The sequence below is a fragment of the Channa argus genome, chromosome 1, assembly GCF_033026475.1.
Source record: "Channa argus isolate prfri chromosome 1, Channa argus male v1.0, whole genome shotgun sequence".
NCBI classification, from domain to species: Eukaryota; Metazoa; Chordata; class Actinopteri; order Anabantiformes; family Channidae; genus Channa; species Channa argus.
The window spans coordinates 18,093,265-18,301,134 of record NC_090197.1 but is presented as its reverse complement, the minus strand read 5'-3'; the positions used below and the strand labels follow the sequence as shown (position 1 = coordinate 18,301,134).

General features: G+C 39.5%; 12 protein-coding genes and 2 long non-coding RNA genes across 33 annotated transcripts; 8 read left to right on the top strand and 6 right to left on the bottom strand.

The window, feature by feature from the left end:
• The first annotated feature begins 4,159 nt into the window (after positions 1–4,159).
• kcnh8 (potassium voltage-gated channel, subfamily H (eag-related), member 8) lies at positions 4,160–51,472 on the top strand. Its single transcript, XM_067504287.1, has 16 exons — positions 4,160–4,643; positions 19,197–19,430; positions 22,566–22,697; positions 24,651–24,778; positions 26,322–26,559; positions 26,774–26,931; positions 30,029–30,233; positions 32,233–32,442; positions 33,578–33,777; positions 35,672–35,921; positions 39,466–39,680; positions 41,083–41,121; positions 41,838–42,112; positions 43,558–43,667; positions 43,934–44,013; positions 49,045–51,472. Exons 1-16 carry the CDS (start codon positions 4,568–4,570, stop codon positions 49,606–49,608), a joined length of 3,114 nt encoding a protein of 1,037 aa, XP_067360388.1. The 5' UTR covers positions 4,160–4,567; the 3' UTR covers positions 49,609–51,472.
• Positions 51,473–59,162: 7,690 nt separating this feature from the next.
• Positions 59,163–65,812, bottom strand: LOC137127379 (polypeptide N-acetylgalactosaminyltransferase 15-like). The gene is made up of 10 exons (XM_067504273.1): positions 62,790–65,812; positions 62,508–62,674; positions 62,214–62,418; positions 61,452–61,619; positions 61,043–61,160; positions 60,384–60,578; positions 60,150–60,281; positions 59,937–60,038; positions 59,715–59,858; positions 59,163–59,605 (listed from the first exon to the last, which is right to left on the bottom strand). Exons 1-10 carry the CDS (start codon positions 63,272–63,274, stop codon positions 59,414–59,416), a joined length of 1,908 nt encoding a protein of 635 aa, XP_067360374.1. The 5' UTR covers positions 63,275–65,812; the 3' UTR covers positions 59,163–59,413.
• Positions 65,813–68,971: 3,159 nt separating this feature from the next.
• gpnmb (glycoprotein (transmembrane) nmb) lies at positions 68,972–75,428 on the top strand. 2 transcript variants are annotated; one of them, XM_067504263.1, is made up of 12 exons: positions 68,972–69,131; positions 70,380–70,529; positions 70,610–70,750; positions 71,200–71,373; positions 71,458–71,619; positions 71,707–72,030; positions 72,313–72,372; positions 72,555–72,764; positions 73,668–73,773; positions 74,146–74,366; positions 74,523–74,613; positions 74,805–75,428. In XM_067504263.1, the coding sequence occupies exons 1-12, from the start codon at positions 69,062–69,064 to the stop codon at positions 74,956–74,958; spliced, it is 1,863 nt and encodes a 620-aa protein (XP_067360364.1). In that variant the 5' UTR covers positions 68,972–69,061; the 3' UTR covers positions 74,959–75,428. The 2 variants fall into 2 exon arrangements, with proteins under 2 accessions (XP_067360364.1, XP_067360356.1); XM_067504255.1 differs by having other exon boundaries at positions 74,146–74,387.
• Positions 75,429–78,297: 2,869 nt separating this feature from the next.
• igf2bp3 (insulin-like growth factor 2 mRNA binding protein 3) lies at positions 78,298–95,909 on the bottom strand. Of its 5 annotated transcripts, none has more exons than XM_067504208.1 (16): positions 95,238–95,909; positions 94,217–94,277; positions 88,808–88,856; positions 85,536–85,587; positions 85,262–85,325; positions 84,363–84,641; positions 84,113–84,247; positions 83,669–83,791; positions 82,686–82,821; positions 81,575–81,706; positions 81,291–81,359; positions 80,295–80,417; positions 80,090–80,164; positions 79,756–79,887; positions 79,470–79,583; positions 78,298–79,205 (listed from the first exon to the last, which is right to left on the bottom strand). In XM_067504208.1, the coding sequence occupies exons 1-16, from the start codon at positions 95,410–95,412 to the stop codon at positions 79,104–79,106; spliced, it is 1,821 nt and encodes a 606-aa protein (XP_067360309.1). In that variant the 5' UTR covers positions 95,413–95,909; the 3' UTR covers positions 78,298–79,103. The 5 variants fall into 5 exon arrangements, with proteins under 5 accessions (XP_067360309.1, XP_067360318.1, XP_067360343.1 ...); XM_067504217.1 differs by having other exon boundaries at positions 80,295–80,414; XM_067504242.1 differs by lacking the exon at positions 81,291–81,359 and having other exon boundaries at positions 80,295–80,448; positions 81,531–81,706.
• Positions 95,910–99,050: 3,141 nt separating this feature from the next.
• LOC137127337 (uncharacterized) lies at positions 99,051–102,523 on the top strand. Its single transcript, XR_010914412.1, has 2 exons — positions 99,051–99,362; positions 99,656–102,523. It is a non-coding gene; the product is annotated as an uncharacterized lncRNA (long non-coding RNA).
• A 513-nt stretch (positions 102,524–103,036) lies between these two features.
• tra2a (transformer 2 alpha homolog) lies at positions 103,037–110,149 on the bottom strand. Of its 6 annotated transcripts, none has more exons than XM_067504158.1 (10): positions 109,992–110,148; positions 108,185–108,510; positions 107,695–107,828; positions 107,398–107,494; positions 105,869–105,922; positions 104,827–105,015; positions 104,379–104,494; positions 103,974–104,099; positions 103,815–103,885; positions 103,037–103,680 (listed from the first exon to the last, which is right to left on the bottom strand). In XM_067504158.1, the coding sequence occupies exons 4-10, from the start codon at positions 107,428–107,430 to the stop codon at positions 103,670–103,672; spliced, it is 600 nt and encodes a 199-aa protein (XP_067360259.1). In that variant the 5' UTR covers positions 107,431–107,494; positions 107,695–107,828; positions 108,185–108,510; positions 109,992–110,148; the 3' UTR covers positions 103,037–103,669. The 6 variants fall into 6 exon arrangements, with proteins under 6 accessions (XP_067360259.1, XP_067360251.1, XP_067360220.1 ...); XM_067504150.1 differs by having other exon boundaries at positions 108,190–108,510; XM_067504119.1 differs by lacking the exon at positions 108,185–108,510 and having other exon boundaries at positions 107,398–107,563; positions 109,992–110,149.
• Positions 110,150–110,715: 566 nt separating this feature from the next.
• On the bottom strand, positions 110,716–115,162 carry ccdc126 (coiled-coil domain containing 126). Its single transcript, XM_067504190.1, has 3 exons — positions 114,935–115,162; positions 112,367–113,046; positions 110,716–112,200 (listed from the first exon to the last, which is right to left on the bottom strand). The coding sequence occupies exons 2-3, from the start codon at positions 112,602–112,604 to the stop codon at positions 111,959–111,961; spliced, it is 480 nt and encodes a 159-aa protein (XP_067360291.1). The 5' UTR covers positions 112,605–113,046; positions 114,935–115,162; the 3' UTR covers positions 110,716–111,958.
• Positions 115,163–115,556: 394 nt separating this feature from the next.
• fam221a (family with sequence similarity 221 member A) lies at positions 115,557–118,907 on the top strand. Of its 2 annotated transcripts, XM_067504169.1 has the most exons (6): positions 115,557–116,221; positions 116,819–116,992; positions 117,063–117,253; positions 117,393–117,466; positions 117,604–117,736; positions 118,554–118,907. In XM_067504169.1, exons 1-6 carry the CDS (start codon positions 116,157–116,159, stop codon positions 118,562–118,564), a joined length of 648 nt encoding a protein of 215 aa, XP_067360270.1. In that variant the 5' UTR covers positions 115,557–116,156; the 3' UTR covers positions 118,565–118,907. The 2 variants fall into 2 exon arrangements, with proteins under 2 accessions (XP_067360270.1, XP_067360279.1); XM_067504178.1 differs by lacking the exon at positions 117,604–117,736.
• Positions 118,908–127,904: 8,997 nt separating this feature from the next.
• On the top strand, positions 127,905–129,853 carry npy (neuropeptide Y). The gene is made up of 4 exons (XM_067504096.1): positions 127,905–128,061; positions 128,343–128,530; positions 129,348–129,437; positions 129,522–129,853. The coding sequence occupies exons 2-4, from the start codon at positions 128,343–128,345 to the stop codon at positions 129,541–129,543; spliced, it is 300 nt and encodes a 99-aa protein (XP_067360197.1). The 5' UTR covers positions 127,905–128,061; the 3' UTR covers positions 129,544–129,853.
• A 1,045-nt stretch (positions 129,854–130,898) lies between these two features.
• Positions 130,899–149,606, top strand: pals2b (protein associated with LIN7 2, MAGUK p55 family member b). Of its 8 annotated transcripts, none has more exons than XM_067504022.1 (14): positions 130,899–131,036; positions 136,698–136,760; positions 139,676–139,924; positions 142,732–142,838; positions 143,464–143,616; positions 145,081–145,233; positions 145,404–145,631; positions 146,469–146,600; positions 146,695–146,791; positions 147,003–147,071; positions 147,154–147,315; positions 147,426–147,628; positions 147,756–147,884; positions 148,400–149,606. In XM_067504022.1, the coding sequence occupies exons 3-14, from the start codon at positions 139,801–139,803 to the stop codon at positions 148,574–148,576; spliced, it is 1,734 nt and encodes a 577-aa protein (XP_067360123.1). In that variant the 5' UTR covers positions 130,899–131,036; positions 136,698–136,760; positions 139,676–139,800; the 3' UTR covers positions 148,577–149,606. The 8 variants fall into 8 exon arrangements, with proteins under 8 accessions (XP_067360123.1, XP_067360113.1, XP_067360157.1 ...); XM_067504012.1 differs by having other exon boundaries at positions 142,732–142,856; XM_067504056.1 differs by lacking the exon at positions 139,676–139,924 and having other exon boundaries at positions 142,732–142,856.
• A 1,145-nt stretch (positions 149,607–150,751) lies between these two features.
• On the bottom strand, positions 150,752–171,510 carry ago2 (argonaute RISC catalytic component 2). Of its 2 annotated transcripts, none has more exons than XM_067503998.1 (20): positions 171,265–171,510; positions 169,962–170,009; positions 168,721–168,901; positions 168,499–168,619; positions 168,222–168,403; positions 167,442–167,578; positions 167,228–167,362; positions 166,808–166,895; positions 166,346–166,493; positions 166,142–166,261; positions 165,749–165,871; positions 165,476–165,609; positions 165,037–165,221; positions 164,547–164,706; positions 164,284–164,374; positions 163,928–164,122; positions 163,675–163,809; positions 163,395–163,496; positions 162,973–163,172; positions 150,752–162,854 (listed from the first exon to the last, which is right to left on the bottom strand). In XM_067503998.1, the coding sequence occupies exons 1-20, from the start codon at positions 171,281–171,283 to the stop codon at positions 162,746–162,748; spliced, it is 2,613 nt and encodes an 870-aa protein (XP_067360099.1). In that variant the 5' UTR covers positions 171,284–171,510; the 3' UTR covers positions 150,752–162,745. The 2 variants fall into 2 exon arrangements, with proteins under 2 accessions (XP_067360099.1, XP_067360091.1); XM_067503990.1 differs by having other exon boundaries at positions 168,721–168,919; positions 169,965–170,009.
• Positions 171,511–174,914: 3,404 nt separating this feature from the next.
• Positions 174,915–176,777, top strand: dlx5a (distal-less homeobox 5a). Its single transcript, XM_067503977.1, has 3 exons — positions 174,915–175,494; positions 175,881–176,065; positions 176,276–176,777. Exons 1-3 carry the CDS (start codon positions 175,143–175,145, stop codon positions 176,588–176,590), a joined length of 852 nt encoding a protein of 283 aa, XP_067360078.1. The 5' UTR covers positions 174,915–175,142; the 3' UTR covers positions 176,591–176,777.
• Positions 176,778–180,582: 3,805 nt separating this feature from the next.
• On the bottom strand, positions 180,583–182,965 carry dlx6a (distal-less homeobox 6a). The gene is made up of 3 exons (XM_067503954.1): positions 182,398–182,965; positions 181,506–181,699; positions 180,583–181,257 (listed from the first exon to the last, which is right to left on the bottom strand). Exons 1-3 carry the CDS (start codon positions 182,702–182,704, stop codon positions 181,018–181,020), a joined length of 741 nt encoding a protein of 246 aa, XP_067360055.1. The 5' UTR covers positions 182,705–182,965; the 3' UTR covers positions 180,583–181,017.
• A 117-nt stretch (positions 182,966–183,082) lies between these two features.
• LOC137127258 (uncharacterized) lies at positions 183,083–188,000 on the top strand. The gene is made up of 2 exons (XR_010914400.1): positions 183,083–184,670; positions 186,245–188,000. It is a non-coding gene; the product is annotated as an uncharacterized lncRNA (long non-coding RNA).
• The last annotated feature ends 19,870 nt before the right edge of the window (positions 188,001–207,870 follow it).

The window sequence follows — 207,870 nt, the reverse complement described above, 5'->3', positions numbered from 1 at the left end:
ACCTGTGGGTATGCTGCTGCATATGTTCACTATTTTCTCTGCGAATTTTTGTGATACGTACTACTATTTTGTTTGGATGTTCCTTAAAGTTTACATATGCCCACATTTCTCTCTCTGTCACCCCATTTTATCACTGGCTTGATACGTTGTCAATGAGGCTGGCATGCTAAATGATAATTAAGACCATTACACGCTCATAGACCATGCTACCAGTGCAGCACACGACTCCCTCAATTGGAGCCTCATCTCAGGGGACACCCTACTACTCACACAGTCATGTATCTCTCCAAATTAGGTTAGATTTTCATTCCACCTCATTTGCCATGGATGTGATGTGGTTATTATAAACTCATGATATGGTTAGTGAGTCTGCTGCTGTTAGATGGGTGGAGGCATCATATTGGCGCATTAAAGGGGAAGCGGATTGCCAACACTCAGTATTGCACTTCACATTTTCTCCTGCTCATGCATACTCTGTGATCTGAAAGTATGTTTGGAGATGCACACAAACACTGACAACTGATACGCACAATGTTTTGCAAAAGGAACAGAGACACTCACAAATGCACGTACATGGTTGTGCTGACTGACAAGCAGACACAAACACAAATCTTGCATCATATTACATTTAACAAAAACCTGTTTCATCTCCTAATGGTTGCACTTGTGTGGCAGCCAAAGCGTAGTTACTTGACAGATTACAGATAGAAAGAAACTGGATTTAATAGTTTGCCAATCATTAAACCACTGGTTCTTAACTTTTTGTCACCACTTTTGATGTTTCAGGTATTTTTCATTTCTTAGCAGTCCCATCAGAGCATGATCTCTCCTATAAACCTATGTGGTTTGATGATCTAAGGAAGTAAAATTTTAGAAAAGAATAATGTTAAAAAATAAAGAAAATTGTTCTTTCATTTTTACCCAAACAATCATCTCAGGACACCACAGGTCAATCAAGCCTTAAACTAAACTACTAAAGCCTCTGCAATGCTGTCACCAACAGTTTAATGTCACTCATAAATTAAGATAAGACAAGACAAACCTTTATTGGTCCCACGGTTGGGAAATGTCCATGTTACAGCAGCAGCAAAAGTGTGCAAATGTGCAGAAAGAATGTCTGCAGAGAATGAAAAAGTCAATGTAAATAACAAAAATCTATGTAAAAAAACAAAAAGATTGATGCATTCTTACTAGTAATATTACTAGTACAACTACTACTACTGGTGCTGCTGCTGCTATCATTACTACTACTCATAATAATAACAATATTAATAATAATAACTGGAAACATCATAACCTAGAAACCTTTCTCTGCAGACATATTAAATATCTATACAACCGTAGGTTCCTATTGTGGCACAGCCCAGCTTGAAGCCATGTGTCACTATGCGGGTTTCCCCTTCACGGCCAGTTACCATACCAGCACATGTATCCAATGTTGTCTGAGTAAATCATACTCTCGAGGCAAGGTAGAATAATTTCATAAATAGATTTGTTGAGCACAAGTCATAGAGTGTCTGACAAAAGAGGTACAGTCAGGGGCCTCAGATGAGATTGTGAGCACAGGATCAGATCTGCGATGCTACTCAGCTTAACCGCAAGATTGAAAAACTGATGGCTTTTGTTGTGTGGGAAGATAAAAACAACACGGTAGAATAAAGGACAGGATAGTGAAAGGGAAATACATAGGAAGAACATTAGAAAGACTTATACATACTGAACATACAGCACAATATGTACTATTAGATTTGTCACAGTATGTGGGTAAAATTACCTTATAGCTGGATCTTTAAACAGCCATGCCCACTTCCTGCATAGCACCCAAGGGCATCATAAAAACCATTAAGTTAAAATGTCAGCACCATGTTGCCTTTGCGACACATAGCAAGGGAGTCTTAAAGCATGGATGCAGGCACGAGGCCAGATCTGATTAGACTTTAATTTGGACTGTTTATAAAGGAAACCAAAGAACACAGAGAGACAGAGAAGTGCAGCTGAGATTACAGTACAGCAGCACATCACTCAACCAAAAAACTTTTATGCACAGTAGTACTGTATGCAGGTAAACAGAGGTCCTCAGTTTTAACCATTTTTGTCCCTCAAACTATGGCTTGTATAGTTTTTCCCCTTTTATTCTTTTTTCTCTTAAAAAAGTGATAGTTTTATTATTAATTCTCTTTCTAAACTGTTTTTTTGTTCAGTGTTTTCATATAAGAAGGATTGCACAGCTCCAGGTCAGTTTAAAGCATAGAAAACTGAGTCAGCAGGTTTAGCCACTTATTAATGATTACATGACCACTGAACATTGAATGCAGTGATGTATGTAAATAGACTAGGTAATAGCCTGAGCAACAATGATTCATTTTGACTCAACTGTCATTTTATCCAAACTTAACTATGACACACACACGCACATGTGGACACACACACAATGTGTGTTTGCAGCAGTGATCAGTCTTAAATGATGCATTAAGCACTTAATTACACAGGTGAAGCATCACTGTGCATTGAATGTGTGTTTTAATTATATTAGCTGACATGTTTATGGAAGTATCTCTGTGTGCTTGCTTCACCTCAGGGACATAATTTAAATGTTTACCCATGAGTATTCTGTATGTTTGTGTGACTGCATGTATGTACACAGACTTTGTTCAAAGTCAGTGAGGTGATACTTTATATGATCCACTTACCTTAAAGCACCTGCTGAAAAAAAATCTATCCAAATGATATAATGTGTGTATAGCAGCTGCTTCACTTTTGTGATGGGACTGAGTGGGAGGCATAGTGCTTGATTTTTGGTGTTTGCTCTCATGAGGTAGAAATATAAGCAATTGGATTGACCTAGATTGAAGTTTAGTTGCATTTCTTATGTTTGACCTGCACACATGTAGCCCAGTTTTGTTGCTGTTTGCTAGAGGTGTCTTGTAATTCCAACACACAGCTGGTAATAGCAAAACCTTGGGTGTAATCCCATTTATGGATTTACAGCTTTTGGATTTTGCAAATTGGGATTTTATAACTATGGTGATTATGGTTAGGATTTCTTGGGGCAGAATCTTGATGTTCATTTGGAAAAAATACCTCATTCTATTTGTGCCACTTCACCAATTAATAATAGTTGCTGATATTTTAGAAGATTCCATACTACATGCTAATAGAGACTCACAGGTGATTTTGGAAAAGTAACTGTGGCCATGAGAATGCTTTTGTGTTTATATTTGTTTGAGTATTTTGCTTTCTAACATCCTTTAAAGAACGGTGGATGTATGCGCTATTCTGCAGTGTATGTGGATTGTTGAATTTGAAGCTTTTGAAATGATCAGTACTTGTTCCACTGAACTGTACACATGAGGGCACTATTGTGTAGCTAATGGCTCTGTTCTCATCTGCTCATTACTTTTTATCACCTGCCATGAGAAACATGCAGGCTATTATTTACTTTTCGCCATTGGGTGGCGCCAAAAACTCTAGTAACGTCTGTTAGTGTTGGCAGCTATGTGTCTGCTGACAGATTACTGGTAACTGCTGGAGAGAGAGAGAGAGGGAGACGTGGACAGGTTGACTGTCAAACTGCCAACAACACAACGTAAACGAACTATGCATCTCCTGAAGCAATCCCTCTGCAATCTGTCGTGCAACTATTGCGTTTTCTTTCACTTTTATTTATTTATTTAACGCCCGTGCAAGTGCAGGTCTTTTGTTTTGGGGTGAGGTGATGGGAGAGGAGACCTGCTGTTTACCACCTCTGTCTTTCTGTTTGCCTCCTTATCATATCTCATTCTCAGTCAGTCTCCTTTATATAAAGCATGGATCCTCCATTTTCTCGTTTTTTCATGGTATCCAATATGGATTTTTTTTAAACTATTTTCCATTTTAAATAATAAATACATTGTTTGTTTAATCCTGTATATGCTATATGATGCATGGTAATATGAAACATGGTCGGAATAATATTTTTCATTTTGTTTTAAACTTGATTTTCATGTTTATTAATTACAAGCTGCTGTGTAATTGACCCCCCATGAATACTGAGGCATTGCCTCATGATGAACCAGTAGCCTTTTATTCATGCGCAGATACTTGGAATACATGCAAGCCAGCATGGAAAACATAGATTAGTTATGTTTATGAATTGTGATGCCACTATGTCTACTCTCACCACTAAGAAACTCCTCCATCTGCGCTCTGATCACAGTTGTAGCTGAGAGTGATTTATGTCTCCCACCATTGTGCACCGAGGAGAGATGATCATTGAATCCAACAGCATAATAATGGCATCGCTGACAGGGAGTCTCATTCTCTCGCTGTCGTCCCTGGCTATTACCTGAACTGCACCTGTGTGCTTCATCTTCTCTTGTCTTTTACACACGTAACACAAGCTCCAAACACACGGGTGCGCGCCTCACATGCACTCTCCACCGACTAGGGATCGCTTTGTGCTGAGTTGTCCGGATAGCTCCTTGTTCACATGGGTCCAGCGCCTTAAACGAGCGCACCTCACACATTTGGACGACCTGCACCTTCTCTTCGGTAACTTTGATGGGGACTTCGACATCAAGCAGGGAAAATGCCTGTGATGAAAGGATTATTAGCGCCTCAGAACACCTTTTTAGACACTATAGCCACACGGTTTGATGGCACTCGTAAGTTTGTTTTCAGTTTATTTTTTATCAGTTTAATATTTAATGTGGTGGTGATGATGCGTTTCCCACTGGTTTGTAAAACCAATCTCATACCTGCAAAAATTAGATTAAGCACCACAGAGGTGTTCATGCTTTTCTATTTGCACAAACTGTATTTTGGGCTTATTGTCCTTGATGCAAATGGCCTTTAGGTACAGGTGACTTGATTCTGAGGCCTGTTTGTTTTGGCTGAGATGTATTTCAGGTTCATGTCTCAGGACCAGACGGCGGGTGAAAGCCCGAACGCTCCCACAGCAATTAGTGAGCCGAGGCTGTCGCTCTCCGCGGTGCTGAAACCCGCCGAAACCTCAGCACCACAGACAGCGACAGGGTTCACCGGGCGCTCACACGGGCTCCCTGCTGCGCAACACACATTCGTTAATAACTTGTTCACAAGTGGGAGCCTGTGTCACATGTTTGATATTTGGTGGACAAACGAAGTCTAACTTTTCTGAGTGGTTCTTTTTATGTGAGGTTAACCTCTATTATCACTGTTTTGGTCGAAAAGTCCTGCGGCGTCTTCACATCGGTCTGGGACCATGCGTCGCATTTATCAACGTTAATTGGTCAATGGAGGTGTTAGAACATTTCTTTTCTCGGGCTGAGGCACACACAACACACAGCCATTTCTAAAACACAACTTAAAAAAAAAAAAAAAAAAACTCTGGCCACTTAGCGGACTTCTTACATAGCCAACATCTTCTGTTTTTCGTAGAAGATTGTTGGGGGTCCTGTGCTTGACGTTAGGAGCTGCCCTCGCTCCCATTTTAACACATAATACCCGATTCTTCTTCTGTTTAGGTTCAGCTCATCTTCAGGCCCTCGTTTTGTTTTTATGTTTAACCATTTACGTTGTTTTTAAGACTATTTGTGCAGTGTTTCGTTACATTTAGAAGCGGTTGTTTCCTTCTTTGCCTTTTATTCAGATATCAGCGCAAGTGTATTAGTGTATCACCTATTAAGAAACCATATATAGTTTAACATACTACTACTGTAGTATGTTAAACTACAAAAGCACACGTTTTTTTGTTTTGTTTCAAAACCTGGAAGGATTTTGTCCTTTCAACCTTTTAAAACATTGTTTTGTGTGTTTTAAATCCTTTCAAGCTGAGCCAGTGCTCTACAAAATGGCAATAATACGTCATGTCTGTAGTGGCTGAATGTAGCTCCAATCATATCCCACTATTTGGGATATTCTGGTTTTCCTGCAGGGAGTTCATACCACTGCAATAATAACTGCAGACATCCATCCTTATTTCAGTCCCTCATAACTGCAGGTTGAGCACCACTGTATGAGTAAGAGCAGGCTATATGTCAAGTAGCAACAAACTTTCAGCTGCCTGGGTGGGAGCTCTCTCCTAACACCAGGGATTTGGAGTAGTACTGTATCTAGCACAAGTGGTTTGTTAAGCCCCAGAGAATGAACTACTGTCCTTGAGCGAGGTAAAGGAAATTAACGTTAGATTTGAAATGCGAGATGGGGCAGACTGGAGGCAGTGGGGCTTGACGGGACAAATTGGGTCTGATGGTTTGGCCATGAGCAAATATAAGGGAAGTGACTGGTTCACTGCTGTGATCTCCTTTGACATCATCCAAAGCCTGGTCAGGGTGTTTGGACCTTGAGACAGTATATGATAAATGGTTAAAAGTGAAAAGAGGCACATCATTAACTTGATCTGATTCGTGCTCAGATAAAAAGGGTTTACACATTTACTTAAGGCCTTTAAATGGATTAAGCATATTGTTCACTAAAGAGATTTGTTTCCTAATGGTTTATTTAAATAAATTGATGTATCCCAGGCATAACCTTACAGCTTACGGAGGCGGTTAATAACTCGAAACTTTCCTTTAACAGCTGGGAAAGACACCGAAAGCCTGTCAGTTCATTTAATTAGCTCACATGAGAGTATGTTTTGGGCTTTAAATCATGTTTGCATGTTTGGACTGTATAACAGTAACTAGAAAAATATACATGAATATCACTTCTGCATGAATTGAGCCAAGCTGCTGTTCAGTTTGAACAAAATCATCTCTCGGCTGGGTTCATTCAGTTTCAAAAGACCAACAGGGTTTATGTGTGCTTTGTTGACTTACTTTTTAATAGACACAAACAACCTCTGATGGCTGTGTTGGGTTAGGTGTGTCCCCGTTCACCTGTACTGTAACAAAAATACAGAATCTGCCTGTTGCTCTGCACAGTGATGATTGTGTGAGGATGCTGTGACACCTTGTGTCATCACTACAGTACATCATCCAGGTACCTAATGTCACCACCTGTCCATCACTGGAGTTGAACTGGAGAATCACATATTGGCACTTAACAATAAACTATATTTCCAACCTGCAGATAGTAAATACATCCTTAAGCCAGGGATGTGCATCCATATTTTTCTCTCTTAGTACCTCGTCACGATTTCTCTCTGAAATTAAGTTAGTGCTGTAGTCCCATCAGCACTGCAGAATTGATGACTTCACATTCTCTCAATTAATGATGACCTTCTCTAGGAAGATGGTAACTGTGCTGGGTGGTCCTTCTCCGAAATTAAGCAGATGGTTTGGTGGTACAGTTGTAGCACAAGGTTGTGTGCTCCCTATCATGTATCATTGTTTTAGATAGCTATTTTCTAGCTTTCAGCACACACTAGTTCCACCTCCACAAGGCAGGTAATTACTGTCACTATCACTGAAGCCAAGACGTAGAACAGCTGTGTGTTGAGTCGGTGCAGGGTGGGGGTGGCAATGTTTAAGTGTGTATGTGAATGAATTATAGTGAGGGAATGAGCGAGTGAGAAAGAGAGAGAGTGCATCTGCATGTGTGTAAAGAGAAATGAAGAGAGAAGGAAGAAAAGTTTTCATTTTCTGCTTATGTCACAGAAATGTGTGTGTGTGTGTGTCTGTCTGTCTGTCTGTCTGTCTGTCTGTCTGTCTGTCTGTGTGTGCATGCACACATGTTTGTGTTTGTAGGCCAAAAAACTTTTTTCTGATGTAGTTAGAACCTTTTGGAGAAGTGAGGACATTTAGCTAGTTTTGAAGGCCTGTTTGAGGGTTAAGACTATAGGTTAGGGTAGGATTGTGTTGAGGTTAGTGTTAGGGTTACAGTTGGGCACTTAGTTGTGATGGTTAGGCAATGCATTATGTCAATGAAAGTCCTAACAGGAATAGAAAGACTAGAATGTGTGTGTGTGTGTGTGTGTGTGTGTGTGTGCTCAGCTGTCTCTGTCATTGAATATAAGGACAGTAAGGCAGAATTTTCCTCTCTCCTGATGAACTTTTTTTTTCTTTTAAATGCAGAACATCTAATTAAGCTGTTTAAAAGTGGCTGTGGTATCCCACATCATTAATACTTGCTGCCAGGTGAATGTTTAAAACTCATCAGAGATTTCCACACAATAGGAAAAGCTGTCACTATCAGATCCCACTGTCTCAGACAAGACAGAGGGTATAGTGTTGCTGGCTCATTCTCAACAGTAACCTTATGACCTGCAGTAAGACCCAGGGAGCTAATTACTGAGTTTGAAAGACCACAGACCACATGCTGACGCAAATACTCTAAGGTTCAACAAGGTTTAATAAAGAAGAAAAAACCTGTATTGTTTGGTGGGCTTAGCCAAGATATGTGATACAGTGCCAGATACATCACAAATGGTTTAATTCCCCTTAATAAGCACACAGTGGATTGTTATTTCACAACTTGAAAACTAACTGATGAAAAGGTCTTATGTGAAAGAAGTAATGAGTGCAGTAATGCGACTATGAGGGAGTAATCAATCATCATCGACTGTAGTGCTGCAGGGTGCAGAGGGCCTCTCACTTACTGGTGAGGATTGGCACTAGTGTTCCCATTTTCTCCAAAGCCCACTTAATATCAAGACTGTTTTATTTCAGGGTAAAAATAAACAGAAAGATGGTGCTGTGTTGTGTACTACTGAACAAATTGTAATACAGACATCCTATTTTTCTCAAAGTCACATACTGTACTGCTACAGTTATTAGTAACACCATAAACCAGTACAAATAGATTCTACTGTATATCCTTGTGTGGTGGTTTTGTCTACTTGCAGTCTACTTGCAGCTCTGTATAAATTAGGGTTTATGAGCTTATCTATCTACAGTGTTTTAGCTAACGATAGCAAGCTATGATAGCAAGTTTAGTGGGTTTTTAGTTAGCTTCCACTTGGCAAGATAGTAATCTTGTATAAAATAATGTTTGCTTATTTGTACAAAGTTTATTAATTAATGTGTAGTGTCAACTGTTATTTATTCTAGTAATCTTAGTTATTCTAATTGTATAGCCTGTAGGCTATTACCAGATTTTTCACTACTTAATGGTAGTGTAACAGGTTGTAAATGTAACATACAGTGCATCCAGAGAGTATTCACACTTTTGCGCAGTCGACATTTTGTGATGTTACAGCCTTATTCCAAAATGGCTTAAATTCATTATTTTCCTCAAAGTTCTACAAATACCCTATAATGACGACATGAAAGAAGTTTGTTTGAAATCTTTGCAAATTTATAATTAAGAATTGTCTTTAAGTGTATAAAGAAAACTATTTGCCTCAAGACAACATTCTTAACTTGTATTAAAAAATATATTTTTCTTCACACCATCAGAAGTTGTATGGCTTGTTAAATGGAAGAAGATAACGACGATCTACCGACTCATTCACTCAGTATAACCCAACACGACTAAAGGCACCAACTATCTATGGAAAATGTGTCTTTTGAATTTAATACAATCCAGCAGAATCCACTGGCTTTAACACCGCTTTGACAAAATATTTAGTGAGGGGCCACAGCCAACATTATCAGTACAGACTCAGCAGGCAAACACTGTCCTCACAGTAAGGTCACTAGAATTGATTATTACTGTGCACTTCAAAAGGGGGCGAGTACCTCTGTTCCAGCAAACTTCTGAGACTTCTGTATTCGGGGCCCTGCCACTGTAGACATTCTGTCTTGTTAAACCGCATAATTAGCGAGACTCCTCTCCTAATCACCATCTCTAACGGACTGTCCGTAGCGAACAAACTGTGTTTCACCAGCGGAAGTCTGGGTCAACCGCCATTTTTAGACTCAATTAATTTTTCCAATAAAGGAATATTGTCAGAAAGAGAGAGGAGATACAGCACGACAGAAATGATGATGCAGAAAGAGAGAGAGAGAGAGAGAGAGACAATTGAGGGTGAAAAGATATTGACCAAGAGAGAAAGAAAAGCTGGGAGGTGGTCTGTCAAATTACAGGAATGTAATGACTGGTGTAATGTTTCAGTTGGTGAGAGCCTGGGGGGAGGGGGTGCTGTGTGATGAAGAGCCACTGAAGTGATTAAGGCTGTGGATTTGTCTAATGACTTTCTTACTTTAGTTATGCAGTGTGCAAGCATTACCAGTTAACATGTGTAGGGTGTGTGTATGTGTGTGTGTATCAATTTGTATATGTTATGACTTCATCACAAAATACACATTATACTGCAATGTGTATAAACATTTTGTTAAGTCCTATAGCCCCATGCCTAGATTGAGTATGCATTGCTGACAAACTGTACAGTAACCTTGGTTACAATGAAGAGTGTCAGTGGTAGCCATGGCAACTCTGGAGTGACTTTTTTTGTGGTTATGTGATTGCTCTGTAGCAGTTTTGTAGAAGCCTGTATGAATTTTGGACACGGGGTGAGGAGGTCTTTCCATCCATCTCCCCACTTCTCTGCCAATTTTTACCACACTCCATCCACATCTTTCATCATTCCACCTCTCACAGCTCCATCTCACTCACCTTCAACCCCCCACATCATTGTCTCACCCTCTGTCTGTTGCCCATCCTCATCTGTCTGCCTCATGTATGTCTCAGCCAGCCTCCCCTTCTCCTACCCTTACCTGTCCCCATGTCCCTCATCTTTCATTTTCTCGCCATCCATCTCTTTCTCTCCCTGCTGGGTCCCTCTGTCAGTTTCTGCTTCCCACTCTCTCGTCTCTCTCTTCCTGTCCCGATTGCTTTCTCATGCTTGCTCAACCCTCATAAGAGATGTGCCTTAAATAGCTGTAGGGTTGCTCTGGGTGGTGACACGGGGCTGTCGAATTGCTTGTAAATGTGCATATGGAGTATTTGTGACTGTTTAAAACCACAAACTGAGGGCAAACCACTATATGGACAAGATGCCTTTTCTATGAGCACAATATCGTCTTCCTCCATAATACCTTTATTTTATTATTAGTTAATTGTTGTGATAATTGCTGTTCAATGTTAGCTTTAGCTTCACTAAGGTGATTGTGGAGAATACAATTAATTTAGAAAATTTTAACTTTTAATAACTTCCAGCTAATATACACTTTTTTTTTTACAGTCTGCCATCTTTGTCTGCAACCAGGTTCTAACATAGAACCTGCTGGCTAACTGTGGAGCCTTAAAAAGAGGGTCAGAAGAGGTGCTGCATAGTAAAAAATTTTAGAATTGTAAATAATCCCAAACTATTTCAGTCGAGTTAATAGAAAGAAACACTGCAGCTGGCAGGTGGAGTCGAACCTTCAATCTCTGGTGGCAGCGCAGTGGTGGAGTGTTTAGCGTAATTTGACAGTGTTTCTGCATGGAGTTTCATGTTCTCTCTGTGCTTGTGTGGGTTTCCTCCAGGTTCTCTGGTTTCCTTCCACAGTCAAAAGACCTACATGTTAGGTTTATCGGTGGCTGCCTGTAAGTGTAAATGTGAATGGTTCTCTAGCTATCTATGTATCTCTGTGTTGGACCTGAGAAGGACTGGTAACCCACCTCCAGCTTCACGTGGCCTGGAGCAGAATAAGCGGTTACAGATAATGGAGAGATGGATGGAAGGAGTTTAATAGAGACACAAAATGGGCATAATATGGCCTGGTCCTTGGAGGTTAGGAAAAGACTGTGGCTTGGTCATTATTTGGATGATCACAAGGACAGTAGAAAGATCATTTGTTTGGAGAGAACAGTCTCTTAAGTTATTGATTAGACACCATAAAAATACAAATTTAAAGAAAGAAGATTCTCTCATATGCTGATATTGTTAAGGTATTCCTACACTCCAGAGTAAATTATCTATTGACCAACAATTAGAAGACACATCACTGGACTTTTATTGTGTAAGGCGGCTATGCAACCCCCTACTGTACCTCTGCTTCTTTCTTGTCTATTCTCTCCCTGTCCCTTTTCCACTTCTGCCCTCCCTCTTTTCTTTGTGTCCCAGTGGGATTTCTCCAGCAGCTGTCATGCAGTCGTGTGAGCATGAGAGGAGATGATCTATGGGCTTCTACACCAGAGCAATTAACCAAAAGAAATTTGAATGGAGAGAAATGCAGTAGAGAAATGGAAGGTGATGAAGGGGTTGACACAGACGAGAGAAGATTAAGAGCAAAAAAAGGAACAAAAGAAACAGACAAAGGGGAGGTGGCGAGTAGAGAAAAGATGAAATCTCAAAAGGACTCAGAGATGGGGTGTGTGATACAGACGTTTTCTTCAGCAGAGGTTTAGGGTGCAGGGGAAAGATAGTAAAAATAGACAGATGATGTACTCATAGAGCCGATGAAAAAACAAGGTGAAGAGCAATTGGATGAAGTGATCCAAAACGGTGGGGGGGAAATGCTGGGTGGAAAGGGGTGACTGAAAGTTGACATGAAGTGAAAGGGATAGAGAAAGGGTAGAGAGGTAAAGATGGGCCTAAGGAAAGAAGGAGGCAAGGGAAGATGGAGGGGGCAGAATGTTAGTGCACTGGCAAAGGAGGGAGGGAAGCAGCAAGGGAAAGTAGGACAGTAAGAGGGAGGGGTAGGCTGAAAGGTTGAGAAGAGAAAGGATTACTGAATATCATACAAAAAACACCAAACAATCATAAATAGACTATAAGTCAATATTGTTTTGTGATTGTGATTGGCTGAGCCTGTGTAAAAATGAATAAAGATAAGTATACAGACGCCTTTACTTTTTGTATTTCAAACTAAAACCTCTAATTTTCCCAAATTTCCAAGATTAATTCAATACTTTGCAGCATTTACAGTTTGAGCCACCTTGGCTCAGTATCTGTGAGCATCTCATTCATTTTATTCCATACTTTTTCACAAGACCTCTCAAAGTCTATGAGCCTCTGTCCACATACTGTTGGAAGGTGTTCATTTGCTGTATTCTTATTATTTCTGTAAGGTGGCCATTTAACATTCAGCAATATCACATAATTAATTTGTGATAGATTCATATACTCCCTGCCTGTGTTTATTGCTTATAGTTTTGAGTCATTATGTATATTTATTTGTTCTTATTAAATGTTCCAGGACTGCATGTTTTATTGAAACACTAACTTTTGTGTCCGACTTGCCAAAAGTTTTTTCCTATACAGGTCAACGTTTTATCAGTAAGCAGGTGTTTTTCAATAAATATTTAGCAGCATAAGCAGTATATAGCTAATAAAAAGCTGTGTTTAGATGAGGGCAAAGGAAGAGGCGGAGTAAATTACTGAACGGTTTATGTCTGCTTTACTGAATGCTAATGTTAACAGTGTTGAAGTGCAGCTGGAGGTTAACATTAGCTTCACAAGGAAAACTGTATCCCAAGTTTATTAAGTATTTTTTTAAGGAACATCGACAAGAGGTTTGGTAATATTACATGGAATAATAGCAGCTTGTACAAACTAGATCAGGGATTTAAACAAATAGCACTGTAAGTGTCACATGTCATACACTGGAAAATGTGTACTCACTGTAAACTCTGTCTGTGACAACATCTGTCTGCTAAGGCTGGTTATTGATGATGAATAATCATCAAGACTAGAGCTGAATGAACGATCAGGTGCCTTCATCCATTACTTCATAATGTGTAGCTGTGTTTTTTGTGATAGCTACAGTATTTGTTCTGTACTGCTATACATATCGTGTAAGACACCTTATGATTTGTTAGTGTGAAGCTATTTTATATGTTTGATAGTTGGGGAAATTGGAAATTAGGCACTTGGTCAAACTTTGATCAAATCGGTGCTTGGGCAGTTGCCCCTGGTGCTGACCAAAGAGTGGATTGCAGAACATCACATACAATGCGAGGTGTCTGTGAGCTACCACCTCAGAGTCTCTCAACAGATGTTCTATGGGGTTGATAAGTCTCTGCTTCGGTTAAGCACTCAGAGACTTGTACATTGTTGCGTTATCCTTCATTCATTGTCATCATTGTCATGCTGAAAGAGATATCATTAAACTCTCCCTGTCACTATTGTAGGGAAGTACACCATAACGTGATACTGCCACAACCAGTCTTCACCCCAGGGAAACTATTAACTACGTGATGAGCAGTAATTGAGCCCCAATAAGCAGGGATGGAAAGTTTGGTACAATTTGTCCTTCCCTTCCGTTGTTGTGTGTGATTCATTACACAAATGTGGTAAAACCATGATTGTGGTTTAAGTCCTCCTCATCAAAAGCAACACATGTGCATTTTTTTGCAAGCTGACACTGTTATTTAGGCAAACCTTACCCAAAACATTGGAGGGGTACTAACTTTTACACAGAACTGTAGAAAGTTTCATACATTTGCTAACCCTGTGCCAACATAGGTGGATGATTAAAAACTAAAATGTCTCTAACACATCCACACAACACATCGCAAGCAGCTAATAAGACATTGCTTACTGGTATAACAGCAAGAGCCCAAGCTCTGCATCTGTCCTGTATCTTTTAATCTCTTTTAGCTATCACCAACGAGGACAATCCAGTCTGATATTACTCTCTGTCTCGTCTCTCATCCTCATATCCGCAAACACTGCCTTCTGACCACATTTACAATGTTTATTAGTCATACTAAAAATACCCACAGATGTATTACATTGACATATTTTGTATTGTGAGAATACTGAGCTACACAGTGATGTTAAGTGTTACACAGTCCTTGTAAGATGTTTCCGGAACGGGACAGAAAGTTCCATGCTGGCCATCCAAGGCTCCTGTTGACATGTTGACAGAAAAGCCATTTGGCTAATTACAAGTCAGTTTACCATCAAAATGAATTGAAAGTGGTTATCTAATTAAAAAATATATATATATTGGGGCTTTAAATGCCATCTGGCAAGCTCCATGCAGGCTGTCATCCCTTTCATTTAAAATGCTTCTCTACCATAAAGGTCTGATCAATTAAGTGTTTCTGAGATATTTGTCTTTCTGGCAGATTCTCTCATCTCTGCAAAGAAAGTCTGAAGCTTTTGATTGACTGTTGCATTTTTTGGTCACCTCTCTGACCGAGCTCCTTCTTGTTCAACTACTCGGTGTGGCTGAATGTGTTTCAAGACTTCTTCCATTTTACAAATATCAAGCCACTGTACTCCTGGGAACACAACTTTTGAAAGAGTTTTATACCCTTGGTGTGTATGTATGATATATCACCACAAATGTTGTTGCAGAGGTCCACAAAAACCCTCAAGTAGAAACCCTTTATGGCTTGGTGTTTGACTTGACATGCAGTATGAATAGTGAAACCGTGTATGTAGGTGTGTGTTGTAGACAGTTGCAGACACATTTCAGTAAGAGTTAAAGCAAACAAGATACACCTTACTACAATTTGCCAAAGCAAAGGGTTTGAAGTTGTTTTAGCTCACCATCAAAGGTATCTTACGATTCAAATTCAGAATGTGTTAAAAAAAACAAGACATGAAGCAGTGTTAATGTAGCATTTCATTCAGTAGATCCAGTATTTGTTCATTTACCCCTATACCTCACTTGTAAGTCGCTTTGGATAAAAGCGTTAGCTAAATGACTAAATGTAAATGTAAATGTTACAGCAAAGTAAGAAAGACAACTATACTCAGCTGCTTACACTGTGGAGAAATTGGAGGGGGGAGTGGTGCAGTTCAAATAACTTATGGCATGAGACCCAACAAGCCTGGAGCTGTTTGCTATTTATGAGTTACAAAATGCATAAAGCAAAAGTGCAAGATGATCAAAACCAATATTAGAACTAATGTTTCCTTGTAACTGAAAAAAACCCATCTCTCCTCTTTTTATCATGTCAGTATTTTATAACACTGCATGTAAAAGCTGTCATGAAGAAGTTTTCAGGTCAGTACTGAAACTGTGTTCTGCAATATGAAAATATATCTAGAGGATATGTCACTCCAGTGTCTCTTATAGTAAAACAAGCAGTGCCCAGGTGAAGACAAGATGTATATTTAATGCATCACCTCTTCATGCATGCACACTGCTCTTTCTAAGGATAAACAGCATACCCGACATGTCTGTCCAACCAAAGTAATCCACTGTCAAAGAGAGTGTTGTGTGTTTTTTAAACATTCATTTTCTGTCAACACCATCCTCCCGTGCTCTGGGAGCTGCCACCAGACAGGCCCCAGGCCTTTCCTCTGGGTCCCTGAGAGGTTTCAGACCCTTTTGGCCTTGTCCTTGCTTGCCCTAGGCCTGAGGGGCCTCACGTCTCACAGCCGATCCAAATGCTAAGACCCGCTCTGACCATCTGTCTGGGCCAAGAGTATTTTACTGCTGACGAGACATGTTCTCAGTGTTTTTTTTTTCATGAATGAGTATCACTGTCAATGCATTTTATTCATCTAAATGAAATGGTTTTGCATGAGCTGACATTATTCTTTAAAGTATAAAGTTTGGTGATGCACTATATTCTTTTCTCTTCAGATCTGAAATAAGGACTTTGCTGAGTATAAGTAACTTCAAAAATCTTGAAAACAACAAACCATTATTAACTGTCACATTTTAAGAAGCCTTTTCTGGGAGTTTGTAGCAGTGCTAGGAAGCATGCAGAAGCAATTGTTGATCGCTGAATGGAATTATACAACGGAACATGTTGCTTGTTCCTCTTGAGGGACACATACAAGGGTTTTGTCCTCTGAAGTTATTCCCACTTCAAATCTAAAGTGATTTCTTCCACCAAAGCCTGAGATACAACATAAAACAATTAAACATCAAGGTTGGTAGAAAAAAGGAACTATTGATGCAGAAAATTGATTTTTGTAATGCAATGTAATTGAAGCAAGTCACTTGCAAGATGTCTCAAGCAATAATTATAGATTAATGTTGCTTTGTATGATTGTGGATCAGAGTGAGTGGAATTAATGTGTATTTGACTCACTTATTTACAATACATATGTAGGCATGAAGTGTTAATGCTACATGTAACTTCAAGTGTGTGTGTTTGTGTGGTTTAAGAAATTTATTTTATTATTATTGGTTTATTAGAACAGACTTAACAAAAATACACTTCAATTTCTTCCCTTTCAGTCTCTGTAACACATACACACACACACACAAGTTTATATTTCTATTATTGTTAGGACTTTCATTGACACAGTTCATTCCCCAGATCCTTACCCAAACTCTAACCATCATAACTTAATGTCTAACCTTAAGGCTGAAACTAAATCTTAACCCTCAAACAAACAGGCCTTCAAACTTGGTAGAACTGGAACATTTCCTCATAACTTGTTTAGGAAAAAACTTTTTTGGGTCCTAATTAGGTAACCAACACATGCACATACACACACAGACACGCACTATAGAATGAGTAGTCCACTATCTTGTATAATGGGCATTGTACTGTAAACATTAGCTGTCTATCAGCACCACTCAGCATCATTCTGGACTATCATTGGCACTGTGGGTGTTTTTGTTGATTGGTGTGTGTGTATATGTGTGCCATGAGAGATAAATTTAAGTATAAACAGCTGGTCCACTTTAACCGAGTATGTACAGCTAGACGCAAATAGGCTAATTAATTGTGATAGACTTCAGCACTAATGTAATTCTTTTTCGTGTGTGTCATCACATTAGCATATCTCCACTCACATTTTGCAAGAATATGTCCTTCATCCAAATAACCTCTTTTTACCACAACTCTCACTAAAAGTGTCATAAATTCAGGGTCATTGTTTTTATACTAGGGAAAGAGTTTCAAGAGTAGCATCCCACTGATGTTCAGCATGCAGATAAATTAGGCATTAACTGAGGTAAACGACCTTCATGTTGGAGCCCACACAGGACTTCAACCACCTGAGCTAAGGACACTATTAGTCCTTGTATCTGTGTGTTAAAATTACATTTTAGCACATTTTAGCCCCATTGACTTGCAGGCATTGATAAAAGTCAAAAACCCAGGAGCCACTGTTTTACCAGTTGCTTTCATTTTTAATACTTTACAGTTTGAAACGAGGGTGGTGGGAGCTGAGAGGTTAAATCAGTGGTGTCACAACCAGAGGAGATAATGTCTATGTGGCTAAAAAAAAATTCATCTCTTTTTAATATTTATAACATGGATGGATTGAATTAATGTACTGTGAAATGTGCCTAAACTTCTGAGCAACTCACATAGAGATAGCACCCATCCCTGTTCTTCCCAGGAGATTTCTAGAGCATTTTAGCACCTTTTAGCTCAGTCTTTTGGTTGTGCAACTGACGACTTTGCCATTTGATTTCATCAGCCTTGTCAGCAGTGGTAGGCAGTTGATTTCATCAAAAAAAATCTCAAACAAACCCTCAGAACCTATATGCCGTTGCACAGATATTACAAAACATTTACCAACTTATATTCTGTAGGCCTATTGCAATGTTTATAGCTAGGTTATATAGCTTTTGCTCTTTATTTCTACCTCTATTTACTTATAGTAGTAATAGTTACTTTATCATTCTCATAAGGCCTTATTGTTTTTTCTCTTTACCTATTACTGGGCCACTGTAATATATAACTTCTTATCTTATCTTTGTTTATTGTATTTTGCACATGCACAAATGACAGACATATTTATCAACTTGGTACTGAACATTATAAAGCATTTTTCTTATCAGTGAGTGAAGACCAAACCAGAGCTCAAAGTCAGTGAGTGTAGAAGAAACATAACTCCAGACAAATGTTAATGTTGCATCAGTTTTTCTGGACGTGAAAATACCTATTGTATTTATTATTTTTGCCAGTGTCATGTTTTTAGCTTGTTTTTGCTGTGGACAGAAATAAATCAAAAGAGGTTCATGCTTTTAAAAGAAAGGTAAAAAACTACCTTTTAAATGTTAATTATTGCCAATGCTAATTAGTGATATTCATACTTTGCCTTGCTAGATGTTTGCAGTACTCTGGACCTGGGGTTGCCGAGGGACTGGCATTTGGAATGTCTGGGTTCTTGAAGGAATAAAATAATGAACAGTGTAATCCTACAGTTAGGTCTGTGGGGAGTTATAATATTTTTCCTTTTTGACTAAAGTCTGAAAACACACTGGGTGGTTTTCCTTATGTCTCTGCCTTCATTGTGAAGCTTTGTTAAACAGCCTTTGGGGAACTTTACCACAGTGTTTCTTTTATTTTAAGAGGAGCTGTGAATTGAGCTAGAGTATAAGCTAGACTAAGCTCACTCCTCATTATTTCTTTAACTACAGGGACATCCATGAATTTGTGTAAGTGTGGGTAAGCAGGAAAAATAGTGTAATCCAACCCCCTCATAACTTTAAGAATAGCAACATCACCTGAGCTCATTGTCTTCATTCTCACATCTCCTTTTCTTTTGCTTTCACCTACAGACAGCAACTTCATCCTGGCCAATGCTCAGGTGTCAAAGGGCTTTCCTATTGTCTACTGCTCAGATGGCTTCTGTGAGCTTACAGGCTTTTCCCGGACGGAGGTCATGCAGAAGAGCTGTGCGTGTAAGTTCCTGTATGGGCCTGAGAGCAGTGAAAGCATCATACTCAGCATTGATGACGCCTTGGAGGAGCGCAAGGAGTTTAAGGATGAAATTATGTTCTACAAAAAGACAGGTGAGGCTAGTTAGCATAAAATCACAATTATAGTTTAGTTGTGTCTGAGTTGTTGGTTTATATCCTTCAACCCTTCCATTCCTTCATTTATCATTGAATGTTGATACTCTTTTGTGCTCATGCCTACTCTCATTACCATAAAACACAGGGACTGTGCTTCCTCTACCATTTACCAATTAGATGTTGTAACCAGAGCCAAGTAGACAAGCATAGAGGCCATTAGAGAGTGCACAGATAGAATGATTATCATTTGGGACTTTGCCTATATATGTATATAAATGGATGGTAATTCTCTGTGGTTATTTCTGAACAAGTACCATTTAAATTTGCAAAGATGCATCCATGGATGAATGAAATACTGGTTGTGACGAATGGATATATAACATTTTTACTGGCTCCTTCTCATTAAGGGTGATTAAACAAAGTCATCAGTCACCAAAGTCCCCTAGTAATTTTTTAACACTGAGACACATTAAACTTTCATAGCTGTCAGCTAGTGACTCCTCAACCCCGTCTCCTTCAATTACACTGAGCCCAATAGCTACTGTAGCTATGATATGGCATGATTTGGTGCGTGCCTCACTGATTAGCCAGCTGGCAGTGAACAAAATGGAGTCAAAAATAATGAGTGCAAGGATCAGTGGATACATGCTTGCTATGAAATGAGGTGGGGCCGTGAGGTTTTCTTTACTCCTAGGCTTCCTACTCTTTTTCTGTCTGAAAATAAATTCTGAAATTTTAATCTATTAAATAATAAGTAAAAAACAAAAACAGAAATTAATTTAAATTATAATTATAACAAAATTTATAAATTAATTTGATTAAGTTTGGCTGCATGTGTGTTTGGTTTGAATCTCAATGTAGTATCTAAAACAGGGGAAGAAATTACTTGTTATATCATCTCTGCATGCTTAATTTGTACAGACTACACAAGTGTAACGCTTTAGATTAAAAGTACATTCCTGATGTTGGAAACCACTGTGTTATTATAAGGTCCATTTAGTAGCTGTTCTGAATATAATACATAATGTTTTTTCAAATGATTTCTCCTCTAATGCCTGCTTGGAAATTAAAATTAAAAACATGCGGACACAATTGTCTCAATATTAGGTCCATTAAGTCTCAGCTCTGGAGCCTTTAATTGTACAGTATCAAAGAAAAGTTCACGTTTTATATTTTCTAACTCTCAGTCTAAGCTTTTAAATGAACATGCCCAAGAAAAATCTGGGTAAAATCGTTACTTGACAATCAGACTGATTTGGCAGTTTTAACTGATTTCAACATGCGGACAATGATCCGCTGTGGCGACCCTGAACTCACGGGATAAGTCGAAAGGACAAAAAAAAAATTTTTTTTAATTTTGTTCGTGTTAACAATTTCCTCCTGGGAAGATTTTTTGTTGTTTCATTGTTACCTGACCAGAGATGTATCTGACTTCATTTTGAGCTGACACTGAGAGCACATAACATTTTTCACACTTTTCTATAAACACTGAAATAACCATCAATGGGCGCAAGAGACTGATCTGAACTGCACAAGAACAAATGAGACATGTGGGCAGATATTAAGATCTCTGGAAGTGTGCTACCAAACTCTACTGTGTGACATTACCCAAACCTCCAGAACAGCTACATAAGCTCTGGGATGGTTTATGATGTGATCTGCGCTTCTCAAATGACCAGTAACAGGTATGAGAGTTTGTGCATGTGTCAGATGTTGAGTCACCTGTCTGCACTTTTTATTTGATTGATTGGTAATGGAGATTCAGCAGGCAGCTCAGGGAAGTTTGCATGGACACACATTGCTAATACCATCACAGATGTGACTGTCTGTGCTACTCTGCTGCTTGCTTTTCTGTCTTTTTCCCTGCTGTGGCCTATCATTTTATCCTCCCTCATGGCAGTATTATCTTCTTTTCTTCCATTCCATTTGCCATTTTCACATATAACAATTTGTGCAAGTTTGTCTATTTTAATTGCTTATCTTCCTCCTTCTTTCCCTGCCTCAGCGTTTCTCCGGCTCCTCATCCCTCTGTTTTTGTCTGTCACAGCCGAGACCTAAAAGTACATGCAGCTGATTGACTCAGTTTGTTATCCATCTGTCTGACTGAGAAAAGAGAAACCTGCATGTTTGCAATCAGGAACGCTCTTTCTCTCACTATGTGCTTGATAGTTCTGCCTTGTCTCGCAGAAATGCAGATATTATCACACATAGATAGGGAGAAAGACACAAAAGAAACCTATGACTGAGTCATCACCAGGTCAGAAACCTTTTGTGAATGGGACTGATGGGAGGGGATTTCATGGGAAAACCCTCTTAATCAGCAATCATTTCTAAATCAAAGGTAGCCCTGATGATTTTCCCTTAATATTTATTTAAAGAAAAACAGCCAGAAATATTAGTTCCCCTACAGATAAGGGGAACTATAAGGACATAAAAAGTGTTGTGGTTTGATGTAGATTAATCTGAATTTGATGAGATTAATTCATTTTTAAAATATTAGAACTAACCCTGACATAACTAGAATTCTCAAGATGCTCAGTGTATGATGTTACTGTAAAAACACAAATTAAAAAAGTTTATTCTCTGTACAGAAGCCTGTTTGGGACGCAATGGGGGGTTGCACAGTTTGGTGTCGATTATCTGTGGACATGTCACTGTGAGCAATCTTTTTACACGTACAGATTAATTAATTTATACTTAAAATATACCTACTGTATTTATTATAGTGGCATTCAGTGTCAAAAACTAACTGAAAAAGAAAATAGACCAATGAACAATTTTATGTCCTATTAAATCTTTTTGATAAATCAGACAAGTGCTGGTACAGAAACCCACATGCTCACAGATGCTGACCTGCTATTCCCCTGAAAAACAATTTATTAAGGCAGAGATGGGATCTCAAAGTTAGGTTCATCTCTTGCTGTGCTTGAGGAGCATGTACTTAGTCTATTTAAAGGCTCAGCTTCTCCCGAGGAACTTCCAGCTGTAGATAGGCTTACTAATAAATCTGGAAATATGTGAAAGTGTTGCTCTAAGCACATAAATACTGTACACACTGGAATACACATAAATTGTAAATCTAGTCTCAGTTTAATCAAAAACTGTGTTTAAAAGATTGTTTGTCCCTTGCAGCTGAGCTGTTCTGGTGCCTGCTGGACATTGTGCCAATTAAGAATGAGAAAGGAGATGTGGTGCTCTTTCTGGCTTCATTTAAGGACATTACAGTCACTAAAGCCAAAGTCATCCAAGAGGACAAAAAGGAAGGTAAGTATGTGTACAGTGTGAGTTGCTGTATTGTTATTAATTTTGAATGGATTCTAAGGGTTTGTTGAAAAGAGAAGAAACACCCACTTATTATAAAAGGTGCTACAGTTTTATACTGCATGCAAGGTGTTTAGGGTGGATGGAAAAGTCCCAAACATCTACACTGATGGTTGGGTTTAGCCAAGAACAATGCTTTGATAAGTCTAATACAACAGCACCTTTGTTTTGTGTTTGTTAGATCCTCACATTTTCCCTCATAATGCTATTATAAATACAAAAAACACTTACTTTTGTTTTCAAAATCAATTACCCCAAACGATAATATTAACATCAATGATAACTTAGCTAAAGCCAAAATCAATCAACAAGAATGAAAGTCGGTGTGTGTGTGTGTGTGTGTGTGTGTGTGTGTGTGTGTGTGTGTGTGTGTGTGTGTGTGTGTGTGTGTGAAGACAGCAAACTGCCCTTTCTCATCTTAGGCCTGCCTCCCCTGGATTTGGCTAATTATTGTAATTACTCTAAATAAGGGAGAACAGAAAGCAGAAAGCAAAGTTATTTTTGCCCACATAATGAAATGCTTTTCATTGAAAAGGAAAGAGGCTGATGCAGCACGCCTTCAGATAGAGACAAACACCGAACTATAATAGGTTTGCATCTGACTAGCTTGTTTAAATAAGAATATGTCTGGTAAGTCTCATAAAACATTCGCATTTCAGGTCAGATGAAGCAGGGGTGTATACAGTATGTGTTTTAATACAAACAATATAATTATTAAAGTATACATATATAGACAAAATAGTGGGAATCACTCTCTGGCATCTACAGTTTCTTCTCTTCCCCCCTTGTCTACTATCCTCTTTTTTTCATTATCTGTCATTAATACTTACTCTCACCTTTTCTAGTTTTCCAGTGTCCTTTTCTCATTTCTCTCCATCATCTCAGTTCTTATCTGTTCCAGCTGCCTTTACAGTGTCTTACCATTTCCCATCCCCTATCCTCTCTACAAGCCTTTGCCTACCCAGCAATTTATACAAGACCCACTCTTCCCCACCCATAGTTCCCATCTACCCCATCATGAATGGCTATAAAAGTTGAGGGAAATTCATTAGATCTAAAAATAATCATGTCACGCTATCTCTGTGCTCCTGCCGAGTCACATTCTCCAAGGCTCCGCCATGTTATGAATGGGTCCTGTCTGTTCGCCTCATTTGGGGTCTGTCCACACACTCCCAGCACACACCAAAGAACACACACACTATCCAAAGTTTGAAAAAGGACACTCACAAGCAGTTATCACTTCTATTTGCCAGCTTTGTTATTGCCATTATCTCCCTGAGAGCCTATCTGGCCTTAGTCCTTTCCTGTGGGTTCACAGCAGTGGGAATGGGGCTCAGAACCCAGAAGCAATAAAGTGCCTTCTCCCATTACCCGGCTCCTAAGTCTGAACACATGACTTCTGCACTACCCACTTTATCTATTTCCGCAATACAACTGGAAGAAACTCATAAACAAGCACTCCCACAGAAACACATACAAAGCCACCTAGCAGCAATCTACCATAACAAATTTACAATAGTAAACTTCAGTGCCTCTCTGCCCCAGCAGCTACTTGTCAGAGCTGTTATTGTGCTGTTATGCTGGAGATAGTGTTCAAGCAAAAATACATCATCAGCCAATATTTATGGCTTAATATTATGAATCACAACAACTAACACATTTTTGACATTTTCAGAAGCAAAAATAACAAACAACATTTTAACCTCTCAGAAATTGTGTTAAGTCGCTGAAAATGACTCGCTTACCTTTTGCATATTCATATTTTTTTATTCAGGAGAGACTATTATGTATTTCATCAACTGTAATGACTGATTCAGTCATCAGGGATTAACTGTGGGGGGTAAAGAATTGTAGGGGGGTGGGTACTAACGCATGTCTGCTTGTGTGTGTTTACAGAGCGACGCCGCAGCAGGGTGAAAACGGGCTCTCCTTTCAGTTCGGCTCGTCTACGGAGCAGCACGGTGCTTTACCACATCTCCGGTCACCTCCACAGCAGAGAAAAGAGCAAGATTAAACTCAACAAGGTGTATTCAGACACTTCAAACCATAGGGTCACAATGTAACACAATGAAGGGCAATTTAAAGTGGCTGAGGGTAGACAGTATAACATAGGAAGTGAGAAGATAACTGTTGTAATGGGAGCGCTGTGGAAAAAAATTAAAGCACATGGGAAATACGGTGAATATCTCGGTGTTACACGAGCTGACGCTCTTTAACACAGAATGCTTTGCCTCCTTTAGGTTAACATGTTAGCAAAGAGGTGACTTTTCACACTCTGCAGATACAAGGCAGCATCAGTATTCACATAGAGCTGTGAACCCTGACTGGTCTGCAGCTTCCCAGGCCCATAAACATCTAAGTGTAATGCACTGTGTGTTCTGACACCTTTTTATCGGAACCAGCATAAACTTTTCCAGCAATTTGAGCTACAATAGCACTTTGGTCCTTTTTAACATCCTGTTTTCTGGACCAAAAAAGAACTATTATGTTCACATTTGTCAACTGATTTCTGTGAATCATTTTTATATTAAAGAGCTTATGATCTAAGTGTTCAAAATGTTTAGTCCACAATAACTGTGAATCACAAAGTTACTGTAGGCTGCTAGGTACTAAGAGAGGTATGTATATCAACATACGATTGCATAAACTGTCCTACTTGGCGGAAAACAATTACACGGTATAAGGAATCATTATAAACTCATGTTTGTCCATTCTTGACTCCTTTTTTTTTTTTTTTTTTGGCGTTTCGGCTTATCCAGTGAGTTCAGGGTCACCACAGCGGATCATTGTCTGCATGTTGATTTGGCACAGCTTTTACACCGGATGCCCTTCCTATTGTACAGCTGCACAGCTGGAGATGGGAAAGGGCTATTAGGGGTTCTGTTAGGGGTTCAGTGTCTTCTACAGAGACACTTCAACATATAGCTGAGACCGGGGATCAAACCACTGACCCTGTGGTCCCTGGACGACTACCTTACCAACTGAGCTCTAGTTGGTAAGGCAGTTTTTCTGCCTCTTGCTAATTGAATATTTGCCACATATAGAAAACTCGCATCTCTTAAGTATCTAGCAGCCTACACTAACTGTAAACAAAAGGTTTTGCACTACGCTTAATCATCAACTCTTTATTAGAAAAACAATGTATTGAATTTGGTGGACAAAGGAAAAGTTACAATTCTTGTTCCCCCTTTTACTTGTATTTGTTTTGAGGCCAGACTTGCCTTTTGTGGCAAAGTTGACCTACAATTCAGTGGTGTGATTTATTTACTGTATAATAAATGTATGGGAACTTTTTTATTTTTTACTGCCCTATTATAAATATGAATACTGGACAGTTAATTAGAGCCATTGTTGTGTTGCACATTTTGCAACTACATTTAAAGACAATTCCACTATAAAACACGTTGACAGTAAGTCTTTCCTTTGTGATAGCAATGAGTTGATTTTATTTGGCAATGAGAATATACAGACGGCTAGTGTGTTTTTTATCTGCTTTTACTCTTATTTGTGTATCAGTATCAGCAAAGAAATGTAAATTAGCTTTATCTCTTATCATATTCTGTCTAGAATGTGTTTGGAGACCCACCTGCTCTGCCAGAGTACAAGGTAGCAGATGCCAAGAAGTCCAAATTCATCTTGCTTCACTACAGCACCTTCAAGGCTGGCTGGGATTGGTTGATTCTTCTTGCCACATTTTACGTAGCTGTGACGGTGCCCTACAATGTGTGTTTCATTGGCGATGATGATGACCTGACGCGCAGCACGACCGTCAGTGACATTGCAGTAGAAATACTGTTCATCATAGGTTTGTTTGTTGCCAGCATTTGGTGAGAATGGATGCATTGATTCATTCATTAGCAAAAATCTAAAGTAATGCAAAATCTATACTAAGTGATATAATTAAACTAATATTATATGTAACGTTTTTATGTAAATTAGGATGGATGGATTCATTCATGACATCACGACAACTTAAAAACCAAAACTTCCAACTGTGCATTTTGTGTCCTTCCTTTTAGACATTGTTTTCAATTTCCGCACCACCTATGTTAGTAAATCGGGCCAGGTGATCTTTGATGCTCGACAGATTTGCATCCACTACCTGACCACATGGTTTATTATTGACCTGGTCGCCGCATTGCCCTTTGACCTGCTCTATGCCTTCAAAGTCAGTGTGGTGAGTAGCCATTGGTTACCTTTTGTATTTTATTTGTGCCACTGTGAACTGTGAAAAAAATGATGATTAATGGATTGCCCAGTCAGATACACAGTCTTTAATCCTGTTGAGAACATGATGGATTTAAAAGTGCAACACCAGCAACATATCTGATATTCCATAAGAACAGATTACATGGATTGTTTCCAGCACTGCTGTAGCTCTTGTGATTTTGTCTATTGATTCCACATACTGTGGTTTCTGGTGGTGCTGGGAAAACAATCAAATATGTATCATTAAAGCCTTTTTCTGTTCTGCCTGAGTCAACTACATCACCCCCTTAAGAATAGTTAAGTGGAGGAAGACACAGAGATCTGGAGCAATTAGGTAGACCATCTTGTCTTGTCTCTGGCTGAATGATATCACCCAGTGGAAGCACTAGGGAGCGTTTGATTGGTTGCTTATGTTGCTTATGGAGTTTTTTTTTTGCTTTCTAGCCTCTAATTTAGAGAAACAGATGCTTTATGTTGTCTGCTAAAATGTAAAAAGGTGTCTGTATACATTAGATACATCCCAAAAATATTTTGCCTCATACACAAGCGTGTGATCAAATACAAAACTACATATTAAGTATTAATCATTGTGTAACAATTAATAATGTAGTTAACATTCAACTCAAGCCCATTTTAAATGATATATGAAAAGAAGGAGAAAGAATCAAATGAATGCAGATAAATTAATATGATGAAATTAAATCAGTGAAAATTACGTGTTAAAAGACAGACAATGAAAGAGACAGGAAAAACAAGTACTAAGGCTAAGAAGCAAGAGTAAAATGAGTGGCCAACATAAATACCATGAAGTAAAGGGCAAGCCAACAAAATCAATAAAAAATTGGGGCTGTCCTTACAGTATACTATGAAGAGGAGGGGTAAGGAAACAATGACAGGCTGCTCCAGGCAAAGGTGCCTGTTTGGTTCCAGACTCTATTAATGGAAATACCACCTGTTCTCAGTACATTGGGATTTGGATGTAGGGCTAGTAGGCCACAAGTTGCCTGACTGCTGCTGGTGAGACCAGCAATAGAATGTAATTGCTGAGCATTGTGTGTGACGTCCCCTCAAAGGATGGGGCATTCAGACTGATGTCCGCTTTGTGGACAGATGAACCAGGAGCCGTCCATGTTGTTCTTATTTGTTTTTGTTATACGTCTCTGTAATTTCAGCTATTTTGACTGATTTTACAATCTGCTATTTACCTTACTTTTGTGCTTAGTGTTACTAGTATGTTCTTTATTCCCCATGATTGTCCCCTTTATTCTTGACGATAACGGATTTTGATTCTAAGCTGTCTTAATTTTTTAAAAATTTGCTATACATTTACAGTACGTATCAAACAAAATGATTGATTGGGACAGGTTAGATAAATCTGTCTTTGACAGAATTATAATCACTGAATTGTTTATTGCATTATTTTTATGTAGCTTTACGCTGTTGTAGCACAATTTAACCACTTGTTTTACTTATTATTTACATCTGAAATGTAAATTTTTCCAAACCAAATATGCCAAATGTGTTATATTTTAAAGGGCCTGAGATGCTTTGATAAAATGATGATTGGAACTTGAGTCTCTTCAATTCACTGTTTCCCACAGGCCAATAACAATAGTTTGTTATTAAAACTTTACTGCTAAATACATAAGTACATCTCTTGGTTCTGGAGGCCTAGTTAATTTAGTAGAAAAGTAATATTTGTTCTTATTGACCTGATACTGCTGCATCAGTATAATAAATAGAGATTACCAGAACCAGTTACATTGTTGTGATTTTGTGACTTAAAGTGTTATATTTATACCCTTGATGTATTATTGTAACACCGTCAGAGTAAATTCGCGATTTTACTGTGTAGGGTACATGTGTGGTTGCGGGGCGAGAAATAACAAGTATTTCAGTAAACTTATCGCCGAGTTTGCACAAACACCACCCTAAAAAACTAATGTAAATTTCACACCTGATGAGCAGAGGAAATGAAATTGTGAATGTCAGCAGTGAGATGGAAGCGAATGTGGGAAAAGTTAAAGGAGAAAGTGGCAGGAGGTTTGTGTGCACGAGTGTATTACTGTATATTGCTTACTGCTCAGGCTGCTGAAGGAGAATGGGATGTGGCGCAGCCTGCTCTCTCCATAGGTGGGATGCAGGGTGGTGATGGATGTTGCAGAGGAGATGGAGCTTCTCCCCAGGGCTTGGTAGGAGGCTTCATTACCCCTTGTGCTGCACCAGTTCTTTATTTCTCTCAGCAAGAGTGTGGAAAAAAACTGTCGTAAAACATAGTGAAGTGCACATGCGGGAGCAGCTCTGATAAGGGCTGTCCACACGTCCTCTCCTCTTATTGTAGCTTGTAAAAACACTACAATTGTGTGTTAGTCTCTCCCTTTTTTCTCTATGCATCATACATCCTCATAGTAAGGTTACAGACATCCTCTCTGTCCTACCTTTATCTAAATAATAGCTGGTGTACATGTGCATGTACGTGTGTGTGTATCTCCAGTGGGGATACATGGTGGCAAGCCCCAAATGATAGACTGTTGTTGGTGATTGCCTGAGGAGCAGGTGCACAATGGATGACATTCACATCCCATCTACACCCCATAAATGTGGGAAAGATGTAAAAGGGAACAACTTGTGTGTAAGTCAGTAGAGAGAATGAGAAGGTTTGTGGCAAAAGATGTTTAATTTGTGCCGGACTGAAGGAGGGAAAAATCAAGGGACAAAGCAAGAAAAGACAGAAAACAATGGAAACTATAATGACAGAAATACTTTAGGGTAAGGAATCGGGGTTAAAAACAACAACAAAACAAACACACCTGTGAACAAGTGCCTGATTGCTCTAATTAGTAGTTCTATAGTGAAGGATCCTTCAGTGATGATCTATAGTGTTGAGGATAAATTTGTGTATTTTTATAATAAATGTGGCAAAAGTTTAGATGTAACATATGATAACTGTGAAACCTACTTGCTTCAGGAAATGCCCTTTGTGACAAAACCTGCAGGAATTTGCTAAATTTGCCATCTGCATCCTAAAGATAAACTCACCTCGAGTCACTGGTCTTTACCCCCAGGTGTCCGTGGTCCACCTGTTAAAAACGGTGCGTCTGCTCCGTTTGCTGCGGCTTCTTCAGAAGATGGACCGCTACTCGCAGCACAGCACGGTGGTCCTCACCCTGCTGATGTCCATGTTTGCCTTGCTGGCCCACTGGATGGCCTGCATCTGGTACATCATCGGCAAGATGGAGATGGAGGCCAACGCCTACAACTGGGACATTGGTGAGTACACAAAAATGAAAGGCCAAGTAGTGCCCTCAAATTCAAAAGGCCCTGAAGTTCTTCTGGCATAATGCATCTCCATTTTTGCCTCAATGTAAAACATTATATTATATATTTGTTGACACAAAATCTGCTGATTGACCACAAACTATCACACATTGCTGGATACTTAGCATGAGTTTAAGATGATACCCAAATTTGACATTTAAAATTATTGCAACCACAGTATGAGGCCGTCCTCTGTGAGAAACATCAAGCTCGTTTGAGCAAGCTAGTGTGTGCAAATTATGTGTGGACCATTGGTGCTAAAGCACTTTTCTTCTTTGTATGGTTTAGGCAGTGAAGCCAGATTAATTATTTTCATTTTATCTAAATTTTCCGAGCAAAGAGAGCCACTACCCAGCTTTGTTAAGCTCAGTAATAAATTACAATAAAGGAAAGACTGGGCATTTATGGGCAAAAATCTGTCGAATTATTGTTCTTGGTTTGAGGCAAACAATAAATGCTATTAAGCCATCATATGGCATTAATACAAGTAGTTATATTATTTTTAATTTTTAATTTTTTTTATCACATTAATCCTACAAATACAATTTCTTTTGTGGGAGACTCACTTTTCCACATTTAGTTTACAACTCTTAGCTTTTTCTGTTCAGATTTCATTTCAGATTTATCTCAAGTACCACTTTATATACATGTCACAATGCTGGTGCAAAGCAGCTTTATTGCTCATTATCCCCATATTAACAGTCATTCTGAAAGGCTATGGATTCTTATGTAGATTATAGTTTTTAGGTAATAACCATCCATCTTAAGCGTTGAAGCGCTACAGTAACATAACAATCCTCGTGCATCAATTAAAAAAACACCAACTGATAAGGGGTTAGAAACATATAATACTGAAGTGTGCTAATAACAGTGTAATGGGCTCACCATGCTGTCGTTTTGTGATGAAGGTTTTTGCAGTGCAGTAACTAATATTGAAAGTGTGTGTAAAGTTTAGTGTTTCCTCGCTATTTTTATTTAGAATTCAGTTATAAAGTATGCATTGAATGGAAAATTGGATGAAACTGCTTCCTACAGTTGCTTAAGTGAGTTGACTCTTTGACTCTTTGTAATTAATGAAGGAGCCCTCAGCCCCGCCCCCCAAGTCTCCAGGCCCCACTTCTAATAAGGCCCACTGGGCTGATCCTGGGTCAGTATCGATGAGCTGCACAACTTGCAATTACAGCGTCCTGGTGTCTTCATAACTGGTCCTGGTGTCTTCATAACTGGTTCTGGGTCAGCATTGACTGGCTCATGAGAATGATTCAGATTTCTCTTCACCAATTACTGCATCTCAGTGTCATAAAATAACAGCTCAGTGCATGAGGCAGGATTAATGTATTGTATCCTAATTATGTGTTTCTGATGCTGAACTGAGCATTGAAGTCAGGGAGCTTCCATCCAATTACCATTCATCAGTGTCTGCAGGAGATTCTCCTGGGATCCGCTGCATGTCTCCACTCTGTACTGACCAGAGATCAGTTCTGGTTCCTGAGCATTTGGTCTGCTTCCACTGCTAAAGCCACTGTTCTGGATGTAGCACAGGGGGAGATCACTGCTTAGCACCAGTAACCCACTGCTGTCAGCTTTGTCTGCATCTGTCTGTTCATTACACTGGCTTTCAGATAACCACTGCTGCTCCTTTGATTTAAATAAATTAGAGATTGTGTGTAATTACATGGCACATTTGTGGCGATAACATCTAGTTCCTTACGAGTATAAGAAAGAGAATTGCGTGAATAGAGTGAGTGGGAAAATAGTTTTTATTCTCTTAGTAATTACTGTGGATACTGCTCCGAACAAATTGGGTGTTTTGAAAATTGTTCTTATTCTGCTGTGGCTCCCAGTGTTATGTTATTAACTTGGAAAACAGAACATAAGTGCAATGTTAGTAGCGTTAACCATTCACCCAGTTCTCCTTTCTTCCATCAATATCCCCACTTCCACCATGTAGGATGGCTCCATGAGTTAGGGAAGCGTTTGGAGTCGCCATATTACGACATGGGAAGTGTGAATGGAACCAGCAACAGCCTGTCCATCCGCAGCGTCTACATTGCTTCACTCTACTTTACCCTCAGCAGTCTGACTAGCGTGGGCTTCGGCAACGTGTCAGCCAACACTGACGCAGAAAAGATCTTCTCTATTTGCGTCATGCTAATAGGAGGTAGAGAGAACACACAAAGAAAAAACACACAATTACATGTAGGTACCTGAATATTTGTCTTTGAGACCATGGTACTGTTACTAAGATCACCTCCATGTTGTTTGAAGTTGGTTTGGTCTGCCTGCACTCCTTCTTCTTATTCCATGTCTACTACCAATCCATCATGTCTCTGTTTCAAGATTGAACCAATCAAAATCTATCAAAATCTTTGGTTTGGGTTGGTTTGGTTTTTGTCCTGGGCTGTCACGTCTGAAAGTAAGAACACACTAGTTTACATTTGCATGTTGGTTCATTATAATCCAGGGCCAGAATAAATTGTCTTACAAACACCTGTCATAGTGAGTGGAACGAGGAATGTTGAATTTGAATAAACATAAACAATCATTTTAAATAGTCTTCAGTAATTTGACTGAAGGATAATTTTTTTCTTCAATCACACATGGAGGCACACAAACAAGAGGCAGAGACAGAGGCAAAGAAATGTTGAAAAGGCCCAGTTCACTCAAATCACACAAACAATTATTTGCATTATTTATTAATGTTTTTTCTTACTCACAGTTTAGTCTTTCAATCAGACCAACTCCTCTCACCTCTGACATAGTTTCTGGGTGGAGTTTCAAGACAGACAGTAATGTGCATATAATAATTTGATTACATTGAATGTTCTGTGATTAATGTAGGATTTGAATTTATCATAAGTGGAGACCATCACACAGTTTAAAAGCTGTTGTAAAAATGAGAGCAAACCTACCTTATTCTTTTATAGGTCCTGGGGTAAATATACAGTAGGATTTAGTGACTTATTGCTGAGGGATGCTGTTTTGAAGATGTGAAAAGACTGGATCGAGCGGGCAGGTGGTCCGAGGTCAAATCCCAGTCATCCCCTCAATGTTGAACTGCTGTCCCCAGTTACTGGCCTGCCATATCTGTTACTACACTTTGGCACTGTCAAGTCTACACAAAAAATATTCTTCTGTTGACACTTCTGACATTAAAATGCTGTTGCATCCAAAAGATTTTGATATTTTAGTTCCCTATCTTGGCAATGCCAGGGACAATAAATTTAATTCTCTTTCTTTCATGCTTATGCTTCATTATCTTTTTTTAAACTTTTGTTTCATCTTCTTACCTGCAGCACTGATGCATGCTTTGGTCTTTGGTAACGTGACAGCCATTATCCAGAGAATGTACTCACGCTGGTCCCAGTACCACACCAGAACCAAAGACCTTAAGGACTTCATACGTGTCCATCATCTGCCACAAAGCCTCAAGCAGCGAATGTTGGAGTATTTTCAGACAACTTGGTCGGTCAACAACGGCATCGACTGCAACGAGGTACCAAACAAGAACTGAATCTGTTCTAACAGAACACAACTAGCATATACAGAACACTAAAGCTGGTGTAAGACCTTATTCTTCTTTTTTACTGAAATTAATTTTTAACACAGAGCAGCTTTCTTGAAAGATCACATTCTTCTCACTCCTCACACACCAGCCAAGACCAAACACATCATAAAAGATATTTTTCCTCAGCACTGGCTGAGAAGTTAAGGACAGAATGAAATAGAAATATGCTCCAAAACATATTTTATTGTGGGGAGGTGATGTCCAAATCCTCCAAAGACAGACTCACTGAACAGCACGCTGAACACTTGGAGTGAGGCTCACCCTTCTAAACAATTAAAAATTTCAATGATTTCTACTTGATTAGTAATTTATGCAACATTCTTATTTATTGCAATTAGATAATGACTAATACCTGAAGCAGTGTGCAGAGCTAAGCAGAGCAGGGAGTGGATTAGATTCAGTCTCATGATAACTGTAACTTAAGTTGCATATTGTAGCTTTAGGTTGTCAATTACTTTGAAATTTGCAAAAGTAATATCGGACTGTTCGACAGTCAATATACAGTTGCTTAAATTAGCTCCACCTTGACTTGGTCTGAAAGCAAAATGCTGTTATATATGTTACTTAATAATATTGCAATATTATAATTTAGCATGCATGCATGATATTTTGTTTATACTGATAATTTTTATGTGCCTTTATTTGAGTAAGATTTTCAATGCAGGACTTTGACAGAAAGGTTTGCTAAATGCCAGAAACCTGCAAACTGACAAAATGACAAAGGTGTAAATGTGGCATAAGTACAACTTAGTGAAAAGACAAAGAGAAACAGACTGAACAGCACCTTTTCTTTACAAGCCCAGGGAAACAAAGGCAACCAGTCAGTAGTCTAATAGCATCTGATCCGTCCAGGCTGTGAATGTCTGTGAGACAGCTGTCAGAGCCCAGAACAGTGCTTAGAAGGAGTGATGAAGATGAATCCCAGACAGATGAATTATAGATGGGCCTGTTGATTAAAGTCAGCCTGGCTCTGATGACTCATTGATCAACTCTGATGGTGACGGTGAGCTTCAGAGCTTTGTCTGAATGAGAGCACAGATATTCAGTTTTTATTTTTACACCAAGAAGGATGGATGTTCCAGATGTGTTTATGTTGAGTATCAACTGATGCAGTTGATATCACACACTGCATGTGTGTGATTTGCAAAAGAGAAACATGTTTGAGAAATATGAATACAATGTGTTTACTTTAATAATTAATAATTATTTATTCTTGTTGATTGTATTACTCTAACATATTCAAAAAAAAATTTGTTTGCTTTTTTGCTTTCATCTGATGCAGAATGGGTGCAGATTCATATATTTGGAGTGTATACTCTAATGTTAGTGATTTGTTTTAGACTAGTGTACTATATTTACAATGGCACATAGGCAATGATACACGTTACTTTTGTTTGCTGGCTGACTCATGTATGTATAGCAATGCTCTGAACCAATTTAGGAGGAAGTTTTCCTATTCCATATGTGGTCTAATAATACAGGTTGTCTGTATGCTGTGCAGATAGTAAACCCTCTTAGGCAAACTGTCCATTAAGTCTTATTCAATTTCAGCTTAATTCATTTCAACTTTATTTATATAGTGCCAAATCACAACAAAGTAATATTTGTCATCAATATAAATTAACTTAACAGAACCTGAAATTAATGTTTGTACAGTATTTAAAAAATAATTTCAGTGGAATCTCGGGATGAAAAGCTAACCGCTGAGTTGCAGCAGGTGATATTTTTACAGTTGTCATGCTCTCCTCACTCTTGCCTGCCTCCTGTTTTTCTCTCTTCCTGTCTCATTCTCTGGCCTTTCTCTCCCCCATCATCTCCACAGCTGTTGAAGGACTTCCCGGACGAGCTGCGGTCCGACATCACCATGCACCTTAACAAGGAGATCCTTGAGCTGTCGCTGTTTGCCTCTGCCAGTCGAGGATGCCTGCGCTCCCTGTCTCTGCACATCAAGACCTCTTTCTGTGCTCCCGGAGAGTACCTCCTCCGACAGGGCGATGCACTCCAGGCCATCTTCTTTGTCTGCTCGGGGTCCATGGAGGTGCTCAAAGACAGCATGGTGCTGGCCATCCTGGGTACGATAAAGGGATGGGGAGGGGGACAGAATGCCTCCGTGCCCTCATTATAGTGTTACTCTGTGAACTCCCAACTGCATGCTTCATTATAAATCTCTCTTATTGTTGCTCATTGTGATAAAGCTGTGACTTGTAAATGAGCCCATTGCGTATAAAACAGGAGCATTACTGTGTCCCAAAGGCTCTTGTTATTAAACTCCCACAAAATAATTTCTAGTTTGATACTATTTTTCAACAATATGTTCTAGGGCCAAGAGCCAAAGAAGCACACAGTACAAAACAGGGAAGCTGTTTTGATGCTTTTTTTGATGTAGAGCAACATAACTGTATTAATATTTAAAGTAAGTTAAAGTGAGCAGATGTAATAGGCAGACATTAAAAAAGACATATTCTATCACTTCAGACTGTATTATATTACACTCCAGTAATCCATTCAGAGTTATCCAAGATTGTCCACAGACATATCACCTCTGTAGCCCACCTGAAAAGGCTCAAGTCTAGTCTGTTTCTTTCAGTCCAGCATCCCAATCCTGTCCCTTGTAGGTTGAAATCAGTCTTTATATGTCACTATAGCCAATTTAATCTGCAATTCAATTTAAAATGTTAAATTACATTGAAATCAACAAAACATTTAAATGCGCTGATGCTGAAATATAAATTGCAGATGCTTTTTACTAAAGGAGAATCTACAAAGTAAAACATTTGGTAAAGCTGCAGTTCCTAAAATATTTAGGTTTTAATATTATGCAGTAGAAGCAATTGTGTGAAGTTCTAATGAAAGAAAAATCTATTTAATTATAAAAGAAATATAGATTTAAGAAAAAAAATGTTTGTTAAAAAACAGTGTGAGACCTCATCAGGTGTGTTAACAGGCCCAGATGGAGAAGCTAATACCAGCAGATGTTTAGTCCTCAGGAGGTGGTAATGTAAGTGGTATTCATATGATTGGCATCTGACTTGTATCCTTGGCTAATTGTAACCAGATGTGTATTTGGCAAAGACTTATCAAAAGGTAGTAATCAAAATTACCACCATACATGAGCAGCTTAGTAAACATTAAGATTAAGCTCAGTCTCTATTTTTCTCTATTTTCTCATCCCACCTACAGTACAGTGTGTACCTGATAGTCGTCTTTATATATATTGAAAACCAAATTGATATTAGTAGATGTATCTGTTTCGTGACTTCCCAGTTATTACCCTCATCTTTCCAAAAATATTATTTGCAACTAGGACACACATATGTTTTTTTGTCACCATTACAACTATCCTCAGTACATTTTCACAAATTTGCACCTGCTTAGTAGAGAAATTGCTAATCAAAGACAATGCCTACAAGTGAACGTATGTACAATAAACATCTTTTTGTACAGAAGTAATGTAACACCAGCCAAGGATATGTCTAGTTGCATCCCCAAAATCTGCTGAACAATACAATCTATTGTTCTAGGGGACCCTAACTTTTTCTGCTTACTGACACCAATCTGGCACAAGTATGTGTGTTTCAAGTATGTGTGCATGTGTGTGTGTGTGTGTGTGTGTGTGTGTGTGTGTGTGTGTGTGTGTGTGTGTGTGTGTGTGTGTGTGTGTGTGTGTGTGTGTGGTGGAGTCAGCAGGAAATAGTGAGAAAAAGACCAGCATCTGAAACAACATCCATCACTTTGTTGGTGCTGCTGTTCTTACAATCTTCATTTCAATCTTTGTTGTTGATTTTTGTGTGTGTATGAATGCGTAAAGTCTGTCTACCTGGTGTTTGTCTTAGCACCTGTTTGTGCGTGGATCGAGTAGGTGGAATTGTTTACTGGTTCACAGAATGGTGAGTGTCTGCATGTGTGTGGGGGTGGGGGCATATGTGTGTGTAGGCTTGACAGGCAGAGACTGCGTTGTCTCTTTGCTTGTCTGCTGACTGTGCAAAAGGTCAGGCTGACATTGAGCATGGTTAAGGAAGAAAAAAGTTTCACTGTTTCTCTTTGTTTTTAGACTCTTTCTCTATTTCCCTCTTCTTTGTCACACCACAAGTCCATAGCTACAGCTCAGTACTATGTTATAGAGAGTGGGAGAGAATAAGTGGCCATGGTGCAAGGCCTGAAGCAGAGAGGATGGAAAACGTAATATACAGTAAAGTTAAATAGGAGTGGATGATAGGGAAGAACAAGTACTCTTAGTGTGATAGAAGAACTTTGAAAGGCTGGAGAAAAAAAGAAAAAAGAAAAGGGAGGAGAACAAATTTGAAACAAAAAAACGGAATTGGAAATTAAGTAGATGAAAATAAAGCAGGAGGAAAAGAAATAAGGAATAAACAATATAGAGAAAGAAAATTAAGAAAATGAAAGAGAAGAAAGAAATGAAAGAAGGAAGAAAACAAAACAGGTAGTGAAGGAAAGATAACAGACATACAGCAAAATTGAAGAAAAGAGAATGAACAGAGAAAAGAAGAAAATCAAATATATTTGACAAACAGAAAAAAGAATCAAAGGGATGAAAGAATAGAGTGGAAGAGACAGTAAAGAGGCAAGAATGAAGACAATAAAAACAGGAAGAATAGAAAGAAATTCAGACAAGACAGTTATGAGGAAAGAGAAGACAATGACAGAGGGTTTTGATATAGCTGGAATGAGAACTCTAGAAATAGAGCTAAGGAGAGAAAGAAGGACGGAGAGAAATAATGACTGAGGTGAGGAGGAGTGGACTGAGAGACAGTCAGAGGAAGAAAATAAGAACAGTCACGACTGGCGCTCCATCAGCTGCGGAAAAAATCAGCAGCGCTCAGAGTTAACAATGGCCGTAATGAATATTTTATTACTGCTTAAGGGGCATTAACACTAACAGGGTGCTTAGTTTTGTCCTGTATGTATCAAGAGAGCAGGAAACGCCTGTCACAGCACTCACACTGAAAAAAGTGCTAAAAGCTATGAGGGTGATTTTGTTTTAGGAAGAATAAGCATGAGCTGTATATAGCAACATACCAGCTCAAACTTACTACAGGTCAGAGGATAATTACACTTAGAGTGGTGCTATATCACATTTAATAGTTCTTTTATAGCAGTCTAACCGCTTTGGATATGGAGAGAAAAAAGATTTTGCTAGAGTTTGGGACTTTTCTTTTATGTAACAGTGCATCAGTTTGAAACAAATGGATTTAAAAAGTCAGTAATACATGTACATTTTTAAGAAATCTTTATTTAAGACATTTGTAATAATGATGGTTTATTTTAGTGTGGATTCTTGGACAGCTGACTTGTACACATTTCCATCATTTTATAGTTGTTTCATCAGCATCAGAGAAAAGGATCGGGCGCAGAATAACACAGCTGGAGATGACAGTGAGGTTCAGGTTTGCCTCGTAATGCCTCTGCCTCATCCTGCTCCAGAACCTCTTGCACACTCCAGCTTCCTTTGAAACCCTTCACTAAATGCAAGATCTGAATCATGTTGCAGAGTCTGTTAGAGGCTCTAAACAGTCTCTTTAAACCTTTTACTAGAATGAATACAATATGGTGTGAGCCCCTCTCTGACCTACCTTGTCCATCTCTCTATCTGAGCAGGTAAAGGAGACCTGATTGGGGCAAACCTGGCCCTAGATAACCGGGTGATAAAAACCAATGCGGATGTGAAAGCCCTGACCTACTGTGACCTGCAGTGTATTAACCTGAAGGGGCTCTACGAAGTGTTGGACCTTTACCCTGAATACTCCCACAGCTTCGTCCAGGACATCCAGCAGGACCTCACATACAACCTGAGAGAGGGACATGAGACACATGTAAGACCATCCAAGTGGATTTAGTGTCCAACCAAAATGGAAATCTTGTGTCCTTGTGGTAGTTTTGTGTGTTTGAATGAATCTTTGCAGAATGATGTGTGTGTGAGATGATGAGGGGAGATGATCACACCTGTTTGCCAGACAGTGCTGAACAAATATGATTGTAAAACCAGAAACCACCAGTGCAAACACACCGGGAAGGATGTTTTCAGGGAAGTAGGAGACTTCTCGTCTACTTAGATGTTTGTTATAGAAATACATAGAAAGGTAAAATAAGGGAACTTAATAAAAACACAAATGCATAACCAGTATCTCAGTCTTTCTCAGTTAATATAATATGGACCCAGCTGACAAGCAATGACATTTGTTTCTGCAAAGCTGAGTGGGAAGATTTTCATCATCATCATCTGAGAAATGGTCTCTATCTACACAATTTGGCTTATAGACTGCTGAAATTATATATGAGAAGTAGTTGGACTTTATAGTGCATTGTTATCCATGGAAAGTTGACCGCACAGCATGACCCTCATTTCTTACAGTGTAGTCACATTTCAGGTGGAAACATTTGCAGACACTGTGGAAAGCAAAAACTTTTAGTGACCAACAGCTCGTTCAACATGATTAATGGCACTAAAGTTTTTATTAGAACCAGGTTAAAGAATCTCAAACTACTCCTTTAAGATTGTGGAAGAAATAATCAGGCACAAAAATGATGAAATGACGTATAAAAAATATATGTGAATGATGAATTGATATATGAGAGGATAGTGGAAAGTACGAAGAACTGAAAGCTTGGTGGAAGGAGAGGGACTTTGAGGGTTGAGAGAGAAAACAAATGTGAAGGAGCTTTAAAATAAATGTTTCTGAGTGTGTTTGAGAGAGAGAAGCTGGTATAGCTGTGGCACTTGGAAGAGCTATGTTGCTGTAATTACAGTCAGGTGTTTTTGTCTCTGCTGCCCATACACTGGCCCAATTACACACACACACACACACACGTACACGCACACACACATACGCATGCTACCTGCCGCGGGGCTTTTAGGTAAAGCTAGAGTGCAGAGGGGCAGCTCAAATCTCAGCACTCAGTAGAGTTCAAATGAAGAAAGGGGGAAGGAGGCAACTCAGGGTGTGTATGTGCCTGAGCTGTTAAGATTGCTGTTTGGATATTACTGCACTCTATATGAGAACAACACTGTATTAAGGTGAATTATTTTCCATCATGCATCCCCACCAGCCATATATTCATGTACTATATTCTTGTGCTCACTTTAGAACATAATTCACTGCTGAGCTTTGTGAAACTGCTCCTCTGTAAATTGAAACTCAGAATAGAAAGGCCACATCTTGATTGCTCTGTCCTGCACTTCATTTATTGCGCATTTCCTCTCTGGCCCCCTTCCAGGTTAAAGCCAGGCTGTCCGCAACAGCTCTTGATATTCAGGTATACACACAGACACACACACATGCACACAGTTTACAATCTGCCCATCTTTAAAACTGCCACTATTTACTTAACAGACTTGACTGGTGTTGTATTTGGTGACACCTATCTACCGCATTGTACAGCTGACCCAGAGTGACAGGTGATAAGAAGGCACGGACCTCATACACACTCTAATAGAGTTGGATCATAACCTACTGATCAGTGGTTCACTGTGGACTTGATCAGTATCATAGTAGTTTAGAAGGTGTTCAATGGGGTTTCTTTATTCTGCACATGTGCAGCCTCCAATATTCTTCTGGGCCTTTATCTTCAACTATATCACTCATAAATCCAGAGTGCTGTGCTCCTTGGACTTAAAGATGTTAACAGGGTAGACACATGTATTAGTAACCCATCTGTGTATTTCAGGGTCATGGTATTACTCAAGTACAAAAACAGCTTAGTGGTTTTTTAGAGCAGAAAAATTGAGGATGGCAAACGTGCTTCGGCATAGAATATAAATAAAAAGAAGAATTCAAGCACATTTGACATCATCAAGGCCAATTGCTTGAATGACTAAAATCGAGATGAATAGATTTTAATTTCATGTCAACTCTTTGTATTTGTTATACTTAGGTAATCTGCAAATGTTCCCTTAGTATCTGCGTACGGCTGAATATAAAAATGTCCTCTGATCACAGGTTATTCGTTGCCTGTTTCTTTAATATTTCTAGTCAAGGGTGAAAAAAAACGGGCAGGTGGTCCAAGGTTTTCCACCCATCATCGAGGCTCAAAAGGAACATGATGAAGATGAAGAGGAGGAGGAAGAAGACAAGGCTTTGTCTGTGTCTTTGTCATTGGAGCGGAACCGGGCGATGAACCTCAGGGACACCAGTGAGAAGTCTCCACGACCCAACCAGAAGACCAGGGGACAGAGCTCGAGGAGGTCTCAGAGGAAGAGCCAGGAAATTACTCTCACCACTTTAGACCCTTCCAGCCTCAGTTCGAGGTGAGTTTAATCACAGCTGAATTGTCTGTCTTGGCCTGTGTCTGTGTGACTCTGTGCCATGTCTATTTTTACTCTTCTTTCACACGGTGCATGCAGTACAAACTACATAAGTGTCCTAAATGAGACACACTATTTGCAACACATTTCATTCTTTTTTTTACTAAACTTAGAAGCAGACAACCTACAAGATAAATTAAATTCAGTTTCTTTATATTTGGTTGGATCATTCACAGGAAGACCTGCGATTTTTTGTTTGACTGGGGGCGGGATTTGAAATATTTACACGTTGTTGGTGCTTCAGAGTCATGCAGAATATTGTAATGTTATACTCACACACTGATGTGTGTTTGGCATATGATAAGCGAACAACTGATGGACACAGCATTAGATGTTGAACATTTATTTGTAGCAGTCAACAACCAAATGAGCATTAGATTATCTTATAAACTTGAAACAAGTTTTCAAACAATGAGGACCACTGTCCACGAGTTGCAATAAAACTACAAATTGTTTTTGCATTATGTTTTCTGAACAAATTGAACAAATGACATGAGTCATCCGTAAGACTCACAAACGGGAAGCTCAGTTAAGACTGCACATTTCTTGATAAGCAGAAGATTAACTTGCACCATTATGATGGGAGAAAAAAGAACAAGATGCTCATGATGTAAAACACATCACCTCATCTGTGAAGCGTAGTGTTATGGCATGGGCATGTATAGCTGCCAATGGAACTGGTTGCGTGGATGAATCCTGAAGTGTTTAGGGCTACAATCTGCTCAGATTCACAAAAATGCTTCAGAACTCATTGGACTTTTCCATACTGCAAAAGCAACTCCAGACTTTACTAAGGCAACAAAGTTGAATATTCTGCAATGGCCAAGTCAATGACTTGACCTGAATCTAATTGAGCATATATTTCAATTGCTGAAGGCAAATGTCCGCCAAGACCAAACAGGAACTGAAGACAGCTGCAGTAAATGCCTGGCAGAACATCATCAGGGAACAAATCCAGCATCTGGTTTATGGGTCCCAGACTTCAGGCAGCAATGGACCACAAACCATTTGCAACCAAGAATACAAACTGAAAATATAAGTTATGATTACACTAAATTATTCTTTTGCCATTTAGCCTGTGTTTTGGGGATCTGTGTATAAAAATGTTATAATGAATCCATGGTTACAATGCTTCTAATCAAACCTATTTATTAAAGCTGACACTTGTTTTATTTGATCCATGTATTACATGCTAACCTCCTGCTGTCCTTAGCTTTATATTTAACATATATAAATGTGACTGATATCAATCTTCTCACATATTTGTTGGCAGAAAAACAACTAAGCAGATTTATTGAATGACACATGATGTCATGTCAAAATATTAGCAGTCGTGTTATTAGTGAATACTGTAACTCCCTAAATACACACATGTTCTGTCTCTCCAGGATAGTGGATGGTACTGAAGACACTGAGGGGATGGAGAGTTCCCTCCCCTTCTCCTTCACCAACGGTTGTCCCATCAAAGAACCAAACAGTGCCTCAGCATCAGCCACAGGTCCTGCCATTATACTCTACAAAGCAGTTTATCACTCACATTAACAATCCCTTCAACTTTCCCCATCCTGGGTAGTCAAAAATGTTCACATCCCACAGCCCTGAACTCTTGCTGTATAATGAGGCTTATTAATATCAATTTTAATTTTCCCCAAAAGCCTCCAGCATTTGTCAGTAATCTGTCTTGATGCAATAACTGTTGGGTATAAATTCTTAGGTCTTTCTCAGTACTTTATGTAATTTGTTACTGGTTGATTTGTGTCACAGATATGCCACACATCAGCGCAGCAGAATTAGCAGCTAAAGCAGAGGAAACCAGAGGACAACTAAAACACCTCGACCAGCAGGTAGGACACACACAGACACACACACAGTGTCACATGCTGTATCCCGTGGTTTTGATTGGCGGGTGGCTAAATTGACATTAGGCTTGTGTTACGTGAGGAGCAGTGTTCCTCCTGTTAATCTTTAGTGTATAACTTTGGATGAATAAATATAGGGAGTAAGAAAATATATGGTACATAAGAGGGCAAAATAACGCTACAAATGAAGGGATAAAAGAGAGGACTGTGGAAGACAGTGGCACAGCACATTAGCAATTATACACATTGGCTCTGTTGTCCTTTTTCCATCTCTGTGGGTTACCGGTGTTTGACAGGAAGTCTCTCAGCATGGTCTTGTTGGTTGTTAATTCTCTTGGATCCATCGACGCTTTTCATCACCATAGGAAGTGAAAATAGGGTGTCAGTGCAAAGCCTGATTTCTCCACAAACACACATGCACAAATAGAACTGACAACTGAGGATGGTGTACGCTATGTGACACATACAGATAATATCAAAATGTGATTATTTGAAAATGGGGTTAATGTTCATTTATGCTGTAGCAATGATCTACTTCTTTGTCCTGTATTTGCTGTTGCAGCAAGACTGAAGATAAACTGTAACTAAATGTAATTAACAGCAATGATACCAATTAAGTAATCAAAACCAATCAACATGGGCCTCTTGAGACCTACAATTTTGCACAGTTACAGTGCAGTGCAGTATACCAAGGGGTGCAATTTACACTTTTTGTTTTTCTGAACTCATGAGTGACAGTTGTTCTGAAAAGCAATACGAAATATTCCATTTTTAAAAGGAAGATATGGCCATGTCAAATTGACAAACCAGTTCCAGCTCTTAGTATTTTTTTTTATATTTTTGTGTATCTCTTTATGCCTGCTTTTTATGTCTGTGACTCAGACTTTTATTTGATTTTTTTGATTGGGAAGCATTTGTGATGACTGTCACATAGAGAAACATGCATACATCTATGTCTGTGTATCCATAGGGTGTATTGTAGTGGAAGATTAGTAAGAAATGAATCAAATTGAAGAGAAGCTTAATTCAGCGACTTTTGTAATGTGTTATAGAAATGATTATGTACAGCTACACAGGAGGGATGGGACAATGAGTTCAGCCTGAACAGCCTGATTAACTGCATTTATAATTATGAGAAGAGGCTAGAAACACAAAACAACATGATGCAGAGTATGCAAACATGAACACAGCAACAGTAGTGACACACTTGGGTAAATGAAAAGATAGAGCCAAATTCAAGTACCTGAAGCAACAATAAAATAATTGTTTAACCGTATAAAGACTTTAAAACAGTATAAACATTGGCATACCATCATATTATGAAGATTTGTCGACAGTTGCACATCTAGCAGCAGCAGAACAGCATAAGCAAAAAAGTGATTTGATATTGAAGCCTAATACAGTGACTGAAACACCTGATTAAAAATATCTGGCCTACATGCTCCTCTATGTTCCTCAGCTAAGTGTTAACTTTTTCAGTTTACAGTTTCACAAGAGCAGTTTTGCAGAAAACATTGTGTTGATAGACATAAAACAAGAACAGTGAAACTGAGCTGACATTGCAGGTATGTGCCATAAAACCAAAAGCTGACCTGATCATAAATGGTCTTCTTATATACAGTAGAACATTTATCAAAGAGCTTTACCATATTGCTGCACATTCTCACTCGTCCATACACCATTTCCATGCAAGGTGCTGTTCTGACCCAACAGGAGCAGGTTCAAATTCAGTGTCTTACCCAGTGAGACTTTGACATGTAGTCAGATGGAACTGAGAGTCTGCTCTACCAACTGAGGTACAGCCTCCCCAAGATACTGAAGATCTCTGCAGTTAGGCCTTTTCACATTGATATTAAGCTCTCATCACTGTTAAAATAATTAAATATTGATTAATGCAGCTTTAAAGTAAAACTGTTTGCAAAGAAAACCATACTGTGTTTACTTTTTACAGCATTAACCACTCTGACCAGTAGTTCATCTGGACTGCAGTGAGGTGTGATGAATCAGTTGTTGTTTATTGTGGTGGATTGTGTGTTTGCTGTAGTACTTCACCAAACAAACCTATTCAAAATCAGATGTTTTTAATAACTCTTATGGCTAAGTTAGCATAAGCATTGTTTGATCTAGGTTTGCTATCACTGAGGTTTTCATCTTAACATGTGCACATAGCTGGGTTCTGGTCATCCACTGATGCAGTTTTGTCTGACCATCTCCACAGTTGGTTGTCTCCGAGGTGGGAGTACTGGAATCATGTTGACAGCGTGTCAGATTGGACTGTCCTGTCGCTCTCAGCCTTTCTATTTTTATCAGAGCCAGAGCTTAGACCCAGGCTTTTAGCACCCACTCCACAGAGGGAGAGAGATGGGAGAATTTCAAAAGTGGAGAGAGAATATTTTGTTCTCCTAAAACTATTGTCAAGGAGTCAGTATGACAGATCAAAGTTACACAGTCTTGATGGAAACTAATATTTGTACATCTTTAGCATAACTACATTTATGTAAAATAGGTGTCTAAGTGGCATAGAGAGCCAGAGAGGGCTCCCTGTCTGATTTGTTGTGCAACCTATATACGCTCATCCTGATCACCTCTTGACATAGTCAGCAGTTCCCACCCAGAGTTGCATGTCCTGCTGAGAGCTGATATTCATCCAGTAGCACTGATGTGCATGATTAGTCTGATGAATGGTCGTGAGTGCTTTGACTGACAGAAGCAGATGCCACGTTGGCAGGGCTTCATGGTTGTTCTCCACGCGCAGAGAACGACCAATCAGCATAATGACCAATCGTGGCAACACAGTGTAACATGCAAAATAGCAGGCGGGAGAAATATTTTGACCCAAAATGATTGACCTGAAAATACCAATTTCATAACTACATACAGTATATCCTTGGGCTTTCTGTTCCCTGTCATTAGTGTTTCCTAGAAAGTAAATTTTAATTCCATCACTTTATGATCAACAACATGGTCGTAACTATGAGAGGCAAAGAGGCCAAAGGTTTAAACAACCAGCTGATTAGATTTAGAAGTTTGCAGACAGACAAAAATGCACAGCAGCAGAATCCTGTGGATTCAAACTGAAGCATGCTAAGTAAATTCACTAAAAGTCAGTTTTTAATGGGGCAGAGGCGGAATCTTGGTCAGAGAGGGCTAAATACAGAGCAGAGCCGAGGGGAAACAAAGAAAGCCGTTTGGGTAACAAGGGGCAGAGGTGGAGCAGAGGAAGCAAGAGAGAAATAGGTTATTGGGTAGGTAAGAATGCTGGAAAAACATTAAACAAGAATAACAGTGAACAAGGATTATGTGCTGCCAGCTACTTTTTAAAGTGTGGAGGTGATGAGAGGTCTGGTAGCTCATTTCTTTCTCACAAAACTTTACAAATAATTATTCTTTTACATTTAGTAATTTGAAAGATACTTTAATCCAAAACAATTTACAAACTTGTGGTTGTTATATACCCATCCAATTGATCCAACTTGATTGTAAAAAATGCATCCGTTGAGCTTTCTGCTAAAAGATTCACGTTTCCAGTATAAATAAGTAAGAATGGAATCATTGTGGTGTGCATTTGTATTCATCCTCCCTGAGTCAATACTTTGTAAAACCACCTTTTGCTGCAATTACAGCTGCAAGTGTTTTGTGGTATGTCTCTACTCATTTTGTACAACTGAAACTTTTGCCCATTCGTCTTTGCAAAATAGCTCAAGCTCAGTCAGATTGTATGGAGAGCGTCTGTGAACAGTAATTTTCAAGTCTTCCCACAGATTCTCTATAGGATTCAGGTCTGGACTTTGATGGGCCATTCTGATACATGAATATGCTTTGAGCTAAACCATTGTAGCTCTGGCTGTATGTTCTGGAAGGTGAACCTCCTCCCTAGTCTTAAGTCTTTTGCAGACTCTTTACAGGTTTTCTTCTAAGATTGTCCTGTATTTGGCTCCATCCATCTTCCCATCAACTCTGAGCAGCTTCCCTGTCCCTGCTGAAGAAAAGCATCCCCACAACATGATGCTGACACCACCATGTTTCATGGTGTGTTCAGGGTGATGTGCAATGTTAGGTTTCAGCCACACATAGTTTTTTGCATTTAGGCCAAAATGTTTTGGTCTCATATGACCAGAGCACCTTCTTCCCCATGTTTGCTGTGTCCCTCACATGGCTTGTGGGGACATCTTATGGCTTTCTTTCAAAAATGACTTTTTTCTTCCATAAAAGCCAGATTTGTATGCATGACTAAAAGTTGTCCTGGGAACAGATTCTCCCACCTGAGCAGTGGATCTCTGCAGCTCCTCCAGAGTTACCATGGGCGTCTTGGCTCCTTCTCTGATTAATTAATTAATCCTTGCCCGGCCTGTCAGTTTAGGTGGATGGCCATGTCTTGGTAGGCTTGCAGTTGGGCCATAATCTTTCCATATTCGGAAGAAAGATTGTACAGTGCTGCGTGAGATGTTCAAAGCTTGGGATATTTTTAATGACCTAAATCTGCTATGAACTACTCTACAACTTTATTACATTACATATTTATTACATTATTAGATTGCATTACACAAAGGTGGCCTCTATTTACTAATTAGGTGACTTGTGAAGGCAATTGATTAAACTGAATTTTAGTTAGGGGTATCAGAGGAAAGGGGGCTAAATACAAATGCACCCAAAAGTTTTCAGATATTTATTTGTATAAACATTTGAAAACCATTAATCATTTTTCTTTCACTTCACAGTTATATACCACTTTGTGTTTGTGTCTATCGCATAAAATCCCAATAAAATACATTTATGTTTGTGGTTGTAACTTGACAAAATGTGGAAAAGTTCAACTGGTATCAACAACTTTTCAAGGCACTGCATTAATGAACAGAAAGTTGGCAGCAGAATCATATGTCTCCCACACTAGTCCATACTTTTAATATTACTTCAGTGCCGGTACTGGATTTTTATGCTACACTGCATATGATAGAGTGGATAGAGCATGCTGCTCCTTTTTTTCACATTAAATGTACCTTGTGATTGTGTCTACAGGTGACCACCCTCGGGAGGGAAGTGGCTGACCTCGGACAAGTCATGAGGAGAATGGCACAGTTAATGGAGACCCTCATGTCATCAACTCCACAACCTGCAGTAGTATGCCCCACGCACTACTCCCCAGCACACCACACATACATGCCTCATCCTAACCCTGCTCCATCTTACGCTTCGCCTTCTTCCTGTCAGACGGCCTCTATCTGGACAGACACTCCCCTGTCAGTGCCCTCCTCTCCCCTCATAGTTGCTCAACAACATGTTCCAATATGCCATGTAGATTCCCTCACAAATAAACCCCAAGAACTCCGGGTGGGATACCCTGCTATCTCCAGCTCAACACCACCTCCAACCCCACACTCATCAGTGCTTCAATTACAGCCTCACATGCCTTCATCACCCCTCCGATCCCTGGAGATTTCCCACTCCAAAGACAGGGTTTCTTGCTCCATTAGATCAAGGGTTCACAGTCCACCTCTGCAGGACGGGGGAAATCAGAGCTCAGGATGCTCTCCCAAAACTGGACTTGCAGGGCCCTATCACAATCCAACCAAGGGTTTATAGCAGCCTTTTAACTTTCCTGGTCTCTGCTGGACTTTTTCCAGGATATGTTTGGGACATGTTCCTGTGCTAAAGATCAAACATCTCAACTGGGGTCTGCACATATTACTGAAGGACATTTGCAGTGACACAACTCAGATTTCTTTTGATTTGTTTCCTTTTGCTGCACGTGTTTAAAAATCCAGTTGCATGAACGTACAGAAGGTTTAGGTGTCTTAGCTTTACCTTATAGAAACGTAATGTTGTTAGACTGGATTTCACAGGTTTGGGTCAGATGTGGAGCTGTAAAATGGTAGCTCACCCCCAACCACCTTGAGGTTGCTTTAGAGAGCAACAACAGGACAATGCCATAGTGGACGACAAGAGCACAAGAAGAAGGGAGTTCCATGTATCTTCTCATAATATTTTTTGCTTTAAAAAATTGAGATGGCTTTAAATTTGCTGGTTTGGTCTGAGGAAGAGAAAACCTTCTGGGTGGCAGTTGTGGGCTTTGTAGACAAGGAGGAGATGGGGTAAGGGCAGTCAACACCCTTCCTCTAACCTCCTAAATGTCTGCGTTTTCCTCTGCTTTTGACCCGTCCTTCACCTCAATACTTCCCTCATGCCCTGGATTGACTGGACCAGCACATGGCTGGTTCGATTGGGAGTATGGGGTTGGTGCTTGGAGCGAGATGGGACATATTGTGCTCTTTACCATCACCCCTCAGGTAACAGGGTGGAGGGTGAAAGAAGATGGTTATGGAGGCAGTGGGAGGGGGGCTTTGTTATGCCTTAGGCAGCACAGCCCCTGCTGTCATCTGTCACACAGAGCACAGAGACTTTTACTTCCTCTCTGTTTCTGTTTTCCAGTGTTTTTCCCCATACATGTACTGTATCTCTCTCTCTCTCTCTCTCTCTCTCTCTTTTCCTCTCCCTCGTTCTTTCTCTTTCTCTCTGCATGCCTTTCCAAGCCTTTTGAGTAGTGCCTGTAGATGCACATTAACATGCTGCATGTCACCCTGTGGAAATCCAGCTTGCCATTTATTTATCTATTTAAAGCAAACAAGGTTCATTCTTGTAATACCTGAACCTGGCATTTACTGATGCATATTTACTGGATGTGGGTTCAGTTTAAAGAATTAGACCCAGTGTAGTTGCCCCTGTTGTTAAGTGGCCTGAAGCAAACCACCAATACTAAATTGGATCCCGATTCATGTAGTATGCTAATCGTCACCCAGGATTACCAACTCTTGAGATCCATCTTTTCAGCATTTCGGAGTGAAGGCAATATTCCCACATAAAAGCACAATAAAGACATGAAGACGCTTTTATATTTCTATGAATGTATCAATGCTAAAGATGTATTTTTTTACCTCAAAGAATGCAAGAGTTTGGGATGGCAGTAAGTGATGTTACTGTATCTGAGGTTATGGCAGTTCTGTTTGCTGGTACCAGCCAATGCAATCGTAAACCAGGAAAAAGGTCATAACTCTCGGCCCGACAGATCTACTGTTCTCTTTTGATATCATGTAGATTTGACTCTGCTTCTCTGCAAATGGAATGTACTGTAATCAAACTTCTTTTTTTCCCTTAAACATTTTGATATTTATTAGATACAAAAAATGTTATACTAATAAACAGCAAATATGACTGTTATCTGCTGACTTTTTGTTAGTTCAGACGCATGATAGGGGGTTGTTACTGGTGGGCTCAGGCTGAATGCCCAATCTTGTTTTTACAGGTAATCTCATCCAGGAATCCCCCATTTTCTCTTTCTTCCATAACAAATATGCAAATATATAATGTATTCCTTTAAATCCCATGTAAAGTATGTTATCAAACAACTGTGTTTAGCTTACTCATAGTTTAAAAAGTTCTTATAATTTATTCCCTGATCAGTTCCATGATCATGGATAAAATAAAAATAGAAAAACAAATGACTCTGAATGAGTTGGCTCAAAGTCTATTGGTCCATCCTGTTTGTCCAGTGTGTATAACTAAGCCTGATGGAAATACTATCAGTCATGTTGCAGGTATCTGTTCATAAACTTCTGTTTATGTAACAAACAAAGGCATATAAATTACAGCTTTGAATTAAACGTGTATGTTGCTTCACGAAATGTGAAGAATTAATTCCTATTATTAGCTTACAAACATACACTGATATCAAGTCAGCCTTACATTCATGCTGTTGATGTAGAGCTGAATTATGCCTGGACTCTTCCTGCACCAACACATGCTGTATTCATGTGCACAAGTATACACAAACATACAAAGTTAATAATACCAGATCTCTGTCATGCAGAACTGTTGCTTGTCCACGCTCTTTTTATAATAGTAGAGTGTATTTATTTTGTGTTCACATGTGCGTGTCTTTTGTTAAGTGCTGCTACGGTTCATCTGAAGTGAAAGCGTGGCAATCGTCATGTCCCTGTGGTGACATAGATGAAAACTGAGTAAGTATGCATGTGTGTGGGGATCACAATGACACACCTGTCATAGGTCCAGCTGCTCTCATAAGGCAGTGTGTGGGTGTGTGTATTAGGAAGTGGAGTGAGGGGGAATACTGGATACATAGGTTCAGCAGGGATGCAGGTGACGTACACTTGATGGTGATAGACAGTGGCATTATTTCTCTTCTTTATTATGGAAATAACATTACAATCATGTCAAGGTGTGTGTTTGTGAATGTATGCAGGTGTGTAAATGCTTTTAGAGGGGGCAATAATGTCAGTGAAAATGAACATAGTGTGGTCCCACTTAGACACCTTCTTGTGTGTTTTACTGAGAGGGAACTGTCAGGTGGGATGGGTTGTGTTTGAGTATAATCATTTGTGTATTTAGCAGTGCCTGCAGCACATCTATGAGAATGCTGTTATTAAACCTGAGATCTTGAAGACGCATCCATATTTAATGGTGTACAGACAATCCCGTCCTTGCTGTTTATGCATCATTTTCTCCACCTGCTAGGAAACTCATCTTTTATTCACTGCTTTTCCAGTTTATCTGTCATTAGCAAGCTCCTTTGCACCTTTACTTTCTTCTTTCCCACCACTTATGATTTTCGATTAAAGTTGGGTCTGACTCTGAGGAAGGGAGAGAGTGGGAAAAAGCTCTACAGAAATGCTAAAAGCAGACAATGATTGTCATATGAGGAGCTATGTGGAGTGATTTAATACCTGAGCATTCATGTTTATACTTATCATACACTTAACTCAGTGTTTCATATTCACTCTGTGCTGTCGGTCTGTGTATGTGTTTAATCCACTCAATTCATATTGTTTGATGATGGCCCTGACCCAAATACAGCAACTATTCATCTCTGTCCACTCTCTTCATTTGAACACACACAGAAAAGTGAGCACATACGCACACACATGCACTCTTCCATTCAAATGAGCACTTTATTCCAGAGAAAAGAGCCTCTTCACTTGTCCCTCGTTCCAGATTTTAGCATTAAAAACACCATCACTGCGCAGGAGGTGAGAACTTCTCGTTCTGGTAAAAGAAAGACATAATGGAGATATACTGAAATTCACCAGCTGTAGCATGGTGTTTCCATTCATCCCTTACTGTGCTCCGATAGGCTGGTTCCCCAAGAAAAGAGGCCAGGCTGTGTGCTGAATCAAGGACACATTATGTTTTTGTTTGAGAGTGTGCTCTCCAACTTGTCTGTGGCTGTGGTTATGTGCATGTCCATTTTAAGTGTCTGTGCCTTTTTGTGTTTCAAATATAGCAAAAATAATGTATACATGTAAAATATGGAGAGGGTGCAGGGTTCCACACCCAGGTCTTTTCACATCTGTTTCACTCTAGATGAGATGGTGGCTGTCGTTGCCCAAGCGAACAGTTTTATTTGCATTGGTGTGAAAAGAAAGGAGGGGGAAGCTTGCAGGACACCTTGTGTATTTGATAAATGAGTCTGAGCTGCTCCCCTGGGTGTTGTGGTACAAGTGGTGGGAGAGGTAGCAGAACAATGTGCATTTCAGGGGTAGAGATTAATAGTGGCTTATTCTCTTAGAGGTTTGAGACTATACCCATCAAGGTAGAATACTGACAGGATGGGGTGCTTGTCATGATGCAGCTGGCGATTTAGCAAAGATGATAAATTACTGAATTTGTTACCTACCTATGACAGAGTAGTTTGCCATTTTGAGTAGCATCTAAGAGCATCATCACCATGTAGAGCTGTTGTTAAATAGTTGTCTTCCATTGTGTTAAAGTACAGTCACATAAATGTCTCTGGGAAGTCTAGACTAAAATGCTCCGACGTTTTAAAAGGAAAACAGAAAGTATTTTTCCATCTGTTTACACCTGGCAAAAATGTACCCTTTTTAAATCTTACAGGATCTGCTGTCTGTTGTATGATTTCGTGCTGTTCTATCCAAAGGCCATTCTAGACAATTTCATAACTGGAAATGCCAGTTAAAGCATGCAGCTGCTTTATACGATCAGCAGCAGGGTTTTGCCTCAGTGTGTGTTTCCAGTTAGCTTTCTGAACATTTGGTTGTCAGGCAGGTTCAGATTCTGGCACAACAAAAAAGAAAGTTAGCCAGAGGCCTGGCCAAGTATTATTTTTGAGCCCTTTCTCAGTTGTCTGTCCCAATTCTTTCATCTCACCATTTATCTATTACATTATTTCAGTTTTTTTACTTAGAATAACATTGTTTAGAAACACTGTGTGTGACTGTCAATTCTGTTTATCTCATTGATAAATTACCGAAGTGGTAATGAATATTGGACTCAATCTCTCATACACTCAGTTGTCACATATAAGTTTTGTGTTCTGTCTTTGGCGTTAACTTGGTCTTCCTTCTACTTTTTGTCTTTTTTAATTGCCATGCAACATTTTTCTGTGCAGAACTGATAAGTGCAAACTTCAAATTGAGCTCATTGTGCATGTGCGTTTGTGTTGGTCCACTGATTATAAGGTGGTTCACTTTTGTCATGATCTGTTCTTTGCCTCCCTTCTCTGGCCTTTCAGTGTATCCTAGCCGAATCACAACCAGCCCCTCCAGCTGAAGCTTATCAAGACCAGTGCCTCTAGTCCAGGCCACACTGCCTCTGGCCTAAGCCATGGTTGGTGCTTCCAGCCCATCCTCCACAGGGGTCCTAGCCCTTTTCTAAAGTTCATAAACATTTAGCTGTATGTGCTTGTGTGTTTTATATAACAAGCAAAAAGCTTCCTTTAGAATCCTATACGCTTCATTAGTTCATTTATTAAGAGCAACGTTATTATCCTCAGATATCACTTCATATGCATGCAAAACAATACAGAAGCAGATTTTACTAATGCCTTATATATTAGACAGCCATTCCAAATATAATTTTTGACCTAAAAGAGCAGTTTAAACTATTTTGTGTTTTACAAAAGTTAGAATACCATTGATACAATGTCTCAGATTTTAAAGGTTGCCCTTATAAAGTTTGTGTTACCAGGAACATTCTAAATGAAACGTTCAAAAACTGTTTTTGTCTCTGACCTTAATTGCTGCTGCAAGCCAAGTTTTTGTCACATTTTAATGTACTTAATCTTTGCTCAGTGTCAGCCCCAGCTCCTGAGGCCTATCCACACAGACCTAATTGCACAACAAGCAAATTAGGAATCACTTGAAACAAGTGTAAAGAAGACCCAAGGCTCTTTGTGGTGCACATAGTAAGTAAAGCCACCTCTGTCCTTGGTGAAATAGCCCCATGGATCTTCATAAAGAGGCCACAGCTTCCTGCACCACCGCTGCTGGCATCCATCTGAGTCACCCTGATTCTCTGGGAGGTGTGTGCATGTGTGTGTGTGTTTACATGGAGAAGAAGAAAACACAAAAAACAAACACAGTGGCTGCGGCTGGTGAGAATTCCCAGCAGCCACCAGCCTCTGATGTGGGCGTTAACCATATTCACAACTCTGACCTCGGCATGAAGGCAAGATAGAAGATGCTATTGATAAGAGACAGAGAGGAGGGCAGTGAAAAAGGTCATGACCAGCAACACGGAAGGTCAGCTTCCTCACCAGAGGGAGTACCGCAGTCTCAGGAGAAGGAACGTGTGAGGACAGGACTAAAAAATGGAGTGTGAATCCTTTTATGCATACTCAGCACTCCTGAGGTTTCTTTGGTATTTGAGAAAAATCTGTTGTATTTGTTCAATAGCATATTGTCAAAACACAGTAAATGTCAGCTTTTAAAGATATAATTTAGATTACTGAGAGTGGAACTAACATGCATTCAATCATACTTGGTGTGCAGCACTAAAATACACCACCTTCCTCTGGCTTTCTGAAGCATCCCTGCTTTATTTACTTATTTATTTTTCATTCATTTAATAACTGCCACTAAATATTGTTTGACACATTTGTCACTAGATGTTGTATGATGAAACAAACTGTGTTCTCACTTGAACACAGGGGCAGTAAATGGTACTGGTTTTCCAGTAAACTTTGACTTGTTATTGCTGTGAGGCCTCACAGAGACCACAGTGATTACTCTGTGTAGTTTATCTTATCCTCCGCTGACAAATTTTCACACAGCTCAGCAATATAAATGGGCCGTAGAAATCTCGATGGTGTCTGGGTTTAAGTCATATGCCAGAAACCAATAGATGAGAGTTACCAGAAACTGGCTTATATGTCATGTCCTTTCTTACACTCTGTCCCACTGTAGAGTCAGCACCAGTCTTGCCCAATACCACAGTACAAACTTAGGATCAGGATGAATACTGGATTTAATGTATTATATCTAATAAAGTTCTATAATGGATTTTAGTCCAGTTATTAGTCATCTTACCTGGGGAGCTACAGTAAGGATTACAGGAAGGACACATGCATATGAGTGTGGTCTCAACTTTATGTGGCTTTTGATCAGTGTGTCAGTGTACAGTGTAATGATGACCCATTGCTACAATAAGTTTGAAAGCACAGTGCATGTTAAAGTAAAGCTACAATCCATGGTGGCACTGTGCTTTGATTAAATAGCTGAGATTGAACAAATGCCCCCTACTGACAGAGGTCACGTTGCTCATCAAATTGTGCCATACTACTACACAATGGTAGATGAAGTACAAAAACTGTTCTTAAAAGTACATATAAACATACAATCTACTCTAGTAAAAGTATAAGAACCCACTGAAATTTCCACTTAAGTAAAAGTAAGTAAGAACATGATTTATATTTTACCTAAATTATTAAAATTAAAAGTACTTGACAGTTTTTCTCTGTGTCATTTTCTGTGGATCAGTGCTGCTTCGTGTTTGGGGGGGCATTAACTAATTATTGATAATAGACCAAAACGATGGGTTAAACATCTGATGCTTTTTTCAGTGAGAAGAAGAAGGTAGACAATGGCAAGTTCAAGTTCAGGAAGCCAAAGAGTAACATTACTGCATACGTACTACTACTGCGTACTGCTATTATGTCAAATAAGTCTTTTAAATAAGACCATGGAAGGAGAAAATGGAAAAAGTGGTTCATTATGAAATGTGTAAAGTGACGTGAAGCAACTTTAATTATAAATGTAGTGGAGTAAAAAGAATAGATATTTGCTCGTAGATGTAGTGGCACAAAAGTCAATGTAGCCATAATTAAATATACTTAAGTAAGGTACAGATACCTGAAAATTGTACATAGGTAGAGTAACGAAGTACTTGTACTTTCAAGTAGCAAACACCCACCTCTGTATAAACAAGTAAGCTTACTACCGGTGAGTGTTTGATTCTCGACAGAGAGATTTGGGCGCTTTGATCTTTTGTTGATATTGCCTTTACTGCTTTGTTGTCCAAAGATTGAATCGTGTCAACTGGGCTTCTTTCTTTCTGGTTTTCTTCTTTCCTAAATCAAAAATAAAGAAGTCCAGTCAACACGATTCAATCTTCAGATAACTGAACCTGGATGACTGAGAATCTTCACCGACATTTTACTGCTTTGTTGTTACAGATTACGGAGCTGTTAAACAAACCCCTCTGCGACACATCATTGACGTTTGTCCTGTTCTCTGTCACAAATAAATACAATGTTTGTATAAACGATAACGTGAACATATATTCTGCCTCAACTGCCTCACCAAGAAACTACACAACACAAACCACACTAATTTGTGACCTCAGATGAGCAGTGCTAAATAAAAAGTAGGCTACTAACCCTAACCCATTTGAAAGTGTCTTCAAACACGTTTTATAGCTGTGGTTTGTGAAACACCAAACAGTAAGTAACGCAAACCTGTTTGTAGTGGACTACTGAAATATGCACAATTAAAAAACAGGCCTCTCCTAGACTCCATACTGAACCTCGGGCTTTACCTCTCAGGCCTGTCGCTGCTTTTACCTTCCGGGCAAACGCAGCAGAGAGATGTTGCCCCTTTTTTTTTTTTTTACCACAACTCAGCAGCCCGTACTTACATAACTGACAGAAGACATTCTCATGAATAACAGTTGCTTGTAAATGTCTGACTTTAATGCATCAAAGCTGCACACACATGTGCAGACTGAATATGTGGGATGTTCAGTACTCAGTGCCTGGAGACAGAGTTACTGAGAACTAGCCCATCCTACACTTAAGATTCGTGGCTTAAACAACACCTTTCTTTGTTTTATTTGGCTATGAGGTAAAGTGGGGTATTTCTTGGATGTTAACCATAGGGGAGTTTTTTCATGCAAAACAGTAGGTTGATCAGTTGAAGCTTTAGATTATGAAGGCAGGTGGCTCCCTCTGCTGTCGAACTGTTGATAAAATAATACTAAGCAAGGAAACTGCCAAAGATGAAGAAATGTGGTAATCAAAATCCCTGGGGAATTAGATTATTAAGTCCTGGTTTTATGCATGTTGGCTCACTGTCATAGTAACTGGGACCACCTGAACACAACAAAGGTATCATTAATGTCCTGCTATGACAATTTATAATGTGAATGAATTGTTCTGAATGCTGGTATCTAATCAGAAGATTAAATGAGAACACTCGAATGTCCAGTACTGTTTATGCATTTATACATGACCAAAAGTTTGTGGACATGTGAACAATGTACCTAATTTATATGATGATGTTAAAATAGCTTCTGCTCCACTGGGAAGGTTCTCCAAAAGATTCCTAAAACTTAGCTTAACTTTTATTTTTCTGTGCAAATAGCTTTTACAATTATCTGCATCAACAACCGAAGAAACATTAAGAACATGGGTTTCTATTTTGTCTGTTATTCGGAGTATGTAATAATGTTCTCTTTACCCCCTTTTTTTATTATTATTATTTTAACTTTAAGATAAAGAAAGAGTGGAGTGCGGTGGTGATGTTGGGATTTCAATTTCAGTTCTTTAGAACAAAACAGATAGATAAGGCATCACGAACTTTAGGGATATGAAACATAAAGAGAGAGATTTTTTGCTACTGTCCACTAGTTTTCTTCCATTCAACTTGGACAAAGATTTGTACAACTGTGGCAGCTAGACCACATTGTCGTAGTTATTTTAAATGGAATTTTGTCACCAATATAAGTACATATTTTAGAAATGTTCAAAAAACATCTACACATTAATTATTTTTCTTTAATGTAGCACAATATATTTTTCATACTGTATACAAATCAACATATAATACAATTATAATATTACTAACAGAGCATTTTATTATTTACCACTATAAACTGTATTTGCAATCCTTAAAACAGGAACAAAATTGCAAAAGTTAAGCAAACAAAATTTGTCTTGTATATCTTCCTACTCCATTTCACTATGGATAGACTGTGTGCCACTAAGCACAGAACATACAGTGTATGGTTATATTTACCAAGGAGTCACGTCTTGCAAATCCACCACTAGATGGTGGTGGTCGGCCACACTTCGTTTTCTGAATCAGGCACCTTTAGGTGTCACCAGCTGCTCAAAGTACCACTGTTGTCTGTTGTGATGGGTACAAGGGCGTAGGAAGAGACTCCCTGTGTTGATGTGGGTGTTAAATTCCTTTGCACGGCTTTGTAGGAGCCCTCCTTCCTTTACAGCCTCCAGACATAACTCTGACTGTTGGTGAACAAGTTGTCCACTCAGCTGAAGCAGAAAACAGACACATTGAGTTTGTCCAATCCATGACCACATACTGTACAGAAGACTCTCTGGATATAGTGCATTATAACAGAAGACAACGGTTTCATCTTGCCTTTATAAACTTCCACTGTAGTCTGCGCGTAGTTGGCCGGAGAATGGGGCAGGGAGAAAGAACCACCCTCTCTAACTTGGCATCCAAACACAAAGCTCCCATTGGACCCCATCGCACTTCACCCTCAAAGTTTAGATCACAGTGCTACAAGGACAAGAGAGATCATCTCTGTCACCTGTTTCTTCTCTGCTTCACCTCTGGATAATCCCTTGCCATGATTACCTGGCTGCCTGTCCCACTGCACGGCGCTATAATCATGGGCCCACCTTGCAGCCCCTGCCCTCGTGAGTAGTCTGCGCAGCTGCCAGTACCAACATTGTAGAGCTTCAAACAAGAACAAATGAGCCAAATTAAAGTTTGTCAAGTCTTTCATAGAAGCGCATGCACCCGGTGCGTAGTTGTGTCTGTTTGGGTGTGCAGGTGTGTAGGTGCTACCTCTCCTGATAGCCCAGGCCTGTCCTGGGGGATGTACAGTTGTGGATAAACTGTTGTCAAATACCAGTGGAAGTTCCTACAGCCCAGTCTCCTTTTCAGCTGCAGACGCTCAGCAATGTTCGGGCTCTCGGACTGCGCAAAGAACCACATTAGTGTGATTTTATTTTCAGCATCTGGTACAAACTAATCTTCCCATCACACACACACACACACACAACACACACACACACATACCTGCCTGATGAAATGAGCCAGTGTGTCTCTTCTATAAAAGATCTTGCTGTAAGCATCCATCCAGGTGTCAGCAATACGGATCTTGTTCCTCTGTAGCAGCTCCTGGTCTGAGAAGGTGTATGGTAGCTTGTGATGGTTAAGGTGGACTACACGAGAGCATGGAACCACCTCCATGGAGCCCCCACAAGACCACACCTAACATGAAAGATAAAAACACGCTGAATGCTGTAGTTTTTATCTTTGAGACTGTTGTGGTAAAATACTACAATAAACCATTTAAACAGATTTTTTTCTTTGACTAATAACTTGGGCTTTAATGGAAAGTTATTATTATTAGAAAGAGAAGTACATACTCTATCATTTCCACACATTTTAATTTTTTGATGGTCTAAGAAGTTTCATAACATTAACTTCGTCAGCTGGCTACGATATTCCTAAACCTTCGACCTAAGATTTTTATTTGCAAAAGGCATCAGGTCCCAGCACAACATTCCTCAATCCCTAACAGAAGGCAACTCACTTACTCAGGCAAAGCACTGCTACAATACCATATGTGACTTAATATAAAAAACCAGGACAGTCTGCCATCTCTCCCCTGTGAGAGCCTGTGAATTAAAGGATTTGGCAGGAAAGTTGATAATAGGTCATTTTTCTTTTACCCTGATTGACAGCTCAATTTGTTCCGCCCCCCAAAGCAGCATCCCGGGGTCATAGGATCCCACACTTTGGAAAAAATGTCTGTCAATGGCCAGAACTTCACCTCCTAATGACGGGCTCCTGTCACAGACAGAGGCGACATCACGTTAAAGGGCAAATGGCACTGGGGTTACAGCAGCAGAGAAAAATTATGAACTACATTCCCATCAAGGGGATCAAGGAAAATACAATTCATACATCTGTATTTTTTTAAAGATTTGTAAAGGCTGAAGGCCAAGTCTGCACAATAAAAATAAAGGACAAAGGCATATTTAGTAAATGCTTCCTCTATGGATTCTCTTCATCGTGTTTTTCAGTGTAATCAGGTACCAAAAGACCAGTTGAGTTTTTTCTGAGCAGCTTTATACTCACTGTACAGGTTTATTATCCATATCTGGGTCCTTATCTTGCAGCTGAGGGTTTGATTCCCAGTAGAAGTCAAGTCGCCAGTCAAAAACTCCCCTAACTGGCCACTGGGTGGCATTGTACTGAAAGGTCTCCCAATCTATCACATCAATGATGGGGGACACCACTCTGGTCCTGCAGGCACAATAGTCATTTTATAATTATGCGTCAAACAGGGGGATTCCGAAGGAGGTTGGCATTTTGATTAAAACTATTTTGTGTGCGTGCGTGTGTATATGTGTGTTTTATTACAAATGTCTAAGATTGTGTTTTTTTCGAAATGATGTCAAAGAAGCCAAGTTCATTTGGGGTCTGTTCTGGTTCACATATGCTATTTAGAATATTTTCACCAAGACGCCATGTGTGATGTGCTGCTCAGAGGAAATGGAATAAAGTGATTAAAGGGGGACAAAGAGAGCGAGAAATTGAAGAAGGGTCAAACATGTGGCTGAGAGAGTTGAGTGGTTGCAGATTCCAAGCTGCAGAGTTCTGTCTAATACTTAATCTAATTAGAGCCACGCTGAAAGCAGCCGCAGACGTGAGAGCAGAGCCAAATCGTGGGAGTAGAGCAGTCGATGTGTGCTTCTGCTTTAGTAATGCGCGAAGTGATAAGTTTGAACCCTCCATCATCCTGTTTGTCTCAAATGCTGAACTTATATTTACATGATTCCATATTTTCAGCATTTAAGAGCAATATATAATGAGTATGGCAATTACAATGGATAGTACCTGTCCTGTGCCACTCTCTCCAGCAGTGGTTCCAGCCAGCCTTTATGGCATTCACAGTGCGAGTCCATGAACACCAGCACCTCCCCTGCAGCTCTGGCAGCACCCAGAGTACGGCACCCAGCAACACCCAGCCTTTTACTGCTTCGAATCAAACGCACCTTCTCCAGATGGGCCATATACTGACTCAAAGCACTTTTTAAATGACCTGAGAAGTGCACAGAGACAAACACAAATGGTCAGTAACTTAGCGTCCATGAGATGGATAGATGGGTGTAGTTTGCTCCAAAAACCTACCATGCTGGCTAAGGTCGTCCACCAACAGAACCTCCTGAAGGAACTGGTTTGGTGCAGTGTCGAGGACGCTGTGCACGGTGCGCAGGAGCGTGGACCAAGTCTCGTCATGGAAACAGATAATAACACTGGCCAGCGGCAGTGACTCACTGTATTGCTCCTCAAAGCACCTGTTAAGTGGGAAAAACGTTTACAGTGTCAAAGCAACAACTTGATTAGCACGAGCTCGATATCACAATGAGCTCGTTAAAGTCGTGCGCTTTGGCCACAGTTCTGTGCACTCACCCATGGCTGCGCACCTCTGGTAAACTACGATGCAGTGAGCCGCTAAACCCCTCGTTGAATCCGTACCGTAGCTGCAGATTCTTCTCCAGCTCTTCAAGATGTACCTGAGGGTCGCCCTCACCTGGAGCCGTGGCATCCTTGTTGGCAGCCGGTAGAAGCACCTTATAATTTGCCCTTTTCTGCGGCGGGCTCTTACTACCTTGCGATGATGGCACGAATAAAAGTTGGTCTTCTTGCAGAGATTTCAGCGGGGCCAGATCGACGCCGAGCTGCAGTGCCGGGTCGCGAGAGTCAACGATGACCTCCATGTCTGGTGGCCTGAAGCGCTGGAATGGGCGACGGGGAGGGCCAAGTTTCTGAAGGCTGTGAATTCCGCCTCGGTTAAAGAAGTCCGAGAGCAGCAGTATAACTAGAGTGAACCCGAGGAGCAGCAGCCAAAGACAGAGCATCCTCCTGAGGATAGTAGCTCTGCCCCACAGCCTCATATTGGAGAGTGAAGCAGAGGAAAGCGGAGTGCAGCACTCAAAGTTAGCCCAGAGCTGTCCTCGTTTTTAAGCTTTGCCTTAACTTTGAAGTCGGTTGCATTTTACCAAAATGATGACAGTCTGCGGGGAATATCCAAAAAACCGAAAAAGAAACAACTCACGCTTGTTCACCTGTTTTTCCTGGAGTACAGCTGCATCCATGGAGCACCAGAGCAGGGACAACTTCGAAATGTTGGTGCGCAGCCTCTCATCCCGCTCATGCCGCGGTCCTAATGCCTGCGGACATTTTTAATTACCAGAAGATGCAGCTACATCCACCTGCTGCTGTTTCTGCCTAACACGCTGATTCCCAAAGTCCTCTCAGTAGTTCAGATATGAATATTAAGCATTAAAACACCTAGCGGAACAAAGCAGACTTTAGTGTTTTTAACACTTTATTCCATGAGAGCTCTATGGGTTTGAGCGGCTGTAGAACTCAGTGGAGGATTATTACAATGTTGTATCATTAGACCTGCACTGATTTTTACAGAATGCTAATAATCCAAAAATGTGCGTTCAATTGGAAAATGGCACTGCACCAAAACAGATATTTGTTCTTCCAGCAACAACAGCACAAAAACACATTGCAGAGGAATGAAACACTGTTTTTTGTAGTTCCTCCAGTCTGTGTGCGAGTCTGCTTGGTAAAGGCGTCTCCACCGTGCGTCACACTTCAAAGATGCTGTCTCTGGCCAGCTGGCGGCGAGCCTCATGGTCCCATGACCGTCTGTCGGTGCCGGAAAGCGGGCGGTCGCAGCTTCGATCTCCCCGGTTCTCTTGGCAGCCGGTGCTGCTGTTTTCAGCTGAATGGAGACAAAGACATCCGTCTGATTTTTTTTACAAGTGAAAATTTGCCTCGTTCAGTTTTGTCTTAAACTTGTTTTGCTACTGCACATTGCTCACTGCAGATGAATTTAGCACATTGCAAGTGACAACAAACTTAGCATATGAACAAGGAGCTTAAAGGAAAACGTCCAACAACGTTTAATAATTTCCGAACACATTTTCCAAATGGCCTGAGGGTGGTATTTTCTTCATGAGGAAAGCCAACAGGAGGTCGGATTATGCCCACATTTTTTCACTACAAGGAAAACTTTCTGCGTCAGCTTGCTGGTCTGTACTGACTTCAGCTGTCAGAGGCCACTGCATGCAACTTGCTTTGACTGAGACACCAGTTCCTGCCCTGGTGACTGGCTTGGGGCTCTTGTGCTTAAGTGTGGAGGTAGGATTAGCAGCTGCCTGCCTCCCTCTTATTCTACACAAAGAAACTGACCTCCCCTCTCCTCAGGATGACAGGGCAGAATGGCTTCTGATCATCATGATTACAGTACACAGGGAAGGGGAAGGGACACCTGCAGTGACAGACTGAGAAGCTGAAAGAGCAAAGGGTGGGGTTCAGAGGAGAAGAAAGAGAGAAAATAGCGTGGAAATGAAAGAGCAACAAGAAGGATCCGAGTGGCTGAGAGAGAGTAAGAAGTGACCCACTCCTGACTTCTGGGTTGTGGGAATATGTTCCTAAGCCTCAAAGGCTGAAAATCAGAGAAGGTCCTGTATGTGTTTCCAGTGCAGCACAGTGAACACTCCCATATGTTCCATCCTGCAGCCAAAACACACACTGAATTGAAGTTTTCCACTGCCAGGACATTTTCAGACACAAACACACACACACACACACACACACACACACACACACACACACACACAGAGAAGGTCCAGCATTCAGTCCACATTCTCGGGAATGTACCTGCATTCCACCATGTGACTTGAAGCCAAAGCTGTAAATGAGAACGCGTGACAAGTACTCGCATGCTTCCTCCTCACACAATTACAGAAAGCCAAAAGACAGAGACAGAGAATAAAACTGAAAAACAACTGGCTGCACAGTTCATTTCTGGGTTGTTGCTCATCATTCATATTTTTATTTTACAGCAAGTGGTGTCTGGAGGCTTCTGTCTCGGCTGAAAAGGAGAAGAGAGACAAAAGAAAGAGCAAACACACACACACACAGCTTTTGTCACTTGATGTAGCATTAGGGACATTTATGTCATGGAGACTCACACTTTAACCCCAACCATAATCATTACTTTTCTAACCCAAACCCAACCTTAAACTAAACCCAAGTCTTCTTCATAAAATGCAGTGATTTACTATGAGGACTTGGTTTATGTTCCTAAACAAAAGGCCAGTCCTGACAGACTCATTAAAACAAACTTATGTCCCCACAACATAAAATAACGTACACATACACACACAAACTAATGTCTTTATACACTTGTGAGGACACCTATTGACAAAATGCAGTCCCTGATCCATAACCATAACCATTACCCTAACTCTAACCTAATTCTTACTTTGAGTTTAAACCCTCAAAGCCTTTTGATTTTGTGTGGATGCAGTCGAAAATGACCCGCATTTACAGTATTACCTATAGAATTTCATGGGAACCTCTGATTCTTTGACTTTCAGGAATATATATCCCTATATATATTCTAATATATATTCTGTGGACCACAAAGACTATAACACATACTCTTTCAAATGAGTGTTTGTACTCTGTGTGTGTGTGTGTGTGTGTGTGTGTGTGTGTGTGTGTGTGTGTGTGTGTGTGTGTGTTTGTGTGTGTGTGCGCGCGCGCGGGCACATATGTGTGAGCATTTGTTTATGTAGCTACATATTGATCAGTGGTGTGCTTGTCATTCAAACCATTCAACTAACAAAGATCGTAAAGTCAACAGTGGGTGTGGGAAATGCATTGCACATGTGAGCAGCGATCACAGCCAGAAACAGGTAGTTTGTCACAACTGCACAGTGATGAGACAAGAAGGCAAAAAAGAGAGTTACACACAAACTGTCTCTCACACAGGGCATGAGAGAGTACTACAAATTAGATTACTGTAGCTCCGTTGATGAGGCAGTCATCCACAGAGCACAGGGTCAATGGTTTGATTCCCTGGCTACACTTTGAAGTGTTCTTGGGCAAGACACTAAACCCCACGTTGCTGCACCTTATTGAGAGCCTTGCATGGCAGCCAACCCCCACTGGTGAGTGTGTGTGTGTATGTATTAATGGGTGCATGAGAAGCAACAGTGTTAAGCGCTTTGGATAAAAGCGCTAAATAAGCAGCCATTTACCATTTACATGCACACACACACTAAATGGATGTTGACATTGTTGTATTGCTGTTGTGAATTTTTTTTTTCAAATGTAATTGTTTTAAAATGTATTATATGTCAAAAAAGTGTAAAAATAAAAATATTACAAACATAAAATAATTCTTGTGTGGACAAAAATATAATTCAAATGATTATGTTTAACCAAAACGACAAAAGTGGCATAATAACACATTGTTTCTTGTCATGTTTGACTCACTCATGGAAGAGTGTAGAATCCAGTCACTCGTGCATCCAAATGTTAAAATGCAACAATTCTACAATAATGTGCCAAATGTCAGCTTTAATGTCTGTGGACCTGTGTAGGGAGATGAATACATGTCCAAGGTTAACTGGAATAAGAGGCTATACATCTATCAAAACTATCAAACATCATATTCAAGATTTTGTGGGAAATCCTCTGAGGGCAACTTTTGATCTTTGTTGTTGTGGAGTTACTCTGCCTTCAATTTGGTCTTAAGCAAGTGGAATGCACCTCAGTCTGGGCGAGATGAGGACACTGACTCCACCGTTCAAAACCAGCCTGTGTCCTGAAAGTCACTTTGGTTACTTTTATCTTGGTCAATGATGAAAGGTTGTCCAATAAATTTTAATACACATCAAGGGAATCTGACCACACAGACTCCTGTATATCTCTACATTCACCCCGTTGTTTCTTTCATGAGTCATTAATAAATGCCACTGAGCCATAAGAGAACAACACCAAACAAGCAAGCAGAACAGATCCATCACACGGTTTGACAGAGAGGGTGGTGCTGTATGTGGAGGCTCACTTTTCTCACTTTTCTCTGGTGCGTATAATCTAAAATTGGCACTTTACATTAAGAACCGGAAGAACAAATCCGTTTGATTTTTGTGGTTATGTATCCTATCTGTTGTGATATGTTTAAACGAAATAGTGAATTTGTTTTTTTTGCCAATATCAAATCAAAATTCTTACCAATGAAGTTGATTTGATTTGAGATATTCGCAACAGGTTTTCAGAAGCTGCGTAGTGGTGCTGCCCTCTACAGTACAATGTGCAGCACTGACATATTCTTTAGTTCTTTTACCTTTTTTCCTCCCTTTCTGTGGACCAGAACTTCTTAACTCGGGGTCCGCCTGTGAGATCTCCCAGGGCTTCCGGCAATATTTCCTGCCCTTCATCGTGCAGTTTGCTCAGCTGACGTGTTCCAAACATCTATTCGTGTTTTCCGTGTTTAATATTAACGTCAGACTAATAACATGTGATCACATATGAATCTATTTCAATTCTTTTTCTTACAGTCTGAATGACTCATTTAGACTTTATTAACATACAAACACACATCATTTTAAGAAGAGACAAAATAATTACATCCCTGTTGTTTCATTATCTAAAATCACGTGGGTCTCTGGTGGGCACAAATTGTTAAGATTCTCTCCTTGGATTTTGAATTATCTCTATTTCTAGCATTGCCTTTCTGCCCAGTAATTGCTAGTTTTTTTTATTATTTTACTGTTTATTTCTCTCTAGTTTTAAAAAGGAAGAACATTCTACATTCAACTCGTAAAAAAAAAACATTAAAACTAATATATTCAGCGTGATCATATTTTTCATACTAGAGAAATATTACACATAACAAGCTGTCACTCCATTATATTTCTCTACACTGCTGGTGAACCACTTCTATTAAAAAATGTAATTTGAGAGATATGTCAGTTTCCACATCAGACGCCCTTTGTTGCCGTCTCTGAACTGTCCTTGTAACAGCAGAAGACCCGCTAAAGTACCGACGTAAATCACATGTGGGGCTGTGTTGCCAACCAGCACCACTGTGCCGGTTATCACACGCTTTGCTTCTGCTTTTGCATAGCAGCTGTGGCGCAACCTGCCCTGACGGCTCTTACACACACAGTGCTGGGTCTCAGCATTGCACAGCTCCACCACACGAATGTCTCCAAAATAACTCAGTCATGTGCTCAGCTGTCACACAAGACCATTTATTCAAACTTTCGTCGAAAACATAACTAACGACTTGATAATAATTAGATTACATTTAGCACAATTCAACTCATTTAGGCGCATGGCCAATTAACATCTTTTTTTCTGTTTTAGGCACAGATAAAAAAGTAAATACAAAAACACAATATATGTTCAATACAAAGGTCCTATACAAAAAAATATATAGTTTTATTGTGGCCTTTGCACTGAGGAAATAAGAAACCGCTTATGGAAGACATTGCAGGAATAGAATACAACTATCAAACGCACAAATAATTAATTTTTAATCCAGCCTAAAGAGATTATAATACACAATCCAGCAAGTTTAAAGAGCTGAATAGATATTCGCATTTTTGGTTTGTTACAAAAGAAAAGCTGGGGCAAAGGGAGCGAGGGGGCATGTGCGCCTCTCTCATGTGTTTCCTGGGCCCATGAAACTAATGAGTGATGAGATGCGTCCTGTTAGAAAACATCACATGTTTGTGAGCTCAAATTAAATCACTGGACATCAGGACACACAGAGGGGACTTCTCTGTCCGTGCAGAGATCCAACACCGTCTTTCTGGAGACTGAGGCTATTGACCACAAGGGTTTTCTGAAGCTGAAGAGTGGAAATGGAAGTCTTGCGAATGGTTTTGATTCTGGCTTGTGCCTCTTTTTTTTATCAAGCTGATGGACGAAAAAGTAAGTGATGCTATATCCGGTCTAACTGAAGACAGGTATTAATAGCTCATCAGCAAATATAAAGAGGTCTGATGTAGAAATAGCTATAAAATACAATTTTGTGTATTTCTTTAAATATTCACATTGAAAACACTAAATTGCTGCCATCCCGTGTTCGGATTTAAAATGTACGATGGCTAAACTGTTATTATGCATAATCCAGGCATTTTGTTTTCCATATTTATTACACAGTTTCTGTACAACTTGACCAGTCATCAGCTCTCTGCAGTCACGGTCCCATGAACTGAATTAAGTGGTGCACCGTGGATGAGGAGCTCTGCTCTGTCTGCTACTGAATAGCAGACATTCTTCCAGAAAATCCAATAATACACATCCATCAAATTAAATACATCTCAAAACTGTTTAGTTGCAAAAATGTCCAGCTAGTAATTATTAAGGTTGATTATTAACTTAATTAGCGGATACGGTTTTAATGTGACAAAGACCAAATTCATCTTTTCTAGATATTTAGTTTTAAACGTTTATGTTTGTCTTGTCGTTAGTTTATTAATTGCGCAGTTTCCTGCTTAGACAAGATGATTCAACCTACAGCCCATCTGGAGTCTTTTTTTCCTTAGTAATTAAATTACATCGACGGAATGTGTTGTTTTCCTCTGCCATCCACATTGACCGATCAAGATAAGTCAGTCTGAAATTAACAGGGAAGTCAGGTACAAAGACCAGTCACAGATTAAAGACATTTGGCAGGATCCGATAAATTCCTGAAAGACAATAAATGTGAATGCCTTACTGAGTCAGAGACTGTTCGTATCTGTTCGTATTAAAATTATTATCATCCCCCTCACAGACCCGCAAGTTAGACATTAAACGATGTAATGTAAATCTCTTTATCTGAAGAATATAAGTAGATCATTTCTTTTGAGATGGATTCTATTGTTTCCATTACTTATTCCACTACAGCATCTGTCAGGGGTTACAGCAGAAATTGTTGATGTCAAGATCATAACGAAAAAACGTTTAGTTACAAAAGGAGAAAAATCCATCCCACTGTTGTGGACATGGAATGATTTTGATAAATTATTCTATGGTGAAGAAATTATTTTTTTTTTAAACTTTTTTTCCCTAAATTAAAGTTTCAAAGGTTATAATCTCACATCCTCCATGGTCTTTGAAATTCATTTTAAGGTGCCTTGGACTCTTATAATTTACCTTGTTTTGTTTTGGGGTTTTTTTGTTTTTCATCTGCAGCATTTGGTGACATGTTTCCACACAAGCATGCAGCATCAAGAAAACTTCCAATTCCACCAATCCCTGGCTGGGATCCTGACACCAAACCATGGGATGATTACATCTACCCTCCACCAAACTCAAAGCCACAGGAGCTCATGCATCACAGAGGTGAGTGGGGGAAAGTTTTCCTGTCAAAACTGTGACATCAAGTTTTAAGTTGTTTACAGGAAACATTCCCCTCTCTACAGGTAAACCCAAAATTCATCTAACCAGCGATAGTCCAGCTCTAAATGGCTCTTGCATCTCCTTCACTGCCAAGCTGGAGTATCCTTTGTGCCAGAAGGAGGATCTCAATGGGGACCTTGTCTGGGATAAGAACTGCAAAGACGGTATGGATCTGCAGGGCTTAGGTGCTGCCAAAAATAAAGGCCATCCCCCAGAAACACCTTACATGTATATGCAAAACGCCATGAGACCATTATGAGACACCATAGATTACAAAAAAACCCTATCACAATACAATTCATGACAAAAGGGAGGACAAACTTTAAACTGATATTATAGTCAATATGGTTAACTGCTGCTTTTTCACACAAAGAGCAATATTAGCATTCATTAATCGTAAACAGCTGCTGCGGCTGGTAAATATAGAGTTATAACTGAATCACAGCACCGACGTTGTTTGCCACAAAACCAAAACAAAAAGCTGAAAGATGCTGAAACTGTTCTTGCTGTGGAAAAAGAAGTTGGAAAATTATAATGTCTGGGATTTTTCCAATAAAAAAAGGGAAAGTGCATTTTTGGCTGTAGCTTTTACTTCTTTCTCTCTTCCAAGCAGAAAATGGACAGGTGCACTCTGGGTATGTGTACAACTGGACGTCTTGGTTGGATGACTATGGCTTTGGAAAGTGTACAGACACAACAAAATGCAACGTGTTCCCTGATGGGAAGCCGTTGCCTCAGAGCAGCGACTGGCGACGCAAGAGCTATGTCTATGTCTGGCACACAATGGGTGAGACATTCAGGTTTGCACTCTTGCACACATGCACAGATAAACAAAATAAGTATGTGTCCTCATCTCCTCTGGTTGTCCTAGGCCAATACTATGAGACATATGATGGTTCATCCTCTAGTGTGACCTTCAACACCACCAAAATGCCTCTGGGAGCAGAGGTAATGGAGGTCATGGTTTACAGGAAACGTGAGCGCAGGAAGTACAGTCCCCTCACCACTGACAGCACTGTCTTCTATGTCACAGGTGGAGACAAGCCTCAGTTTATACAACTTAATCGATATACAGGTTTCAGCCAAACAGGCAAAGTTAATGAAATATGTCTTCTCTTAGATAAGATCCCAGTAGCGGTCACCATCTCTCAGAAGGGTGCCTTTAACCAGTCTGAGAATGTTTTCTTCCGTGGGCAAGATGTGGTCTTCAAAGTCCATCTCCATGACCCTAGCGGTTACCTTAAATCTGCCGCAGCCATCGACTATATCTGGGACTTCAGAGATGGAAACAAGCTGGTAACGCACCGTGATGTGACCACACACACCTACAACACGCTGGGGAAAATGAGTGTGAGACTGGTGGTGGAGGTGGCGTTCCCTGTGGAGTGTCCACCACCTGCTGCCACTTCAACTCTAGGAAGTTCCACATCCCTGCGTCCAACAGGTAACAAACATAAGTGTTTGGATGGTAAAATGAAGACAAAATGATCTTCAAAGCCAAACAGAGGTGTGTGGAAAAATATGTTTTGAGTGTAATTTGAGGAAACATGTGCTAACCTGCTAATTACTAATCACTAGTGACTCACAAATGTACCCCATTCTGTCCACGATGGAGAGAACACACCAAACTTATATTGTGTACACCATAATAAATTAGTAAAATACAGCACAGATAGTTGTCAGCGATGGTCCACTGTAATATGTGTGTTCCTGTCTTTTCCTCCAGAGGCTCCCACACCTCCACCCACAACTCATGCTGCTACTCCTAAGTTCGAGACTACACATGGTGAGGTTTCAACAACAGAGAGTCTATGTCATAGTGTGTAAAGCAAGTGAGAGTGACAGGGGAACTTGTGGGTCTGAACACAAGGACAGTAAAGAGTAATGAGGAATAAGTATATTCAATGTAAATTATTTGCATGGATCCATAGATTTCAGTTAGTCCATGTCATGTGTTTCCTGTTTCAGTGTCACCTAGCTCCAGCCAGGCCTTCCTCTCCTCCTCTGTTGCCATGACCACATGGTTGCCCAAAACAGAGACCCTCACCCCTACTAATGCCAGTGCAACCCAAAAGTCCAACCCCACCACTCAGGCCTGGCTCCACACCAGACGCCTCAACAGCGATGAGTGTTTTCACTATGTCTATGGAAGCTTCACAGGCAACATCACCATTATTGGTAAGTGGAAGACTGTGGTTTCCTTTTTACCGTCACCTGATATGCAATGGTTGCTTTTAACACTACTACTCATCTTTTGGAATCATAATCCTGTAGATTGGGGTTGCCTCCCTGTGTCTTTTATGACTGCCAGAGAAGGGCGCCGAAGTCAGTAGAGTGGCCAGAGGATAGGTCTTGGTGATCTACACAGTTTTGGATCTCAAAACGTTAACATAGGGTGGTAAAGTAGTGTTAAAATATTTTTTACATTGGCATGATACCACCTACCTGTGGCTATAAGTGTACCAGCCCGATCCTATATCAAGGTCCCTCTGCATTAGGTTATAAATCTAATTTACAGCTTATAGACATATTGGGCATTTTTTGCAGCTTTAGTAATTGAACAAAAAAAAAAAAGGGGGGGGGGGTTGCTGGTTTGAGTGGGGAGCAGCTGTTCAAACCTTTCATGGAGGGGGACTATCCCTCATTGACCCATTGTAGCTCTGCCCTTGGATGCGTCAGATTTTCCTTATTACCACCATGCACCTCTGGATAGAATGTAATATATTTTAATTAATACATAATTTCTACCAAAACTTTGACATTTCTATCAACTGTGTTGTGTTTATTGCTATTTAAGAAATGTTAGCCCGCTAACAGACTACTATCATTTACAACCCAATATAAAGACTATTCATGTTAAAAATCAGTATGTTAGCGTGTTCACATGCCATTAGTATTTATAGTGCACAGGGCCATTAATGTGGCAGTGTTCAGTTTTCAAGTAAAGAGTAAGCAAGTTATTGTCCAGTGGTTGAAAGAAATTCCGCCACTACATCTAACAATGTTGACATCTCGAGTTGATTTTCTTAACCAGCATTATTCTTTACAATCATGGTCTAACTGCACTAATCTCCATCTTAGAACCCAAGGACACTTTGAACAGTCTATCATACAATCACATTGTGGGAATATCGACCGCCAGAGTGACCAGCACTGACGTCAACTTCCTGGTGAAATGTCTGGGAAGGTGAATATTAATTTGTTTTATTGTGTATTATAAAGCCTATTAATTTCCAATTTTACAATGTTTTTTTATGTCTGTCAACCTATAGTACTATATAGCACACAAAACATCTTACAAAGTCATGGTTTTGCTATATAAAATATAGATAAATTTGATAACCTGTAAATGTAATAATGCAATTCAGAATACTGTAAGTGTTTGCTTTTTGACATGAGAACAAAATGTTTCAGACTGGTGGCTTACCTATACAGTTGTAGTCCATGAGGTCCAATACTGTGTGGCAAAGTAGAATGTGGTCACCCTGAGCCAAAGTATATAATACAAATATGTGTAGCGATTAATTTAACCCCCAATTTTTTCATTCTCAATCCTCAGTTTCCCCACTTCAGCCTGTACTATTGTATCGGACCCCAGCTGCACTCAGGTGCGTGACATTATGTGTGATGATGTGCCGCCATCCTCAGAGTGTGAAGTGCATCTCAGGAGAACATTTCTAGAACCTGGCACCTATTGTGTCAACATCACTCTGGAGAACTCCAGCAGCCTGGTCCTGGCCAGCACCACAGTTACCATCAGCAAGTCACAGGATGTACCTGGTCAGTCACAAACACACACCTGTAGGTTTGTAGATCCAGTGTATGGACACAAATAATGTAATTTCTTAACATATAGCCATACATTATAAAGCCACTGTCTAAGTAGCTTTAGGTGGACTGATGTCTCTCTATGGTTTTATCTCTGGCTGCTTGTAGTGTCCAAGACTTCTAACACTGCAAAGGTGGTTTTCTCCTCAACTTTTGTGCTGGTGGCCATGTTTGCATTAATTGCCTATGTGGTCTACAGGTGAGTGTTTACCATAGGAGTGGGTGTATACAGAACCTGTAGTTTGGGGTCTTTAACATATTCCTAACAATGAGTATGAGTATCATTTAACCCCCTACTGTATTTCTTTGCAAATTTGATTCATGAATTGCCTAACTTTCTGCACAAAATATTCCCTTCATCATCATGTCCCTTATTCCACTCTCTCACAGGCGTTACAAGGTCTACCGACCCATTCGTAGGTCACTGGTGGAGAATGCCCAAGGCCACGTTCGGATCATAGGTCCCATGGTTCGCCTGAGGGAGGCTCTCTTTCCCTCCAGTCCGGAGAGCTGTCACCTGCTCACTGAGAGACATCCCCTCTAGTGTACTTCTCTAGAGGCCTAAAGTGTGGAATCTTTAATGCAAAAATAGATCAAAGAAAAATGAACGCACCTGATAACCACAGCTAATTAAAAATAATAGTTACATTAGCAAGATTACATGTGACTGCTGAGAAATATTAAATTCTACTAGCTTGCTTGTGTCTTAATTTTGTTTGCTGGTGTTAAAAAGTGCCTTATAATAATCTACAGTAAAGAATGAAATCATTGAGATTGTTTCCCGATGTAAAAATGAACAGTCATGTACATGCTCAGTTGAGAGTTAAAATGGAAATTTTAAATTAATTTTGGACTCACTTATTCAAGGAATTCATTAATATGACAAGAGTTTGATCCCAATTAACTTGTCTTTGAGGACATTATTTTTGTCTTGATTTGTGCAAATGACCCATGAATAAAGTACTAATCTTGGTTCTGTACCAACAATTGAATAATTCAAGGTTTGGTGAAAAACTGGTAGGTTTGTTCAATTATTCATCTTCTTGTAGCTTAACTGCAGCACTACAATATTTTAAACCAATGACAAAGCCCTCAAGACCCCCCCCAGGCATGCAGTTGACATACCTATCTTCCCTCCTACCATGCACATGAAAGAGCTTTAATTATGCCACTGCATTGTATGTGTATTGTATAGTTACTTTTTCTGCATAGCTACCATTTGAAAAGTATACTACAATAGTATACTTTGTCAGAAAAAATTCCAGGCATCACCAAGTCCACATTATGAATTACAATACTATCTGCAACATCCTGCAACTCTTGCAAGTTACATTTCCTCTTGGTACATGTTAAATGTGGAGTTATGTGCTCTTCCTGCTCAAGAGATCTGGTTTCGTTTATAAACATGCAATGAAGCCAGCCTTACAACACCAATAGTATTCCCAGACACAGCAATAACACTCTTTGGGGGTGAGGGGACACCATTTAAAATAAAAAACAAAGAAAATTACCAAACTGTAGTAATTTTTTAGTTTTTATTCAGAGGCATTTGACAAGTGGAGCTGTGTGAGAGGGAAGTGTAGGGGCACAAGCATTGCTGCAGGGAGGGGGAGAAAGACAATTTTTCCAAAATATCTCAGACCCAGTCCCTCAAATCTGTCCCATACCAAGTTGATGTTACACAGCCAGGAAATGCTAACAGAAGAAATTAGCTACCAAAAATTAGCAAGTAAGAGTAGCATCTGTGAAAGACAAAAAAAAAAATAAAAATATAAGACCGGACTTTTGAAGCCTTTCAAAAAACAAACCAAAAAAAAACCACAAGGTAGGCCCTTTTTTAAAACTGTATTGTTATTTTAACTATTGAATGCAAAATTAAATACGTGATTTGATCTTTTTCCACAAAAAAACCCAAGCAAAGAGTTCAAATACATTTAAGCCACACCACCAAAAATAGAAAGCAGAAATAACCATCTTTTGAGCATTTCGATTAAGTGAAAGTCTATATAAACAGTGGCAAAACTAAATTTTGATAATTTTCAATTTTTCCCTCAACTAAGAGCACATGATTTTAGTTTTTAATTCATGTCTGAGCAAACATGGGGAGGCATTAAACAGGGAAGGGTGCTAATTTCTAACAAATAAAAGAATGCCTCTACTTCAAATACATGTCTAAAGAGGTAGATCAAAATAAACTGCAAAAGAGGAGAAAGGGTGGATAGGCAGGAAGCAGTGGGGAATTGGGAGGTTTCTTTAAGTATCACTTGTGCCCCTCAGTTAAGCGCGGTGTTAGAATGGCACGCATGTAGAAAGAAGTGTTCAGGAGGACTGAGGTATCGGTGCGCGCTGGCGCTCAGTGGGGGCAGGGTGGGGTGCCTAGTGCCACAACAACACCCCACCCCCTCAGCTGAGGTAGACGGTGTTCTGTGGAAGCATGGATACACTCAAGCACTTTTACCACAATCAACATATTTACATTCGGCATGAAGAGAAATGAAATAAACTGTATATTTAAGTTTTAGATTCTTTTCCTCTACTCGTCAAGATTCATTTATTTTTCGTGTGCCTTTTCTGGCTTGTTTTTCCCTGTACTAACAAATTGAAACATCAAGATACATGTAGGTTACAGAGAATTCCATTAGTTTCAGTCACTTTCCTATAGTGAGAAAAAAATAAAAATAAAAAGAAATAAGTATCAGTGTGACTCCCCCTACCCTCACCATGCTGTTAACATTGATTTGACAGCCCTAATACAAGGGCCACTATGAACTGACAAAGCTTGCTCTATGAAAATAAATCAAGTCGGGCTTTGATGTTGCAAGGACACCGTCGATGAGGTGGCAGATGGCCTAGGAACAGAGAAAACAGCTCTGCAAAATGAAGGGAAGCTACGGAGGGTGCCATTTACAGCCCATGGCGTAGAACCCTGACCACAGCCCTCATAGAAAGGCAAAAGTAAATTTTGGCAAATTAAAGTACCATTACCAATAACAATGTCAATCCCAAAACTAAACGGCATTGCTGAAATTATATGTGGTTGGCAATATTTGCATGTCCTAGTTGTTATGTACTTTTTTCAGGAGATCGTGGACCCTCAGGGGGAAAACTGAGGTGATTTTCTTAATACTCCTGTCAGCCGCCAGCTGAGGGGGCACACCAACTCTTGCTCTGGGGCTGCTATGTACAAATAGACGTATGTACAGGGTCATCTTAGATCACACAAACATGTACAATGCCACCTAAATTACCAGAGTTGAAGGCAAGGTCAGATGGCAGCTGACCAAATTTTAAATTTTCTTAAAAAAATAAAAATGTTCAAAGACTATCAGCTTTATAAAGTATACAAAATACCACAAAAGCAAAATAAAAAAGAAAGGAACATTTTTCATATATAATAATTTTTCTTTTCTCTTCTGAGGTACTAGATCCTGAGGTAGTTAAGTAAAATGCATATTAAATTGTTTTTTTTGGGCAGCAGCAGTTCTGCACCTTTTCCCAAAGTGTCAGTGTTGGTGCTGCCCTCACCTCTAAATATATATGTATATACACATAGATGAATGAATGAGTGTATGAATGTGTGTGTGTGTGTATATATATATATATATATATATATATATATATATATATATATATATATATATATATATATATATATATATATATATATATATATATATATATATATATATATATATATATATATATATATATATATATATATATATATATATATATATATATATATATATATATATATATATATATATATATATATATATATATATATATATATATATACATACATATATATATATACATATATACATATATATATATACACATATATATATATACACACACATATACACATATACATATATATATACACACACACACACATATACACATATACACACACACACACACACATATACACACACACATATACATACACTCATCTATGTATATAGGTCTATCTATAAAATGCATCCGAATTTATAAAATGCCACTATCATTACAAGGGCAGGACACCCAATATAATCCAGGTGTCCTGTCCTGAAACAAGAATCTTTCCCCTAAACATGGCCCACCCAATCTGAGCCAACCCTCCCCCCGAATAAATCTGTTGGTCCAACCAGGACCATGATAGCAATGCCTTGTCCTTTCCACAGAAAACTTGAGAAATATTTAATTAAATGCTACAAAATAAAGTGTCAACTAAATCTGAAGTCAACTAAATATATCTTGTCAAGTTTGAAGTACCACACCAAGGAGGTGATAGGAGGGGGATCCTTATTTCGTTTGTAGAGTAAAGATTTAAAAAGGGGAAAAAAATTAAAATTAAAAAAAAGGTGTAACACACCCGTGGGGGGAGGGGGAGAGCAGTCGGGTTGTGTACATGTGAGGGCAGGTGACGACGTTGGGAGCCCTCAGAAGTACATTCTCACAGAGATGTAGAGGTGAGGTGGGTGGAGGTTTAGAGGCGTAGGTTCTCTTTTAGCCACACTTGAAAGTTCATCAAGTAAGACAAAGAGGGGGTAGATGTTTGGTTGGGTTCTGATAACACTTGACCCCTGAGATGAGCATTTCGACCCCTTGTCTTCGTCTCCCCCTGGACTCCACTCCATCTGTCCATCTGTCAAGTCTTCTGGCAGATACAGTCACCATTCCTCCAGCTCTACTGGATCTTCATTTCCTGCGGGGCAGTGGAGGTTGGGGCCCAGATGTGGGCTTTGACTGCTGCTGCCTCCTTACCTGGGCCAGGATCTCTTGAATCTTCCTCTGGGCCAGCTAGATGACATCAAGCAAATGATAAGATGCACTCACAACACAACTAAAAATCTAAGTGAACATGGAGGATTCCATGGCACTTTTTTCTTCTTAACAAGTGGTGCCAATCTTATCAGCAATTCAACTGTTTTTTTTGGATATTTCTCAGTTTCTGATTGCAAAAATTAGCAATAAGAGAGTGTTTTGCCAGTACAGCAGTAAGATAAAAATCAAATGTAGGGTGTGCCCTCCTGCAGTGCACACACACTCTTTATAAGGACCCACCTGGCATGCAAAGAAGTGTCCACTGATTTTGACTATAACCTGGTCATTCTCATCAGGTGTTTGGTCCCTGGGAACCACTACTTCTGCACACGTTAGGTTCTGGAGCTCATTCACCTGCAGTTACAGATAAATACATTACAAAAGGAAAGAAGTGTAAAAAGACTGATAATACCAAGGGTCATTTCTTTGGAACAAACTGTTACTATTTAGCTTGTTAAAAAAAATGGTTTGGATCTACTTATGTTACTATTACTACAGCGATTAATAAATTAGTGTCACCGCTTACCGTTTTCCCACCCTTTCCAATGACTCGTCCAGCGGCAAAGGAGGGAACCTTGATGTGAGCTTCCAGCTTCACTTCTTCCTTAGGTCCAAAAAAATTCTCTTCCTTCAACTTGCCAAAGATGCGACACTGAGCCTGCAGAGAACCATAAGTAATCTGTACCCTGAAATGATGATACATTTCATACTACGCTGTAGAAAAACATGTATTGGCTGTAAAGAGTAACATATGAATAAAAATTTAAATAACACTTACTGCAAAATGCCAAACTTAACCTACTGGCTCCATTAATTTCCGCAAAACGTGTTTTATGCCTTCATTTCTAAATGTACACTACCTTAAATTGAGCCTCTGGTGGTCCAACAATGATGACCATCCTCTGTTTGGCATCCATTCCTTCAGCAGGGGCAATCTATAAGAAGGCATAAAGCCATCCGAAAAAAATATAAATAAAAAAAAACACAACCATAGTTAAATGATAACAGTGAAGACAGATGGCTTCGACATGACATTAGGAACTTTGCCACCTGTCCATTACTCACCTTGATTGAAGCTCCGGCAAAGTGTGACAACTGTTTGATGTGTTGACCCTGTTTACCAATAATGGCTCCCACCGCAAGTGCAGGGATGAACAGGTGAACTGTCTCTGACTCTGGGTGTCCCTGCTGGATATAAATATGTTTTTGACCAGAAGAGAATTACTGAAAATAACTGCAGATCACTTGCTCAAATCGAACCACCAATGCGCAGAGATTGTGGATCTAGCAAAAGCTGTACAAGTTCTTTAAGCTATACTGGAGCTCATGCTCTCCACTAGCTGGTATAAAAATGAAATGTACTTCAGTAACACAGATGCAGTTCCTAGGCATCTCCAGTTGAACTTCAAAGCTCTTGGGTTCTTAATAATTTGAAGAGCACAGCATATGCTTTTATGTTTTACCCAGCTCACACCAGTGCTATGGGAAGATTTATTACCAAACAGTAAGTGGCAAAATGGACATTTTACTCCATCCTATTCAAAATCCACATCTGCAATGTTTGTGCACTCACTAACAAGTCAATTACAGATTTACAGATACTTTTGCACAAACTGCTCAATTGTGTTGGCAGGGTGTGTGATTGACCGGAGCTCTGCATGGGAAGGTGGCAGCATCACCAAAGAGGAAAAACAAGTAGCACTGTTGATTTTGGATGGAGCCCAATATTCCAGTCAGTATGTAAGCTGAGAGCATGCTAACAACTTACTTTGGCAGCTTCCAAATCAGTGCTGACAATGATTTACTCACCATTTGAAAACAACTGCATACACTTAACATTTGGCTGAAATAATGCTATAAAATTAAGACAAAGAAGATGTAAATACTACTAGCCAAGCTGCTGTTGCTGTTCAGGAGTGTTGTCTCATCACTGACAAGGTTAACTGCACACAGACCTAAAAAGGTCAAAGATCAAAGAGCAGTTGAAGAAAAATGTAGATTTATCAAACCCTGCAGCGAGCAGCCACAAGCCGTGCAAAGCACTTTGGACCGGCAACTTACAGCAAGGGTCTGGCTGCTTGCCAACAGCATAGAAGCCCAAAATGGCCCCTCACCCCCATAAGGACTGCACTAAAGGAAAAAAGAAACATTAAACTGAGTGGCTAGAGACCATCTGCCGATGTCTTAGTAAACTGTAGTTTTCCCTGACCTGACTCAACAGATGAAGCAGAGTGACTTCAAAGTTAAAATACAAAGCCAGTCCTGGGTTTGTAACAAGTTTGTGTGTGTGTTTGTTTGTGTGGGGGGGCACCATTAAAGTTTTCAACATGGAAACTGTCACTTACCCCAAATGTTGAGCATCCACTGTGGGCTCCAGGAGGAGGAACATTCGACATAGAGGGACCCATACCAGGTGCTCCACTAGGGAATAAACCTAAAGCATTCAGATTCAAGCCTGGAATCAGGTTGGACTGGAGCTGGAGAGAAATGAGATGTACAAATCAATTCATTTATCACCAATATTTCATTAGATTTATTAAAAGTTGGATTGGCACTCAGACAGTGTTGTTTGAATTTGTTTGTGTCAAAATTTACCATTTTCCAAATCAAACATTTTAACTTGAGCTCAAACCAATACATGACTGTCTACAGTTCCACCATACACAAATCTGGAGTCAAGTTCTCTCTGAATACATACTGCATACACAGTGTGGAAGTGCTTGAAATGTTAGTGTCACTGAATTTAGGCAATGTTACAATTCCTGAATTTGTCACTCCTTAGTATCCAAATTTGGAAAAAAATTAAATTCTTTCAGATAAGGCATTAACAGTAACTGGGTCAACTCATGATCCTGGTGCAAAATCTTTGACCATGTTTGTGCACTTAAGGAACCAGGTTCCTCAAATGAATTAACGCAGGTAAGCAGTGCACTTAAGTAACCCAATTATTGTAAATCAGTGTATTCATGCAGCAGGTGAGTAATCTGACCCTTTCATTTTAAACTTATTTTAAAAACTCATTGTTGAGACTTTAATTACAACGACAAGATTCTGCTTCCCCAACTTTTTGCTGTTCCAGAACAGACTGACAGCACAGTGAGGGAAAGACCGGCCGATTGACAAAAGCTCCTTTTCACAGCACAGAATTAGAAAAGAAATCTGGTTGAAAGAGTCCCACTTAGACTTTTACAGGACACTTTAATCAAAATAATAAAATATATTAAATAATTAGATTCTTTAATGCCCTAACCTCAACAGTAAGCCAGAACCTCAGATGATTTCTATGATATCTATAAACAGTTAAGAAAATTAGATTACTTTTTTTGTAACTGGGAAATCTCTCAGGTCAGATTTTAAAGCAACCAACTTCATACAAACTTTTTAAAACCCTTAAAGGTTATAAGAATTATTTCACACCTCTCTTTGAAAATAAATCTCTAAGCATTAAAGGCTTACGTTCATAGCAGCCATGTCACTTTCATAAGATTCCCTGATCTTCTTCATCACCTCCTCCTCAGCTCTTGAGCATACTTCTATGGAGCCCTTCACTGTGATGGTCCGCTCTGGGTTGTACAGAGTCAGGTCCTGGAGACTGGACAAAAAGGTAGAGACATTAAACAACCATCAATATAGTTGCTGTGGTGTCAAACAATAAAAAAAATAAAAATCATATTCTCTTGAGTATTTTATAAATAAAAAAGTCAAAAATAAATCACTGGACCCAAAACCTTAAGTATTCCATAACCTTAATTTGTAGGGCAAATGTGTTCAAGTCAGTTTTGTTTTTCCACTGTGTTCTACAAACCATGAAGCACCAGACCTACATCAGGATTTGGGGGTGGAAGGGGGTCCTCATTTGTCCTCACTGCTTTTTAATGTCAGTATAGTGAATCTCATAGTACAGCTGCTATTGACCTGTATTGTGTTACTTTATTAAACAATGTAGGGGACCTAATAAGCCTGGACAAAGTGTTTAGTTCTCTTGCAGAGAGATGTCCATTCTCTACTTCTTTTGGGGTTTGCCTCTCTCCCTCTTTAATTACACACATTTTATTAACATATTAGAGACTTACTGTATATATTTATATTCACATGTGAATCTTCTAGGCCTTACCTAGCATAACCGGTCTGAAAGAAGCAGACTCCGGTACACCCTTGGTAAAGACAGGATTACAGAAAAGAGCCAGCATCAGGCATGCCTCATGGACATGGGGAAACATTACACACTGGCTATAGTTCAGTAGCAGCAGCAGGCATATGGAGACACTGGCTTTTGTAAGCTCAGCACATTTACAATATCAGGATAGTCTAATGGGGAAGAATGCACGAACAACATTCTGCTTTTTTCATCTCTCACAACAGCAGAATGCAGGTACAAGTACAGTTATGGGTCCTTATATATCCGTAGCAGAAGAGGCTCAAATGTAGTGGAGTCTTACGGTGAGATTGTGATCTTGGTCCCTGTGTCCTGCTCGATTTTCTTCAGGTTTCGTCCTTCCTTCCCAATTAGTCTTCCTACAAAGTTGTTGTGTGCAAGGATCTTCAGTGGGATCTCCTCAGTACTGCACAAGAGAGATTTTTACTCAGGTTCCCCTTAATATTCAAATTAAACATTTGTTTGTTGGTCTGCTTGCTGTGAAATGTCACCAGCTTACAATACAATTCATATACCATTTGTCCAAGTCAGTTTTCTAGGTCCATACTTATTCTCACTTGATCATTTGTCATCTCCAACTCACACACTTCTGATAATAATGAAGACAACTCCACAATACAATCTGCAGATACGACCTACGTTTGCACTGAATTTTACCACATACAAGGTTCCTAAAGTAACTAAATTAAAAGCAGATAATGTCTAAGTTGTGTTGGCATAAACTCACAACTTTGTGTCGACGGCCTCCTTCTGCATAATCTCCATGATAGTTCTGCAAGCATTCGAACAACCTTCAGGGGTGGAGTGAATTGTGATTGGTTTCTCTGCTGCACCTGCATTTTCTTTTCTATGGATATCAATCCTGGTGTAATGAGAGTAGATTTAAAAATACTTTAGGGCAGCAAGTTAACAGCACAGACATTGGAAAGGGCACAGGCAAGGGCAATAGTTTTATTTCCTGACCTCCATGTACGTACTTTGAGTGGGTCTGTTTGGTGATGTTGCGAATAGTAGCACCCTCTTTGCCGATAATTGCACCTACAAACTGTGTTGGAACCAGCATGCGTAGTGGGATGTCTGACTGCACTTTGGGACGGGCGCCCAGACCTGGAGAGGTGGAACGAGGCGGTCCACGGGCATTAAAGCCTCTCCTGCCCCCTGCTGAAGGACCCTCTTGTGCAGCAGTCTCATCAGGGATATAGGTCACTTTCAAGGCATAGTTCTCCATCATATATCCATTTAGCTTCTCCATTGCACTAAGGATCATAAGAGATACAAGTTGCTTGGAAGAACTCTTGATTGTAAGTGAGAAGGGCATTATTTGAAGGTTTTAAAAGCTTTCCTGTGTCAAACAGCAGTCTAAAAATCTGACTGTCCTAGAAATCAAAAGTTTTGTTTTAATTTTAGTTCATTAAAACAAAATTTTGAGGTCCCAGTTCTCTTTGGGGCTCTAGGGAATGCAAGAAGAGAGCTGCTTGGTACTTCACAACAGTGACCAAACAGCTTTCAAGCTACAAGAAATGAACTTCAACCCAAACACAGCATCTGAGAATTTAGATGATCAATTATGCCTGGAGACTTCTACAGTCACATGCTGGGAATATTGTAGTATGATTCAAGTACACCAGGGGGCACCAGATGGCTAAATTAACCCCCTCCCATCCCAAGAAACACACTCCTTTGCTCCCCTTCATCAATGCATGTCAAATTAAAAACATGAATTAGTTTATTGAGGGTGAAAATAAGATGCATTTTTAAAATAGGTAGAGGAAGTATATATTTTTATAACAAATGTTAGGTAAAAAAATATCTAAGTCAAGACAGGGGTTTGAGGTTAATGATCTGAATGCAACTGAGAGTGTGTGTATACACTCACAGCCTGGCTTGATCCTTGGCTCCATATCGAACGTTGACTACTGCAGTCTCTGTGTCAGTGTTTACTGTGGGAGAACACAGCAGTCAGTCAATTTACACACACACACTAATTGTGACCATTTACTAGCCTGAGCTAGTTTTACAAAAACTTAGAATTTATTTCTAAATTATTTTGTTTTAAACATCTAAGAATGAAAAAAGAAAAAGAAAATAAAAGACAGTTGTAATTAAAAAGGGGGACAAATTTCTGAATCCAGTATAAGTACTGTACTTACCTTGTTCACAGCTCTCTACTGTGCCATACTGAGCGAGCATACTATCCAAAACCTACAAGAAAGAAAGGACATGATTACTCAGACTTAAGGCTTTGACCAGAACCTGTTAGTGAGGAGAAGCTCATCAATAGGAATCAACTTTTGCAAAGAAACATTCATTCAAAACCCAGAGTTCAATGTTTGGTTATATGGATACATTTGCTGCCATCTTGTACAAGCCTGTCTACCTCAAAATATGACCAATATGTCTAATTGAGGCCCTTGCACGGAGCTGCATGCAGATTAGTCTTTTTTAAGTTTATTTCATGAAGTACTCAAACAACACTTCCAGTTATGAAACAATCCATCCAAAACTACCATCAGGACACATGGCTGGTGACCATTTCAAAAAGGAGTTCTTTTTTAGCTGGTGTTTACTCATTTGCCAAATAAAAGGTCGAAATCATACATATAAAAAAAGGGCAGATATATACAAATAAATAAAAGCCACACACACACCAAACTCTCCACCTTCACAAGTCTGGAGACTTAAGGATTTAAAATCATTGGTGATCAAATGTGGTAAAAAGGGAAGCGAGGGTTTTAAGCTAAGCTAAGACCTCCGACTATGCTCAGTCAACACCAAAACCACACCCCCAGGAGCTCAACCCCACTTTCTAGCCAACAAGACAGCGTCCCTCCTCCCCACCCCTAATCCACCAACCCACCAACCTCCCGCCTCTCTGCCATCTCCACACCCCATCATTGGCTGCTCCAGGACTGATAGAGTTCCCTGAAGCCAAGAGGTGCTGGCTGGTTGCTTTGCCTGTCCATCTGTCAATGCTGGCCAATGGAAATCCAGGCCACTCAGGAAGGGTGGGGTACATTCCAGCAGGAAGCAGTGACTGGGGGAGGGGTGCAAGTTCATGCTACACATTCTGTGAATCGGAGCACATGGAAGGGAAGGGGAAACAGTACAAGCCCACCCACCCACTACAGCTTGTGAACACACCACTAGTCTCGCCACTATTCTCTCGCTGTACGAATACATACACCATTAGCAATTGTCTTATCTACCTGATAAAATATACACAAGGCCTTTGCATCAAAAGATCCTTTACTGTTCTTTTCTTCATTCCTCTAACCCCTCCCCGTCATTGGAAGAAACCTCCATGTCACCTTTTGATAAAGCAACCAGGTATTCGCTACATATTAGGAACACAGGAGGATCTGGAGCCTCAGTCAAGGGACATGCGTAGGCTAAGCGAACCCACCATTACAAAAGTGTGAGAGCCTTTCCATAGCCATTTGACCACAGTGAGTGAAGCAGGCTTAGACAAAAGAATGTATAAAACCTCAAAATTTACAATACTCAACAATTGTACAATTTAATAATTCTCATTAGGTTTCCAGTGTTTAATGGAACAGGAAATGAAATTCAACAACACTACAAACGCACTATCACAGCTAAACCTCTGCAGAGGGAGGGGGGAGAAAAAAAACAAAACAGAAAAAAAAAAAAAAAAGATTACCTAAAGCTTTGCAACAGGAGATTCCACATGGAAGCTAACAGTGGGATCTTATGTTTGACATGATTTCCATAAAAAAAAAAAGCTTTAAAATTTAAATTAGTTTGACAAACCAGCATGCAGAAAATTTTACATGTGCCCAGCATATTAGCATGTAATCATAGTGGAATGTGTAGCTGACATTGAATACTAAAGTGTTTTAAATTAAACACATCACATACAAAGAGCAAAAGACATGCAATGCAGAATCACACAAACACAAGCCACTGTTGCTCAACCCTCATTTTTCACTAATCAGAAGTGGCCTTCAAATGTGACCGTATTACAGCTTACCATTTTTATTTATATAGATTTTTTACATGACAGCACTTTACTCATTAACCCTTTAAGGAATGCAAAACAATTGGACTTTTTTGGCACAGATTTCCTCCTGACCAGAGTGTCAGTTTTACAACTTCAGCTCAGTTTAAATCCATTGTAGAAACCTTTTGTAAGAACATTCCATGGACAACTACTTATGCAACTGAGGACAGTTTTGCATGATCGATTCAAACATGCTTTTCGGAAGAATTTGTCACAGAAAATTTGCGGGTGCACTTTAACTGGAATACTACGGTTCACTTTTCACATTGAATCATAGATTAGGTCAAATATGTTTAGTTTAAAAAGAGTCACCCATGTTGGAATAGTTGTGTGTACAAATGTCATTTTAAAAAGGGGATTAACTTGAGTAATTTTTGTAAAAATGTGTGTAAATGTGGGACATTAGAGTACATTTTTAAAATGCACACGAACATTTCATTTAGTGATGCAAGAAGTGTCTGGTGGCCTTCATGGCTTATGGCATTTAAAAAAAAAAAAAAAAAAACAATTAAAATTGCACTGACCAACACCCCAAACTGTGTTTACATTTTAAACCGTTGAGTCAACACCACAACTCTGACTTGAGTTTAAAGAGTATTTATAGCAAAAATGATGTAATTGATTACAAATATAAATAAAAAAAAATAAAAATTGTACAAATGGTGATTTTATTTTTGTCCACACACTAGATGTCAAGGACGCACTAATACATTCAAGTCTTAAATTTGCTTCACATTGCATACATACACACAAAAAAAAGTTATATTTTTCAAATGCCCTATGAACCATAAAGGACTTGCTCAATTAGGCTAGCCAGGTCAAATCCCTCATTGCATTAATTTTTCACAACCCCTTAGATAATACCCTGGGTTTATTTTCACATGAGTTTGTTGTAAAAACACATTGTTTAAAAAGGTATTCAAACTATCATATCATTGTTTGAAGACAACATCAGAGCAGAATTAATTGCCCCACAGAAGAAAATCAGATCTAGTGAAAGTAAAGAATCAGTTCAAATAAACAGTTTATTTGGTGCTTCAAGAAGGTGTCCATTCTTTTCATGTGTGCAAGCCAGCTGCATCATCTACACACCCTAAGCATTTTTCCAACATCTTCTGGTAAAACCTCACCACCTTTCATATCTTTGCAAAGCAATAGAATATTGTAAAATTTCTACAATACACTCCCAACCATCAAAATATCCACTGGTATCAGTAAGATTTCTGCTTATTTCAGTTACTCTGGTCTGAAATGCAATTTTGCTTCAACAAATCAAGCACATGTTCAAAAGAAACCTAGAAGGGATGCAAGGTGACTCCTCAGGACACTAAATAGTAGCCCAGTTGTGTTGCCCCCATGGTGCCCCACCCTGGAAGCATATAGCAGCCTGTTAGTACTCACCTCCCACTGCATGTGAGGTGGGATGTTCCTGATCTGCAGCTTACAGCTCCTGGAGAGAGAGAACAAGGGAAGACGAAGGTGGGGAGGGGGTGGATAAAAGTGGAAGAGAAAAGAAGGAATAGTTGAAGGACAGGAAGGAAGAGGAGAAAAAGCATTAGTTGCCAACAATTCTAATACTGAGTGATTCACAAGACTTTCACAAGGTATTCATCTTTATTTAAAAAAAATAAAAATCATTCCATCATTTCTTCCATCAAACAGCAAGACGGACCAGGGTGTAGAAGCTGCATTTATGACTTCGGCTTTAATTCAATTTCCAACTCAGCAGGTGCACCAAGACACCCAGGGTAAAACGTGGGAGGAAGTAAAGGGGGGGGGGGGGGGAAGGCAGAGGAGTGGTCTGGAATCACCACTGGGTGGGCTAAATTTAGTTGAGGGTGCTCAAAATTAAAAACAAGCCAAATACGCACCATGCCTTTTCTCCCAAATTACCAACTGTGTCAGAGTGCAAAGAATGAGATAAAGAGAAACAGTGGAAGACATATGTAGTAAGAGCCATCAAGAACAGATCAGACAAAAGAATTAAAAGCGAATAGCAAATGCCTACACGTCTACAGTCAAGCATGTGCCCTGTAGCACTACATGAGGTTTCAGTCAATGCAAGGCTCAAGCCCACTCTTCCAGGAGTATCCAGCAGCTGTTAGCAAAAAGGGGTGATGGGGAGTTAATGGTGGTGTGGATGCCAAACATAAACCAACGGGAATCTCCACAAGATGCGTAACAATAAATTGTAACAATCACAACTGCATGGTTCTTCACAGGATGTGCATGCAGCAGTAGCAAGTGCCGACTAGCAATTACAATGATGCTGTTGTGTGCGGTCACTAGAAACAACCAGGTCACACACCCCCAATGAAAATTCACAAATCGTTTACAATTTTTTTTAAGTCAGCATGATTATAGTGACTTTGTGTGGAGATCACACAGGTAATGGAACTTGTGGACTAATGAGTCATAAAGTTCCACAAGTGTTCTCCTGTGTGCAAACGTATTTTGTGTAAATGAGAAAAGTACAGGCCACTTGAGTCCTTGTGACACAAAAATTTAAGAGGAACAAAACATGGTCTATATATGGCATGATTGGATACATATGTAATGTGGAAAGCTCAAACCCTGACCCCAACCCATTTCCACAGCAGCCTTACACTCTCTGCATACATTTGATACATATGAACCGTGAGCAGCTATTTAACTTCTCTATGGACACCATTGTTTGGCTTGTGTGTAAAAACATCAAGGTACAGAGATACATTACAAACATCTCAATCTTTTCCTCAAGCTTCACTGAGTGGTTAACTGACATTTCCATGCAGTTCATCTACTTGTACAAACTTCTACTGCTAGAGGTTGTTTTGTAATCTGCTGCGTAGGAAGTTAAACCTATATTAAAAACTTCTTACTTAAAAGATGCAGTCATTTAAAAATGACAAAGAACATGTAGACCAAAAACCATATGTGTAGTAGTGGCGGCTGTAGTCGAAATTCCTCAGCTTAGCCACTACAACCATAATCAAGCTAACAGGAGCCCAACATATTTAATTTGACACTTTAAGAATCTATTTTCTAAATGGGCAAATTGTAAAGAAAATTCCTAAATAACTTCCGAGTGTAAATTCAAGCCTTTTCGGCCTGCTGAGCCCTTCTTGGCTAAACCAGCCTCCCAGCCCCACACATTCTGAATACTCTGCATTGCGGTTGGAACGCCATTCGAAGTGTGCAAATGCACCAAGCACTTCCAGCCAGATTAACCTATAGTTCCACACAGAAGTAAGCAGCCAGGGTATTGGGTGGGTTGGGGGTTGGAGTGGTATACATTCTCTAGTCTCAGCCCTCGATTTGCAGAGGGAGAAGCGAGTGGGGTGTGGTTTTGGGTTTTTTTTTGGGGGGGGGGGGGGCTAGCCCTGTTTCAGGCACGGGTAACAAGGGCCCTCTCTGCCCTGTGGGGGTGGGGCCCTGTTGCCATGGACACGGACAAGTCCACTGACGGGAACATGTAGAGCAGGGTTAAAAGTGGATGGGGGAGGGAAGGTCCAGGAGTGACTGGGGTTCGCTCATCATGTGATGGCCAGTAGGAGGCCAGGCTCTTTATTTACTTTTAAAAATTGACCAATACTACAAATTCTGATGCTTCCTTTACTGCCCAGTTGACACCTATGGGCCTCTAGCAAGTAATTGGGCCAGTCTATAGAGATGTATGCAAGCATGCACATACATAAAAATAAAAAAAACAAACAAGAGGATTCACACATCAAGCACTTTGACAATACACCATACATGTATTTATGCGTTTTTCATTCAACCATACTGAAACATTGTCAAAAGTGAAAAGCATTGTGTGGGACATGAGATGTTTGCTCTACGCCCATCTACAGCCATTCACTATTCAGTATGCAGAGGTTCTGAATGACTGAACTCCACACACCCTGGTTTCCGTTCCCCTCTCACAGGCCTTATATGCACATTGTGCACCCATTAAGCTACTTTCAACACTGGCATTTCGAGATATTTGAATACTAATGGGAATTCCAACCAAATTATTTTAACAAGACTACCTAGCTTCTGCATCTATACCTCCTTACCAGGAAAAATAAAATACAAAAAAATTAAAATTCAGATTTTTAAGAGAAAGCAAAGCTACATTATTCAAGCTTGAGAAGAGGAGAGTTGGAGGACCTTAGACTGCAATCTGGGTGGAAAAAGGAGCCACATTCATAATTGTCTGGCACCCCAAGTCCTCGTTCCAAATCCCCGTTTTTGCAGGTGGGGCCCCACAGTGACCCCTTGACCCAGAATTCTTAGAGAAAAAATAAATAAATAAATGAATAAAAAAAGTAGTCTTACTAGTAGTCTTGCTAGTAGTCTTAATTGATAATGTTTATGCATTAAGAAATTATACAAACACTATATTAGAATACAATATATGTATATCACAATAGCTAAACCTTTACTGCACTGAGAAATATTACCCCATATAGTGAAAATTAAATCAAAGCTGTACACCTTTGAACTGTGTTCAACGTCTGCTTCTCTCGAACATGCTCAAATGCTTGGGGCCACCCCTCCTATAGCCATGCAATTTTTTTGTCTTCCTGTACATGTGGCAAAGCAAGTATACACGTGGGGATGGACAAGCATTGTTTATTTTGTTTAATTTATTAACCAAAAAGGAGCACACTCTTATTCAGGATGTTTACAATAACACATTGTGCCAACTCAGTTTGGCCAATAATTAAGGATTAAAAATTTTACCAAATTAAAAAACAACACACACAAAACGGTTCGTTTCAAAACAAAAAGAAAACAATTGTGTGGCCCAAAAGCTATGTCAGAAGTTAATGATTGCCATTTTCCCCCATTTGTTGCATTATGTTAATTGAAATGGAGATGCAAGCCTGACATTCTATTGAACAATTTACATTCTTAAAATAAATAAAAAAAATAACATAAAAAAACTAACAGTCAAATCCCACATAAAAAAAAGTTAAGACGAAACAAATTCTCAAGTCAGGCAAGGCAAATTTTTTTAATTGTCCATAAGATGGCTGAAAGGTTTAATACATATGAACAGAACATTAGTGGAAGATCATTTTAATTTACTGAATTTTGTTAGGTTGCCAGTACAGTATATTTTTATGAGCCACTAATGTTACATGGCAGACGTCTTGCTAATGTAATAAAGATAATTCTGGAGTTCTGGACATTCGACAAATTCAGAGGAATGTACGTGAATAAGCTCTACGTGAGTATTGTCCACTGTAAGAGGAGAGACACCATGACATGTCACCTTACGTAAAACTATGTATATAAATCCCAAACTGGATCTACCCCACTTTAAACCCTGTCTGCTATTGCACTCCCCCACATCCCCACCCCTTCCTAAGGGTTCAAAGGTTAAGCCTTGGTGATTGGCCAAGCTCCCAGCTGATATTTGCAGGCTGGAATGCAAAGAGGGGCCCCAATGTACAAGTGTGTGTATGTGTGCGTCCCATGCTCAGAATACTGTTCCCATTGACTACTGCTATGTTCCATGTTGTAAGAGGAGGGCACGTTTTACTTTTTTGAAGTGTGGCTGAAACTCGACTCTGTTGCAGCCAAAGCCAACACAGCACACTGCACTATAAGACAGAGCAACGTCACCAGTTTTTCGTGATCAAGACATTTTGGAGCAAATCTCAAGATTTGACCCCAAATTTCCACCTCACGCCACGGGTTTATTTATCCAGTCTACAATTCATATCAACAGCCTGCGCTTGTGTGACGTTCAGGTGTAAAAATATGCAATTCACGTAAGGATTTCAAAAATGATCCCGCTTGCTCCAAATTAATATCCAAGCAGTGCCTACATTTTTTAGGCTACTGTATAAAAGCACACGCTACATGTTTCCCTTTAAGTTAGTGATTTCAAATCACGATTGTTACTTTACGCAAAGCAGCAGGTCGTTCAATTAAGCTGTAAAGACACCGCACCGTGCAAATTACGTGTAGTGCCTCTTAGAAAATCATTACACCAATTACCAAGCAAGCGCCATTTTAAATTTTATTCAAGAGCAGAAGTGTTATGACCGAGTTGCGTCACAACCCATTCAAAAATTTAGCATATAATGCAGAAAGACATAAGTATTCTCACGTCCTCCCCCCAAAATATGTTCATGGTACATTTTCTGGAGGCATCCACTGAAACACGACACTTCAGTATGGCTACGGGGGTCTAACTCTTAAGCTAAGGGTTTTCCGTGACTTGGGCCCCAAACCTCCCATTCCACTCGCGTTTGGGAGTCCATCTCATGCAACAGCAGCACAATGTGCAGAAGAGGGCGGAAGCGCAGGGCAGGCAGGAGAATGACAGGCAGATCCTTCTCAAATGGACGACTCCACAAGGCCTACACGCCTCAAATCCAGTCTGAACACATTTCTGCACGCACATTCGGGCTTTACCAGTCGCCCAGAGGTTCGAGATCAAACTACAGCCACCATTGGACGTATGGAAAAAATAGAAAATTAAAAAAAATAATAAAAATCACTAGCGCCTAGTGGTGCGAAAAAGACACAGCTTTCAACTCAAATGCACGACGGTTTAAGGAGCTCCCCCACTACATGCCCCATTCATTTGACCCCCCCCCCCACAGCATTTAGAAAAGGACACCTAATTCCAGCAGCATTGAGACATTTCCACCACAAAATTAACACTGTCAACAGCAGCATTAAAAAACAACAAAAAAACAAAAACACACACTTTCGGCGCTGTAATGTCTGTTGCTGGAAATGTAGAAAATGGTAGTTAGAAAAAAAACAAACCCTCTGTCGTTCCCACGAGTTGAAGCAAGCTCTATATGTAAAGCCACGACCTACCTTTGACGTTTGGGGACCGAGTGCTCCACTTCGAGAACTTTCCCATGAAGTTCAACTTTACCTATGGGAAAAACAAAACACAACTTTAAAATTTAATTACCCCATTTTTGGGGGGCTTCCCAAACAGCCTCCTCCATTTGTTGGTTTTGCAACTGTATTTAGTGGGTCGTGTTTACTGCTCAATTTGTAATGGATTGTGCTAAAAACGTCCGTGGACATTTTCAGCGTAAAATGCAAATAGTGGGCGAGCTACCGAAAGCACGAAGACGCAAATGAGCCAGATATTACCTCAATACGTAAAATTGTGTGAGTTTGGCTGAACTGTTAGATGTCCTGTATGAACAGGCTTAACTGTAATATAATTACATGAGACGAATTGAATAAAATAACAAAAATAAAAATAAAATCCAAATGCTCGCGTGGCTCAGTTAGTTGGCCTACATTTGACCAACACAATTAAACCACCTGGTGTGTCAGCATGAGCGAAATGGCTTCACAACGTAGCGAGTTGGACAAGGCCTATACTTTGAAACCGGGATAAGTGTGCGAGTTCAAAGTGAAACTGGTAAAAAAAGAAAGCAGCAGACACTAGAGTCTTTGCTCCTAATCGTGCCAAAGTGGGCTGTGTGATAGAGCCCACAGTAAAGTTCACTCCACGGTGTGTACAGCCCGCTGCCTATGCGCTCCTGCACGGCATAGAACATACATGAAGAAAGCCTTAATGATCACGTTTACTCGAGCATTAAAAAAAATAAAACGCGCGCACACACACACACACACACCACAAGCTACACTCAATTGAAACTGCAGGAGTAGGATTTCACTCCAACTACGGGCATCTATTTCTTAGAGCCCACAGTGTCAAAAGGCCAAGTAAAGGTTGTGAGAGAAAGAAACGCTTGGATACACCCACACCCTACAGGGCTGCATGTATTTCACATAGGGGCCCTGAAGTAAAGACAAAATTGCAGAAGCTCGGGTATCTTATCAGATACGACTTTTTAAATCCAGAAATCCTCACCTGAAAGAACATCGATGGCCTTCATTGCAGCCTTCTCGTCCGGGCAATCCACAAACGCATAGCCAGTTTTGACAAGAAAAGGACCACTGTGCGGAATCTTCCACTGCTCAAAGATAGTTTCGAAGTCCTCTTCGCTCGCCCCTGCGCTCACGTTGCCAATGTATAGCTTATTCATGTTCTATGCCGAAAAGGGACAATCTTGACGCCGAGGGAGAGATAGTTGTTTGCTCTCACCGATTTGCAGTGTTTGGAGTAGCCTAAATCGCCTTTACTACTACCGAGTGGCTGTGGCGTGCTTCCCGGTCGTTCAAGCCACAGATAGATTTAAACTGGCAGCCTCACAGTGCGTTTGCGCTCCCTCGCCCCTCTGTCTCTATCGCGCAATAAATAAACGCTCAATTATTAATCTGGTGTCTCGGAACGATGGCGGGTTGGGTGAAAAGGAGGAGAAACTACTTTGTGTCTTCCTCCAAACCCCTTGGCAAAGAGACAGAGAATGTCACACACGGTAAGGCTGGCGCCCGCCTCTTACCCTACAGCCTAGAATAAGAAGAAGAAGAAGAGGGGGGGGGGGGGAGAAAAAAAAATCTTCTGCTATTCCGGCTTTTTTGAATGAGCCACGTGTTCAAACTACAAATCAGCCCACACGTGAGGAATCCCAATTGCTCAATTAAGTGTTTGGGATTGGGGAAAATTGTACGAGAATATGGGGTGGGGACAGTGGAGGGGAGTGGAGAAAAAAGGGAGGGGAAGAGTGGATTGGTGTCGGGAAAAAACCTGGCGAGCCGTGTGCGTAAAGGGATTCCGTGAGAATCCAGTGTATCTTTACTAGAATCACATTCGTGTGCCTTTCTCTGCAAGCCCTCGATTCTCATTGGTTGTTTGAGGAATAGCAAAAGGGCAGTGCGCTCACGCACGCCCGTAACAGGGAGACGGTGATATTGCGGGGGCTTGTGCGCACGGCTGTGTTGAGTGCGCTGCACTGATGACACATTAGGAGGAAAAGGGGGTGGGGCCATTCATAAATGATGTTGCGCTATATTGTTAAATTGGATACTGAACACATTTAATTTTGAGTATCTCGAATAGGGAGGGTCCAGGGGCCCTCGCGCAATATGGGAATGACACGTACTACTATCCAAATGACGGCAACCATCTTCTCCAACTAGAGTGGAGCCAAGCCCTCCCTGATCCACAACTCAAAGTCCAGCCGCAGGCCCAACTTGCCCCTGGACTAACAAAATAACACTGAGGGGTGTTTTGGGCGAGATGAGCGCTGCCACGCTACTCGTTTTTTCCTACTTTAAGAAATTTTGGTACAGGGAGACGGCGTTGGCCATGTGGACTGAATACACATGGCGAAGCCTCTCTGCTATACCCCAGGCTTGGATTAGCATTTAAAAGGGAGGGGTCTCCTACACTAAAGTGTCTCCAGTGTCCTACTGTATGTAACGCACAGCCCAAATAAATCACGTGTAGAATACATATCTAATATATTACGCAACTGTCAATAATATATCTTGTAGATTTTAGGTTGAGGCCGATGGTTTACGCGTATGTCAATCTGCAGACAATGGTTGTGTTCAAAAGAGTAATGGGCGATTAATCCATACCTGTTGATGGCTCAAAGGTCGAATACTATCAGAGCAAAACTGGCTTACCTTTACATTTCCTTATACTAGGGGCTGCGTATTGGTGGATCTGTCTATCTATAAGTGAGTAGAGTTAAGGCTAATGGAACTTTTTAATAGTTTACATCGTTAAATACTGGCCACACTGCATACTTTTACTGTAAAGAATGTCCTTACCTATCTCCACACATAATTTAGAAAATACCTTTCACATATTATGAACAAGTAGATATGTTTATACAAGTTCTGTTTAGGCTGAATTTTAAAGGTTATTACAACACATATGTCAACTATATAAACACATACATCTGCTTGCCAGTTTATTATTGTAGGTGCACTTAGCTTATCCTAACACAACAATCCTGCACTAAATTCCACCTACATTACATACATGCAACTTAGGGTTGACCTAGTCTTAGCTTTTGAACTGTATTGTGTTATGAGTGGTGTGTATTTTATATTTATACATATGGACACAAAATAAACTTAATGAAGGTATGAATAATGGATGGAGAGCTGTATTACACTGTGGTTTAGTTTAAATTTGAATTGAATTGATTTGAATACATAGCAATGTTAACTGAGTGTACTCACGCACACATACCCCCCCCCCCCCCCCCCCACACACACACACACACACACACACACACACACACACACAGACACACAGACACGCACACACATGCATAGATATATAGGATATATGATATGTTGGCTACATTTAAGTTCAGGGTTGAATTTCATTCCCTCTATCTTTAGACGCAGCGTTTAGGCTACATAATTGTTCATGTGTGCTCAAAACGCAGCACGCTTGACAATATCATTTTAGATATGTTCTGAACAGTATTATGTGTTTGCCATTTTTTTTCCAGAGCTTGTGTGGGTATCATTTTATTTATGACGTATTAGTTGTCTTACATGAATCATGAGTGACAAATTAAAAACTCTAAATTAAATGTAGCCAGTATAATAATGTGAAAAAGAAAAGGTAAAAAAGTAACCTAAGTGTATTTTTTCTGTAAATGTAGCCTATGTTTTCATTCTTACTTAACCTACATGGCCTGTATTTGGTATGCGTATATAAAAAACCTCTAAAAAGTGAGTTTTAGAGGGTGTAGCCTCCATTGCAGCTCTGCATTTGCACGTGCAAACCGCCGGGCTTTGAGCTGAAATGATAGTACTGTGTGCCTGTGGTGTGTGCTAATGAATAGGCCTAGGTGTGCATGCTCATGTAAAGCAGGTTACAAAGGGAGTGTTGGTTTAGTGGGCCCTTCCGCCACTGGCTCAGACTGGGGCCATGGCTGTCTCAGTAGGTTTACTCCTTTGCTGCTGAGCAAACACACAGGGCTCTCTGATTGGTCGGTGAGGCTGTCCAATCAGAGGGCTGCAGACCAGCTTCGTACTACTGCTGCTGGCTCGGCCTCAACGCGCTCATTCATTGGCTCCTCGGCGCGACTCTTCTATATGAATCAGCGCGCCAATTATGCATTTCTCCCCATGTTTCCTCGGTTGGGCTTTGTTTTAACCCATAAAGATGTAACGAAACACGAACCAGTGAACAAATACAAGGCACTTTAATAAATGTCCTCCCATTTCCAAGACGTTTAAGGGTGTGTTTACCTTTATGAGCCACTCATATAAATAGGTTTAAAGAAAAGAGAGTTCGACATAGTGTTTAAAAATCGCTTTTACCCACTTGCAACTGACTTTTAATTGTTTTAAAAATTGTTTTAACTTTCATCTTTCCGTGAGTGTCTTAGAAACTTAACAATCAGGGGTTAGATTCATATATGCTACCCCTTCTGTATGGACCCTTATAAGTGATTTAAGAAACCTGGGCAATTTCCATTGGCCTTGGTAGGTTCATACAATTTTTTAAAACCTAGTTTAAATGGCTTTGATGGTTTCCAGCGCAAATGAAATAACGAAACGCGTTCGCAAGAACTCGGTGTAAATGAGCTGTGCCTGTTAAGAATGTCCTTATAGATGGTATATTCGTGGATTGAATGTACAGAGACAGCAGCCATGTGAGTGCTCTCCCCGACTCTGTCGGCTTAAATGAACCGATGCATGGCAGCAGCCTGTCTGTGTGTGTGTGCGTGTGAGTGTGTGAGGCTCTGCAGGAGGAGTAGTGAATGTATCGCTGAGGAATGTACAGAAAGTCTCCCCGCCCCCAGATGCAGGACTCTTCGCTATGGACAAATTCCATAGGGGCAAACTGACATAAAGTTTCAGACTAGACTGCACCCTATGTGGGAAGATTTCTGCGGTCAGCGCAGGAAAAGAACAGGACAAAATCGATCTGGTTAAACATAGCCTAGGATATTTCTAGACAGAAATAGAGAGAAGATGGGAGGTAGATTGTTTAAGTAAAACGCAGATTATAGCCCAACTTTGAGCTGTTGGCCTCTCTCCAAGATATAGTCTACGTCGCCAAGCGCAAGACTCTTTCAAACCCCTTTAGGCTACACTGAATCAAGGGATTCTGTTTCCGGTGAGATTGTTTTTTTTTTTTTTTTATATGTTAGGCGATTGAAATCTTTAACAATGTTTTCTTTCCACTTGAGTTGCAGCCATTAAAGCCACTGGCTGGCTGCTTTGGACAGAGTCAGCGAACACGCCATGTTGGAGACAATCTAGAGCCTTACAGTTATATCAAATGCAATGCAAACAATGCCCTAATCGACGTTAATGCAACTCTTCTTTGGTTCAGACACGTGTTTGTTTTTATTTCTATCAAGTGCTATCATATAGGCTTTTGGTAAAGGATTTTGGTTTCTTCCCCAGATTATCCTATGGTGTGGCAACCTTCATCTCATCAGAAAATGGCGGTTTGTGTCCCCTCAAAGCACATGCCAAGGGGTATCCTTAGAGAAGTAAACAAGTTAGTGCTTGCAGGCAACATATTTAAAAGCCAATATATATTCTAGCTAATATCTGTGATATTTTTACTTAGTAGACACTGGAGAAGTTCTTGCTTTCACGTCACGTAAGCTTTATTCTCTGAACAAAGCCCAAATCCTGGAAATTAGGTGTAATAACGTTTACTCAGTAATAGAAAATATTATTTGATTGTGGATAAATTAATGAAATGATGAGTTTCTTGTTTTGTTTAAAACCGTTTTAAAAGGCTACAAAAAGCATTCAAACAAAGCTACTATTGTTTTGTTTCAGCAGTGACAACTCCATCTATATATTTAATTAAACATGCTTTTAGTTGCTCATAATTTGACTCTGAACAGAGTGCATCACATACCCTATCTGGTGTGTAATAGGTATTGCTTGAAATTAGTTTTTATTTTTTATTTTTTCAACAAAAGTTGAAGTGGTTGTAATTAACATCTGTTGATTGTTGTATTTTTTGTAATGTTAAAATCTTTTCCTTTTCATTGCTGTAGTCAATTTAATTAGATTAACACCACAGGTCAATGCAGTAGTCTACATAAGTTTGATGAAAATGGGTGTTTCTTTACATAGATTCACATGAGTGTTTGCAGACTTTGTGACCAAAGCATGAAATTTTGTCTCTTATTGGAAATTGGCTCTTTTGGCAGTTTACTGGTTTCAGCAGCTTGATTGATTAGCTGCATTGGGATTTGTTTTAAGAGAACCTCTCACAGAACCTCACAAGCAACCATTTTCTTTAAATGCATGTTTTCTAAAGGAACAAAAAAATATAATTTTATGTGGTTCAAGTTTTCACTTAGATTATGTTCACTGTAAAATAGAGTTAATGATTTGTTGAATGTGTTGAGTGAAACATGTAGTATATTTGCTAAAGTAGAAATTATTCTGAAAACTCCTGTTAAAAATATTGTCAAAATCTGACTTAAAGTAAAAGTCTTGGAAACAGTCATCTGTCAAAGTTGATGTTAATTATTTTCTTTTTAAATTACAAATTATTAGATGTATATTTAACATGGCTTTCAAATAAGTGACCTTTTAAAATGTTATAATGGAGTAATGAACTTTTTCACTGTAAATTGTCAAAGTCAGTTTTAAGCTGCTAAAATAATGCATTGTGTTGAGAAAATGCAAGTAACAGTGAGACAACAATATAACCCTCTTTCTGGCACAGGGAGAAACTGTCTGTTGAATTTGGGCAACCTTCTGCTATAAATAGCATTTGCTTTGCATTTACCCTCAAAAATTTCATTTTCAGGAAGTACTTTGCATTTACTACATAAGGATCATTAGATATTCTATCTCATTAGATACTCTATATCATCAAGAACTGCAGTGTGAAGGGATAATCAATTAATAATCAGTTTGTTCTGATTGAATAGCAAACAGTTTTTAATATCCACATGTTTACTGCTCAGACGTGATCTACTCAGAGGTGAGGAGTTTAAGCCTACACCCCCCACTTGGTGATCCTGTGTTCAGTCTATAGAACACATGCACATACAGTTTCCTGTTAACCTTCGGACATTGCCTTGTACGTTAGAGGTGTCCCCTCCCCCTTTTTATCTGATCACAAATGCATGATTTCAAAACTACAGGTGTTTGGGTCACTATTACAAAACACCAACCTTTACAGAAAAGTTAAATGATCAAGTTAATGTAAAACTGAGAAAAGATAGAATCAGTAGTATTTGCACTGCATATTTTTGATTCCAGAGGGTAACAACCTGGATTTGGTGAATTGTTTCTCTAAAGCATAAGGTGTGGACTAATTCCTCCATGCAAATAGTTTACATTCCTCCTGATACTGTCCTCTCTAAATGAATATTATGTACTCGTACATTTGTTTCTGAATGGTGGATCCCAAGTTCTGTCAGTTCACATTACATGTAATCCTAATATTGCCTATACATTGTGTCCCTTACTGGTAAACATATTGCAATATGCGCTCTTTCATTACACCTCTGTCACTAGGCATTTTTAGTTAGAACAAAATAAATCAACAAACTCAAATCTAATCATATCAAGTGACATGTCTGCCTTTTCTTCAATGTGTGCCCCTGCTCTATCCAGTGAAATCTTAGTAATAAGAAACCTTAGTAAGTAAAATCTAATTTGTGGGAATTAAACTATTTTATAGTTTACTTTTTTAAACAAACATGAAAAATGTGTATGACTGAGTGCTTGTAAGTAAAACTTACTCAACAAGAAGAAAAAGAAAAAATACATCAAAAGGTGAAAATGACCACAGATGTATATAAGACACCTATAAGTGAGTCTTTATTGGAAAAGACCTCATACTTTGACCCTTTTATCCTTTCAGCTAGTGGTTACCTTGGAACCTTAAGAGTTATCTTCAAGTCATTGAAAATGAATGCATAACTCCGAGGGGCCCCATGACATGCCAGTAGTGATTATTAACCCCATTTGAATGAAGTGCTTCATTGTTAGAGCTAAGGTCTACAGATAAAAAAAAAAAAATAAATAATCATTCATCCTAGTTTACTTTTACAATCAACCATTCAGTTATAAATCTCGTTTGCTCAACCTAAACTTGTACCTAATTAGGACCAAAACTGACTTTGATGTTGTATTGATGATATCTGCAAGATTTTGTCTACTGCAGAGATTCTGACTGGTAGACTGTCCACTATTTAGACTTATCTTTCTAGGATGTGCATACGGATTCTTTTATTAAAAAAAAAAAAAAAAAAAAAAAAAAAAAAATATAAATATAAATATATATATATATATATATATATATATATATATATATATATATATATATATATATATATATATATATATATATATATATATATATATATATATATATATATATATATATAAAAAAAAACCAAAAAGACGTGGATCATGATCACAATTAAGTGTCAAGGGACTGTATCTACAGGTTAATAATTTTATGTACAAGTTCTTTCTGTAAATGCAGAAAAATGAATAAAACCAAACAATTTCTTACAACAATATCCTTTGTCTTTTGTATGTGTTCATTGTTTTAGCCTAAATTAAAAAAAAAAAAGTGGACTTTGAAAGCACAAAGTATTCTCTAAGACAGTGGCTCATGCTTAGCCACTTTAAATTTGTGTGAACATAAACTTATCAACGTCTTGGCGCTTGTCTTCTGTGAAATTTACCCAGCTTGCATTCCCACCTCACCCACTCAACTTACAGTATTAACTCCCACCTATACAACCAAAGATCAACTTCAATTTCATGCAAATTAAGTTGGAAAAACACTTTACAAACTTTGGATTTTTTATACATTTGTATTTACATACAAAGACACATTAGTAGAAAATATAATACATGATAATAAAACTCTCGAGAAACTCAAAAAATGACTTCCTTAACAAAAAAAGTGAGCAAAGAACCAACCTCTGATAGTGAAGTGACACTTCATTCCACAGCCCACTTTACTACCAAACTGAGTTAGTTAAGATGTTTTATCATCACTGCTGTACATTTAGACTTTTTGCTTATAATTTCGTGTCAAGATTATTATTAAAATGCAGTTAAAACCCAGTTTTTCCCCATCACAACAAAGATAATGTTTACTATGCTTAGTCCAATATAGCTTAACCATTAGTTCAGAGAAAAAAGGTAAAGATTAAAATGGGAAAAAAAGAAAAAAGAAAAAAAGATGCTCATCCAATGCATCAATATTAAATAGGTTCTAAGTTCTTTGCTCAGACTCAACACAGATGCATCAAAAACTTAAGTAACCTATTGCATGTAAACAGTAACTATCTCAAACTTTACTTTTAACTGAACTGTTGATTTAAACATGCTAGCTCAGAAGGTTTTCCCCCTGAAAACACCTTGATGAATCACACACCGACAAACATTGGAGGGTAGCAGAATGTTGAAAGAAGCAACTTAGTATCGTCCTGCAAAAAGAAAATGTAACATTTGTATTAGTAAAGTTAGAAAACACCAATACAATTTATCACAATCTGATTTGGAAGATGACAATAAATTCAGTTAGGCAAACTTTTTTGTATGCATTTCTCTTCACACTTACGTGGGCTGTATGAGCGAGACCGTGAGCGAGACCTGTATCGACTGTAGTAAGGTGATGGAGAGCGTCTACGACTGTAAAGACACATAACAAGACGATTTTTATACACTTCTTCGTACCCGACACCACAAACTGATGTGGCTCTTACAAATTATTACTCACCTATACCTATAGTCGTACTCATCATATCTGTCGTAGCGGTCATAGCTGCGGTCATAATATGAGTCTCTCCCCCTCCTGCTGCTGCTGCTGCCACCACCGCCGCCACCCCCACCCCCTCCACCGTTGCTATAAAATAAGAAAAACAGGGCTATGACTTCCAGGTGCCTCATCTTTTGTGAAAGTCCATGTCAAAACTGATATAAATTGTTAGAAATCACAAAACTGATTGAAGAAGTGACGTAAAATTAGACACAAAATTGATACAGGTGAGCTCATACATCCTAATGTTTATTCCTGACTCTTCAAAAATACATTTATGTTTCCTAGGAATCTAAACTATGTGATGATCATCACATACCACACAGGAAACTCATAAGCAAGACTTGGTATTAGTGTTGATCTTACTGAGTTGGTCGGCCCATGTAGATTCCGGGTGTTGGGGTATGGGGACGCTTAGTAATGGAATAATCTACTCTGATACGCCTTCCATCCAGTTCCATGCCATTGACCCGCTCCATTGCCTAGGAAACACAAAAGGGAGAACAATACAAAGATGTTAAAGACTATTGTAAGGTTTATAGCAAAAAACAACAAAACAAACAAAAAACAACAAACAATTCTCAAAGGCTTCATTACACACAATAATTCCTTGCTATAGAATACAGAGTTTGTGGCAAGGCAGACACCTAGTGGCATAATCATGTAATCGCAACTTCTTTGAAATGAGAATTTTTTTGAATAGAGGACAGTGTAGTAACTACATTAACAATAGAAAACAAATGAGTCTCTGAGACCAGGATTTAAAATAATTTTGCTATCAGGTCAACAAATAAATCCATAATATCTCCCATACCTCCTTAGAGTCCTCAAGTCTCTCAAAATAAACGAAGGCAAAGCCACGAGAGCGCCCCGTGCGCTGGTCGTACACTACATTGACCCCAGCCAGAGGACCATAGCGAGAGAACACCTCCCTCAGGTCACGCTCAGTCGTGTACAGGCTCAAGCCAAACACTCCCAAACATGTGCTGGGGTCAGGGTTTGCCTGAAATGGTCAACAACATGGGTCAGATTTTAATTTGTGCCATACAGCATCCACAGTGATTTGTATGTTTTTTTAAATCATGGCTGACGTTACATGTTCAATTTACTGTGTATTTATTGTAAATGCTCATCTATGTCTTCCCAAAACCTGAGCACACAAATTAATACTGCCCTATAAGAACTATCATTCATTTAAACCAAATTCAAACAAATGTCTCAAAATCCCATTTATATATTTGGTGCTTAGTTTAGTTTATAATGTGTAGAAGGCAAGTACCACTCCAACTAAATTATTATGTCACTATAACAATTTAGTTATTACTAAATAGATAAGGACCTATGATTATTAACAGTTATACCATTATTTTTTCCTCCAGGCATCTTCAGTTGTACCTGTCCAACAGTAAATGCTCAGTGGGTAAAGCATGACAGCTTTAATAACCCCTTAATCTGCTTGGAAAAAATGTCTTCAGAGACATACTGCAAAAACATTAAATTTTTTCTACTTGCTTTAAAAATCTCACTTCATTCCTGCCTCGTCATGAACCCCTCAAAGCACCATTGAATTGCAAACATTACTGACCTTACAAAAACTGTGGTCAATTATGTTGCTGCAAAATAAAGTCTGTACAAAACACCTAGGTGATATACACACATGCCATCTATTTTTGCAGGGACCAAGGACATGTGTTACTTTTACACTGTAATAAATATATAAAGAATAGTGTCATTTATTGCTTCTCAAATTGCTTAATTACTAAACATTTGCATTTCCAAGGGTAAAACCAACCAAACGTTGACCCCCACATAAACATTGAAGTGTTCTCTTTTAAAATGTTAGAAGGTCCACATACCCTAACATCAGCATCACCACCATGACTGTATCCTTCTTTTGTGAAGTCATGGCTCTGTTGATATAATGAAAGGAGGGGAATGTTAATAAAAGGGGTTATTAAATGTCATGTCAAAGTTAATTCCCACAGCATTAACCATAGTCATCTGAAAGGGAAAAAAACAAACAAACAAAACAAAAACCCATCTACACAAACGTAATGACCTACACACTTATCAGGGACTATAAATTTACAATAACTTTACAATTTAAAATGTTTTAATGAGTGTGTGTAATGAGTGTCTACCACACTGGATGTGTTCCTGCTGATCTTGTGTGCGTTCAGTGGATTTTCTACTAGTGCAGATTTAGTGAAAAAAACAAACTTTTTTTTATGGTTTGTATTTTATTATGATTTATGATACTGCTAGCCTACACATGCAGCAGTATGTACATACCTGTAGTAAATTACTGAATGTGCGTTATTAGGTTTATTCTGCTATGATGTTGACCTACCAAGTCTGCATGGTCTTCGGAGTTTGTTTTCTTTTGCAGAAGCCCAAACACATACATAAGCAAATACCCAAATAAAGATGCAGCAAGAGTGAAACTGGGTAGTTAATAAACTCCTTAATTATAATGATCCCAACTCAAAGTCATATGTAAATCATCTCAAATACTTTGTGCTTAAAACTGTAAAAAATACAGTATGTACAAAACTCCCAAAAATAAAAAAAAATAATCCACTTTTGTAGAAGCAATTGTCTGTACTTCTGCAAGTGATCTTTTGTGAGATTGCGACTTCTATTAAGGAGAATTTTAAAAGGGGTTGTACACAGCAGCTTATAAAATGTAAAATAATTTATTTTTTTAATCCATGTGTTTAAACGCCAACTTCTCTGCTAACACTAAGTTATGGATATTCGACATTCGGTTGAAATTCAGGTAAAATGTTAAAAGTCGATGCTACAGTGACATTATACCCTGAAAGTAGGACATTTAAGTAGAAGGATGCACTGCTAATGTCTTCATGTTAAACAACTTATTGAAACAAAAGCTAAAGAGTGGTGGCTATACCAAAACAAAAAATGTCAGTGTCTTTCAAAATTAATTGTTAGGTTTCATGGTATCAAAATGTGAGCAGCGTGATAAAGAGGACTGTTTAAATACAAATTTTCATTGAATCAGAACATTTAGTGTGACTGTTGTGGTTATTCACCTTGTTAGAATACAACATATTATGCACTAAGTACTGAAACATAGAACAGCTGGACATGAGCATACAAATGTTTAGAGAAATTATAACATGTAAAAGTTATTGTGCATTTTGAAATTTCATCCGAAAGTCATATCCCTAACTCTTTGTGAGTAGCGTATGTGAAATCCACTCTTATAACTTATGACAAAGTTTAGTTTTTTTAAACATACATGTTGCACTATTCAGTAAGGTAATTTCTTGCTCTGTATATTATCCAAAAGTCAATAGTAAGATCTTAAATGTGAATAAGCATACACACTCAGTTCTACATCCACTGATCTCACCGCACTTACCCTGCTACCAGCGTGGCGCCGCCGGTTTGACATAGGGGAAGTACTTTGGCTCCTCCTGCGGCGATATTCAGGGCTGTAGGAACGCGAGCGGGACTTCCTGCGGTGGGAATAGGACCGAGAGCGTGAGCGGCTGTACCGGCGATTTGAGCGCCGCCTAGAGCGGGACCTGAATTTAATAGTACAACAAATAAGAAATTGATAGATAACATTTAAGCATAAAAACGAGAGGGTGTATTTTATTAGTTGTAATACGACATTATCTAAATATCAAGTTATTACAAAATGAAAACAACATACCTTGATTTTGATCGAGAGCGTGATCTGGACTCTGAGGGTTTGGAGGCCTGTGATGGGCTAGGGGAGCCAGACCTACTCTCCGACTTGGCCCGAGCTGGACTCCCACGATCCGATTTAGACGGGGAGCGTGAACCCTGTTGCCAAACCAGCATGTTAAAAACTCTCAAATGGACATTTATTTCTTTATACAAAAACATAATTAAGGACAGTAGTGAAATGTGGAAGAGTATGTTGCACACATATAGTACAGCTGTCTAGAATGTACAGCTTATGTACTGTGGAAGAAAGGGTTAGTAATCTTACATTATCCATAAATAAATCTTTGGTTCACAATTTGGCATATAATTAATTATTATATGTAACAAATGTAAATGACAGCTCTATTTCCATGTCCACCTGGGCCATCAAAGGAAAAAATAAAACATGCATTTTATGTTACAGAAAGGGAGCATGGTAAAGAAAAACATTAGGACACAAACAGTGTATTTACTTAACCTAGGGACACATTCATTCTTCCAGATTCTTTACACGCTACTCCCTTCTCTCAGGAATTCTATTGTTCTTCATTCTTCTTTTTTCAGTTTTCTCATTTTCTGATTCCGGGTATGTTTTTCCCCTCTTCACCAAAACTGACACCAGTTTCATATTAGCCATTACACTGCAAGCGCTTCTATCTGACACCATTCTTCCGTCACATTTTCTCCCTTTCCACTTCTATGTTCTGCTCTTTACATGTTTTCATTAGCCTTCTTTTATCTTGAAAATTTTCTTCATCATTCTTGGATAAAACTCTTCAAATCCTTCACGATCAATAACCTTAATGAAAAAAGAACATTCAATAAAATTAAGATCATAGGTTTGAGAGGAGAAAATCTTAAATTAAAATAAACACTGAATGCAGTACACTTACACGGTTGCTATATTAACTTTTAAAATTCTAGAACTTGTGTACATAATCAAAATTAGAAAAATTAAACTAAGGTATGTCCTTACAAGTCCAGAGCAAGTTGTAGCATTTATGCCAATTCTGTGCGTGAAATAAGGGAAGGATGATTGGCTTAGCTCTACGCCTAATTTAACTTCAATAAAAGCAAGCACAAGCAAAACAAAAACGTGGCCAATAGGCAAGAATGTCTGCAACAGTAATACCCGTGTTTCAAATTTACCCGTGGCCTACAGTTGGCCTTTAATGCAAAGCATAGTGCGTTAGTCATGTTTGAGAGTATGTCATTGTAAACAGTATGAAGCTGACATGAAGTGAGCGTTTGAACAGCTACTTTGGATTTTAACGGACACGCGTTAAGACGGTTGCTACACGGACTCAGTGGTCAGAAGTTGATGTGACTGCAGTAGAACAAGAGGAACAGCTGCCAAAGCGCTTTACGGCATGCAGATGTCCACTGTCAATGTACAATATGTGAATGCTGATCAAGCGGCGGGTTCGTTTCTGGATCTCAGTACGACAGACTGTATCGAATCTGTCTTCATCATTTCATGTGAGCAGACGTGATACTCAGACAAAGGCCAAAAGACAAAAGAGAAACGTATAGATTCAACATTGTATTTAAAAACACAGACCGAGGGAATTGACGAAGAGAGCCCCTCACTGCTCAACAGTTTCCGTGTTTACGTGCATGTTGCTAACTGCCTCCGGGTGTACTCAAACAACACAAGACTCAAACAACTGCATACAAGTATTTTGGTGATGCAATAGGCAACAAACCGCTAAAGTGTTGTCTTCTTGGTTTCGAACAGCTGCCTAAACTACGAGCAACCACCGACGCGTTCGGAAGTCGGTGGTTCACGGTTAAACACCTGCAAAAAGGCCGTAACGTAGCTCTACGTTGCCAAATGTCTTAACGTTAAATCGCCATTCTTTGTTGAATGACTAACTGTTCAGGTGCAAATAATTTTAATGAAAACCCACAATTAGGACAATACGTAATCTCCAAGGTCTCACTCCGGTGATTACACTGCTATAAAGGTGACTACATGGCTAACGTTAGCCAACTTCCGTGCGATTAAGTTGAAGCAGAGGAATCCTGCCAACTAAGAGAGACTAGTCCATGTAAATACGGTTTGAAGCTAATGTTGAACATTTATCTGACTCTCCACCACAGGAAACGCTGGTCAACGAAGAATGTAAATTCGATATTGAGACATTGATATAACGTTAGCAATAGCGCAATTTTACGGTAGCTAGTGTACTTTTCCTACACTTTTCTTTTTGCCAGCCACACGGAGTAAAGGAACAACGAAGATAGTTATAACATATATCACTCGATTTAACAACTTACCCGTTCTTCGTAGTTTCCATCCTCAATGTCGCTCATTGTTTAGTCTAGCTAATAAACGTAAGGATTTGAGCAAAAATACTGACGTTTATTGTAGTGAGTTACAATCTGGAAAATGGCGCGTGCTGTGGGTGGCGTGCATGTGCTTTGTGCAGAACCCGACGTCATATCCTGTCTCGTCACCGACTCATGGGTTACCCTCACCCTCATGCGAAAACTCAATAAGGAAGCCGAGAACGGCCATAGATGCTAGTACTTTTTAGCGCCCTTATAACGACATATGACCTAATATAAAACCTCGTTTCTCGAGAAAACGATCTCTATTTCGTTATAGCGACAAAACGAAGCTTTTGTTCTTAAGTCCCTAATGTTTTTTTTAAATGTATTTCCTTAAATTTCCCCACTCATCATTATAAGCCAAAAATACAAAATGCCTCCGGGTAAACCTAATAAGAAAATATTTATGCTACACAGACGCAACTTTTAGATACTAATGGATGATGCTCTAATTTATAAAGATTGTGATTTTCTAACCCGTTAGAAGATAATTGCGTTCTTACGAACACGTCCCAACAAATCTTTAAAATGACAATAACCATATTTTTCATTTTTATGTCATGTTAAACCCATAAGCATTAAATGGCGGACACGGTATAAACACTGATTTAAACGTGTGCGTGGTCATGAATGTAATATGTAGGCACCTTCAACAATAAAAGTAAAGAGACATTTATTACTTTTAGTTTATTTTCTCCATTATCGTACTCCACCCACTTTGGCTGTGTCCAAAGCACTGTGACAAAAGTACACCCTATATTTGTGACAAAAAAGTAATCTCGTTAAAGAAGATCATGATAATTAAAGTAAGTATGTACTGTTTCTGGGCAGCAAATGGTGAGGTATTTCACCTGAGTTTCTTAAAAATAATATTAACTCCACTTGGGACAAGCAGGAAACTCAATACATTTTCCAGAGCTTAAAATATTCCTCAAGTCTAAGATAGATAAGCCCAGAATTTAAAAAAAAAAAAAATCCCTTGAGTCACAGTGCAACATGAATCCTGAAGATGTGTAAGCAGTAAGTCAGGTGTCTTCACAGCACAGAAGGATAAACACTGACTGCACAGTACATTCAAGCTGTTCCACATCTAAATTAAAACACTTCTCATCACCAGGCATAGAAATCATTGGATTTCAATGGCGCAAACACACGCTCATGTTTACATTGACAAATTAGCATGATCCCATTTTATTCTGCATGAACCTCAAACTGACTAGGAGCAACTATAAATACAAATGTATACAGCCTTCTGATGGTAGCGCTAATAGCATTCTTTGGATTATCTCTTACATGTGAACTATACAGCCTAATCATTCTTCAAATCACAATCTGTGTAAGATAGAAGATTCATCCCTATACAGTATTTGGCAGCTGCACCAGATAAATTCTGAAATGTGACTATTCCCAACTATTGTGCCTGTAATGTTTTGTTCAGCATTTTGATATGTCAAAGCAGTATTGTAATTTTTTTTTTTTTACAATATAGACAGATGAGTACTTTAAATTATTTTTTTATAATAAAGCAAATTAGATTCAGTTTCAGTTCATGAGTTTTTACACTTGCTTGTAATTTGTGTAAACAGTCAATTATTGCATTGTAGAAAATGCTGAGATTTACACTAAAACATCAGCAATGAAAACATACTGTGTGCTGAAATATAGCCTTGGTAAAAAAAAAAAAAGATAAATAAATATCAGCATAGGAAAGGAAGGGGCATTAAGAAGTTCTTTTGCTTCCCTCTGAGCTGGCTGAACATCAAACTAAGATACATCCACAATTTATACTTTTGATGTCCATTTGTCCCCCTATTGCTTTTCATTAGTCTGATGTTGGTACATCATAGATAAAGGCTTGGAAAGTGTAAGGTGCTCAAAACAAATATTCTGTACATATTTCTAAACTATGCTCCTTAATGTGGTCGAGGCCTTTTAGCAAAATGGGGATGAAGGCGTGATATCCCTGGGCTGTTGCCAGGTGTCTCCTGCTTTGAGGATTTCTGTAAAGCAGCAGGAGCAGAGTCCAGGACTCCCCCTGCAGTGTGAGAGATGTTAGTGAGGGAGGCATTGACTACCAATTCGATTTTCCCTTCCAGTTTTACCAGCCGTGTCAGAATATCATCCAACAACACCGCTATAGTCCTCTTCAGATCAGCTGTGTATAGAAGATAGGAAGGGATAAACAAAACACAAGAAAGAAAATAAATCAGATCAGGCTTATTATAAACTAGGAAGCCCACAGTGTTAATATAGACATATGTATTTAGTCAACTTATGTAAATATGTTGCACAGTACCCTTGACTTCTTTTTAAATACGTACCATAACCAGCCAAAGAGGTTCCCTGTGGCCCCCCCGGCACGTTCCGATTCTCCTCTGTCAGGACCTTGACGTATCGTCGACTGAGCTCCAGTATTTGCTCACGTAGCTCAGCACTGCTCTGATGGCGAGGTTGCTGCACAGTATAGCGGAGCAGCATAAGTCCCCATGCTAGTCCAAATACTAACAGCAACACACTCAACTTCTGGGACATGTTCCTCCTCAGCAGTCCACCCAGCATGGTACTGGGAGTAGCAAAGGGTAGGGGAGCTAGAAAGGACTGGTCTGGGCAACTTGTCTCAGATGTGGAGATGCCAATAATTTGATTAAGAGTTTGGTAATTTCAGCAGGGAAATGCTCTTCTCTACTGTACTCATCCAACGATGAGTCCGAGGTCAAAGTCCACAACAAATCATTCTTAGTGCAGATATGGAATAAGCATCTCACTCAAGTAAACTCAAGCTTTCCAAACAGATAAAGTCTCTCTAACCACTAGAGCATCCTGTATGTTCTTAGATGTGAGAAACTGTTGAGCAACGGCAGGAAGTGGAACCATCAAGAAGCTGACACCCACAGGCGCGGACAAGTAGGAGATTTTGGACAGATGCTTTGTTTTCAAAATGTCTACCACCGAGTCATCAGTGCTGACTAGGGTTGAGGCAGGGGTCTCCAGACATCATTGACTGTGTTGGGAAAGTACATCAGCAAAGAAGGAAAAAGAATAATTAACAACAAGTGTTACAGATCTTACTGTCAGATTTTTTACTGTTACCAATTGGGGAAAAAACTGCTATTCTACAAAACAAAAATTACTTCAGTACTAACACTAATTTCAGTAGCCCCCATCATCAATGGGCTACTGAAATTACCCCTCAATTTTGGGCTCTGGAATTTTCTGAAAATGTGCTTTTAATTAAGAATGATGGAGGATTTTCCAACACATACACACACACTCTGCTGTTACTGGATGAAGAACACAATCAACCTCAGCAGTTTTGGCAAGGAGCTCGTGGTTACATCAAGGTGGCCTCCTAATCACAGTGCACAGTATCTCAATCATGAAATCTTTTTTAGCCCTCTTAGCCCAGAAACCCAAATAGCGGATTGGATTTCATGGGATCCGCTTTGGAGCTGTAGATAGGAAATACAGCAAATAACAAAAGGAAGAATTCATTTTCTAATCCCACCTTCACCATAGTTATTGGACTGACAAAAAAGCCTGATAGTGTGCCACAGCCATAAAGGGGGAAATTAGGTGATCATTTCTCAGTTTACACAACTTTGTCACCAAGTTCATTCACTGCACCCTCTCATGGGTGAGGGAGTGTCGCTCCCTACTGAGGTCAGAGAAGGGGCAGTGACTGAGGGAATAAATTATGAAAAGCAAAGTAACAAAATCCGTTTAGTGATGCTTCCCAATCTTGACACACAAATGAATTCCTTCCTTTGACCTGGGTGCTACAGGTTAAAATACCTGATGATAGTAACATATGAAACCTGTTTGTCTGGAAGCATAATTCAAAATTTTAACTGACAAACAAGTAAATGCATTGTCAGGCATAACAAGAAGGCACTACCAACCACTAGCCTTAGTTATCCAGAAGCTAAAAGAACTGTTTTAGCGTTGCATCCTTGAAGCAGATATACAATTCTATGGAGGATTTTGACAAGAGAAAATGATGCCAGCTCAAGGGCAGAAACTGGTGAGACTTTACAATTACTTTCTTTGCTGCACATTTGTAAGTCAATAGATTATATATTCCATCATTAGTAATGAGACTCATTGACAACCTGAGGAACGGCTGTATTCCGACAGTCATGCCAGCCTTCTTACCAGACCTGGTCATTGTTCTATAGAAAGGAATACCATTTAGTTCATGGCTTCTGACATAATGAATACTGTAACTGTTTAGGGAGCTGTTTAAATTTAGTACAGTTCATGGGGTGGTTGATAATGATAAAGCACACAGTGTAAGACAAAGTAAATTTAAAGTTTAAATAATGACCGCACCAGCTAGTAGACTCAGGAACAGACTTAATCAGATGACCTGCAAAGCATAGTTAAGAGTGCTAAAAGTCGATATTGGTAGGGCTGTGGAGAATACAGCTCTCAAAACATAGACACTGTGTAACTAAGACTCCTATCCCATGAAAACAGTCACGCGCAATCCTTCTGACAGCTTTAAAAGCACGTTGACTTGTTCAACTGGGCTATATGATTACACTACGTTGGATCGGTGCATTTATGGAATGCAAACTAACCGACACTCCACCGACAAAAACATCAGTGAAATATGCACTAATTATTATCCAGATGTTCTCATCTGATGCATGTTTTTTAAAATGTATTGTTTGTAACTGTTGGCAGCTAATCAAGTTCGACTGAAACAGTTTCCAACTCAACTATCACTTCGTGTTAGCTGGGCACTACAGCACATCTAGGCTATTTTCACACTTTACCATCAACAAAATACATTAAACATTTCTGCAAATCGGATGAAAATACGATATGATATAACGTTTCGAGAATTTTCTTCTGAAAAGCTAACTTATGATAGAAGAAGGAATTACCAGGTTCCAGAAAAGCGAATGTCTGATCCAGCGGCTAGTTTTTTCTTGCAGGCAACGTTGTAGACTGGTGCTTTTTTTGGCTGTCGCTGGGTAATATCACGAATGAACATCTGTTTTAGTTAAAGAAAGTTCGCCTCCAATCTTCATACTGAGTGGTCATTTTGGCTTCAGCCCTCACTGTCTCAGAAACAAGGCGGTCCTTACAAGCAAAAGTCTAAGCAGCTAGCATGCAACTGTGCTGACCGTCATGGTTCTGAACGTCTATTGCGTGCGTCATTAGCACAGCATTGTGGGAAATGTATTCATACTGCTCGTTTAGGCTCAAGCTAATACTAGGATGCATTTCCAACGAGAAAATTCACCGTGAATGCTTCGTCGCTGAAAGGATTTTCCAAGCAAAGCTAAAAAAAAGCTAAACTGTCTTTGCTGAAATAGCTGAAAAGAAACGTCGATTTCTTATACAGTTAGCCAGTTAGCCTTAAAAACTTCAAACGCCAAGAAATTCTAAGCGAAGTGGAAAAAAGCTGAACTGTTTTTGCTGAAAAGGCCAAAGGTTTGCTTTTGCTGAAAGGTGAATTGAAGCTTAACTGTTTACTAATAGCTGAACGTTTTGCTTTGGCTACTCCAAAGGCAACTATGTGATGTCATCGATGATGATGTCATTGATTTTTAAAGGTATAAAAATCTTAAAAAGTATAAACCATATTTACAAAGCAGTATACAGGCAATAATGTCCTCTATAAGGTGAGCGTTTTGAAGTTTGAACGGTGTTTTTAGCTGAAAGTATGCCGAAGCAGGCGCAAAAAACCTCCGGAAGTTGAAGTAATAATACAATCCTTAATTAGTAAAATAAAAGTGTTAATAATAATACGTAAGCCGCTTGACTATAATTTAGTTATATTGTAAACTTTTTATCCAGTGGATAATATAGGCAAGTGTACTATAGTGTTAGCAGTGTAGTTATGAATTCTCAGCATGTTAAATAAGCTACAAAAATCTAATAGAAAATCCTGACGATTTAATTCTATTAGCTGGTTAAATAAAATAACAAAACTGCCAAGTGTTTGTAATTGCCTTTGAGTTTGTGTTTTATAATTTATGTGCAGTTCACCTTTATGACCGTTAGAGGGAAAACTGTAACCATTTCCATGGCAGCCCTCAGAGCTGGAGGTAAACAGTAGCTAAAGTAGTTGTCACAGTTCTAATTTTTTGGTTTGTGACAATGGAAAACCTAAGTCTTGACGAGTCCGCTTTAAAAGCAGTCGATGCCTACTGGGAGTACACAAGGTTGGTCTCAATATTAGACTGTAGGCTTTTATTTACAGACTACAACTAATCACTAAAGGGGTTTTCAATACATTTTGAATAAAATCACCATCATGTGACACATAATGTTATGAGGAGCTATAGTGTCAGCTAAAATACAAGATACGTGCTGAAATAACATAATAACCCTATACTTATACTTTGTGTATGTCTGCGGATGGATATGCACATAGTTTCAATGCACGTACACATTTCTGTCAATGTATGCTGATTCTTGTTTTTACTTTTTTGGTTTTATAGCAGTTGCTTAGTTGTAACAATGTTTAGTCGTATTAGCCCTGTAAAATTAATAATAATCGATTAAAAAGTATAAAAGTATACAATTTTTAAAAGGTATGAAAGACATTTAAAAGCCGTATACAAGCAATAATGTTCTTTATGAGCTGAACGTTTTGAATTTTGAAAGGTGTTTCTAGGTGAAAGTATGTCGAAGTAGTGAGGTGCCTAATACGTATGCAAGTCAGAATAATAAAAAATAAAGATTAGAACAGCATTCACAGTAGATTATTGTGTCAGTTAAAGTCATTGATGTGTTTAATGGTGGTTTGTCTGTTTAAGGATTGTGGGTGATGACGATAAAGGTAGACTGTTCACTCCAGAGCAATATGAGGAGTACAAAAGAAAGGTGATCCCTCAAAGAATGAAAAACAGGCTGTATGTGAGCTTCAGTGTACCAGGAGGTATCGACTGCAAACTCATTGGCCCTGAGACACAGTGTTTCTGTTCACACAGGTGCAGTACCCTGTCACATAATAAATCAGACGTGTGTGTACATAGACATAAATAGACAAATCTTGTCCAGGTACAAGGAACATAAGACAGACTTTGAAGTTGTTCCTTCTGAACGACCCCTGGCCCTACCATGTCTGGTGAGGGGATGTCACTGCCCTGGCTACCATTATGTTCCCCGAGTTGGGCCAAGCCCTATCCGCTGCAGGTGCAAACACTTACCTCAGGATCACAATGAAGCTGCTGGTTACTTGTGCAAGAATTGTAAGTGTAAAATCCCTATATTTAAAGACAGAAGTAGTTCACTGTAGCTCAAAATCTCACTAAAGTGAAATCATATATACACATTAAATGCTCAAAATAATAATAAAAAAATCCTATTTCTATGTATCTTGTCTTTCAGGCACTTCCTGTTCTGGGTTCCAAAGCCCCTACATTTGTGGATGTGGCCAGCCCAGTTCTTCCCACCACACTCTGGTGAGAAGAGTCAAATTCAGTCATTAATAACAACAAATGGGTTTGATATTAGTACTCGATCCACAATGATGTTGATGTACAATCAGCTTGTCCACAGATATTATACTCCAATTAATTTTTTCCTAATTTCTTGGCAGGTTGAGACAAAACTAGAGAGGGAGGCACGTGGTCGGCCAATAGGCAAGGATGTCCCTTATACTGCCATGGGTGGATTGACAGGATTCAGTTCCCTATTGGAGGGTTACCTTGCAATGGAGGCCAGTAGCCCAGGTAGCCAATATATGGTAACCTAATGTAGATGTAGTCACACGGAGAAACACGAGTTTCGTTATTTCTGAACTCAGATACTCTTTAATTAATGAAATCAGTGTTTAGTGTGCTTGACTTTGTAAGCACAGTGAAGGTGTGAGCAAAAAGTAAAGAAACTTCCCTAAAGAGGCATGTGAGGGCAGTAAAGAGCAGCACAGTATCAGTGTTGAATAAATGAGTCTGCAGAATAGGGGTTTCTTTAGTGCAGAAATTAAGACCATGTGAATACAGTGGATACATTATGACATGTGCATTTTGTGTTGTTGAGAAATTGATTCTTTATAAACATATTACTAATTCAAATTTGTAAAAATGTCATCAGTCAAAAAATGGGTTCTTCAGCTTTTTAAAGGTCAATTTCTTTTCTTCTAAAAACCATGAGAATTTAATTAGTGATTACACATGCTCCATTAATTACATTATTATCTATTTAGGCATAGTTAATTAAGTATATATTAATTTGTCTTTCACCAATTAGTCCACAATTTAGTATTCACGTAGCAAACCCAAATGTCATGAACAAAAGACATTTGAAGATCAGGTCTGTGTGTAGCAATTGTTATGTCAGTCTTTATTTCTCAATGTATAATTTTCTATTTAATTGGGAGCAGATAAACATTCAGTTCTAACTCCATCTGTGTTTCAGATCTTGCTACACTGTATGTTGAGCACACAGCATACTGTAGATTTGAAATAAACTCAATACCAGTGCAGTAAACAACATCTCTCGGCACCTGTCACATCTGATTTCCCTAATATATGTTTGTATCTTTTTCAGATCAAGACTAAGATGGCTGCCAGCAGAGAAGCTCAGCATCGAGAATCCTCCAAACATCGACCAAACCATCTAACCTCTTTTTCTGTAATAAAGAGACAAGCAAACATGAAAATGTGATATTCCTCTTAATATCCATCTGCTGAACTGTAAACTATTGGACATTTATGATTTAACACATTAAATGAATCATACTGTGCAGCATTCACTATTCTCTAAAGCTTGTCTAAAGAACATTTTAATTGCTGAGCAGTTTTTTACAGTGAAGTGTCTGTCTTTGTGACTGTCGTGACTCTGTGGAATAATCGACTGTCAGCAACAGAAATCATTAAACCTCACAACTAAACAATGACTGACAATATTTTGATTCTGTCTGAGGTTTGGGTGATGGTCAGTTACCAATAATATCAGTATTTTGAAGTTCTTTTAAACTTTTAAAATTCCGGTTGACTGAAGCACTAGTTTATATCCAACGTTTATTTTCCAAATAATATTTCTTTATATTCCAACCAAAAAAACAAACAAACAACCAAATCATCAGTTTTATTTATTGCAGATTTCTAGTAATGCATCAAATTTACAGCTTGATACATGTTCCATAAATTAGTCAGTCTACACATTTGTTTATAGGATTGATGTTCTTTTTTGAAGAAAAAGCCACCCACTCAACATGCCACCAAAATAACAGCAGAACCATAGATCTACGTGCTCAGTGATGAGCACAGTTATTAATTTGCAGATAGATGTACTGTCTCTGATTGACTAATCCCATTCCTCATGGCAGATCAGCAGTGACGAGAACTGATTTAATTCACACAGTCAATGGAGATTGAAGCAAGTCTTCTTTTCTTTAATGGTGGCCCACTTTCTATAATTTTTAACTGCAAAATAAAATTAAAGCAGACCTAAATCAAAATGACTCCCACTCAAATGTTCTCGCTTTGAGGATGAAGTCAAACTAGATCAGCATCTACAACTGTGCAGGCCAGTGCAAATAAAGTCACTGGCGTAGTAACGTAAGCAACAAGATGTGTGTGCGTTAGTGAGTTGAACAGGTGCTGTTGAGGGAAGGGAAGTGGAGCTATGCCTGGAGGGTGGCTTAGATGCACCTGGGTCTCTGCAGTTAAGTGCTGTAGGCGAAGCAAGTGAAAAGGGATGCTTTCTGAAAGCTGACCCTTCAGATTCAGTGTGTACCCACAATGACCACGGTTAACACAAGATAAAGAATGTAGACACATTTACAATAAACCAATCATGTTTCCCTTTCACTTCCTAGAAGAAGTTTGCTGATTGCTAGAATCAAGCATCCTTAAAAAACACACCTGATCTATTTCCACTACATAGAAGCAGTGGGTGGAGTGAGATGTGGGAAAGGTAGCGAAAGACGGAAAACCCAAATAATTAAGAGGTAAAGGCTTGGCACATTAGTTGGGCAGAATTAAAGTCTACGGTAATTGTCTCTCCACAGCAACCTCGGTTAAGGAGGCTACAAGCAATTTACTTAGGCTATTGGTTAAAGGGAATTACTACTACACTCTCCGTATCCCCATGGAAACTACGCCCAACTTGACTGACAGCTCCAACATTACAAATCAAAAGGTGAGCACAGAAGATTAAATTGGCAATTACTGCACAAGGATACACTTAATTACCCCAGTGACAGTTAGGGTACACACACACTGACTTAACTCGAGATGAAGAACACACTTCCCTAATTTCCCCACAGAGAGAGAAAAAGAAGTAACAAAAACAAAGGCGTACAGAGAGACACAACAGAGTCACACGTACTGACAAATCACTTGAAAGTGTCAAGAACTACAGAACTACTGAGAAGGAAAATACAACCGGAAAGAGAATTTGCAGAATGCAAAACAGAATGAGAACATTTGTTACTCTACTCATCTGAAAGTGTAGCCTATGTACATGTACACTGTGGCTATTTAAATGTAAAAGATCAAACAACAGGCCCAATAATAATTATTGTTAAAAGAAATGTGTTTTTGTTTTCTTTCTTAAATATCTACAATCATTATTCTGGCCAGCAAGGTGATGAAGTGGTTAGTGCTGCCTCCTCACAACTAAAGGGACTTTAGACCCTTCAATTCACCTGCTGGCTGTGGCCTTTCTGTGGGGAGTTTGCATGTTCTCCCCGTGCTTGCGTTGAATTCCTCCGGGGTACTCCTGTGTCGGACATGCATGTTAGGTCGATTGGTGATTCCAACATTGCCTGTAGGTGTAATTGTGTGTGAATAGTTGTCTGTCAGTGTAGGTCTCTGTGTTGGTCCTGAGATACACCTGTATGAGCCAACCAGGTTTTCCTCTTTTTTAATGTTGTGTGTTGTAACATTAATTAGATTAAGAGGTATACATTTAGGTTTACTGACATCATATGGCTTTATAGTTTGCCTTTGTAGTTTACCTTTTAAGTTTTTGTCCAGTTCGACTCAGCTACTGAAAGGAACAGATATGGACCACAAGAAACACTGACTACAAGGTAGTGGGGACCGCAACAAGGTAGAAGTGAAAGGTTCAGTGCGTAGCTGTGGAGGCACACGGTTTCTTACTGTGTTCCGTGGAAATAGCCATACTTTGAGAAACCTGTTTGATGAAATTCTTGTGAACGTGTTTGTAATATTACTGTAAACGTGTATTGTAGAATTAGTCCGTTATCGGCTAAGTTGAAAAACGAATACAATAAATGTTCAATGTTCGTTATACAACGATCTCTGGAGTAAACTAATTGTTGGACCATCAGATACAAGTAAGATCACCTGTCCAGGGTCTACCCCGCCTCTCGCCTAGTGACAGCTAGGATAGGCTCCAGCCCCCCATGACCCTGAACAGGTTTCAAGTGTTTAAGTTGATGGATGGATGGATCGATGGATGAAATCAATATTCTCTAAATGTAGCTATTACATCAGATTGCATACATGACATGGGTTAATCATATTGATATTCACAGGTTGCCTCATCTCTATAGAGCATTTTATTGTCTTTTAGGTTAATGTTTTGGTTTTCCAGCCTAGAGTTTTAGAGTTTTGCATTATTCTCAGTGCCCTCGTCAGCACAGTTTTCGGTCACAACACTTCATTGCATTAGTGAAAAGCTTTCCCAGCATCTAACAGATATAGCAGCTAAACATAGCGGTTTACTTGCCTTTTAAGAGGCAGGTTTTTCTATAAAGAGTTGCTAAGAGAGCTAAAACAGATTTGTTATTAGACTTACATAAGCCATGTAGATACAAACACTACTGTTTACACTCCATAAGGTGGAATGTAAATAGGCAACAGTTTGTTTTCATGTGAAAGGAAGAATTCAGAAGGAACTTTAGAAGGAAGTTAAAATGTATACCTGTATGCTTTTGCATCTCGTTTGAAGGGGTCTAATTATGTACCCTAATATTAAAATCAAAGAAACTGGAGGAATTGCAGATAGACATAAAATAAACTATAAAAAAATATCAAAAACGTTTCAGTGTCTTATTGAATACTTGTTAAAATTTACTATGAAAGAACTCCTTTAATGACTCAAGGTCTACAGTCCCACTGAGACAGACTTTATATCAGCTTTCTGAAAATATTTTACCTCATTTTCAAACAGCGTCAACTCAGACTTTCACAATTTCAGCCCATTCCCTTTGCTCTAGGCATCCTCCTCTGATTATCAGAAGAATCAGCATGTTGTCTGCTTAGGATCGATCTTGCTCAAACAAATACAGCTTGTTCTGCTTCTTAAAAAGAACAAAAAACCCATCACAACCTCCAAAAAGTGAAGCGCAATCCTATGTATGACTTTGACACATTGGGTGTGTGCGTTGCCTCTCTTTTGTGGCATACACTATGGGTAATTGACAGTACAGTGACTTCAGAGAGGCTCTGCTTCAATCCCCTCCTGTGTCGACAGACTCGAAAAGGAGGATGCAGAGCGAGTCGTGAGAAATGGATTTTGCTTTTTCACAAAGCAATATGATAACAAACGGATGTTGTGTAGCTGGGTTAAATCAACACTAATGTTTGAATAACTAAAGTGTGTTTAAACAAATGCAGCCATACATACATACAATCATCACTTACATCTTAAAGCCCATTAGAGACATACCTAATGGCAATATTATTTATGGAAATGTACCTTTAGTTTAGAATTGTTTGTGAGTATATTCTTTGTATGTCCTTGTATCTGCTTATACTCACAGAAATTCAACATTATGAACCACACAACCAGATACCTGAATAATAACTGAAAATCTGAAAGAATATTGCAGAATAGGTATATGAACACCCTGAATGAATATTTTGAAAGTTTTGTTCTTTCACAAATACAGTACACTACTGAGAATTGACACATTAAGCAGTTTATATAGTTTAAATAACAAAAACAAATAAGTTGTTAATATTTGACCTGGCTTTCAGACCAAATGCTAAGAAAAGTGCATTCAGCAGAAATATAAAAATGCTAAAACAAAACAGTGACATGATTCTGGCGTGATGACGTCTTTCATTTACTGTGTTTAAATACATTAAGCCATAAACATAAAAGGCTCTAAGAGATGTTTTTTTCTTTACTATCTTTTAAGATCTGCTATCTTAAATCAGAACTTAAACATATAGACATTGCATTCATCATAGCCTCTAAAGCTTGTCAACGACATGTCAACAATCATGTTTAATTTACTGGTTAATAATTATATTCGTAACACATAATCATAGAAAATTGTCTACTGAAAGAAATTATTAGTTTATAACATTTAGCTCATTGGATTAGTAACAAATACAATCTGTTTCAAGAAATACAGCAGTAATAAATGTTAAACAAGTAATGGTCTATTTCAGATTGAATACATGAAGCTTGCACAAATACTTATGAGCAACAGTTAGAAAATACTGATTAGCATCTGAACCCATTAATATCCATTAATGGTTAACCTCTTTAAGGGTACAATAAACTCACAGACAGCTTGATACCATAATGACAAATCCAGACTGTTTTGGTCTCACCTACGTTGCTCTCTGGGTAATAAACTAATGTTTAGTTTGCCCCCCAGGTAGTAACAAGTTGCGCCAGGCTTTTAATATCAAATCTCAGTCCTCTGCCCTCCACACCTGAGCCGAACCAACCAGTCACAGCTTGGTGGCTTGACCTTGTGTTCATGTATCAATCAAAAAGTCTTGTATGATGTTTCTCTTGACTTGACAATTGTGCTGCTTTCACCCTAGAAGCAGATGTGGCAGAGAGACATTTACAGACATGCACACTCACACAGATTGGCGACAGCAAGGAACATTGAGAGAAGAAGTGAAAACTCAGACTAGATAGTGTGACTCTTAAAGCAGTGGGGGTTTAATTAGAGTGATAGAAGAACAAATAAGAAAATCACAAAGGACATTCATTTCTTGTTATTTCCTCATTGAGCAGTTGTCACCATTGTACTTACGCTGAACTGAAAGTAGGCAAAAAGCATGTGCTCTCTACGAGAGTATATGGTTCAGTAATTGCTCACAAAGGCTGTCAATTAATGTCAAAGCCAGAACTGAAAAGAACAATTTGGGAACATGCTTCCTTGAAGTGTTGATAGCTAACAGCTCAGAAAACTGAAAAGTAGAAATTATACTTTTTGGTAGTATATCACTTCTGTAGAAAATATAGATTGTTTCAATTGTATTATTCAAATTATACTTCATTGGAATTCTTTTGGATTGGCTTTGATACCATTTCAGCATAGCACAACACAAAAACTTATTTACAGGTGTTTTGGCTCATATGCTTTATTGACAAGCCTCACAAAAATTTCCAGCATGAACCTAATAACACAACTTCTTGACTCAAGTCAACTTCAGTGCGAAGCTGCAACCCACACAGACAAACAAGGGGCTCCCGATGCTCTAAGTAATAGTAGTGGTTGCTTACCAGAAGTAACAGATTGTCACCATAGCACAATAGTGTATTCAAAAGCAGCAATTTAGATGTCAGAGTTGTGTACAAAAACGGTGTAATAGCTAAGAAAGCACCAAAGCTGTATACGATTTTTTTTTTCATTTGTCTCCCTAGTGCATTTGAAGCCAACTGCCTTATAGAAAAGATACAGGCATACTGCTCGTCAGTATTTCCTTTTACAGTTGTACAAACCGTAAATTTGAAAAGTGTTATTCACAGCAGCAGAAAATTACAGGCCTTTTCATCTTAACAAATCTTGGGAGAGAACTTATTGTCCAAAACGGGAGGCTGATGAGAGGAGGAGAAAACAAATTTGCATTTAAACAGCTTGTTCTCCAAAGGACTCGTTCTGCGAGTCAGAAATTATTCCTGATAACGGCAACCAAGTTTTTAGGGAAAGCTACTAAATTTAGAGTGGTAATATACAATATAACTGCAACATTAATTGTGGGTACTCTGATTGGTCTAATGAACACAAACAAGGTACAGTACACTGTATTGCAGATGATTGGTAACTAAATTTCCAGTGGCATTATTAATTCTGATGTGGACCACAATGAATGACCATATTTTTCGTACTAAAATCTAGCAGAATACCACCAAAATCTGAGTTAATTATAGAACATGTTTTAATATTTAATGAGTAGACTACTGCTGAGAGGAGACTGATTCAACCTAAAGCATGATCTAATTCACTGTATATGCAGTCATAGCTTATAGAGTGACCACTTTTCAACTGGCCTTCTGTGGCTTTGGTTTAGGCACTGTAATGTGCTTTTAAAATTCTTCTCTATATTATAATATTCTCTATATTATATATTCTAGATTACATCACCAAGTCTTTCATCATTAGGAGTTTAGATTATGTCATCTGGAGGAGCTCTGGACAAGCAGGTTGACCATGATTACAAAGTCCATAGTGTGAGCAATAAGATAACGTGAAATGAGCTGAAAGTTCCTCCAAGAGATGTCATCTGGAGGAGTTTTTCAGCTATAAGTGGAGAAATATTTTAATATAGGGTCGTCAAAGGGAAGTTTAATGGAATGCGTGTAATTTAAATAGAACCAAAAGAAGCAAGTTCAAAATCAGTGAAGGCATCCTTTAACTGATAAACGAAGCTGCAGACAAACACATCTGAGAGAAAACACCTTCCAGTGGCAGACTGCTGAGTGGCTTTTTGTCAATTTGTTTTTGATATTTTCATGTTTTCAACTGCTTGTTAGTTTTTTTAATCATTTTATGGGACTTGTTAATATTGGGTGAAATGCTGAATATCAACCATATAACCCTGGTTGAGCCAGTAATGGGTCACAGTGCAGTGCAGAGACTGTGATTTCTTATTTTTTTAATCTTACTTGTAATGTTGAACTACCTATATTTCTTCTATTTTCAGGCAGGATTTCCATGTTTTAAACATTCAGAAAAAGCAAAACAGACCCACTGACCTGAAGATGTGTTTCCATGTTAAGGATTTATTTTATGTAGACAGTATCCTATACAGCATAAGCTTCTCTTTGTGACTACGATGGTCGACTCCTGCTCACAGGTTTGCTTGCTGTTTAGAAAGCTAAAATGCAATCCTTAAGACATGGATTTGTCTGTCCTAATCTGCCAACTGACAAGCATGTTTAGTTTAGGGATCATCCAACATTTCGTTAAAAGTTCATTCTTACTCAAGTTGGGATCAAGGGCCTGCACAGACTTTGAAAGCAAACTGAAAATTCTATCATCTTGATGTAAACCTTTTAAGTCAATAGTGCATCAGGTCGCTCAAAACATTTGGAGAAAGGAGAATTATAACTGTAAAGAAATAATCTCAACTGGTGCAAAATACAGTTACTCAGTTACACCTGTAACTGTATCTACTGGTGACACAAAGCATGCTGGAAGGTTAGTCCTGCATTGCGGTTCAAACTAAAAATCTAAACAAGTGCAGATAAATCCTACTGACATTGTTGATCATTGACTTTACCTCTATAGTGCACATATTTGAATTACAGAATATACTGTAACATGCATGTAATTACAGTATTGTAGCATCTGGCTGGTGGTTTGGCACAAAAGTTTGCACCACCATAAGAGTCTGTCTCTAATGATGATGCTGAATTTAAAATCACAGTGCATTATTACATTCTAATGTTTTAACAAACATTAACTGACCTCTTAACTTTGTGCTTTACATCTGCTTTATTCAGATGTCAGACACTCAGATAGGTGCAGTTGAAGTGAGTCAGTGAGTGTGCATGTAGCTCCTGAAGAGCAGAAGAAGTTCCTATTCATGCCTGTGATCATCATGATTCGGTCATGACTTTGTGCTCCACATTCTCTCACTTGTGTCTCATTCCTCGTCTCCCTCTTAGCATCCTGTGTTATACAAAAAGCCCTTAACACATCCTCTCAGCAACTTAAAAAGCTGCAATGCTGAAGAATACTGATAGATTATACGGCTGTGAGCTTGTGTACAAAAGGATTATGAATGGGAAGTAAATGAAGCATTTGGTGATACAGTTTCATTTGAAGTGCTATTTGGGTTTTCTTATTAAGTGGGAAACTTGGAGATTGGGCTCTTCTTTGGCTGACGTCTCTCGATATTCACATTTAGGCGTTTTGTTCTTGTTGAGTGTCCCAGTCTATCTTTCCATCTAATGAAATGAACTGCAAAACGAAATTAGTGGACTGATTCAGCCAAACAGCATGTCAGTAAATGTCAGTAATGTGAACATGTGAGTCCCTGTAAGTCTCATGTGTTTTTATTCCAGATCATCCGAGGCGCAGTTCATAGGAGCTTCTTTTGGTAAGAAGAACACCTATAGAAGATTCATTTGAATTTCACCAACAGTGTTACATCACTTCCATTTTTTTTTTTGGCTTCAGATGAGTTTATTGATATTAATATGCAGAAGAATTTTACTTGACTCTAAGTGATTTATCAACTTCTTCCTTATAAGAAACACCAAAACATCACACTCAGCGTGTGTGTGTCAGTCTATCTGGGTGTCTGACCGTGTGTGTTTGAATGCAACAGTTATTAAAAGGTTGTGTGATGAAGACTGTGTGTGAGGTGCCTGTTTCTGAACACACCGGGAACAACACAGTGTTATTGACTATAATTTGCACAATAATATGTTAGATGCTCAGCAGTGATTTGGAAGTGAAGGTATTATGTTTTCTATAATGTAATTACAATATTTCTGGATTTTTCATATGAGCAGTATTAGGTGGTTAGTATCCGTAGATGGAAGTGTAACAGCTGGATTGGCCTCTTTCTTTAAAAAAAACCCCTCAGCCTTAATCCTTGATTGGAAAAAAGGAGCTCATTAACTCTCTCTATTTTTAGTTTGCATCGTTATGTTACATTAATGGAAATAGCTTTTTAAACGCACCAATAACAGCATCAGCGGTGACGTTCACACGAAGAAAGGCAGCGACTTGCGCTGAACGGAGCGCAGCTCTGACGCGTTTTTCTGCAGCGCGTCTGGCGCTCACAGATATAAAACCCAGAGCGCACCAGGCGCCCAGAAGAGCAGAAGAGACGCCACGACGCAGCGCGAAAAACCTCCCTCTGACCTTCTGGGAATTGTAAGTACAGGGATATTTGATTCCAAAACCAGTGAGATGAAATACTAAATTTGTTCAGAGTTTCTTTACAATACTTTTGAATGCTGGTTAAGCAGCTGCAAATATCTTGATTATGAAAACTCTATCACCACTAACGATGCAAGCTTTTTTAAACTGCTTTTAAAGATAAACGGTGAACAATATTTTGTCACCAATTAACAATAATTCATTTAAAAACAATAAATGACAATTGAAGGTACAGGAGATCAAGTGTCTAGACGACTTTAACTTTGCTTTGCCAGATGCATCCTAACTTGGTGAGCTGGCTGGGGACTCTGGGGTTCCTGCTCTGGGCGCTGCTCTGCCTGAGCGCCTTGACGGAGGGATACCCGGTGAAACCGGAGAACCCCGGGGAGGACGCCCCGGCGGAGGAACTGGCCAAGTACTACTCAGCCCTGAGACATTATATCAACCTTATCACAAGGCAGAGGTAGGTGCACTAATTACACCAAACCGAAAACGGTTCAGCTTAATCCAATGTGCATGAAACCAAAAGCTGTGTTGAATGTCATGTTTCAAATCGTTGTTACTTTGGAGTAATTTACTTCTCAAAAAACGGAATTGATAAAGTAAGACAAAATATTCTCTTTCAAACTGGTTGATTTGGTTCTGTCCATTTCTGTATAAAAAGATGATCGACTTAAGGCCTGTAAAGTCACTGGTATTTATGAATACGTAATTTTCTCCTCAACACTACCAGTTGCAATTTGTAAAGAGAAAATCTGTATTCATTAAGAGTCTTTTGGGATCTTATTTGTTGGAGTCAGTCTGACCTTTGCAGGTCCGACACCACCAAAGTTTTCCCTCTGACTTGGTACATAGGGACCACCTGCTGCGCGTTTACCAAACCTGTGGAGAAAAGGCACGGTCAGTCCGCCGTTTCAAATCACCCACAGTTTTTAGCTTGTCTTTAAATGTCAGGGGTTTGGATGCCGCCGCAGGCATTTAGCCACCCAGGGGCACAGTCGTGCCAGCACAGCTTATCATCTGAGGGACAGAAAAGGAAATATGACCACCTGCAATGCAGCTCCTGTCTATTCCTGCTGGGTCTTGATCTGACTGTGTTCAGTTTTCGGTTGGCGTCCAATCAGACACATGACAGCAGAAAATGCAAAGTAACAGGTTCAGTTATTTATTTTTGTGCTTTCATTCGGTAACGTAAAGGTTTAAGATAATGCAAAGACTTCAATGGTCCCTCAGATTGACAAATCATCATCATCACATGTCTGTCTCTTTGTGTGTCTTAGATATGGGAAGAGATCCAGTCCAGAGATTCTGGACACACTGATCTCAGAGTTGCTGTTGAAGGAGAGTACAGACACGCTTCCACAGTCAAGGTACGTGTTTGTGCCAATGTAAGAGCCGCACTTTTCAGTGTTTCTCACAAGAAGCTGACTCTGAAGTTTGCTCCTCTCTCACAGATATGACCCATCATTGTGGTGATGTTGTCATCAGTTTTGGCTCCACCTCGCTGCTGCCCCGCCGCTGCTGACATTCTGACCTCTACACATCTGTCACTTCGTACCCACCAACGCCAAACGACCACCCTGCCTTTGCCCCTTTTACCTCTATAAGCCGCCACGTATATTCAACCCCTCCTCCTTACCCATCAGCTGCAGTCAAATCTGTTTTGAGTCTGTGCCATAAAACTGTAAATAGTTTATCCAGTGATCATCTGTGAAATTTAAAGTGGAGGAGGGGCATGTTGATTGTATTGTATAATTGTGAATTAAAAATATGTTGTTTGAAGAAGTCTTTCTTGGTATCTGTTTGATAGGCTAAATTGATCACACTTAAGTATCTGTTACAAATGTGATTCACCCAAACGTCATAAAACGTCCTAACTATACCCAGTAGACTATGACTAGTAATAATATGGGTCACCCACTTATAAGATTAGAGAGAGAATATGGTTCTAAATGTTTTCATCATGTCTCAAACACTGAATGATGTCTTCCGTCATGATGAGATCAAGTTTGTTCTTGCTTTGCCACACCTTACCCCCCAGCTAAAACACAGGTTTGTTCCAGATAATGCAGCTCAGTAGGACTGAATAATGGCGCAAAATGCAGTAAATGTGCATTTAAACTGGGTTAACAAGCAAGAAAGGTCGAATAAAAGCTCGTGTGGTCAGGAAACATCAGTCACTTAGAAGCTGCTAATTGGGGGGCTGATAGCGCTCTCTTGTGGCCACGGGAGTAAGTACTTACTCTGAAACTAAATGAAAGGAGACATGGCATTTCCAGGAGCATTATTGCAATTATACGAGTGGTTGGCCTGCCGCAACCTGATATCAAATCAATCCTCAGAGCACAAATAAAGCAATTAGAGGCACTGCAGACACACCGTCTGCAATGGAAATAGGATGTCGCAAAGGACTGAAAACATTCAGGGGGCCGGTGAGTTCTTGGGATTGTTATGGTTCAACATTTTATTTTCAACCAGGTATTAGACACTAAGTGAACGAAGACTTGACTTTTTAACTACTCCCTCCTGAGGGTCTGGACTCCATGGTGACCAGACAAAAGTGAATGAACTATGAATGCAGACACCTCGCAGAGTCTGTTTAATCCTGAAATTCTCAGCTCAACTGGAAACGTGTGGTTCCCCTCAATAAACTAAATTGAAATTTGAAAGGAAGTGTCCATGTCTTAACCGTCCAATGTGCATTAGAATAATGCCAAAGGTATTTATATGAATGAAAACGCTTTACAGCGAAAATACTATATGTTACAATGTATTTATTTGGTGTTGAGTCTGGACTGTCATTGGTCATTGACCCGTGACGTCAGATGCAGGGGCGGGGCGTGTCGGTTTGATTGGCATCACGTTCTCTGGTAGTCTGCAGCGGGACCTGGACGGACAGCTCGAGGGGGTCTGAATGTCCAACCGGGACGGTGGGTGCTCAGCCGTGAAGTTACTAGAACGATTCATAGGTAAGTCACGGCCCGTGATCATATCTGCCACAAGGAGATTGTGAATTCATTCATTCGCTGGCATCGAAATGAGAGACAAAGACACTTTGCCGTGTTTGAGGTGCAGTAGAGTTTGACAGAAGAGGATGTTTGCCCCCCGTGGAACCCGCTCTGCGGCGAGAAATACCTTAATTCAGAGAGATATCACTTAGCGTTTGGGCGCCTTCTGTGGAGCGCGACGTGGACTTTCCTTTTTCCTGCATGTCATGAGGAAGGATACAGCGGATTGGGTTGTAGTCCGAGGTGTGCGCACACCACAAAGGCTCGGATGGGTAACAAAAAAATGGCCGCAAGTGGCGAGATCGGTGTGAATGTACAGCTGAGTGGTCAGAAGAAAACGGCGCAAGCGTTTGGCACAGGTTTGGCGCACGGCTCAAGCGCAGACATCTGGGACACGGATGTAGTCATGCGTCAAACTGTGGTGTAGATCCATGACTGGGAAGATCGGACAAAAAAAAAAAACAAAACCTGCAGGTTATGGTTGGGACAGGATGAGGAGCTTGAAACGCGCTGCTGTCCCGAAATGATAGATTGCAAAGGGTGGTGGGCGCAGGCGGAGCGCGTTTCCAATAACATCTATTCATGTACAGTAATGTATCTGCGGCATGCAGGTCAAACATATTCGCTGTTGTTGTCTGGAAAAAGTTTTACAATTTAAAAAAAAAAACCTGTTTGCGTTGTGCTGACGCTTAGTGAAAACGGAGTAGGGGACCAATGGCTTGGCACAGACTTTCCGACCGGAGGGGCAGCCAGACGGTCCTATTGATTTTCATTTTTTGTCCTCCACTGAGATATATGATAGCACATCCAATAATAATGCACTCACATGATGTCAGAAGCAATTTGTTAGTACTTAATCGAAACATGAAACCAACTTCACATGAAGCTCCAACTCTCTTGGAACGTCCTTGCTCACAGGAGCACAGGGTCACTTGGCACGGTTTGTAAGCTGTTTAGCCTCGCGCACGTGATGGGGGAAGCCCATGCATACACGCAATATCCTTGGGGATCCTTCCTGGGAGGGGCCTTATAGGCCACCCGACCCCTGGGTGGGCTATGGACCCTGATGCTTTTTAATAGTATTTGAGTCTTTCTCTCTTTTCCGTCCTAAGCCCTAATCAGATTTCTAGAATCTGATACGCGGAACAAAAGGAGGAAGGGAAGGAGACTGAGACAGTTTAGTGCATTAGAGTAAATATGTGGTCCCTGGGCAGGGACATCCAGTAAGTCTTTGAGTCAGAATGCAGGATGAGCTTTGTTGTTCTGCTGAATTAGATTAAAGAAGCTACAGTTCTTGGCACTCCTATCCATATTTCTGTGTGACTGTGGGGGGGGGGAAGAGACTTTCAAGTTAAACACACACTCATAATTATGGAGCTTAGGAGAGTTATCAGTGAGTCATTCAGAGACCAAACCCAAGACTCAGAAGCTTCTACTTTTCCATTATTAATACACAGCTATGGAAGAAAAAACAAGGAAGGGCAAAGCAGGAGACGGACAGAGAAAGACACACAAACACACACACACACAGACCAGAGTGACTCAAACCTCCCAGTTATGAGCAACACATGTATCAGAGGGCTGGTATCAACACACAATCAGCCCTCCCTGCAGGGCAAGGCTGCGATGAGTATTATACTGTGAACACACAACTGACCCCATAAGAGTTACAGTATCATGAGGTATGTGCATCTTTGGTAAACATTACTACTAATGCCTGACCTTTACAGAAAGTAACATTATTTTGAAATAAACTGTGTGTCATTTGCTATCAGGAATGTGAAATATATATATTTTTTATTTTACACAGTGCCAGAGCCTTAAATGGGTTTACCACTGCATGTAAACAATAAAATTATATTACATTTATTTACAAATTATAACAGTTTAAGTAATATAGAGCCTATTTCCTTTGGCTGTTATTGCCTATTTCAGGAATTAAGTGTTGTGAATTTGAAAGATGATATAATAAACATATATGCGAGATAACCAACATGCTTTCTGCATGAAACCAACTTTTAAGCGTACCATAGCAACTCATTTGATTCTCGTTTTGAACTATCCAACATCACGCAACATCCCTTTAGTCATGCTTAAACTCTGCAGTCATGTTAAGGGGTGTTGCATCACTTCTCCCTCCCCCATCTTCTCTCTCTCCTTTCCTTAATTCTAATGATCAGTAACAGGAGGCTGAGAAGAGAGAGAGTCTGAAAAGAAGCAGGCACGTCCATGTGGCAAGTTAGATTATGTCACGAGGTGCTCATTATAAAGATGACTGCACATTCAGTGCTGAAGGTTTCCGATGAGCTGCGGACAGACGTGTTATTGTATCATCCCATGCTGTGTGGTATAGCACAGACTACCTACCAGCTGCAACCTCACAGTAGAGGAGTGCTCGTTTTTGGTATTGCGGGGAGAGTGAACTGATGCAACAATTGATCTGTTTGTGTTTAAATGGTATTTGCAGTGTCAGGTGAAAAGTAGGTGCAAGCATAAATCGGCAGAAGTTTTTCTCAACTTATGTGGCTTATTTGGAGAAGGTGAGCTGGTCCGGTCAATATTTTATTGACCGCTGTAATGGTGGAGTGATAACCAGTTATAGAAATATGTTGTTATGTCATATTTTTCAGATATTGACCGGCTACAGTGGCCAACTTGGCGGTAGCGATGTAATCCTCTTAATGAACGGCTGCGTTACCATATGGAGTGACCTACATACGATTTGTCTGATGTGTAAAAGACAGGAGAGGGTCTAGTATGCTCATGTTGGCTATTAATGTCCACAAGTACTCACTTTGAAAGTCTTGTTCCCTCAAACACTCATTACCATACTTGCGTCATAATAGCTTTAGCTCTCAGTTCCCAGTGCTATAAAAGTTCACAAATTGTCACACCTGTAATCAGCCGATGAAGTGACATCTGGACGTGACGGCAGGACAGAGCTCAATGGCCTCTTTAGTGAATCTTAAGTCATGAGAGGAACTGAGTGTGACGGCTGCTTTCAGAGCCCTGTGCCTCTAGCTCTCGAGTGCACAAGAGGCCAGAGAGTTAAGTGTGTCAGGGAGGGAATATGTAGACATGCAGTAAATGGCTTCTGCAGGATGGAGGACTTTATCCATCTGTCTGTGTTTCATTACTGCATGGGATTGTAATCCACCCAAAAACTCACAGAATGGGCTCATTGACACACCAAGCCACCAGAGGAAGGCTGAGATTTCCTGCTAGCGTGACTAGAGGTGCAGGAATTAAAACCACGCAGCCTGCTGATGTTTTTCTGTGCATTTAATAGCGTGCATATTCACACACAGGTCTACACGTCTGAGACAGCAGTGAGGTTTTGTGAAAAACAAACCCTGTGATCCTCCCCAGATAATAATCCCCTTCCATTGACTGTCCATCATCTGAGAACTTGGCAACCAGGGGTACCAAGAGGGCTTTTGTTGGGCCGTCCTTTTTCTACAGATCAACCCATTGCTGCTGGGTTTCCAAATGACCATTTCCTGTGAGTCATTTCCCCTCAGGAAAGAAGAGAGGGCAGCAGTACTGGCGATAGGACATCATGGAAGTCTTGTTGCAAATTAATGCAAGCATAACCAATCCTCATCCATTGTACGTAAAGCAAATTCTCAAAAAGCATTCATGAAGTTGTTATTTTTTGTTCAACTGTTACTTGAGGAACTACAATTACCTGGGTTTCTAAAAGGGTGTTTGCATTCAGACAAGCACTCACATCCCTCTTTTCTCTCCCTCGAGACCCTTGTATCTCTGCTCTCTCCTGCTCTCATCCCCCAAAGACATTTCTCACAGCCCAGTGTAATCTTTAAGGATTCTTCTTCTCTTTCACTTTTCATGACTCTTCATGTGCCTTTTATCTATCCCTTATTCTCCTGCTCTAAATCTTTTCATTGGGTCCTCTGAAATTCTCCCACTCCTTTTGCCTCTCTTTATATAGTTCTTTAAAATCAAGTTGTGACCCTTTGTGACCTGCTTTTTTTTTTATCCTCTTTGCTCACTTGTATACTTATATAGCATTGACTGGCCAAGTCTGGCTCCTGCTTTATGTTGTGAATGATTTGATAAGGAATTGTCCTGGTGGCTTTGCCTCAATTAACATTCCTCCAAGGGATATAGTTCACTTCCAATGAGCGTGCTGAACTTGATAGTAATCTGTGTTGCATAATTTTTGGACCCCTCACCGGCTCTCTTCCTCTGTCTTTTTCTCATACAATAAATGACCTATTAGCAAGGTGGTTGGAAAAAGCCCAGAACAGCAGAAAAGGTGTAATAACAAACCAGAGATGAATGGACTTCCTCTGTGTGTTATAATTACCCTTCTAAACATTCTAGGACTTGACCCAACCTATGGAGGAGTTTAAAGGGTTTAAAACTAAGTGATACAACTGTTACTAAGTAATATTCTTAATTATAGGACATTCAGCAGATGATATTACACACTAAGTGAGCAGGTAGAATATAGAAGTACATCGAAATTGAGGGAGGCTGAATCAAATGAATTGCTTAAGAGAATGACGTATTGCTACTGTGGGTGAAATTACTTGCACCATCTCATTGTTTTTATGCTGGTCTGCATTTTCTAATGGTCCAGTTCACAATGGCTATTCACAGCAGCATGAATAGGATTAGTGCTTCCAGACTTTGTGGTTTCATCAGACAGATGATGTTGTAAACACAGTACTGTGGGATGCTGTTTGTGTCATTGTCATTGAGAATAGAAACCAGAGAAAAACAAGTGAGGAAAAGGCCTTTCGAGCTTTGTTTTTGTTGGTTGATACAGAGAATAGATACCATTTAGGTCATAAATAATAATCTATATAATAATTATGTTAAATTAACATATTAATAAATCAACAGAAAATTAAATGACAACTATTTTGATCTTCAACTAATCATTTTAATCTTTTTTCATCCAAAAATGTCAAACTCCGTGTTTTGAGCCTTTTCTTTTTGTACAGGAAAGTAATCAATGTTTGATTATCCTTTCAGATGTTGTTAACCGAGGTTCTGAGTTAAAGGCATTAAATAATAAACTAGGTGATATTAATGTTGTGGATAATTGGTATATCTTGTATATTGGTAAATTCATGTACAGCCATACAAATAAATCCTTATTTCCCCCAAATTAGCTGATAATTACCTCCAGTTTTAGTAAAGGTAAAACACTGTGATCGTGTGTATGTATATGTGAGTTTGAAAGAGCAGGGAATTTCTGCATAGCGCTTTGTCATTACTTTCAGAAAATAGTGGTCATTTACCATGTTGGTGGCCTAATGCCAGCTGATGATGCATTGTTGAATGGGTGAGGACAATGAATTGTCCTAAGTGACTCTGCATTGCTCAGAATGAACAACGGCCTTAGTCTGCAGATGTGGTTCCTATCTTGCAAGAAGCAGAGATGACATAGATAGATGAAACGGATAATCCATAGAGAAAAAGAAGGAGTGTGTGTGTGTGGGTGTGAGGGATAAGCATGAGCATGTTTCTAAATGCTAAAGTAAATGTATGTGAGGAATGATGAAAACTGGTGTGCAGGAATGCAAGCACAGCTAAATATCCATGCCTCATAAGGACAAACCTCATCTCTCGCCCTTTCCCTTTTTCCAGGTCTTCACAGTTGAATGATGATCAGCCAGTAGAACTGGGGTTGGGCTATACTGACTGGCACAGGTAAACACAGTTTCCTCCTTCTTTCCACAATGCAGACGCACTAGAGACATTCAGCAAAATGTTTTGTGCATGCTGACATTTGTCTTTGAAGCATCGATATGCTGATGACTGCTCTTAAAAAAAAAATCACTTTTAAGGAAGTAAGTAAACAGCTGGTTTTCCTATGTGTGTTGCTAAATACAAGGTTAAAAAACAGTTTTTTTATTTTACAATTACATATGTATTAACTCCCTTTGACTAGAAGAGCAGACATATAACTGACCTTTGATCTGCTGGGTATTATTATATTTTTTTTATCTAAGCAGGTTAAATCTGATGTATTTTTGACTTTGTTGACTCCCACATGCTGATAATTATTTAAGTCACAGATTTAAGGTCTTACGCATACAGACCTCTCCCTCTATATAAAATGCCAGAATGCTTTTGCTCACTACTTCACACTTAGGGCTTGGTGATCAGTTCCTTTCCTAAAATCTGTGTTGGCTTGCCATGATGCTTTGTTATGCCCAAAGTGCTTTGTTTTCTCCTCACACAGCTGTTCTGCCTCAGTCAACTCTGTGTGAAATCAGCTTTTGCTCTCTCACATTCTAAAGATTGTAATTAGGTTAATGTTTTGGAGGAACGACTTGTGTGAGTAATCAACAAAGTGTGAAGTGGCTTTAGTACTGTGGAAGAAATGCACTGTAACATTGTCTTGATGGCCAAAGGAAAATTCTCGTGCTTTTTGCTGTTTTTTTAAAGGCCACTTCAACCATAAGCAAACAAGGTGATGTATTGTATGAGTAACCTTGTAGAGATTCGTGAGTGGATATGATGAGCGAGGTAGCAAGAGATTTTGTAATCCCATGTTTTCTGCCTGGATTAAAATCCCACATCCCAAGCTGGGGGAGGGGTTGACTGGTGGTTGTGGTGGGGGTGGTGGTGGGGGGGTGGGGGGTGGGGGGGGTGCTTGCAGGGTGGATTAAATTCTCCAGATCTTCTCCTTGCACAGCTGTGTTGTTGTGGTGAAGAGGAGGAGCCTGTTTTTAGATGACTCTAAACACTAAGACATATCAGCTGCTACTTTTGCTTTTTGTCAGCATCCTGACAGCTTTGCTAGTACAAGAGATGGAAGCACAACAACCAAAACATTTCTGTTTAGCTTTGCCTGACCACTTGTATTATAGTGAAGCTAGAACACACTTGTTAGCAGTGTATTTTGGGTGGTTTTTAGTCAAAGTAGTTATGAGGTTCTAGGGACCTCAGTCAGTCAGCCCATCAATTGGGTGGAGACCTCAGTATATTAATTTCATCAGACAAACAACTATGATATTTTGTAGACATTCAGTGCCCTCAGAGGATAAGCCAACATTTGGTAATAACTGACTTTTTATTTAGCACCATCAGGTGTGGAATATCCTTCCAAATGTTTTGAAATCGGTACTAATACTGACTTTGATATAATTTCCTGAACAATAAAGTTTTCATTACCAATTTTCTAAAACCCATTTTTGTAAAAAAAAAAAAAAAAAAAAAAAAAGCTACACATTGTGCTACAAATCGAATGTACGTACAGATTTTGTTTTGTGGGCGCTCAGTAATGAGCTCTAGCACAACAAACAGGTTAAATTTGGATTGATAAAAATGGACCAAAACCCAAATTTGATAAAGACAATCTCACTCTCCAGTCTCCAGGTACTGTGATAATTCTGGTGGTTCTCCAATATTTTTTGTATAGCTTCATCATAAGATCAAGGATTATATTTAAACTCTTAAATGCTAATAACATTACCTTCAGCTTTATGCATTGTGGAATAACTTTGTGTTCTAGAAAAACTAAGATGGCAAAAAATTCCAAATGATTGTCAACATGCTAATATCTCTTTGCAAAACGCTATACTTAATTTCAGTCTCATAGCATGGCTGTAGACTGCCTTAAAGTTAATATTTCATGCCTTTTATTTATATGTAGTGATAATTTGGTGATTATTTTCAAATGAAAAGACGGTTAGTGAAAATACTGCACTTCTAAAAAGAAAACAAAGTTCCTACTACAAAAGTATTTCTCTAAGCTTGTTCAAAAAGAGGCCTATTTAGACTGAGGCACAGAGGAGCTCAAATTGGTGAACCAAAAATGTGCATAATCCTGCCAGCACTCAAGTCTAATAAATTAGTAAGAAGTAAAGTAGTAATGGCACATTGATTTTATGGATAGAGATGAAAGAAAAAAATAATGAGAGGACAAGCTCCCATTAGGCTGACACGTTGCTGCTTTAAAGAGGTGGACGATCGCTGAGGGAATATGTACAAGATTAAATCTGCACAAACTGAGTGTTCTTGAACATTGTTCCTGTGAAGTGCCCAAGGTGTGAATGAGAGAAAAAAGAAGGAAAATGTAGGGTCAATCCTCCTTCAGTAACACTTCAGATTACTTAATGACAACTTTGACTTGTGTGTGTGTGTGTGTGTGTGTGTGTGAGTGAGAAAAGGGGGAGGACTTGATTGTAGGTGGGGTCAGGGCAAAAAAGAGAAGCGGTACTGAGGAGGACAAAATTGTGGGATTATGCTTGTGTCATCAACAGGAGGGGTAAGGGGTAGGAAAGGATGGTATTAAAACCAGAGTGGAGGGAGGAAAATGACAAGCACTGAACACATGTCCACATCTGTGCGTCAGTCCTGCTCTCTTTGTCCCTCTGTCTCTTCATGTCCATCTTTCTGAAGTTATCTTCACGTCAGCCTCTCCCCGTCTTCTCATCATCCCCCCCTTATCTTTTCTCCTCATCCTTGCTCCTATTTCCCTTCTCGTTTCTGAATAAGTCCTGATCTTAATCCCACTCTTGTCGCTCTCTTTGTGTCTCATTGTTTTTTTCATTCTCTGTCCTCAATCCCCCCCCCTCTCTCTATCTTCCCCGCCTCTGTGTTTTTTGGGAGTTTAGCGGGTCAGCAGAGCCAGACAAGAGGATTGGAGGACAGAAGACATAGTTTCAGAACTGCCCGTGGTTTTCTAGTGGTTAGCCTTAGCATTCTTGTGGCAGCAGGGAGGAAGAAGGAGGGTTTGGCGATGGTCACTGCTATGGAGGATGCCTGTCCTAATGGGGTAAAGGAGGAGGTGACATATGCGGGACAGCCTGGCGTGGAGGGGCCCCCGGCTTCGCGCTCCACCCAGGGAGCAGATACATGTGGAGGTGAGGAAAGGAGGAGGAGGCTGGGTGTCACTTATTTGGATTTAGAGAGCTACTGTAGTTTTTTTTTCTTGTTGTTCCTGTTTGTTTTAATAAGTTTGAGATGGACTGTTTGGTTTTTTTAATGAAACATTCATCAAGATAACCCAAAGGCTCTATTGCTTGTTAGGTAACGCATATAGATTTGTATCTGACTGTCCGTTAGAGTCAAACCCACACTGTCTGTTGGAGACCCACAGCTTCGTCAGATGAACTTAAATACCCCTTCTTCAGCACCATCTGTCATGTTTTAAATCTATTCCTCTTAATTCTCTCTCACCCTGTACTGTATGTTAATTTAGATTAATCCAATATAGTTCAAAATGCATCCATTAATTCAATGTTTTATCTATTTTAAAAATGTGTTATTTTGCATTATTTATGTAAACTATTTATTCATTGCCTTTAGCTAACTGGTTGAATCTAGTAGCTAAAGGCTTTATCGATAACATATATGACCTTTCTTCAATCAAAATGCAATTTTTATTTCTTAAAGCTGGTGTATCCTCTATACAAACCCCTGAGCATGCTCTGCAGAACTACTAGTTTCTGCTGTGAGAGTTGGCTGTTTTCCCTAGAGGTGGTTCAGTTCTTAACCTGCAGTACTGAAAGAAATACACAGTAACTTCACAAACTATTCAGACCTTTTCATTTTTTACACACTTTGAGTTCACTTTGCATACTATGTTTAAAGGCGTGTTTTCACTGCCATTATGGGATACTGAGTGTAGATTATTGGCCAAAAACTTTACAATTGAATCTGCAACATAATAAAGTTTGTAAAAACTGAAAGAGCTTTGAATACTTTCTGAAACGACTGTATTTGGTTATGGATGATGTTGCTTTTGTGCCAGTCCCGGTGCTTTTCGGATCTACACCCTGTGAGCATAGAAAATAATTCCACATATAATACAATCTGCCAGGTCTTTTCTCATGGGATTTGTCTTGCATTCCTTGAGAAACCGAGTTAGGAATTCTTAGGCAGAGGCTCATCATTGGCATTCACAGCACACTGTGCTGGAAGGTACAGAAAGCGATGGTTAGATTGGGAGAGAGACTGCAGACAAAGCAGTGCCGGAGAGGGAGGAATTAGAAGCAGGTAAAAGCAGGATGATTCATTATGTAGATGAATGAAGCAGCTGGGAAAAAAACACTGCCCAGATCTGCGATCTGTTAACTTTTTTAACTTCATTCCAACCTTAGTAAGAGTCTTGTGGGTGGTTGTGTCTTCATGGCGTGTTTTATAGGATTATAGAGCCTTTAGGTAGGAGGCTTTAGTTTATCTCCAATCTCTCACTAGAAAGAAAAGCATCTTGTGGTTGTGGCGATGAATTATGTATACATGAGTACACGTGGCAGAGGGGTGGAGGATGAGCTGGGACGAGTAAACATTCCCGCGGTTGAGTAGGGGATGACACCATGAGCTGACCAAGTGGCTAACGGAGAGCGGAGTCCTTAGACACAGCAAAATGGAGCAGCAAAATTATCAAAATGTCGCTTAATGCTGTATGTTCTTCTCCTTTGCACATTTAGGAGAGCCCTGCACATTTACTTCTACAATGTGTTGAAAACATGGAAAAAAATATTATTACAGCAGAGAGCTGTACAATGACTAATTGTAAGTGTGAGTAAGTGAGTGCATTGCATTAAAGCTACTGTTAACACTTGTTTATTGTTGAGTGGTTGCCATTACTACAATTACACCTCTGCTCTGAAAGGCTGTGCGGTTAAGGAAATCATAAATATTTAAGATCTTTTTTTGCATTGCTATTTACACGCAGTCTGTGAGGTCTTCACTGTGGGTGATCGAATGTGTGTTTTTAAAATCAAATACATTTTAAAAGCACACATACTGAATCGAATACCAGACCACACAAAAAAATACATTTAATATTTTATAATTTGGGTTTTCGAGGTAGCATTTTACTAAGTGCCACCTTTTTTTTTAAGAGTATGACATAGAACATACAGTAAGTCATGGTTAAAGAATAATGATGGGCTTTGAGAGACAAAAACAAGAGAAATCACAGTGAATCAACTGTAAACAAGTGCTGAATGGACATATTTACTGTCCACATATGTGTTTAATGACAGACTCACCCACAGACACTCAAACGTTCCTAGGGCTCTAAGTGTCTTAAGTGGGTTTACATGGGCTTTGAGACACTGGCATTTGGGCGTCAGCTGGCTGACACCTACAGTCCACACCTCTCCCTCTCTTTCAGTTTCAGTGCATAGTGTTCAGGTCTCTGTGTAGTTAATTTGATGGCAACACTTTTACAATTGACAACAACTGAATGCTGGAAGTCTGGAGTTTTTGTTTTCTGTTATTTTTAATAAGCTTTATATTATCTGTTGCTGCTCATGGGAGTTTGGGAACTGAACATCAGCTCTAAAGGTTTTTCAAATCAAAGATTGTGCTTAGTCTGAACACACCAGACTTACTTTATGTCCAGATGGAGCTGTAATTAGAATTTTTTTTTTCACACTGGTCGGCTTTGTGTTTACAACTCTGCATGGAGAAAGTGAATGGACTGCAATCACAGCAGATCAAGGTCTCAAGTTTGTTTGTTTTACAGCAGGAACTTTCAGTATTCGTTACCTGATACTTGGGACATAAGAAGTCAATCTGTGGCACTTTGGCTCAGTTTTACAGTATCTTTGGTACTTTTTTTAACACTCCTGTGTGTGACTTTCACGCCTGACTTTTTCTTCTTGTCTCTCTCTCTCTTTCTATATCTTTATTTTTGTCTCTTGCCCTGTCCATCCAGCCATGCAGCAGCAGCAGGTGTTGGATAATCTGGGTGAGTTGCCCACCTCCACAGGAGCCAAAGACATTGACCTGCTCTTCCTGCGCGGCATCATGGAAAGTCCCATTGTACGCTCGCTGGTTAAGGTAGCACACACACATAGCTCGGGGCGAGCAGCAGCAAGCCAACTCTAAACCCCCCTGATCTGCCCCCTGCACGCAGCACTGCATTGCTTTCTGTGACTCAGGTGTTGAAGTACAGTAAAGCTTCAAGCGCTCTGTGCTTCTGAACACAGGGGAACAGTACAAATGCATAGTACATACTGACAATAACAAAACGATGCAGCTTTACTCTTCTTGCTTTTTACTGACAGCACATGTTTTGTGAACGCCTCTGCATTCATGCTCTGACACACGCTGCTGTTTGAAATTGAGCAAGGAGCGAGTTCAGTTGGAGGACAGCTGTAGCTCCTGCCAAACAGGCTGCTGTCAGGTTCCACCATTCAGCTGCTCCCTCCAAGGCTGGCACTTACACAGAATATAGGGATGACAGATGACTAAACCTAAACAAATCCCGCTTTGACTTTTATCAGTGTAACATGAGGCATGTGCTTGTAGAGCAAAATTCCCAGTAAACCAATTCTGCACTGTATGCAGAATCCTGAGCAGCAATACCTACAACACAACAAAAATTACCTCCATTCATCAGGGCTGCAAAAAACCTACACTTCCTGAGCTTCTCGGTCTCTCCCAGGCTCACGAGCAGCTGGAGGAAGTGAAGCTGGAGGCGGTGCAGGACAACAATGTCGAGCTGGTGGCAGAGATCTTGGGCGACATCAACAACCTCAAGGTTAAGGACGACAGTGCAACTGAACTGTCCAGGATCCTGCAGGAGCCACATTTCCAGGTGAGAAGATAAACACACACACACACACACCAATTATTTAATACCTAAAAGTCACATTAGAAACATATTTAACTTTTGCTAATCTCAGATTTTGCCAGATCTTTTTAAATCATCTGTGTAACAGTCTTGTGTGAGCAATATACAGTACGTACTAGAGTTGCTTTAATACATAAATATATGTATTTCAGTTGTTTATCACAGAGTAAAAGTTAATTCAGCTTATAGTTGTAATGTTTTCACTGTAGCTACAGTATCTCATTTATGGGATCCTGTCCTCATGCAACATAGAACAGTAACCTCTATCTCCAGACCTACAGGGGGCTTTATGGAGGCTACACCAATAGGAGTTAGCCCAGAAAAGCCTGTGCACCAATCAGAGGTTGTATGCTGTAAGCTGAAGGATAAGACCCTGCTGACCTACAGAGAGAGAGAGAGAGAGAGAGAGAGAGAGAGAGAGAGAGAGAGAGAGAGAGAGAGGGTGGGGGGGAGGGAGGGAGGGAGAGAGAGAGGGTGGGGGGAGGGAGGGAGAGAGAGCGGGTGGGGGGGAGGGGGAGAGAGAGAGGGTGGGGGGGAGGGAGAGAGAGAGAGAGAGAGGGAGAGAGAGAGAGAGGGAGAGAAAGGTTGGCTGGGGAGAAGATGGAGGGAATGAGGAAAACATTACATCACATGTTTAATGCATGACTTTATAGAGTTGTTTTCTCATACTTAAGCTATTTGTTTGTCTGATGGTAAGATATTTTAGTAGATACGTAGTACCAGTAGAGTATACAAGGACATGTTCCAGTAAATGTTTATTCACCAAACCAAGAATTAATTAATTACATTTGGCACTAATCCAAATTTTGGGCTAGATCCATTAGACAATTACTTATTTTTGGGGGGGGGTACAGCTTTAAATATACTGATGAGAAGGCCCATCTGGGGCTTCCAAGTTTAGTGTTTAAAAAATTGATTTGGAAGGAATCAAACCTCGAAGACAAAAAAATCTGCTGCAGATGCTGCCACATTTTATGTTAGACACTTTTACTCATTATGTCAGGTAATGACGTCTGTTCTACTCTCTGCCCCCCGAGTTGACAGTTTGTATCAATAATTGTCCCACTTCACAATTCCCACTTGACACAATCTGTCAATTTATTTCATCTCATAAAGCTAATATTTTTTTTTATGTGGAACTTTAAGTTTGTTGACGTCACATAAAGTGCGAATATAACTATTGTTAAGTGATGATTATGTTTGAAGTCAAAAAGTCAGCCATCTGACTAAGATAGAAGTCAATTGTACTGCCCCAACCCTCCGAAACAGCATTACCTAACCTACACAATGTAAAATGAATATAATGAATTACAGGTTTTAGCTTTATATTTTTACGAGGAAGTATTTACTTTTCCCTCTTTCAAAAGTTTGCTCATATCCCCTTAAGCATCACTCACACCTCAATTCATCCTCCTGTCTATCTCTCAGTCTCTTTTAGAGGCTCACGACATGGTGGCCTCAAAGTGTTACGAAGCTCCGGCCCCGACTGAGACGACCAATGATGCAGCGGTGAACAGCGCTCTGATGCAGGCCGATGCTGTTCGAATGATTGGTATTCGAAAGAAGGCTGGAGAGCCACTGGTGAGCAGAAAAAAAAGAGTCTGTGTGTGTGATATTGAAGGGAGGGGTTCAGTAAATACAAAACTAAGTAAATCATTAAGTTTGTTAGTAGGTGTAAGAACAGTTGGTTGTGGGTGAAAGTGAGTAAAAGTATGTAAAATCACACAGCTGCTCCTTCCTCTGTGGTTTAGGGTGTGACATTCCGTGTGGAGAAAGACGACCTGGTCATTGCTAGAATCCTTCACGGCGGCATGATTGACAGGCAGGGCCTGCTCCATGTGGGCGACATTATAAAGGAAGTGAATGGGAAGGATGTGGGCAACAACCCCACCGAGCTGCAGGAGATGCTAAAAGACTGCAGTGGGGGAATCACACTGAAGATACTTCCGAGCTACCGTGATGCTCCTGCGCCTCCACAGGTACGTACACACACACACAAAGACAGATGTAAAGTCTGATGATAATGCAGACATGCATGCAATGCTTATGTAATGAGTGGCAGATGTTGGGTAGTGGTACAGGGCTGGTGATGTGTCCTATGGCCCTCCCACAATCCCATGCGAAGGAATGTGAACCCTGGGAGCCCTATTAATAACACTCCACATGCTATCTAGGTCACACTAGTTGTTTCTGTCTCTGTGGCACACACACATGCTTCCTGTAAGACTTCCGCACGTAGAAAATACAGTAATTTATCATACTTTCAGATATTTTCCCTTTTTGATATTTATAGATCCATTATAATAGAAACATCCTGATGATATTGTGTTTCATAAACAAATACACAGTAATTCACAGAAATGCTTGCAAAGCCTAAATTGAATAAACAGCAGTAGAACTGAATGAGACATAATGCAAAATCACATCCTGCTCTGAAGCTCTGGGCGCTCTTGCAAATATATATTTTACTGGCTTGTTTTATGGCTTCCTCTAGCTGCTTGTTTAATCTAATACATCAGTCAGTGCACTTAGCCTTCCTGGCAAAAGCCTGCACTGTTGGCGGAGCATGTGTTGGATGCAGTGTGGGACATAAAAGGTGTGAATGGGCCACTGTAACCGTCAGTGTGTGAGACAGCATGCTGAGCTCAAGCCTCTTTGTTTTTCTAAATTCCGTAGAATTTTATGTTTTGTTTACAATAATTTAAACAAGATATATTTATTTTAACGATAAAATCTTTCCTATGAGTGCAAAAGACCCCAAATACGTATGAATAAACCCCCACGAAGGCCTGATTTTGGGCATGTGTTGACCACAGGTGTATGTGCGACCATACTTTGACTACAACCCTGCCAATGACAACCTGATCCCTTGTCGCGAGGCAGGGATGGCCTTCAAGAAAGGCGACATCCTTCAGATTGTCAACAGAGAGGATCCAAACTGGTGGCAGGTTGGCTTTCCTCAATGCATTTCATTTATCCATCTGTCACTGAATATTACAGTGACAAACAATTAACTGTGAACTGATTTGTAATCTGTGTCAGGCGTGTCATGTGGTTGGTGGGGCCACGGGATTGATACCTAGTCAATTCTTAGAGGAGAAGAGAAAAGCTTTTGTACCCCGGGACTTTGATGGGTCGGGTAAGTCTTTTGATCTAAAGCATCTTTTCATTTCCACCTTTCCTCTTAATCAATGCTCATGTTGAGAAGATGGATTGACCTAAAATTGGTCACTTCTGGGTTGGTTTTAAGAGGCCTGGGCAACCACGGTGGTCCACTCCTGCCGCCTTCAGGCCAGATGCTGTAATAGCAAAACCAATACATGTGTATAATGCTGAGGCTTGTTTTATAGGGATCCTTTGTGGCACAATAGCTGGAAAAAAGAAAAAGAAGATGATGTATCTGACAGCCAAGAATGCAGGTCAGAAGACTTGTGATGCTCACATCTTCATCGTGTGTTTCTTTGACTGCCTGACAGCATATCTCTGCCTGTGTTTCAATAGAGTTTGACAGACACGAGCTGCAGATCTATGAGGAAGTGGCAAAAGTGCCACCATTCCAGAGAAAGACACTGGTTCTGATTGGTGCACAGGGGGTGGGCCGGCGCAGCCTGAAGAACCGACTTATGGTTCTCCATCCCACCCGTTTTGGCACCACTATACCCTGTATGCCATGTTTGGTTTCTGTCGCTGTTCTGAATGATTGTCACACATCCAACACATAAAAACTGTTTTACACACAACTGATCAACAATTCAACTGAGTTTTTCTGTTAGACACCTCACGGCGACCTCGTGATGATGAGCTGCATGGCAACTCCTACCACTTCACCAGCAGGACAGAGATGGAGGTCGATGTGAAGGCTGGCCACTTTCTAGAGCATGGCGAGTATGATGGTAACTTGTACGGCACCAAGATCGAGTCCATCCATGAGGTGGTGGCCACGGGACGCACTTGCATCCTGGATGTTAATCCACAGGTAAGAGCTGACGATTAACAATATTGTCTGGTGTCTTTGGATATTAAAGAGAAAGCTTTTTAATGTTGCAGATTAATATTTTACTGTGGAAACTCCTGAGAATGACAAAGTTTTCTGAAATGTCCAGGCTCTGAAGGTACTGAAAACAGCGGAGTTCATGCCTTACGTGGTGTTCATTGCAGCGCCAGATTTCGATACACTCAAAGCCATGCACAAAGCTGTAGTAGACGCAGGCATCACAACGAAGCAGCTCACAGTAAGTTGAAAATATTCATAAGTGTTACGAGTAATACACAACTGATGATGTGTGTACATTACCAACACTGACTGTTTCTACATTCAAACAACCAACTCCAATTCTAATCAAATGTAATTTGAAAGTAGAAATACCTCACTGAAAGTATACACGTTTATCACTTACATTATTACATTTTGTTTAGGATAATCTACCAGACAAGAATATAAAAACTGATAATCTATACCCATCAATTATACTGTGTAGTGTAGTGTGATTGTGTATGTGTGAGACGATTAACACACACACACACACACACACACACAGAGTGAATATAATGTCCCAGGAGTCGTGTCTAATTAAAATCGTGAAACCAAATAATGGCTTGCACCTGCAGATGCCTCTAGAAAGTAGCTCAAATCAAACATTCAATCACTTATTCAACAACTCCTTCACTTTTATTGCAGTAATGCAGACGCCGGTCTTCATTGCTTGTATACTTTTCCACAAATTAACTGTCTTTTGTGTGATGGCAGGATGTGGACCTAAGAAAGACAGTGGATGAGAGCGCCCGCATCCAGAGGGCTTACAGCCACTACTTCGACCTGGCCATCTTCAACGACAACCTGGACAAGGCTTTTGAGACGTTACAAGCTGCTGTGGATAAATTGTCCAGTGAACCCCAGTGGGTGCCAGTGAACTGGGTGTACTGAGCATCAGCAGCAGTACTCCCACTGTCCAGTCTGACCCTAAGGCCAAAGAAGAGGAGAAAAATGCAGAGATGCATCTGCAAAGTAACATAATCGGGGGACAAAAACTCCTCTCCCTTCTTGGCCCTGCACACTGTGCAACTTTTTTCTACTCAAAGGGAAAGAGTGCTTATTTATTTTATAACTTTTTATGAAAAAAAATCTTTCTACTCAATGTGGAATCCCAGTGAGAATGAAACAAAAGATGGTCATGTCATTGGGCCATGTTTTAGAATTAATTTATTGTAGTAGTTACGGGTCTTTTTTGTAGTTGTCTTCTTTAATTTCAAGTGTTTTTGTCAGTCTTCCTTCGTGGACACCCAGGATTTATAATTGCCACCCACACTCAGAAATGATGACAAGGAGAGAGGGTGAATTATAAGATCCTCTAAGTCATTGTCCAAGAAACCTGTGAGACACATCACATGTGCCACACATCATTGCCATGTCTGAGCTTCCTGTGTAGTTGTGTTTTAATTTTCACCTCCACACAATGAAATCCTTTAGTGTTTTTATGTAGAAGAGTAAAAGGAAAAATCTCTGATGTAAAAAGAAAAAAAACCTTATCGTATGCTTTTTTAAGATAAAACAATGTCTGTTTTAATTTTGTGTCTAGTTTTGTTTCTTTTACTACATTTTCATTATTGTGATGACTTGGAGACTGTAGTGTTTTGTCACATATGATATGTTCCTATGATCCCGTTTTCAGTCTGTCTGCCTGTTTGGAGTACGATCATTGCAGTGTCATTCCCCATCATCTTTCCTGTCTGCGAACCCATACTGTCCTTATCTTAAGTGTTGCTGTATGCCAAAGCCCGATCATACTCCAAATAAAGTTTGAAATTCACTATTGTTATACCTGATTGGTATTTTGACTACATGCTGCAATATAAATGTATTATTCAATATATTGACTTTAGAGGGTAAGCATTCAGTAAAGCTAAAGGGTAAAATTATACTACTGTATGGTTCAATGCTCTGGAAAACTTTGTCATTTCATTCATTCATATTGTTTTGCATTTCAGTGTATATTGTTTGAAACCCGGTCTTCTGGAAAAAATACACTTCAAACCCCATAATGAACCTTATAGACACATATTTGCAAGACATATCATTTTACTATGCTGAGGTTAATCTGTGCCACATTTAAAATTGTTCACATCCTCATGTCTACAGATTTGTTTTTACATTTTTATCAGCAAAGTTATGATGAATAAAGTTTATTAAAGCTCAGAATATATTTTGCTGATTATTTAAAAAATGAACATGTCTATTATGATTGAATACATGCATATACTGACATAGACCTGGAGATAAAAGTTCTGTAACATACTGAGCATCCAGAAAGTTTTCCCAGCCATTAACGTTTTCCACATTTTATGTTACAGCCTTATTTCATAATGGATCAAATTCATTAATTTACTCAAAGTTCTACAAACAATACCGTATAACGACAACATGAAAGAAGTTTGTTTGAAATCTTTGGAAAATAAAATAAAATCACATTTACAAAGTATTCACAGTGTTTGCTTAATACTTTGTGGAAGCAGCTTTAGCACCAATTGCAGCCTGAAGTCCTTTTGAAGCTTGGCACAACTATTTTTGGGCATTTTCTACCATTCTTCTTTGCAGGACCTCTCAAGCTCCATCAGGTTGGATGGGGAGGGTCAAACTTCTCTTACACTGTCATTATGGGGTATTGTTTATAGATTTTTTTTTTTAGGAAATTAATGAACTTGATGCTTTTTGGAATAGGGCTGTAAAATAACAAAATGTAGAAAAAGTTAAGCTCTGGGAAAACTTTCTGGATGCACTGTATGTTTTGATGAATTCCAAAAATATCTGTAGCACCAAGTAATATTAAAGTACCAAAGTTGTCAACCAATTCTTGGTGAGATTTTGTAGTCTTTTATTTTTATTTTTTTAAAACTTATCATTTGAAAATAATTGTCACACATTTCATTATTTTTAGAATTTCAGATTGTATTTTATTTAAGCAGTCTTGTATAACTGCTTATGTATATAGTAGATAACATTTAACATGCTTCTTTTTAAATGGCACCCACCCTATCTATCTATCTATATATATATCAAGTTATGCAACAACATAAACAGAAAAGTCACAACATGACTGTAAAACATTTTTTAGACATTTTTTATTAATTAACGCAACTTACAGTCAAGCCAAAGAGTGAACTATATTAAGTGATACATATTCACATTATGTCCTAACACGGTTTACAGCATATCTTGTGTCCTGTAAGCATAATTGTTAACAAAAATAAGGAAATGTAAGATTTTAAGAAATTAAAAGCTTACACCTTTACTACATCAACAACAACAACATCAACAACAAACAACAACAAGGAGCTTAGCAGTGGATGTTCAAATTCATTCAGCAACATAAAGACCCTCACCAGAACAGGAATGACAGCAAATTCAGTTTTGGCATGTTGTGGTTAAAATAAGAGAAAAAGAGAGAGAGAGAGAGGCTAAACAACTCATACGTGAGCTCAAAATGACACAAATTAAGGGAGGTTTGAATTCACAGAGCTGTGCAGGGCTGCCTTTTCCAAAAGACTTTGGTCACTTCTCTATCATGGCTTATAATGAAAAAGGGCACAAGGTATTAAATGGGTGGGGGGGCGTTAGAAAATCAAACGTTTTGCAGTCAACTACAACTCCAGGACAGCCCCTACATTCAAAGGAGGTAGATAACATAGCAATGACACAACACAAACTTAAATATTTGTCTGAACAGGAGTCGAGCTCTCCGTCAAGTCTAAAACTGTAGTGCATGATTTGTTTAACTTTTAAGGCCCAACTTTAACCTATGGAGCCACCAAAGGGTAACAGTGGCGGTAATTAAAAAAATATTTTATGTTGTTTTGCCTTGCAATCATTTTGCTTTCCTTTGTAGTATTCTATTGATTCCATCTGATGTACAGAGATACCTAACCTCCAGTCTATGTAGTTATAGGCTACTATACTTCCAGTGTGAGGAAACACTGTAGATAGGCCCAAAACAAAGGGGAGACATGATGACACATATCGAGAGGCCATTATTGCTCTTTGATTCTTTTCAATGTGTGGTGCCATGATCAGCAGCAGTCAACTACTTAATGCATAGCACATCACAGTACAGGTTATATCAGAGAGAACACAAAAATTACGACAAGGAAATGCTTTTGAATTTTATTTTAAAAAATTCCCAATGTGACCCTCCGGGGGATCCATAGGAACCTCACATAGAAATCTAAGGCTATTTTAAGACAAAGGTGTGGCGGGAGTTGGGAAAGGGACACAGGAAGCAGATATAGCCCTTTTCTGGCAATACCTGAGTAAGCAGTCGTGTTACACCAAAGAGCTTTGCAGGATGTCTGGCGAATGTCAACTAAACCCAATATTTTTGGCTACACAAACATAGAATATGTTTAAAAACACACACACACACACGCACACACGAAAATCACCAGAACATGATGTTGCTACAGCTCAGAAATATTCAGACAAGATTACTTTTGTGTTGACGTTGCATAAATGAGACATCATTACTGTGTAACATGCTCCTTTGTTACAACAGAACTTAGACTAAGTTGTGGTGGTGGCATTTGCACAGACTGTAGTGACATTCAAACCTCCCAAAAAGGGGAAACTTAAAACTTTTATTGGACAATATGAAGTACACTAAAGAAAAAAAAATTCAATGCAGCATATATCAGGCTTATGAGGTACTTCATTTATATATAGATATATCAACCTTTTTAGAAAAGCTCTTCAAAGTCTTACTTTTCCTTAAAGTTCCTATTGATAAAATACCTCGTCAGTTATTTTTTAACTTTCTGCCCAACTTTGTGAGGGCAAATTTTTTTTAACTGCTTTGAAAGTGCAAACACAAATACTGATCATTCTATGCAGCATCTACACACAACTTTGCATGATTATTTAAATGGAAATAATGTTTTTTTTATGTGGTGCTTCAGATTTTGTCAACCTTTATGTTAAAAAGGACTCATAAACCCAGTTCTGGTGCTGATGGAGAATAGAGATCTGACAAAAGGCACAAATAAAACAACTACCAACACACTGGATGCTTTCAATTCGGACCAACTGACAATCTGTAGTTAACTGCCACACATCCTCATTTGTACCTTTCGTTGAAACGTACAATGATTTGATACATTGTGAAGTAAATTCAAATGTGTACTTTCCCTTTGTAAATTGTCTCATGCAAAACTACATCTTAAATGCTTAGCAAAAATGGTACTGAGCCTGACTAATTATAGGAAAAGCAGAAATGAGCTAAGAAAGAGACAGGGGTATTCTCCCCGACTTTATTGCAGTACTGGGTTAAAACGGCAAAGAAATGTAGGCATTTGAGCATGTGGAGTGGCTCTATCCAGTATGAAACCTAAATATTTCAACATTCGGATCAAACGAAAACAAAAGGCTGGTTCCATCAGTAAATCTACTAATTTAATGATCTGCTAACTAAAAGTCAAAAATTTGCTTTGACCTATGTAAAGATGTACAAGAAAAAAAAAGTAACATTATTGCTGTACATACATCTGTCCAAAATACATTGTTCCTAAATTAATCAAAATTTAGCTGGAATATCAACACACTGTCAGAGTGAATAGTATTTACAATGGCACATTTTTTGATATACGATCCAGTCATGACAACAGTTCATTTCATCACATAAATATGTCCTAGATTGTGCTGGGTTGTTTTTAATTCATTGTCTTTTGAAAAATAAAGGACTCACATGAAACAATGAGACTCCCAATTATAAAAATTTGGTCCCCTAAAATGTAGCCAACTAAAGCAACCACCAGTCATACATAATCACTTGGTTTTCCATTTATTAAGGTTCAAGAAATTATCAGTGCTCTCAAACAATATTGGCTTGTAATGGTTTGGTCACTACAATTTGTGATATATATATTTTTTTGCCATTATTATAAATTAGGGCTAATACTAGCTAGCACCTGACACTGCTCTGAGGTAGTTTTTTCAAAGGTGGTAAATAAAAAGCCAAGTCATTCTGAAGACTAGAAATGCAAAACACAACAATACCCACAAGTCTTGCATGATTGGAAACACATAGATAAGCTGGATGGTATTGGTATGGTTTGGTTTAGTTTGATGAAGCTTGGTAACAGTTAATCTGCATCCATAATCAGATTTACTACACCCCCCAAACATAACCCCCAAATGTCGTGTGGCATCCTGGCTGAGTCATGGCTACCAGGCATTTTGTCTGCTCCCCATTCTTGATGGATCTTGAGCCTTCTGTTTTTTGTTCTGTTTTTCTCAGATAATGATGCATCCCCAAAGCTTGACATTTCTGCATACAGTGATTAAAACTAATTCAGCCACTAAAAATGTTGTGACCACAATTTGCTGATGCAGGTGTTTGGCCATGCACCAAAAAATATCAGAAAATTTAAAACTTTAACCTGATGTTTATGCAAATTAAAGGGTCATCCAAATTATTAGGACGAACTGTCTGAGAATCATTTGCCAAAATGGTGGCGGTTAAGGAATAGTCACTTTAAACTCAACCTCACACGACTCCAACAGTTCTAGCCATTCAAGTAGTAGGAGGGCAACTTAAATACTTTATCAGCTGACAATGAGTGCGTTTACATGGACTTAAGTAACCAGGTTACAGTTGGCTTTCTTGGGAAAACTGATTTCTTAAGTGTCATGTAAATAGGAAAGCTGGTTTCTGAAATCAGGGTCGGACATTACGGAAACCTGGTTTCCCCAAGTAGAGAATGCCAATTACTCTGCCATGTATACACGTAACCAGGTTTCTAATCAGCTTTCTCTAACTGCGCTTGAGTATAACAAAAGGCTGCAGACAATCTGAGTGAAGTTGAGTGAAGGAATGAATAAAAGGAGACATTGTTAACAGATTACCGGCTCATTTTTAAAACAAAGTAGGCTTAAGGTGTGACAGAAACACAGTTTAAATAAAAAAAGTGTCTCGTAGATGTCTAAATAAATTACTTTTAACTATGGACTTTTAAAATTCATACAGTTGTGGTTCAGCAGCATGTGTCTTTCCTTTTCTTCCATCTCTCCTTGCGCTGTCACTCTGCAGTGACACAAACACAGACACGCAAAAAGCAGCATTTTCCGTCACCATACAGTTAAAATCTGTGCGCCAATGTTCCAAAAGAAGCCAAAGATGAAGGAGAAATCGGGTTACTCTTCTGCTGCATGTATATGCGGATTTCCCATAGCCAAGTTATTTAAGTGCAGGTAAACACAGTTCCCCAATTACCCGAGAAAGCTGATTGGTCTGAGTAACTCAGTTACTTAAGTGCATGTAAACGCAGTCAATGCCATTTGTAAAGCCATGCAGATTGTGTGGCTAAGAATGTCAGCAAAGCAATTTAAAACAATGGAACCAGTTACCCTAAAACTTAAAATCCTTAAGGTCCAGGGCTTCGCTGAATTTGCAACACAAAGGAACTAAAACACAAAGTATCTAGCTGCATATAGTGGACATGAGAGGTAACTGCTCTTTCCACAGTTCTACCAGTAGCCTAAATAAAATGGTACTCAATACTTAAAAACAAGGGGTGGGCAACACAGTGATATAGATGACTGTTGTAAAAAAGTATATGAGAAAGATAATAAACTAATGAGTCATTTATAATCAAGAAATGTATCTGTTGTGCATCTGGGTCAAATTAGTCCAGAGTGCCTGAGTAACGTAGCTGACACAAGTAGGGGAGAATCAAGGGTGGCTTTTGCACACGCACACTTAAATATAGTCAGATGCTCACACAAATGAATAAACTGTCACAAACACATATGACAAACCTATTAGAGTGCTGTTCCAGACACCGAAGTTGGTATTTGCTAAAAATCATAAGTTGGTTACAATCTGTCGCCGTGTGCAGAACATTCGGACAGCAGCTTCTCATTTTAAGACAGTAACTGCTGCATTTACAGGTTAAAATGAATATCAGTGGATGCCAAATATTGTTTGTAAAGGAAGATTTGAAGATAACTTTAATATATGTAATCTAGCATGAAGGATTGCCAAAGCTAGAATATAATTGAATATCCTTTTCATTAGCCTGACAAATATCCAATTCCATCCACCTATTCGCATCAGGTACCAGCCACACAGCACTGCGATCAGCTGCCCATCCTCCGGTATAACGGTCGTGATCAGAATGTGTTTCTAATTGAGTGCGAATTGAGTCAGTGTAATGACTTATCAGAATAATTTCCACTATCGAGTTTTTGTATGAGATTGGCTTATTATTGTGTAAGAAACCTAATATGTGGTTGATAAATATCTATAAAATACGTGAAATGTGGTGCTTGAAAATTGAAAAGTCTTTTTTTCTGCATAATTATGACATGCACTTTAAGATATTAGATATTAGATATTCAACCAAGTCATATAACTAGATATAGGAAATCCCATACACAAATGTGACAAAATATACACTTGTGAATTTACTAACTCAAAAGGTAAATAATCCAGAATTACAATTATTTGTGTACTACAAAAGTATGTGATGCTCTAATTAATTTGAAGAATAAATTAACCTTTTACATTCTCACTCACAACATATGGAACGAGGCATGTAAACAATGACGCAGACGATGCTGCAGTTGTATAAATTAATGTGTTCGTACACAGCCAGTGTAACTAAGTTCTAATAGTCCAGCAGGTCACAAAGAACCCAGGGTTACATGAGGAATTAAAGGCTTCATTTGCTGTGGTTAAATTCAGGGTTCATAGTTTCACTATTCAGTCCAATACTGAACAAAAATAGTGCCTGCCAGAGCTGCAGGGAGGAAGCCACTACCTCTACAACAACAGCACTGCTGACCATCCACATTTTGGCCATGTGGATGAACTTGAAAGCTATTGAAACAATGTTCTAGGAAGGGCTAAGGCCAAGGTAGAACTTTTTGGTTTGAAAAAAGGGTTGTTTATGACAAACTCTAGATCAAACACAAGACACCCCTAAACATGAAAGTCATTCTACCCATTTTACCCACATACTTAAAATGTCTTGGCGTGGCTGTATCAAAGTCCAGACCTTAATCCTATCAAAACTCTGTGGAATGACTGGAAGCTGATTCATGAAGTTCATTCAATGTGTATTTTTGTCTGCAGGTCTTAGGACTGAAATGGAAATATGATTAAATTTGAGGTCACACTTATGCAGAAATATGCAAAATTCTCAAGGGTTTACAAATGTCTCGTATAATACACACCACTGTGTATTGTCTGACATAATTCAGTAAAAGGTTGTGAAATCAGCTTGTTTACAGCAACAGTAAACAATTGTAACAACTAAGTCAGTGACAAGAACCTGCATCATACTGATGAGTTAACCATCAGTGCCCTTGCAGTTATTCACAATACAAACAATGAGTTAACGTCCTGCTGCAACGCACCATAGGTTAAGTTAGCTATAAGCAAGTGGATGCTGAACATAATTGTGCCAAAGACCATATTTTTAGCCTGACATTTGTGTTGTTTGTGGCTGAGTCAAATCAGGACCTGAAACTTATTTGGAACAAGTAGCTCCTACATCCTTAAGGTCTAACGAGTTCCAAACATGTTTCTTTCCTTCTTAATTGTCAATGTGTATATTGATATTTTATTGTTTGATAAATATAATAATTTTGGCCACATAGCTGAGCCCTAATTTAGAGTTGCAGCTAAAAATATCAATACAAGCAATATAATAAAAGACTGACCTTCAAGGAAAAAGTGTCGTTTTAGGTTTACCTAAGAACAAGAAAAAGTATGTCTCCTGAACCCAACAGAGTGCCATGTAAATAATGAACTGGCATTATTAAATCTGTCAAAACACAGCTGTGTGGTAATGCAAACACCAAAAGTATGGAGCAGAAGCAACACTAAAACAAAAACCTTGCTATGGCACCATGCTAATAAGTGGGGAAACATTTTACAGGTCAGAATATCAAACTCAGGGCCTGAGCAAAAGCCAAAAAAAGAAAAAGAAAACAAGATCACACCATCTTATATAAATACACACACACACACACACACACACACACACACACACACACACACACACACACACACAGCTCTTATTTTACAGCACCTCACATAAGCACGATGCAAGAACAGAAAAGATAACCACTCTGTGCACCAGTGTGAAACATTTGTCTCTTAAAACTACAGGAGAGAAAACCATCTCAACTGTACACTTGTTGAATTCAGGGTAATTAGTAAAAAGAATATTATATGCTGAGGCAATATTTAAACCAATGGATCATTTGAAAAAAAAAAAGATAATACTTTCTTCAGTTGGTAAAGGCTATAAATAAGAGAAATACACCTAAAAGAAAAATCTGTACAGAACAGTCTGTACAGAAGCAAATCAGAATAAATGTACTGAATGAATAGCCTATACTATATTTGAAACCACATATTCCATGTACATTCAGTGAGATTATTTGGAAATAGGAAAATAGGTTCTATAGGTACAAGGGGTTTCTTTATATCAGCAATAGTTTCTCTACAAGAGATGGATGGGAGGAAAGAGGAAAGACAATAATATACAGATAGCAATGGTTTGGAATACGCTGATATATAGGTTGCTGCTTCACTAAAAAGGTTCTTTTTAATTCCAAGACCATTCCAAAGCCAGTTAAGAGGCTGATCGTTACACTTGAGCACTTATATCTCAGCTTCTCTTAACCCATAATTTAAACATACCTACTAAATTACAAAAACTGTTATAACAGTAAAATTAGCTGATTAAATTAGCTTATGACATGCCATTTCTTTGAAAATTCAGCCATGTCTAGAATCTGCTCTGTCCCAAGTTTTGGCCACTCTGAAAGAAAACGGAAAAATAGTCAGAGTTCTACATCTAATTTCTGAGAAAGTCTCTAGTATGGTTATTTGGGTTCCTGCTGCAGATATTTTGAATGCCTTACTAAGCAACATGGGGCACCATATAAACGTGTGAAGTAGTGCCACATTCATCTACGCAGGTGCAACCTTTAGTATATTTCATACACATTGTTAATGTGGCTCACCATGATATGTTTATATGTAGTCTGTGGCAGTGTCACAATGAGGCCTTATGTGTATGATATTTTTCCATGCACACTGCAGTCTCAAACGAGAACTGTGTAATGTAAAACCTTAATGCTCATGTTCTCCTCTCACAAAACTTTGGCATCTTGTCCTAAACAGGCAGAGTGATCACAGAAACTTTACTGTCCACAGCTAATGGGCTCTTCAACACTTATCAGTTTGTTTTGCATAAAGCACCTTTCTCCCACGTCATTGTACAAGAGAAAACCACGCACGCAACTACTCTTTCATTAACATTTAAAAGGCATCTGAATGTTTCTGAAAGACAACACACTAAATGCTGGTTGACTAGGTAGAATATCTTGCTATCAGCACACATGGCTATGAGAATGATGAGTGCACATACTGAAGGTCTCAGGGCTGTCCTCTGTGCAGCTTTTAAAAAAATAAATAAATCCACTGCTCCTTCTCAAACAAACAAACAAAAAAAAAAGATGCTGCCATTCTGCCATCTGATACATACTCTAATGCTGCAACACCATCAAAGCCCATTCTTGTTTAGTGCAAAAAATAACATTGTCAAATGTTTGAGTTTTAGCTCCATTCTGATCGGGTATTTTAAGGTGCTGGTACAGGTCATGTAAAACACATAGAAGCAGTAACAATAAGTACAAACCCATCTTCTAAAATGACGCTTTTAAGTCCAGAATATTAGTGAGTTACCTTTTAGGGAACCTGCTGTATTGAGCAGAGTTCCTTTTCAACACCTCTCCACACAATACAATAAGCGTCTCCGCGAGGACAACCTTCAAATTAAAACAATGTTTACCTAGGTATCCCTTTAACTGTCAGTCTGCGGGCTGAATAAGTGAGTAATGTTAATGCTTATGCTTGTGGCAATTTCAGTACAGAGCCACCGACAGGCTTCACCCTACCAGTTAAACTAATTTGTTTGATCCCACAGTTCAAACATATTCATGTGGATCTAAACGTGTATTTTTCAGGCTGATCTTCAGACAGGCTGATCTTCTAGTTCAGCTTACAAGACACTTGTATTAGCAGTCTGACTAACAGCACTACCAGGTTATATTTGTTGTTTGTTTACATGTTTCAAGATGAAAAAATGCAATGGTTATGTCTGATCTTTGCTTTATATTTGTTGTTATACTGCTTGGGTAGAAAACCAAGGTGTCAAAAAGTCTCATTTCATTGGTGCATAGAGTTAAAAGAAAAAAAGGGGGGGAAAGTTGTGTGTGAATAAAAGCACACATCGAGAATTTGGTCATACAGCTCAATGCTTAAAACCCCTACAAAGTAAAGGAAAAAACAAAAACAAACACATGTTCTTTCATCAGTTTGGGTTAAACTATGAAAAAACTCAACTACATAAACAGAGAAAGTTTGTTCACCAAAATACACGCCAAGCATTTTAAACCTCTATTAATAAATGACTCAAACAATGCCAATTAGATAGATAGCAGGCGTAATTATACAGAAATGGCCAGAAGTGTGATGTTACCATTACACTTAAACAGGTAACAAGAGGTAGAACACAAGGCCATTTAAATACAATTACACCAGTGTTGCACAATATGGCAGAGCCTCCTTCTTCCATTGAGAAACATGTAGACCAACACAAGTCATACCAATGTCCTGCTATCAAAAGTGCATCCAATTTTTTACATGTTGCGAGACCAGCACCAATAAAAACAATATTGACATCATAACAGTAAATATCAAGTACATGATTTTCAGAATGCCCCACAAACACAGTCAGTCGGATTTCTAGTTTCTTTACAGGTAACAAATTAAAAGAATAACACAGAGGTTGTCAGAGGGAGAGAAAAGATCCTCAAAACGATGAGGCATCTTTTAGTATACAGGTTAAAAGCCTGGTGGACTAGTACGGTGAGGATTTAAGGTGGTATACAGTGAAAACTCCTAGCACCTAGAATCAAGATGTCCTTTTGTGCTTCGTTATCATTGGATTATTAGTCCTGTAAAAGTTTATAATCTTGTTTGGCTAAGAAATATTGTATGTTACAAAGGATGCACACAATTTTCAGGCTATAAAATCTGAAAATTACAAATGACCACATAAATACTTCATACCTTTACAAAGGAATGAAGAGGCTGATAAGCACTAAGTAACGCTACTAAATGCAACATACTATTAAAAAAACAAACAAAAGAAAAACATAAAAAAGCCCTGATTATCTACCTCTATAAATGACCCAAATTATGTGAGACACCCAACTTCTTCTAAATCTCTTTGTTAAAAATTATGCATAGTTAGAAAATATAAACTACTCACCTCCAATCACTATGTGAACATTCACCAGCTTAACTTAGCAGTAAAACTTGGGTGGGATGTTAGTGGACGCAGAATTATTAGTAAGACTTTAACAGTCTTAGAAGGCAAGAAAATATTTGCATTTAAAATCTGTATACAAATAGACTGCCAGTTTTAACTCTGTGTGGGCCAGTCATTAAAAAAAACTTTATGTACTCAGCAGCCTTCAATGAAAGCTTATTCAAAATATACCTTATTACCAACATTACTATATAGTATAAAGACTCACAAAAAGTCATTTGCATAAAACCCAAGCACTGCGCGAAACTTGCTCCCAATTTCTGGAGCAAACGCTATAATTAAAAAGTTTTGAAGGGAATTCCGATCAGTTAAACTCTGAAATGTTGCAGCTTTCACCCCACTGTACCGAATGCCTAGTATCGAGAAGCCACATAAATATCCTGCGCTGACAAAGACACGGCAGAAAACACTAGCCTCCTGCTATATACAATAAAAATAGGAGTAGGGTTAATGTATACAAAAGAAGAAAAACAACTATCACAAACACCTAGAAGTTTTAAACACGAGGCGACCACATGCATATTCATTTCAAAAATCATTGAAATAAAAATTTACTGCAAAGTCAGAAGGGAAACAAATGAAAAAAAAAGAAAAAAGAAAAGCTTTCATTAGTTCCCCTCTGTTATTTTCTAGATTAGGTGTTTTATCAACACGGCTCAGAGTACATTAAGAAGGTGTTCTTATTGGGAACCAGTCCCAGTACACTATTTCCTAACATGGGAATTAGGTTACTGGTGCAACTTTTTCAGACCAGACTAAAAAGTGAGTCAGAGCATGAGAAAAAAAAGGTGTCTTTTACATTTATAACTAAACACTAAAAGACCTTCTTTAAAATTAAAATTGTGATTCAGGGGTTGATAACAAATCTGATGCAAAGAATCCTTTAGCAAGCTGTCACCAGATTTGGCATAAAATTATCATCACTGTCAATTAAGGACAAATACTGAAAGCCCAGCTGACATGGGCCAAAGAATTCATTGAGTTACATAAAAAGTATGACAGAAAAGTGGTCTCAAATGGCACTTTTCATCACATAGTGCTCTATGTGAAAATAAAGGAGAAAGAAGAAATCATACACAACCCTAAAAATATTAAGTACTTTTGTCCTGATTGAAGTACTCATTCTGGTCAGTGCACTTTGCTTTGATTGGCTGACAAATAATGTTTGTCAGAGGAGAAAATAATTAGGCATATTAGCAGTCAATGAAAACCCTCATCTTTTGAGGTCTTGTTCTTCATTCAAGCACGAAGACTCTGACAAAAAAAAAAGAAAAAAAAAAGGGGGGTGACACCTTTTAAATTAAAATAATAATTATCACCCCAAAGTGTGTTACGGCCCACTAGTTTAGAAATGTTAGACTTCTTCAGTGTATGAATGTTACCTTCTCCCCTCAGACTTAGCAACATATTTCCCTATAACAAATACACATTCACACTAATGCAAAACATGTAAATAAAACCCCTTCCAGCTCACTCTCTGTGAAAGAGGGATAATTTTGTATCTTACTGTCTAATAGCTGGTTTGGTTTGTGTGGTTCAGGGGCTGAAGTACAACTGGAGTAACTAACAGGTTTGCAAATTAGGGAGACGGGGTGTGAAACCACCTTGATGCTTTCTAAAGCTGACAGTGAGACAGCAAGGGGTATTGTGTTCCATCAGTGGGGTCTCACCCACGCCAACCTGGGGATGTATGCTCTCAGGCAAAGTACATGGTGCGCAGGGTGTCCTGATGGATCTGAACGGCCTTGGCCAAAGCTTGGTGGTCACGACCATTGCTCTGGCCTGATGTATGACTGCCCTCAGCACTGAAACAGCAAAATAATAAAAAAGGTGCACAAGCATCAACACTGCCCATAATTTGCATAAGCATTTTGTCACATCAGATTTATTGGAATACGTGAATATTGGAAAAGGAGTTCTTACCTGTCATGTTCTTTGTCCACCAGGTGATAGCGGGCACGAAAAGCCACCAAATGGGCATAGTAGGCTGGTGCTGGGATGGAAACAGAGCGGGTGCAGCGCACGTAAGTGTGGCATAGCTGGTAGGTGAGGACCTGGAGTTCATCTGAAGAGAAGTGGTTGTCGTCCCAGAGCACATGGTAGTGAGACGGCCTGCTGGTTCCCTGCAGAGTGTGAAAGCAAATGAAGTGTTGCTTTAAGTCCATAATGAAAAACACTGGTTACACTAAACAGCTTTCATTAGGCTATTAATCAAAGTTGATTTATATTGATAACAAAAAGCAAAAGCATATGACCCTAATTTCTTATTCCCTTTTCTAAAATATTTCAGACACATAAATTCTTAGTTTTAATACAACTGATGGTAATTCACTGATAGCTCTTACCTGAATGCCAGCATGACTACAAAGGTAGAAGTCAAACTCCGATGGATGAGTAATTTTGGTGTCCACTGTGGTGCCTGCAGGAATGTTGCCACTTTTCCCAACCTGAAGAAATGCCAACAAACATTGAAATTCACTTTATGCTAGTGTCATAAAATTACTTATGTCCTATTGTCCATTTGGGAATACTGTGTGAAAGACTAAACCAACACTTGTGCTTTCTGTGAATGCCTTTAGTTTTGGTGCACTTTGGTTTGAACCATATTAATGGCTCAACACTGACCCGCTCATTTCTGTCCATACAGAACAGTCTTGTATGGTGCCTCTTCTGCACAACAACAAATGTGATTCCAGGCTGGTAGTCCTTCTCTAGTTTAATGCAGGCCTCACGGATCGCCAGCAGTTCATGCTGAAGAACCTGCATGTATTTACGTCAAAAGATATCAAAGATGAGCAGGTAAAAAGTTGAAATGATGCACAATACAAAATGAAAATTAACACTAGATTATCTTCCATCACCCAAATATCCCCATCACCTGGTTGAACTGGCCCTCTGAGATGCCGTCCCGATAGTAGATGATCCTTGTGGGCTTGAAGCGAGTGGACTTGTAGAATTGGATAAGAAGCTCTCTCACCATGGTGGCCAGGTCCTGAATGATGTCTTGACGATGCTGCTGCACTCGAACTGTGGCACAGTATCTGCTGGGATGGGCATCCATGCTCCCTACAACCTAAACATGAAAATGAAAAATAATATAGGGTATAGAAATAATAGGTCATAATAGGTCATAATAATAATAAACAGTTGAATGCTCCAGCACAAAATAAACAAACTATAATAATCAAAATGTTTAATGCAATGAATTGTGTTGTGTGCTGTGATGCTACGCACAGCAGCGATTGAAGGCTTTTTTCCATCTCCTGCAGGCGGATGAGTGACATCTGCACCAAGAAAGATCACTGGCTGCTGGAACACCATCGGCCTAACATAAAAATGCAATGCAGACACTGAAAAATAAGTTTGTAAATTTGTAAATATATACTTTCAAAATTGATTAATACTCCAGAGAAAGAGGCTTTGATCCATCTCATGTAGTAGCAGTTGCCATAGTAGTAGAACTACTAGTAATAGCAGTAGGTAGTCTTTCCACTAACCTGCCCTGTGGGAGGAGGATGTTGTTAACACCACCCAGTTTGACATTGATCTTCAGACAAAGGTTGGAGAGCGTCTGAGGTGTTGTCTTTTGAACATTCTTCACCTGCACACACTGTGTGGCCATGCCCAGCACAGTGTCCCCAACCCGTTTCACCTCAGCTACAAGACAAATCATAACAATAAAACAATTATTAAGCAATATCAATCAATTCACAGATGTCTGCATGTATTATACTGATGTTTTGTGCTTTGAGTTCCAGGCCCGGTGCAACATGTCATTTGCACACATGTACACTGATAAGACCACAACCATCTGGGACTGGGAATAATTATTGTTAACAGTCCCAAATAACACTAGTTATCAGTAACTGCAGTCAGTCAGTGTTTGACTTAAAATGAATATACTAAATCTTGCTTACCTCTCAAGGAAGAAAATATCACATTTCCTACTTAATGACAAAAGTACAGACTGATAAATGAAACCCTCACCATAGACAGGCGTCTTCCCTGGTAGAATCACTACAACGAGCTGGAGGCCCTGGTAGGTGTATTTAAGATGTCTGAACATGGGCTCCACACTGTCAGCTCCCTGGGCGTATTTACAGAAGCAAGGTTGACCCTGGATGGGCATCCCTGCATCCCTAGAGATTTTCCTCAACTGATCTGTGAAGGCTCTGAGACAGACGAGGAACTTCAATAGTGCAAAGAGGAGGAAGAACTACATAGAATGAAGCCTGTCCAATATTTAAAACCAGATAATTTCCCACTATACAAGTGAATTTACACTTCAGTTGTGTGAAAATCTTATCACCATTTCAGGTCATATTTATGCTGAGAAAACTGAGAAAATTCAAAAAATTTACAAGCTTTTAAGAGCCACTGCAAATCTGCATTATAGAAAACCACAAGTACTATGTATCTCACTTACTTGAGCAGGAGTTCAGTACACTGTCTCTGTGGTGCAAAGCAGGCGATGGCCCACACTTTGATCTCAATGCCTGTGTGGAACTGCTTGTTCCTCATGTCCCATACTCCCTGGATTGGTGTGGCTATTGCTTTGTTCTGCAAATTGTAAAGACAGAACACAAGATGAAATTGAATCAAAACATTTTAATACCAGTGGAACCCCTGTGACTTACATACAGAAATGTACATCAACTACTGGCCACCATCAATAATCCGAACTGGGTGGTGTACATACCCTGCCTCCATACAGAATGGAAGGTGCTTGTAAGACCCGGCCATTCACGTCAGTCATCTCATCTTTCACCATCATTCCAAATTCCCGAACATATGGGTCAGTGTTAAAGTTGGCACTTCTCATCTAAAATAAAATCCACACAGTAAATATAAGTGTATATTACAACCATCAACTTTAGAGCATTTTGTCACTTCGATCTCATTTAAAAAAAAAAGTTTCAAGCACTAGTCTGATTAGGGAAGCAAGTACTCAAGTATTCTATTTTAACATAGTTTGCTATTGGTTACTGATGAATCTGGAAATATAGCTTTATCTTTGTTTGAAGGGCTTTTAAGGTTTGAGTATTAACTTCTAGAATTTCATTTGGTAAACATTTATCTCATCGTGGCTCACCAATTTACTGATCTCATCCTGACGGTCTGGTGCTGATCGGGCTGTGGCACGGATCATAGTGGAGGTCTGATTGTCTGTCAGTTTTTTGATGCAGCGCTGACCTGCAACTATGTTACACACCTGGAGGGTACACACGACAATTTTAGCTATAAATTAATCATAAATCCCAAAGGCAAATGAGCAAAATACCTTACTGACACTTACCTCTAGAGGTAGGTAGGTATGCTTTTGCTCTTGTCCCACCTGTAGACATGGGAGGTGGGGGTATCGCAGAATAAGCTTGTACTTGTCTTTGAAGTACTGTGCTACTGTGCACTCAATTGTTTGGCCGTTCTCTTGCTGCAGGGGGAACCTGCAGGAATCAATAAATCAAATAATCAGTATATTATTTTTTTTTGCTTTTAGTTTGAAGTGGGAGAATTGGCACATTACTCAAGAGTTTTAAAATTAGCAAACATCATTAAACCAAGTCACTGGGAACAAATATTGTTATGCTTTTAATAATGTGTATCACAATTTATAGGCATTTATAGGTACTAGGATCTTATCCCTTTCTACCAATGTATAAAACAAAGCCATATCTGCATCTTGGTGATTAAGTGCAAATATTTTTTATTCAATTAATAATATATGTTTGTGATGAGCAAAGAATCTGTGCTTTCTTACGTTTGGTGGCTGGCTGGTCTTCTGGTCACGTTGCACACTCTGTACTTTCTCTTCATTTGCCCACAGTGAGTGATCTCCACCTTTAGTCCTTGGTGGAAGGATCACAATAAATGTTTCAAAGTTTTTTATAGGTTTAAAATTCCCCAAATTTAAAAATACACTAAGGCCAATTTTGGATCACTGTGTGACACAAGACCTCTATGACTCAAAATAAATGCACTGTAACAGAAACGTTTTTTGGCAGAAATATTTTGGAAAGAATTGAATGTTGTATCTTCTAAGACTTTAAATCAATCAGATTGATCAATATTTAAATTTGAGTCTATCAAATGCAAACTCCTAATAGCTATCGCTATGTTTTCATCAAGGAAAGAGCTCCATAATCATTACTCCACAAAAAATAAATACAAATTTACCTACCTTTGATTTCCTTTGTAAATTTCACTCGCTGAGAGTCCGTTAAGGGTTTCTGTTGTTCCTCAATGCTTTTGAAATCCAAGACCTCACACATAAACTCAATTACAGGTTGGGCTTTGTAGAAAGCAGTGGCAGAAACTGCAAACAAAATAAGACATTAGAATCATAGAAACCCTTTATTTCAAACAATGTTTTGCAAAAGCAGCAAGAAAATTACCATCGATGTTTAGCATCATTTTCCAGAGGGATGGCCTGACAGACTGGTGGAAGCCAAACCATACTTCTCTGCCACCACCAAGGGGGTTTGAGCATCCTTCTGAAGGAGTAAAGAAAGAGCGGCCCACTGGGGTATACCTGCAACAAAAAGTCATGAGTCATAAAACCTGATTAACTTTCAGAGAAACAGATGCTAATCAATGATCTGTTAACACAGCTAATAAAAATATAAATTGTGAAACAATTAAATAAAAATTTGACAAATAATTTTAGTTTGAGTCATGGACTGTAGCAGTTTTATGGTGAACAAAGACCAAAACATTTAGCAAAACCAAATACCTATTTAATGTATGTTTAATATGCTCAGAAAATTAAATAATGATAAGTGAAAAGGTCACGTAACATGTTTCCTTTATGCTATGTTTATTCTTTTTGGTTGTACAAGAATTTGGAAGAGATTTTTATTTACTGTTTTTTAAAATGTACTTGCACTACATGTATCACATGTAATTGCACTACTTGTGACTCTGTGGATCTGCACCTTGCTGCGTGTTGTGTAATAATAATAATAATAATAATATTACTCTCAGTGTATTCTGTCCATCTGACCTGTTGCTTCTGAACTAGCTGTCTGCTGTAGATGGTCATTTGAAAACTAAAAGATTAAAAACAGACCACGAATTTATGCTAATTTTTTTATGACAATTGTGACATAAACAATGAGCTATAAAGAAAAGCTATTATCCACATAGGAAGCCATATTCAACAATTATTAACCCACCTCATTGAGGGCAAATGTCTCATGACCACATCCAAGGCCTGGATGGTCTCAAAGGGGACACTGGGTAAACGTCCTGACAGTGCCTCATGCAAAGCTTGCAGGCTAACGCAGGACACCCACTTAATGGATACTTTAAAGCTGCGGTCCTTGCCTTCACCAGGAATGGTCACCTCGAGCTCCACCTGTTTATTAGATTAAAGAGTGCAACGGGAAATCCTGTGAAAAGTTTACAAAACCAACTATTTAATTGTTGAATGTTGTCCTGTAAAATACATACCTTGTCTCTGCCAATGGGCAAGGGCATGGCAGTGTAGAGATTCTTCCTCCCATCATACACTGGTTTTCGATCACCAAAGATCTGTGTTTTAAAGTGTTGGACCATGTGCTCCACAATTTCCCTGAGGACAAAATCATACAAAATATTACATTGCCCAGTACATTCCAACCCCTGATCTATCATATGCTAGGGGCTGCTGATGAAGTATACACATAATCATACCGATTGACCCTCCTTGGGCATTTCTCAGGCTTGATGTCAATGTCATAATGATAGACCTCCAGCTTCGGAATTTCCATCTCAAAAAAGTTGGCTTGGAGCTTGATTGTCCTGCCCATGGTGCCAAAGTCTGGCCGAGATGGTGGCTTGAACACATATTCTGGTTGCGGGGAAGATGGAGGGTCTAAAACATCCGGATCAGTTAAAGGAAAGTGACAAAGAGCATAATAAAGAACACCGTTTACAGCCACAGGGAATTTTCAGAAATATTAAAAGGCCCATTTAGTATCATTCTGACCACATTAGTAAGACGTAACATCAGATTAGCAATTGGACAAAATAAATTACAAATTAAAAAATGTGTTTCCCAAATTATCATAATGGGAAAAAGTTTGTTTTAATCCTGACCAAACAATAAGTGTTAACCATTTCACAGTCACAAAACCTAATGAATCCAAATGAGTGAGAAGTTCAGGAACCCACACAGTGGGTTGTTTTCTGAATATATTTAAGGAAAGATTAGTCATGCAGCTGCATAATCAACTATACTAAGTTTTACTATGTTTTAAAATATTAAGGGGGAATGAGCCAAGTAATCACCACTGAGTTTACAGATTTTTTTTGGTTTCCAGCTTGGGGACCCACTTGATCCGTTATATACATTTCCAGGTTTATGTCTTCTAGTGAATACTGAGCTTGTGAGTTGGCTTGAAAAACTAAAACTGCCAGTTATTGATTAGCTATTTGAGTATTTGAATTTTTCCAGCACTTTCCATTCCATTCTGTTCCTCTAACATTCAGCAACATGTTTTTGGGATCTTAGCCATTTCCATTCTAATGAAGATGCAATAATGCTTTTAATCATTAGTGAGCATATTTAACCAAGCAGCTCCACATCTGCAGTTTCAGATATTGCAGTCAGACTTGTAGAGCACTCCCTCCATTTCACTATGCAGGGCGTTATCTTTATGCTGCAGCTCAGTTCATTAAAACAGATACACCCTTAAACCTACTAACGTTAAGTGGGTATCAGTAGTGGCCTTTACTTTGCCCAAGCGTAGTATTCTCTATAGTATCTTACCTATTGAGAGAATTTCATTTATCAGCCAAAAGGGTAAATTGCATTTCATCAATATAGACTGTAATGCTTCCAACGATGTAATAAGAATATAATGTGGCCACTTAAACTGATTCCAACATTGACCAAATATAAGACTTAAAGCACAAATATGAGAAAAGCTTACCAGAGCTTATTGACCCGGAGGAACGGGGTCCCTCAATCATCTCAGCAGCTAAAGAGGGCAAAAATGGCTTGTTATACATGCTCAATATCCACTTTGACTGAAACAGACTGCCGAGAATAAATATAGAGTGGTCAATACATACATTTGAGTTACTCTACACAGGACAAAAGTATGGATATACTGCTTTGAACGTAGCAAAGTCCAGAATGCTAATCATCATCACTTGTACATTTCCTTTACAAACACTTCACTTCCATCTCTTGGACTTTTATCGCTTCCACAATGGCATCAGCCACAATGATTGACAACTGTTTCAGAACTCTTATCAATATGCATACAGAAGGAATGAAGCAAGCTGGCAATCTTGCTGTGCTGACTCTGCCATTATATTACAATATTATGTTATAGACTATACTGCACATCTATTCATATTTCTATTAGACTATGCCCACAAAAGGATACGTTACATAAATGTAAAAGATGTATCTATAACATAGAAAATAAACTCTAAAACAATGATAAATTGGAAACGTCGGTGTTGTGTTTTGTTACACTGTACAAAGAGCTAATATGTAGTGAAAACTTTCAGCGAACACCAAATGCTACAACGTTGTAATAAAGTCCCCTTGGCTAATGAAAGTCAAGTGGTACGTTTTAACTCAATTACCAAAACTCAAAACTTCACAGGCATACTTTAAATTGTATTGGTCGAATGTCATAAAGTCTGTGATACATTGATGTGGCATCGTTGGGAATTTTAGCTATATCGTGAGCAGCGTTAGTTAAATTTACTTCATTTAGCCCAAGTTGGATTTGTTAGCTAACCATAGCGAAGATGGGTAATGAAATCAGATAGCATGGTCGGCCGCTAAATGTTGTTTTAACTTTGTATTCAATATTCCACTGCAAGACACTTAAAATATAAATACGTGTTTGTTCTCCTGTGGTTTATTAAAGAAATACACGACAACTAATTCCACTTAATGAATTTAAATTAGGAGGCTAACTAACAACAAGTTCGGGAAACGAGGTGTCGCTGAAGCTAACTTGGCTAACAGCAGTTTGTTGTTGTTGCACGCTAAGCTAAGCTTGTCTCTACTACTAATGCATCAAGTTAAATCAGAAGCGAGACGTTTTTAAATCAAATGTGTTTGATGTGTTTGTATCTAGCTACCTGAAACAGTAAGAAGTCTTTGTTTAAGTCAGACTTGGCTTCAAATAATATACAAAACGCTGCATCTAGTGTGTTGGATTTTGCTAGTTGCATCTCTTAGCCGTTGCTAACGTTAGCCGCACCACTTACCTCCAGCAGAGGAATACATTTTGTCGACTTTTTATGCGTGTGTCGTGGACGTACTGATACTCCACTTTATTTTGGTTAAATTCCACTCAGAATCATATGTATTCGAAAAGTGTTAATATATGAAGGATCGAGGCTTGAAGCACAGTTTTGAACTAAAGATATTTAGTTAACCAAGTGATAAACATTTGTAGCCTCTCATCCTCGACACAACCCCATCCCCCCAACACACAAAACGGGAGCCGAGAGAAAAGATAGCACACTAAAGAACCATGTACAGCGAGAGTATTATCTCTCTCCTACTTCCGTCTTTGCTCACTTCACTCTATCCAACCAATAGTGTATATTTTTATTTTAATTGTATTTCTATTTGAAAACACATAGCCTTGTGACACATTACACATATTGTATCTGTTAAACGGTGCTGTAATTTAAACTCTTCCACAGACGCTAAACGCTGTTATTTCGTTCTAATAAGTGGCACAGATTGACGCTATAACGAAATGACAGGGGGAACTATCTTGCTGACTTAACTTTTAAGTGAGGTCATACGCACACTGCGCGCCTTCAGCCGCTTGACCCGAATTCAAATCGAATAGCTAAAGCAGTTTTTCTTAGGAAATGATTATGGCACTGTGGAATATTATCCACAGCGCCATTATTATGGAATATTATCTTATTCTTAAAGTTATAAAACTGCAAACGTTGCAAATTCTTTTATCTGTAAACAATTTGTAAACTTGTAAATTATAGAAAATTTGGTTTCCAAATATTTTACAAAATGTCATTCCACTAACTATCCTGGTTTAGTTGTATGAATTCTAAAAACTAGTCAATGAGCAAGGGACCACAGAAAAAGTCTGAGTACCTGTGTGTGGGGAGTAACATTGTTTCCAAGGTATCAAAGAAGGTAAGCCAACCAAGCATAGCAATAGCAAGGCATCTTTTCAAGTTACGTTTTTATGAAAAAATAATAAAAATGTTTGCAGAAGGTGCAAAAAAATTGGAGTAGTTTTGTTTTTTGTTTTCTTCAAATAGTAAAGACAGTAACACTAGATTTAATTTCCGACAGGTATTATATCATATCTATCAAAACAGAAGATTAGGCTTATTGCAAATAAAGTTGTGGTCTAAATTATTCAACACCCATTGCGAAATAGGTGTATTAGCAAAATTCACAAACTTTTAGCTGTTTGCAATGAACACATCAAACGACAATGTTTTAAATAGCTCAATACGACTACACAACACAACTGGTTTCTCTAAAGTCAACACAAAATGCAACTTTCAGAGACTACTGCTGTGTCTAAATCATTCAACCCCATCATGACAAGCATCTTCTACTTAGTAGAGCTGTTATGACCTGGTAGAAATGTGATGCAAAGCCAGACATCAGCTTCTGGCAGCATTCTTGGGTTTTTGTGCTACAACTTCTTTCTTCAAATCCCACCAGAGACTTTCTACTGGGTTCAAGTCAGGTGACTATAATGGCCACTCTGGAATCTTCCAGGACTTGGTCTGTAACCAAGCCTTGGTGGACTTAAAGGTTGCTTGGGATCATTGCCCTCTTAGAATGTCCAATGACGTCCAAGCTTCAGCTTCCTCACAGACAGCATGATTTTTTTCTCCTAGGATGTCATGATACTTAAATAAAAATCCATCTTGCCTTTATATATGCTGCAGGTTTCCAGTGCCAGGGGAAGCAAAGCAGCTCCAGACCATCATCAAGCTACCACCATGCTTACTGTATGCACTGTGTTCCTATTGGTATATACTTTATTCTTCTTCCAGTTCCAGTTTTATTACATTGTGACACAAAACAGAATCCTCAAAGGTCTGTGGCTTATTTATATGATTTTGAATATATATTGGAGTCTACTTTTCTTGTGATTTTGGTTCAGTAGTAGTATACATGTTGGAGTTCGGGCATGGAAACGTTAAGAATGATCCTTACTGTGCAAACAAAACTTCGGTGCCTGCAGTCACTCAAACGTTTTTCAGAGACTGCCTACTCAGATATCTGGTTGCAGGACTTGATAGCTTTTTCTGCCAGGTCCAAGTAGTTTGGCCACTGTTACTTTAACTTCAAAATTCCACTCTATAATTCCAACAGTGTCTCTTCTATCTGTAGGCTGTGTTCCCACCCCACAGTCCAAAGACATGCAAGTGAGGTTAACTGGTGACTCTGAATTCCCTGTAGGTGTGAATGGTTGTCTTTTTGTGTATGTCCCTTTGTGTTGGTCCTGAGATACATTTGCAACCTTTCTAGGGTTGGGAAAAGAATAATTTTAAGAATGCAGTGTTCATTAAAAGTACTATCTTGTGGTAACTTTATGGGAACCCCTTCTAACATTGAGCTATTTAAATTGTTCTTGTTAGATTTGTTCATTGTAACTGGCAGAAATTTTGTACTTTTTGATGAACTACCTCATTTTCAACAAGGCCTGAATCACTTTGATCGTATTCGTACAAACTGAATGCAGTTCAAAATTTTGTCTGTGTTTTCCAAGACTTGGCTTTCATATTCTCTGTAATTGTGAGATTGGATAATGGATACAGAGTATTAAATGCTAATGTGTGGTACTGGCAATAGATAATATGGTACAATCTAATTCTGAATGCTGTTTATTAAGTACTGGCTATATCAGTCCTCAAATCTCTTCCTTAGCATCCTCTTGTTTTGTTTATTTTCTTTCTGTATTTTATTAAGTTACAAATCAATTATTGTATGCATTCCACAGGTTTGTAGCATAAAGATAACAATAGGATTATACTTCATAAATTGTGCATTTATCATTCCCTTTTATTTCTCTTTTGCTCATGATTTCCCACAATGTTGGACCAGCTTAAGCTGAGTAAGCACCTCTTCACTTTCCCCTCTGGTCGGCGCTGTTCACCACTGAATGTTTAATACCGGAAGACGGAGCATTGATTTTTCCACACTCTACAGCAGGTTTCAAGATGAGATAAGACAAGATGAATCTTTAATGATCCCTCGGGGGGCAAGTTTGTGAATTTTTGCATTATGTTTCACGTGTTAATTAAAGACCAACTGGCATAGTTTTAAAATAGGTCTACTGTGTATGTGGGAGGGTAACTATTGCTAGTTTTGGAAAATAATATATGCAAGACATTAAACATATATTTGACATGCTAATATTATTCAGGGTATATTTGACATTTAACACTGTTAAAGTAATATTTTCAGGCGTGTGCTGTAGCAAACATTTGATTCTGTTTTGCCTCATTACTTGTTAAAATAGTAAACAACAGTAAACAATGAGCACTATGATCATCCTGAAATTTTCTCATGCAAGTATCGTTTTTTTTTAATGTTACATGATTGTAACATGGGATTTTATGATAAAATGTGGGGGTTAATTTGCCTGAAAACGTAATATAACGTTACGTCGGTTTTAATAAAATTTACAAATAAGGAATAATGGGCGAATCGTAATAATCGGTCAGTCGTACAGCAGTAGGCCTTTTCGATAATGAGGTTTTGTCTTTCTAATTCAGCCTTCTGAAAACGTCTATTGCCAACACTTTAATTGCTTCCATTGATTGATAGTATAAAAACACAACAATGCAGCCACATAGCCCTGGTGGTTTCCCCCCCTATAAGAAAGCTGGCTGAGTGAATTGGGTGTAGCTGTGTCTGTGTGCGCCTTGGCCAATGGAACCAGATCCTCCCTGCAGTGCGTAAGAGCGCGATTTAGGATTTAACCAAGTCTTTGCTGAGGGGCTGACTGCAGTCTTCACCAGAGCCCGACGGCCCGAGAGCCTTTCGACAATGTCAGTGTAGTTCTCACTTTTGAGAGAAGACCGCCTCGTTTTTTCGCTAATTATTAAAACAAACCCCACGCATTCCTTCTCGAAGTATGACTGGAGTATTCGACCGGAGGAACCCGAGTGTGAAACCTGCAGATTTCCAGAGCTCCTTTCAAATCTCCGCCATGCATCATCCGTCTCAGGAATCTCCTACTTTACCGGAGTCCACCGCCACGGATTCTGGCTACTACAGTCCCGCTGTTGGAGTCACTCACGGTTACTGTTCGCCGAGTTCCACCTCGTACGGGAAGCCTCTCAATGCCTACCAGTACCAGTACTCGGGTGGATCCGGTGGAAATTACTCGACAAAATCCTACACTGATTACAGCTCGTACACGACCCCCGCCTACCACCAGTATGCTGGGACTTACAGCAGAGTGCAAGCCCAGCCGAGTCCACAAGGTACAGGCCCGCATTTTCTATTTTTGGCTTATAAACTACCTTTTAAATCATCGAATAAAGTCGATTTAAAAACGCATAGTCTATTTACTATCCAACTTTATATTTATTGGTTTTTAACATGACTTCTAAAGAATCCAGAAATGTGCAATTTGAAGCTAAAGCAATACATACTACGAAATAAATTCGAATTCATGTTCACTGAAAACTACTTTTTTTCCTATGTGATTTGCCAGTATTACGAGATTGCAGGTGTTTTCGCTTTTTTGTAAGGCTGGATTTAGTTTGGATTTATAGCATAAAGTCTACAATCCACACACAAAACATCAGAAAGACTCAGTCGTTTGTAATGGTACACATGCTCATTCTTGTTATGATTATTTTGACAGAAAAAGAAATAAGCGAGCCTGAGGTAAGGATGGTAAACGGGAAGCCGAAGAAAGTGAGAAAACCCCGGACGATCTACTCCAGCTTCCAGCTGGCCGCCCTGCAAAGGCGGTTTCAGAACACACAGTACCTGGCGCTGCCGGAAAGAGCCGAGCTGGCTGCCTCGCTGGGACTCACGCAGACACAGGTGGGATTTTAGATCATATTAATATTTAGTTTGGTTTCCATTAAAAATCAGAATTTTTATTTTAGTTGTTTCAATGCTTAATGGCTAAAATAGTGACCTTTTTGCTGAGCATTGTTTCTTTGCCCCTTTACGCACTGAACCCACTCAAGCCAATTGTTTTGAGGTTATACGTAAGATATTAATAGTATATTTGTTTCGTTGATTTTCCAGGTAAAAATCTGGTTTCAGAACAGAAGATCAAAAATGAAGAAAATCATGAAAAACGGCGAGCTTCCACCTGAGCACAGCCCCAGCTCCAGCGACCCCATGGCGTGCAACTCTCCACAGTCTCCGGCCGTTTGGGACACACAGGGCCCCTCCAGGCCGCACAGCCTACAGCCACAAAACATCAACAGCACGGCTTCTAACTTTTTGGAGAACTCTGGGTCATGGTACAGCTCAGCGGGCAGCTCCATGACCTCCCACCTGCAGACCCCTAACTCGATACAGCATTCGTTGGCTCTTGGAGCGGGGACGTTATATTGAAAATCCTGTTGTTCATATCAAGCCCCTTTCTTCTCCTTCTATGGACTCGTGTTCAGATTTCAGAGGAATATGCAATGTATTTGATGACAGTCATAGAAGAAACGTGTAAAATGTGTAAATGTGTGCATGTAATTTATTGCATTTTGGAAGACTATTAAACGTTTAAATGGACAGTGGAACTTTGAAACCTCCGGCCTCACTGCAGTCTCTTTGTTGTTTTAACCCTCATTTATTCACACTGGAAATCACGACTGAGACTCACAGACATAAATAGTGTTTTTGAGCCTCAGGTGACATAGCCACACGAGACTGTAAATCACAGCTACTCGGTATTAAGATAATTTATATAAAAAATGCCATAAACGTAATTTTAGTATACAATTTTCGTAACAGCTTGATTTCTATTTATTCCCTTTTATTTTTTTTAAAGGTTGTGGCGTTTGTGTCTACATCTATTACACAGACAAATCTAACTATTTGGGGTATGGGAATGAAAAACTCATCGTCTGCATTCGCGAAAAAAAGGTTTAGGAATTTCAGTGCAATTGCAAGTGTGACTTCATTAAGTAAATGTTAAGCAAAAACACGTTTTGTAAAGATATATACACATCTTTAGGCTATATACCACAAAAAATCATAACCTATAATTACACTTACCCAAATATGTTAGTGGTGTTTCTTTAATTTGATTTATTTTTGGCATAATCTTACTATTGTGGGTATTGCAGAATATCGTTTTTAAAATGCTGCAGCGATTGATATGGTGTCTGTTAAAATCATTGATGGCTAATTTCCTTTTCAGTAGGTATGTATATATGATTTATGATAATACTGTTACAATCCCTTTGCAGTAGTTGTGTATATATGATTTATTATAATATTGTGACAATAGTCCATATTTTAATGCTGTTAAATTTAAAATTTTATTTATTATGTATTTTTATTTTTTCCTGCAGCTTTCATTGCTGCCTCTGATCATCAGAATGATCGTCTTTTTTATCATTCATGTTGTATCTTAGTTGAGAACCTGATTGAGCGTTTCAGTTGGTTCCAGGTCGTCTGTGCAGAAAATGCCTGCTTCTTGTACCAGACTGTCTGCAGTCGCTCTCGCTTTGTGTCCCCCTACAATTAGCTGCTTTGAATGGCAGAGAGGAGGCGAGGGGGGCGGCACGGAGATCTGAGACAATCCGCATTCCTGTGGGGGTAGACCGGCTCCAGAACTTTGCCACTCCCGGCCGCAGCCCACCTTCCGGGAAAAATATAAAAAATATATAAAAAAAAAAAAAGAAAGAGAGAAAGAAAAGAAATGTCAGAAAGATCCTCCACAGTTTCATCCAGTTATTAGCACGAGGTAAACGTACTATACATGCCAATGCGCGAAACAAGTTAATTTCAAAATTAAACTAATTGAATTTGCTCGGCCAAATGCGCCCCCCCCCCCCCCCCCTCACTCACACACACACACACACACACACATAAACACACACACTGTCACACTAAACAATGCTGCACATGACCCGCACGCTGACCCTCCCGCGTTACCTTTTCCACCTGACACAGACTCCTCTTCCTCCTCCTGATGGCTGCCTCCACTTTACAGGCGCGCACACGTTGAAGCAAAAACAAAATGCTCTTCTTAATCTAAATCGCCACGCTGTGTGCTGTTTTCAGCCTCATTTCCTCTGCGGGCTAAACGGCAGTGCCGTAATTACAATGCGAGCAGGTCACTCGAGAAAATTTAAATTTTTACATTGCACGTGCATGCGCTCAAGATCGTTCTGTTACGCGCACAACCTCGTGCACAGTGGCAAACATAGACCTCTATATCTCTCTGTCTCTCACTCAGTATTACTGTATGTCTCCCACTATCTATCCATCTCTCTCTCTCACTCACACACACACACACACACACACACACACACACACACACACACACACACACACACACACACACACACACAGAGTAGTGGTGCCATTATATCGAGAGCCCCCGTTTATTTCCAACCGAACATTTTCCACTCAGCTAGTTTCCCCCCGTTTTGCAAATCGAGTCTAAATAATGACAGTTAGCTTTACTGGACAGCTTCAACTGTAACACTCCACAATAATTATTCTCCAGGATTAGGGCCTCCATTATCATAATCTGGACATTGACAATTACCTATAATTTGCAAAGATGCGCTTGGTTCTTGATTGCAGTGGGCTTTTTTTCAAGCTCGCCATCACTAAACAGTGACAGTAATAACAGCTAATTTTGCAGGCAATATATAAGAGCTTACCGGGCTGTGCAAACACTTTCCCACCTGGATTTGCTTATTCAACCACCAGCAGTAAAACCGTGCAGCGCTGTTTGGTTAGTCTGTGTTAGACAAGCGGAGAAAGGTAAGGATGGGTCTTATATTTTCTGTCCTGTTTCTGATGTTAGAGGAGTCACACCACCCTGGACCGAGAATTCGATTCGTCCATAAGAGAGAAATGGAATTGTTTCAACTTTACCTAAAGTGTGATTTCTCTTTTTTTTACCCCTTTTTTTTGTTGGAGAGAAGATTTTTTTTTGTCTTGTGCGTGTTTTTACGAGACTTGTTCCGGCGTTGTTGAGCTGTGTGAAATTCGTCAGCTGCGAACTGAAGTGCAACAGCTACTGCTGATAGAGCTCAGCAGCAGCTCTCTCCCTCCCTGCACCACCCCATCCCATACCTCTGTCTGTCACCATCCCATCTATCTATCTATCTATCTATCTATCTATCTATCTATCTATCTATCTATCTATCTATCTATCTATCTATCTATCTATCTATCTATCTATCTATCTATCTATCTATCTATCTATCTATCTATCTATCTTCACTCTCAGACTCTTTTAATGTAGCTCATCAAAGCCCCTTTTTCCATCTCTCAAACACATGAAACGCGTCAGTTCTTGGAGCTGAATGTGCTCGATTGTGTATTTATGAGCTCTGTTGATGTTTACTCGACTGCTGCTCCGGGCTCCCTGCAGCCTGCAGATCAGGGTGCACATGGCCCAGGAACAGATAGGCCCCAGCCTGGGGGCCCAGGTAGGCTGAATGTGCGCCAGTGGGACATCCGCGACTTGACAGCTGCATGAAGCTTTTCAGCGTTGTAATTTCAGATAATATCCCGAGCGCTCACTCTTCTCAGCAATTTGTATATGAATAACCGAATAATTTTCCCTTTTGTTCCATCTGTGCTACCTCAAATCCAAATAAAGATGCCTTTTAGTATTAAAAGTGGTAGAAAATTACAGGTAATTATCTTTGACGGTAAAAACGCTGTAATCAGCGGGCTACATCAAAAATTACCCTAATTATGCCTGCATTTATGAGAATGGAAAAAAAGCCTCACTTGGATAAAAACCCACAAATTGTCCCAAATATCTCCTTCATATTGAACGCCACTGCAGCTGGCTGCTTTGTTCAACATCGATCCCGTGGAGCTTGGCATTTAACGGCCTGCATTAGGACGGAGAGAAGGGAGAAAACATTTTGTCAATACTTCTAATAATTGAGGGTGAAATGACAAGATAAGCTGGACCTGGAGCAAATGTCTTTCGAGGTGAATGTAGACAGCAGCAGTGCAGGGTAAGTTAATTTCCTCTGGTGATGAGTTCTTTTGATAAATCTATATACTGTAGGTGTTCATCAGCTATTGAGCGCTTTGCATTTATGTAAAATGTTTACTCTGCTGAAATGGGCTTTCACTGAGCACTGTTTCATTAACGTATGTTCATATTGTTTGTTGTACGCTTGTACACACCAGGAAGACGGGAAATAGCCCTGCTCTAATGTGATGTTGGCCCAATAACAAGTTTTTTTTTCTTCAAAGAGGCCTAGTTTTGAATGAGTTTCATATTTGGAAATCATGCAACAGCAGGCGTCAGTTTTGTTTGAGTCACGGTTTACTCAATCTGACAAAACATAAAAAGTGTATGTACAACTAAAATCGCAGATTCTATTTACAGACAGACAATTTGCTTGGTTTTGCATGTTGGAGAAACAACCAAAAAAAAAAAAAAAAAAGCAGTCAGAAGTCCACCATGGCAACAGGTTCTGGGCGCCACTGCGCATGGTAAGCAGTCTTTTCCCAAAGTGGCTAAAATGTCACTGATAATATTTGGTATATTGACGTTCAGATGTTGACATGAATGAAAGCATAACAAATATGCGAGCCCACTGAACAGCCATGTACGCTAAAAAATGGTTAGATCCCTCGTTTGTGTCATCACACCGAGGGTTTGGCTGCTTTTATCTGTTTGATCCTTTAGCTGAGGAGCAGTGGAGGGTGTTTTTTTTTCCTCCTCTCCAGCATCCAGTCTCTGCGCTGACACAAATTGTAGGCTACGTTGGAAACTGCATGGCGGAGGATCCGGAGGCCTCCAGACAGCTCACTGACCTTCCTGCCTCATCAGTCTATCTCTGCATTGAATCTTGATGTGGGGAGGAATACCAGTGAGAGTAGCCGGTCATGTAACTGTTGCCCGGCATGTTTACTCCTTTGGACGAGGCCGAGACGTCCCATATTGGAGGAATGGTCGGGGAGCGCGGAGAGAGGGACATTGAGCCCGGTATAGGGTCGCTCTCGTGAGGGTTGCCGCCTTGCTTCAGGAGCTTCTTGAACTTTGACCTCTTATTCTGGAACCAAATCTTTACCTGCCGGAGAGGACGAAACGGGTGCATGGAATTAGGAAAGGGCCCATGGATAAAGAGGCTGCATGAAGGTGGTTTTATTTATGCGATCCTACAAATATTAATTGCAGAAAGATTATACTCAAAACAAATGCACAAAAAGTAAACCGTAATGTACCTCATTTTATATTTACATATTTTTTTATAATAACTGATATCAACGTTTTCAGGATTTTGTGTAAAACTGTAAAGAAAGGCATTTCTTCACATACCTGGGTTTGTGTCAGTCCTAGAGAGGCAGCCAGCTCGGCGCGCTCCGGTAAAGCGAGGTATTGTGTTTGCTGGAAACGGTGGTTCAGTGCTTGAAGCTGCAAACTGGAATAAATTGTCCGAGGTTTACGAATCTTCTTGCCTTTCCCATTAAAACGAATTTCCCCATTTTCAATTACTGTCGTTTTCTGCTGCTCTGCAACAAAAACAAGCAATGTTATTATTTAAACCCACAAGCCAGATTGTCTTCATTTTGTGTGTGTGTGTGCGTGTGTGTGTGCAGAGAGATACCAACGCGTCAGACAGGTGAAATATCTGTAAAGGTGTAGATAAAATTCACAGGCACCATGTGAAAGTGTCCAAAATAAATATGCAGGCTGATAAAGGTTGGGATCCCTCGTTGCCTTTACGCACTGTGGTAGCCACAATCCTCATACGATGTCATATTTAGGATATTGCTGGTAATGACATGTCAATTAAATGCTAATTACAACATTGAAGGCGTGCGGGCTGCCTAATTTCCACGAGTAGTTGGTGAGGATTGCACGGTCGTGGTGATCACAGCTCGGGCATTAAAACAACGTTTCGTGGGAACTGAGCAGAGTCCTAAACGGGACAGCAAAGCGGACTGGGATTTCCAGTTATCCGGTGCTATTTGTGCGCGGTTTTCTTCGATGTAATCGCCCACCTACGCTCGAAAGTCTACTCGTCCGAATTTGAAGTGGCCGTGCGGTGACTTGGGCATGACAGCTACGCAGGCAGGGAGGAAGGTTTGATACCCACTGTGTGTCACCCTACTAAAATCATGGCATGCGCTAAGGGTAGTGTGAGGCGCCGGAGATGGACATAACGCGGTGCATGTTCCCATTGGTGGGTGAAAAGGGGGTCTCTTACCTGTGCCGTCTAACCTTGTCAGTCCTCCCGTGTTGTTGTGATAGGATGGCAAGTACGGGCTGTGGTGCGGATGGCTCGCGTAGGGGTAGGGTAACGACCTGTTGTAGGTGTTGGTCCCGGTGTAAGGGGTGTTGTCGTGCTGGTGGTGAGCGTGTGAGCCGGAGTGGAGACAATGCAGCGGGTAGTGGCCGCTGGCCATCGACGGGGAGCTCTGCTGTGAGTGCGACTGCTGCCCAAACTCCATGAAAGCAGACTTGGACGAGTCCTGAGCCTCCAGACCGTCAGCCATCGTAGTCATGGTCATCATCGAATTTTCTGCCTTGAGAGCACTCACCCCCCTCTTTCCCAGGACCAAATCGGTTTTCTCTCTCGCTGTGTTGTCTCTCTCCCCTCTCCACCGCGAAAAGATATTGTCCTATTAACACCCGAATTTTCCAGAGGCGTCTTTACGTCCCCCCTTGTCCTGTGATATTCTCACTCAAAGTGGCGGAAGGTAGGCATAAGTTAAGGGAGAGATTTTAAGGTGGATTCTGTTAAAATTGAGCCCTTGCTTCCAGACTTGATGCAGACACTACAAGTAAAATGGTTTGTCTCCAAAGGGCAGCGCCTCCCGATTGGTCATCCTACCCAACGTCATCACTGCTCTGCGCTTCACGGAGACTTGAGCTGGAGTTAACCCACCTTACCAGCTCCCACCACAACTATGGGGGAAATAATATATGGTGGGAAAGACGCCTAATTCCTACAGACAAGTTTCACACGTAAAACCGGCTCTTCTGGAATTGCCGTGTCGATTTTGTTTTTTACTCAAACCCCAAAATTACGCACGACGCATAACATATTGTGCGCACTTTGATTTAACCTGATAAGCCAGCAGCCTATTTGCACTTTTTTTTCTTCTCAAAATTTAACTCATCCTTCCCTCTGGAATTACTTATAGCATCACACAAGCATCCGATTTAGGAATATCATATCATATTAAAAGGATACTCAACACATTTTCAACCCCCCCAAAAAGTGTTTACAAATAAGCCATAAACAACAAAAACACCAGTTTCCACATGTCATCCAGCATCATTTAGACGCATTATTATTATTTTTAATCAAAAGAACATTTACAAATAAATGTGGACTAGCGCTAAAGACTTTCTACCTTTAGTGACATATTTATAAGAAGAGTGGTCTGTTTTGTGTCGAGGAAATTGCAGAAACAGGTGGCACCGCTTAGCATACACATGTAAATATTCAAAAAAAACACCACAAATTAGTATTTACAAATTAGGACGTTTGAATTTACTTTACAAAGAATTCATTTTTTTGGAGTGCAGTATTTGCTATTATGTCGCCTAATGAGCAGTCCCTCTTTAAGCCCCCCTCTGCTCTGATACTAACATATAAAATAACAGTTCGTTTTTCTTGGGGCTACTGACCATATGATTAAAGATCCTCAGACAATTCAAAATACAGTACGTGTGACACATCAAATAACAATATGCCTGAGGTACAATAGGTTATTTTGTAGATAGAAGGGTGGATACCCAGATAAACTGACAGAATCTTTTATCCCCGTTGTAATATGAGGCCTGGTAGGGTCCTTAATATATGTAAATTATACAGTTTGCCTCTGAGGGCTGTAATGTTCGATTTGCAAATAAGAATAAAATCCTATATTTCCGCTTATATTAATGCAACAGACATTGAAATGCTGTTTTGCACCACTTTCAGTACATTTTTTTTTGCCGTAACATGGCATTCAGAGATTTCACAAAAAAGGCGATGAAAAATAATTATGGTTGCAATCAAGTTACTACGAAAACCTATTTGATTAGCGGCCACACTTTACTCAAATTGCAGCTATAAAATTAAGAACAATTCGCCTGTAATGATTATGGACTGGATTTATTTTGGGAGGGTGGAATAAAAGTGGATATAGCATAAATTATCCCCTAATTATACGCCAGTGTCGCCTCAATTATCCTCTTATCAAAAATGGTTGTCTAAATGCAGCGTTTAGTTTCAATTTTCTCCTTTTCTGTAACAAGAACTTGGTACCTTGCTATTATCGTCAGCTACGGTTGTTATTTACTTTGTGGGATTTAAAAGTGCACAACCCAGCCGGATAATCATTTTACAGCAGCGGACCAGGAGAGGAGCACAGAGGCAGCAATGTGAGCCGCAAGACATCCACGTGGATTTGTTTTATTCTTCCAGACTCTTTTAAATGATTCATCTTTTCAATTTAGAGCACTTTTATATCTTCACCAGAGCTGCAGGTAAGACCTTCTTTCGAATGCTCTCTTCCGTTCGCTGACATTGATAAACGCTTAAATGATTGGCACTGATACTGTTGTATTTTGGTTCCCAGTGGCCTTGCAGACCTTGCAGGAGTCAGCACACCTCGGTCACCCCTCAGTGATCTAACATAGTGGCCAATTCCCCCTGCCCGTGTTCCACTTGGACACGCAGAGGAGAAACCAGATCCTATACCTCTTTTCTAATCGCCTTAGAGTGCTACTACAAAGACAGACATGCTTTGCGGCAATGTTAGTCGGTTCCCCGCGGGCTAAAAACTCTGCCAGAGGAAAATAGTCGTCTTCATACTTCAGACTTTGCAGCATCATGTTTGTGCCACTGCAGCATTATTAAGTCTTGGACTACCAGTGCGAGTAATGTCAAAGTCTTGGTGTCCCGCAGGCGTGCTGCGAGGCTTTTCGAGGCAAAGTGAGATTAAGTGAAGTGGTGAAAGCACGGATTTGTTTGTCTATATAGAACAAGACATGGGGTACTCGACCTTGGTGCTTTTGAAATGTTTAAGATGTAGCCTATTGTATGCACGCTGACAACCGTGTCTAATTACAAGGCACATGCAGAAACCACGGGCCTATAGGAGGCTGACAGCTACAGGATTTAGGCTATTTTGTTTCTACAGAGGCGAAAAGCATTTGCAGCTTCGCAAATGTTTTAAATAGTCAAATAAAAAAAGTGAAATTGAGCCTTTAACGCGTTTCACCTGATGTATCATGGCTCCTGATGTACTCTGCCCCATTAATCTTGAATTGTCGGAGTTCATAGCCTTATTCCGCGGAGAAATTATTTTATATTTCAGTTCGTCCAAATGTCACGAAATGAACAGCATTCTGCTGCAAATCTAGAAATCACTTTGTCCCTAAGTAGATGATTGACCTTCAGCACAATCAATGGCCGTGGTGGTTTAACAGAAGTGGTCTTTATTTCCAGCTGTCTTATAAACGCTGATGAATGACTCTCTAAAATCACTCCAATATCCAACCGCTGTGGATGCATCAGGCCTGGGATTTCCCTGACATGCATTGTCTGAGATAGGATGCAGGAAAACTGATAATATTTTACACTACGGTTGTTGGTGTAACCTGGTGTTTTGGTTAAAAAGGTTTGTACACCGTTTCAATGGGATGGACATCACAGTGGCACATGGACAAGGCCACACACACATTTACGCACAAATTCACAGTAGCGCAGTTAAACAATATAAAACAGAACTAGTTCCCTCTTTCCTTTCTCTCCTCTCCCCTCTCTGAATGTGTGTCACTGTCTGTTTTTAACACGCCGCACGTCTCTTCTTTTCTCTCTGGCCACATGTGTTAATCATCTCTGAGCGTTAACACTGAGTTCCAGCAAGACACGGGTCATAATTGCAGCAAGAGGCTGGGCGTTTGCGGTCGGTCCCTCTAACAACTATTGACTGACTCACATGGAAAGAAAGCCACCTTCTTGGCTGCTCCAGGACCCGGGCAGTTGGGTACTGAGGATTGTCACTGCTGACAAGTGACCGGGAGCCACTTAAACAATATGTCTCCCTTCTCCACAGCGCAAAGCCACTGCCGCTCCATAGACAACCAGGCGTCGACGGCTCTCCATCTCTGCCGCGTGAAAGGCGGGAAGTGGCGAAGGAAAGCGCAGATGCGATGCATACCACACACAGCTGTCAGTAAAACACGGTGATCGTAACTGGATTTAGGGGGAGCAACCCCCCTCAAACACACACACAAACATCAGCCCAAAATGATCACGGATCAGTTTTTAATGCTGTAGTAGAATTCATCCGTGCCCAAATAGTGGCGTGCCGCTTTTACGCACATAAATTGCGCAAAGCTTACTAATGCAAAGCCACTTATGAAAAGCTTTGATGTGTTTTGTAAAAGCGTTCGACTACACCAAGAAAAATGAGTGCGGTTTTGTCATAAAGAAAACCATGCGTTACCAGGCAGACGACTGTTTACAATACGTTTTGCATCATAAATTAGGATTACATTATTTAGAGTAAATAGCAAAATTGGCATATGCATGGCCCCAGGTGCAGGGGAGGGCCTTCAGATGGACCCGATGTGGCGCGTTGGTGGTGGAGCTAAATGACCACAAATAAGCAAAGGCCTCTAAACTGAGTCGCCACAGCCTCTCATAGACTAATGGATTTAATTTGGCACGGCTGAGGCTGCACTGGTTCCACTCAGGGCCTGAGTCCTAATTAAGGCTGCTTGTTTCTCTTGTCACCTTCTCTCACTGCATGTTTAGGTCCACCTAAGTAATTGCATTGCTCGGTTTCCTGCCCCATGCCATATGGTTTTAATATTTTGTCATTTCTGAAATGCCATAAAGAAAGGAAGACCCATTACTGCGAAAATCTGTCATTTGGTGGAGTGTGACAGGAGTATGTGTATGTAGTTTGAGCAAAAAAAACAAAACAAAACAAACAAGTAACAGTGGTTTTACATTTCTGCCCATGTTACCAAAGACCAGGACTATAAATATAAAACCGTATGACCATTTTCTACGCAGTACTGTGCGCAACATGTTGATGATAATGCAGTTTTTATTAGCTCAGTTCTGTTGGTCATGTCTTGTCTGTATGACCTGACGAAAGTGCCTAACTTTATGAGCATGTATGCCATGTCACTAACAAAGGAGCTATATCCAAAAAGTTAATCTGAATTTCATGTTGGTGACAAATAAGACTAGTGAAAGCCGGGACGTGCACCGGTCCCCATTTTTTCCTCTCTCGCCTTAATACGCGACATTATTAGGTCTGACAGCACCGTGGTCGTTCTCGAAGGAGAGGATTTGGTCGGTAGATGACAGACAGGAAGGCCAGCAATCATGGGCTCTTTTTTTATCAGAATGTACTGTTCGATGCCGTTTATCCCTGATGATAGAAAATTGCTCTGTTGCCAGGACGCTGCCGCCGAAATAGAGGGCAGGAGCAACATTTCCATTTTCCAGTTTGAAAGCCATTGAAATGAATTAGTAAAAATGAAAAAAGGGGGAAAATGAGAAAGAATCCCCCGGTAAACAAAGGGGAGCAAACAAAGATACCATTTTCTTGTGCTGAGAATCCACCCTCCTCATTTTCCGTTTTTTTCTGCTGCAGAGTGAGGGTTTTACTTCAACAGTTGCAAATCACATGCTTGGCTTCTAATGTAGTCCAAGGCCCGGGCCTACTTCAAAGACAATCATTTATTTCCCAACCTCCTGGAATAATTGGAGCGCCTTTTCATCTGTGGTGACAGAGAAAGGAGAGAGAGAGAGAGAGAGAGAGAGAGAGAGAGAGAGAGAGAGAGAGAGAGAGAGAGAGAGAGAAATTAAGAAAGAATACATGACAAGGAGGAGTATATAGTATTTAGCAAACTCCTGAAATATTTAACGAGTAGTCTTTAGGCACACATGGACAGTAGCTGACCTATCATAGTTAAAAAAATGGACTATTGAACGACACAAATTGGTTTTATAAAATGACATTAAAAAACACGTGGTTTAAAAAATTAAGCGTTTGGACTTCACACGTGTGTAGCTAAAATTACAGTTTTTTTTAAAATACATTAGTAATCAATTATTGTAGGCTCTTTGCTTTGAATGTTCATATTTTCAAGTTTTATTATTATTATTATTAGTCGGTGGCTCTTCGTCTTTGTAGCAACTATTATCGTCATAGGAATAACCTCTTTACTTCGTTTTAATTACTTAAATCTTGTATCTGGTAATATACTGGAGCTAATCATTAAAACAACGTAGAAATAGAGGTTACGAATATCAGAATAAAACATTATTACACATAAACATTATAAGAGGCTTTAAAAACAAGCAGATTGGATCGAGAATATTTTTAAGCTTCCACAAATGGTTTTTCGTTAAGGTAACACTATAAATAGTCATTTAAGGATTACTATCAGATTATTTATCAGTGACACAAACACATCCTGTGGCGAGGCCATCATCAGTATATGAGGGGGGGGTGTCCGAGCAAGGTGCTTTAAAACCTCCACAGACTCTGAGCGCGCCTCCAGCGCGCGCCACACGCTGCATGGAGCCTGATGGATGGAGAAATGACACCCGAAGCACTGGATTATGGTGAACTCTTACGGAGGGACGTAACAAATTGTGGATGGATATAAAAATGTCCCACCTGTCAGTCATTGTAACCATAACAATGGGTTGTTAGAGTTGTGATATTTTTACAGGAATATCACAGCAATACTACCGCTGATTTAAACCTTAATGAGGTGTGGTGCCCACCTATAACAATCAACGAAGTTTTTACTAAAGGGCAGCTCAGTTTGATTCACAGTATCTTGGAAGATTCAGATGTGTCTTTGGAAGTGAGAAGCCCTGAGTAAACATGTGACGTGCAATCTTAAAGACACCAGTGACTTAAAATCTGGAGCATGTGCATGATAAATTAACCCACCGCTGAGCTCTTTAAATCTCACTTTGACCTAAGACTGTGGTTCATTTGCAAATAAAACCAGATGAACCTCATAATAGAGAGAAATCAATGCCAGGAAAGAGAACCAAAGTCTTTATAAAGTGCTTTAAATTGATATTAGAGGAACTACAGCTGTTAACATAAAAGTAGGATCTTAGCAGGATTTAACTTTGCAGTATATAAACAGTGTTGGGAAATACTGAAAAACAAAGTTAACCTGTAGACACATCTCTCATAAGAAAAATACCTACAGGCACATGGCCTCCATGCACACAACAGTACACACTAATAACAAAATACTGTTGTGTGTGCTCCAACAGGAAAATCTTGGCTCTCATATAGGAATGAATGGCCCAGTAGAGGAAGTGCTGCACACAATAGCCAACAGTGACTGCAAAATAAAAGAGTCTGAAATTTAAGAGCACAGTGTGAACTGAAGTGGAAGAAAAGTGAAGAGAATGGGAGTCACACCTGGTGAAATATAGTGTGGTGGACAAGCATGTCTCATTCTCAGACGCTGCTCGAGTTCTCATGAACTGTAGGTTGCAGGAGTTTGTCAGGTGATTGCTGTGGACCTTTGTCTGCTGCACCTTAAGACACTCCTCAATGAAACTGCATTTTGGACTGGGCTTTAGTTTGATCTTGTGCTTTGTTAAGTCATCATCTTGCTCACAGAAAGTTGGAGTAACTGAGAAATGAAGTGTGGCTTTTATACAGGACCTACATTTTTCAAGAGGCCTGCTATTGCAAGGTTCAGTTTTGAGTCTCCCTGTCACTTTCTGGCTGTCCTGAAGAAAAAATAAGTGTGAGGTGGAAAGATGCAACAAACCTGTTTTACAGAAATGTCTCCTTTAGGGATGCAGCAGACCAAATTGTTAAATGTTCTTCTTTGTTCTACATTTAAATGAATCATGTAAACTATTAAAGTTGTGTTAGAAATATCTCGGCTCTTAGGCACACTTATTCATAGAAAACACAAATTAATATTTAACAAATTTTGAATTTGAAACACTCCAAAAAACCCCTTTTAAATGTATTATTATTATAAGACTATTTTATTTAAAAAACATAAAATAGAGGGGTTAAAACTATTAGAAAACCCAAACGTTACATAAGTATAATTGTATATGCTTTAATAATAATGTAAACCTTCGGAATGCTGCTGACCGCCATATACATGTAAATGCTTTAAATACCACCCCAGGAATAAATAGATAAGCTGTATTGAAGGTACTACAGGGTGGCTACTATATACAATGTGTAACAAGGGCATTTTCATTAGTCATATTCAAAATCAGCCAGTCTATTGTGTAGCCTTACAACTACTAGAATGAGCATCCTTTCAAATGTTCAGAAGAACCTCTTTAGCAATTTAGAGGAAAATAAACAACTGCGCAATAAGAGACACATTCTCACTGGTTCAGTGGCTTTTCAGATATTATGACAACATTATGTTTCATTATTAAAATTAAAATGGTTACACTTATATCTCAACCAAGACTTGACCGTGTTAACGTCACTTGGGCCTTAAAAATATGAGCATATGAGCTTTTCAAAGATGTAAACGGTTATGAATCACTGAGAAAAAGCACAGCTCAATGTCCTCTACGTTAACAAACCACCGATTACGGATCAGCTTAATTGTTTGCCTAGGAGATTTCCATTGTCAGCCTCATAATATCAGTTATTAATTTGTTGGCTGGAAAGCCCTCAGCACATTTATTTTCATTTGCTCTGAACTGTCAAATTCAAGTGGAGAGATTTTTAGGACTTTGTCCATTTTGGTGAAGTGAAGGTATCCAATTATTGTCATCATTGCCCTTGAAAATGCATTACGCCTCACCTGAGGGCTCACTCAATCAAAGAGACTGAAGGGGTGATTAACAGATGACTTCTGACCTTAATCCGTTGCAAAATCACCCAAAAGGGCCAGACAGCAATCAACATTTCTCTTTCAGCTTCATGTTGCAAACTTTCTTATTGCTGACATCTAACCTTGAGCATCATGATGGTCATTCAGGGTTTGGGACCTTGAACACTGTCTTTCCCTATTTAATGTTTGAAAATGGATTTTCCACATTTTCTCTAAATTTCTTCAACCTGGAATATTTGGGAGTGAATCAGAAACATTTTAGAGAATCTTGATTATTTAACACGTGTCTGTAACCTTTTATTTTAAGTCCCCTTATTTTAGCAAAAATTATCTGTTCATTGCTTTTTAATGCTTATTTATAACACTTAAGAGTAGCTGTAAACAGATTTATGAACATATTTACTTATACCCCCAAAAATTAAGAATTCTATTGTATTATTTTTTTTAAACTGTGCTTTACTAAATTGTAATTTATGATTTGTTAATATAGCCTGTGCTTAAGGGTGTCTGTAGGAAGACTTAAAGGTGATAACAATTAATAAAATGCTAACAACTCATTTCTGTGTGTTACAAAGTATTTATTCCCTTTTTAATACTGTTTATATCATAAATAACATTTTTTTAAGTAAAGTTTCTGTTTAGGGAAAGTTTTCAATAATTAAAATTATTTAAAGAAAATTAAAGCTTGCAGTAAAATAGGCACAGTGTGGCACCTACAGTAATCAAATCAAGTCATAGAAATATTTCAAGTAAAATTACATGGATATGCTTGAGTATGCTGTTTTTTATTCACTTTGACAAGCTCCTTGTGTCTTAGAACATATAAGATGGTATAAATACCATGTCCAAGTGATCGCCTTTTCTCTGATTTCTTTAGAATAAGGATTAAGTGAGTGAATGTGGTATGTGATGTTTTTCTTCTTAAGCATTAGTACATTTTGAAACATATTTATTTGAGAAAATAAGTACTCGTGAATAACTTTTTCTCTTTGTCTCCCTGTTCTTCTTTCTCCAGTATCTCTCCCTGGCTTTTCCATCACGCCCACCCCAACCCCTTTCTGTGCATGTCCAGCCACTGCTCTCCATCGCTCCTCCATTCCATCCCCTTCTCTCCTCTCCATCTCCCTCTTCATGGCCACTCTACCCCTCTCTCCTGTTCCCCTCAACCTTGCTCCCCTCTCTCTAGCCCCACACCTCTCTCCCCCTTTTCCTTCCACCCCCCCCTCCCTTTTCCCCTCATAGGTACGCCTCCATCCCCTCTTGGCAGCTCCATCTCCTCCTGGCCTCCCCCCCTTTCTTTTCTCCCTCTCTCTGGTTGGTTTCCACAGCTGTGGTGAGTGAGGGGCAGATGACCGGAGAATTGGCCCCTGGGAGAGCGCTGAGCCATCCTGGTGCTATTAGGCTCGTGGCTAATAATAGGTGTTTCAGACCGGGGGAAGATCAATCAGGGGGAATCATGGGGAATGTTCGGAGCAGCGCTTTTTACACATCGGCCCAGATGGATGAAATTACACTTGTCAGTTTTTAGTTGCATTACTCCCAAACTGGTTGTCTACTCTTTTTTTCTCTCCCTCTTTCCCGCATGCACACTCTCTCTCTTCTCTCCTTTCTCTCTCTTTGCCCTCATTCATGTGTCAGTGGCTTGCTAAAAGGATTCAGTGGTGAAATCCCTGTCATTTTTGTCTCCTATCTGTTTAGTCCTCAGCCAGCAACTTTGTTGCCTGCATATGTGCACTTAGAAGAAATCTGTGTATGATCTTGTCTTATGCCGCAGGCAATTTTCATGTTAAAGGCAAATGTAACTGTTGTTCCGTATGTGTTCTGCATGTATAATGACAACAACAATTTGGTTGACTGAAACATTCAGAGTAGTGTTGAAATGATTCGATCCACAGAAAATGCAGTTGGGTTTTTTTGCATTTGCTTGTTTGGAGCTTTCTGGTGAGGATTTGCTTCTTTTTCTGTTTCATATATTTATATATTACAAATCCTTTATTGGTCATACAAAATAAGACATTTGAAGGTGTCATTTTCCAAGGCACTGAACTGGGATTTGTGTTTTTTCATGGACTAACTTACTAACCAGCATTTGCTGGGAGTGTAAATAAAGGTGTAGAATTATAATGCAGTGCTAACAAGAAGTTGATTTACAAAAATTGCGCTGTAACCAAATTGATAAATGTGTAAAGTACAATAATTATAATTTAAGTGCATGAAAATCAGTCTAATTGTAATGTAATTAAATTTGTCAGGTGCAAATGAAACCTTCAGGCTGTATCTTGCTGTTTAACACTGAATAAAATCCACCACAAAATACTAAGTCTTTGATGTTTATTGAGAAAATACATTGATTTTTTTACCGCAGAGTTCTGCAATAAGGAATCAAGCTTTTGAGAAGACAAAAAAGCAATGAAATGGTACTGTAAGATGTTTACATAAGGTACCTTAACATCAAGGCTTTGAGCATCAGTTTAATGCTTCTTTACCATTTCCACCCTAATACTCCTGTAGGAGATCCTCTTGTGATTGATTTAGACCCAAAAATTCAAAATTGTTTCACTACAGCTGAGAATATGATAACAGAGCCAGAGAAGTGGTAATTGAATGACCTGAGCTGTAGTGTTTCGGTGCAATTTCAGGGAGAGAGCGAGCTCACTGAGGTGAAAGGGGTTTATGCCTGGCAGTGTATGCGAGCCATACAGCGTATCAACTAACCCCCTTAAGCTCCTGATGTGTTACATGATAACTAGCACAGCGTGTCAGTTGAAAAGGTGACTATGGAGGCTGAGAGGGATCATTTTGAGGCTGCCACACAACAGCTATTTGTGTCAGTGATTTTCACTTCTGACTAGGCCATGACAGACTAAAATGTTTAGTGTTTACAATGCTTTTCTTGCAACTTATTCTCACATTAGCAATTTCCCCTCAATGTGGCTAGTAGCTAAGCCGCTGGCTTTAAGGGGGGTATGATATTGATATATTAAAGTGCTTGCTTGTGTTACTCGTGTGTAAGACAAGCCGCTACTACACCCTGCCATCAAAACGCTATGACAATCACAGCAGAAGATTGGCTGTGTGCTAAAGAAGCGTCTGTGAATAGCCCACTAGGGAGACATTTCCCCCCACTGGAAATCAACACATCCCCCAGATGTTGGGGTCTCCCAGTCCACAGAGCAGCCTGATGTGGAGATGTTCGTCGGTGTCTAATTGCACAACTGAGAAGACAGGAAACAGAAAGGCTTCTTTGACTGAAAGCATGGTGACCATGGGGGAGGGAACCAGAGCCTCTGTGAGAGAGAGTCTCCTTAGCAACGGGAAGAAAATTAACATTGACATCCTGACTTCCCAGCAAAACTCATCTCAGGGCTTCAGCAGGATATTTCCATGTGCCGAGCAAAAAAAAAAAAAAAAAAGGATGTTCAAAAGCTGATATAAAAACACACACTCCCTGCTTGTCTTCCATTTATATTGAAATGAGTTTTTCCTCCTCAGCCTGGCTTGTGTGTAGTGAATACAGAGACTCCTAATGTATGTATTTTGCTCATTTTACTGTGTCTGGCGTTTCCGCGCCCCTCCTCTGTGACTCTGTGTTTGCCTCCTGCTGCGGTAAACACAACATTGCTATGATAGCACATGCATTTCAGAAAGCTCAAAACACCGCCAAGGAGCCGAAACATTCATTCACTCTCCCTCTCTCTCTCAGTCTCTTCCCCTTCTCCCTCTGCCTCCGTCAGTCCTCTCCCTCACTTCCAGCCAAGGTATTCAGCTCCTATGATTGCAAACATGCATAATGACAGCATCTCCTGGGGGCCAGCGGAGGTACCCCACTGATGCTGAGAGACTCTATCCTGTCGTCACATTGCAGGAAATTTGTCGGCAGTGCACACTGGAGCCTGGTGAGCCTTGGCAAGGCACCGCCAGAAGCTGGGCTGGCTGTTTTTTGTTAATAAAATGAAGTGCAAATTGTGCCGGGCTCGTATGCATTGGAACAGCTCACTGCTTCCTCCCATTACGAGGCCAGGGCGAGCGCCATGGAAGCATAAGCGTGAATACATTATAAAGTAATGAGGAAACATCCAGGAGAGGGTCACGGGGGGCGTCAAGCGGCTCCAGAGGCCTCACCAAGAGCTTTCAATGTGCTCCGTGATGGATTAGTCATTCGTGTTTGAAGAGCGAGCGCGAGGTGGAGTTCAACAATGTTACACATAGCAACAGTTGCTAAGAGTTGCAGCCAGCGAGGCCTATTCAGTTTGTGAATATGTACAGTTGCTGCTCAACAGGAATATAGGTGAAAAGAGATAGAGCTGTTTTGTGTATCAATGATGATGATGGTGACATTTCTAACAATGCCCCATAATATTCATGAACATGGAAACACTGCTAGGAACCATGGGTTGTGGAGAGGATAATAATGTAAACCATTCATACCATAGCAGCATGAGAGTGGTTAAGACAAGGTGTCACTAATATTCAGAATATGAAGCAAATTATGCTTTGTGGGTGCAAAACTGCAATCTAAATTCTTACCATGACTGCAGCTGGAGCTTATCGTTCTGAAGAATCCCCCCCAAATGTAACCCTAGTACTTGGAAAGCTTGGGTTTGATTTAAAAAAAAAAAAAAAATCATGCACACTCACCGGCAAAGCATCCAACTAACAAGAATTATCAAGCCCCGTTTTAAAACCCACTCTCTTCGACATGTCACAGAAAACATTGAATTTCCCAGTGACAGACTTAATGGGAAAAGGCAGCCTTGAATGCATTATATTGACTCTCCCTGTCAATCACGCATCACACATACAGGTCTCATTCTATACATTCCCGTACAATGGGGTGGGTGGCAGCAAGTAGTGTACAGGGAGGCTGGTTAGAGCACGGTGCTTTAGAGCCACTTTCGGTTTCTCCATGGCATGCACGCCCTCCCATTGGCATTCAGTCACTGATGAGCCCGTCGAGCCGCAATGGAGTCGCCTGATGGAACACCATGGCAACAGCCGACACCTGGCAAGAGTTCACCCCCCGCTCTCTCTCTCCACCATCATCCTCTTTCCCCTCCCTCTCCTCCCCCCAGATGCTGGAACATATTTCCCTCAGACTGACTGAAAGCCCCTGTGAACAAATAATGGGTGCACGCCAGTCTAAATAAAGTGCGGTTTATGAGTTGCGGTCAGAAACGTCTCCCTCTGCCCCTCTCTCTCTCTCTTGCTCTGTTTTTAATGTTCTACACAAAAACACTTGCCAATTTTTTTCCTTTTTTCAGCCCATATGGCTGGTTGGTGATTACACAAAGCCATTTTTTCCTACATAGTTCAATAAAAGAGAGCGGCTCCACACCAGTAGTCTGCAAACCTATTCCGTAGAAAAGAACAAGGCTCACAAGCCAAAACAAACCAGTGTGTTTCTTTGCCATTTTTCAGCCTTAGCTTTTCAGTAATATGTTAAACCTTCACCTTAAATAAATCTTCTGAAGCAAGTTCCAACTCCTCTGTTTTATCGATTAATCACATTAATCAAGACGGGAAGGGGTTTTGCAAGGTTCCTACAGTTGACTGAAAGGTTGTTTAAATGTTCAAGTAAACCACTGTTGATGGAAAATCCCAGAAGTATAAATCACATAGGCATAACTATGCTATCATCAGTAGGTTTGGTTTATGTGATCCTGTAATTTGGTTTCAGTCTTACTTACACTGATGTCACTGTGTTTGCTATATATTAAATGAACAGGTAAACGTTATAAGAAGGACACCTATTTTCCTGAGAAGGACTGCAATGTTTGATGCCACCAGTGGAAAATATTAAGATGGAGGCTGATAACCTATAAAAAGGTTAGCTTTAAAGTCGGGCACTCAACTGAAATTGGCCAGACTAGATTTTACCTTGCAAAATTTGCTTTCATGCAATATGCAGATATTTAAGTTTTCTAATTGTTTTTAAATTTCTTACTGATTCAAATATAGCCTATTTTTTCTTTTTTTTTGTATTTGCTCTCCCCAAGAAATGTATTTGCAGTGATTTAGATTTTTTAAAATGCTGTATATGTAATGTCAAATTGGGGAAGTTTTTACTTGTTTTTTTGATTTGCATGTTTTAATATGTTGCAATGTGTAGAGGTCTTATGCCAGCATTCAGCTAGGCTAAGAATTATACAGTAGACTGTTGTCACTACTCAGTATTAATGTTTTTTTTTTAAACTGTATGCAGCAAAGCAACACCCTTCTTTCTCCAATAAAAATATGGTAACGGATAGTTTTCACTTATCCCCTTGTGATTTTGCACATTCATAAATACATTAACTCTCAAGTTTTGGTTAAGCAACCCATTATTAGTGTGTGGGCCGGGTGCCTGGTGAAGTCCTTAGTCTCAATTTCTTAGGGTCTAGAACTATTTACACCCTTCATTTTGTCCTCCTAAAACAAATCTGTGAAAGCCAAATAATGCCGGTACGATTCAAGATGGCTACCACTGTAAAATCGAGGAAAAACTTTGAGGTTTAAGCCATGAGATTGGCACAAATGTCTTTCTCCATTTCAATAATTCTCTGTTAGAGTTGGTGACCGGCATACAGAGCTTGCTTTCCTTCTTCCTAATGTTTCTGTAATGAAACATGTAACCATTACCACAGTTATTAAAAGCTAAACTGCCAGAGCTATAGGTGGTATGAATTTAAAGTGGACTGGAGAAAACTGAACACAAATGTTGAATGGTGGCTCATAAAATTGTGAGACAGAGTAATAACATAAAATTGTGGAATAGTATGTTTAATTCCAGTGATCATGCTGCTCTCACCTTAATCACATTTATGCATGTAAGCAGTGGAAAATACCTATTTGTAAGTGTATTACAACAGTACTGTTCTAACAGTCACGGCATGAGCCAAACAATGACCCGCAAGGTTGAAATTTTCCTTTAATCTAAGTACCAACAAACTACTATCACTATCAGGAAGGTGGTTTGCAATCCTTGTATAAAAGTTTGCTGAAGTTATAAACCTGAACGTAATGTAGCCACAAATCATTTTAATAGCTCGGAGTGAATGCTCTGCCTTCTGTCTGTGACAAATTGTGCTTAATGGGTCCAGTAATGTGTGTTGATTCTTTTACTGAGGGGTCTCATGCAACTACCAGAAGCAGCATTTGAAGTCCATGTTTACAGTGGCTTAAGATGATCTGGGCAACCTCTCAACATTGTGGCATTTACACACACAGAAATCCAGTGAATGTTTGTGAGAATGACACAGGCACTTTGCAATTTGTCACAACTTCTGAGAAATGTCCAGATTTTGCAAAACTCAATTGCAACTAACACAAATTTGGAATTAATCTTGTGCTTTTGGGATATGCAATTATGATCCAGTGATTCTCCAAAATTCTCTCTCTACTATAAGGAGAAGCCAGAATTTAAACGAAGGTCTAAGAGGAGCCTGAAGTGTTAATGAGGATTAAAAAGCTCTTAAAATGTAATCATCTAGATGCAACCTTGATCTGAGGTAATGGCTATCACATGGCCTCTGTTAGCATCCTCACTCCTAACCACAACTCACTGTCCTCTAGGCCAAGAGTCATGAAATCCAAACTCAACCAGCTCACAATTGAATGTTCCAGGAGCTGCACAGATATGTACCATGGATAAAGCAATCTATTCTTGGGTAAGCCCAGATGTGAGAATTCAGTTTAACCTCAAAGTGATTCATCGGAAGAACACATCTCTGGCTGTTCATGAATCTCTTTTGTGAGAATAATTATTAAGTAGTCTGTCTTTTGTGTGAATTGGACAATCACATATTTGTTCATTCACTGGGAAAATTAGTGCAGTTCACAGAAAAAAAACACTCCCTTCATGCTGCTGAATGGACAGACTAGTAGAGACATGAATGACAGGTGTGAAGTGGCCAAAATACTCAATACAAAACCAAAAACAATAGTCTTTGTGTTCACTGGAGGAAGACAAACAGGTGACAAAGAGTTTGTACGTGGCATACTACATCAATGTCACTGTGAAGAGTTTGAAGAAAAAATGGCAGATGTTTGTTTTTCCTCAGATGGAGCACTTTTCGCAGGAATTCCACTCAAGTAGGAAAGAAAATGAAAAGTGGGTACTCTTGTGTTTTGCATCAGACAAACAACTATCTTAAAAAAAAAAAGTGTGAAAAAGATGACCTTCCATCACAATGGCATATCGTGAATCTTTTTTTTTTCTTTTTTACAGGAAATGTTTTTGCTCTCTGTTTTGACAGAGGCACCAAACATTTGTGATTGAAGAGGGAGATTCGAAGTGCATAGAGGTAGTCAGTAAATTACTGAGGAGTTAGAGGTTTAGTCTCCTGGGAGGTTACTAACAGGCAGTACTGTGGCTTAAACCTGCAAGTGCTTTGCTACTGAGGAAGTGACCATCTCTAGTCCACTGCAGACGTGGTGGTTAGAAATTAAACCTTAGGTGTTTGTGTGTGTGTGTCTATATATATATATATATATATATATATAGACACACGCACACCACAATCTACAACAAGACCCCTTCTCTACCCCAGAACCAAACTCCACACAATGGGGGATCCAGCTTTCTCAGCAGTTGCTCCACGGCTCTGGAACGCCCTGCCTGAGAAACTGATGGCACCGCAGACTAGGACTTTTCTGTTTAGAAAAGCGTATTAATGTAATCATTACCTTTTTTATATGTTATTTTATGTTTTATATGTTTCTATGCCTTACGTGGTTTTTCTTTATGTTTTATTCTTGCTTTTAATCTGCTCATGTAACATCTGAGATTTGCAGACAAATGTAAAGTGCTTTATAAGAATTTATTAATTAATATATTTATATAGATGCTTGCACAAACCACACTGAGCACAAACACAAATATTCACCATTCCAAGAAAGCACCAGTTAGCATGTTAAAAGTATATCTTCAGTAATATCCATCCATTATCTGTATCCACCTACTGTGGAGCCTGTCCCAGCTGTCATAGGGCTTCAGACAGGGTACACCCTGCACAGGTCGCCATTTTTTCCTAAGGAGCAAAGCAGAGAGACATACACAGACAAACAACCACTTACACCTATGGGCAATTTTTAGAGTCACCAATTAAGCTAACATTCATGTCTTGGGCTGTGGGAGGAAACAAACGCAAGCACAGGGTGAACATGCAAATGCCACGCAGAAAGGCCATGGCTAGGGACGCAAACCAGCCAACCTCTAGCTGTGAGGTGGCGGTGTGGTCAATATATATATTGTCCAAACTGGTGTAAATAACCAATGTCACCAAAAATGTAAAGTTTTGGAATCCGGAAATATGTCACCCAATGCGAATCCTATGCTATCTATGGCAGAGATGAATAAGCTAATCCTGGTTGCTGGCTAATAAGAGACTAAATGTGAGTAGAGAAGATTCTGATGTTAGTTTTTGTCTTTCAGTTGTGATTGTGAACAATACAATTGGTTTAGAAAATTACCAACGTTATTCTTTGATGAATATGCTAAAGTGCAGTTGACCGCCATTTAGACATCCAGTGTACAAATGGAATTTAAAAATGTTTTAGAAAATTATGCTTAAAATGTCAGGAACAAAAACTCTGTGAAGAAGAAAATATGTGTTGGGGAATACTTAATTTCAGCTCACCCTGACTCTAAAGTTCTTTTTAGCTGTAAAATAAATCGACTTCTCGGTGTAACTAATTCTCATCACAACAACAGTTACAGTAGCACTCACTCATGCTACCTCAGGGATTTATTAGCTTTCAGTGCAAAATTAAACACGTCTGCTTTTACATAACCACCTTAAAATGACCATCGTAAATTATCTCACATTAACAGAAGGTTCTGGTGTGTAACTGTGTTTTACCTCTGCTGTAAGAGGAGTCGTGTGCAGCGAGCACCAGGAGACAAACATTGCTCTGTCCACTTGATTACAACAAATAAATTTGACTGGGAGATCGATACATCTTCTGTGAGAGTGTGCATGGAGCAATGCACCAGGATATGTGTATGAATTGGAGCAAAGAAATGTGAAATATCAATCTCCCGTGAGCAGCAGGGTAGCAATGCTTAGTTACAGAACATGTTCTGACTCACTCATTCAAACTTTGTTTTACAGCACTGACATGCACTCATGACAAGCAGCTAAAATGCTGCCTAATAAATATCACCTCCGTTTTTATGCCTGCTTTGAGGTAACCCTAATTAACCAGGCACTACACACCCTTCTCAGTGACGTACATCCCTGTCCAAGCCAAAAATAACACTGCCCTGAGGGAGGATGGAGGATGCAGAAGTAGAAGGTGAGGGCTTTGTTCTGTGTGTAAGTTTTGTGCACAGGTGTGTATTTTACATACTGCCTATTTCTGTGTACTTTGGTGGACAAAAACGTTCCAAGGGCCACAGTCTCTCAGAATTTCAGTTCAACTTTGGCTGCACATTTGCATTAAGAGTGCAGGCCTAGGTCTCTTATGGAACCTCCCAGAGGAGGGCTTCAGAGGCTGAGGTCCAGGGCGATAAGAAGAGCCTGCTTCCACGTGAGCAAAGCATCACCTCTGAGGAGGGGAAGAAGCCAAGAGAAGAGGAGAGAATTGTATATGAGCAAGTGGAAAACAATATTCAGCTTACACATCCAGCCCAGTCACTGTAGTTTGCAGGGATGAAGCTGTTGTAAAAAGGCAGAGGAAGGCAGCTTCTATGAATCCAAGTGACTTTGCTGCAAGGTGATAAAGCAATAAGTTATAGTCAAAGTTATTAGTCATTTCACTGATTCAGCTTTTTAAATAACCTCATACCTGGTACACATGTTGTGCAAATACTCATTATACCGCTCACCCCGTCAGTTAAAAAATATGTATACAAAGAGAAACAATGTGTTCCCTTAAAGGTGTCCTGCACACAATTTTGTATTTCTTTTGTTCTGATCCACAAAGAATATGTATTATGAGCTCAGCTCTGCCTTGCATAACAATGCTCTCTTAATATGTCAGAGATTCTTTTACAGATTTTCACTACCTAACATCCCGGTTAAACATTTTTTTCAAGACAATTTCTACACTTAGATTTTTAGACTTAGATTTTTTGCTTGCCTTGTTCCTCACTTGTAAGTCGCTTTGGATAAAAGCATCTGCTAAATGATTAAATATAAATGTACAAGGATAGAAATTATGCCTGTGATGCCTGCTTTGTGTGTCTTATAATGAGGTGTTTCAGCTCCAGCTGAAACCACTAGTTTCTATTAACAAAACAGTGACTAATGGACAGTGGTTGACTTATGGATACATTGGGGGAAGCACTGTAGCTGTAAATGCAATGATCGCTGAAATCAGAAAGCGTGATCTACAACAGTGGGTTGTGGCCATAAAACCAAAACAGTGAGTTGGAAGATGCTAAAAATGGTCTATAAAGTCAGCACTCTAATCTGGCAGTATAACAGACAGTTTTTGCATTTCACATGCCAATGTTATATAGATTAGCACAGCTTTATCAGTACCTTAGGTAGTTAATGTTTCATGAATTTTGACTGGTTTTACATAACTAATGCTTTCAATGAATCTGACAGTAATGATGGAAAAGTTGATAAAGAAATTTAGGAAACATAAATTCATATGTGCCAAACTGATTCTGCTATGTTAATCTATTACGGCATAATGCTACAGAATCCAAAGCCATCAATCTACTACTAATCCAAGAGCCAAGAGCTGCAAACCTGTTTCTTTCAAACCAAGAGTGATAATTAGTTACTACAAGTTTCGATACAGAATTGTGGTTCCAGGAAACAGCTGTTTCTTATACATAGCCAACAAAAAAAAAAAAAAAAAAAGAAGATCAACATTTGCACCTATATGTGCACCCGAATATTCATTGAGAGCCAAAACTTCAGATCCAAAACATTAACAGTTTCAACATGGCCAAGAGCTAATTGATATTTTTCCACAAACATCATCCAGTAACGCTCTCTAATGGCCTTAAACCTTAATCATTATGGTTGCTCTAGACTAGACATGACATCATGGCAACAGGTAGCCCAGTTTGTTCCACGGGTCTTTAATCATCAAGATTGCCATCATAATGGCTGAGTGGGCCACTGGTTCACAAAAGAAGGCCTCTCTGTATGGAAGAGTCAGATAAGGTATGTCTCTGCTTCAAACAGCTGAGAAACAAGGCCTCCCTGGAAGAGAGGAGAACACTGTTTCATTTATTTTTAATGGACCAAGATGATACTCTTAAACAGTCTCATTTATGAATACCCAAAGATTGTAATAATCAACCAAAATGGAAATCACACAATAGAATTTCACACAAAATTGAAGCTTTCTAAATATGGTGCAACAGAATGAACTAAACGACCACAGATGGTCCTCAGATTTTGTACTCCTCAGACAATCAACAGTTATAGATTCAAACCATCACCAATATCCAGACCTTTGCCAAATCCCAATCAACTCCGTCAACACATCCACTGCACTCCTTTCTCCTTTCTCTCTCTTCCCCCCTCCTCTTCTCCTTCACCCTGCATGTTGGATGCTTCATTGTCAGCCACACCAGTTATTCCCTTAATCCTAAACAGATTGGCTTCCGCTACAGGAGAAATCCCTCAGTCTGGCCGTCTCCTTGGTGCTTGCTCCGCAGAAACCCCATTAATCGGCAGCACATGGCGATAGGTTATGGAATGGATTATGTGCCTTGCAACGTATGTGGTCCACTGGCTGCTTCATGGTTACATGATGGTGTTCAGGGACACACTCCCTAATGAGGAGACAAAATTGATCTGCGCTGTTCTCACTTTTACAGCCTCCCTAACCAAAAGGGCAGGGGGACAGTTGTCAGTCATTCCTAATAGTTGCTCCCCTCAACAGCGGAGTCAATGGCTTTCTCCCTGATGTGAACACTGCATAGAAACTCATGCGGCGGGCTGAACGTGTAATTATCAAACTTGGAGCTGCTTATTAAGATGAGAAAGACGACAAGGCGATTGTGTTTCTTTTATTTTTTGTTTCTCGGCACAATGGAGTAAGTGGAGGTCTGTGAAATCATGGCGAGGAAGAAGGATCTGAGAGGAGGAGGACAAGGGAGGGAGAGGGAGGGGGCAGAGAAAGGGGGAGAGAGAAATACATGGGGAGTACAGGATAAAGGAGAACAAGACAATCAAACACGAATGCACACAAACACACACACATAATAGTCACAGAACATAATAGTGAGGTAGGCTAACCATAGTCTTCTTTTTTCCACTGCTGTGCCAGTAGGTGGTATATGTGAACAAGCGTGTGTGTGTGTGTGTGTGTGTGTGTGTGTATAGTTGTTCACCTCTTAGGGGGTTGGTGAGGTCTCAGAAACACAGCTGCAAGGCCTGCTCTGCCTCTGTCATTTGTACAGCACTAGTCTGCCAAGGGTGAAAAGTGACCAAAATTATCCAAGAATTCAGGGTGAATAGTGTGTGTGTGTATGTGTGTGTGTGTGCGTGCGTGTGTGCATGGTAGGGGGTGTCCTAATTCAGGAGGAAAGGGTGAAAATTACACCTCTGCACTCATGTCCAGAGAGTAGATCATACGCCGGGTGGTTGCAGAGCCTTCCAAAAAGAGAAGATGTGTGTGTGTGTGTGTGTGTGTGTGTATGTGGGTTGTGCAATAGATCAGACAGTTTCAGTTCACTTATTCGATTGTTTGTCAACATTACTGACATAATACAGTAGAGTGATATCTGTTACCAGTGATCTGTGGCATTTAAATAAATACAAGTTAAGGTGATGTCTTAAATCATATTCTCTAATTAAGAGGAAAGGGACAATTAATGATAATTTGCTTTGTTTAATACAACAAATTACAGCAATCTAACACAGGGAAATCAGCTCGCATCCATACATTGAACTACTAAAACAACTGTTCAAGATTAGGGAAGGTTGAGGTTGAGGTTAAAAACTAAACACATTCCAACTAGAGCGTTTTATATTAAACCACAACCTTTTCTAAACATTAACATAATTTAAGTTGCCAAAACATAACAATAAAAATCTGAATCATGTTTTAGTTGCCAGGAGCAGATTTGTTTTGCAGATATGCTCAAAACAAATATGTAGTGCTGGCAGCGAACACATGATTGTCCAGTAAATAATTTGTTGTTATGGTGACAAATAAAGATGGATTTCATTTATTTTAGCTCTTATTTCTTGTGTGTGAATACAGTAATGTGATCATTTTCATTTCACATAATGTCTTCTATGTTAAATACAAATCTGATGCGTGTATGCGGCTGATTTAGAGTAAATAGAAAGTAATGTAAGTGCTCATTTTTGCTGATGAGTGATTTGTAAATGTGTAAACATGTAATTATGTTTTAAATGAGTAAATTCATGATTTTTAAGTAACTCTCACAACACTGTTCATGTAAATTTAATTAAGAATTATATTTCACTGAATGACACTGTAGAGCTGGCGCCAGACATACACTTGCTGTATGTGCATGTGCATGTGTCTGGCTATTATACCCGAGTGTGTGTCTGTGTGTGAATGTGTGTGTAGGCCTGTATCTGTGGGTATAAGAGCGGAAACAATAGGACTGGTTCATAGACGCCACTGCAAGCGGCCCAAGGCCAGAAAGACATCATCCCAACAACAGCTCATACACCAGCTCCTTGGCTTCACGCCCATTGTCTTCCTCCAGCCAGCCAGAGCTACTTGGTGTTCTCTGGCCTTTTGCAAATGCTAATGAAAAGCCTAAAAGGCTGTTCTGGACATAATACAATATTGAGAAAGGCTGTCTACCCATCCAGTAAATAGTTGAGAATGAGATGTGTCCTTTTGGTAGAGAATATGATCATACTCACACTTTTAAAATGACTACTTCATTCAAAATACTTGATGCAATAAACACCTCTTTGCAGATGATAGTCCCTTTTTATTTTAAACTAATGTACCCTGCCAGCACTTTCAAAGATAGATGAACAGGTCAATATATGCCAGATCATCAAGCAAACTTTTCAGGATAAAAGCTCTATAAAGTTCCTAACCTTTATGCCCTTTAGTGTCAAGCAATCAGACGTGATTGAGGCTGGTGTAGTTTTTAATTTCCTATGATTTTATAGCAGCCCAGAATCAGCTAGATTTTATTTCATTAGAGCTAGCGGCTAACCTCTTCACACTGCTGCTGTGTACAGTGTGCAGTGGGACTGGTGATATTACCCTATGTTTTTTTAATGCTTATTATTCTGAGTTGCTGGTGTTCACATAATGGAAGAGAAGAGCTGTTTCACTGAACAGGTCAACTCAAAGTTCCATCATTCTAAACTCTTTATAATCTCTTCACAGAGTTAAAAGCATTTAAAAAGTGTGCACTTTAACTGGATGACAGGAAATTTTGGAAACTACTACAAAACACCTGCATGAACAGTACTGTGCGTATGTGTGGTGGGAAAATTAATTATGTAGCCTTACATTTAAAAGAAGGTGCATCAATAAAGTGCCACAGAATTTTATCTTTTTAGTTATGTTACCTGTTGCATATGATTAATAACTAAAAAAACTCCTTTGCTTTTTTTGAAATTTCCAAAAGTATTTACTCAATAGCTCCAGAGCACGTATGCTGATGTTGATTTAGGTTCTCCACCATCTCTTTAGGTGTATGGTAGGGCGCCCAATAAATTAGTAGGTAATAATGAACGATGATCTTTGTTTAAAATAACTTCAACATAATTTAACCTTTAGAAAAATATAATTTTGCTCTGCATTCATGGTGAAAGGGATGCAGTGCAACCCTGAAATGGCCTGTGTTTCCCCTTTGCGTGTGTCAAGATCTGAGAACCACCCACACTATGTCAGACTGCCTTGCTCTTGATCAAAGGTACAGTGTATTATTCAGAGAGCCTGAAACTATGATAAAGGGGCTGCTGTTACAATTAGGGGAAAGTTGTCCTTTCTTCTACCACTACCCCCACCCTCCTATTGCAGATGCATTGGTCTGAAGATTGTGGATATTAGAGCACCAGCTCTGACCTCTGACTGACACTAATGATCACGCCTTGACCTCAGGGTTTTAGGTTTAAGTCTTGATAACCCTGCACGCATTTTGTTGAGACATGGCTAAGCACGATCTACAACGATACTTCAGTGATATGAGCAGTCAACACAATGCTAGCAACCATGTTATTTCACTAACCTAATGAGAACTGAGGTTGATCTCACACACGTTCTCCTGTCGAAACTTTACCTTAGTGAACTGTCAGTCTTTCTAAATAAGCTGCCGCAGTTTCAAACTCTCATATTCCTGTATGCATGCATGGGAACGTGTCCTTTTTCCCCTGCACCCCACCCCCACCCCAACCCACCCCTGCATCCCCCATCTACTTCCTGCTATCTCCAGGGCCAATCTAAAGCTGCGCTATTACGAGTCCTGTACTTGGTGTGTTGGCGGCCGATTTAGAACATCAACACCATCAATCAACCCGACGATGGGGCCAACCAGCTGGCTGAACCGTCTTGTCCCACTGGTGGACAATTTGTCATCCGCCGAGGCCAAGCTGCGTTCATGTAACTACACCCAAACCTTTCTTCTCTGTCTCTCCTCTTTCTAAAAAGCTCTTTTGATGACTTTTTGACTCACCCTTTCAACTCAAAGTCTTGACATCGCCACTACACATCAGCCTGCTTACCAAAAGCTTTACAATTGTTTTCTGTCTGTTCCTACATATGAGGATAATAGATTGCTTATAGAAAGTCGCAGCACAAGCCTCACTTTGGTTTCTCTTGACTGATGGTTTGGTTTCTGTATGGGAGAGTAGCAGCTTGTTTAACTGACAGTTTTGTCCATTAAGTTTGCTGGAATAGTAAGCTGTGTGTTGGCCATTAGAAATGTTTCCCCTTTTACTTAATGTGTTTTCTAAGGTGGGTCATTATC

Coding starts and splice junctions, on each gene's coding strand:
- kcnh8 (XM_067504287.1), top strand. CDS start 4,568: ATGCCTGTGATGAAAGGATTATTAGCGCCTCAGAACACCTTTTTAGAC. Junction 22,698..24,650: donor CCAAGAGGACAAAAAGGAAG/GTAAGTATGTGT, acceptor GTGTGTTTACAG/AGCGACGCCGCAGCAGGGTG. Junction 33,778..35,671: donor ACGGCATCGACTGCAACGAG/GTACCAAACAAG, acceptor TCATCTCCACAG/CTGTTGAAGGACTTCCCGGA.
- LOC137127379 (XM_067504273.1), bottom strand. CDS start 63,274: ATGAGGCTGTGGGGCAGAGCTACTATCCTCAGGAGGATGCTCTGTCTT. Junction 62,675..62,789: donor CCAGAGGTGCGCAGCCATGG/GTGAGTGCACAG, acceptor CCCACTTAACAG/GTGCTTTGAGGAGCAATACA. Junction 61,161..61,451: donor ATGGATAATAAACCTGTACA/GTGAGTATAAAG, acceptor TGTCTGTGACAG/GAGCCCGTCATTAGGAGGTG.
- gpnmb (XM_067504255.1), top strand. CDS start 69,062: ATGGAAGTCTTGCGAATGGTTTTGATTCTGGCTTGTGCCTCTTTTTTT. Junction 70,530..70,609: donor GGAGCTCATGCATCACAGAG/GTGAGTGGGGGA, acceptor CCCTCTCTACAG/GTAAACCCAAAATTCATCTA. Junction 71,374..71,457: donor CTATGTCTGGCACACAATGG/GTGAGACATTCA, acceptor TGGTTGTCCTAG/GCCAATACTATGAGACATAT.
- igf2bp3 (XM_067504242.1), bottom strand. CDS start 95,412: ATGAATAAGCTATACATTGGCAACGTGAGCGCAGGGGCGAGCGAAGAG. Junction 83,792..84,112: donor GAGGCCGTCGACACAAAGTT/GTGAGTTTATGC, acceptor TCTCTTGTGCAG/TACTGAGGAGATCCCACTGA. Junction 82,822..83,668: donor ACCAAGATCACAATCTCACC/GTAAGACTCCAC, acceptor CTTTTTGTCCAG/TCTCCAGGACCTGACTCTGT.
- tra2a (XM_067504110.1), bottom strand. CDS start 107,891: ATGTTTTTGTATAAAGAAATAAATGTCCATTTGAGAGTTTTTAACATG. Junction 105,923..107,397: donor GGCGCCACGCTGGTAGCAGG/GTAAGTGCGGTG, acceptor TTATATCAACAG/AGCCATGACTTCACAAAAGA. Junction 104,495..104,826: donor GACTTGAGGACTCTAAGGAG/GTATGGGAGATA, acceptor TGTGTTTCCTAG/GCAATGGAGCGGGTCAATGG.
- ccdc126 (XM_067504190.1), bottom strand. CDS start 112,604: ATGCTGGGTGGACTGCTGAGGAGGAACATGTCCCAGAAGTTGAGTGTG. Junction 112,201..112,366: donor AACCTCTTTGGCTGGTTATG/GTACGTATTTAA, acceptor TTCTATACACAG/CTGATCTGAAGAGGACTATA.
- fam221a (XM_067504169.1), top strand. CDS start 116,157: ATGGAAAACCTAAGTCTTGACGAGTCCGCTTTAAAAGCAGTCGATGCC. Junction 116,222..116,818: donor GCCTACTGGGAGTACACAAG/GTTGGTCTCAAT, acceptor TGTCTGTTTAAG/GATTGTGGGTGATGACGATA. Junction 117,254..117,392: donor TGGTTACTTGTGCAAGAATT/GTAAGTGTAAAA, acceptor CTTGTCTTTCAG/GCACTTCCTGTTCTGGGTTC.
- npy (XM_067504096.1), top strand. CDS start 128,343: ATGCATCCTAACTTGGTGAGCTGGCTGGGGACTCTGGGGTTCCTGCTC. Junction 128,531..129,347: donor AACCTTATCACAAGGCAGAG/GTAGGTGCACTA, acceptor TGTGTGTCTTAG/ATATGGGAAGAGATCCAGTC. Junction 129,438..129,521: donor GACACGCTTCCACAGTCAAG/GTACGTGTTTGT, acceptor CCTCTCTCACAG/ATATGACCCATCATTGTGGT.
- pals2b (XM_067504012.1), top strand. CDS start 139,801: ATGGTCACTGCTATGGAGGATGCCTGTCCTAATGGGGTAAAGGAGGAG. Junction 145,632..146,468: donor ATGCTCCTGCGCCTCCACAG/GTACGTACACAC, acceptor TGTTGACCACAG/GTGTATGTGCGACCATACTT. Junction 147,885..148,399: donor TCACAACGAAGCAGCTCACA/GTAAGTTGAAAA, acceptor GTGTGATGGCAG/GATGTGGACCTAAGAAAGAC.
- ago2 (XM_067503990.1), bottom strand. Junction 168,920..169,964: donor TTCCTCCGGGTCAATAAGCT/CTGGTAAGCTTT, acceptor ACTTTCCTTTAA/CTGATCCGGATGTTTTAGAC. Junction 162,855..162,972: donor GTGGACAAAGAACATGACAG/GTAAGAACTCCT, acceptor TTGCTGTTTCAG/TGCTGAGGGCAGTCATACAT.
- dlx5a (XM_067503977.1), top strand. CDS start 175,143: ATGACTGGAGTATTCGACCGGAGGAACCCGAGTGTGAAACCTGCAGAT. Junction 175,495..175,880: donor AGCCCAGCCGAGTCCACAAG/GTACAGGCCCGC, acceptor TTATTTTGACAG/AAAAAGAAATAAGCGAGCCT. Junction 176,066..176,275: donor TGGGACTCACGCAGACACAG/GTGGGATTTTAG, acceptor TTGATTTTCCAG/GTAAAAATCTGGTTTCAGAA.
- dlx6a (XM_067503954.1), bottom strand. CDS start 182,704: ATGATGACCATGACTACGATGGCTGACGGTCTGGAGGCTCAGGACTCG. Junction 181,700..182,397: donor GACAAGGTTAGACGGCACAG/GTAAGAGACCCC, acceptor TTTTTGTTGCAG/AGCAGCAGAAAACGACAGTA. Junction 181,258..181,505: donor TAGGACTGACACAAACCCAG/GTATGTGAAGAA, acceptor CCTCTCCGGCAG/GTAAAGATTTGGTTCCAGAA.